The sequence below is a fragment of the Nipponia nippon genome, unplaced genomic scaffold (assembly GCF_047370975.1).
Source record: "Nipponia nippon isolate SJK-2023a ecotype South Korea unplaced genomic scaffold, ASM4737097v1 scaffold_7, whole genome shotgun sequence".
Taxonomy (NCBI): Eukaryota; Metazoa; Chordata; class Aves; order Pelecaniformes; family Threskiornithidae; genus Nipponia; species Nipponia nippon.
In genome coordinates this window covers 19,930,275-20,218,632 of record NW_028262391.1, presented here as the reverse complement: position 1 = coordinate 20,218,632, position 288,358 = coordinate 19,930,275, and the positions used below count along the sequence as shown (strand labels likewise).

Below are 288,358 nucleotides of genomic sequence, written 5' to 3'. Positions count from 1 at the left end.
ACAGAGTAAATTTCTTTCTTCAGATTCCACAAGTTTGATCCAGCGACTTTCCCCCTTCACAGTCTTAAAAATGCTTTCCATATGTTTTACATTCTTCTAATATATTTTCCGTCTATATAATACATTGTCTATCCCATTTCTATTCAGCCTAATCAGCAGGACACTCTCTCTGATCCAATAATTAATTTTCTAGCATCAGGCTCAAAGTCCTCTGTTATCTGGGAGTACTCCTATTACTAAGAGTAATTTGCTAATATACTAAAGGTAACACTGCAGATGCTGGTGTCCTTGCTTTTGCAATATTAATTAGTAAGAATCATATTCCACAATGCTCTAGGTTACAGCTGCCCCAAAACATATGCTTATAATTTCCTCCTGGGTTGAAACTTCTCCAGCATAAATTATTTTCTTGTGATCCCAATCTGTGTAAGTGTTCTGGTGCCCAGGACAGTCTGAAGTATATTGGATTGCATTTGTTTCCATTTAGCAATCCTTGTTGATTAATAGCTCTTAACTCATCTCCTCACACAATTTCCTCCAAGTATTCAGCTAATCCATCTTCCACTGCCAGTGTTAAATAAAAGCATCATCTTGCCTTTAGGGAATATCATGGAGAGATTCCCACTCCCCAGAACTACTACAGTATTTCATACCTCTGTCTTCTAGCTGTCCTTACCCAAGCCATCCACAGCCTAATGAACTTCTGCTCCCAGACCATTCCCCTTTGGGAGCTTTTCATCCTCTAAACCATTCTGTGCAGAACAGACACTTAGAAGTCCTAATAGGGAAATAACTGGTTTACTCTGGTTTGGTTATTGGTACCAAAACTAACAGAGAACATCTCAGGCTCAGACACAGAAGCAGGTGGCAGGGCATGGAAGTACTGTGAGAAGAACAGGACATTTCAAGCACGTCCTGCAACCCCCTGGCTGCCTTCCAGACCCACAGCGATTCTGCAACTACAGTGACATGAGGTCTCCCCTTGGAGCGCATGGTCCATGAACCACTTCCTTTATGTTACCTTGCAACTTACTGCTTTCTACACTTAACACAATGTCAGACAGAGAACTTCTTAATATAACCTCTCAGACAGGTACAGGCTGCTGGCTTCAGTTACTTGAAGGCAGCCTTCAGAAAAAGAATAAGGTTATATGATTTATCTTGAGTGGGGCCAGTGTGTGGGCTGAGCCAAACACCAATTAACAGTAAACCTATCACATAGGGCTCTCACTGGGAAATCACTGCTAGACTGGCAGCGAGGTCTGATCATGAGGTGACTTGTAAGTCACAGAGTGTGAGCACTAGGTCTTGAGATGGTGAGCTGGGCCTGTATGAAATGCTAACACCCTCATCTCTGGCAGACCCGATGATCAGGGAAAACTAGTGCAGGTGGGGATCCGTGGAGGGAAATGCCTGTGTCCCCTCTCTGGTGTGGAGGCAGACTGTTGAATTCTCCTTTCAGGCTAAACCTCAAAATGCTTCTTCCATGTTTCTTTTCTGATGTCTGCTATAAGAAATACAGAAGCATGTTCTTATTCTCTGACTAATGCTGAGTGTATAGGAACATAAATCAGCTCCAGATATGGCTCTGCTATTCCAAAGGTCTTCACACAAAGGCAGGCATTACTCAATAGCACTGTGGTGGATTTAACATGTAAAAATCAGACACGGGGCAAAGACCTACAGTTCAGATTAGTGATCTGTGTGCCCCTAAAATGACATTTTTTTTTAGTTCAAATGTAAAGGACATAATAAATAAGCCAGTAGAGTAATTCTGAGCTCCCTCTTGAGGTCTGAGACTTGAACTTGGAGGCGGCTCAGTAGGCTGGTGAAGTCAGAAAGCCAATGTGAGAGCAACGCTTATCTTTCCAGTTTTCTTACGCTAGTTTTTTTTCCCCCAGCTCCTGCTCAAGTACACTGAACTAGAAAGCATAGCATGCTCTGGAATCAACTTCTTAGTCTGTCATTTGAGAACTGTTTCAAATGCTAAAAATCCCAAAGAAGTATACTAGGACAGCTGCTGGGAGACTGTGAGCCTCCCCAGATCCTTTGACTAACACTGGTCTCATTTTGAACAGTAACTGGTGTTCTAGGCTGGTCCTGGGAATGTGTGATTACCCTCCATTAGCAATGAGGATGAAGACCAACTTGGTGACTTGCAGACTGGCATTAGTGAGACTTGCGGAACACTGGCCGTGAGTCACTGCGTCCTGCCAGGCCCTGCCTCTCCCATGGGGCCGCCTGAGTGGGGTCCCAGGGACTTTCCAAGTGTGGCCAGAACCCATAGCCCATGACCAGTTAACAGCAGCCTCTCCAGAGTCGGCCCTTTCATCAACTGCTTCTCTCCCTACTAGGGAGAGCCTTGATTCAGGGATGGGCTCCAGTCAGGTGCCATGTGCAGACAGTACGTAATGAAAGGTGCACAAGACTGCTGGTCTAGCCATTCAAAAGCACACCATAAAGTACAACCACCTGGGGGCATAGATGCCAAGTGTCAAGTCCATAGTTCCCCTTTCCACTTATTTAGCCATCCTTCTACACATTTTCCTTATAATCATACACTCAAGCTCCCACCATCACCTGGACCTATCAGCACATACAGTATAATTTTGAAAGTTGAATTTGGGTATTTCTCCATCTACCTATCATCTTTGTATAGGTGTCTGTGGTAGATCTTTGCTAGACATCCTGCTTGTTAGACTTATCCTAACATTTACCAGTCATACTCTTAAGCACCCATCATTTCAGCTGTACAGCTCTAACAGTTACCTTCTTGCCTTTCAGGCCAGATCAGCACTGGGCTCCCCATTTCTACTAAAATCAACGAGACTTAGCAGCCATGTGCCTTTGGGAATTCCAGTTTATCTTTGCACAGCTTTTTGAAGACAAACTGCTAACAGGGGCACATAGCAATTGCCATGCTAGAACAAGGAAAAATCCCAGCACCTTGGTATTAAGGCATCTTATTAGAGGAAAACTGCTACCTTCTATGCGTATTATCATTCTCAGTAGCTTAATAGAGCAAGTTGCTCCTGAACAGTGAGTGCTTACTAACCATTATCAAAGCTGATTTTATTAATCATTCTGCATAAATTCAGACAACTTACTGAAGCTCTGAAAAGAATGTAACAGTGAAGGAAACAATTCATCATGTTAGTGATTTTACAATCTGTTCATCCTGCTGTGCTCATCACACTTGACAGCCATTTTCAGAACCTGCAACTCATTTTAAGTTTGCATTATAGAAAAATTTCAAATATAGAAATGCCAAAATAGAAGAGCATTCCCCTGCAAACAATGATGCCACAAGTGCTGAAAATGGAGGGTTTAAATTATTTTAAACTTTATGCGTGGGTGGGGCTCAGGAGGGAAGAAGCTTAGTATGAAGGATTACCTAATATGTAGTTCCTCAGAGCATCAGTAGGTTGCAGCAGAGTGTTAAATACAACCTGAAATGAGGGTGTTAAAGGACCGGAGCCCCACAAGATACTGTTGTGACAAAATGTGCATGAAGTCAACATGATGATATAGAGGTATCTGGGAGAATTTTGCTGAACAGACTTGAACGTAAGAAGGTGGGCTTAAAATAACCATACACCCAGAGCTTGTTTTTTCTTAGGATGCCAATGTTAGTCTTTGAGCCTCTTCACCAGCCAGTGACATGATGGAATGACATCACTGATTTGGGAAAGTGATGTTTCCTTTCATTTCTATGGTACCAGCTCTGCAGTTTGGTTTTGATTAAGGAAGGGGGATGCTGGGTTTGGATTCTTTTCTCCTTAGAGCACCACAGTGGAATCCAGCAATTTATGAGAGAAAGAACATAAGAAAAATAAAAGCAATAGATTAATATGAGACAGTAGTTGTACAAAATGGTGAACAACGTAGCTAAAAATTAAATTTTGGCAATGAAAAAACAACATAATCTAGTACTCCAATAATAAAGCCACCATACAGAACTGTTTCTCTCTTGATGATACATTTGGATATAAGAAAAAACAGTATTTCAATCAAAGCTCCCAGCAGTCATTAGTGGGGTCTCTGTTCCCTTCAATTGTTCTTTTTCTCTAATTTGATTGTAAATAATAACTCCACAGCTGTGTCTTCTGTAACCAATTGCATCTCTATAGGTTCCTATATTTAGATTGCATACAAGCATGCGCAAAAAGTAACAAAGACATAAAGAATACTGCTTAGCCTTTAGCAAAAGCATACAAAAGAGCTAATGAAGCTCACTCTAATAAGCTTTACTGAATGACCAGCTGTAAACCTTCATTTGTATTCCACAACAGGAATACTCAGTGCAGAGCAGAATGTTACCCTTCCTCTAAAGGTATTGAGTTACTCCCTTTCCAAAGTATCATGCTTCAATGGGTAGCACAGATTTCTTGCAAATTGAAAGCAATGCCATTGCAAGAAACGATCCTGTGCAACTGGTCAAAGGCAGATACTTCTCCACCCAAAGAAATTTCAGGTGATGGAAGCTTTACTGGTCTTTCTAGTTTAAGTCAACCAGGAGGCTAGCTAAAAAAATAAACATAACCATGTCGGTACTGATAACAGCATCTTCCTTTTCACAATTTCTTCTCTGCCTGCATCATATCCTCCTCTAAAGTCACCATTTCTGTGCTGCTGCGCTAGCAATAAAGCCAGTGGGCAGAAGAAATTCCAGTCGCAAGGGAAAAGGTCAAGACTTAGTGGCTCATGCTTCTCTACTATCAAAACATGGAGCATCTGGCCAACATCATTTTACAGGAATCTTGGCACATTCCCTGTCCCAATCAATAAATGGTATCTAGAGCAGCCATGCACCATGCTATTCAAGAGTTTACACAGCAGTGTTACAGCACTGACACCTGCCTGAAAGCAAGACAAACACAGAAAGATACAAGCTCCTCTAAGGAGCAGGTGAATTATATCTGTCCACTACCAATATTGCCTATTCCTGACAGAGCATTGGACCAGAGCACACCAAAAAAATGAAGGCAGAGCTGATGGCTGCCCTTCTTCCAACTACTTGAGGGAGCAGCTGCCAGATAGAGACATGTTACTAATGACTATATGACAATAGTAGGGCACATTTATATTGTAGCATGGAGGGTAGACATACCACAGTTAGCTAGACTTGTTATCTGCAGCTGCCTGGTTGTTTAGGATGCCATCACAGCAAATTAAATACACTGATAAAATGAAGTGAGTTCTGTGGAGGGCCACCAAAATGGTCAGGTGGCTGGTGCATTTTCTTCCTGTACATCTGGGGCTGAACACGGACTATCTTGTGGAGTGACAGGAGGGGCATAATTGTGGGATATTTGCACAGACCAACCTCAGTTGCTCACGTCAGATTCTTGAGTGAGGAAGTTAAGAATCCTAAGTTAATACACTTCTGTTTGCTAGTTAGTAATGCATTTTGCAGAGGACAATGCTGGCCAGGAGCCTGCCAAGACACTCTGGGCCTATTAAATGCTGAGGCAACATGAGGAACATGAAGAACAAACCTCTTAAATAAGGCAGCTACATTTTGATGGTAGGAGTTGTATTATTGTCCTCCACCTGGAGTTATTCCAATTGTGCATAACAAGAGTTGGAAAAGAGCCTGGACAGAGTAGAGAATATAAAATCCAAAAAATAACATACTTCTCTGGAAGTTTCATCAGCCTCTATAGCAAAAAGGTGATACTCATGTCCAAAGGGGTTTGGATCGGTGGTTGACTGGAAAGCACCAGTAAGGAAAAGCTTCCACCCATGTAGGTAACCTACCAAGCAAATATATCTTGAGGGAATTATCTAACCACTTTCTTTTAAACCCAGAAAATATTTGTATTAGGCCTTCTATGGTAACTGCTAAGAGAACTAATATGGAATTTCTGTTTCTGATGGAACTTTTTTATTTTGGAAAATGCAAGCTCTACAAAACTAGAATTTTCCCCTTAAATAATAGCCTGGTGGAGAGGAACATAGGAAAGGAAGGTTCAGATCCCCTTCTGTTTGGGTCAGTGTCCTGAACATGAATTCACACAATTTTCCTTACTGTGTAGAGGCTCTTACTTGTATCTGTGACATGGCACTTAGCAGCATAACATGATTCATTTCAAGGGCAGATTAAATGGTCCAATTCCATATAGAAACAGGAGTAAAAACTACTCTCCTCTGCAAAAGAATTTTAGCTGGTGAAAGCTAGCAGGGGATAGAAAATGGATAACAGGTATTCGAGAGGGAAATATCAGACCTTTGTGAGTCATGGTCAAGCACATTTTGATACCAGAATTATAAGTTCAATGTATTTTTGTAAAAGGAAGCTATAATATTAACAGTAGACTTTATAGAGTCTGCCTCTCCTGCTGGAACTGTTTCATTTTGGGTAGATAATTAAATATTCACTGAGCCAAAGAGGGCTACAATAAAGAGTCGTGAACAGGAAAACCAAGGCAGGAAAACTCTTTTCAAAAAAAACATGTTAAAGGAGTCAGTTTCACTCCCATGCAAAATTATGACTTTTTTTTTTTTTTTTTTTTTTAAACCAAAGGGTTAGCCGGGCCATGAGGCCCTCATCTGAAATCTTTACATTCTTGAAATTCAACAGCCACAAACAAGGTAAAGAAACAAGAGGAGCAGTATAAACTTAGTCTTGATAGAGTACTCAGTTCTGGTTACCATAGCAGTATCTGTATTGTTTTTCTGGATTTAAAGTAGACAGGGAAGGATCAGCTAGCCTCCCTTTTATTTTATATTGATCTTTAATAAAGCTATACTTATTAACGTGATTTCATTGTGAAATGTTTCCTACACCACATTTCAAAGTAAGAATAAAATTGTCCCCAATCTACAGGGTAAACTGAATACAATATAAAGCTAAAAACTCACTCCCTATCATTACGAAGGGCAAAAAATAACAATATTAATAAAATGACTACAAGAGATGAAAGAGAGCTTTATTCCACCTCTTTCAAAAATAAATGATTTATTCAAGATGTGCATATTTTCAAGTTACATGGTTTCCCTTGATGAATATTCCAGTATGTTCCTCAAAGTCCTGGTTTAGTGAGTGTGACAAGATGTTCACACACTTTTTACGGTAAGGAAGAATGCCAAGAATATAGCTGAAGAGGCCAGGTTTGTAATATGGTAGGAACAGTCTGAGAATTCCTAATTTCTGTCTTATTTGTTGGCAGCCAATACCAGATTTCCAGGAGAAAAGACCTTCCATCCAGAATTAAAACAACTCTCCCAAAGCTTCATACTGAGAACTTATTCGTGGCCAATAGAGGCAATGGTAATTCTTCAAAGACTCCTTGGTACCCACACAGACCCTTGAGAAACTTGAGCTCATTGATGTTTAATAACTACATTAAACTAATGTTACAAGGAAGACGGCCACTAAAGTTTGGGGACCTATGCTGGCCACATGCCTCTCAGGAGAGACACACAGCTGTAGCTCAAGAAGAAAGCATGCATGCTGGCAGACTGGAAAATGAAATGGGAACGTCGGATACAGAACAGTGCAGGTCAGAGGGGAGGCTCCAGAAATGTAAACCAGACATTTGTCATTAAAATATCAGATAGGAAAAAGGGAGTGTAAACCAGTGGACGACATTTTACTCTTAGCTTCAGCAATCATTTGGAGTGATAGCAGTTCACTCCATTTACCCTGGCAGCTTGCTCCCAGTAATAGCAACACCTAGCTTAGGATGCCTACTGTTGAAATGTGCCAAGTGCTTCACAGTGCATGTTAATATCACTGTAGTTACTTTCAAAACTGGGAAAGTACAGCCTGGCACATAGAAATGCTTTGCCTTACATATCGGGCAAGTTACTACAGCTGGAGTTCAAGTTTCCCCAACCGAACCTAGGGCTCTCCTCCCTTTGCCTACACGCTCTGTAAGCAGAATTGCTTTGCGTGTACAGAAAGAAGAAAAATTTTGGCAATGAGTTAAGCTTCACCCCCTGCATCTATATCCACCTTTGTGTGCAATCACAGAACACTGAACTAGAAGGCATCATGAGAGGCTATCTCCAGGTTCATAAAGGTAGACAGATGCTCCTTTGTCTGGCACCTAATCCCCTCCCTGCCCCATGCAGGACCAATGTCATCTAAACCACTGCATGCTGAGTTCCCCTGGGGTAAGGTGTTCTCCTTCAAGAACCAGACAGTGTGACGATCCCACAGACCAGTCCTTGGATGGCCAAAGGACATCTTGGATTCCCTGGTTTTTTTTCCACTTGTGAGCCTAAGGCCTCCATACAAATACATACTTTAAACCAAGCTTGAGGAGAAGCAGAACAAAGATTTAAATATTACATTACACTATTTGGACTGTGGAACACTGAAATAAATCACAAATGCCTCTAAGCAAAACAAACCAAAAGAAGCTGCTACAGTCTTACAGCCACAGATAGCTTTTACCCGTGTACTGGTATAAAGTTTCTCCCAAGGAGGTCCTCACTGCAACGACTGCCTTCAGAGAGGTGCAAAATAAACAATGCATAATAATTAACAGGTCAGATACTGTTCTATTCATAGTAAAAAACCTCTGTCAAAAAAATAATTTTATGGAGAAATATATTTCTCCAGAAACAGCAGGAAAATCACTAAACCTTTTGGTATTGCCTAAGAGAGAAGGTGTCATATTTCCTCATGCTGATTGGTGTAGGTTCCAGATAAGGCAGCATCTGCAATCTACAGTTGTAAGTCTAGAAAATTAGACATGCAGCAGCTGAAAAGCCACAGAGATTGTTCTAATAGTTACATGCACATTAGGTATATACTGGAAGCTGGCATACAAACCTTGCTCAAATAATTGATAAAATATACACCACACTTTAAACATATTGGACCAAATTCACTCTGAGTTTAACTCCATTCCAACACCTTGTTCAAAACAGTAGGGAGATAAGTGCATACTGTAGGAGAGCTGTTATACTGTGTGCTATGGGGGTACGTGTAGACAGGCTGATTGACAAAGGTATTTCACTTGCAGGAGCAAAGTGGGAAAGGAAAAAGCATACTGAAAAATGCAGCAGTGAAATGCATCACATCCATAACCATTACTTTCTTATTTAGAGAGCAGCCTGCACTATTCTTATCATAGATGTCGGTACTGCAACCCAGAGTGCTAATGGTAAAAAGGTGAAGTAGGACAGAATAAAGAAGATGGGAGAATCAGCAGCAAAATTAAAACAACTTCAGAACTGTAGGAAATAAAACAACCCCAAGAACATGTTAGGATCATAGGTTCCCCTTCTCGGGAGCATCTTTGTAGGTGCTCCTAGGTGAAATAGAACTTAGCTAATTTGGTCCTCAAAAATGCAGTTGTGAGAGGGCAGAGGTGGGATTACCCGATACAAGATCTTCTATGCCCAGTGCCCAATTTCAGCTTCACTTTTTTATCCTTGCAATAGCCTGCATGAAATAAGAAGTGTGTGCTGGGCACTCAGGTCTCCAGACTAAGATGCTGAAAGAACTTAAGTTTGTTTTGTTTATGGTGATAGTTTGTGATAGTTTGTTGATATTATATGTATGTTATAATATATAACAATATAAATATTTATATACCTACATAAATAACCATCATCCAGAGGCAGCCCCCATGTCAAGTACCTGGGACACTTCTCATTTCAGTGATTGCAGAGAGAGGACACGAGTTTTCACGAAGTTTCTTTACAAAAAGCTTTTGAAAGGGCTGTTTTTTTTCAGTTTTTTTGAAATATCCTGGAACTGTGCACAATGGCAGAGAGGAAATTATTAACCTCTCAAGTTATTCTTTCATTAGACCTTTTTTGAGTTGCTGAGCTTTCTGACTGCTCCTCAAATTCCCATTGAAGTTGGCAAGAGCTGCAGGATCTCAACTGGCTGGGAAACAGGCCCTTAAACAGCGCAGAGATCAAGAGCAGAGCAGGGAAGAGGAGGAAAAGAGAGGCATTAGGATCCTGATTTGGTTCAAAAGGCAACGGATGCTATGGATGCTAAATACCTGCGTGGATCTAAAGAGAGACAGGACAAGTTCAGAGCAGAAAAATCTGCCAAGGGTTAACTAAAGATACAGAAACCACTTTTGCCTCAGGGACCTCCTGAGCTCCAGTCTGGGCTAGTTTGGCTCCGTGTATCTGTTCTTGGTAAACACTGGCAAGATCATGTATTTCATTTCATCCAAGTCTTTTCCTGACTTAAAGATCTGCCTGCTACTTTCCAACTTTTGTTTTAACTACCCATTTGATGTCTTCTTATTTTTTTCTGGTTATTCACCTTCCCTCCCCTCTCCTGTTCTTATAAATTTTAAAAAAAAGCAGTGGAGTGAGGGACCATGCTGGGTTAGTTTCAAAAAGGTGAACGGTATAAAACAACAAAATGAGTCAATGGGGAAAGGATGCCGAAGGAAGACCTGGGGGAAGTTAACTCAGAAGCTGCAGAAGCAATGAAGAGAGGGAGATGAGAGAAACAGCCAACCTAATGCTACATATCAAGTTAGATGAGAAAGAATTATAACAAAAGAATGAAAAGTATTCAGTTAGAAAGAGAAAGAGCTGAGATGGAGCCTGTCCTGCCTGCCCCCCGGGAGCCAGCTCTCCTCTCTCGGCTTTCGCCCTCCGCCAGCCAGGCTCCTAGGAGCAGGCAGCTTTGCCTGCACTCCTTGACCAAGACACATGGAAGCCAGCAAGGTCTGAAACGTTTTAACTTCTAGCATTTCTCTACACATTCTTCACACGTTTCTCATCTCTTTGAAGGTTCTTGCTTGATTACAGCAAGAAAACTAGCCTCTATAATTAAAATTGGAAAATGCCATCAGCAATAGAAAGAGTAGTTTGCTGAGCACAGCGCGATCTACACTGCACGTATTTCCACGTACCGGTGACCCTGTGCTGTCTGAAGAGACTGATACCTGCCTTCTAACCTCTTGCCCCAAGATAGAAATAATTTTAATTCTTTCCAAACTACCTTCCTACTCTTCCTCCTCTAGGGACTAACCAAATTCTAAGATTTATGTTTTCCAGAAAATGTCTATTAGTAAAACAGTGACTAATGATCACCTTGTCCCAAATCCTGCCTTTTGCACACCATCTTCATTTACTTTGGCAACGTTCCCTCAAGTATCTTTGTAAACCTCTCGCATTGTACTAGTTTGTTTTCTTTTATCATGTATTTTGAATTATGGATGCCTGTCACACCAGGATTTTTTGAAAAAAGCCAATGTTTGGCGTAACTGACAGAACAGATCTCATGATGATGAACATTTGCTCTACGAAACGGGGCTGCAGCAAGCACAAAGGTCAAATTGTAACAAGAAAAATGAGGATGGAAAATGTATTTTTCTTGCTGCCTCTTTCTCACTCTGCCTTCCCAACAGCAGAGTCTATGTTTATCACATCTACCTGCTCTCTGAGAGAAAATGATTTTTTTTTTTGTTCGATAGCTGAAAGAAAAAAACTCTTAAAGAAATTTGATTCAACGTTAAACATTTTCGATGTGCTCAATAAAAGGAAGACAGTTAAAACAGTTAATTTGACTCAAAACTAGATACTTTCCTTATAAATTTAGAGCCTCATTAACCTACTGATATTACTTAAATCACACATTCAAATGACATCTCAAATGTTAAAATCAAATGTTTTGTCAGCTCCAGAATGAAACATTAAGTCTAACATTTTAGAATTCCCACTTCCTTTTCTTAAAGGAAATACTTGCCAAATTTGACAAACGTAGTTTTGGTTTTTCAGAATTTTTTTGCTTTTTTGAGAATAAGTATTTATTTAAAAGTTACACCTCTTATGACAACAGAAACAACTTTTCACCCAGTGACATCACACCATATGAATGCAAATAACTGCAATCAGACCCAATAAAAAAGGGGGGGGGAGGAATTAAAATTTACAGCTGATCTCAGTCCTTCAGTTTTCCTCCTGCCTACAGATCAATCAAGCAGCAAAATCTAAAGAGCGGCAGCACACGCACCTAAAGCTGGTAAAGCTGGTGCAGAGTGTGCAGACATGTTCTATGTCTGTATATCTCAGCAACCACTTTAGAAAACATAAGCTGAATTTTAAACTGGTAACAAGATGTAACAGAAGTGACGGTCTCAGAGCAGATGTGGTCTGTAAGCCACAGTGAATATTTTTCCAAACATGGCCTTGGTTTCAGGATAATAAGAAAAATCAGAAACAAGGTAAATTTCAGGTGAACTTTAAGTTGACATGAAAAAGATGTTTTTCTCCTAGCTCTAAGCTTTTTGTTCATGACAATTCAGATACTCTGTCTACAAGTTTAAGTCTATTAAATAATTAAAATAATATTGCCTAGAACAGAACAAAACATAAGAATATCCAGTGAAGCCCCATCTGTTCAAGAGGAGAATGCTAATGAAGACTGAAAAAGGCAATTGCACTTTTATTTTGTTTTTAGTTGCTCTTTTTAGTCTATTCATAAATTGCAAATGAGAGAACTGGAATAAACAGCCAGCATATTACACTCATGCCCAAGACTTCCACAGCCAAGTATCCCACTTCTCCCTGTGGGTCCTTCCAGCTTTTAGGAGAACCCTCTTATTACCATTCCCACACTAGCCACTAACACTTTGCAGTTTGGCTTCTGGCTCCCATCCCCATCTCTCAAATGTTTTTGCCTGCTCGCCCACCTCAAAGACAGCACATTTGATAACGCTAATTAGGGTTGGACTGTGGCAATACAAAGACTGCATCTCCTCTTGGAGCTCTTCTGTACACTAATAACCATTTGTTTGGTTTCGTTTTAAATGCGTTGATTTTGACTGCACAGCAGGAACACATAGCCTTTGTTGGGCTTGGGGCTCTGCACTGAGACACCATGAGGCAACACTCCAGGTACGGTACAGTCCTGGAAAGCCCTGCTGGAGACAAGTTTGTTAAGCTGTATCTCTAGAGTGTCTCTCACAAGGAGATTTTTCTCTCCTTTTCTCTTACGCTCATCTAATGGAAATATGGTTTCTGCTCTTCATTAGAAATACTGCTTGTGTCCAGTTCACCTCCAGACTTTTATGTCCCATTGCACCAAAAATAACAAGGGAATCAGATGAGCATTTCAGTGGCGTAAGGACACAGAATAAAAGGAAGATGACAAAGCAACAAATTTACATAAACAGATGCTCACTCTCAAGCTTTTCACCTTAGTAGTAATTACAAACCTTTGAGTTAAACAAAATATAGGCAGAGAAACAATGAATGTCTATAAAGCTGTTAAACTATAATTAAGAGGGCGGGTTCACAACTGCCACGGAGTTGGTGGAGGGTACATTGGCTACTGCATCTTACCTGACCACGTGAAGGCGTGCTATGACCAGCAGCAGGGCTGGGAGCAGCATCTGCCTGTTCTCCTTCATATTCTTTGTTTGTATTGTCTGCTTAAACTACAAACTGCGCCTGTCAGGAGCTCTCTCTTCCAAGCAGCTCTTAGGATATTGAGGCACATTGGATTCCAGTCTTGGGTAAAATTCGCTAGAGCTTGCTGTAACTCAGACTACAATAATAATACGCTATGTTCACAAGATTTTATGTTAATGCAATGGAAAAAAAATTAGGTGCCTGTCTTGAACTTAGCCCATGGCTTTGCCTCAAGCTAAAATACATGCTAAGTGAGCTTGAACTAATAATGTCATCTCTGTGATTGCTAATGATTTAATTAGATGACTATAGTTGCATTCAAATAAATATCTGAACCTCATTTTGTGAAGTACAAAAAATCGTTTTAATTAAACCTGATTACAGAAGTCATCTAAGGAAGCATTCTCTTTAGCTCTTCTACAGTGAAATAGAATCCATTAATCACTTTGACCTTCACGTTTGAAATACTACAAAAATAAGTGCCTGTAAAAGGAACTGTTGTCACGTTCTATAGAAATACAGTTGTACAAAACCCTCTTAATGGCAAGTTATAGATGAGAAATGAAAGACTCTTGAAGCTCAAAATTCAATAATGCTGTTCCTTCAAAAACATATAGCTCTCCCTATGCATGTGTAATCGCTCAGATTTTTTACAGAGAATGGCAGATTTTCAGTTTTAGAAGAAGGTATAAGAATATTGTTGTGTGTTCTATGGTGGAACTACAGTTGCTGTGGGAACCACCACATTGCATTTCCATACAGCTGTCTTTATATCCTCAACCAAACAGTGGAATTAAAATAGTTTTCAGCATTCATATTTTTGTTTTTTAAATTAAAAAATAATTCCATGACAGTAGAACTTCAGATTGAAATAAACAGACTATTCAGCTCTGACAATTTGAGGTTTTTTCACTGATAACAGGTGTTCACCAAAAATAATTGCAACCTGAAATAATTTAATTTCTTTGACACATTGACCTAAATAGGCTTATTTCAGAAAGCTGAGTTTTCTATCTGGACTGACATGCCTCAGTGTATTAAAGTTACTAGAAAAACATAAGGCATACATGCTGGAACAGTCCTACTCTGCAGGGGCTGCTAGATTCCTTTTACTGCCATTAGGAGAGTCTGTGGAAAATAAGGTTCCTAAGATTTTAATACTAAACCCTTCCAAACTGGAACAGTATAAAGCTTTAGCTTCTGTATAATCTCCTTCCTCTAGGATAATTATTGAAGACAAAGGCCTACAAAGTTGGGTACAAGAATTGCTATTACATGAAAGAAAGTATGTTTTATTCAATTATATATAGCGGGTAATTCCCAAGCATCTTGCCCAAAGATATTCGCATCTGGACTGATGCAGACGTGATCTGGCTGTGTATTGAGCATAGCTTGCTTTATCATCACATCACCCTATACTTTCTATTACCCTCTCATGTCCTACTTGCCTGAATTTTGAGTGCTCTTCCTGTGCTGTGTATGTTGTGGTTTCAGATCTGGAAGATTCATATTTCCCTCACATAACTAAAGCATATATGCTCCTTTTTCTTGAATTCTGGTAAAGTTTTCTACAATTATTTCCACAGCTACAGACCATGGCTGGATGCTACATAAGCACATTGCACATGTGTACCTCTAAAGATACAGTCAACTGTAAGCTCTTTTCTTTTTAAAAAGTAGTAAGAGCAGCTGGTGACCTCAGACAAGCTTAATTTTCTGAAGATATAACCAGTAGAACTTTCTTTCAGAAAAAAGAACGAAGGCTTTCTAACATGCTATAAAATGAAATGTGAAATTCCAAATTTGTGGGACAAGATCTCAGCTGGTGTAAATCCCTTCTGTTCACACTAGTCTAGACAATTCAATTTAGGCTGCCTAAGAATCCAGGCCAAGGTTTCCTTCTCTGATTAATAGCTATCAGATGAGGTTCTGCAGAAGGACTGATATGTTCCTACTGTTGTCCCCTTGGTTTTTGTATCTGTCATTTACAATCCACATTGACATATTCCCTCCAACAATAAGATTCTACTTTAATTTCCTATACGTTGCCTGACTGATCTGGATTATATGCAATTGCAGTTATGGAGGCTAAAAACCTGGTAGTTAGAGAGACTGGTAATGCAGACTTGTGATGATTCCATCTTGAATACTTGTTTTGTACCTTTTCTACTTTAACTGCGTCCCACTGTTAACGCTTCCGGCAAACATTTAAGACCTTTCCAATTATCTAGCTAATATTTATACTAGAGAACACATTCTAATCAGACCATTAAAATCAAAAAAAGGAAAAGACTTATTGACAAACAGAACCAAAACCCTCCAGACACGCATCTCCTCCTATGCCTCCTCTACTGACATCACCAAATGAAGCTGCCAGACATGACAGCACAGTAAAATTACATAATTTATAATCTTATTTTAGGAATTTCATGTGGCCTGGTGGCTGCTATGTATTGAAATAAGAAATGACATAAAATAACCCCAACCAAGAAACCTTCATACAGACAGTGTCTTACTGACAAGGTATTTTAACATTTTCCTGCATTTCACTACTACGCTGTTGCCAAATGTCTGAAGACATTGCAGAAGACATGTCTAGACATTCCAGGGTCCTTCTGTTGAGCTTTCCATTAGCCTGAATCTCCTCTTGACAAGAGTTTATCAGCCACTTCCCCCCTCGCCCAAACTTTAACTTCTGACATTGCTGTGATTCTGAAATAATTTCCTTTGTCTATACTCTGCCTTTACAATGAATCTTGTTAATTAAATCATCCTTCTGATACCAGAGCAGTACTTCATCTATCTGAAAAATTGCAGCTTTGGCCCTTCCCACCACAGACTGAAAAGCCATATGATGTTTATTAGCATGCTGCATGTGTTACTTGGAGTTGGCTGGGAGGTTGATGGAGTTAACTTGAATGCCTTACTGGTATTCACACTGGCAGATCTCCAGTCCCTCTTTGCCACCTGCAAACCACATCCTCCCTCAGACAGGATGCTCATTTCACCATTCCCCGTGGGAACACGAGCTTCTGAACGTATTCCTGTTTTCCCCTTATTTTACAGGTACGCAAGGTGGTCATACACAGAAGCAAGGGCTTTGTAGAGTTTTCCAGCTGAATAACTTTGAACTGTTGAATAGCCTACCCAAGTTTACACCGCATTTAACTCAGCACAGCCTCTTAGTCTTTTTTTGAACAAGTCCTTTTCGAACTTAACTCTTAACTATCAGTTCAGTACACGTATGGCCGTAGGTTTTCATTCAGCTTACAACAGGACAACAAGTATTTCATCTTGCACTTTTGAGTTGAGCAAATTTTTTAAGAAAATGATGAATTTACTGAAAGATACAGATTCAGGTCAGCCAAAGTGGTTGGAAATGTGAATTTGTTGAGCTGTTTTGAAAAAAATGGGAGGAGGGAAGATTAAGAACATTGAGGAAATAAAATGGGGAGAGTTTTCATTTCAAAAGGAAACAATTTCATACATAAAACCAAAATACACACTTTCCTAAACAAATCCATTCAACTGAAAGTTCAGGGGGGTTGGGTTTTTTGTTGTTGTTGGTTTTGTTTTTTTTTTTTTAATTTAATCAATTTTTTTCTCCCAGTTTAACCAGCAAACTGAAAGCTCATAACTTAGAATAGCTCTGCACAGCCTTCTTTACTGTCGTTTAACTAAAAAGCAGGAATTACTTTGTTCTGAAATTTCCAAGCTTAATATTAGTGTGCATTCTTCCCCAGCATTACATTTTCCTCTCTTTTTTAATCCAGTGTAGCACACTTGAATTGCTTCCTTTTTCCTTATGATCTGAACCCACGCTCACTGAAAACAGGGTAATTCCCCATTCAGGCAACTGGATGACTTCGTATAGTCTGAAAAACTTTCACAGAGAGAATAGGGAGTATTCTTAAACAATTCGAAGCCTCATATTTTAAGGGTTTTCTGTTATTTATCACAATTTTAGCCCTTAGATTTAGTAGCATTAGTTACAAATTAGTAAAACAGCAGTTCAGCTGGAGATGTTTCTGCGTAACTATTTAGCAAGATTTTGTGTGAACAGTAAAGCAAGAATGCTTCCTCTTAGAGGACAGCAGAATAACCTCTACAATTCAATTAGCCTTAACAAAAGAGGTACCTAGAATTAGAAAGCGGTACCTGAATCTGAAGTTTAAACAGCTTTTTATAGGCTAGTACTGCACTATTAGGTTAGTTTAATGAGCAATTATAATTATTGGGAGAGCAACTTCTCTATTAAAGGTCAGGGAGGAATCACTACAGCTCTAGCTATGAATATAATTGGTCATTTAATGAAATGTGTCTACCCAGTGCTCTCTTCCCTTTTTAACAAACTCATTTTAGAGTTAAAATGCACCACAGCAATGCACTCAGAGATATTTCAGGGAGAAAGATGACTATTTTATGCTAAGCTTTTTTTTTTTTTTTTTTTTTTTAAACCTGATGGTATAATTAACATCCCCTAGGAGTAAAAGTACAAAGCATTAAAAAACAGTATTACAACAAACTATGTAGGCACAACTTAAGTTTTCAAAAACTGGTGACTAAGTTGATTATTCATTCTGTATTTGAACACTCAGGTAATTTGAACAGGTGGAAAGCTCCCAGGATCAGTAATTTATGTATTTCACTAAAATCTGCTGCTGCTAATTTTAGGCTCACTAATTTAAAAGTGCTGTACACTTCCAGAAGCTAGGTGTGCTGGAGAAGCCTCGACTGTTCTCAAATCTTTAGAAGGTGAATTATAACACCAGGATTCCTGTCTGCTGCAAACCAGAGCTCTGGCAAGACCTTGATATCTGAATAACCAAGATTCTTAATTACTATTTACATTAGGGTTCTTAAAATTTCTGCCTGTATCTGGGTCTAACCAAATCTAAAGGAAACAAGTATCAATCCTCTCAGCAAAATGAATGATTTACTGTATCATAAATGATGTGAGAGAAAAGTTCATCCATCCCTGGAATAGAGTGATATATATCTCTGTTAACCCTCTCATGACAGAACTTGCCACTTTCAAATGAGCAAGTAGAAACAGGAAAAGGCATTGAAGAATATGAGAGAGAGTGTGCTGGAATCTCCATATCTAAGGCTAGGCCTATCTCCCTCTAAAGGGAAAGGAAAGGCTTATATATTTGAGTGCGGTTTGCTGTATCCCAGATTAAAGGCAAGTTTTTTTAATGAAGCGTGTTCTGTAGGCCTAGTTCCTTATTTTCACTGTGATCCCATTCCTAATGTGTATCGTTAGAAAGGATGAAGAATTGTATCGGTTTCTTACCTGCTAGAAAGAATTATTTTCATCTTTTAAAAGAAAAATATGTATAGCTTGTTTGCTTGTGGTTTTCTTAGTGAAGCTGCTATAGCAGATGGTCTGCTACTATCATTTACACATAGATATTCTTGAAATCAGCTCTGACTTCACTGGAAGTTACAGGACATGAAATCTAAAAGCTAGTGGTCACAGCCATCATGTGAGCACGCCCACACGCTCCACCTGGAGACAGAGCCAGGCGGGAGAGATCAGGCAGCAGCAACAACCTCAACAATTCAGGTCAACGACTGAGGGTAACTCAGCTTGCTGGGGCACCACCAGATATCCCCTGGGCTGCTGATGTGACCCTGCACACCACAACAGGGCGCTGACCTGAAGCAAGGTTTCTGCTCTGACTCCAGCCCACTTGGGAAAACATGGTCTGGTTGTACATCTTCAGTTTTTTTGCAAACATGCACATATATGGAGAAGAGAAGGAAAATGCCAAGTACAGAAATGGTAACAAAAGAAATGGCTTTTGTATACAAGCTTCAAATGACATTTGCAAATGTTTTTAATCAGGATAACTGAATGATCTTCTTGGTACATACTCTCTTGGCAGGATGCTTTTAAAATAATCTAATAGTGTAAAATAATACAGCTTTCCTGAACAAGACTGTTCTCAAACCTGCCAAATATGCCACTCAATATGCACTCTGTGGAGCCCATAAATGTGTTTAAAAAAAAAAAAAAAAAAAAAAAAAGCAGCTCTTATTTTAAGCCAGTAGTGTGAACTTCAGGCTGGATTCAAGAGCAAATAAAAGAATTGAAACAAATTCTTCATTCAGCTATCTTCATATTCTTAGCGAAGACAGAATAAATTGTCATTCAATCTAACTTCAGTAAATATGTGAGACAAAAAAACCCCTGTACTAGATCCGTGCAGATCCTGAGCTAAGCCTCTGCACTTCATGCTGAAGTGGATTAGTACGTGCTCACGTGTTCTGATCTGCTACCAGATACCAGAGCTGTGGACTGAACATTCAGCACTACATAAGAAGAAACAATATCTTGAAATGTTGGAGCTGTTTACTAAGTTAATGCGTATCTACAGGTTAATGCTGTCCCTAATTAATTTAAGCCTAACCAAAGTGAAATTTGTTTAAACCAAATTAAGTGTACTACCGACTTGTGGCGTAAATTTATGACAAATGCCACCTGATACTTAAAAACCACCCTAACTGGAAAAGTCGTCAGTATAACCTTTCCAAATTTACATCATTGTTAATAATTGACAACTGATCCTAGCATAAGCTTTAGACATCAGTGGGCAGAACTTTCCTGCCATCAAGTTAATTTTCTACAGATACATTACTTTGGGGTGGACAAGCATTAAAGAATGAATTGGTGCTTTAAGAATAAATCAGATTGTGAACAGCCATATTGAGTTTGAAGCATGGGAATGAAATATCTAGTCACACTAGACAGAAAAGGAGATTCTCTAGCAGAACTGAAAAGGACAGGGCAGAAGCAGGGGCCTCCAAACTGGCATGGCACAAACAAGATGGAAGTAAAACATGCAACATATCCTCTAGGCTGGGGCCAGGGATAGAAGTGGAGTGCAATTCAGTCCAGCAATATTTTCCTCCTCTGATCAAAGTATGAAAAAGAATGAGTCACTACATTTAACAAATCCTGTTCTCCGTGACTGAGTTACAACTTGCCTTTCTCCTGTGTCCTCCACTTCTCCCCAGCACTTTAAGTGACCTACTAACTTAGGTTCTTCAGATCCACTGGGAAGGCTGGATAAAATGTTATCTCAGAGCACAACTTTATTCTACTTCTGTTGTTACAAAAGGACAAATAATATAAGCTGTCTTCATATTTGAAACTGTGTGATACCAAAAATGCTACAGAGATGAACAAGGACGTCCTTTCTTTTGTAAATAAAATGAATCAGAAATTACTGAACAACACAGAATTGAACTGTATGGAAAATAAATGAGTAAGATGCTTTTCTTGCTGGGAATGATTGACTCTTGTTTGATGGATTTTTTTTCTGCCTCAACTAAGGCAAAATTATGTCTGTGATGCATTGAAATATTTTGCATATTGCTATAACAAAAGAAGGCCTTAAGGGATAGCATTACATAGTGTTATCTAAGGATTTTCTTTTCGTTTCCTGTATGGGAAAAGAACTAGGATGCCATCTGGTTATCTATCAACAGGATTCCTTGCAGGTTTAACTTCTGGTGTGTAAAATAATCACAGTTTTGTACATATTTTGGAATGAGTTTTTGTTCAGGATCATCTTCTGTTTGCAGACATAGAGCTGTTCTACATGTACACCAAGTAACCTACCTTATCTATTCTCTGTTTCTAAATTACTGTTATTAAAGTCTATGAAAAAAACCTGTTGTCCCTTGCCTTCCAATGGAATACAAGCACAGAGAACAAAATTTGCATCTGCTGTTGCTTTAAGTTAGAAGAGTCAAACAAAAGAAGACTATATTAAAATTCATTTGTATTTATTTAGAAGAGAAAAGGAGTCTGACATTGTTAAAGAAGGAGACGCTAGGCTAATGAAATCTATAAAAGGATTTGATGACGTGTGGGAGGAAACCAGCTGGAGCAGTAAGTGAGGAAAAAGAATTTGGTGGTTGCATTTTTCACAGATGAAAAATCCCATTCCATGTTGGGAAATTGGTCTGTATTCTTGCTTTTTTCATTCAGTTCTTTTTTCTTTGTAAGAAAAATCTTGCATATGTTTATAATGACAAGAGATAAACCTTGTCTGATTCTGCAAAAATTGTAGCAGTGTTCTGTATTTCTGTACATTAAATTCTCTTGCAGTACCAACGTTATTCACTTGTTCATCTGATACTGACTGCCATGGTGTAAATATTAGCTTTCTGAAAACCACAGTAGGTTCTCATTGGTTTTCATATGTCCAACATGGTCTTTGGCTGTCTTGGGACATTTAGAGATTTGAGTTTTTTGGTTTCACTTTTCTGGCTTTTACTGCAGTGCCATTCACATCCAAGATCTCTAGAACCATATAGGCAGAAAATGTTATGATATTTAGATTTTCTTCTTGGTCTAGACTTCATACAAGTTTTCTCAGTGCTCTATGATTACATGCATGACATCTGGCCTTTTAACTCCTAGAAATATAAAGGCATTAACGTCAGGCAGTTTGAATGATTATTTCGTGGTTTCTTGCAGCACCCAACTGAGTTTCATGCTTGACAACCTTTGAAAAGTTGCTCTGTTCTGCCTGAACAGAAAGCTCACAATCTCAGGCTGCATTAGAATTCTCTTGCCGAGAGACTCAGTGGTGTCCTACACAGTCTTCACTTGTATTAAAGAAACCTGGAAAGCATCCAGTTCACTTGAAAACCACATTTCACGATTTCCGTTTCTTTATACTCATTGACTGCAATAGAATTAGCTTCCACCACCAAAGCAAAAGACTGCAGTGCTTTATTTCTAGGAAGACAGTAATGGTGATACTAAATTCTTTAATTTAATCATAAAAAATAACTGACTGAGGTAAGATAAATATCATGTAAGTTTTGAGATTTATGATGGGTTTTTATCTGGTCAGACATCAGTTCAGTCGTATCTCAGTTCTCCTTTTCTCATCTTTCCCCTTCTCTTCAGGTATCAGCAATGGTAAAATAAGGTCTTTCCTTCCAAATATCAAAAAAATAATTTATACTTAAAATAATTGAAAAATCCACTATCTTTTGTTCAGTCATTTGGAAGGAACTGATTCAGTCAACTTCCACTCGGCATAGCTTTGGTACCAAAACCTTTCCAAAACAATATACACAGGCTTTTAAAGACAACCCTGAATTTCCCCTGCTTATGTTCCAGCCTTGCTGGATAAGAGGCAGATCTGAAGTGTTGTGACTTCTGGATCAAAATTTGTGCCTCTACCAGTTCAGTGCACAAATCCAGTAAGCTTGACACTGGAAAGTTTTCAGAAAGAGTCTAAGGCTTCAGCCTGTACAGTCTGAGGTTTTTGGTGACCTTTGACAGATGGACAATACTTTTTTAATGTTAATAAGAGCAGTCTCAGATAAAACACTGGCCTTACCAAGAATTCCAAGATTCATTCACAGAACAGGTAGTCTGGGGGAAATTCTTTCACCAAGGTTGGCTCAATTATTGAAATCATTAAAGACACTTTTAAAAGTGGATCTGGAGGAGACTTAAAATTTGACAAAATTAAGCCAAAGCTGGTGTTTCTGCCAGTTCTGACTCAATTCAGTTACTAACCAACTAGGGGACTGGTAGCGGATGCATACTCTGACTGTAGAGGAACAGTGCTCACACAAGACCAGCCAGTATTCATACCAATATACCTCACACAAATGGATCAGGAACAAACTCAAGTGAAAGAAGAAGCACTAGCAATGACTTGGACCTGCAAACATGCCAATGAGTATCTGAATTAGCTTTTACTCAAGATACAGAGCACAAGATCCTAGTGGCATTACTGAGTTGCAGGTAACAAGTAAACTTCCATTTATAATTCAAATATTTCCACTACCACTGATAAGATTTTCTTTTGCCTTTGGACACATACAAGGAAAAATCACTTGCAAGACCAAATGCTCTGTCTAGAATTTCAGTAGAGAGCTACAGGGATGTAACAAGGGAAAAAAAAACCCAAGTCTTTAGAAAATTATTTTCCACAAAGGTGCCTTACAATCCTTGGCTGCAATCAGCATACATTTGTTTTTCTGGAAAGGACACATACACTATTGTAGCTGATTACTTTTCCAGATATGTTGACTTGGCTCTACTTACAAAATTATCATCAGCTCTCTGATGTCCGCAACTGGAAGACAGTTTCTAAATTTCTCGTGTCAGGTGAAAGGCCTTGGTTTTCCTCTAAAGCATTCCAAGTGTTTTTCCAGTATTTGGGCTTTCACCACTGGTTATTTATGTCATCCTCAGAGCAATGGCAAAGCAGAGATAGTAGTGACAGTATTAAAAAGACTTCTGAAAAAGATCACTAGCCCAGTCGCTATAGTCCTTGCATACTGGTCAACAATCCCCACAGGGCAGAAGAGAAGGCTGCATCTCCCTGTAAAACCAGTGGAGCCCAAACATAAATGACCTGAATGGAAGGAATGTAAAAAAACAAGCAAAAATTGCTCAGAACAGCACTGAATCATGGAGCTGGCACCAGGGAACAGACTGAGGCAAAGTACCCGGGCATTTGGAAACATTTCGAATTTGGCACAAACTTCCATTTCCTATAGAGTAGGATCTTTTAAAGCATTGCTCTGGAGGAATAAGTTTCACCTTCAGTATTTCCTAACAAGAAATGGAGAGGGCAAGAGGCTTTGAATATCTTTTAGGAAATTAATCTCCCCCTTTATGCAGCTCCACACAAACATTTACCAGAAACAGAAGCATGGACTGTCTGTTCTTATCACAGGTTGTGCTCAGAATTGGAGAGCAAATGCTTGCAAGCCCACCTCTCCCTGTGACAGTCTTACTGAGCCATCAACATACTGAGTAGAATATGAGATAGTAAAAGAACAGCATCAGCTGAAGTTACAGGAATACAGACAAATCTGTAACAGCACAGACTTGTAACCCTGCACCAAGGAGAAACTACTGGGTCAAAATCCTGGACCTCAATTAAATACACCGTCTGTATTTAACACAGGGTAGTCTGATGCCTCTTAGTAGCACAAAGTATCTCCTATACCATCATAAATTCTAATTAGCTGAATTCTGCCAGTTGCCTCTAATTTATGACCTCATTTGTTCTTACACAGAAACTTGTAATATGCCACTTTATAGAGTCTCCTAGTCCCAGTTCTACAGATTACATTATACTTAATGTGCAGTAACCACACTTCCCATCTGAACCTTAAAATATCAACATGCCTTAAGAATTTTTTTTTCTTCTGAATGTAAAGCAAAATTACCTACTTTGTCTTCCCTTGTTGTAACCCTCACCCTCCCAAACCTCCATGTTTCATGTAATACCACAGTAGCCACTATGTGCTCCATGTGACACAACGTGGCTAAGTCTCCTTCCCCTCAATCCCTTGCTGCTCACAGCTGACAGAAGAGCTATCCAAGAAATCATTTCAAGGCATGTCTACACTAAAGAAATAGAATGTACGTTAGAAAATCCAGAGCTAAGTCCTGAGACCAGAGCCAGTACGTCTACGCTGTCCAGTGCCAAATGGATTTATTTACTTTCATCCAGAATGTCTTGGAATGGCTTATTAGGACTATGCAAATATGATGAATGATAGGCAAACCCAACCTGACTTGTATCCAGCCCCTTTACATGTCTTTGCCCCATGTCTCCTTCTGTTTCCGTTTTTGAGATCAACACAAGCACAGTCAGCATGGTCTCTCTCACCCAACCCCGTAACCATACAAATCACCATGACCTTGGAACAACATAATGCATTCTTCAGCTCCGTTTAATTGTTCTGTTGTTGTTGTGCTTTATACCTCTTTACTTGTCTCTTTATCCTGACATAGCCTTTATTTCCATTTAAACATGCATTTGTACTTGAGAGGTATTAATGAAAAATATTAGGGATAAAGTTCATCATTATTATAACAAACACAGTCTATCTCCTGACCTTTATGTATCTTCTGTTCTGGAATGTATGAATCGATCTGAGAAGAGACTTTCGATAGTTCTCAGATCATGAAGCCTGGCAAAAATGCAGAATAATTGTGACACATCTCACAGAAGCACAATTACTATATTTAATAAAACAGTTTCAAAGGCTCAAAGTCTCGGTGGCCAAAAAATATTTTACATCTCATGTCTACTATTAATTTTTATAATTTTGTATTTTTAACTTGCAGTCCATGGGACTTCCTCATTTTTCCTCACCATGTCAAAATTTGTAATTACTCACTCTCACCCTGAAACAGTACTCAGAGTGCACGACAATGCATAATGCCTGCAGCCATACTATCTCCAGCTGTGATCTTGTCAGAACTCATAAGAGAAGTGGGTCTAGTAGTTGAGTGGCAGGACTCTCAGAGAAGTACAAGTGAAAGTTATATGGGTAAAGCAGTGGGTGACCCTATTTTTAGAGGGATGCACCATGCTCTGTTGCACACCTCTTGCAGCTCAATTGCATTGAGTAGGTTAAATTTGGTCATGCAGGTCAGCAGACAGGGTGTACCCTCAAAAAACCACCAGCCATACAAAGCTGACAAAAATCTGGCAGAGTGGCAAGGCCAAGTTCATACCTGAGCATCATGTGTATGTTACTGTAGTTGGAAAGCAATGCTTCCAGGGGATTGGAAACTAACATTGTCGGACTGTTTGTAGCCATTAAAACCTCAGAGTATTATTATTACTGTTAACTTGCTACAAAAACATGGTAGTCCAGAGATGCTGAATTCTAATGTGGGCAACTCTTCTCCTTAAAGTCTATTACTTTCAGATGACCTTGTTACTATGCTTGAATACATTAATTGCTACACTTAATTTGCTGCTTTGTTTTGCCTTCAATTTGTTACAGAGTGACTTCTGTGCACATCACAGAGTTTGTATAAATCATGAGGTTAAAACCGCAATGAATTTTGGAATACCTGTTGACAAACGATGCTGAAGAACACAAGATATTTGTCATTGTTAATATTCACTGGCTGGGCTAATCCATATTCATAAACAACTACTTAAATATGTGAAGCATTAACATATATAGTTTAGATTTGTAATTATCTCGACAGATACAGACAAAAACATCATCTCCTTTGCTGTAATACTGCACTAGCCCAAGGACAAAAAAAGAGGAGGAGACAGGCTGCTGTCCCTGTGCTGTGTTCTGTTTGTAAGTGGCTCAAGTGCTGCTCATCACATATGCGACAAAAGCCTCTGCATGCACTGTTGCAACAGATCCTGTCAGTCCCTGAGCTGGGGGTCCTGACTGTGGCCTTCAATGGCAATCATACGTTGTTGACATTATGCTTAGAATAAAGTATGCGCTAAGAATTATTTCATCAGGAATAAGGTTTTTTTTTTGGTTTTAAACTTACAAGTCTAGGATCCAGTGCTTTGGATTTGCAAACAATTGTCTGCACTCCAGATACTGTTTCCAATCTTCTGCTCCTGTTACAAAGCATGAAGTGAAACCCGGAGAAGATGGAAAAAATAAAGAAGAAAAAAGGTAAATGAAGAACAATTTTAATCTGGTTTTGCACACTGACACGTTACAAGCCACTTCTCAGCAGTGGAGCAGCTATACTGAGTGGCTGACACTGGCTTGTGGCTGTAAATATCTACAGAAATGCAAGGTTAGCAACACAAACCCTGATGCCAGCCACAGTGCTAAAGCTATGAAGTTAGTGTGCAAGCTTCCTTGATGTCCTTGCCATCTGAAGACTCTCAAGCAGCTAGAATCATCTTCCCATGACTGGCAGCTTCACAAGAGCTTTTCATCACAAAACCCAAGCAAAGCTACCTTAACGTGACACAGAAGTGGGCCCAGAATATTTTGGTCCCGTAGTTTGTGACAAAATGCATGTAATATGTTCTGAAAATATAATAACGCACCATGCAGTAAACCTGTTAGTAATGAAAATGCATCTGACATTTTAAATACGCAGTAGCATTAATTCATATTATGGACCAAAAAAAAGCTTCTTTAAACTGGTTGTTGTTGGGTTGTTTTGGTTTTTTTTTTTTATTACATTGCAGTTCTGAAATTAAAAAAATCCCCAAATTAATTGAATAAATGCAATCCCTAGCTAAGTCCTTATGCCAAGCTTCAGTTTGGAACATTTTACAGCCAAACAACAAATCCATGAAAACAGAAATTTTAAACCAAAACTGTGATGGATGTTAGGTTAAGAATATAAATGGTTGTTTTGTAACAACTAATGAACTATTATTTTTTGAGCCAATAGTAATGTATCAAAGACAGTCTATAATAAACATTTTATATAAGATCTAATAGAGAGAAATTTGTATTTAATATTTTAGAGATTCAAAGTCATTGGGTCAAATTCATTCCAGGTAAAACAGACTTCTCCAAAATCATTAGTGATAAAGTTACTCTGTACAAATTTGTTTGTGAGGGACTCACTGAGATCTTTCCTTACTTTAGTAATGTTGTAAAACTTGCTGTGGACATGATGATGAATTGAAGGCTGTGATGTAGTCCATATCAAGCCCCTTTCTTTTAATTTTCCACTGCTTTTTAAGAGGGGTCTTCAGGCACATCACAACTGCAGCGCCAAGTGCCTTCCCTCTTTCTTCCTTCTCAAACGGTAAAAAAATAAAGGTGAGGAAAATGGACTCGACAACGCTGTTGGCACATTCAAGAATGATTCTGGAAGGTGTAGCAAAGAACTGAACTGCACAGGCGCCCCAGGACTGGGTATTCCCTGCTGCACTGAGGGCTCATTCCAGAGCTCATCAAGGTCTACTAGAGATGATGTTCATCTCTTCTAGCAGACACTTTCAGAAGGGAGCAGGCACCCACCAGTTTATTACCTTTAACACGCTGAACGCCTGGCTCCTTTGTAACTCCCTGAAGTCTCACTGTTAGTAGCTAAATTTACAGCCATTTCCATAAATGGAAAAAAATAAAAATAAATAAATTTCCCCCCCTGCCTTTTTTATTATTACAACTGTTGTTTTTTGAGGGGAAAGAGGAAGACATTCCAGATTTTTTTTCTTGTTTTATTCTTCTTCCAAATCTTGCAGTGACTGTCCACTGAGACTGTCTGCTGTTCATGCTGAGGAATATGGCAACTGAAGCCTTCTACTAAGGACCCAAAGCCGTAACAAGTAAAAGGACCATGGTCAGCAAGGCCGATGGGGGAGAGATGGCTGGATGCTACCCTGCCTGCCATCTTGTGTGCCATAAATCACAGCAAATTGCATATCTTGTCTTCACCTCTCTAATAGGGTATTTGACTGTGGCTGAACCTTTGACTCTGATCTTCGTCTGAAAATTAAAAACTCTGTATTCTTTGACAGTGCATAACTGCTTTTGTGATGACCTCCTATCATCATCTTCTGCTCCCATATGGTTGGGACATGGAGTGTATACTGCCTTGGCTGTTGTCCACAACCACACACCACGAGGACTACGAAGAAGCATCATCCTGGACTATATAAATCAATGTGTCAACTACACTCCATCACACTATTTGCCATAGAAAGAGTTTGGAATTTAGCTAATTCAAAAAAAACCACATCTCACACAATATAGCAAGAAAAGAAAATAGAGCATGGCCCAAATGGAAAAGAATATAGGAGTCAAAGCAGATTGGCTAAGGAACTAGGCTATAGAAATGACCAGGAGTTCTATGGAAATAAAACTCAAATGAACATATCGCATTGAGAAAATGAAACAGGCAGAATTGAGTTATTTCAGGCCCAAATTCTGAGTGGATTGGACAAGAAATGACAGGCCATATCCGATTAGTCTGGCTTCACCTAGGTTTCTTTGATAAGATAACTGATTTTCTAACCCAAAAGAAAGATCTAGACTATCTGGAGTTCAGTGGAGCACCACATGGGAGTTCATTAGCTGAGATAAAGAAGGTGTGGACCGAAAAACAAATTGTAAGAGAGCAAAGGAAATGGATAAATAGGAGATGACAATGAACTGTGCTGACAAATTTTGTTTAATATTTTCAATGACCTTACCACAAAAAGCATACTAATGAAATTTGCCAGTGACACAAATTTAGGTTGTATCAGCAACAGAAGAAGATTGGAAGGTTAGACAGAAAGAATTAGAGTAACAGAAACAGAATGAAATTCAGTATCATAAAACGTCAGGTCATAATGGTCTAATAAAAAAAAAAAAACACCCCAAACCTTTGGGATATAAAGTAGGAGCTCATCAGGGTAGAAGTGACTGAGAAGAATATGGGTATACAATCTGAATGTGAGATGACAACAAGCTGCCACAGTGACACCTGTGAAAGTAACAAAGAGACATCATCATCATCTGCTTCATTAAAAGCATGCCGGTAACGCTTGGGGGAAGAATATAAGATGTTGAACAGCTTTGACTACAATACTGCCTACAATTTTGCTCAAATGAAGGGGCTGGCGAGGCTTGACTTGCTTCTGCTAACAAATGAAAGCTGAGAATGTATAGAAGCCCATTAGTGTCTATGAATACATCACAAGGATAAATGCCAGGAAGGGGAAAGACCTCTTTGTGTGAAAATAGAAGATGCTGGCACAAGAATAAAGCAGCGTGAGCTTTCCCTGAATAAACTGAAAATTGGATGTCAACAGAAGGTTTTTAACCAGAGGAATGACATTCTATGAGGAACAGCCTCCCTACAGGCACAGCAGACCCAAACTCCCCAGCATTAAGAGCTTGCTGAGCTCCTAGAAAGCAGTGACTGGAACCTGCAATCACTGGGAGTGGAACTTCATCACCCCCAGGATCCTCTCCAGTTTTCTTATTACTTCAGTGCAGGCCTGGTGAAGCCCTTGGTACTGAAATCAATTCGTTATTTAAACTCAAGACATCCTGCATGCTGCACTGGCAACGTCCCACACTTCTGCTAGCATGGGGAAGAGGTTCTGCCTTCTGTCTTCCCCTATGCCTACAGCACGACTTTGATCTGTTTCTCCGGGTATGCGTTTGTCAAGTAGAGGCTGATAATCAGATCACAGACTTTGCTGCTGTAGGATGCAGGCTTGGTATGCCATTTTGGTTTTTGAACTAGAGCTAAGTCAAAGAGCATGCTCTTTGATCTCACTCTGTCTCTCTGGATTTCTAAAGAGCCTGTCACCATAGTATAGGAGTTGCAGATGCTGTTGGCCCACGGTATGTATTTGTCAGAACTGAGAAATTACCATATTTTTCTATCTACTCAGAGTAACTACTAATCCGCCTTAGGAACTGTCTGTAAATATAGAACATGTATGCAATAAACAACATAGTGCTGTCAAGTGCAAAGACAATTCTGGGGGCACACTCCAGGTGTCAACTTGGAGTTGACGTAAGCTAAGACGTAACAAGAGCCTGCAGACACCTTAGAAGCTGAATGTGTGGTCTCAGAGATTTAGTTTTCTCATTGCACAAGTATTAGCATTAATCTGCCTGGCACATAAAAATAGCTTTGTAAGACTAATAGGAGATGTATTTGCAGGATCTCTGACTCCCTCAGACTTCTCAAATGACAGCATAGCACAACACACCATCACAATCCAAATTCTTCCTAATGCTCCTATCTCAATCCTAATAACTAGCAGGAACTAGAGCTTGAGAATCTCATGGAGGTTTGCTGACATTGACACAAGGCAGAAAGACAAGAAATACTTTACAGATCTAAAAATAAATCCAAACAGATGTAAGTCAGTGAGCTTTTTCCATAGACTGCTTTGCTTTCGGTGCCATTTCTATTTTGAGTCGGGTTTTTTTTTTTTTTTTTTTTTTTTTTTTTTTTTTAAACCTTGTGTGGAAATGAATGGAAATTTGATAAACAGGAGGACGAATACTCCAAGTCCCACTGAAGGACACACTGAGGTCAGACACTCCCATTCACCTTGCGTTTCTGCTTTTGGCTAAATTGCCGGCCGGACACTGAGCAATTTCATCTTTTTTATTGGAAAAGAAGGCAAGGGGATCTTAGTTTTTCAGCTGGAGAGGTGCGCTACCGGCGCAGCTGGGCGGGCTCTGAGGAGCGGCCCCCCCCCAAACGCGCCTGCCGCCTCCGACCAGCGGCTTGCTCACCGCCCGCGAGCGCCCCGCCAGGGGCTCCGTCCCCATGGCAACGGCGGCTCCGGCCCCCCCCCCCGCGGTGTGACCCATCTCCCCGAAAACACTGCCGGCGCTGGGGAACGCACCGCACCCCATCGCTCCTCTTCAGGAAACAAAAAAGCCCCGGGGGCTGCGTTTTTAAGTTTAGGGAGCTGCGATTTAAAAACAAAGCACAAAGCCCAGCAATTTTTGTCAATAATTATGCATAGCAATTACAATTATATGATGTTCTTTACAGAGAAAGCTTCAATATAAACAATATTTAGAAAAACAAAGTATGAATTTGATGTGTGATATGGGAAATTAGATGTATCACATCTTGTCAGTTGAAATATGAAAACTAATGATGTTTTGTTATGCAAATATGCAGAACTCCACTTCTCCTACACTACACTTGTCTATTTTTTTGTTGTTGTTGCAGCAAGTAATCTTAAAAATGAGATATGAAGAGAATATTAAAAGCTATTTTTTAATGAAAGAAACCCGGGCCTGCGTTATAAAGCGGCAAACCCCATTTTATGTTTTCCCGGGTAGCCCCCGCTGGCCGGTGGGGGAGAGGGGTGCCCCCCGCGGAGCGCTCCCCGGCGCCCCCCCCCGCGCCCCGCCGCGGCGGGCCCTGCCTGCCGATCCCTCCCCTCGGGGCTGCCCGCGGCACACTTCCGCGGCGGGCAGCCTGCAGGCAGCGCCTCCTGGGCTGCAGCCGCTGGCGGCAGGGAAACCCGCCACCGCCGCCACCCGCTCCGCGCTCTGCTCTCCAGGGCCCGACGGGGCGGCGGCCACGGCAGCGGGAACAGGCAGCTCCTTCCCCGCCTAGGCAGCCTGTCTTCGTGGAGCAGAGCAAACCGCAGCGCAGACCATCAAGAAGAGAAAACAACCCACCAGGGCATTCTTTCAAGGGGACTTTTTTTTTGTTTGGCCTGTTGTTCTCTTAATCGAATAAATCTAATTCACATAGAGAGTATCTGTTTGCTCTTTGTGTCGGGAAAAACATACGAATCGCAATGTTAACGTTTCCAAATGGCAAAAAATGAATTTCAAATAGCTGGTGATGAAAATGCTTGATAAACACATGCTGGCTGAAATTCACTTCTCTTTCACACCCACTATGCCTGAACCCCCTATTAACCATATGCTTTTACAGATTAAGTTTAATTCTGTGTGTAGTTTATAATCTGCTTTGTTACAATGCAGCTGTAATAACCTGAAGTTCCTGAAAATTTAAGCTAAAGCAAAAAAAGAAAACTGAACCGGGAGAGTTCCAAAATCATGCAAGAGACAGAGCATTTGTCATGTGTCACAAACCACTTCCAATACTTCAAGTAAGTATTTGGTAGTGGCAGTATTTTCCTCAGTGTCGTACTGTTTATTGCTAGCTTCAATTTCATTGATAATTTTGTATTTGTAAGTGTATAAATTCTGTCGTTAATGTCAGAAAATTAAAAGTACACATTGCAGGTGTTCACTTTATGGACATTAATTAAAGTCTGGTAAAGTTTCTCATTCCATTTGATCCTCACCATGGCTTGAAAATTATGAATATCCACCTTATTTAGAAAAGTTGCCTCACAAAATTGCCGGTTCTTTTTGACGTGGTTGGAACTGGCCTGCTCTGATCCAGGAGTTGGACCAGATGATGGTCACAGGTCCCTTCTGTTTGTATCAACTTGCCAACAGTAACTTGCTGGATTTAGTTAGAGCCCTGTGTATTACCTTGTACCCGTTATAATTGTAACTATTAAATCACGGGGCCTCTTAACCAGTCAATTCATTAAAGAAAACTGTTTCCACGTAATTAGTTTTCAAAAATCCTTAGCCCCAGATGTAAGGTACAGATTTGCACGCAGCAGATAAAGCTATGACCGCTACCCGGATCGTCATCGGTAGAGTTTGCACCCTAGACCCGCTTCCACGAGGCCTACGAGCAGGGCGGTCTCCGCCAGGCTTTTGGTGGGGGTTCAGCTGGGCGCTGGCAAAGCCTGGGCGCCGGCAAAGCCTGGGCGCCAGGAGCCGACACGGGCACTGTGCGCTCCCAGAGAGCCTGCCCAGAGCCCCCCGTCGCACGGGGCTCTTCCGTACGAGGGGCTGGGCACTCACAGAAGAAAAGCAGCCTCTACTCCAGACAGCTTTCCATCTTAACCCAGAAATAAGCGGACAAAGCACATCTGTAGAGTACACCACACGACAACCTTCACCGCTCCCTTTTTAAAATAATTTTCTTAATCCAATTCTCCGTGACTCAGTCCCTGCTCACACAACGAGAACATCTTTCTGGCCTGTTGCTTTGGAAGGCAGAAGGAAAAAAGTAAACCTCTTCTCCCTCCTCCCCTTCCCCAAAGCATACTTGTGAATTTTCTGACGGAACGTTCTTCTTTTGACAAACCTTCATTTTTCAAAATTGAAAAGTTTTGAGGAGCAGAGTCAATTTTGTTGACTCTTCAAACCTCCATTTCTTGCCAGTTCAGCTTCTCACAAGTGGAGAAGTGCCAGGGCCTTAGAAGCTGTGGCTGAATCAGTCTCATCAAAATCTTTTGAACTCTGAGCTGCTTATTAGCCCACCAGGCAAACGGCCAAAGCTGCGAGCTGCAAGGGGAAGCCGGTCAATTGTGTTTAGACACTTCTATTCTACTCCCTTTAGACAAGAACTTTTGTTTCCAGGAAATTGAGAAATAGTAAGTTTCACTCAAATGCAGAAAGATTTTGTTTTGTTTTTCTCTTTGTACATGGAAATCTCAACACTTTAAGATCTTTAATCATATAAGCATGTAAAGGCATGAAAAGGCAATCTTCTAGCTGTTTACTCAGCAAGAATGTAGGCAATAGCAGATCATTTAGTTGAGAAGTCTACAAGTACAGTCTGTGCTCTTCAAGCACCCAGGACAGAAAATCTCTAATCACCTACTTCGTCTGCAGGATCTATTTGCCCTACCTTCAAACAGAGGCCGCTGCTGGCATATTAGTCTTTCAATAGAATATTTTTCCACTCATGCTTGTTTCTCAAATGTACAGTATCCCCTTTTCCCCCCTTTAAGTTACACAACCTTTTCTACATAAGAAAACAAATAATTGACCTGGAAGGTCATTCTCAATACAGCAACACTGTTGACCTCATCAGGCCAGATTCATAAAGCCCTTGCAACATAACTTTATTCTGAATTCACTTCCAAATGCAACTGTACCCCACACATAGCAGCCTTACTCCGTGTTTGTGGAGACCACAGGAAACATCCCATCACACAGTGATTAACATCAGCAGGCAAAACCTAGATAAATCCATTCTGTCCCCTCTGTACCAGAAGCCGGACAAGCTAATTCGCACAGCTGGCTTACCTGCACCTTTAAAAAGGGACCTGGGCTGAGGAAAGACTCCCTGCCGAGCTCCTGCCTGGTTCCCTGCCTGCACAGCTGTTATTTCTCACATTATTTCTGTTACAATAACATCTAAGCTCCAGCCCTTGATGGGGACCCCACTGTTACCCGGTCTACAAACATGCAACAAAAAAGCCGGTCCTCGTAGCAATGGAGCCTTACTACCGAGCTTGAAGCAACTGACAGAGAAACATCAGGTTTTCCCTCTTTTATTGTTGGTAGCTCCCTGCTGACAAACACAGAATCCTGGGAATTCGAGGTCAGATCCTGTAGCTGTTTTTTACTAAGAAAAGGAGCAAACCAACTGTGTAGTAAGGTCAAAGACAGAAAGAAAGCAAGGAAAAAGAAGTAAGATGATGGCTTTCCCGCTTATGAATCGTAAGGGATTTCTGAGCACTTCCACAAGTATCAGGATAGTGCTGAATACTCACAGGAAACAAATAACGTGACCTGGCAGCTTTGTTCACGAATCACTGTGCACTGCCGTCAGTCACCTCTATCAAATGCCATGCCAGGTACACCCCTCATGTGAGGTTCCTATTCACTTCTTGAATCTGAAGCTTACTATTTGCAATATTATAAAGCAAGACACCTAGAAGGCCTTTTGATGTGATTAGAAAGGAGATGCAGATAGAGCTGAGCCTGAAAGACTGACCGAACCCCATGCTATTTGTTTAGTATTGTTACTTTAAAAAATTGCTTGGACATGCTGTCAAAGCTGATCCGGGAAAAAGCTGTCTTGAGCACTCCTGAAATCGGCTAAGTGGCAAGAGCAACTGACATCAAGGAAAAAGCTTTCGAACGACTGGCAGTATATAGGAATAAAGTAAACAAACTGTCTTCAGGACTGTTTTATACAGTAATACTTGTACCTAGACTGGTACAAATACCTCTGTTATAGACAGAGTCCTTCACTGGGAGATCTGTTTTTGTTTAAATAGGATTATCAATTATATTTGATGTTCCATTGCTGCATGTTACCCAAGGCCTTTGCTGCAACCACAGAGGTAGTCAATATTTCTACCTGATTACAGCATATGAAAGTTGCTTGAAAGAAGAGGTTCTGTGGCAACAAGCTCTGTGAAAATGGAGTATTGAATCTGCAGCAAATATTTGAGTTTATTAAAAAATACAAACCGTAAGGCCACGTACAACATAGGGAAACACTGGGCACACTGTGTTGATAGTGGGTTTAACCCAGCCGGTACAGAATCTGTTTTAAAGCATTAAAGGAAATCAGCGTCTTCCTAAGTTAGAGGAACCGGTGTTGTCAGGACAGAGCAGAGCCTTGGAACAGGAGTGCCTAAGAATCACAAGGAAAACTGGTACTCCCTTACCCAGCCTGTCATTCAGTGGACAATACCAGGCGATATGACAGCCCACGGCATTTCATCTTTATTTTGTCACTTTGAATCTACCTCAGATCAGCAATGGCCAGGAATAGTTGCTGCTTTAATATCAGTCCGGACTTCCCCCTCTACTCAGCACCAAAATACTGATCCTGCTGAACACCACTAACTGCTGGAGGCTTTTCCAAGTAAACAGTGCTAGGAAAAAAAAGCCCCAAAACTGGAAGAAGTGCTTCTATTTTTCTCCTCAGAAAATACAGTTTTGTTCAAAGTTCTACTGCTTCACATTCTAACATTATTAATTTGAAGTATTCAACCTTACAGAGATACATTTCAAGTTATTAAAAAATATAGTATTCCATTGCTCCAAAATCATGTTTTCGTGAAATGAATATTCTTATTTTTTCCATAGGAAAAAAAGCCTTTTGTTTCAAGTCAAAAACGAGTGCAAATTTAAAACTTTCAGAATATCCCAGAGATGTTCTGTCAGCTGCAAAAATACATGCAGCAATTTCAGTCTATCTCAGGGAGGGCAGGTTGTCTGTAAGATGACATCATTGCCAGATGCACTTAGTATCTTGGATGGCAGTCTTGTCTGAGTAAGTATGAATTGAAAACATTACAGTCTTTGGTATTCCTTCATCTCTTTGCAGGTCAAGACTAAGACATGCACTGCCATTTCACAGGCAGTTATCTGCTTTGTGATTGAAAAGAAGAGTTTATTCTCTAAGACTATCAGTTGGGCACCTTTACAGGCAACAAAGAAAAAAAATAAAACAATACAGCCTAACCTTCTTATCAAGGGCATTGATGAAGCGGAACAAAAAGCCAGGCAGCTCTGCAATGCTTAGTTTTGGACCAGGCACGGGTAACTTAGACCTTGACTTATGGGGATCCTGATGCAAATTATGAACATCTTTTATAGCCCAGCAGTACCTGAAAGCAGTGGGGCTAGGGAGCTGCAGCTGAAGCCGCTCTGCTCTAGCCCTTTCCATAGACTACGCAGTGCAGTCTTCAGAACCACAGAGCATTTGAATTCCTTGCACAGACACAGGGAATCAGACTTGATGTGGATTTTGTTTGGCAATTGACAGAGTTGACATCCAGTCACGATGACACTTGCTTCTTGCGCTTGCTGAACTACGCAGAAGTTCATTAGACTCTAACAAACAAGGCTAACCCATGCCTATACTGCAGTTGAGCAGGATGACTGCAGGGGGTGTAGACATGCAAGCAGTAGTAGTTAGCTTCGTTACTGACAGCAACACATCCGCAGCAAGGTGTGTTTCAGATAGGGCACACTAGATAATCTGGTATCCCAGGTACAACGCACAGGTCTACCAGGGGCAGAAGAGAAGGATTACATTCAACCCGGCACAGCAGAGCTTACTGCCAGAACCCCTCCCAGAATCAGATCTTGTACTCACTGGTACCTAACCCCACCGAATTGAAGTAGATTGAGCATGACTGGACAGGAATCATTGCAGGGTATACATATTAAGTATTAATTTGTTTTGCTTTAGTATTGAAGACTGAGAACAATGCTAGAGGATGCACTCGCTATTCTCAAAGAACAATCTAAAAAAAAAAATCTCATTCATAAAATGTAAAGTCTGATCATCATTTTTTCAAATACATAAAGAAGCTATTACAGCAATTTTGACACTTTCAAGTTTTATTCCAAAACTTTTCTCATAAAAGTGGTAATTTCTCTTAATGTTACTGCATATTTTCTTTCAAAAATATTCTGCATTTGTTGCCGAGAGAGGAATACTAGCAGATAGTACAGTGAAATTGTTGCCTCAAGACAAATTGGCATTCATCATTCAAGCAGAAAAATAAATTAAGTGCAACATTTAGGCACTCTGCATTAGGCTGTTAAAAAAATCAACAAAGGGAAAACAAATGTTATGTCAACTATTGACTGTAGAAACTGAATAAATGAGTAAAGTATTTCACCAGTACTTATGCAGCCATGTAAAAGTATGAAGGCTTTTAATAGTTTTTCTTGGAACCAGCAATCAACTTTACATGTTTTAGATAGAAATATGTGGCTTTAGTAAATCCTAAAAACTACACTCACCCTTTTAATATTTCAAATTGGTGTTTAAAAATAGTGATAGCAATATTACTACTGTTAAAAATTTTTAGGCACGATTACGATTTTTGCTATAGTCTGGTAGGCTATATTACTGCTTTACCTTGCCTTTCAAAAATGTCTTTCATCCTAAAGGATTCGAGAGTGCTTACACATTTTACAAATGCACAAAGCGGACTAAGACAGATCATTTCACACACTAGTAGAATGAGGCCGTCTCTGCAGTGGAGAGTGTCAATTTTACTTTCCTCTAATATTGTAGCACAGGAAAGGGGATGGGAAAATTCTAACATAATCAAGTTCACTACTGGGATATCTGTCACTCGGCACAAGTCTTATCAACATTTACTACAGAGAACATATTCCTTGTCACTTGTACCCCATGAACAACGGGTATTACTGTTGTTGGACATTTTGCAGCATAGAAAGGTGTTTTGGCAAACTTCTGCCATGAAAAAGTGTGTGCAATTTGCCAATAATTCACCTAGTTTCATGTCCATCAGTACTGATTGTCAATCACTATCACTCTGCCAGGGCAATCAGCATTCTTTAAGACTCCCTCAATCCCTACCCTGGATTAACTTAATTTTGCATCATTAGAAAATTTTGTCACCTTTCCACACATCCTCTTTACCTGATTACCAATAAAAACATTAAGCATCACTCCACGTGCAAAATTATAGCTCACCCATGCAGCTAATTTCTGCTCTTGAAAACTGACCAGTGTCAGAGACAAGGATCTCCTCCTCTTGCTTTCTCCTTTATTTGACTCCTCTCCAGAGCTCTGATGCACAAGCGAGCAGCAGCCAAACTGACTTCCTTCAACACAGCTGGGGCTGGTACCACTCAGACATGGCCTAAATGTTTGCATGGGTGGCTATGGAAGCAATTTTTAATCACGTTTTCACCCTCAAAATTAATCTTTTCCTCTTTTGTCATCTTACCATAACTCAAAGGTTTAGCAGAATAGTTCGGGATTGAATTAGAAGTGTGATATTTGCAGCATGCCTAGTACATACTTATTTTATTCAAGGCACGTATACATGAGGTAAAGTCCTTCTATACCAAAACTGACTCCAGCAATCAGCATGCAAGGAGTATGTTGCTTTCCATTTTCAAGCCTTTTTGACAACACAGGATGAGGCATATAATCCTCAATGCTCTGAATGTCTTAAACAGATCCAACAGATAACTGAAACATCCTAGCTGCAGGTGAACCAAGTGTGTTAGCGCGACATATCATAATGAAAAATTCTGAGGGGAATTTATTTTAGGACAATCAGAGGCCTTTAGAGGGCTGCTTCCATGTGCTGAGAGCTACTAGCCTACTTACAAACCTGAGGTTCTCATTGTTAGGGGCTGAGAAAGGGTTAACCCTCAGAAGTAATTCAAAATAGAACAGTGACAACAGTGCGACAAAAACTCTCATTCTCCTCTGTCAGCTCTGCACTTCATCCAGTGCAGCTGCCATGCTGCCTCCTGCTCTCTAGGGCTCTACCTCCATTCCAAGAAGGTGGTCATGCCTACCTCTCCTGCTGCCTTCCAGGTCACCTCACCCCATCTTTCCTCATAGGAAAGAAAAAATATATATGGCTTCTCCCCAACTTCTCATTTCTGCCTGACATCGAAGGAGAAATGATCAGGACAATTTTGTGATTAGCTTGTAATCCTCCTCCACATTCTTCCTTAGTTTTGTCCCTCGTAGCCTTTCCCCTAATATGTATGACCTGGTCTTCTCAGGTCACTACTCCTTTCTGCTTCTCAACATATCACTGTGACCTTGTATGTGCTCCATATCTCTTTAGAGTCATATCTGTGCTTCCCCTAGGGCGTATTAACCCACCACAACAACCTGGGTTAAGCAACAGCCACATATTCCAGGGTGGTTTGCCAAGCCCTGAAAGGGTCAAAAAACCATATGATACACTGGTAATATACAGTCCCACTAACCACTAACAAACATGAGTTAGTTTGTGCAACTATTTTCACTTCATGCATTTAGCAGAGCAAAACCAGTCCCTGTTATTGCCCATAGGATAAATCAGAGAAGAGCAGGGTTTTTACACATATTTCTTCTTAATAACAATAATAATTCAATCTCTGAAAGCTCATGTTAAAATTCTTTTCTGCCTAGGACTCAGGGCAGTAACCACCCTTCTTTCCCATCAGGAAATAATAATTTTAGTACTTAAATGGAAGTAGCTCCATGCATTCTCTCTACGTGTCATCAAGTCACACAACGAGAAGATGAAGCCTAACAAAGAAGATGGTGATGAGGTGAACAACAGGAGAAGGGAAGAGAGAAATTAAGGGGGCAGTAGCTGAGCCTATGTCTCTCCTAAAAGCAAGAGAGGTCAGAATGACAGAGTCAGAAGAGAAAAAAACAGTCTCATCTATCAAGACCGCATCTCTTTTCCAATTCATTTTGGGGACCCGAATGAGAAAATTAAAAAAAAAAAAAAAAAAAAAAAAAGAGAATCTGTGCCAGAAGAGGTCTTAAAAATATGAAAAAAAAAACAAACCACCAAACCACAAAAAACCCAAACCAAACCAACTCTGCAAGCGTATGGATGTGATTCGGCCTCTCCATCTGCTTCCCGAGATCTGTTACAGTGAGGCTGTACTTGCAAAGTCCAGTCACATTTTACCAGGTCAGAAGTACTCATTAAGCATTCAATATTCTTTTACAGGGAGCCAACAGGTGGGAAAGCTGCACCTACCAGAATGTATCAATAGCATGCAAGGAATTTGGATGGATGCCACTTATTGGCGTGAAATAACTGAAAGAGACTTGCTGAGCTACTAAACCATGCTGATGCAAAGACAGTGTCGTGTGAAAAGGTCATCCTTCTGCTGCTTTCCCTGGTTTTCTTTTTCAATCTTATGTCGCCATTCTTCTTGTACTACCTTTTGCTGATAGCCTACCCTGGGCAATTTCTCCACCACTTATCTGATACATGGAGTGCAGAAGGATTCAGGAGTCAAATGAACAAAGTTCAATTGTTAACTCTTTCCTCTTTTGGTCTCAGGCAACTTGACACAGACCATACACAACCTTCCTATATCAGGGGAGAGATTACCTTGAGCCAGAAGAGGTAGAACAAGTGTTAAGCTTACACTGCAGCTGTATAGGAAATTTGCTATGCTGTTTTAAATGAGAAGGGTCCTATAATTTAACCTATAATAATCAAGTTGATTATCCTAAAGTAATGTATGGTGAATGACAAATATTTGATTGATGAATAATTTGAGAATTTTCCTTTGCATGTAAATCTGACCTTTATAGTGAACGCTACTGTACTAAAAAGGTTCTGCATAACCAAAACACCGTACAGCCAACATCTGTTATTCAAAAGACCTGAGGGGTAGGAAAAAAAGAAATCACAGTAAGTCATTTGACCTAAATATGTTTTGCTCCGTGATATAAAATATACTTTTACTGTCTGACTTGTCAAATTCTTCTTGCCTTAGTGTGACACTGTTAACAGAAGTATGCAATTTATGTAACCTTTATGTTTAATGTTGTAACTAATTGTTATTCTTTAATAGTCTATACGTCATTTGTCACATAGTGAACTGTAGATGCTGAAGACAGATGGACCACCAGATGGACCCTGGAAGGATTGGTTAAAATGTCAGTGATAAGCTAACAAAATGAAATGCAGTAGACTGAAGAGACTATTCAGCTGAAAAGCCTGTCTGCAGAAATGGGTTTTGTATTATTCACATTCATTAAAGTGTACTTCAACCATGCTGTTTTGACATTTTCTGTTTTGAGACTTTTCAAAGCAGCCATAGCTTTTTTTTTTTCCCTTCCCCAAATGCTTGTTTGATGATATAGATTAGCGAAAGTGACCCTAGCTTTTAGAGGTGATCACTTCCACCATCGAGGAACTTAACCACAGTTATATTCAGCCATCAGACTCACAAGTGCAGCAATTCAGAGCTTGAACAAAAAATCAATGCATGCATGAATTGCATTGACCAGAAGTGAATGATTGTTTGCTTCTGATAAACTAGCATGACTTAAGATTCCCCGATTCTGGCCATGCATATACTTTGTAATACTAATTACGATAGCTTCTTTGGGTCTACCTATGAAAATTTCATTAAATAAATGGAAAATAAATGGAAAAATCTTCAGTGGGATCAGGATCCTAGACACAATGCACATATCTTCTAGTAAATCAGCAGTAGGGAGAAAGCTAAGATTGGTTAGGAAAGACTCTAGGGCTAAGCTCTGCTGCAAAGCAGGAACACACAAAATACAGAGATTTGCCCATTTCCTTCTTTCATATGGTTCTTCATCCATTGTTTGAAGAAAGTAACTTTTTCTATGGAACATAGGAAACAACCAACCATCTCTTGCAACCCTGGCTGTGATTCTTTACTAATGCCATATGTCTGATCTATCTATGACTTCATAAGGGATATTTTTATGGTCCCAAGCACAAATCAGTTGTCACCAGAGAAACATGAAAATCTCATTTTTACTGAGTTACTAGATATCTAACAGTTACCATGAATATTGACATACAAGTGAATCAGGAAATGAAAACAAATTATGGGAAATTTGGGCATTGAGAGTAATTCTCCATTTGAAACAATTCCCAGGGTTAAACAAACACTTACTGAAGAAGAGTTTTTGACTTTTAATTTTTTCCTGCTTTACATTTGCGAATTTTTGAAATCAGAATTTGTTTTACTGAAAATGTTTTAAAACTGGGGAAAAAAACCCAAAAACAACAAAACAAAACTCTGCCACGTTTGTCATCTGACCTAAGAAAGTTAAGGCCAAAAAAAAAAAAAAAAAAAAGAAGCCATTTCAAAGCATGACAGTGAGGTAGGCTAACCTTATGGTTATCTTATCTAGGGACACACTGTTATTTCCCATCACTTCAGATCTTTAAGTATTTCTAAAAGGCATGCTGCACCTACAAAACCAGTAACAAGCTAGATAATGGGGCAAAATACACTATGCAGCAGTTTAAAGAAGATAGTCATAATAGCCATAATATTTGTTTTTGTTAAAAAGCACCATGAATCAATTTGACATTTTCTACCAGCAAACAATAAAGTATAGAATGAAGTCACATGCACACATGTTCATATTTCATCAAAATGATGGAGTGTTGCAAAAATACTAATGGAAGCCTGTGCAAAATCCAGCAACATAAAATATATACCACTCTATGTCCAAATGTATTGAAGCCCAAAAGGACAGAGGTGTTTTCCTTATGATCTAAGCTAATTATGACTCTCAAAATACTAGCATTTTAATTTTCCATGTGTTGCATTTACACAGTGTACACATTGCTCCTTAGGTTTTATGTCCTTAAATTGTCACCATAAGTTTATGACATTGTACATATCTAGTTTATATAATGTTACAGTCACCTCATACAGCAGGAATTTTATTACCATCCAGTAACTAAACCAACTGAGATCAAATCCACTGACATCAGTAATGCTTTCTAGTGCAAAACTGCATTTTGCCAAGAGGCACAAAATTAGATCCAGGGACAAAGGTTCAGACTCCAAAGTTTGTCAAATCAGACTCTCAGACAAAACACAGCAAAGGTGTTTCTCATTGCTTTGAAGGTAGCCGTGAAAGCTAAGCCTGGATTTATAGCATCAGCCTCAACTTGTTTGGTGACCATCAGAACACCATGTGTCGGTACAGTCCCAAGTAATTTTTATTGAGCTGAAAAGCCACCTTGGGAAGTTCCCTGCTTCTATCTGCTCCTTCCCATGCACAAACCTGCAACAAACAAGCTAAGCAAACATTTTTGAAGGTGTTCCTTGTTTTGTTTTGATTCTGTGACCCACCTTAAAGTCCTGACCCCTAACAGGGCAGGTGCAATGGTAGCAAACTGGGGCATGGGGCAAGAACTTCTTTTATAGTCTTATAGCATTATCACTCTAGAGGATACTTTAGAATAGAGAAGTTTTATTACGGTGACACAACAGTAGAAGGACATTATGGTATTCAACACAGGCAAAGAAATATTAAGCTGTCCAGAAGACATATGCTGTAATATCTCTATTTTATCTGTTCACCATTACCAAAGTGGCTTCAACCAAACCCTTATCACCTCAAAAGAATTTCTACACAATTTACTAATTGTTAATTCAAAAATTATCTAAGCAGACCCCCCACGTTTCATTTGCCATAGCTGGGATGAATTCAGCTCTATGGGATTTCGCAGCAGGGTAGACTATATTTTCTATCAAGTGTAGCCTGAAGTTATTGGTTTCTTCACAATAAAAATTTCTGGCATCCCATACAGTTCTCAATTAAATGGAGAATGCAAGAAACAGTGTGATTTTCAATCGGTAAATCAGAGTCCTATTAGAGAAACTAATAGGATTTGAACATGACTCATGAGTTGTAGTTAGAGGTTCTTGATTGCTATTTTCAAGTGTCAGATTTTTTTGAAGCAGAAAAGCAATTAAAAACTTAAAAGTCCTCTCATAACAGCTTCTTCTGAAGAAATATCCAGGGAAAGATTAATATGGTGTGAAGACTACATTATTATCTCTTAAAATACATAATGTAAACACTTGAAAAAAAGCACAAAAAATTATAAAAACATAGTCATTTTAGATTTATAGCAATAAACAGTAATAGTACAGATTGATACTGCAGATTTATGGCAATAATAATTTCTCATTGGTTTCACGTGTTAAAAAATGCCTCACACTGACAAACCATCCTGACAAACACTACAGTTTCTATCCGTGTATACACATACACATATACACACACACATATACACACACACGCATATGCAAACTAGCTGAATATATGTGTATATACACATTCATACACACGTACAAAATTGTCCATTGTGGATCCAATTTACTGTACAGGCGATGACAGCAGGCAGCAGCTATGCATAGTCACTGATAACATGACATAATATTAGGGTATATAATACTACATATCACAAAAATAATTTCCTAGTCTTAGGGAGCTGGAAAAAGGATAACGGTTTTAGAGATACATAGCCATGCATACCTTAGTGCTATATATAACAACAGCTCTCAAAGGACACTCTACATCAGCTGCACATTTTGAAAATATAAACTCTTCTGGCTAGTTTGTCACATTTCACTAGTAAAGATAATTATAGATTCAGCTTTCAGACAAAAAAAAAGTGTTACTATATATGAAGATACTGAGATAAAAAAAGAATTAAAATAAGCAACACTTCAATACTCCTTATTGTTTTCAATGACAACTTAACAGTAACAACTACACTCTCATTTTTTCTAATCTCTAATGGCCCATCAAACAAATCTATATACAGAAGCAGCATCAAAAACCAGTTCTGTCCTGGAGAAAGTTAGTGCTCATTTTCATACCCGTTTCCATTAGCAAAGACACCATACTATGCAAGCCACAGCTATCTTGGTCTTAGCTTGCATAGCATTGACAAGAACATTGTTTTGGTGCTTTAAAGGGAACAATGGACACAATTTCAAAACTGCTTCTGTGCAAATTAAACCCTTAAACGCATACGTCATTTTCGAGAATATGATCTAGATTTTTATGGAAATGGTATTCTAGATCTGACTTCCTGTATGAGCATAGAAATGGATCTCAGTAATAGCAGGGTTTATAAAAAGCTTAGCATTAGGTCTGAACATCGATTTAAATTCAGAACCTTCAGGAAGTCCACTCTTTATGCAACTCCCTTCTTCCTCCAGAGCGCACACTTCCTTTATACTCACTAACTCTTCCAGAGTAGCTATCTACCATCTGCAAATGATCCATTTACCTACAAGGTGCTTAACATTAACGCTATACAAGTACTTCGTCAGGAATAGTAGGAGAATATGACACCAGATAGGACTTTTTATATAAGCATAGATAGTGTAATTGCCAAGACTGAAATGTAGCCAAGAATATAGGATTAATACGATACTTTTAACATGGGGCAATAAGAACTTTAATTACCATAAGCACTAAGTATCAGCAATATGCAAGCTTTCCTATTGCAAATGAGGATGTGTATGAAGCATTTATGGATGTACACATACCTGGGAATAACTGAGATCCAAAATATAAGTAACGTGCAATATATAACTCCATGGAACACCTTATTTCCCCCCAGCAGACCTTCCTTTCTAGGCTCTACTTTACTGACTCTACCAAAGGCCAAATGGAAGAGCCAGCTGCCTTTCTATCCAGCAGCAGCAGCAACACTGTGGTACAAGAATGTGTGTCCTATGCAAGATCTAGGCTCAGTCTTCAACAAGGTTTTGTTGCTGTTTCCATTCACATCTCTCTCTCACCTCCTTTTCGAACGCTTATCTCGGTGTTCAAGACACTTATCTCAGTTATAAATCTGCTTTTTACACTCAGAATAAAAACCTCGCTGCTTCTTCTTATTAGCCCATTCTAACCCAAACAGTCCTGTCATAAAATAATACTTGGGTAGTTTCTTAAGTTGCCGAGAACTTTTTGCATCTTAAATGTATAAATCTAGGATCAGCACTAGTCAGGAGAACGAAATACTCTTGCTGCTTGCAGGCTGACCCCCTCAGAGCATGGCCAAGGTGCAGTAAAGACATTACTTCTAAAGAAAATCACTGCACTTACAGAACCAAAGCAGAGAGCATAAAAATGTTTTTCTTGCTAATCCATGGAAAACCCTACAAATTCTGCCACTCCTATGAAACAGCAAATTAGAAGCCAACCTAAAATGAAAATTTGTAGCCTCAGATTAAAATTTCAAGGCTGTACAGATTCAAGGTTTTCATTTGCATATTCAGTTTTCCAGCTGGGGTCCGTTCAAAGAATAAACCCCCCAAACCTTCAAGTTTCAGGATTTTAAAAGCCAGAATTATTGCTGGCCCATGAAAGACCGACTAAGCATTAAAATTAGTTAAAAAAAAAATCTCCCTAAATGCACCATGGTTCCTTCCCTAATCTGTGAGCCACCACAGTGCATCACTGGAGTCTAAATTCACCTGCAGACATTTACTTGTAGGGCAGGTCATTGCTGTGTTCCCTAAAAATGTGCAAGAGGAGAAGGAAAGAAATCCATGACTACTGTGCCCTGCTACAGATCAGGGACATGCATAACTCCATACTGTGAAATCAGGGTGAGGAAAGATGGTGATCCTCTACTGTACACCTATGTACAACAGCCTTAACACATGGTCAACAGCAACAGTAAGCAGTGGGCTTTGCTTATGGCTCCAGCTCATGATATAAACATCTCAGATAAGCATTTTTGATCAGTACAGAAGGCAAAATGAGAAGTCTCCCATTGTTTATGAAGTAGCAAAGATAATACAGAGACTGAAAACCCTGAAACCCTCCTCAAAATCAATAGTTGGGGGATACAGGAGAAAAATTTAAATGGCTGCTGAATCCAGATACTTTGAGCAGTCATCAGAATTAGACCCACAAATACATTGGGAAATGAACATACTCACTAGTGCCACTTGTAAAATTCCTCTGATGTTTGATAACATCTCTAAAAATTTATAGAATTTTAGGCTGTGTCCCTAAAAATAGCATCAATGGCATTGCTATCTTTTGTATTAGTTTGTAGGATTAAATATAATTCCACGGAGAGCCCTACATTTGCATTTAGTCTAATTCTTGGAATGGAAATTTAATAAAGCTTTCACAAGCCTAATAGAAAAAAGATGATGAAGTTAGTGTATTGTAGTTCAGCTGCTGCCTGCACTGGGAAATAAAAAAAATGGATAGTAAGAAGAGACAGTGTCTTTCCCTTTACAAATATCAATTATACTTAATTTTAATTATTTATTATATATAAGTAGTAGTGCATGCAGGTTGTAACCACGGTAAGGTCATTGTATGAGGCACTGTACAAACATGTAGAGCTAGAGACTCTGTCCTAAAGAGCCTTCTGTGTAAGTGCATATACAGGTGGTATTTTTCAGATGGATGTTAGTGAACACACATCACACTTCAAACTGCCATTGTACCAAACTCAAGTTAATAAACTGCGTTGAAGGTTAAAAAAAGCTTTCTTAATACAAGCTTTGCCTTCTAGACATGGAATTGACAAATCTTGCTTACCCTGAGTAGCCAAAGCAGGAAAAGCATGGAGAAAAGAAAAGAGAAAAAGAAGAAAAAAAAAAAAAAAAAAAAAAAAAGGAAGTGCCAAGCTGAGTTGTGCAAATTAATTCAGCAAGTCAGTAGCAGTCACAAACGGAGCCAGTCTTTGTTGTCTTTCCACAGTGCCCAAGCTGCCACTGCTGTATGGCGAGACTAAATCAACACTAGGGAAAAGCACCTCACAGTAGCTTAACAGTCCTGGCTCCTGGACATGTGAACTGTCTGTGTCTTGGACTGCAGAAAAGGTATCCTTGTCCTCTGACTAACCTATCTGGAAACTAATAGGATATCGACACCAGTTCTCCTCCCATGCACCCAGGTTTTCTGCAGAAGAAAATTCAGGCGCACAGAAGAACACACCACCACTTGCTCTGCTCCCATCGCAAAGCTGAGACACAGTCAAGGTGCCCTCAGTGACAGGTTGAGGTGCAATCCTATGAAGACAGGCTGAGAGCTGGGGTTGTTCAGCCTGGGCAAGAGAAGGCTCCAGGGAGACCTTATAGCAGCCTTCCAGTACCTGAAGGGGACCTGCAAGAAAGCTGGCGAGGGACTTTGGACAAGGGCACATAATGATAGGACAAGGGGTCATGGCTTTAAACTGAAAGAGGATAGATTTAGATTAGATGTAAGGAAGAAATTCTTCACTGTGAGGGTGGTGAGGCACTGGAACAGGTTGCCCAGAGAAGCTGTGGCTGCCCCATCCCTGGCAGTGTTCAAGGCCAGGCTGGATGGGGCTTTGAGCAACCTGGTCTAGTGGAAAGTGTCCCTGCCCATGGCAGGGATGTTGGAACTAGATGATTCTTAAGGTCTCTTCCAACCCAAATGATTCTATGATAAATATCTTTTTCCCTTTCTATAGGCTCTACACCCACTCACAGGAATGCTGTATCCCCATACACATCATATAGGCAAATAGAGTACCACTCTCAAACACAGACTGAAAAATTTTGTGCCATATCCAGGTTCCCAGGATACTGTAAATAAGTGCTTATGGATTATAAGACCAAAGGTCCTTCAAATTCAACATCCTACCTCAAACAGTGGCCAGCTGTAGAGACTTCAGAAAGAGTGTAAGAACCAGGGCAATCAAAGTGTGATCCTTCCCTTGCTACAGAGGTTTTGCCATCCACTGGAAAAGATTTCTGCACTGCACCATGATGACTGAAGGCTACCGATTGCTAATTTTATTTTTTTTTTTTTAAACTAATTATATCTTGTCTCTACTATAGCGATGAGCTCCAAGATTTAATTACCTGGTGTGCATAAAAAGTACTCTTTTAGTAGTTAAATCTGATACTTGATCATATCGTTGTTCATTTCTTTGTCCTCAATACTTTGAGAAATAGTAAATAACCACCCTCTCCTATTCACCTCTTATTCTCCTGTTCACTTTCTCTGAATGCAATACCAGATCATTCACTCAGATATCCATTACTTTACAGTTAAACTGTCGTTATTGCTCAGGGTGAAAGCCTTTTTTTTTTTTTTTTTTTTAAGTTTTCTCATGCTAGAAACATTCACAAGGATTTTTAATATCCTTTGCGAGATTGTCTCTGCATATATTCGTAATTCACACATTTTGACTTTTAATAAAAATGGCTAAACCATGCCATCTGCATAACACAGATATAGCCTAGTTTCAGATCTCATTCATTATTAACAGATAGAACTCAGTTACTTATGAGAAGTTTCTTACTCACTTCTGCACATGCCTCTTCAGCTTTTTTTTTAAAAAAAAACAAAAACAAAAACAAACCCTAAATCTTTGTAAAACAATTTCAAGAACAATAGTTTTAGATTTGTGTTCAAGAACTTTAATACTCTTTGAAAAAGTTACTTTTGATAACTGCAAATATATAAAGATGTTTGTGGTCTCAGTTTTGTTTTTCTTCTGCTTTAGATCTTCATCTATACTCCAAGATTAGGAAAATATTAGATAAGATTAGACTTCTGTTAGTACTCATACCCTCATCAGTTATAACAATTGCCATTTCAACAATATCTAAGTATTGGCAATTCCATCTCAGTCTTGCACACTGTGTAATTCATTAGAGGACAAAACAAGCTGCTACCTGCCATAGAGGAAATTTTTTCCACAATTTTTGTTTAAAGGTAGTACCAGATCTGCAGTTTACATAAATCACTAGAGATCTCTTGACATCACCAAAGCCATGCCCTTTTATAACCTGGGACATTTTGGCTTTACAGGGTCTTTAAAGACACTCAGAAGACAGGTGACATACTGTAATGAAGGTGGCTGATTTTAGCTCCTCTCCAGCATGTGCAATGAGGAACTAAGAAACACATGGTTAGATAATTCTGCTCTTGCTACAAAGGGGAGTCCACAATAGCTAGGTCTCCATAAACCTGATGCGTTTCTGTTTTCAGCATCTCAATAAATGTCCATCCCACAGCCGACTTCCCTGACTTTGTTCCTAAGAACTGAGTGATGTGGTCACCCACAGACTGTAAGAACGTAAGACTGCCCATATCAGTTCATCTAGGTCGAAGTCCTCTCTAGCAGTGGCCAAAAGTGAACATGATAGAAACAGCAAATATATATGGGATGTTTACCAGAAGTATTCTGCCAACTTTCAGTCATTCTGAGACTCAGCACACCTTCCGACTCAGACATAGCCTTCAGCTTTGTGGTCAATGCAGCTATTCAGTCTGCACACATTTATACCAGCACAATGAAGGGTTTTTTTTTACTGATACAGATAAGAGAAGAATATGGGATTCACATTCCGTTGTGAATGTCACTTTAACAGGTCACACAACAGAATCTATAAAAAGACCTAAGTTTTTTTTTATTTGGATAAGGGGAAAGAAAGCATAAGTTGCACTGAATTAAAAAAAAAAAAAAAGCATTCACTTATTACAGGGCCCTGATGGTTTCAGCATCAGAGCCATCAGTATGAGAAAAATATCTGCTGGCCTTATGAAAACCTAAGCAACCTAGCCATCACCTTCATCAAGCTCCAAACCCTGAACAAGGCTTACAAATGCAGCCTGATGAGCAGAACTAATGGTGTCATTTCTGACAAAGCATTTTTTCCCCATGAGAAAAAGCTTGTGAATTGAAATGGAAACATTTCATGGAAGTATTGATTTTAATAACATTTTTAGGGGGAATAGGTCCTTAGCCCTGATGGGATATTAAGTCCAGGACAGCCAGTACCTCCGACCACTAGAGCTTCATCTAGTTTCTAATTAAGCCACATTGCTCTGGCTGAGTCTGACTGCGAAACTAGACCTATTTTGCATATCCCAGTATTATCCACTCATCCTATTAACTATTCCTGCATGTTTTTTCTCTCTTCTGTCAGAACTCTACTACTTTATACAAATAAATACTAACCCAGGGAAAGAGAGGGCACAGCTCCAGATGCAGTTGAAGATGGGACACTGAGTTCCAGCTCCATACTCAATGAATGCTCATTTGTATCCACCAGGAAACTCAATAAGACATCTCCAGGATTGCTGAAACAGCCTCAGGAACAGAGCCCTCATCTTGGACTCTGGCTACCCAGGGCCAAATTGTCAGTGCAAACCAGGCAGAACAAAGGTTTAGAGCGCAGCCGCTGTGATCCCAAGGGACTGACGTGTCCCTCAGAGCTGTTTCCCTAGAAACTGAGGCAGGATAAGGGTAAAAAAGGAACTGAAATCAGGAAACATTTTGCGAGATAGGAAGTTTGTGAAGAAGGGAGGGAAGAACCTTCTCCTAGGAGAAATGAGGCATTCCTTGGGGGCACTGGAATTTGAAATCAAATTTTCATAGATTGATTCGATTTCAACTTTCTGTCCATTGAAGCAGGCACTTCATTTAATAGAAACTGTAACGAACTGACCCCTGCAGAGCTCACACAGGTCACGTCTTAAGACTGCTTTCTTCTGTGGCTTATTCTGAACGTTTTCAGGTCCTGATCCAGTGAGATTCAGAGGTAGTTCTTGAGAAGCTCTAAGCTCTTTGAACACACACTGCAGTCAACAAAAGCAAAGGCACTCAGTATCTCTCAGGAACAGGCTCTTATACATTAAGGGCTGCAATAATTTCAAAGCATGAGGGAGTTATGTACTTAGTTCACCTGCATATTGATGCAGAACATAGACATTAAGTATAAGGCAGCTAAAGGCAATTATTCTGATCATTAAAAATTCTAATCAGAATAACTTTGAATTTTGTATTATGCTACAGATACGAGACACACACATAATCACAGAACTAGTCACCTTCCCATTTTCAAGGAGACTTGTATATTTTGAAGCACTAAATACTAACCTTCAGCTACTTTGTGCAATGCTTAAAGCACACAGGTTTTGTTCAGAAAAAATGGTTTGATTACACATACAAACAGGAAATCGTGCAAAATGTTAAAACAGTATTGCAATGACATTTCCTTCTTTATAAGGCTAGGGAAGCAATTTCTCATAAAAACAGCCACCATTTTCAGCATAAATTGTATTAATTAGACAGGAAGGCAAATTAGAATCTTGACTTTAAACATACCCCTTTTCAGGTGGCCTATTATAAATATCTTTAATTATGAAACTGATTTACCCAACTACATCCATCCTTTGGTACTGTGGTCCACCTTTGGGCTGCTTTAGACCAAGTACCTGCAGTTGCTGCACACTGGGGAACATAGCTACAGTGCAGAAGGTGATCTCAGAAATTATCTATCTATTGAATGACAAATCAGAGGTTCGAAATCTGTTCTACCCATCAGGGGACATCATACAGAACAAAGCTGCCCACTCATGTTGATGTCCTGTTATGACGACCTCCATGGGGTTAAGTAATCTATACCAGATGAGGATCTGACTAGTTATTGACTTAAGACAGGGCTCATAGTATGCAATTTGTATCACTTTAGTGTTGCAGGCTGGAGTGAGAGAGACATGCCCTGCACCTCATTCTTCCCTCTTTCATATATTAGATTGGAGGGCAGGGGAAGGAAAGGAGGGGGAAAAGCAGTGCTCTTGCCCACTGAAACTCAGCTGAAAGGCTATGTCATGTGATGGTTATCTAATTGATTCAAATGTCACCTTCCTATACAGAGCCTTGTAGCTTCCCAGACACAGGCTGTTGCAGTCTCCTCTTTCATTTGTATTTTTCAGAGGCTTTTCTTTTAGTGTATGAAAGGAATAAAATATCATACAAATTATCTCACTAAATCATTCTCTTTAAATGTCTGCCTTCCTTTTCATGTTTGTCTCTGACCTACTGTCGATCCCATTTACATGAAAAAATTACTGAAGCACTTGTCCTATATCAGCATTCATTAGCAGCTCCAAGTGCCTGGCACACAACAGGGGTTTTGCCTACTATGCAGTTTGGGGATGTTCTCGTCAGAAATAGGAGCAGATAATGAGGAAAGAACACAAATCTATACAGTTTCTGTCACCAATGCTCTCATTTACTTCAGCAAGCAGTAATGGGGAAATATTTTCACATGCCAGCCTTTCTCCTGTGGTTTCTGTAGTCAAAAGCACTTTTAGGCCTGTTTTCTCCATTGTCTGCTGTTATTTATTGCCCTTCCCCCATCCTGTACCACACACAGCAAGGTGCTCTGAGCAGCAAAGTTTAAACACGCGCAACTGTACGCTTCTGTTTCAGGAAAGTCAGCTCTGTGTGTTAAGTTTGGCAGGACTCAGCCTGAAATGACTGCTCCAAGGACCAGCATGAAAGAGTGTTATCCACTAAAAATGAAAGGTAATTGTACTCAGGATTCCTGGAAGTCTCTATAGAAGTCAGGTTGTCTGACTGGCAGAATTATTAAATAAATTTCTCTATAGATAATACGTATCTTTATGGCTACTAGCCTGTGTCTCTGCTGCAGGAACTTACACAGACAGCAGTCTTCTCCATTTGAAACATTTGAAAAGTTGAGCTATTTTCAAATGAAAGTTTTCTGAATCGAAATATTGAGTTTTCTTACTGCAGTTCCTGTGCTTGCCTCCCCTCCTATGTCAGCTTTCACTTGAAGGCTCATCCACTATGATTTTATCCTACTTCTGGCTCAGTACCTAGCAAAAACCTCTAGGATCCTGTTTTTCTTAGCTGTCATTATAATTTGACCATATTTTACATATCATATAGCTATATATCTATACAACCTTATCCAAAAATGGAAGAGATACTTCTGATGAAACATTCTTTTGCTGAACTTAATTCCTTTTCCAAAGCATATTGTGATCCTTTGCATATGTGCTGTGGGAGGTTATCTAACCACTATTTTTAAATGACTTGAAATGATTCCATAATTAAAAATAAATAAAATTTTTGTTTAGGTAGGTTAACATCTGAGCCACGTGGCTCCAGAACTGTATCCTGTGTGTAATGCTTAAGTTTGTGACAGGAATGATTTGTGAGGAAATATATTCAAAGTTTGGTCTCTAAAAGTTCTCATTACTGATAACACATTATGCTACTAATCATGGCTTATGTAAAAATTCTGAAAGCCAGCACAAAAGCACGAAAAGAATTTCTATTTGATCTAACCAGAGATCATGAAAATAATCTATGTATTAAAAGCAAAAGATCGGAGTGATCTCCCAATTTTTCAGGATATAGCAGAAGTTAAACAGCACCAGTGAAATTTAGAGCCCACCACCACTTGCTAAGGACAAGCTTGATCTCCAGGACCACAGAGGTGTCTGTACGAAGCATGTTCAACAGCCTAATCCAAACAAGGGCAAGTCTGACCTGAAATCTTCAGTTATAGTTAACAGGCACAGGAACAACACTTTACAGGAAGGAGATACTTGACTAAAAGATGCAGTTGAGAAGATGCGCTAAGTCTGACCATCACAAGGACATTAAATGTGGAATATGCATGTAGAAATAGCTGGTATTTACTCATTATTGAGACAAAGAATTCTGACCACCACATTAAGAGACTTTCATGTCCAATTTCTGCCCCAGACTAGTGGGGGACTGTGTATCCAAATTCTCTTTACGGTCTTTTCATTAGCGATGGATTAGTTTGCCAAAACGTTTCCTGTTAAACTTTCTCTACTACAAAAAGCTGCCAAAATGGAAACCACCCATACAAAAGAAACAAATTTGGGAAAACTTAAAAAAATCTTCCAAGAAAGTAGAGCCAAAAGTATTTATGAGTTTATAATGTTGATCTTGGCAACCTCTGTTTTCATGAAAAAGTTAGTATTGGCAGGGAGAGAAGGAGGGAGATATTTCTATAAGAGTTTGCTCTATAGCAATGGGAGTTGTAGATCCATTGCCTGTGAAGTATTCTACCTTCTATTCTGGTTTATGCATGATACCTAACAATAAAAAAATAAAGATGTTTGAAAGATGTATGCTTTCAGTGCATTCCGATTCTGTAATCACTTCATATACATTTCCTCTTTCATAACCACAGGCGATCTTTGCATAGTGCTCCTTTGCAGTCATATTTGGCTAAATATCCTCGGTAAAAGGATGAGAAATGCTACTGTAAAATAGCTTTCTCCCCAAACCTTCCATGCACTTTCACTGTGGTGCATGGGAAAATAGTTGGGCGGTAAAATAGTCCCGAGCCATAGGAAAGTCCTGTCTCACATGCACAAGTGGGTATTCTTTAGCTGAGATAAGTAATTACCAAGACAGATATTTGCCCCAAGCAGCTTGTCACCGTTGTTGACGATTACTGACCCCATAGTAGAGAAGGCTGAAGAGAACACATACATGTACTTCTGGGGAGGCTTGGAAGTAGACACACACAGTCTGTTCAGCTGTCTCTGCTAGGGTGGAGAGAAGAAAACAGATATCTAGGGTAGCAGTTGTTTCACCTGTCTGCTAAATTTGCTTTTCACCCTCCCCAGCGTGCTGGGGAGAAACTAGGATTCTTTCAGGAAAAAAAAAAAAAGGTAAAGGGATTCTGTATAGTTGGTCCTGTTTTCCACACTTCTGACAGACTATCTTGCATTGATACCTAAGCGTTCACTATGAAGAGACAAATCCTAACACAGAAGGCTTTGGCAGGGTTACCCTGTGGCTTTTCACAGCAAGGTCAGAGCAGCAATTTAACTTTCTGTTTAACAGTCAGTTCTTAATTGGAAAACTATATACAGTGAAACTCTGAAGTAAGCAAGTTAATCACCACACTAGCGCAATACAGCGCAGTACAGCGTAAAGCCAGTCCCACTGAGAAAGCGAGCTGCAAGTCTGAAACACAAAGCAAGCAAACAAGTGGAAGGCACACCCAGACACTGTAAGAGGATTTCTAGGCCACTGCAGCCATACAGCTTGGGACTGCCAGGTGTCTCTGACTTGTTGAAGTCAGTGGGAGCTATGTATGTGTAAAGATTACAGGTCAGCAGGCCTTTAAAAGAATTTCAGCTTTACTACAGCAAAGCCTTGTGCCCTTTAGGAGTGTTGTAGCAAAATATCATTCAGTGTTTGACTCCCATTTGCCTAGCCTGTGCAAAATAAACACTGGTAAGTTATCACTTCATTTCTTGCCATTTTCAAGCTGTCTGTTTTACAAGACTAAGTTCCTTATGGAGCTGGCTCTCCCCTCTTTTCCTCTACTCCGCTCTTTATTTTATTTTTTTTCCCAGAACGTAGAAAGAATGTCACAGATGATATGCTGAAGAAATTTTCCTAGTCAAATTGTTTTCTTAATACTAACCAGCTTTTTTTTTTTCATATTCCTTTAAAATAATATTCTTTACATTTTGTAGATTCATTCCAACTCACTAGAACTAATTTCAAAAGTGACTGTCAGTTTGAAAAATTAGCCTCCCTTACTGTGCTTTCTACACTGGTAAGGAAAGCTGACAGGTGCATCATCAGCAAGCATCCAAGGGTTTCTATGATTAAACCCTCGAGTTCACATCAGAGCAAATTACAGGATTTAAAGGCTTAAACTCCCTTTTTTTTTTTTTAACTCCTAATGAACTAATTTTAAATATTTAATGATTCATAGAAAGCTTTTGAGTATGTATTTTTTTTAAATGGTACTTTAATGCATTTCTTTTCCATTTTGTAACCCATTGCTTTATCTGAAGTGACCACTTACCTACCCTAGGAAAAGTCTGGGTAAAGCTTATTTAGGGTCTACAAATAATGTTAGGTAGAATAAAAATTCAAATCAGCATTGCCAAATTTTCTAAAAGGAATATCCTTAATAATAAAAATAATACAGCTGCATATTGTTTATTGATAATGAAGACAAACAGGAAATAAAAAAATCTAAGTGAATCTATTTTGAAAAATATTTTTTTCTCCTGTATATTCTTGACTTCCTCAGTTACACCACATTATATAAGAGACTTAGTAAATTATGTGGCTGTATAGGGCTGTTCATCATGCACTGCAAGCCTAGACATTTCCTTTGATCCATTCTCAATTCTAAGACATAAACTGATGGACTGGAAAGTGATTTCTCCTTCCCCTGTGTTAAGGTATTGCACCTGCAGCCAATGAAGTTAGGATCTAATCTGACTCCTCTTAAAAAACAGTGAAGAGACTCATCAATTTTAATGAATGTAAGACTGGAGCCTTCCTGTGCAGTATCAGGTATCTCTGTTAGGGTGAGAATACTTTATAAGACAGGTAAAAATCCCGACACTGGTACATGTACTGAGACCTTGGTGCCAGCACCAAACACAAATAATAATTCCCTTGCTGAACAGTATTTCTCCACAAGCTAAGTTATCAATGTGCACCATTTTAATGCTAAAGAAAACAGCAGGGGGGGAGCCTATATATGAGACACATTCATTTTTATGCAAGACAATCTCATTTAAAAATAAAAGTATATAATAAAATAAACTTGTACACTGAAACTGATGCCCAAATTGGTCTCAGACCAAAGCTCCTACCAAACAGGATACCCCACTAACTGCATTTCTTTCTGTTGCAAAATGCCTCACTGAAACCAATGGTGGAGCCTTTCTCCCAGCTTGAAAAGGAACGTGAGCAGTAAAAACCATGACTTGATAACATTGTACATTAAGATAGAATAAAGTAAAACACATTGCCAAAATTGTTTGCCAACAACCACTCCTCAGAATGTACATAGGCACACATTCAGTTAGGAGAAGTCTGCTTTCCTTCAGTCCATCCTTTTACAAACGGAACAGGAAAGGAAATAGCGAAGTCCCACCATGCATAAAACTTACCCAGCACCTCTGGAGCTTGCACCTGGTGTGAAAGCTCTGGGCCTTGCCCATAGGATAGCAAGACTCAGGTGCCAGCTAATGGAGAAAGCAGAACATAGAAAGAAATATCAGTGTTTGACCCATAGCAAATCTTCTGGGAGGGCAGGGGTCTAACCCACTTTCCCTCCTGTTGGCGCTGCCCAACATGACATACACGCTCAGCATCGTGTGGCATAGTGATCGATGATTTCCTCCCTACACTGCAGCTGGTTAACTCTCAGGCTGGACAGGGGGGACCATTTCACATGGCTCAAGGTAGCCCGTGCCAAATGCGTTATGCCACTAGAACAGGACAGCAGATGGGCCAGAGCATCTGCTTTGCAGCATACATACCGTATGGCTTAAGTTCAGTGCACTTGAGCTCTTCAGGCTTCCCTCCTCTGGTTTACAGGAAGCTTTGAGTTGTGCTGGTTATTATATATCTTGACAACCAAGCCCTGGAATCTGCACAAACTTTTCCCATTACCTTAAGTCCTGTCTCAAGTCCAGCTCAGACAAAAAGAAGAATTAGGGCGAAGAAATACAATAGAAAGAGCATCCAGGCTTTGAAAGAAGCAGCACCACTCATGAGGCACAGCATATTTTCCTCACATAATTAATTTTCTTTCATAGTTTTTCTTCTTTTCAATAAAACAAAGGATATGTGTTCAGCCAGAGTAATTAGATTTCATTTAATAAAACATTTAGGGCTTGATTTTGAAGGGGAAAGAAAAGAAACATGGGAAGAAAGAAACACCAGCTGTTTTCTCAGCTGCCAAAGGTAAAGTCAAGCACACAATAGAAGCTCAACATTTTTCGAAGCCCCATCCCACCGGGAGCTCCAGACCCTCGCAACTCATGCCCACTGTCTCCCACAGACATGCTGTATTTGTCACCAACTGTGCTCAAGTTTTCATCTGCTGACAGACCTGGACCAAAGTTGTGCTCCCCAAAAGCAAGCTACAAATCCAAGGACAATGAAATTCTATGTCACAGATCATCAGCCAATCTAATTATTTGGTTAACACAATGTAACATTCCAGCAGGAAAACAGCATTTAATTAGGCTGGCATGAGCATTATAACCAGAAATAAAATGAGAATTCAAACAAATGCCACATATGGATATAATCTTTACATAACAAATAGCAATTTCAATAGTACAGGTAATTTGTCAAAATGTTATCACCGGCATCAAAAATAAAGGAAGAAAAAGTAAAGTTATGCTCCAGAAATGTACTTTTTCAAAGGCCCAAGCCTGGAAAAATCTGCAATTGTGGATTAGTGGTCAAGTCATCCCAAGAGCTCTTGGAGTCAAGCAATAAGGAAGGGGCCAGAAAGGCTCAAGAAAGAAGGCAGCAGGAATCAAGCTCCTGGAACAATTTATCTAATATATGCCATGTTCACATCCAAAACACCTATGGGAAAGAGGGTGGCAAAAATACAGCCAGATGAATTGGGCTGGTGGTGAACTTTGGCCCACATGCTGTAGGTTAGGCATTCTCACTCTAAACTAACAGGGAAATACAAGGTGAATCTATTCTTGGCTTCCCTGTTTTCAGGATCAAAGACTGGATTTTACCCATAGCTTCAATATCTTATGAGCCACAAAGCAGCCTCCTGAGAAATCAGACTTTTCCTCAGCATTCCTTGGCACCCCATCCCCAAGCCTCTTACTGTAGTGATTAGGTTGAAGAGATTCCTCTGGTCCCTATCTTCTAAGGCTCTTTGATTCCCTATTGCTGTCCCTCCTCTCTCTATTTTCTCAAGGTCAGATCTTGCTCTGTAAGCAGTGCAGAAATGAGTGACAACCTGAGGACAAAACAAAAACTCGGGATTGAGTTCACAACAACAAAGTACCTTGCTCCGAGATAAGAGTCAGGCCCTGAGATTACAGACAGTAATAGGTCGCAGATAAGCTGGCTGGACAGTGGATAGAGGAGCTGCAAGAGGAGAGAGGGAAGCTATAAATGCAGCAAGGTACCTTGGTCTTGATTTTCTTAGCAGGTAACACCCCAGTCCTCAGAGGAGTTACCCTCGACTTACACTTGTGCAAGACAGAATTGGGTTCTTTAGCACTGCCAAGCTGCAATAAGCAAAGATAGATGAGGTGCTCAGAAGCAACAGCATTTTCTATGTACAGTATCCAAGCAACCTGATGAGGAGCACCGACTGTGCTGCTTTTAATACACAAAGATTGCAAAGGTAGGGAAGAAAAGGAGGGAAAAAAGCTAGCAGAGAGGCCGGACTCCCACGTGAAGCTTGAGCCTACTTCAGAGGAAACGATGTAGCCAATCTGATAAGATGACACAAGATCAAAGTGTGAGGAATCCAAAAGAATACCTGAATTCACCTGATAAACAGATGACAAGCTCCAAAATGTAAGCATCCACAAAAATACAGAGGTAAGCAATCCCAATTCATTGCTTGTTTATAGAACAAAAAGTTACATGTCCTATTCCGCATGTGCCAGCGTTACCAAGAAGGTGTTTTCTGGAAGCCAAACACATTGAGAAGAATCCACCAACTGAGAACTTGGATACCAACCAGTCTGAATCCACAGAGGCTGGAGGATCCCAATCCCCTTCTCACTATTGTGGGCTATCACTGCAGGCACAGGACCAGCACTCCTGGGCTCAAGCTCCATTCTCAGACTCATTTGCTCTGCTCTTGTATGTTTAGAAATTTCTATATGGATTATGGATATTTCGTATTCAGGCAAAACATGATTATTTATATGGAGAGCAAAAATGAGTGTTGTGCACATTCAAGATACCAAAAAACTACTCTCAGGTACTGTTTTGTCAGGTACATATGACTTCATACAAATACCTTTAAGTTCCTCATGATAAATTAGAAACGTGCAGTTATGCACTTGTCTATGTTTCCCACTCGTCTTAAAATACATGGTACTTTACTATTGTAAAAGTGTGAGTTTGTCATTTCCCTTAAATCATCCCAGGCTTTTAGTGTCAATTCTCATTTTGCACAGCTGCAAATGACTCAGTTGTCATAGGAGACAGATGTAGTCATGATTTCATTTGCAAATGATTTATTACTATTAAAGTCCATAAAAATTATTTTGACCATATAGGTTTAGTATTCCATTGGTGCACCTACGGAAATAAAGAAAAAGATCATAATTTCTCTGAGTAATGAAAAAGAGAATCTTGTTTTCTAAGAACTATTGATAAACTGCATCTAGGCTTTCTCGTATTTTTAAAGGGATTAAATAATCAGATCGTTGAAGGGGGTGGAGGCAAAGACCACTATGTCAGGTTGGACTTGCTATCTGTCATGTCTGATGTCCCACACAAAGCAATGAATCCTTGATGTTTAAAAAAGGAATTTCTCATCTTCTACCAAGACCAAACAAATCTTTAAGTCTTCCTGTAGGTCTCGATGCACTAAGCCAGCTGGAAAAACGTTGCGTACTACCTTTGAGATAACAGAACTAGATCAGACTTTGGACCATTTAAATTATCTAAACACTTCACCCTGACCCCCTGAGTTAGTTCTAGTAACTTACAACTCACCCATTTTCCCCTCCTATCCTTCAGTTTCAAAAACATCGGCTCTCTGGAGCTTAGCAGCAGTTGCTGCATCTAAACATAACTTGAAGGCGATGCAAAATGCTCTCTCCTTCTGGCCTGAAAGAACTTTCACATTTGTGCCAGTTTTGCTAATCCAGGAAATTTAGTCCCTGGTCTCAGATCTTTCAGGATCACTGTTACACAACGCAACCTGATGTCCCAACTGTTACACTGCAGTGCAGCGTACCTTCTTCAAATCCTCAAAACCATATTATTTTTCTTATGAGCTCAGCAGTTTACTGGAGGAAATCAGTAAGTAATTACTCATGGTCTACTCTGCCAAAAGCTCATGGTGGAGGCCTGGAAAATTTCCCAGCAGTGAAAACAAAAGCATTTCCCTTATAATACAGTGGAACGTTTGTCACCAAGGCTCCTCATTTCCTCTAACCAGCTTTCAAGTTAAAAGGTGTCAGTTTGACACCATATGCAAAGCTGCTAGGTACCTAGATTGGAAGTTAGCACTTTTATTCCCCACAGACACAAGAAGTACACATGAAGGTTAGAACAGATGGTGGGAAGTCAGGAAACATATGTTTTTATCTGGACACCTTCACACTAAGAAACGAAAGAAACCACCTTTCCTCTGTCTGTTGATACCACTCTTTGTTTCATATGGTTTCAAGCTTGGCAAGGAAGGAGAGTTCATTCTTTTCACTTTGCTGCTTTTCACCAAATAAACTGGTGCCACCTCTCAGGGGCAAATTGAGTGAGCCCCACCCCTCCTGTGCTGATTTCCGTCATCCTTGGGAGGATGTCACCAGCAACCAGGGAGGGAGCTCTGCAGTTATACGCAGCGCTGCATGAAACTCTTTAGCTGCTTTATAAAATTGTAAACAGCTAAAAATGGGAGCAGAGGAATCAGATTTTACCAGTTATTGCTTTATGAGTTTTAACTGCCCAAACACCAATTTACAGAGGGGCCCAAAAGAGATATAAGCCTTCTACTGGGACAGCAATAGTGCAGATAAGGAGGGGAGATATCCTGTGCTATAATACAAAGAATTCAGAAACAAATATGAATCATAATTGTGAAAAAAATCCAAATTTTCAATTTTTGTCAAGCATAAATGTTTTACCTTGAACAAGATAAAAAATTTCAAAAAAATTGTCTTTAAATTAAAAATTTTTATTCTCAATTGATCAATTTTGGTCTGCTGTTCTTGTAAAATTTCAACATTTTGTTGAAATATCAGTCGCTCAATCACTGTATGACTTTGATTCAAAAAGACACAATAGAAATCACAGCAGAATTGCTCCTTTTCTCTGTGTACTGGGCTCTCTGCACAGATTCTGTTTTTTACAATATACCAAAGCCTATGATATATCACCCTTCCTCTCACCTATGGAAGGAAAAAAAAAAGGGTAGTGTGATAAAGATTATTATCATAGTACATTTCCTCTAATTCCAATCTGTCTCTGTTTCAGCCTCAGGAGGCTGAAAGGCAAAGGTAGAAGTGTTGCATTTTAAAAGCACAAGGATCAAACTGCAAAAGGGCTTATTTTAGATGGAAAAAAATGGGGAAGAAAAAAGTTTCCATAAAGGACTACAGCATTTCTGCTGACTATAATACACATTAAGAGCAAAAATTTTTTGTCTCTGCATAAGGGTTCATAGATGTCTGATTCCCTTTCCACAGTCCTCTTCCCAACACACAATAAAATTTCTTGGTATTTTAAAAAATTATTTTCCCTTCATGCCCTACTCAACTTTCAAATACCTTTAGGCAACAGTCAGAGCCTTTTCTTTATCACTACTTAGTTGTTTTATGAATGCTTAAGCTTTCCTTGCAATTTCATCCCAGCAAAACATTAATCATTGTCCCCTCATTCCCTCTTCATCAGGATGGATTATGAATGCTTGACAACCACACACAGCCATCCTTTAGAAACACCATAACAGCAATGATCTGTTTACCAACTAAATACTTCTTGCACTTGGGTCACAACAACCCCATGCAACGCTACAGGCTTGGGGAAGAGCGGCTGGAAAGCTGCCTGGTGGAAAAGGACCTTTTTTTGAAATATATATATATAAAACTTTTTTTGAAATATATAACTCGTCTTAATGCCCCAGGTGGACAATTGTTTGAGATAGAGGTAGTTTTCTGCTACCCAACCAATCTGCAAAGGGCTACAGACAACTAACTCCTGCTTCCTGGAGATTAGCAAGCCATCAAGCCAATCATACTTCCCAACCTGTAGGTTTGGTGGTGAATTCTTTAATTCCAGGGATGTTTGAATGTACAAAACTATGCAAAACTGAGCTCCAAAGGCAGCTTTACATTCTAGCTGGTTCTGCAAAATTTAAGCCTTCCAGTGGACTAATTTCATTTGGACAAGAGCCTCCATTCACCAGGAACATATCTGAAAAATGCTCTAAAGCCTGAATTCAGCAGGGTAGAGTGCAATCCAAGGAAGAGTACATCCCAAATCCTCATGACATGAATATTTGCCATGCTGGAGATTGCTGTGATGAAACTGAAACTGGGGAAGGATTTCTCGTCTCTTTTTGCCATGGCTTCTAGGAAACTGCATGCCTCCAACAGCAGTAATTATGACTCATACACATACACTATAACCACAGGACAAAGATAAAAATTATTTGAAAGTCCCAAGATCTTTTAATTAGAATATATCTCTGTCCTGAAATGTAAATATCTGTAAAAATCACTTAACGATTCAATGATCATTGCTCTCTTGTTTTTTGTTGTCTGAAGGGAAGAAAGTGCAACTTAAAAAAATTACTCACTAGTATGTGTTATCACTAGCTGGAGGAAAAAACTCTATCGATTCCATTTTGCTGTTACTACAACATGAGTAGATGTGACATTTCATTCACAGTTGTATGGAAACAGACTTTGTGATCGTGAGGACTTCTGAGTACAAGTTGGTTAAGAATCTTAAATACATGAAGAAAAGGGAGTACACATTTCTTAACCAAAAATAAGTTTCTGGCTGAAGGGTGTTCTGCCTACATTTGAGAATATTTTGACTAGTTAAAACCCAAATGAATTGTTCAGAATATTTTTTGAGGATTTATTTCCTAGAAAAAGTCATGGCTTTCAATTTTTCATTGCTGCCTCTTGACAAACTAAAGGTAAACTAAAAGTATTCCCTTAGATGCATTAAAGTAGAGCATGATTCTTTATGCTCCAGTTACTGGAAAGACCAGAGCAGTGGAAATAACCAAACTAAAAAATTCTATGAAATATACAGTTCCTTTAGCTCCATAATCTGGGCGGCTTTTCCAAAACCACTAGCTTCAAAAGCTTCTAAAATCCTAAGAAGAATAGAAGATGATACTCAGAGAGGACTGTGCCTTAATAGGCTGCAGGGAAGCTATTATGCACAAGTCTTTTTCCAAGCTTAACTGTTTGTTTGACAGGTACATTCTTAATGCCTACCTTAAGAAAAAAAGCTTATGGCACAGAAACAAAATAGACATCACACCCAAAAGCCCTAAAAATATAGAAGATAAGAATTTTTTAAAAACTCACTATTCCCTATGGAAGAGACACAATCCTTGCTGAACACTGGTCACGCAAACAGGCATGTTATAGCAAAAAGTGGCTTGTGGGGCACCTTCTCCTCCCTCATTTATTTCTGCCTTACCTGACAATGCCTATCTAAATTGCCCATTCCAGTCTACACTTTCCAACAATTAACTATTTTATCTTGAATCCACTGTCTAGAGAATATCTGGAATAATACAGTTGTGTAAATAACTCATTGTTCTTTTTTCAGCCACTGAGACACTTTGAAAAAATAAAGAAGAATTTCTTCAACAAAGGGGTAGTCATGCACTGGACCAGGCTGCCCAGGGGAGTGGTTGAGTCCCCATCCCTGGAGGTATTTAAAAGACGAGTAGATGTGGTGCTTAGGGATATGGTTTAGTGGTGGACTTGGCAGTGCTAGGTTAATGGTTGGACCTGATGATCTTAAAGGTCTTTTCCAACCTAAACAATTCTATGAGTCTACAATACAGAAGAACTGAAAATCACTCCTCTGTGGAGTAAAGATAAGACAGAGTTTACAAGGGGCACAAAGGTAAATGTCAAGCAGGCAGAAAAATACTATGTTTGGACTTACTAGGACAAAAAACTACTATTCCACTTGAAAAGCTGCCTGTCAGTATATAAGTGGGACAAGGAATTAGGGTATATATCGATAATAAAACTGAACAAGAACCGAGGGCAAACACAGAGTATGAGCTAATCAAGAGTATGCAGCAATATTCACACAAGCAAAGATAGCCACGATTCTGGGCTGCATAGGCAAAACCCACTACCACTAGGCAGGCACACAGATCTTGCTCCACATGACCCAGATCTGACAAGACTGACAATATCGTACCATCACAGCCACCGCCTCCCCAACACAACAGTGAGACAGAGAAAGGTTTCCTAAAATTAACAACAGAAATGAGTGAAGGGTTAATTTCTCTTTGAGTGGAACATGAAGAGAGACACACATCAGGAACTAACACCAAATAGAATAAATGTATTAAGCAGCCATAAAATGGTCACTACAGGCATAATGCAACTCAGCTCTGCTAAATGTAAAGGCTCAGCCTCTCAAAGAACTCGGCAGGTTTATGCTGTGCTAGGAAAATGCTGACGAGCAACTGAAAGACATGTATTTCCCTGCATATAATATCATACGTCAACTGCAATGAAGAAACATTAAGTGGACTAAATACATACAGCTCGACGAACTGAAGGATGAAAAGCAACAAAACAAGACTGCATACATTAATTATTCACAATAGAATAAACTACACCATGGAGAAAAAATTATTTGAATGTAAATAGCACTAATGGAAGGAGAACAAATATATATCTGAAATATCAGGTAAAATTTTGAAAGCAATAAAAATATGGTTTCTGAGGAAGCAGCTGAAACATAGCCACTTTGGTCTTATTGAACTAGACTAAGAAAAACTCTTGGAAACACATACCAATAAAATAATTCTCTTACTGGATATTCCAGGAGATCTTTCCTACCTTTAACACCCCTCAGTCTGACTCTTCGCGTTCATGAAAAAGAATTACAAACACGCCCAACCTCAAAAGCCAGAACACATGCATGAAATACAGAGAAGAAAAGGAATCACTTTAAAATTGGACTTCAATTCTTGGCATGTAAGTTCAGGTGGTTTAAAAGTAAATTTCATTTTATGTTTCTTTTAGCAATGTCATTTCATAAGTATGCAGCATAAATAAGGTACTCCTAACACTACACATCTATTTGCTGATGATTTGCATCATGCCTAAGGTTAAGAAAAATAGATATAAATGGAGCTGGAAAAAAAGCTAATCATTTCTTATGCACCCAGTAACCAAAGGAGCATTTGTTAGTGCTCTTTCCCAATACAGTATCGGGACAGAACAGCAAACAGCTGCAGCTATTAATACACCCTATATGATAAAGAGGAATGTAGTGTTTCAGTTTCTTTTGAGACATTAAATGTCTCTATATATGCTTATATATTAAGTACCATATATAAGCATATAGTGTTATTATATTGTCAAAAATATTATATATTGTGAAAATCTGCAGGAACTCTAATTAACAATAAGTTTACCAATACAAGAAACTGGTGAGATGCAATATACAAAGCAAGTTGGTGCTATTGCAATGATGATTTTTCAGAAATCAAAGGTATTTAATAATACTGGCTTCTTACAAGTAGATTGCACAAGTTTTTACAATGCAATAGCATTTTTTTCCTTTTGCAGAGCAGGAAACAGAGCTAGAGGCATAAAATGACTTCCTGAAAGTATTTGACCAGGCCTGTAGCATAACAAAGATGCACTATGCACAAGCAGTTCTCCTACTGCTAGCCACAACAAAAAGGCCAAAGACTGAACAGGAATGAAAATTATCATTGCCAGTTGTAAGGAAAGCATAGAGGGGGGAAGTATGGTAAAGTTGCTGCAGACTAGACTGGGTCAGAACATAATGCTCTTTTCAAGCCATGCTGTTCAGAATGCTGTTGTGGAAGAGAAATTTTCACATACGACAGCCTTTTGGAGACTATATGTAGGGCATTAAGTCCCTTTTTGGCCTGACTCATTATGAATCACACAGACCTCAATCTTCTATGCACCTCCAAGTCAAAAAAGTTCTAGACTAAACAGATTTTTTTTATACCATTCAAAACAACGTTTAACAGTTTCTGTTTTCATTTCAAAGATACCGAAAAAAATCAAAAGTACTTTAAAATGAAACATGATTGTTACCCCAGTCTTCTATAAGACTAAGATCTTCAGACCTGCTTCATGAATTTTTGGGTGCTTTATTTCCCCCCAAGTGGCTTGAAAATCCCACTCTGTTTACAGCTATAAATCTGTCACCTTTCATAAGCACTAAATGCACTTTAAAAATAAATAATTATAAAGAATGCTGTCACAAGACAGGCAGCAATATGTCCCACACGTCATAAAAACTGATCAGCCAATTTTTAAGCAGCATGGACAGCCATGAGCCAAACCGCCTCATTAAAATGTTCTATTGCAGTTCCACACACCTCAGACAAATTCCTCATCCCCAAGACCCTTTCACAAAAAAGTCTTTTTCTGAAAAACTGACTTACAGCAAGAGAACTGAACAGGATTCAGAGAAAGATATTTTGCACGTTATGATACCCATGACCTTTTTCTTTTTGCAAAGGTAAAGTTACAGTTTAAGAGAATGAATTCCAAGTCTAATACAATAATTTATTCTGCCTGTATGGAGCATGAGGGGATTCTCTTTCATCATGTTTCCTCTAACAGGCCTTCCTGTATAAATAAGTAACAACTGGAAACATTCCCTTAAGTGCTTTGTGCTTAAATACTTGTAACAGGTGGCTACTTACTACAAGAAAATCTAGAATCTTCCCGTAACTTACTCTGTGTCAAATGCTTTGACAAGCCTATTGCTCCTGTCATCAGAGGAATAGCAAGTTTACACTATTCATAACTCCATTCAAAGAAACTCACGCTTTATCAATAGAAAGGAAGTGGACTTGCCCAGTTTAACCCTAAAGTGAGTCCTGACCATTGCATCTCAGGCCATCAAAACCCCTTTGGATCAGCAATAATTCCTGTTGTCCACAATAATAGTTTGGAGCTTTTTATTAGCACATGGAAAACATACTATTCTTGGGGTTCCCATTATGCTATATTTGTCATTTATACCTAATAATTTCTGTTACAACTGCTTAAAAAAATACGTGCTACGGAGCCCAAAAACCCCTACATTTTTACTTAAACTAGTGCTCCACATTTTCAGTTCCCCTGAGGAAGCAGGGCAAAGTAACAAGCTTGTTCCCTTTCATTCATGGTTATCAAACCTTCCAATTGCATTTATTACAGCTTCTGCATTTTTAAACACATTGAAATACTGACTCCGCGGTCCAGCCCACAGCTGCTTACAGGAAAGCAGTGTTACATCTGAAGCAGAAAACAAGGCTAATCTTCTCCACCTTAACATCTACGGAGAAGACAGAGGCAAGTAGGGTTCTCAAAAAAAGGAGGTCAAAATCATCCATTATGCCACCAAAAACCAGTATAAAAATACATAAAAGAACAGTTACTGTAACACCAGGGGGAGGGAACCATGAAAACAATTGCACAGCCCTAGCCCGTATTCTTTTGTCAATGAATATTCTCAAATGGTCCCAAGAAATGAAGCAGAAAAAACCCTTAGAGGAATGTAACACTCATTAAGCAACTCCATTTTCAGTAGCAAGTAAGGGGCTGTCACAAGTGACTTGTTCTTTGTATTCACTCTTGGGACATCCACCAGGTGTTCATTTCCTCCTCCTTTAGGCCAGAAGAAGGCTTGGAGTCACTATAAAAGCAGCAGCCTACTGGCATTACAGCCTGCAGCCATACAACCTCAAGCTATGATCCCATAAACTACGCAGGGCTGGGTCACTACGTGGGCAGGCCACAGCGGGGGAAGTCCCCCATGAGCAGCATACAATGCTCACCGTGCAGTCGACTGAGGCGCTGCAGAAGAGGTGCCCAACAGCCAGGCCGTGGGTCTCTGGGTACCTGTCAACACTCCCAGCTGCCCGCACAAAATCGGACATTACCAGCCAGTACCCAGCTGGCACTGATGCCTCCTTTGTGCAGCCATTACCAAGTGTGCACGTGAAGCCACGACTAATGGGCACGCATACACTCCTCACAAGCAGGCCTCACTTATCCCATGGTGTTTTTTAGAGGGAAAGAGACGTGACGACTCAGCTGCCTGTGAACCCAGCGAACTGCACACCGCCAAACAAAAACTCCTGCTTCCAGGTATCTTTTACCCATTGCTTTCCTTGTTTCCCAGGGCCTGCTCTGCATTGGTAAACACCTCTGCTTCCAGCTCTCCTGTTTCCACCCTGTTCCTCACACGCGGCATAACGGCAGGCACACCGAACTGGGAGGAATGGTGTACGCACCTAAATGCTTCTCCATTTTCTTCGGGCCATTTAGTTTAATAAGAGATACACCCTCTCTGCAAACCTTGTCTCCCCGATTCCCACACATGCTTCCTGCGTCTCACCGATAGCTCCCACTGGATGTGGAGCCGCTTGCGAAGAGACATGCGGCAACACTTACCAGGCCGCACAGGACAGGCGCCTTCCCCCTCAGCCGGGCCCTGCAACCTACACCCCGCTAAAACCTCTCTCCAGCCAGGAGCCATAGGCAGGAACGAGACCGCCCAGGCTGCGGCAGGGCTCGGCGCACGTGTAACGAGAGTCCCCGCAGAAGGCAGCGGCTCCTTACCTGGCTTCTCCTCAGGCGGGCTCTGCCGAGGAGGGTGCTCGGGGGGCGGCGGCAGCCCCTCGCCCGGGTAAGGGCCGCGGCCGCCGACCATCCCGCCCTGAGGGGGAGGCGCGCGCCCGCGCAGCAAACAGCTGCCACGTCCCGCCGAGGCGGCAGGAGCAGCTCCGGCCGCGCGCCTCGCTCCCGCGTGCCCGCCCGTCGCCGCCGAGGCGGCACTTAGCACCTCGCCCCGCCCGGCGCAGCCGCGCCCCCGCAGGGCGGCCCCCGCAGGGCGGGCCCGGGCTGTCCTCCCGCCCGCAGCCCGGGGCGTTAAGGCCTGGCGGCTGTGAAGATGGTGGCTGGCGGGCCGTTTGTGGTGTCGAGGTAGGTCAGGGCACCGGGCCGGGGTGTCAGCAGGGCCCGGCTTGAAATGCGTCGAGGCGCGGTGGGAGAGGGGCAGCCCGCGGGGTTGGAGCGGAGCAGTGCTGTTCAGGACCGCTGGAGGCCGTGAGGGAAAGCCCGGGGCAGGTGCCGCGGTGGGCGCGCCTCTGTGGGGACGCGGCCGGGTGGTTGGTGTCCTGCAGCCAGCGTTTGCTGGAGTTGGTGTGCTGTGTCGCGGCATTACTATGTGCCTCCCAATTTACTTTGTCCTATTTGGTACGTCTTACGTTTAGAAAAGTAGGGGAGGTGGCGGCAGAAGCTTGCAATTAGAAATCCCCGCACCCAGAGCAGCAGAATAGCACTGGCGCCGTGATAGCTTCACGTATGGAAGTGCAGACAGCTGCCACCTTACAAGAAGCACTTTTGCTGGTCCAAACTCTAACCTGCTTTTCTGGACTGTGGGTTTTGGTAGCTTTTAGGATCAAAAGATTCAGTTCAGATGTTGGTAATTTCTTGTTCTTGGAAGAGACTCCACCCTCTTTCATGAGAAAACATTTTGCGCTTGATTCACATTCAGGGATGAATGTACTGTCTTTATACTGTCAACTTTATTGCCATTTTTTGTGTGTGTGCGCTGTTCTGCCTTTTACTTTTTTCCCCGCAGCACGTTGTTATTCCCTCTGCCTTTCAGTACCTCAGGTGCGTAGCAAGCAGCAGAGCCGGAGCGCGGGCAGAGGGCGACGGCCGAGGCGTTGCCGCCCGAGCTGGAGCTTTGCTCTGAGCAACCGCTTCTTCTCCTCAGCTGGCAGTGGCTTACAGCAGGGGACCCTGGAATAAGGTGTTAGCAGCTTTTGTGAAAGAGTGTCTCTGATGGCTTTAACCGTGCTTTTTGCAATTTGTTAGTTTTCCTTGTAAGACTGCAGAGTAGCTGGGGGGTCTGGGCAACCTCGCTGCTTATTGCTCTCCTTCCAGTGTCTCGATCAGTGGGAAGTCTGTAATATTATTGTCCTTTCAACTTGTTCTTTGTGTGTCCTTGATCTCTGTTTTTGCCAGGAAGGACATGATACCTAATAAGTTTAAAAAAATTAAAATAAATATATATCTTGTAAGGGAGAATAGGTTATGTCTAGGTTTTTTTTCCTTCTCCTCCTGATTCTGATAGGCAGGAAAATGGCTTTCTATTGACTACAAAGGGAATTTGTTTCATCCTGTGGGATGAAGCTGGATAATCAAGCTTTAAGGTGAATTTGGACTAGAATTAGGTATTTGACCTTCTTTAAGAAAACATAAAGGAAGACCACAGCACCTGCATTTCTTGGGTTGGAAGTAATTTCCTTATATAAAGGTCTCTGTAAGGGAACATGTCTCCCAAGCCTCTTACAAGTCCAAACTTTTGCAGTGTGTCCACATCCTTGATGGTGACTTGCCCGAGAAGGATCCAAGATAGCTATTCCTATGCTCTAATTCAGCTAAGTACTTAAATAAACTGTTTCTAATCCTGTATTTATCATACTGACCTGAGGCCTTTGTGGAGATGCTTGGTGGAAACATTGCCAGTTTTCTCCACTGTGCTGTTTTTTCAGTAGTTCTGAACATCATGCTGTGTGTCTCTTGCCTCAGGTCTGTGAATTACTCATTGTAAACACCATTTTTCTGTCCATTTTTTCTCCCTTTGGTGCCCTGCCCTTCTTCTTTCCAGTATTTCTCAAAGACTGTGCTGCTATGTGTTACTGCATTTTATGAAAAACAGCAGTAGTGGTTGCTGGCTGAAATATGGACCAGAAATGCAGACTGGAGTAAGACACCAAATTGGTTTGCTGTAGGTCATGCGGGTTTAATGAGGAAATTGTCCCTCCAATACAAAAAGGTAGAGCAGAAGTGTACCATCTGGAGGGTGACATGCTGGTGAGCATGCATTTGTGCATTACATTTAAATGGGAGCCCAAGAGAAATGCCTAAATGCACTATTCAGGGAGCAGCAGGGGGCCCAGTCCTCCCACCTCTCTGGATGCAGAGCTCCCTCTGGAAGCTGCTGAGGGAGCATCTTGGAGAGCAGATCCTAACTGTGTGAATTCCTTTTTCCTGCCTTTTCTCTGACTTCACTATTTGGAAATTTCTGTTATTGCTTTTCATGCTGTGTCATAGACTTAGTATCTGATTCTTCATGTCAAGGCCAAATTCTCAGTCTTTGGAGGCTACCATCAAAAATGGGTGTGAAAAGAAGGTGAAAGGCTGGGAGGGTGAGAACGTCAGAGGTGCTTTCTGTGGTTCAACTGTGTTGTCTTTGTATTTATGAACACACCCATACTGTTTCTTTACATCTGTAGCAGGAGGTGGGCAGGTTTGATGTGGGAGCAAGTGAGACTGAAATTCTGCAGTGAAAAAGAGGAAATCTGACTTCCCAGAGGAGGCTGTTTCCAAACGTTTGCTCTGTAAACTTGATGTCTACTATATACCTTCTGGAGCTGAGCACCAGGAACCTTCCCGATTCCTGTTGCTCTTGAATGAATCGTAACTGTGCCTCAAAAAAAGTATAAAATATGGATAACCTTGACACCTTTCATTATTGCAAAAATATCAGGAGAAAAAGAGACTGGTTGGCAGTATTGTTCCATGGCTTTCCTGAATATTAAATTTCATTAAAGAGGATCTATGGCTTAGTGCTCTGAGGGTACAGTCTATGCCACAGGAGGAAAATTCTCCAGAGTAGTTTAAGGTGGGTTTTTTTTCTGGCTCAGGAGAAATGGGGACAAGAAACAGGGAAGGACACGGTCAGGTGTGTGAGGTCTCAAATGCAAAGTGTGAACTGGCTGTATAAATCATAAACAGAAGAAATATGTGCACCGACACTGGAGACTTAATCATGAGGATGATGAGTTTGAATGGGCTAGGAAGAGAGCCTAAAATTCAAGTCAGAGTTTCAAGGAGAGTCTTAGTAGCCAAAGAGTTCAACTTGGTGTTTTGTTTTGTTTTTTTTTTTTGCGGAGCTGCAACACAATGATAGAAAGACAAAGGGCTTAGGAGCAAGGCTTTGGCTGTTGGGCTGCAATCTATTTTGTGTGTGGTGCTGTTACTGTTGGCATAATTTCCTTGTTCAGCAGCTCAGGTCGAGATGCATTATGGATAAATGAAGATAAAGAGCTGGAGTTAAGAATTGAAAAGACCTTTGTTTCCTCAGAGACCACCCTTTAAAGGTTGATGAGGTTGGAGCCAAAGGCAGGACATAGGCAGGACCTGTGAAGCCAGTACAGCTGTCAACTGAAGTAGTAACAGTAAGAGAATTAATTTCACGAGGTGAAATTGGCAGTTGTTCTTGCCAGTAAATTGCAAGTCATTGAAATGTTTTGGTAGTGCAGCCAAATTTATTTTCAGCATATGTTGCCTATTTCTTCTGCAGTTTTTATTTTTTCTCATTTGGAACTCAGTACAAACATGAAAAACTAGTGTTCATTCTGAAGGAATAAAATTATTCAACATATCTTCTAATTAATAAATGACTAACCATACTGTATTAACCTTAAAGTATACTTTATGTGGATGACATGCTAATGCAGTGTACTGTAATTGGTAATACATGGGTTCATCAGACTACACTGACCCTTACAAGCTATCTAGCCAGGTCTATCAGTAGAAAATGAAAAATAAATCATGCAAGAGGAACCCTTTTTCAGAGTTCAAGTGCAGAATACACTGTAGAGAGAGATATATATTTATAAAAAAGCCTTGCATTGATTAATTGCTTTTTCTTTGTTTATATAATATTTCCTCTTAAACAACTTTCAGGAATACAGGAATATAACATTATTAACACATGCAATGTAAATTTTTTCTGTTGGACTCTTGTAGCTCTCTGAGTATGTGAACTGCTTGACCTTTGTAGAGTAACATGCTTATGCTTTTCCAACTGACAGATGAATGGTGAAGTGAAACTCAAGAATCCCTTGGTCACTGGAGTTTCTTCCTGGCTTTTTAAAGCCTGGAGGGGTGGAATGAATCTCTGCACTGTGCTGCTTTCAATCTTTCACTCTGTGAGCTGGCATCCTCAGAGTTTCATCTCTTCTCATTTGAAGAGCTTGCCAGTCTGTTATTGTTCCTGCATCCACTGTGAGTTATCCTCCCTGAAGTCCAATGACTGGAAGGTTGGAAATTGCTTACAGACACCTAGTGGCTCACAGTAAAAAGTGCTGCATTCCAGATCTGCATTTTGAACTTTTTCCTTTTTAGACAGATGTCGTGGACTGACATATTTAGTTTCAGAGCAGCCAAATACTCTTGTTTCCTACTTCATTGACTCTGATCCTTTACTGGGTCCTTTTCAGGCTTATACAGTCTTCCCTGGATTTTTGCTGCCCAGTTAGCCTCTCTGTTACCAGCTGTAGTTACAGAGCTCTGCTTTGAGGCTTCTGAGGAAACATACAAGATGTTGTATCCTCGAAGGCTGCATGAGCTGACATAAACAGGGTGGTGTCATGAGCTTTGCAAGCACTGTTTTTCCTCCAGAGATGTAAATGACCCCTGTGCAATAGTTGACCTCTACCAGCACAGGAAATAACATAATATAACATCTTTTTGCGTTTCCAAGGAATAGTATTGAGAGTTTGAGGAGGTTTTTGCTTGGCAGGTATAGTTTTCTTAAATCTGGCACTGGAAATACATGGTTTCTTACAATGGGACAGATATAGCAAGTCAGTACATTTCCACGTATCTCTGTAGGCTACTTGAAATTACAACTTGTTCTAAAGCCCTGTTTAAAGAAATATCAAAGTGTAATTTTTTTGTTTGTTTGTTTGTTAGGTGTGCACTGTTTTACATTACACAGCTGGTAAGTTTAGGGGAGAAGCATTCTTGTCCTCATCAGAGACATCAGATAGGTATGGGAAGACAGGAGTCATATTCTGCACAGATGTGTATCACTTTGAAATCACATATGCAGGCATCCTACTTGCAATGTGAAGGGGCTATGTTCATCTCTAATGAATATGGCTCTGAGGCTGCAATTAAAACTGTGACTTGTGTTCATTTCTATTAACCGCTTCAGCTGTGCTATTGTTGTTCCTAACAGGCAATAATACTTTAAATGACATTAGGAAATCTGAAGCATGCTGCATTTGCAATTGTTTGCTTTGAAGTAAATTTTGCTTCATTGTAAGTGCCCAACATGATTATTTGGGAGTCACTGCTGATAACGGAATGCTTAGAGCTGTTATGAAATAGGAGCTAATCAGCTTTAAGGAACAGATTCATGGTGATAGTTAAATATTTTCCTATTCTGGCCATCTAAAGAAGTTTCATTTAGCGATAATGATCAAAAGAAGCATTTTGAAAAGATTTTTCTTGGAAAAAAGCTGCTGAGAAGAAGTTCATGTAAATTCTTTCATCTGTAAGGCTCAGAGCAACCTCTAGGTCAATCACTTTGCAGTAATTTGCAGAAATATAAATGCCTTAATTAAGCATGCTTTAAATAAAAAGGGGAGATAGAAATTGTTGGCTTTAATGTATTTCTACATCTATGCTTTTCAGCAGTTGGGGGGAAAAATTGTGTTAATCTCGAGAGTCAAAATGAGATTGCCATTATAGCCTCAAAATTTCTGTAGAAATTTTCACAAATTCATCTGCTTTGTAACTGCTGCCACATGGTGTTAGCGTAACTAGCTAACCTGATGGAAGCAGATACTCTTATCTGAGGCAATTTAATCAATCCTTATGATTGTTATCAAATATAATGTTTTCAAGGGAACATGGATTAGCCCAGATTGTACACTGATAGGCAAGCAATTGTCTAATGGAATACGTTGCATACATTTAGTAAGTGAAAGCACTGATCCCAGCTGGGACCAAGATGTAAGTCTTGGATGTTTCAGGCGAGCGCTTTGTTTGTTAAATGAAGCCACTAAGAAATAGTACTACAAAGTATACAACTAGTTACTGTGTACAACTTCTTTTTACTTTAAAAGATAAATACTCAAGAGTACTGTTCTGCCCTGATTTTTTTTGATTGCTAGACTGTCTGAAATACCTCCCCTTCTCAATTCTCCTACCCCACAAAATGGCAAAGGTCCTGGGATAATTGTGGAGGATGTTTGAATCTAAAGCATGAGCGTCAGTCTAGATATAAAAGTTCACAGAGCAGCCAGATAACCAGGCTGCTATTCTTGGGGTGTTTGTGACAGAGGTGTTGTGGGTGAATGTGTTCTTGTAAAACAAACAATCCTCCTCCCCACTACCTGCCTTCGCCTCCCCCCTGAAGTTCAGAAGCAGCCTTTGCTGCAGATACAGGGGTATTTAACCAGCATGGGCTATTTGACACAAATGTTCGCTGCCAACTGTGCTACATACTTTCAATTGTTCATTGAAGTGCCATATTACAGGCAGCAAAGCAAATATTTGGACCTCTACTGTGTCATCTCTGCAATGAGGAGCCAGATCATCCTGTTTTATGGTCCTATTTGACTCCATGTAAGCTAACAATATCATTGGAAATGTAATAGACTGGGTCTTCTCAAAATCTGTAATGATGCTGTGGGGATGTATAACTCAGTAGCTACAATGAAGTGTAGAATGCATCCTTTCCTCCTCTGTTCATATAGGTCTAAATTACATTCCCTGATTTGAATATGTTTGAGATCCCTCCTGGTGTCCTTTTTTTTTTTTTTTTTTGAAGGACTGCATGAAGTTTCCAAATTTCAACACCTGTGTCAGCAGTCAATATTGATTTACTTGAGATCTAAATGCAACTCCAATAATTTATTTTTCTGTATTTGGCGGGGAAGGGAGGAGGAAACTGCACTGTTTTATGGCTTCAGTCAAAAGAGGCTGATGTTGTGCCCTAGCCAGGTGGGGTCCTATGCCTTTTCTTGGTTAAAGCCAGCCAACGTCTGTAATTGGCAGAAGCCACAGAAGTGCTGTAGTTAACATCCTTTTCAGTCACTTTTGATTTTCTGTCTTGAAAGACCTCTCATAACCGGGTTGAAAGGGGAAAGTTTTCAGTGCAAGGCTTGAACTCGCATCTCCCTGCTACGATACTTTCACCCCCTTGCGGTTCATGGTCTTCAGGCCTCCACCACAGCAGTATCAAGTGATTAGGCAGTGTGAATGAGCAAATTTTGTCCTCTCGTAAATCTTGTATAATGCTTCTGGTTCTTGCCCAATGGAAAAATCAAAGCTGGTTTTATGTTTGAGGCTTCGCATGGATGCCAGTTTGTTAACTTAACTTGTCTGCTTATATACGCAAATATAATTAATTGGCCCCAATGGACTCTTGTCTCAATTTGAACATTGTATACCCAGAGTTACTCCCCTCTGAAGAACAGAAGTGATAGAAAATAAACGCAGTATTTGCTTTTTGCGATTATCCCAGAATATGGTTTATAACTCTTAGAACTGCCAGCCCTGGCCTTATCACTTCATATGTCCTCACCGTCTGCTCAGGGTTCTGTTGGTGAAGAACTGAGGCTAATTGGTGCTTAATATCAATCGAACAGTAATAATGAAGGAAAAGTCATTACTAAGGCTGATGTGAATTAGTAGTAAAGCTATTGTGGCAACAGCTATTATTGCTGTTTACTTGGTTGTCTGGACCATTGGCTTCTGATATAAAGTGGGCTATTTGTTCAAAAGACGTATTTACAAGAATGGTAATTTCCCACACAACATTAAAAAGGGAACCAGTGAGCAATGATGACACATCTGCCAGATTCACCCAAGCTCACCCAGGTGATGCTGCATATGAGAAGAAAAAGGCAGATTAATGATCAAATATAGAACGAGGAGAAATTGGGTAGGCAGCAGTACTGCTGAAAATACTCGTTAGCAGACCACAAACTGAACGTAAAGCTTCAGTACCATGCTGCTACTTGAAAAAGGCAAACAAATTGCTCTTGGGTGAATGAATAGGATTGTCATATGCAAGACATTATGACAGTCCTGGAAGTTCTCTTTTGGGAGCCGTGTTTTGAGAAAGATGTAGACAAAAAGTCTAGCGCTCTGTTTTATTGTTATTCTCTTTTAGGTAACACAAGCTATGAGGAGAAGTTGAGGTGATTAATTTACAGTATGTGAAAGTTTCTTGTAAACAGAAGGATGACCTGTTATTCTCTGTCTCCCTCAGAGAGCAGAGTAAGGAGCTGTTAGCTGAATTTTCAGGCTGGAGCAGGTTTCACAAGGAGATGGTCTGTTCTCCATCATTGGAAGCCTTTAATGATAGGTTAGAAGCACCTGTGTGGGTTGGATTACGTATCCCTCTCTTGTCTTGGAGCAGGGCAATGGATGACATAGCTTTTCCAGGCTTATTTTTTGTGAATCGTGTAGCCTGTGGAATCTTTCAAAGTGATGATCTCAATGTCCAGTTGAATTGTTTGTGCAGGCTTTCAAATCTTAGCTGTAAGTTCATTAAAGTAGACTTAAAGATTAAGAACCACCCTGGGTTTTGTCCCAAAGATTAGATCTGTCTGACACAAACAGAAAAAAAACAATCCAGATTTTGCTTTGTCTCAACTTTGGTTTCTGGCTTCATTGCCTGAGCAGATGGGATCAGTCCCATCTCAGTATGCTGCAAGGAGAATAATGATGATTGCAACTCTCTGTTGAGGTACTCAGAATATTTCTCATTCAGGGCTTAAATTAGTTTCAAATTGCTTGTAAAATTAGTGCATGTTATGCTTATGTACAGCTGAAGGCATGTTATTTGAATGAGCCAGAAGATTTGATCCTACATATTTGTTATTATTATGGGGTTTTTTTTCCTCAATTCAGCAAATATGAATGGAATAAATCCTGTCCTGTTAAAATCTGGAAAGTACGCACACTGACTTCAAGTGCACCAGGATTTCAAAGTCCCTTCCTCCCCCACATAAATGCTAAAATCTTGAGAGCTAAATTTAGCCCAAGGCATTTTTGGTTTTTTTTAAAGCTGGGAAGATCTATAAACTCCTAAAATAGCAACTTCTTTTGGTATGATGATACAGTAGTTTCACTAATATTGTTGCTGTGAAGTCTAAGTTTTTTTTTTTTAAGGAGAAAAGTTACAGAAAGTAAAAATGCACAAATTCTAGCGAGTGTTTTAACAGAAATAAGACAGTTTGTTGATTTCAGCATGATAACTGAAATATAAGGCTTTTGTTCTTTTTCTTAACAGAACTCTGCCATAATATCCAGAAATACTTCCCATTAATCATTTTGTTAAGGCTTTGCCAGCATGTAAATCTTGCCACAACTGGAAAAATTCAGTACCCAAAATGAAATGGAAATCAGAAGCACCGCAATAGCAATATATGATGTGTTGAGCATTCAAAACGCTGAGCTATTGTCAAAGGTCTAAAAAGCAGGTTGGCCAGCAAAGGAGCTGGTGTGCCAGGCTGCTGCCAAAGAGCACTGACAAAAGTAGCTTGCTGCTTGATTAAATTGGCTCAGCACAAAAATGGGTGGAGAACAGAAAAGCTGTTTTTTGTGTCTGCCTTCAGAGCCCAGATGCTCACCTCCTTTGTTGCATGGGGCTGTTAGCACGCTTTTGTACGGGGTGGCAACGGAGCTGGGGAAGGCCACGGCAAGAGAATGGGAAATGCCTGAGAGGAGTGATGCAGCCTCTGCCGCTCCATGGAGTAGGAGGAGATGTTATGGACCAAGCCCCTTCAAAAGCATGGCTTGAGCTGGATGTCTTTTTTTTACCTTGGAAATACTGAGCACTGCACAACGACCAGAACCACCTTCTGGGTCAATAATTGGGTCTTTAAGGATCAGCGATCCAGTTGAGCAAAATACTGGAGTTTTTCCTTGCCTCCTAATCCCTTCTAAATCATTAGAGCCTTAAATATTTGTTGAAATTCATGTCGAATCTGGACAAAAATACATCCTTTTAAGTATTCATCTAGTTTTTCATGGAGTGAGTTTTGTTATGCTGTGCTGCAGCTTATTTCAGTCCTTCCTAAATGATCAGTGTAAGCTGTGACTGTCTCTTTGCTTTGGATTTCTGCAGCACCAAGCACAGTGCAGGCACTGTATACAATATCGCACCTTGGATGACACTGAAAAGCAAATACTGTGCATGTGTCTGAGCAATGATTTTAATTTCTTCTCAGTACATATTAAATTTCATACATGCTTTGATATCTTAGTAGTAGCCTCTTTGCAAAGTTCTATATGGAAATACTTACTGCAAGAATATTTCTATTTTCTTTGTCCTCTCACCTGATACCAAAAAGGTTTGAGAGAAGAGGTACAGTCATAGTGCTTAGATTGCTATGGGAGATCGGGTGCCTAGCAAGCCTTTTAGGTTCTTACAATGCTGGTGTTTGGAAGAGTTTGTAAAATCTTTAGGTGCCTACATTTCCACTTACAAGCTTAGTGTTTCTTAAGCATTTTCTAGAGTGGTGGCTAGTAAAATAGTGAGAAAGAGCAATATGCAGAGTTTAAAAAAAAAACAAAACAAAACAAAAAAAAAACCCACAAACCAAACAAAAAAACCCACCAACAACCAAACCAAACACACCTCATATCTGTTTCTCTAGTAAATGCAAAAACTGGCCAAAACTTCTGTTGCTCTTGACCAGGACTCAATTGGAAGTAACAGCTTGATGTTGAAAGCATTTATATCTTATTACTTGTCCCTTGAGTTGTGCAGTTCTTCTGCCATCAGGGTTTCACAGAAGCAAACCTTCCAAAGCAAATAAATAAATAAAATCCCAGCTGACAAGCTAATATAAATGGTATGAAACAGAAGGGTAAATGGGGAAAAAAAGACTGATTTGACATAAACAAATTAGAGCTGTTGACAGTGTGGGTGATTTTGAGAAGTGCAGTTCCATTAAATTCACAGATATGAATCCTGACAAATAACAAGCCATGGTAATTTATATAAACAAGGAAAGGAAATAATGAGTGGATATGGAAATCTAACAAGAATTTGGTTGTTAGTACAGCACAAAACATTGTGGCAGTACAGATAGCAAAAACTGAGAGCTCCTGCCATGATGAGGCAGTGCTAATGTGCAGTGCCCCACTGGAAATGGTCACGTCACTGTGCCAGTGTGAGAAGGCTAGAGGAATGACTGCCGTTCTCTGCCTTTCATGCGTATTATATAAAAAAACCAGAAAGCACGTTTAATCAGCATGGTTAGATTGTAAAGTCACATAAAAACTGAGGTCTCTTGGTGCCGTGCTGTAGACTAACGTTTGGGTGCAGATGTGTCCAAGGCTAATTCAAGCTCGCAGATCCCCTGCACCATACAAGCAGTAGGTCTGTGGTTTGTTCATTGCGTGGAACTCCTCTTCATTCACCCGGCGTTTTATCTGCTTTACGCTGAAGTGTCTGTGCAGGCATGCAGTGCTTGTTCGGTGTGAATGGTCAGTATCACATACAACCTACTGCTTCCTGCCTGCAGGCACCTCATGAAGTTCATATCCCTCTGTTCTTATTTTAGGAAGAGCTTTATTTTTTCACCTTTCTTTGAGGGTTCTTAATGGACAAACCTATTAAAAATTCAAAGCACTGTATTTATTTAGATAAAAGCTGTTAATTATAAATGTCCAGCCATATGGCCATTAAGACTAACATTAAGTAGGATAAAGAGGGAATGGATATTTTAGATAATAAAGAACTGTTTTAGAAAATAGAAACTTTCTTGATGTTATGTTTCATATAGGTTGAACAATGGAGTAGTGGTTGGTAGCCTGCAGTGGTTCACACTGAAGAACTTGGTTTTCTTTTCTTTTATATTTTTAATGCCTTGCTATTGAAGACTGTCTATTAAAAAAAAAAAAAAAAGCCACAAAAGAAATGCCTCAAGGAAAGCCAGATGGCTGAATATTGGCATCTAAAATGAAAATAAAATATTCAGCCATACATATGTGCCTTAAATACACTTAACTGCAGTCCTTTGTTTATGAGCCAGACTCTCTTCTCTATTGCTTTTGCATTGGTAACTTTGAACTTGTTTTGCATATGTTTTAGTAGATCAAAGTTGAGCAAAAATGTGGTTAAGGAAATTTTTGTGCTTATTAGTTCTAGCCCCAAATCAAAGATACAAAGTCAAGTTTTGGCCAGATATCATACCCTGAAGTAATGGAGGTTATTTTGGACAGGAGAAGAAATGAGTTTCTCTATTGGTACCTCAGTCTAGCAGCTTTTTTTAAAGCTCTGAATGTGGACAGGGATATCGTTAGCAACTTTTTGAATGTGTCGCAGCATTTCCTGATAACACTGCTGTTGTGTGTAGTTTTGCTCATACTGAAAATCTTTCAGCTTCATCTGTGGCGATGGTGTCCTTGTTGCCTGGAACCATGTTGTGCAAAATGAGCAGCAGTTCAGGAAATCCATGTGTGTAGATAAGCAGACAGCACCAACGACTGAAAAGCGTAGTGGAGACATATGAAAACTCAGTTCTTCTGTAGAAGCCCAGCCAACTCCTGGAGCAATCTACAAAATTCCCTGCAGGTATCCAGCATTTTTCATCTGATATGTAAAAGGATAACCGTTGTATTGTTACTGCATTGCCAACCTCCTGCTTTGTTGGAAAAACTTCTTTTCAATATTTCCTGTACTTTCTTGTTTTAATAGTCAGGACACACATTTGAAGGCAGTGATTGAAGACTAGGGTAGCATCAATTACTGCTACCAAAAATGCAATTTTGGAAAACGTGTCCATCAGATATCCAGTGTTGTGAATGGTGCCTAAACAAGAACCTGCCATTTCCTTTGTACTGTCTTGGTTCAAAAGGCCCTTGATAGAAGTGCGCGTGGTGTATGTTTCTCTGAGTTAGGTTGGAAGGCTGAAGAGATTAGTTTGTTCCAGTCAGATCTGTTTACTTTTTCCTATCTCTGTCTCTGTTTGGAGATGAAGTTGTGAGCTCTGTTTTTTGTGTAGTCCTAGCCTGGACTTGCTTGCAGAGTCACTTTGCTACTGTCAGAAACTCGTCACTCCTTCCTGTTTTGAGACTAATAAATAAGTTTAAAGTACCAAACTGTTGGCACTTGGGATTCAAAACGTGGGAAGAAAATTACATGGTGTAAATTAAAACGGGCGTGGATTACTGTTGCGTGTCCCTCTGCACAGTCTCTTTCAGGCTTTCTTACCACCCTCATCTTTTAGCCCATCTGCTCAAGAGTGCTATGAACTTTGTGGCATGTGAGACAGTGTAAATACCATTTTGGCAAGTCGCTGTGTATCTAAGGAAGGCTGTGAGTGGGTGCAGCTCTATATACCTTGCTCCTGTTGATGTAAGAGAGCAAAGAAGGCATGATCAGAAATGAGATGTGGCGGGGGTTGGACTGGTGGCTTTCCATCAGGTCTTCACTGTCAGAGTTGCTGCCTACAGCAATATATTTTTAGAGCAGTTATATATTACAGCAATGCTAGGTGCCGCTTTGGGTCTGAAGGAAGATTGGGAGAGTGAAAAATGGATTAGGGTTTATTGTAAAATTGCTAAATCTGTGTGAAGACATGCAAGATTCGATTCTTGTTCTTGAGTACGGGGATGATTTACAACTCTGAGAAAATATTAGGAAAGAAAGGGGCCCATCTAACAGCTATAGATTTATGTTTCAAATAGATAAAGGGTTATTAAAATTGTTCAATTTTGAAGCTACTTTTAAATCGGCACAAACGGAGGTTTCTCTAGCTCTTAGTTCTTAACCTGTTGACAGTTGTTGCACCCAGCAGCAGTAGCCAGGAGAGATTTCCAGAAGTGTGCTGTAGTCGCAAATGCCATTTGTCCATAAGTGAATGGGAAGTTCAGTGTCTAAGTTTGTATCTGATGCCTGACCAACAGAAACACCTAGCATAAGATCAGACATCTGACTGACAGAAAACCTAAGTCAAGTTTGAAATATTAATGAATTATAGATGAATAGATGCAAAATATTTTAAGAGTGTTCCACTATTAGTAGTGTTTAATAACTGTGACTTAATTCAGCCACTAGACATTTTGATCTGTTCTGGTTACTCAAAACCTCCAGCTGCAGAAGCCATGTACAATTCCTGAATATATAAAAATAAAATGAAAAAGAGTGGAACCTGCTGCTGAGACATCAGACGATAACTTAAAAGCTGTTGTTAGAGATATTACCATAGGTTAGGGAAACTGTACTACACATACTTGAAGTTCTGTAGATAATTAGATTAGGTGCCCTCTGAGCAACACTACTCCAAATAATAAAATCCTCCTGTTTGTCCAAGGAATCTGAGTCCCCTTCAGTGAAGGCAGTGATTTGGGATAATTTTGTCCCACAGCTTGTCTTGTTTCTGGGATGGCACGTTACAGTTCTGAAGGGCCTTTCTTGAATCCAGTAAAAAGCAGCTGTCTGATCTGAGACAAGCTCAGAGTAGATTAATTTCAGCAGGAATCATTGTAGTCCTAATGCTAGCAGTGATCATGCTACCCTTCATTGTGAGTTCTTGTACTCTGCATGAGGTCTAGCACAATGTCTGTCCTAGTAGCCTCATCCTTTACTCTATCCCTTTTGATTTAAGAGTTTCCCTGAGGGATCTGCTGGAAGAGTAGTTCTTCCTACCTAGCCTGTCACAAAAAACCTGACCAAAACCTGGGTCCAGCAGAGAGACCCCCTCACTTTCCTAGTGGTAGTCTTTCTTTCTTCCAAGCCTCTGCAATTTGTTCCACAACAAGAGTGAGAAATCTCCAGGCAATTGGTGGTTGTTAGGAATGTCTCACTGTTCCTTCAGTTTTGGCGTATTGTACAGGTGAAGGAGAACCTCAAGAGGTTATCTGCACGATCAGCAGTGGAGGGTCATGTAGAGAGTTGTATTCCAATCTACACACTTCTACGCCTCGTGGATATGCAGTTAAGGCAATGAGTGGGTCTCCTTGAGGGCTGGGCAAGGTTGATCAGGCTCATCAGAAACCAAACTCTTAATATGGGGCTCCTAGGATTTTGCATGTGATGGAAAACACTTCGCTTTGTGCTGGATTGCAGAGGTCCATGTGTCATATCTCTGTTAGGATGCCTGTGAGATGACTGTCATATGCCTGTATGCCTACAAGGGGGTTTAAGATGTTATAATAGACAGTCAAATCACCCATTATTGTTCAGAGGAAAGCAAGCTTAGTGGGAAATCCATAGCAGGGAAAGGATTCCTGGGCTCTTCCAGTGGGTCCAACACTGTCGTGATCCATACAAGTTGATTTGGGCCAGTCACATTAGACTGCTTACTGTGCTTTTGGGGCAGAGTATGGTAGTAACTCCACATCAAACACCGATGTCTGTATATCATCCCATGTGTTGCTTTTTAAGTACTAGTACTTAGGTACATCATACTGACCAGCAGTAGAATAAAAGGGGCTTTCTTGAGTTGGCTGTTAGTATTTCTGCATGAATCCATCATGTAACTTTCAGTTAATGCCCACTGCTCAGGTTTAATCTAGATGCAGACTTTTTTGCTGTATTCCTCCATTTGTTGAGACCATTTTTGGGGAATCCTCTTATATTCTTATTTATATTTGTAAAACCCTTGCACTTCAGCAGATGGAAATGTGTTCAGTGACTCTATCTTATTTAATGTGAAAGTCAGTCTATTTCAAAGTACATGTCCTGTATTATTTGGAATGACATTTTTGTAACCATAAAAATTGGAAGCTGGACACATAATCTGCACTGGTTACATTAACCTTTGTCATGCTGACCTTCATCAGCTAGAGATCAGGAAACAGTCAGGTCTGTTTTCAATCCTTTGTGTCACCCTCCTAGTTAATTTGTTTTAAATTGTACAGCAACAACATTTACTGTTTAAACAAAAATCCCTTAGCCCATGTCTGGTTTTATTGCCTTTTTTCTCCTCCCTTGAAGCTATTTGCGATTAAACATCAGTAAAATATGAAGCATCAGAAATGTTAAACTATCTTGGCAATGAAGAAGCATGAAACAGATGAATAATGAGAAGCAGAAAATAAGAAGCAGTAATGCCGCTTTCATTCTGGAGTGCCTATTCTGGCAGAGAGTTCACATCACCTTTTACTATTTCATATCCTATTTATGAGTCACAGGAATGATTAAGAAAAAAAAAATCCCAGCAAAGAACAGCCCTGAGATTTGTTTAAATTATGGAAATAAGACACTTCAAGACCTCTTTTGCTAAAGATTAAGAAGTATCTATCTGAGATTGCCAGTGCACTTAGAGAAGTGTGGGGATAAAGGAAGGAGAGGGGGAGACTCTCATGTATTTTTCTTGGATGTGCCCGTTTTGAGCAGTGTGTGAGGACAGCCGAGACAACATCATAAGCTGCTTCCCTTTTATTTCTTCCTAGGCCTGGGACGATTCTGTGTTCACAGATAATGTACATTTGTGATAAATATAAAAGCAAATCTCCGTGAACAATGAGCACGAGATGACAGGGGTCTGGAGACTTCCCATGCGGTTTTCTTAGCCCTTGTATTATTTTTCTATGTGAGAAAAACATGTTGGAGCTATAAAACTCAGTGGACTTGTTTGTCTTCTTGTTTACGCAAGTTTTATAGGGATGTCTCTCCTTTGCTTTCAGTGAAATTTGCTGATCATTCTCACTACTGTGAGAAATTTGAGTCCCGTGGTGTTTGGCAATTTATAAAAGCTCACAAAATTCTCTGTTTTGTCTGAATGACAAAGATCCTAGCTACTATTTTGGGGGTCCTCCTATACATGAATATACGGTGTTATTCATTTTGTGCTGTTTACTTAGCCTTGTTTTTAACAATCTGGAAAGCAGGAGTAAAAATCCTATTAAATATTTCTGCATGGTGTGCTGAAGGGGCGAGTTTGCATAAGTCAGTGTGGACAGAGAAGCAGTGAGAGAAATGTGGAGGCATTAGATCTGACTTACCAACACTATAGACAATTAGGGTAGTTCAGAGATACTCAGCAAAACTTTCTGGAGGACAAACAATCTACAGGTATAATGCAAAGGACCAAAAGCAACAGGGTAGTCTTAGGCAGAGGAGAATATAGTCACTTGAAAAGTTCCTCAAGGTGTTTGAAGGATGTAGCACAAGGCTGATCAATCGTGGAGAGTGCTGAAATTCAATGTCATCCTCTTGCTACCCGTTAAGCGTGGCATGGGATTAGCTTTGTGTCTTTGTTCTTTACAGCATGCTGTGGGATTGAGGAGATAATCAGGACTTAGTTTGATCGAAGCGCCTTGTTTACTGTGTACGGCTATATAGCAGCCCAGAAGGCTTCTGGTGATCTTTGTAATGGAAGAGATGGGAGCTCTAAGAGTCCCTTAAATTGTGTGGTAGTATGCCTGACAATTTGTCATGGACCCTAAAGATGGTGTGTGAAGGATCTGAGTTCCCCTATTGCTTGCCACTAACCTGGCAGGTTTCTACTGCAGTTTCATATTGCCTCAAAAGCTCTTCAGCTTAACAAGCTGGTATTTTCTGATTTTCAGAATGCTTTGTCAGAACATCTCTGAGCAACTCTTCAGCAATATTCACAACAGCAGCCTGTCAAAGGACTTGCAGTGAGCATTAAGTAAGGTATTCAAAGTTGAAAAGAAACTTAGATAATGAAATGAATCTGCAGTTTTTCGTCACGTATTTCTTTTGTGTGTGTGTAATCAACTTGTACGCTATGGAGCCTTTAAACGATACCAGCTCTTCACACTTGTTTTCTATACTGCTCTAGGGAAAGCAGGCTCCATCTGTGGTATATGGGAGACTTACAATGTAATTATTCTATTCAAGTAGAAAGAAACTTGATACATCTAGAAGCCCATTCTAGAGGGACTGCAGCAGACCCTATGGAAATAGCCTTAATTCCTCAGGAAATGCGTTTGTAGTGGCAACTTCATCATCCTAGAAGAGCACGTAGTGTTGATCTCCTGGAGAGATCTACCCATTTGCATGGATAACATAGGTAGTGTTGTTAGTTGACATAGATCATTTTCCACTGACCCACGATTGTAACTGCTTGCAGTACTATGCTATGGAGATGTAAAGGAAAACTGCTTGCAATTCTGCTCCTCTCACATGCCTAGATAAGACTGTTTAATCCAGTTCTCAGCAAAACTGTCTCAGTGACAGTACCTTGAATTCAATATACCCTGGACCAAGTTCTCTTTGTCCAAGTCACCCATTTTTTCTAATAACTCTAAAGGAGAGGCAAATGGTGAATAATCTGAGAACAGGTATGCTGGGTAGGGAGGAACAACATTGTTCAAGGAGGTTGTGAAAGAGAGGAATTGTTCTGTAAACATTTTTCACCTTTATAAAGCCAAATAACAAATTCAGTGCCCGTTGCCACCTTGTTTGCATAGCCTCCTGTAGGGCAATGACTTTTGAATTTTCCATGCCCGGAAGGCTTTTTTATTTTGACTGCATGTTATAGTTTGAGTAACTGGAATATAGGAGACCTATGTAATGGGACCTTTTTAAGAGCTATGCCATTGCTGCTGTTCTTGGGTTAGAATAGAAGCAAAATCTTCCCCCCCCCCCCCCTTTTTTTTTTGTCTTTAGAAGACAATTCTGGCAAAACATCCATTTGTTTAAATTTCTCTTTGGTCACTAGAAAGCCTTGAAATAGTACTAATATGAGATTCTCCTGGTAATGGAGGAAAAAGCATTGCTATTACATTCCTGCAAAATGTGTACATTAGGATGAAATTAACGTTAAGAAAAGCATACTCTGAGAGTTGAATCAGAATTGATCTTTGCAGATCTGTAGGTAGAGGCATGCAATGCCATCTGTTTTGAAAGGATTTTGAATGCTTAATCTAGATAATAAAAGAGCTAAATATCACTGTCTAATTTTTGGGCTCTGCTGCTTACTTAATCATTGTTTTTGATCTCTTAGTGGTCCAAAATGGTTAATGGCACCTGAGAATAAAAAGCTCAGAAATACCTGTAATTTCTGCCCACTATTCCACAGTCACCATCTTTTTTTTTTTTTTTTTTTTTAAGTGAAAAATGTCCCTCAGATGTGGCTTTATCCTGCTCAAGAGATTTTCCTGGCTTCCTGTGCCTCACTTAAGTTGGATCTGATTGCATTTTTAATTAAATGCTTTTTCAGTTGGAAAATGTTGATTCAAGGAAGCCAAAACATTTTGGGGATATGTGCTGATTTGTAATTTCTTTCATCAGGGTGACTGTCTGGCTTTCAAAAAAGATTCTATTTTGGATCTGAGAAACCAGAAATAAGTTCAGGCAAACCACAAGCCTACTTCACGTGCTTCCTTTTGATCCTCTTTCCCAGGGATTATGGAAAGGATTAATTATTTAAGGTTAATATTTAGTCTTTGAAATGTCTCATTGCTGTGTTTAGGTGACAGGATCTATTTTGCTATGGGGTCATCTCTTCTGTCTCAAGTCAACAAATACTCCAAACTGTGGTTTCCCAGCCCTCTCCCCTCCCCTTCCAGGGCAGAAGCTTAATCTCTTCTTTTCTTTTACAAGTTACATATCAAGAAAGATGGGAAAACTGGGTCAAGCATGTGGTAATATAAACTCTGCATTTCACTTCCTGCCTGTTAGCACACTCCTCCTGGATATGTTGGCATCTCCTCTCTTGCACCTTTTTTTTTTTTTTTTTTTTTTTTAAGCTTAGAAAGAAAGAGCGAGGCAGGGCCATTTCCCACTTAACAAGCTTCCCGTATGGAATCTCTTATTGATCTGATTCTGTTTGGTGTCCCCTTAACATTCACTTGTACTTTGACTTGTTCTCACACAAAAGGTCGTGTTGCAGTTTCTTCATACCTGGAAAACAGTAGTTGCATCAAATTTTTATTCTTAATGCCACCTGTGGTTTATTCATCCAACACTCACAACAAATGAAATGCCACTGATAGCAGAATAAAAAGTCTGAATGCCATTTGGAGTTTATCGTTGGCTCTATGCATGAAATATTTGAAATATTTCCAGAAAATAAGTGTAACTGGCCTTTAATGTGTAAACTCAAGGCAGACAATGTAGTTCCTGTTTATTTCTCACGTTTACCCTGAAACAATGCTAGACACACACAGTTATTGATATTATGTGTAATGCTGAGTATTTTTGAAAAAAATCACTTATTGGTATGGCTGGGCAAAAAGCTAGCTGGTGTTTCACGGCTGTTCTACAGACAGATAATTGTTTTACAGGAAGATGTAATTCTGTGGTTGGCCTTTAGTGGTGCCAGCCCCATTTTCCAGAAAATTGAGGACATTCAGTTTTACAGGAGTTTTATATTGGAAGATGTGAACTGTAACTTCCATTGCACTGTTGCTTATTATTTTCTGGATGGGATTAGTTTAGCAAGTACTTGATGCAGTTTAGATGATGGAAGAACACTTTAATGTTGAAGATACGCCACACCTAATGGAATTCTTAAATATAGATTGAGCAAATTTGGTATTACAAATATACAAAAGGCCTGATCTTGTAAGCAGGTCTGTCTGTTTCTGACTTCACGAACTGAAGTAGCCTCATGAATTCAAGAAACTAAATTCAACCAGTCCCTAAAACTAAGGACATCTTTGCAGGGCTGGCAGAAAGCAGTATTTCTAGCACTTATGTATGTGGTGGCATTGGTTTGTATGCCTATAGACTGAGTATGAAAAACATAGTTTTTTCCAACCAGTATTTTATCAGCTGTAATATATAAAATGTGAGTCATTTTCAGTTGGTCTAATTAGAGTTTGCAAACAGTAATTTCAAACAAAAGCCAGTTATACTGTATTAAACACTTAACTCTGGTGAGCAGAGTGCAGTTTTTGTTTCTGAAGGGTAGTCTGTGTATAAAATGTATTTAATTAATTAGTTTTCATCTGAACTATGGATCCTCTATTTGAGGATTATAAACAAGCCAGGAAAACCTGGCGTAGCTGAATTGCTGTGTGCAAGCTCAGTGTTCAAAATGGTGCCAAGGTGCATATAGATACCAAACAATACCATTGTAAATTTACTGAGAAATCTTGTGGTGAAAATAAGGGTTAAACTATATCTTAGGATTGATGTTGTATACCTCTCCCTTTTTCCATCTGGGTATTGGTTACAGAGATCTTATTCTCCCTACTATGCCAGCACTTTAACTGAGGATGGTTGATGATGAGCATACTGTAAAATGCTTAAGTGTATTTTGAGAGTTGAAAGGACTAACAAATGCTATGTATGTGAATGCGATACATTTGTAATGAATTTGACACACACAAAAATACATTACAGTAGTGTGGAGAAGGTGGTTTGACCATAAGGATGCCAGGGGATCTTAAGCTATTAAGGCTGGAAAGCTTTGTCTTTAATTCACCCTGTCATTTCTAGGTACTACAGTACATGGCACCAAATGTAACCCACTGTCTCACGTCTAGTGTAAAAAAAAAAAAAAAGTATGGTATAATGTGAAGTATATTGGGCAAAAGGAATCTGCTGTGAATAGAGCTTCACTCTACAATTTTCACAGTATATATTTAGGATGGGTCTTTGTAATGACTTGGGGTTTTCCGTACATAAAGTATTTGTAACACTGAAAAAAAAAAATGTCCTGCAAAATTTTTCAGTGTAGTTGGAGTACAGAGTATTTGGAATGATACATTAGAAAACAGTACTTAGGAGAATGTAATGGCTCAAGATAACAGAGACATCTGTATTTTGCCTCATTTGAGCTGTGTATATGTATTGTGTAAATCCATAGAGGTATATTCAAGGTGGTTAGCTAGGATTTAGTTCTGTGTGGGAGCAGGGGGAAAAGGTCTAATGGAAATGTTGACAGACCATTAACTAGAGTATCACTAATGGGTGCTATAATAGATCGAGATATTTTTAATTGCAAAGGGGTTAATTGGCATTCCTCATTTGCATTCGTTTCTTCCTGAGTGGTGGCAATTTGAGCTCATCCGTTGATAGGAATGGCTATTATACTGAGAGAATATAAAGGATCACAATATTTTCTCCAAGAAAATAAGCAGGAGGGAAAACCAGAAATATGTTAACTGACGTATGATGATTAGCCAGCTATAGCTGTGGAGAAAGCTGATTTTCCTAAGAGTTTATTTAGGGAGTGTCTGCAGGAAATTGTTTCCGTAGTAATTAGAAGAAATTTTTTTTTAATTGCTTTATATCGGAGCATGGGAAAAAATAGCTCACATTGGTCAAAGTGTTTTCCTTGACATACATGTTGTTGCAAATTTCAACCCTTTTCTCTGTGGAGATAAGGATTTTCTGAATGTAAGAGAGAAGCTACTGCTCTTTCCTTTTGCTCAATCTGAGGTGGCAAGGGAAGTGTTTACGCAGCCTATATCTAGACACCCAGACACCTAAAATGAGGCTTATCTCCCTAAATTGATGGGAACAAATTGGGCTTCTGCTCCCTGTTGCCCTCATGGGAGCTTAGTTGGTCCACTACCAGAGGAACCGGTCAGCTGATGCCAACTGAGGCTACCAGGTTACCTCTGGCCTTGCCACCAGCCTGTTCTGTCGGTAAGGTCTTCCCTTCATGCTTTTTAACCTTGGATTATTGCACAGGGTTTAAGCCAGGAGCAGCTAATGAGGGCTGGGGGAGCCTGGCCACATGCTGCCTGGGCAAGCTGCTGGCACTGACTTCTGACTGCACGACAGCCAGTCTCCATCATCTGCCTGCAGCTCTCCATGCTTGGATTGGGCTCCAGGGGCTGATGATCTCCTAACGCTGGCTGCCTATGGACCATAAGGAAGCTTGCAGCCTACCCAGTACCTTACACAGTTACTGCCTCTCTGAGTGTGACTCATGGATTTGGATGATGTGAACAGCACGAGGTAACTAGCCTCCCTTGCCGCTTAAAATCCAAAATCCCTGGTACAAAGCTTCCTCTTCCGCCAAAGGTCATTGTTTCTTCAGCTCTAGAGTTAATGAGACAATCTTTGTTTCATTAAGAAAAGCAAACAAAGAAACAAACACACATCCATGCCATCAGTTTCTTCTTTTTCTGCTGTGGCCATCTCTTCTTTGGCTTGAGGTCGCCTTCCCCCCATTCTCAAATTTCTTTGAATTTTTTTTTTTTAATTTTTATTTTTTGCCTATTGCTCCTCCATTTTTTCTTCCTAGCCCTCACTGAGCTGTGCATGCTCTCTCTAGGGGTCTAACAGCTTTTTCATCCAAACTTCACTTGCCCTTCTGTCCCATCCTGCAGTGTGTAGCAACAAATATTTCATGCAAATTTTTATTAGGCGCTGAAAACAAACACATTTGAAAAATACATGATATAGTTGCATTGTTTATAAAGCTTACATATATTTTACTGAACAAATAGCATCTTTTATTTTTTTATACAGTTAATGCCTTAAAGAATTTAGCCAACAGCAACAATTTACTCTTAAATACCATCTTAATATACATAGCACATCTATGTGCTTCCTCTATTATTTAATAGAGGAATTTGCCAATTTGTCAATCCTGAAGTACAAACTGCAATTTCTTCTATGAATCTTTCCAGTCTTTCAGTATTTACCATGCCTTTATTTAGTGACCCAGATGCTTTTTTGGTGAAAGTGAGCAACTCTGACTTTCCCTATCTTTGCCCGTTTTCTAACTAGATGTGACTGACTTACCTGTAGTGCTGGAAAAAAATTGCAGATTATATTGATGAGTGCAAATAGGAGACTTCAAATTTCAAGAAAGTTTCTCAACTCCCATTCCCAGACCTCTTGCTCTAGACTTCATCATGGGTCACTTTTACAGATTTTATGCTCTGTGGGCTTCCAGGCACTTTTTTTTTTTTTTTTTCCAGAGTTCAGAAATGCCGTGGGGCTCACTGGAGCTCCTTGTTCACAGCTGATTCTCTGAGTAGCTTGGATGAAAGCAAGAAGTTGGCTGCTCCTGAATGAGACCCAACTGGCCTGCCTTCCATCTGCTGGGCCGTGCTGGCTCTCTGCTGCCCGCTGATTACATAGGCAGGGTGGTCCTCTCAGAAGTAATAACATCCATGTGGTGCCAAAATCCCAGGCTAGTTCTCAGCTTGATCAGTTTCCCAATCTGCTTCGCCACACGGCCAAGCAGCGTTTGTGCCAGCATAAGGCCAGAGGAATAGCTGGGGGTGGGAGGAAAGCAGAACTGCGTTCTTGATACTGTTTTTTTTAGCTGCAGTGCTGGCTTACACAAATTTGAAATGCCTGGAGATTGTCAAGTGCTCTGGAAAAGCACTTTGCAACTTGCATACATGGTCATGTTTGTATACTGCGTACATACCCTTCTCTGCCTGCCTTAAAGTAATCAAGTGGTTGCATGTGCTTGTCAGAGTTGTTGTGGAGTTTCTAGGGCAGGGCAGACTGCCCGTCAACTCCCTGACTGCCTGCAGGATTTTCTTTGCTCCTGTAGGCTACAGCAGGCCAAGTCTCAGTGCAACAGCTTTGGCATGTGTGCTGCCTGGGCACTGGAGTCATTCAGATAGAAGCTTAACGCACACTGGTGTCTGTAGCACAAGGACTTTTCACTTTAAAAGTCACCGACCACTTTGGCAGGGGTACCATTCTCACGCTGTGAAGTGCCCTCTGCATTGTGTAGTGCAAGGAAGTGATTTAGTTGAAAAGAACACCCTCCTCTTTGTTTTTATTTGGATTCCCCCTCATTCCCACCCAAAATTATTTCTGTTCTGGATCATTTCCATGACCCAGTTCCCTGCAAGGCCACACAAATGGGAATGAGCAGCAGGGTGAGGGGGTGACAAGCAAGCTTAAACTGCCTTGCCTTTATACTCCATAGGCTAAAGAGTGCTTCTTTGGGGCTAGAACATTGAGGGTACTATAGCAGAAATAGAGCATAGTGTGAGTGCAACCATACTGACACAGTTGCGTTTATCCTTGAGTAATAAAACCACCTACTACCCCCTGTATGAGCTGTACTAGCAAAACTGTGCTTTTACTGTATAAGTGCATCTATGTTAGAGGATTTTGCTAGCATCCACTATGCTATAAATACAGATGTCCGTATTTGGGACGTGACCATAGAAATGTATCTTTACCAGCTTTAATTGATTTTAGCTAGGAGCTAACTGGCTCCAGAAGAACTACTTATAGCTTAACATTTCTGTTGAAAATGTACCATTTAGTAATTAATGGGTTTGGAAAGCAGCCAGAATCTTTCAATCTAATCCAGTTTAAGAAAAAAGAATCAATTGACTCTTTTTTTTTTGAATGGTAAATATAATGAAATATTTTACAACAAATCATGGTTAAAAATAGCCCAGTTGCACCAGCTGTCATGTAGGATAAATCACTTGCATTAGGACATGATCTTTGTGATTTGTGGTCTATGCAAATAAGTGCAGGGTTTTGCTCCACATTTTGTATTCAGGCAAAGTTCCCCGTGGACTTCAGTGGGAATTTTGCCTAAGCAATAACAGCAAAATTGGTCCCATGTGAAAAAAATTGATCACTAGGGAAAATTAAGAGATTTTTCTTAAAGGCACAGATGGCAGTTAAGCATTTAACTTTAATTGGCTTTTTACATGAGTGGGGACCCCTCTACTGTTGTACCTTTAGAAGAATCCCTCTCAGTACTCTGAAGAGAGAAATGTGTGTGACGGTTGTGGATAGTCAGTTGCTGGGAGGGATAGAGCCAGTGTGCTCCAGGGAAGTGAAAGGGTGCTACGGACGGATGTGAAATAGCTGAAACAAATGCCAAGATGGAGATGGAGCAATGAGAGCTTCCTTTACTCTTACTGCGTGAATAGTTTTACTTGTGGAAGCACTGTAGGGGGGGAGGGGGGGGGGGAGAGGGGCAAAAGGAGCCAAACATGGCTGGGAGAAGAACTTCCAGGGTTTTAAGAATGCTTGAGGGGAAAAGACATGAATGTTAAAGCTTATCTGGGGCATGGAATGAAATAATTTGGAAAAGTGGCCTTGAAGGCTCAATTTAGTATTTCAGCATATCATGTTGAAAATTAATTGCAAATAGATCGTTAGGTTTTCACTCTGCTTAGAATGATCATAGGTGGATACTGAGAGCATGAACAAACCAAATTTGAGAGAGTTGCTTAAGGTCAAGGTTATGGTAAGCACTGTGCTTGGTTTTGGATGTAGTTTGTTTTCTATGCATTTTCCTCGAATTAACCCACTGCCAATTTAAAATATTTGTTAACTCAGGTTTAAATCCAAATAAAAATCTAAGCAGCTTTTTTCATGCATGCACATTCAGTGCTAAAGGCACATCACAGTGACTGCTAAACCAAGACTTAGGATGCAGCATAGCTAAGATCGTCATTGAAAATTTCGCTTGCCTCACTCATATATGAGAATGATGATAGTCTCTGGGAGGAAACTATTGTTTTATCATGAAATTAAGACACTTAGCTTGATCCTAACAGTTGGGACCAATCGGAACCAGATACCAGGTGTTGGGGTCAAGAAAAGTCAAATATAAGTGCTGGAAAGGTCAAGGATAGTAGCAAGGCCTAGGTTAAGAGATGTGGCCAGAGATCAGGCAAGGAATCCATACTGCAAGAGGCATGAAGTGGCTAGAGAAATTGCAGACTGGCAGCAACAGAAACTAAGAGTCAGGACTAAGCACAAAGGAGACGGGGGGAAAGTAATTGAATCGAAGGAGACAGGGTAAAGGAGAAAGAAGCAAACCAAGTTCAGCTTAGCTTAGCCAAGGGACATGTTAATCAGCCAAAGTCAGCATCTTGATGGCCTTGTATTTGTAAGTGTGGGTGACCTACCAATCCTTAGCTTCCCCTGTGATAAGTCTGGCTTGGTAAGCCTTTGGGCTTGGCAAAATCTGACTTACAGGAACCGTGTCTCATTTTGTTGCTGTATGGCCAGGTCTTGTTCAGTAGCCTCTCTCTTCCCATTCACTGCGATGCAGAGTTTGGGTACAGGGATGTAGGTTCATACCACACTCCCCTTGGTTAGGTGTCAGGAATTTCCAGGTTTAAGTCCTCATTTCTGGTTTTAATTTCGTTTGGTTTTTGGTTTTTTTTTTTTTTAGCTCTTATGGTGTCTCCATTCATGGAACTCTTCATCTATGGCCTGGAGGTCAGATATAAAAATCTGTCATGGGACTGCCTTCTCAGGAGAAGCTTCAGGTGACCTAGGGTATGGTGCATTCAAAGTGAAGAAAGCTGTCCTTTTTGACCCTCATAAATGTAAATAATTACATAAAGGTCCCTGCATCAAGTCAGTTGTTACCAGGTTCAGACCTGGAAACAATGGAGTTTCCTTTTCTTGGAGAGCCTTCCTCCTCTGTTCACCAACCAAGCAGAGACTGAGCCAATAGCACTGGACTCTAATCCATTTGTCCTCAAGCTTCCCTTACTTCAGGGACAGGCAGACAGTCTTTCTAAGTCACTAAGTGGCCAGTTAGCATCTTAAATTGAATATTCTCTTCCTCTTGAAAGCCCTCTGTCTCTCTGCTTCCTGCAGTCTTCAGGCCTTGCAAATCCACTTGTCTCTGAGCTTGAAAGGGCTTGTCATCCCCTTGGCGAAGAAGCCTTCTGCAGAGGTCTGCCTTCGCCCTATTACATAGTGTGTGCTTCCAGCCTCCTTACAGCGTGGCCAGGGAGAGGCTGCGGTATCCGGCAACTGTTGTAAGACTGAGTAGTTGCCAGTGCGCATTTCCACAACAGATGGTTCATCTTCTGTTTTTCTGGTGTGCAAATGCCAACCACTGGTCAAGTGACATCTCTCCCTGTCTTTATGTATATTTATATTATATATGTGTGTGTGAGAGTGTGTACGTACACATAAATAAACAAATAAAATGGGTTCATCTACGTGCTATGTAATGAAGTCTTGCACAAGTTTTTAAGAAATGCAAAGCGAGTGCAAATAATCTACATCTGCCAGAATTCTGTGTGGTTGTAACCTCTGGGAAGAATGTGGAGCAAAGGAGATGGGGAGAGGGCATTGGCAGCTACTATGAGGAATGAATGGTTCTCCACTGCTAGCTGGAGACCAGGAAGCCAGGTGTAGACCTCTGCAACATGAGAACACAGGTAGTAATTAGTGGAGGTACATATGTTTGTACTGATTAGGCCTCTTTGATAACTGAGTGAAAGCCAGTCACAGCTTCATTAAGGTTGTCATTCAACATGTTTAAAGGTTATCATAGCACTATTCTGTAAGAAACTTGGGGAAAAAAAAACCCACAAAACAGGTTACCCGAGTTCTGATCCAGCTCTTCTGTCATCCATGCAGAAAGTCCCACGGTCGATTCTGTAGGTGCTTTTTCCTGGGTTGATGCTATCTGGCTGTGGGGGCAGATGAGAGACTTTTCTGTGCTTTAACCAGGAGTGGAACTGCCAGCCTTGCAGAGGTCATGATATTCACCCAGTGCCCTTCCCACAGTGCTACTGGAAGGAAAAATAGACATTTCCTTCCACAGCTGATGGAGTTATGGTCCCCAGGAACCTTGGTGCAAGAATGATGAGATGTGGAAACTGCCAAAAGGTGCAATAACATATGTAGTCTGGAAGATGATTGTATCTTGGTCAGTTCAATTACTGGGATGAGCCATGTGGTGAAGACATAGCCAAGTGTTTCATCCTTATGGATTAAAATTTGTAGTTCAAATTGCTTATGAGGTTGTAATGACCTTACAATGATATCTTTGTTAAAGTAACACAGAAAGAAATCTGACTGGGCAATTTCTCTGTTTTTGGTGCGTGACTTGGGGCAGAGATAGGGAAGGTCTTAAATTCTGGAGGAGTATTGGAAATAAGAGGCTATTATGTGACAGGAATCTCCAGTTGATGAAAATCAAAGAATTCCCCAATTACCGCACAGCCATAGCTGCTTTTAAGGTATTCTTCAAGGAAGGTAAAAATCAGAAGCAGAGCTAGGGAAAGACCTCTCCTTCCAGGACTGCCTCCAGTTCTTCTACACTGTAGGTACTTCTTTTCCAGCTCTTTTTCCCTGAGAAAAAGAGAAACTCTCCATATCTTCAAACCCTGTTTTTCTGTCTTTGAAACCCTTCTTAAAGCATCCTTTATGGAATGGTCCTTGGAGATGTTATGTGGAAGCTTCACTACCCTGTTTCACAGGGTTGCAAGAGGTGTGCTGGGACGTGCACTATGACAGTGAGTGAGTTACTAGTGATTATGAGAGAGAGTTTTAGGAGCAGGCTTTTTTCAGGCTACGGTTCCAATGTTAGAATTGGCCGCTGCTGCATGAAGAAGGTCACCATGTTTTGCAGTGTGTCTAGGTGGCTATCGTGGGTGCTCTTGAATCTGAGGTAACACTGATATTCCAGTCGGGGGGTAGTAAGTCTGCAGGAGGTTCTCCTGTGCTCTGTAGGCGAGGTCTAACTTGTGTACTAGCACTGCTTTTCATGTAAACATGCATTATTTTGAAAGGACTTTATTCCATGACCATAATTTCTGTTAACTAGTTTTAGAAATAAATTCAACTGTTATTGTAACATCAGAATCAAGATTTATGCAAAAGAAAAATATGCTTGTGACTTAAGAAAGGGGGAAGAATGAAATGGCATGTAACAGCGGGGTAACGCATTCCGTGCACATTCAGACATATCCCCTTTTACTGGCTTCTGCGCAGCGAGTGGATGCTTTTGCTTTGTGTCCAAGCTGCAGGTTTGGGGGAGAGGAAGCAAAACTGCACGTATTCTGCAAGGAGGAGCTATAACGCAGATAGATCCAGTTCAGAAAAAAGGGAACGTTTTCTTCCAAACCGTTACAGTCACAAATTCTGGATGAGCATAAAACTCCATAGTTTCACCCTGAATGCTTTTCAAACAGAATGCTTCTTTCCAGAGTGCGCATCTCATATCAGTATAAGTAAAACAGCGTAAATGTCACGCTCGCTCTGTCCAAGTGGCATAGTTTTGTTCTTGTGCAATGGGAGCAGGTGGTGGGAGGTTGTTTTGATGAGGTTAAGAAGCTCCTCCCCTCTTCCCCCAAGCAGCAGCCTCATCTGCGTCAGCAGTAATTGTGTGCCTTGCACTGCTTTTCAGTGAGGGTGAGTGCAAAAGATACATCAATATGAGGTATCAAATTGAGGCTTAGATGTTCCTTTTAAGTGGCTGCTCATTTCCTTGAGCCATAACATGGGCTAAAGGTTAACTTACACATTCTCCGTGGAAGAACAATTTCTTTTTTGGGGAAGGGAGGAGGGGGGAAGGGCGTTGTTTCATATTCTTTCCTACCTATAGACTAAATGCGATGTACAGTGCTGTTCATGCAGGTTTTCTTTTTCCCACTGGATTATTTGCTAATCAGGCTTCAGTGCAGTGGAGATAAGAGAGAGACTGTTGCCTAGCTAGGAGGCTGTGCCGAGCGCCCGAGCCCCCGGAGCCGAGGACCGAAGCAGCGGCCGCTCTCCGGCTCCCGGCGCGCCTCCGCTCCCGGCTGCTCGCCCCTTCCCGTGGGCCTAGCGCGGGGGAGCTGTCCGAGGTGCTGGGATGCTGGCTGCGCGGGGGGTCAGGGCAGCCGGATTGCAGCAGGAGAGGAGCCCCACAGCCCTGCTGGCACCCGAAGGTAGGCTTGCTCTTTGTTCGAGAATCCCTGATTAATCAACAGACTGAGGCAGCTGGAGAGAGCAAGCCTGCCTGTAGTCACGGGGGAGAGGGAGAGAGAGACGATGTCACAAGCTAGACCGCCTCAGACCTTCTGTATCTAAGTGGCAATGAGAGAGCGAACGTCTTTCCTGCTGCAAGAAGCCATTCGGATAGGATTTTTTCTATTCCTTAAATCCCTTTCTTTTTGTCTCCACAGAACATATTCAAATGAGGCACCTTAGAAATCTCTGTGTTAGTGCATATGATGGTGCTGTAATCTTCTATGTTGTAAAGTGGGTAAAAATCATCCAGTTTCTCCTCTGCTGGACCTCAAAGCAGGGTGTTGTTTATACCCTCCCATTATCTGTACCCTCTCGTCTCTGAATGTGGATTTAAAGAAGCAAGCACCTGTCTTCTCTTGCCACTGCATTTTTTAAAAGCCAAACTTTCCATGCCGTTTTAATCGTATGTTAAGAAGACCTGTAACGTAACACACCGACTTATAGTGATGTCGAATTCTACAATCTGGGCAATTTTGCCAACAAGATTTAATGCACTTTAACTGAAGAAAAAACTGAGCCTAACTGCAAATCTGTTTCTTATGGTGCTGAAATATCCCTTCCGACTGCACTGAGATAACCACAGGAAAGGGCTTTTACAGGCAAAAGTCACCTTTCATTATTGCACTTAGCAGTCCCTGTGGACTAAAATTTTGGTACGTACATATTTTAATACATTATATGAGCATGCTAATAAAATATGGTGCTGATTAGAATGAAAAAATATTACGGAATGAAATAATGAGTAGTCGGAATGCATAATGATGAAGTTGCATGTATTTTTAGGAGGTATTAATCAAGCCATTGCTAGACTAAAAGCTGAAGTCTATTTCACTGTTTCTGTATACTTCACATGTTGATTGTGCTTGTAATAGAGACATTTTGCAGCTGGATTTATTTTGTTTGTAGAAAGCACTGTTAAATAATTAAAAACATTCTTTGCTATTTTCTGATGAATTAATTGAAATAATTTCTAACATCTGTGTTAGTTACTTATCAGACCTGCTACACCATTAATATTTTATAGCATCTTAACGTGATGCTGGTGGTAGTGAAATCTCCATTTCATTTTCTTAAGGAGGAAGAAAAAAAAAATACATCCATCAGCAAGAAGCTCATTCTTGCTCCTGAGTTCAAATGCACCCCTGCTTGCATACAGAACGTGTGTGTATATGTCTGTATTGTGTGGTTTTATTTCTTCTTGTTGTTCATAAGTCTTCTGCATAATATTGCGATGATAAAATGTCATAATTGCACTTAAGTGCTGGCCATTCTGAATCTAGATTTGTAATTGTCCACATCCGTGTGGTTAGGAGGAAGCATTATTTTCCTCGGGGGATAAAAGTGATAAAAGTGTTGCTGTATTGCAAAGTAAACAACAGCTCTTTACATTCTGAAGTCATAGAGGAGTCATTGTTAGCAAAGACCTTTTCCCTTTTCAAAAGGCACTAGCAAGGGAGCCAGAATGCAAGGCTCAGGGTATTTTTTTTCAGTTCTTAAAACTACAGGGAGCATAACTTTTCCCTATGAAGGGTGGAATGTCTATAGAAATGGACTATTTCTTTAAACCCATGCAGTAGCATTCTCATTCTACTGAAGGAGCCACTTTTAACCTCTTTAAGTGAAGGGCTTAGCACTACTTAGCTTCAGTGATTTCACCCAGGTGCTAGAGCTCATGCTGTGCAGTATAATGAGGACAAGGTATATAATCTGTAATCCCAGTCAAAATACAAAGTATATTTTGTTCTTCCAAATGAGTGTAGTCGTTCTTTTTCTTTAAATATCTGCATAAAAAGTTGTCAAATGATATGTAGTAGGAAACTTGCAACCTATTTCAGAAGGTCTTTCCTTTTTGACATTAGAATTTAATGCATCACTGTCCATGAAAACAGTAATGCCAGCTCATTGTTAAGAATGAGCAGAGTCTACAACTCTAAAAAGCACGTCTTAGCAATTTGTCTCATCACATTCAACTGTTTGGATATTTCAAAGCTCACTTGGTATAAGGCACAGTTATGATAACAGACAGAGTTCTGCAAAGTAGTTTCTAGTATATTTTTGCATCACTGAATTTTTCTTGGTTGCAGTGAAAGTATTCTTTGTACACCCAATACCATTAGGTCCTTATTAGTGCTGCTGTGGTCAGCAGTTTCTGAAAATTGGATATGGCTGGTCTGTCTACTTCGCTCTTACTGCCTTGCAAGCAACTAGAATGCAACAGCTCAAGCTCGAGGGTTGAATGGCTGATTAGCATCCTTGATTTGTGCTGAATCCTTCTGATTATACTGAATTTAGTGGAGGGAATTGACAGGTAATGTGAAAGCAGATGTGCTCTCAAAGAGAGGAGGCAGTATTTGGAAGGGAGACAGGCAGGACTGGAGAGGTGTGTAGACCTTTATAAATTAGGGGTTGGACTCAGGACTTTGGGCAACCCCACTTTTGTGTTTCCAAGCTCTATTCTCCCATGTTAAAATTAAAAAAAAAATAAATCGCTCTGGTTTGGAAGAAGGCAATCAGTGCCTTTGTCATTACTTCAAAAAGCTCCTTCAGTTTAATGTCAGCATTGCCAATTTTCAGTGCAGCACAGCTGCAGCTTATGGCTGTAAAGCATGCTGAAAAGCAACTGATATTTTGGGGATCCTCATGTGAATAAGAGGGAGAACTGCATGTCTGAATATTAACGTATAGCACTGCTTTGATATTGTGATATCGGGTCGATTACTCCTCATTTTCTGAATTCAATATTTTTGCACACTGATTGTATGAAAAGGAGGTGGGTTTGACCAAGAATGCTGGATGTTTGGCATCAGAGCAAATAGTTAAATTAGAAGTAAGGTATGCAACAGTCTTGTGAAGCACAATGCATTATTCTCTTGTAGAAATTCTGTCTGAATCAATACAGAGATCTTGAATTTAGTTATGTAAATATTTCTAGGCAAACCAGTAAGGGGACTGCTTGCCCTTGCCAGTAAACCAGATGCACTGGCAGGGAAGGGAAAAAAAATAAATCTTGCTTGCTTTACTCCTCCCATGCTGACAGCTGATTGCATGGGCCACGGCAGCGCGAGCTGCTCTGTGCTCCTTTGCCAGTGCCCTTCTGATTTGGGGATACCTGGAGGGGCAGGTGCCAGTCAGCATGATTGTGTTTTGTTTGTTTGTTTTTTCTCAGTGAGGTTTCACATAGTGTTAGTTTGACCTTTAAGAGGCAAAGTGAACATGTTGGAGAACTCCTTCTTTGTGTCCTTGCACTCACGTGAATTTCCAAAAATGTTCGTGTTCAGTGAACACTCACAACAAAGTTCCTCCAATCAATTTCTGTTGACTTCTCAGTATGTTGGCTTCAACAGCTGAAATCCAGGGTTTTTCCTCCTCCCTGCTGTCTCCTTCTGTTCCTTCACAATGAGGAGGGGAAGAGAAAGGAGCGTCAAAAGAATTTCCCAAACAGAGCACTCCCAGTTACAATTTTCCAGGGCTGCTTGGTTTCAGAAAGCAAAATGCCCTGAAAACAATTTGATTGCAAATACATAGGTCTATGATCCTTGATACCAGTTAACAAAATACCTGACCACAGTGTGCACGTTAGGGGTACCAAAATGGTGGTGCCTCACCTACAGCTTACATTACTTATTTAACAACTTGCATTTGCATATTTTTAATCAAATATAAATGTAGTCAAACAGAACACTTGCTTGTACTTGTATCTGCCCTGACAGATGGTTAGGAATTGCTCACTGCCTGAGTTTGCCAGTCAGCAGAACCTTTGATCAAAGTTGATCAGTGCTGTCCACACATTTTCCAAGGAGGCTGACAAGCAAGCAATGCAGGCGACTCGATGGGCCACGTATACTGGTTGCAGCCTATTGCAGTTATAAAGCACATTTATTAAGGTAACATAGTATTTCTGAAGTGGCATTAATACCTATAAGTGAAATCGGTCCTAGTGTGCTGTACAAGGAATATTAATACTGTAAAAATGTTGACAGTAATTAGTTAAGCTTTTTGCCCCAGCTGTTTGCATTTTTATTCCCTGTTTAAGCATAGCATGCACAACTGTCCAATATTAGTAAATGCAATGAGGCTGTAAAATACCATGCATGCTGGATATACGTGGGTTTTGATCCAGAAAATGCTTGCTACTTGTGTAGATGCTTTTTGGAGTTAGTGCCATAAGAGCTGATTCAAGGTTTTGAAATACCTATGAGTCCTCCAACCCCCTCCAGGAGTACCCCAACTGTATTTGGTGTCACGAGCATGCAAGCATCAACAGTCACAGGAGGAATTCACTAGCTACAGTTGCTCAGTACTGCTGCAGGATTGGACCCCTATTAGGACAAAGAATCTATCTTGATCTATTTATTAAATATTGTGTAAATTTTTGTCATTCTGCATGAGTTTAGTAATAGAAAACTTCAGTGATAAACCAGTATATAAAGTATCTGGTCAGTGCATGCGGCAGAATAAAGGCTTTTTTATTTCAGTCTTTTCAGAATTGGAATGACTTTATCCTCTCGTATGAAAATAAATACCATAATAAAAGGACAATCGGCATGTCCTTGAGTGTCAGCTCATTTTTGACCTCCAAAAAGAAAGGGAAACAATGAGAAAAAAAATGCCGCATTGTTGTCATAAAAGAGAGTGTGAAGCAGATCAAGTTCTATGTCTCAGGGAAAAATGGATCAGAACTGCATTTATTGAAAGCCTGCTGAAGTTATCTTCAGTATAAAATTTCATATTATATTTCAGAAGTGAAATCTGGTTACTGGAGAAATTGATGGCAAAACTGCCATTAAGGTCGCTAGGGTGGGGTTTCTCTGTTGTACAAGTTTATCTGAATTTAGTTCGGCATATGCAGAAACTAGGCTTTACTAGAAGTCCAAAATGGAAATTATAGCGAAATAGCCATGTACTGGGGAAATGGCCCAGACTTTAACCATCAAAAAGCAGATACCATTTGCGAAGTTTCGAGACCGTGGAGTTACAGCTGTCTATGCTGTTAACATTGTTTTTAATCAGGTAGGCTTCATGCTGTAGACAGACTCCTAGGAAGGGACTACTGTATCTGGACTTACTTTTATTAATCAGAAAGGTTAGGAATTGGTCTAAAATGATGTCTACTGAAGCATCAGTAACACTGATAGAGTCTGTTTAGCTCATTGTCAGCTTCCCAGTTCACTCCTTTGCAGATACTGTGCCACTTACGGTGAATATATAGAAAGGCTCAATGCATGTTCCAACCCAGTGGAGTTCTAGCTGCTTCCAGTGTGAAAGCTGTGTGAAATTGCATGCGTGCACGTTGGGCTGCACTAAGACCTCCTTCACTGGTTTTACCCTGCAGGGATTAGTAGGAGATAGCTATACCCATGCCTGAAAATACTTCAAGATCAATTTAGTGACCCTGAACATCAGCCTTATGCTCATGTTCAGGCTTAGTTGATAGAAAAGGATGTCTTGAGAGGTGGAAGAGGTGACAGGAGCAAACCCTTTGCATCCTCTGAATCTTCACGATTTTAACAGTCAGGTTACCATTGTACAGAAATAATTTTGATACAGAGGCACAGAGAACAAGGGGAAAAAATATTGGTGTGCTACTTAAGTATTAACTGCCTGAAACCAGCTGCTTGTTGCTGCTGCCACTTCAAATGATCAAAAACGGGGAAAAAAAAATTAAAGGGTAGAAAAGTATTTCTCTTTTTCTCTCTTCATCCCTTGCAGATCGCTTACTCCATGGATGTAAAAGCATTTTGTTCTTCTATTTAGGGCTGTGCCTGAAGGCCCAGAGTGGATTGCTAGAATCTATAAGAGCTTTTAATTTATTATTTATTTTTTTGTTAGAATCAGTGCTTACCCTGATCAAAATTTTGCTTGTCCTGCAGTGTAATAAAGATTAGAAATATGTCTGTATATTAGGAAATGGAGGAAAGATTTTTGTCACTGATTACACAGGGGCTCTGCCCGTAGAATCTGCGTGCAGACAGGATACTCGTTGCCTGTTCAATAAGATCACTTCTAGTTGCAGTGCTGGCATGGTTCTCGGGCTGATTCCGAGAAGTCACACCATCCTTCTTCGGGGAAGGGAGGGATGCTCTAGTAGTGAAGAAGCAAACATGCCTTAGAGAGCTGAGTTCAGCTGCCAGGTCTGCCAGTGTGTCGCTCAGTCACTCTCTGCATCGACTCCTTGTTTGTAAGATGAGGACCCCCCTCACTGGGCTGTGCACTCAAGATGCCACTCAAGATCGTAATGTCTCAGGACCTGACAGTAATCAGTATTTGAAATAAGAAGATGGCACAATTCCGTTTTACTGAAGTTCTATTTTACTTGTTTCATAAGTAGTTAATCCAGTCGTGTAGAATTTAGATAGCCAGTATGTTTCTTGAAATTATACCTTGCCTTTAGTCACCTGTAGTATTTACTGATGTGTCTGTACACCAGAGTTCCCGTGACTCCCAGGGTGTCTGCTGCTGAGTGGAAAACCTCTGGGGCCTTTCTGAGAGCTTTTACGTTGCCTGCCATGGAGCCAGGAGTCACCTAGGGATCTAAGCGTGTCTGTGCTCCATGCTGCAGGTGCTGTAAACCCAAGTGTCTGTCATACCTGTGGAAGAAATATGGAAGCTTGGAGAATTCAAGGACTTCAGAGTTTCTTGTCCATTCTTGGAGCTTCAAGCTAACAAGCTGTTGGGCAACAGATGACTAGGGCTTATGGGCTCGTGTCTAGGTTACTAACAAATATAGGAAACTATTTCACAATGTTTCTTTCCAGATTTTGAACCTGAAAAAAATTTTTAACTTTCTTGTTCCAAAAAATGGAGCAGTATTTTCCACCTGAACTTTGGAATATCCTGCAGAATAGGAATTTTGTCAGGTGATCTGCTCTAGTACAGCTTTATCTAAACTGCAAAAAGGACCTGTTGTCCTGGGATAGAAGCCTTTTCAGTCCAATTCAAACTGAGATTCAGGGAGGTCAGTGTCATTGCAACTGAAGGGTATTAGGAAAAGGGAAGGGGTGGGAGAAAACCTTTTTGGGATTGGAACAATGTATAACTGGATGGATCGGCATTGCTTGAAAGAAGAAACTCTTGGTTTTTATCTTCTCTTGTCTCGAGTAATGTTGTTCTGTGTTCTGAATTGCTTTGTTTATTATCCTTTAGACAGGAGAAAGTCTAAAAATTGTCTCTTACAGAGATGCTAATTACAATTGACACAATCTCGCTGTCATAAACCATAAGCTATTTTCCTACTGATTAAGGTATTATGTGTTTTTCAACCTGCAGGAAACGTTGCTTTCCTTTGTTCATTATCTCCTGCAAGATGATGAGTTCTAATCAGGAGGAGGTCACTTTGGGCGCTTTTCTCCAGTATATTGAAGATATGGGGATGAAGGCCTATGATGGCTTGGTTATACAGAATGCATCAGACATTGCTCGAGAGAATGATCGCATGAGGAATGAAACAAACCTGGCTTACTTGAAAGAAAAGAGCGAAAAACGCCGAAAACAAGAAGAAGCAATAAAACGGTAAATATTTTGATAAAAAGATGAGTGGTCTGGCGGAATGAATGAACAGTGAGGGGCTCAGTCTCAGATATGGCAAATATGTGTAGACAAGTTCATTTCTAAGCAGCTTGCTGGTAAAAGCAGCACAGACCGTTGTCCCATGTCAGGCTGCTAATTGCACGTGTTACATTGGGTAGACATGATGCTGACTGGTTTTACCTCACTCAATGGAACAAAGTATTCCCATACAAATGTATTCAGTTTAAGCACCTGTGGCATCTTCAGCAGGTGTGATTTGTAACAAAAAGTTTAGGTGTTTGGAATAGGAGGTATAGATCTAATGGAAAATAGGTCCTCATCCACTCAGTGCTTTTAGATGGACAGCGTGTACTTTGTGCAAAGATATATTGGTGTGTGAGCTCTTGCAAGACAGGGACAGCCTCACAGATCAAAACAGACTCTCCTTGAGTTGATGTTTTAAATCTGGTACATTTTCAAAGCTCTCTAATTGCTGTCTGAGGTTTAAAAAAAAAAAAAAAGTCTGTTATTTATGATTTCCTCACCATTCTGCATGCTCTGAAGTCAGTAAAAATATTGCAATCATTTAAAGGAAAATGGATCAAGCCCCTGATGGGCAGAACCCTGTAATGGCTCTTGAACAATTCCATTGATTTTAATTGACAGTTAATGAGAGGAGCACTCACATGACCTGGCCTCTTGTGCCAATGCATAACAATGAAATCTCTGCAGCCTCTTGGAGAGGAAAAGAAGGTTGAATGGGATAGGTATAAACATTTATTATATACATATTTGCATAATAAAAAAATGTATTTTCTTGAGGAGAGGGACAAATTGTGTAATACAGGCAAATCATCCATCCAAACGCTAAACTTCTATGTGCAAATGGATGGCTTGAGCACAAACTGATAGGTCCTTTGAATTTTTTCCCCCAGCGTGAATCTTCTGTATTTCAGTTTAAGTGATTAAATTTTATGCTATGTCTTGGGTACTGTACATCCAGGTATAACAGACATGCTGTGCTGTGAACGTTCCAGCAACGCCTCAGTAGTCTGGTAATTCTGATGGAATGTTTAAAGGAAAAGAGCAACACATACAGTTTGACAGAGAAGGGAGAAGCAGCAATGTAAAGCAAAATGATGGCTGCTTTATGTTCCAGGAAGTAGAATTTTTTGGATTGTCGCTAATTTGGTTGGGGAGATACAACTAATGTGAAATCAAGGTGAATAATGAGAGCCCATGCAGTGTGTATTTTGGTACCTTCTGGACTATTATCGTGTCAGCTCAACTTTTGGGTGATGTTTAGGAGAACTCAAACTATCAGGGAGTCAAAGGCAGAGGCTGCTTGTGGCAGGAGCCATACTATACACAACATCATGAGAGAAAATGTTTTTCCATGTAGGAGATTAATGTAGGAGGGGTTTTTTTGTTTGTTTTGATTTATACTGGATACACATTTTGTTTCATTCTTGCCATCTTTGTTTAGTGTTCATCTCTCTTTTGATTGCTGAATAGCTACATATACTGTAAAATTCCCAAGAGGAAAGGGTAGGGAGACCCACCTCAAAATATTTCTTAATGTGATGGAGAGGGAAGTTAAATTCTCGTTACATGAAGCAGGGGAAGAATTTGAATCTGTCTCACCTGCTAAGTGAGCGCATATAAAAGTGCTAGTCAATAAATTGCCATTTTAAAGTAGTGAGATGAAGAGTACTTTCTCATTGTACATTGCTGGCTCTTCCCCACTGAGGAAAATAATAAAAACATAAACATTGTAAATATTTTTAATTTATTGAAACTTCACTATTTGATTAATTTAGAATTGGCTGGAAAAATAAATTTCCCAGTCCTTGTGGCAACTTCTTCATTTGATGATAAGCTTTGTTAAACTGTCAACGTATACAGATGTATTTAGAATATAGTCTTCAGAGTTGACAGCTAATGAGGCTGTACTCTGGCTAACCTGTTTACATGCGCTTTAGTATGTGTGAACATAAAGGTCACGAAGTGCCAGAACAGGTTTTGTTATGAGTAAGTTTCTTGGGGCACGAGAGATTAAGTTGTGGACCTACCTGGTTCTTTATAGTCCTCTAGCCAAGGTTCTCTGCCTAATTTGAATGGCGGTTACAGCATTTCCTACCTTGTGGTTGGTTTGTGTGGTTTTATTTATTGATCTTGGCAAAGTGATTTGACGAAGAGCTCTGGATAAGTGCAGATGATTTAGGGCTGAGCTAAACCATGAAATTCTTGCTCATACTAAACTGAGACAGCTGAGAACAGTGCTGTGCTCCCCAGATACGGAGTCAGAAAACAGAAGGAAGATTACCAGCAATATAATGGGTTTATCAGGGGAACAGCATGTATATCTATGTGGACTGAAGGCATCAATATTTCTTGGATATAGTGCTCTTCTGTAGGAAACCATGTTTGCAGTGGTCCCCTCTACTCCCTCCCCACTTGGCTTATCTCAGTAACATTGAGGGGGTAGACGATATCCATCTGAAGAAACAAAGTAGGAAAAACACCTTAGGAAATCTTGGAAAATGCTGTATTCGAGTCTTTTTTTCTGTCTTTGCCCTGTGTAAACTTGGAGAGGGCAAACGAGATATTAGTGATCAACCCTTGATTAGGAAAACTAAAAGCAATGGCAGACCAAGGGAGCACATCTGATTTGACTGAAGGAACAGTGATGTCTGAAGTCGCTTAGGCTGATTGCAGCTGAGTCTGCTCCCTGTAGTAACCTCCAGAGATTCATCCAAGACCATGTTGTCTATTGAAACACAGGAGTCAGGAAAGGTGAAGTAGATTATTGATTTCTTCTTTGTTCTGTACTATTTTCCTTGTATCTTTACCTTATCTTGGTGGATATTTATATTATACGTAATTCCTGATATTGTGGCCTAGATAGCAAGCTCTGCACATGTGCAGTGATAACAGTTCTACCAGTCTGGAGACTACCAACAGCTGAAAACAATCTCCTTAGCAACAAGGGAGTCATCCCCTGTGATTAACTGCAGGTAGATTTTGAGCAGGAGATGGGGTTCCAGCAAACACTCTCCTTTTGCTTGTGGGAATCAAAATAAAGCAACTTTAAGTCTTTGGCACCTACTGAAAATCACCTAATAGTCCGATTATTGAATTTTTGAGAAGCTATTCACTTTTAGTGTTCAGATGGTCTCTTTTAGAAGAAGGCTGATCATGTATATTAACAACATAGCAATGAGTAATTTATTATCTAATAAAGTGGTAGTATTCACACACAACACTATTTGGAAGCAGCTGTTATTTACCTAAATCATCTCATAACCATGCTGAATGACTTAAAAGTTCATTGAAATGCATTAGTCTGAGCAGTTTGGAAACAAGATCTGAAAAATTACCTAAAAACAAAAGCCGTTTGATTGTATGTTTTGCCTTCCTAAGGATACACTGTGTTGTGTTTCTTCAGTAGCACTGATGTACCTTCAGTGTGATTGCTATCTTGTCGTGTGTGGTTCTGAGAGGTTAATTGTGGGGAAAAATGTATAGATCTGCTGTATATTGCAGGGGAGAAAACACATTGTATTGGATTGGAGAAAAAAAAGCAACTAGTCTTTGTCTCCTTTTGCTGGGCTGAGTCAGCTGATCTGATCTGAATTTCTGACCTAATTTTAGTATGGTACTTAGCAATCATGCAGAGAAAATAAGGTTAATGTGCTGATCGGTAGCTGAGAGTAAGCCACAATAAATATCTTAGTGTGTATATATATATATATACATAGGGCCTAATTTTTAGACATTTTTTCTTCCATCTTTTATTCGTCTGGTTTCACTACTTGATCATTCACTACTTATCTGTTCAGGCGGCTGTGTCCAGACCAAGAGAAGGTACTGGCGTATTGCCCACAGAGCTTATAAATTGCAAATAAAGTTATGAAGCAGTATCATTTTCACTGGCAATAAAGTTGCAGTACTGTGAGATGTACATTTGCCATGATACAATATCTGCCGTAGGCAGCATTTCTGTGAACAGAAGGTAGATTTGCCTTGGCTGTTACGGGTGCCAGGGAAAAGGTGAGTATTTTGAGTTTACATAGGGCATCTGTTAGAATGAGCAGTTGCTTTCTGACTCATCCATAACTGACGTACATATATTTAGATACTTTCTCTCTATTATGCATAGTTTTGTGTGGATACTTCACCAGTGCTTTTTTTTGATTGTATAAATACAAAAGCTTGGTAAGAAACAAATAATGAACCCTCCTCCTCTGAAGGCTGAGGAGGATTAATGCATGTTGCATTAATCATAGGGAGTGGCTGGCGCACACTTTTGTAGGAGATGTATGCCTTCAAAGTTTTGGCTTCTAGCTTTTAGGTGTCATTTAAGCTACTGTTTCTGTTGGCAATGTCGTCATTTTGATTGGCAACACTATGAAGATGTGACTGCGCTGGTGTAAAGCTGATGGTGTTGGTGGGCATGAATTTCTACCTGCCAAATCCTGGATGTAGCCATCAAAATATTTATTTCTGCTTCTAATGGTTTCCCTTACTTGTAGCTCATTCCCAGCACCTAAATGGCTCTGTGGAAAGCCTTGTTTCTGTTTGTTGAGGGAAGTATCCAGACAGATCCTGTCAAGAGGAGGAGCTTTTAGGAGCACTGTTCTGTGCTAAAGCTAGCAGAAATGGGCCAGCCAGCCAGTGGCAGAGTTAAGCTCTTGTAATAAAGAAGGAATTGTAATGAACAGCTGTCATCCTAACCTCTCCTTCCTTTGGCAAATCAAATATTGAAGACTAGCCCATCGGCAAAAGTAAGATCATATTTTTCTCTTGCTCTATTCTTTTTTTTTTTTAAGGTTGTGCAAGTAATTGAATTCAGGTATTATCTGTCTGTAGTTTTCTGTAGTTTCTGTCCTTAGGTTCCTTCGTAAACAAGACATAAGTTATGTGTCCTTCAGCTAAAAAGTTAAGCGTTATCAAGTGTGGGCGACAGCAAACCAAATATAAAAATATTTCTATGCATCAGATTATTCACTGCCAAAAGCTCCGTTCAGCTGAGAAAATGTGTGTAATCTTAGAGTATATGGACACGCTGAGGTGTTTCTACCAAAAGGTTTCTACCAGAATCAAAAATAACCTAAGTAAAATAATTTCATTATGAACTTATTGTTTATAATAATGTCTTGAAATCAGAAAAATACTTTAGGTAAAAGAATGCTTGAAGTATTGTTTTCTGAAAATTTGTCTGTAGTTGAAATTTTGCATAGTGAACTACATGTGTCTAAATTTGCAGGAATACTTATGCTTACTAGATTACAATGTGCTTACAGCCAGATCTCAAGAAAAATGTGAAGTAAGTGCAATAAATATTTTGGATCATGGCGAGGGGCTCAGCTGAAGTACCTGCAAGCACATTATTGAGATGTTATAAACTACAAGCTTGTGAACTTGTTATTGGTTAGCTGTGTCGGTGTGGTTTTTTGTGTTGTGTTTTGGTTTTGGGTGTTTTTAATTCAAATCTAAGTTCACTCGGTGAATGTGATTTTTGGATGTGAGGTCAGTGGTATATGCTCCTTTAATCAAAGGTATGTATTATGAGGAAGCTTAAGTGTGGCACTGGTTGTTTTCCTTATCTTCTTCCTGGACATGTTGCATATTCATTTCATCCTAGATTAAATTATTGCTGTGATACCACCTTTATGGTGGCAGTGGCTGATGAGGTGTGATAGAGACTAATTTTAGTATGATTTCAAAACCTTTTTCTCATCAAAATATCATAGGGTCTCTTTTGAAGTTGGGTTAACATAGAAGGAGTAGCATTGATAGGTTTTTTTTGTTGTGGGTTTTGTTTTTGTTTTTTTTATGCAGAGTATGTAAAATGGTTGTGCAGTCAGTGACCTCCAAATGTATTTTTGTTGCATTTATAAGTAAACAGATGTGATGATCTAGCCAAGAAATCCTCCCTCCCAAATGCTCATATCCATATGGCCGCCTGTATTATTGCCACACAAAATAAACAACAGACACAATGCAAACTATATTCTATTGCTGGTGCTGTTATTCTGAGAAGTTTTATTTTAGGACAGTCATGCAACAAATGTCATTTAAAATTTACCATAGAGACTGGTAGCCTGCTTGGTAATTCCAAGTACCAAGGAAATAAAGCAGAAATCATTATCAATTTGGTATTTAAATCTTGATGCTATTGTCAGTGAATCTTCCATGATTCTAGAGCTCCTGCCTACAACTTTTACTCTTTTTCAGGGAAGTTATATGATCTCTTCCCCTTCATCATTCCACAAAATGCTCAGACATATACTGGCCCATCATGTAAATGGATGCATTTTTGCTCAGGATTCATTTGCTATATTTAAAAGCATAATTGGAAGTGTGGGGTCAGAGAGCCCAGAGGACTTTTAAATGGGTTACAGACCCCTTTTCTTCTTGTAAAAATCCAGTGTAAGTGGCTCCATGTTATTGGTATTCGCAGGCTTTCTGGCCACCTGTGCAAATGAGTGAACTGGCCTTGCTCCAGTTCTGTTTGGGCGTGTGTTCCCATACAGCCTACAGGCTGGTGCCTCCTCGGCAGCCTGAGTCATTCTGGAGGAGCTCTGTTGTACCACTGCAGACAGTCCTTGACATACCATTGCTGAAGGATGCGGGGGGGGGGGGGGGGGGAGGGGGGTTATGGACCTTAATGTCCAGTTTTTAGTCATTCCTTCCCATTCCGCTTTTATTTCTAGGGTTTTTTTTCTCACTGTCTCTCTATTACTCTTTAACTATAAGATTTGGGATTGTAATTTTAACCTGGTAGTTAAAATTATCCAGCAGTGCCTCTAACCAAAATGCCCCCCTTAGCAAGACAGAGATGCACATGGAGCTGTGGGGAAGTAGATATTTTGCACAACGTTCTGGCGGTGCTGCTATTTCTAGTCAAAAGTTTGCATTTGCTTGGAAAATGTCTTCAAGTATATTATGAAATTGCATAGAGTAGACCATAAATAAATAAAAACTGGTATTATGAAGACTGGATTAAAAGAAAGGAAGGCTGTTTTGAAGCATGCCCAAATAGAGTCTTTATAACTAATCTGGGTTGGACTTCATTAATGGAGAAGTACATTCAGTAAAACAGCACAATTAATATGCCATGTAACATTAAAAAAGTCTAGCCCAGGACTGCTGGCAAAATTGAAGCGTTGATCTGTTCTGGTTCAAGGCTTGCAGTAACCAGAAAGTACTCCATACTGAAGTTCACTGACACCTGACAAATGTTGTAATTGCCTGTGACCTGAATTAAGAACTGACCTTATAACCTGAAGGACAGATACTTGTACAAAAGACATGCAGAAAGTACTCTCATGACCCATAAGTAGCAAAATTGCAGCTAGCCACACTCCTGCATGGGCATGCATGCAGGTTCAGCCACATGCACTTTGGAAATTCTGTCAAAACTGTCTGTAATAAACACTGGGAATATGCAGCACTGGTCTGAGAACCAGCAGAACTGAAGGTCTGTGTTAGCATTAGAATAATACGAGTGAATCTTTCTGTGCCTTCAGGAAAATTCATTGTTTAACAATACCTGTTCATAAAGTTGCAGAAAAACAAACACGTTATTTGAGCGAAGCAGCTCAGTGCATTGCTCTTTCCAGGGCCATAAATCACAGCTGTATTTTGCTGTCATTAATAATAATAAAGATTACTTCATGCCCCACCCAGCTGGCAGGCATTTGTTCCCTTTGCATGTTGTCCTTCTCAGCACTGTTCTGACAGGCTATGCATGCTTTTATTTATTTACTTATTTATTTATTTTCCTCCACAGGAAAGCACAAACATAGTATGGTGCTTGATAATTTAATTGGTATGTTTATTTTCTTAGCCTAAAGAAGAGAGTCCAGTCTTGGGTATACCCCTGAAAGTGGAGAATGTCAGTACAGACCACCCTTGCAACAGAAGCATCTGGTGATCAGCACCTTGTTGCTGAGTTACGCTAGATCAGTGGCTAAAATTTGTATGAAAACAGGAATGTGCATGTGCACTGATTAGATTTTTATGCAATTGGATTAAAATGGGAGTAAGGAGAGATTAGAGAAGTGGATTGCAGAGACATTACTAGCTGTAGGTTTTATAGTTAATTTGAGACTCCTTTTATTTTTCTTTCTGGCTTTCCACTCTAATTTGACTTGTAATTCTAAGTGAAGTCAGTTTAAAAATACTTAAAAAAAAAAAAAAAAAGGCAAAACAAAACCAAAACCAACCAAACAAAAAACCCCCTACCGTGTGGAGTGCGTCCTCTGCACAGGGCCTTCTTCAACAATATAGAGCCAGCAGCCATCTCCTGCGCCGAGGCCGTGGCGGAGCTGGCACGGGGCAGGCACCGCTCAGCCCTCGGGAGAGCCCCGCGTAGCCAGGGGTTGGCCGTGCCGGTGCGCTGCTAGGGGCCAGAGCTGCCGGGAGCCTGCGAATGAGCAAAGTGAGCTGGTTTGGTCCCACAGAAGGCAGTCATAAGTGGAACTGTTGTTTATTTCATTTTTTATTGCACAGTACCAAAGGACCCCAAATGGAAATTAGATTCCTCTGAAACACTAACCCAGTGCACGCACGCAGCACAAAGAAAGCTCACAGCATGAGCTGAAATTGTACCCAACAGGTGACTAAAGGGACAGCTGAAGAGTTACGGGACTGCTCATTTCCTTTCCTATATTAGTACAGCAAAGAATAAACTGAAGTGTATCCCCAGTGGTTGTGATGAATTACATCCAGCAGTACTCTGAAAGATAGAGAGAAACAAACACTTCCCATAGACTCTGGCAGATGCTTCTGGAACATGTCAAGATTGAGAGGGCCACAGCCACCTAAAGCCCACAGGAATATTCCTGCCAGCAAGCATGTTACTTGACAAAATTGTAACATTTTAAAATATCAAAAATGAGAGTAACTGTAGGGTTCACCATAAATTAATAAGATTTACCTGAGTTTAATCCATTTCTCCTTTTGGTGGATTTTATAGGGCGTATCTCACCAGTAGATCCTCTGCTAGCTGAGGGCACTTCAGTTATTAAGTTGAGATCACATGTTAGGAGCCATTAAGCAAATTGCTTTGTACAGCCTTTCCCTGAATGCTAGGGCAAATGCAGTATTTCATACCCTTAGCTAATTTCATGCTGTAATTTAATTTCTGAAACATACTTTTAATTGAATCTTTAAAGACAAAAGGAAACTGCTGAGTCCTTTAGTATTGCAAAAGAGATTGTTTAAAAATGTAACCCATCTAGAGAATAATCTTCTATAATTAAACATAAAGTTTGTTTTTCTTCTCTGCATGCAGCTATGGAAAAGCAAATTCCTGCTGTCTGGAGAAAGCTCAGGGCTGAAAGAGAGGTATTGGGGAATGTGAGAAGTTATTTATCTTATGCTCAGCTTTGTAACTCTGACATGAGACAATCCTGCAGCCCTCCACAATGTGCAAGTCTGAATAAGTAAACAAAGGGAGGCTAATTAAAAAATCAGTCTGCTAACACCAAAATCACATTAGTTGGAGCTCTGACTAGTGATCTCATTTTTTTCTAATTTTTGGTAATGAGATGAACTTGAGAGAGATGTCAGCTATTTTGTAATAAACAAAACAGAGTAGCACAACAGAATCAGTTTTTTGCATCTTGAAACGGCATCCATTATTTTAGTGGTTAGATTTTGATATTCATCTTCCATAAGCAGAGAGATTCAAGGTAGTTTCAGGAAAAATCCATATAATCTGTTATGCAATTTTGTTATGGGAGAAACATCTTGATTGGATCAGTAGTGATGCAGGTCTTCAATTTTATGGACATCCGATTAAAAATAATAACAATCAACGCTAAATGCAGCCCACTCTAATGGCGAGGAAATCCTGGAGCATCGCTTTGTGGTTTAGTATTCTGATTCCTTTAAATCAGCAAGTGATTTGCAATGGAGATTTTCCCTTTTATTGCTATTGGAAAAAAACCTATGATGCACAGTGGAAGTGAGATGTGTATGGGGACATGAAGAATGTAAGTGGAGTAAGAAGCATAAAGTTAAGAGAGAAGGATCTGAAATTAACCCATGAAGTCCCAACACAGTATCTTCTAATAAAGGGAAAGAACAAAAGCAACATCTTGTTCTTTACGTGCTGGGGTAGCTTTGCATTTCCAGATGCCCTGAGTTGGTAGTAATGAATGATGCTGTAGGTTTCGAGACCAGCCCCATGTAAGTGATGGAAGAGTTTGGAAGCCACTGTAGGGGTGGGGGGAATCCATTTGGCTTTAACTCAAATTTAATTTTTATTTGGTTTTCTTGCTGGAAGGAGACACTGGAGAGAATCAATTGTCTTTTCAATACAGGTTATTTCTTTTCAAGCACTTCTACAAAAAGCATGGAGATATATTTTTTATATTTCTATAAAAAATTCCAATTGCATTGAGGTCTGCCTGCTTTTATGTAATTGCTCAGAGGCTCGGGCACTCGCTCTTTATGGTTAGGCTCCTTGTAATTTTTTGCTTGAAGGTTGTTTGTTCTGTAGTATCAGAAATTATTTCAGGACTTGGATATCTTCCCTCTTAGAGCAGTAGCACACATGAAAAATCACTTGGAGACGTGTTAAACGCTGAAGGTCAAGGTATGCCAAAGGTCTTTGGGCATTTCATGGTACATCCTGGTACCATAGCGAGGTTCCTAAAAGGGCAGGAACGGTGTGCCTCGCTGGAACTGACCTCGGTCAGGTAAAACAGTCCTACGGGTGCCCCTACAGGAACGGAATCATCTCTATAAACCTGGCTCTGGGTTGCAAGTAGCTCCAGCCGTATTCTGTTGCCGAGTTAGGAACGGCAGCCCATACCATGCAGGTCTTCATCAGCCTGTTGTATTAGCAAGCTGCTTAATTTTGGTGCCAGATGTTTAAACTCTGATGATATGTTTCCTACCTCAGTGTCAGGAATATCTTTCACAGGAATCTGTTGTGTGTACTGTCAGCCTGTGGATTATCACATAAAAAAAAGCAATGACTGAATTTGAGAGTTGGTTTGACATGCTTTTTGTTATTTCACTGGAACAGTTGTCCCCCGTTCCTCTATCTACCGGTTATATCTGTGTTTTGAGGGCTGAAGCAGAAATACAATTTTCTGTGTATTTAAATGGAAAAGTATACTGAAATTCATGTACCGCAATATATGCCAAATATACAGCTGCTTTCAAAGACTGAACTGATAGCGTTTGTGTTACATGGCTATTGTTTTGAGATTAAAAGTTTTTAATCAGCATATCACAAATACCATTTAACAGATAATTTAAATTGTTTCAGCTTTACATCCGAACTGTTAGGCTAAGCAAAGCGCCGGTTTTTTTCCTAGGAAATCATATTCCTGCAGTGTTAATCTGAATTCTGCTACGTCTGTCATGAAGCAGATCAAGAACTGCATATGTACTTGCCATGGCAACCCCTCTGTCACGTGGCACACGCGCTAGTTCAGCCAAAGAGCTTCATGGCTTATTACACAGGCATGCACAGACCCAGGCACACGCCGTTTTGGCACGTGACTGCTCTAGCCCTGGCAGCTTTTTAAAGGGAAACTGTGTTTGAGCATCATAGTGTTTTTATCAGCATCATCTTGCCTAAATTCCTTTCTCTCCTCTTAGATTCTGTGTTGAGTTTTTTAAAAAAATGGATGAAGGTTGACAAGACTGCTTATAGGTATTTTCTTCTGTTTATCTTTCATTTGGTAAAAAATCTATGTGCAAAGATAAAATAGTGGGGTTTTTAATTTTTTTGTTTTTTGTTTTTTAATTAGAAATTAAGGGCCTCTTTGGTACAGTTGAGTGAACAATGTACTGCTTCTTTGGACATATTTTCTGCTGTCACCTCCTGTGGGCTTTTACTAGATTTCAGGAGAGTAAATGAGGACAGAGGAAAAAAAAACCCTGGTCCTGTTACGTGTGACACTTGATTAGCAAATCTGAGGGGCTGCAACATCAAGGGAATGAGTGGTGGTGAGCAAAGAGAAGTTAAGAGGTGGGGCTGGAGTTGAGCAAGTATGTCTGTCTGCACCTTAATGTCCGTGAAGGAAAGGAGAACAGCAGAAATGCAGTCTTGCCCCGACTCCATTGCTAAAGGGCAGGCGCAGTGTATGCTGCCGCTGGCGTCATCTCTGCTGCCCACTGGCACTGTTCTTGAGGAGCAGCGCACTTGTATGCTCAGAGGGGAGCTGCTGGAAAACTGATTCTTTAGCAAAACAGCACACAAGGGAAAGGAATCCCTTTCCCATTCTGTTCGCCTTTCCTCTATTGGATTGCCTGACTGAAGTGGCATGGTTTTTCTTTCTCATCTAGTTGAAACCTGAGGTTTTTGTGGCAAGCACTCCATCTGACCCCAGATACATCGCCAGGTGCCTGACTAAAATGGAGAACGACATTCTGCAAAGCAATAAATCATTGTGAAAAGACTGTATTAGTCTTAATTAGTAATTGCCCCCCAAACCCCCTGTTATTTAGTCTCCTATGTCTGCTGTGAAGATGCAATTTACAAGGAGTTAAGGGACCAACTCTCAAGTCCATGTGCTGAAATTAATCATTTTTGTGATTTATGTTGTTGCTTTTGAACTTAAGGAAAATCTATTTTCAATGTCCGGTTCCAGTCTATCAGATTTTCATCTTCATTTCCCAAGTAATCAGTCAAGGTGCAAATACTTATAATTAATGCTATTCAGTGAGAGACTGCTGGTTCCTTGTGTTCTGCTTCAAGTGAGTTTATTGTTCAGTTACCATTTTGGAAATGATCCACGACAAGGGAGCAATAACCTGCTTTGGGAATTAATTTAGAGAGGTACCTGTACATAAATTGACCATTAAACAGAGAAGCAGTATTATGTTCATTATTAGGGACACAAATAAGAAAGGTGCTCTTTTCTGAAGTGTGTATCCGTGCATCTCTGGCAGCGATTGTACAAGGACTCTCACGCAAAATCAGTGTTTGAGTAAGGAGACGTTTTGAGATGGTTTGTAATAAAAAGTCTTTTGGCAGGTTAAGGTATTTTAGGTTACTGTTTTAATTGTATTTTATGACATACTGATTTTTTCAGTATCTTTAACTACTTTCTTATTAATACATGCCCTGATATTGTTAAGAGGGAAAGAGAACTTAGAGATCATTTCTTTCCTAGGAGGGCACTGAACAAAGGCCCTGCCTACTCCACTGAAATGTAGTCAAGATTTTTACAACCACTCCTAGCAGTCTGCTACTGCTGCGTAGTCCTAGGTATGCAGAAGTGGAATACTGGCAGCAATATTTCCCCTTTCGTGTGCAGCGAAAGAACCAGCTTTTCAAAATTCCTTCATGCCTACAAGTGGCATTGCATTTTCAAAAGAGATTACCAAAATCAAATCTTTTCTGAAAAACTGGCCCAAACCTCTCTTCTATTCCAGAATTTCAAATTTCATTTCTTCAGTTAAATAATTGGGAGTTTTGCTATCTAAAGGTTTGTACCTAAACCACAGGTTTCTATATTGTGTTTGTTTGCAGTTACAGCAGTAGAAGGGGCTATTTAGGCTCATGACAAAATATTTTGACTAGCCTCTTCCTACTTACTCATTTGTTTGTCCTCAGTATATGTTTATTGTGAATTGTCTTCCCAAGAGACTATAAACAAGATGGTAGCTTTCACTAGCTGATCTTTGCTGTCATTTAATGATGGGCTGATCCAGGAGGTTCTGTACAAAAAGGGTTTGTCAGACTGGGCCTAAAATTTGTGGAAATAATGTCATTACCAGAATACATCAGGAAAAAAAAAAGCCCAATAACTTCATTGCAAGACAGTTAAGGTTGCTAAGAGACAGAATATAATTATCTGCCAATTTGTTTACCATTCCCAAACACTTAGAAGGGCGAGAGCTGTGGACTGCCCTGAATTCTAAGCTATGCACAAAATAAGCCGAATGCATTTTGTTGTCAAATGCAGTTTTAAGAAGGGTATTTGAAAATGACACGAGAGCTTTCAGTTTGACCTGTGTTTTTGTTCTAAATGTGTAATATCTGCTATTTTCATTTCCCTCTCACTCTCAAAATCTACATACATTGCATGTATTTTAACTGATAATACAGAAAATGTGAAAAAATTAAATATATAGAAACATACAATTTTTCTAGTGACTTACAGCTACAGTTTCTTGAAAATGATACGTTCTTACTATAATAGTAGCAGTGTTCCTATATTATGATTCCATTATTGATGTATGCTGATGTTAAGGTTGACTGCCATGAGTCACTGACTTATGTTTCTTTTTCTAAAATGTTTTGTGTTGTGCTTGCACTTTGAGATAAGTACTGCAATTTATTTTGAGTGCAAACTAAGTTTGTGCCACAATGAAGTTTACATTTCTCTGTGTCACTGTGGCTATTATGTAGACAGTATAAGGTTTATGCCATCCTAAGCTATTTATTTTCTTGGTTTTAAGGGCATGCATCTGGTAAATTAAGTACAGGCAGTAAAAATAGAGAAGCAGAGGTTTCTCCCTCTGTTTTCAGAATGGTAACATCTTCTATTGCTTTCTTTAATGGAAATAAAGATTCATTTTTAGCTAATGTGAAACACTAGCTGTAAAATTGAAGAACTCGCCACAATACTGAAGGAATAAGCACTTCTGACCAGCCTAATAGTAAGCTCAAATCTGAATTGGTATTCGGTCAGTAGCTCTGCCATTGCAGTGCTGAAGTATGTACATACAGGTGCATTACTGTTTCGTGGGATGTGGGTCTGGGAAGGCTGGGGCAGAGGGTTGCCCTGGAGTGTGGCCTGTGGCCTCTGCACCTTGCCCCAGTGAGGGCTGTGAATCCTTCTGCTCGCTGAAGTTCATCAGGACAGACAAAAGTAGGTGTTTTCACCAAGCTTGAGCATAGTCAAACTGCAGGTCACTTCCCCAGAAAAATTGTGCCAGAAACACTTTACCTGCCAAGCCCTTTTTTTGTAGATGCAGGTAACCTCTCACCTCCTAGCTTCAGGGAAGCATGCCAGAGTTTTAAGGAGATGTTATCAGCCCCTCAGTGTCACTCTAGCTCATTCTCTGATCCTTGTGGCTGCAAAAGCAGTCTTGGTTAAGTTCTGATGAAACACATCTTTTGAAGACTGCATCAGAAACAACAGAGCTGCAGGCACATTGGCCTGTTTCACAGATGATCATCCTTTTAACTTCCACTGGTAGCAATCCAACAGTGGAAGTCGGCATTGGGTAGCCAAAGGATTAAGTGCCAGTTGTCCTATTGAAAATGACACCTGCTGACTTCTCTGGAAAGCTGTCTCCTAGGCCACAGGAGCACAGCAAGGGCTTTCTGGTGGTTGCTTCTTTTCTCTTTGGGGTCCCAGTGATCCACTGTTGGCTCCCATGTGTAACGTAGACAAAACAGTATGCTGCCTTAGGAAAAGGAGCTGAGCCTCTGCCAGTGAAGGGCAGGGGCAAAGCTTTGTCGCTGGGCGATCTATTCACCCACTCATGTGGTATGTCTGGATGCAGAAAGCCCTAAGAGTAAGGAGAAGCCATTCCATGAAGGGGTTTGCTGCAACTTTTTTGTTGTTGTTGTGTGATGAATTTTTTCCTACTCCACACTAAACGTAGTCAGGGGAAAAAAGTGTCATTTAAATAATATTCCTTTACACTTTCCAACATCTAGACGCACAATTGTCAAGATGAAAAAGAATCAAATCTGAAACTTCCCCCCTCTTTGAAAAGCAGTCTGAATCTCCTAACTTTTTTTTTCTTTTTCTTTTTTCAGAATCACTTTGGGGTGTTCTTTGAGAGCAAATGAAATGCAGTGACAAAAAGCAGAAAGGGAGGTTGGTTATTCTCAACCTTTTTTGCCCCTTTCATGCAAATGAGGAGTAGGAAAAGCTTTTTTCAGTCTTTTTCTTTAATGGCAAGGTCTTCAGAACTGCATATTTATTGTACACCTCATATTATAAAGTGCTTTATAAAAGACTGGGATAAACTAATGATGTTGTTGACACTCTGAATGAGGTGGTGCTATGTGTACCTTGCTGTTTCTTTGGCACACAGCTTTTCCTATGCTATTTCCAATTCTGCTGTCTGTAATCACCAACTCTCCACCCTCGTCTTGCAATATGGAGGTAGCATAAGTAAAATCTAAAAAAGGAACTAAATGACTTTGATACTGAAATTCTTGGATTGACTGATGCAAAAGGTCTTTCCCTTGCATGTTTTCTGTTTTGAGGTATTAGTGATAATCTTGCCCTTTATAATTTTATTATGAGGACCAGCCATTTTAGTTGATACTTATTTGCAAAACAGACCTTAAATTTTTTTATGGAATATATGGCTGTTTATATTTTTTTAATTAAAGAAATGTAATAGTTGTTCCATGCACATTAGCAGTTAGTTTACAGATATATGCATTAACTACAGTAGTCTAGTTCATGAGATAATGCTTAATTTAAGTAGTGTTTTCTTCTAGCGTCTCCCCTCATGCTGTACACAGTCATGCTCAACCTCCTACTGCAAGGTCAATTCTGTGTTTAAATGGCATATAGTATGTCTTCTGTGTTGGTTAAAATAAACAATATTTTGCCATTTACTTTTTTGTATCATTTAAAAAAAATCTTTTTTCCTTCCACATGTTCATTTATACCGTGATATTTTGCATTAAGACAGAATAAAATGCTTTTGCTTTTGGTAGAAAAAGCTGTCAGTATACCTGATGGCCTTTAATATGCTGGACTTTTTTGGTAATTAGTTGTATCTGTTTGGTTTCACAAAGTTGCGCTAACCTGCCTTGAGCCTTTCTATGGCTTGTGGTCAAATTCCCCATGATTTGCAGAGGCGTTTTCCTGACAGTCAGTCTTCTGAGTACATTAAGTTTTACTGGGCAGAGCAACCACCAGCTGCTCAGTACTTGGATTTACTCCTTATGCAGTAGCCAGTTTGTATATAAATAGTGTTGCGGTGCCTCCCCCTCCCTGAGCCAGAAAGGAGGGGGGCCAGGGGACTGCAGGAGGCTGGGAGACAGCATTACAGGGAGGTGGCTTAGAGGGCAAATTCCACAGCTCAGCTCCTCTGTGGCAGCTGCAGGTCCCATCTGAGCATGAACTCAGGGCACAAGGTAGAGCTGTTTTTCCTCAGTGCGATAGGCAACCTTTTGCAGCTGCGTGCAACTGCCTGTAGCTCTAGAAGAGAGCTGCTATCACCTGGCATAGGCCTGCAGCCTCTGAGGAAGGGGATTTGTACAAATAAGAATGTAACTTCAGGAGCTTTCTTTGGATGCTTATTAGCTGTCTTTAGAACAGGAGTTGCAAGTAAGTCCAGGTGCCTGTCGGAGGCTACTGGATTCTACTTTATTTAACTAAGTAAAAATACCTCCCACAGGAGTCAGGGGTTTTGTTGTGGTTGGAACATAACTCTGACTACTTACAGTAGTGTTTGTACACAGGTTGTGCACAGTCATCTTTACTTTGTTTAACGTGATGGCTCCCAGCATATTAGCCTTTGAATACATTTGAGAATTCAGGTACCATGTAAAAGGAAAAGAAACTCAGATCTGCTTGTTGTATAAAGGACTGGTATTCGCAGAAGGTTATGGCTTGTTCAAATTCTGCTCTTTTATGCTTTGATGCCTGATGGAAGGCTGAAGATGAGAACATTAGGGAATCCACCTGAGGGCAGGTAAATACCTCTTGTGCTCACCTAGTGGAGTGCTAGGTGATGAGCAAAAATGCAAGTGCCACTTTCTTTCCATTTCAGATCCATTTCATCTTTCTGGCTGGTGTAGATGTCAAAGTAATGGATTCATGGCCTTGATTTTTACAGTAACAATAGTATTTCCCAAATGTAATCAGAGATCTTAGGGAAAGTGATTATGTTTTCCAGTACTGTGATACAACAAGGACACAGTATTTTAGTTCTTCAAAACAAATATTGCTTGAAACACTTATTATAGTGTCTTAATTTGTCCAATGACTTCAGAAGGCATAAGCAGAGCCAAATACTGGAGCAGGAAATTACAGGTGAAGGCAATTCCCTTTTGAAGCCAACACCTCAAGAAAATATATGCTGAACAAAGTAGCAGATTTCTCGGATTGAGCTCTGCTTCTCTATCACAGCCCCTTCTGAAGACAATGACAGGAAGCATTCCTATTAACGTACCCACGCTGCTTCACTCGCAGGCCTTAAAGCTTGCCCAAACTCACCAGCAGCGTGGCTGCATCATTACAGATGGCTAGACCAGCCCTATGCCCAAGTTAGTGTCTGGAGACCATTTGCTTTCCTCCTGATAGAAAAGGAAAGATCAGGTTAGTGGTAACTAATATATGCCTGTATGTTGCAGTGCAGGCACAAGGTTGTGAAGGCTGGGCTAATTTTTCTCTTCCTCTCCTAGTTTCTTGTTTGTTTGAAAAATTATCTCCACTAGAAACTTCTGTCGGCCTATCTGCTACTTGTTTATCAGGCCTGAAAAGTGCATTAGGCCCATGGGTATTCTTGTCAACTATGGCAAAAATATTGCATAATGTTGCTTTTTCCATTTCTTTTTTCCTTTTATTTTTTTTTTTTATTCACACCCCCTGCTTTACACTGATTCAGCTGACCTCATTCTAATCTGAACAGCACAGCAAGAGCATGCTGATAGTTAGGAGCTGTGTGCTTGAAAGCTGCAGGTAGAGAACCCTGCAACTTTCCCTTCTCACTGAATAGAGCTCAAGAATGGTGAGAAAAAGGGTGGTTTAAAGAAGATGAGATCAAAGCAAGGCAAAGAAACGCATAAGAGAAATCACGCAGAAGTAAAAATACTTCAAGTGTTTGGAATTCCTCTGGTCTAATATCACCAACTGTGGCAAGTAACAACCCAGCAACTGTTGTCTTTCTGTGCTTTCTCACTCTACACATCATTAGTTAATAATTGTCTGCCATGAGAAATTTTTTCTCAGCTCCACAGTCACGTTTTCCTCCTACAAAAGAATGGTGATGAATTGAAGAAGCGTTATGTAGACTTCAAAAATTCTGTTCTGTAGGAAATTCTACATCTTCCAAATTTTTCTTTCCAACTAAAACCTAAACCAGAGTTGTTGGGTTTTTTTTCCTTGTGAAATGAATTTAAAAGGCAAGGTCCACATTTTTCTTTTTCTATATGTAATTTTAAAATATTGAAATTAAAGGTCACTTCATGTTGAAACATCTACGTGTTAAAAACTTCAAATGTCACCGCTGAATACTGATTCACTGGTTATGCTCACTTTTCAGTTGTTGTTTTTCAACATAAGCCACTATCAAAACTGGCATAGCCTGCAGAAAGTCTTGCTTGTAGCAAAATCCTTCATAATTTTCTCACATAAAGTATCCTGTCAGAAGATTCCAGATAAGCTCTGGTATAAATATGTGAGTGATACTTAGGAGATAAAAACAAACAAACAAAAAAACCCCCAAAAACCAAAAAAACCCAACACACTGAAAACATTCATTCTACTTGCTTAAAACGATCACCTGTATCTGTTTTCCCCGCAAGGCAGCACAGCTGTTAATCTGCCAGATCACTCTGATGCTAGTTCTGTCCTGTGGGTTTGCTGTGGTTCCTATGCTGGTGACAGCAGGACAACGTGACCATAGTAGGCTTTCAGTGAAGTGCATAGGGGGCAATTGAGCAGCATTTCTTACAGAAATACAACACAAAAGTCTAGAGGCAGTAAAAGGGGGCCTGAATTCGTATACACCTAATAGACGAAGATCGTGTGAAGGCCAACAGTGGTTGATCCATGTTTATTTCAATGTGCTTTATGAACCATCGGTGATTCAAGGTGCCACTTGTTTCATAGTACTTGTTAGCAGCCTTGTGGAAGAAACTCTCCACCACCAGAGTCAGTGAAGCAGAAATAGAACAAAGAGAGCCAGTAGAGGAACTGAAATTCTCAGCTGTTTTCTGCCAAAACAAAAGGAACGGAATTGTCAGATATAATTATGTGCTGTTGGTGATTTGCAGTCCCACAACGTACCCTTTCCATTTCTTGGTTTGGGAACTGGAAGTCCTTTCTCCCATGTCCCCTGTAGTATATGGAAACCTATCAGCTTTCAGCAAAGAAGAGAAGGTAAGGTCTCTACAAAGCGACCACAGCAGAGTGACACACAAAGATTAATTTAGGTGTATTCTTGCAATATAATCTTTCTCTAGCAAATTACAGCGCTAGGCTGTGCATTGAAGAAAGTCTTTTAATTTCATTGGAAGAGCAAATTGAACTTTGTTTCACTTAAAACATTTAATTTTCTATGCCTTGCCTTTTTTCCTAAGTCCAAGACTGTTAATATTACTGTTATTATTTGCATACTTGACTGTTTATTTTTCCCATTTTTTTGGTCATGTAGATCAAAGCAGGAGAGCAGATGTACACATGAAGAAAACTGAGGTGTTTGTTTGCTAATGGTAGCCACTTCCTAGACAGGTTGGTTTTGGGCAATCCCAGTACTTCAAGAGACCTTCAGCCTGGACTGCAAAGTTTAGACTCCACCTGTAAAAGTCAAAACGTCAAATAGCCCATGTTTAGCGTCCCTGTGAACTGATTGCTGTGTTGACAGTTTTATGTGTGTGTTGAGAGTTGCAGTTCTGGTGAGTGCAAGGTGTTACAGTGTGCAACAGTCATGTTTTGGTTTGTGAAGTCAGGCATCTCTTGGCTTTGCAAACCACAGCTGTGTTCATGAGCAGATGGTGCTCAGATTCAGCCATTTTCAGGTTTAATTTTGCACTATATCCCAATGTAAATGCCTCTGCCTATATGACCCAGGTACTGAAGTTGTAACAGAAGGTGCCTGGATGACCAGGATTGCCTGAACGTTTACTGTATGGCTGTAAGTAACTTAGAATTTGCAAGGGGATGCAAGTCTCTGTATGGTGCAGACTTGCCAGAGCTTTTGGTTTAAAAGGCTGCAGTAGTCTTCGGATAGCTAAGGTGAGTGGAACTTTTTCAGAAGGGTGAGCATGAAATGACAGCTTGAGAAAGAAATATACTGCCTGCTATTTTTCTCTCCTCCTTCATGAAGTGAAAACATTAATCTTTTTTTAGTTTGAACTACAACAAATTTCAGGTTGTTTGATCAAAATTGATTCTTTGCTTCCTCAGTGGTATCTTCAATTTGCAAGAATTTTCAGTTTCTTCATTGTGGTTATGAGACCACAGGATATAAAGATGTCTAATCTTGCTGTTTGACCACTGTGCTTTTTTAAACCTTGGGATATTTATTAGATCCAGTCAAATACCAGCAGAAGTAATGTGATGAATAATTTGTTTGACAAGCAGTGGCAAAGTTCCTTAAGATGATTCATACTCTCACCTAAAGCTTTGTAGTTGCTTTGCTTTCACTGCTATGTCCTTGTTTGTCTCTTTGCAATACTTTCTGCTGAAAGTGATGCAAATCACTTTTCCTAGTCCTTTTTGTTTTTCTCTGTGTGTGCATGGGAAACAGTGAAACATATCCTAATCTGAGCATTTTTGAGCCTGTGGTGGCTAAGGCTTTTATGGCATGCACTCAGACCCTACTCTGAGCCCACCATTTGAATGTAGAAGGGGAAGGTGAGATCCAGTTGTGCCTTCTTTTGAACGAATGTCTCTTAGAAGCTGATGAAGCATTCAGGAGCGAATTGAACTTAATCTTAAAAGTAGCCAGTTTTCTCCCACTGCAGTTGTAGAACCTTATTGCATAGATGATTAAAAATTTAGTTTTCAGCCTCAAGCAAGTAGGTTTCTGGAGTAGAGTTTTCAGTCTCTGGCATTGCCCCCCCCCCCCCCCCCTTTTTTTTTTTTTGTATTTATGAAGTGCCTCAAAGCAACAGAGGGAGAGAGGCCTTCCCAACAAGGCACGATCTGTGACCATTTTTCGTAAGATGGAGTTTCCACTTCTTGTAACAGCTGCATTGCTATTCGTTTAGGTCCTTTATGCCTACTCACGAAGGAAACAGTTAAAACAGTTTAATCTTTATCCTCTTCCTTGCAGACTGATGCTTTTGATATGCTTTTTGTTGCTTTTTAATGTGAATGTGTGATGGGTCTGTGGTCAGGTCATACTATACCCCCACTGGAAAAAAAAAAAACACCTGGGTGGTCAAAAAACATCACAGTTTTGTAATTATAATGAAATCTTCTATGACTGTTCTAATTGCCTCAAGTGAACCATTTCCTGACCATGCTAATAATACATCCTGTTACAATAACCATGTCTCAACCACGTTAGAATACCTGTTGATTTGGGATGGTAGTTGTAAACAAAAGAGAATGAAGCACCTCTGCAGAATATGTTAAATTTGCTTCCACTTTGATTTCATTGTATTTGTCCAGATGAAAAGCCAGAAGTCAATTCCAGCTGTTTCCAAAAATCTTTAATTAATATCTTCTCCCACCTTTCCCAAACCCACAATTTGTCCTGAAGCAGTGAGGGCTAACATCAGATCTAATGCAGCTTCCTTTATTTAGTGGAGTAACGTTTGGGATGAACTCATTCCTGAACTTTATTTGCAATAAATCATTGGGGAAATGCTATTTTTTCATCTCTGTATGGTTTATTTGTGAGTAGCCTGTTGCATTTTGGCGCTATTAGAGTAAGAATGCTGATTCTTACTGAGTAAGGTCCTGATTCAGCTCCTATTTATTATTCATTTGTACTCCAAAGAAATAGTGCAGTACTTGCTGCTTGCTGTGAACCATCACGCTGCTGAAACTGTCAGAGATTGCAGTAAGCAAAACAAAAGGTCACAAGCGCTCCAGGTCTTTTAGCAATACTGCAGCAATCCTTCCTTACAATTGCATAAGCAAGCAACAAATACAGTACAATCAAGTTGCCTTTCGCATCTCGGCACTGCGTGATCATTAGCGGCTTTCCACCCTGTGGAGTTGTTCCACCCCAAGGGAGATGAAATGCCACCTGAGAAGTTGTTCCTTCTTAAGCTGATGCATACACCAGCTGTTTCATGTCTCCTCTCTTTGGAGGTGTGACAGGCTGTGAAGGAACAACCGAAGTGGCTGCTGACATCGCGTGCGATGGCTAGCCGTCTCTCTGCATCCTGGTGTTCACTCAGCAAATCAAGAGCATTAAATTAAGGCAGTAGGCCCCACATGCCATTTGACAGTAATGGTGTGTTAAACCCGCTGCTGTCTGTACATTAGGGGGATTACTCATAAAATCGCAATGCTTTTTGAAAGGATGTTCCCTGATTCACCCTCAGCCAAGTTTTTCCTGGCTCTGTGGGGATGCTTGGGAAAAGAGGGCACTAAGAGGAGTCTCATTCAGCCTCGTGACTGCTGTGAAAGGGCCGGAGACAAGCAGTGCCTGCAATCTGTAGGGCTGCAGTGATAGCACCTTCCATGGGCCTCTGGCGCCAAGTAGGAATTGGGCCAAGAAGAGCAGCTTGCCCTTCTGATGTTTATGAGCATGGTGGAGATCTTGCTTCTTACTCCAGGTTTTTTTACAGCTTTCTGTAAACCTTGGGTGCCATCGAAGAGAACAGGCTAGTTAGACTTTGGGTCTGATCCGGTAGGACAGTTTCTGTGTACCAGTGCTACCTACCATGTGGAAGTCTTTTGTATATATCGATAAATTACTTTTAGATTCCTTGGTTAAACAGGCTGTAGAACAAAATCTTCAAGAAAGAGGTTCTGTTATAAGCTGCCAAGTTTGAGTTAATTTCCTAAGCATTTTAAAATACTTCAGAATTAAATATTTTAAATTTCTGGTCATGTTCATTCACTTGCTGAGGCTGTTTTAGTTATTCTTTCTCTCCCAGACAACTCACTCAAAAATAATGACTCCTTTTAAAGGCACTGTGATTGACAGGACTCTTCCTAGTTTATAAAGTATTCTGTGATAGGTAATTTCCACCCATAGTCTCTTTGCAGACTTGGGATTGATAGGGTAGGTGCCAAACTGTCATATTATAGCCTTTGGTAATTAAAATATAGGATGGCATTAGTATTGGTTCTGGATAATTACTTGTTTTTCGAGCAAGGCTTTGACAGATAATATTATGGAAGGTCTCCAGAAATTTGGTTTAAAAAGCACTTCTCATGCGACAGAAAGGAGAGATTCTATTTTGCAGGTAGGGCTATTTGGAAACTAGTAGGTACCATTTAATGTAAGAGATGGTTGAGTGATTTGTGGAAAATAAGGTTATCTGACAAATTCAGCCCATATTTCAGTTCATAAATCATTCATAAGCTGATCGTGATTTCCACAATGCATTAATTATTCATAAGTGCTCACTGAATAATTTGTGCAAACAAATTTCAGCCTATAGAGTACCCGGGAGTTGTTTTGTGTGTGTTATTCTTAGTATGTGATCATGGTGTTTGGTTTTATTTTATTATTGTACACAACTTTTAAGTCGGAGCTTAGTAGATAACATTGAATAGTTCCCAAAGCAAATGGAATACCTTTCCTGTATGAGGCAAAGAATATTTATGTCGTGCTTTGCCATTGCTGCTTTTAACACAACAGTATTGGTGAGTCTGTAGCTGCTTACATCTTCAAGCAGAAGCCCACAAAGGCGTGGTTTAGTTGGGTCTATTCTGCCTATTCTCCTTAAGAATTGTAAGTCCAAACTCCTAGTGTCATCCAGTTCTGCATGGATTTTTCTCAGGAAATGTTTTTATGCCTAACTGGCCCTGGCCCTCTTTTCTTCCTTTTTTTCTTTTTTTTCTTTTCTTTTTTTTTTCTTCAACAGAATTTTTGCATGTGCTTCTTGGTGCTTTCCTCTTCATGAAGACTGTGATTCACCTGGTTTCTGCGGGAGGAGGGTATTGGAGAAGGGGTGAGGAGTAGGAGATGGTAACAGGGAGATAAATAATAATAAAAAATACCTCCTGGAAATCATCTATATGTTTCAGAAGTCTCCAATAGGAGGGCTTGAGCTGATGTAAAGAAATCCTCAGTTCTTTTTAAGACAGACAAGAGGTTAAACTGTGGGGAGTATCCTGTTGGCCAGAGGAAGAAGGTTGGAGAGACTCTTGTTTAATCTCCCCTGCCATACGCAGCACTCTAGTGGGCAAAAAGTTACCAAAGTAGGGCTTTGGAGAGAAGGATTCTCTTCTGTCTCTGCCGCTGTTATGAAATACGACCTTAAGAAAGTCATTAAACCTGTTTTCCTTTACTTCTCCCCTCTCTGCCCGCTTCCTCTGTTCAGACTATGAACTACGTACAGAAGGGACTGTCTGGTTGTGGCTGTGCTGTACAACGATGGGGCCGTGGTGGCATGTGAGGGACGCCGGAGACGGCAGCATTGGCGTGTCCTGCCTGCGGGTCCTTTCACTCAGCCGCTGTGGCAGCGGTGTGGTGTATCCTGTGTACCTCCTGAGTAATGCACCTTTAATTTTTTTTCTTCTTCATCATCTTAAGCTGAAAGCTGCTGGCTCAGAGGCCATTGATCATTTTAGGAGTCTCAAACTGTTTTCCTTCCTTTATGTCTTGCCATACTTGTTTTTTATAATGGAAAACCTCTAAATAAAATGGAGGTACCATTCCTTAATTGAGGATTCTGAGACAGACTAAAGTTCAGAAGCCATTTAATTCCATTAGCCTGTAGGAGAACAACAGCAACCAAGTTTTCAGTTTTCTCTTCATTAGAGAGAGTAGATGAGTTATGAAAAGGAGTTGATAAGGTACGCCTTAAGCAGCTGTTGAGGTGTAAATTTTGAAGCAACAGACCTTTTTGTCAGTAGTTTGGGTTAACAGACTGTTAACCCTGGTCTGTTTCAAAGTGATACTGAGCTGTTTTATTGTGAGTGGAAGCAGAATATGCTATAAAACTGCTAGTTACATCTACATTTAATGTCCCAGGTTTTTTGTTATTGTGGGCATCAGATGTCTTGTACACCAGACATCTGGAGTGATAAGCAAACTTCATCTTTTGTGTACAGACACAGGTACACGTGGAGTTACAAATATGCATCATCTTGATGAGAAAAACAGTCACACACATCCTAATTATTCCTGTTTGGAAAGCAATAAATATTAAGGTTGTCTGATATTTGTACAACTGCACCATCCAGAAGCTCTAAGGAAGATTAAAAACAGCCTCACGCTTCAGACTAGAATGGCATTTCTGAAGGCCTGAGCATTGAGTACAGCTCATGAGAAAATCTGAGGCGCTGGCTATTTGAGATTGTATTTGGATGCTAGAATTAAATCAGAGAGCAAGGATATAGCCCAGAATTCCGTGAGATGTGTGATGATGTTCAAGTTGCGTTCCTCAGTCAGTGTCTCTGTTTCTTTGTAGCATTTGTAATGTTGGGAGGAGAGTCTGGGTAACTTGTTCAGGAGCTCTAGATGCCTCTGACCTGCTAGGATGAAAGTTGGAGACTTTCAGCTTCCAGGTAAAGGTGTAATTTTGTGATGACAATACCTGCTTGGTGTCAGACACAACATGGTGACCTGTTATCACTGTTGCATCAGACAGCAATTTTTGCAGGTCTGTTTAGAAGTAGTTCCCTTATTTACACCCCCTGGTTCTTCACTGGGAAGGAGAGTAGACATGAGCATCCCCATTGCCATCATTGGATGTTAGCTCAGTTTCTGAATTAAAAAACATATCCCATATGTGAGTTTAGGTATTGAACCTTGGTGTCTGGCCTTCAGTCATAATTCCCTGAATCCAGACAGCTCTCAAAAATTTGGGAGAATTTAACAGAAGACCTAATTCTGGATTCAAGTTTTACTGCCTATTAGATGCTGTCATAAGCTTTGACAGTCTCTGAGGCACAGAAACAAAGCTTTGTTTTCCAAATAAGATGCAACCAGTCTTTCTGCTGGAGTGGGACTGGGTAGTTATGAAAAGTATTTTCTCATGTCTAGAAGTAAGCCTTCCAAGGTAGGAACAGAGCACACTTGGAGCAGTATCTTTACCGAGAAGTAATTACTGTTGTGCCTCCAAATAAAAGGCTTGTGTGAAAGAAGAAAAGGGCTGGTAGAACTTCTTAAGCCAGTTTTGTTGCCAAAACTAGTGCTTCCTAAAGCTGCAGCCTCACTGTAAAATGTTGAATAATGTACCATCTTTTGTAATACTGATTTTGTTTGAAACAAAAAAGCAAGCATCTATATTAAAGGGCTCATCTTTTACAAGCCCCCAGTTCACCTTCAATACTTGATAAGTACCACTAATAATGATTACAGTTGAAGAGATGCCATTATGCCATATGCTCTTTCATTGGTCTCTAGGGAGTATTTGCAAGTACACAGAGATAAATGTAAGTTATTGCTATGATAATCAAACCATGTGTGTCATATGGCACATAGAAATGATATACTACTTAATAAAAAAGCTTTCTTTATTTAATTAAGCAACATTTCATTTAAAAACATGTATAGACATTTGTCTTGTATATAAGATTAAATAAATACCTGTGTCATGGAAAGGGCCAAAATTCTGTAAGCAGTAGCTGAAGATTACTTGATCAGATCTGGAGACCTCAAGAAAAGGTATCACTTTTTGTCCTCTCACATATTGTGCTTAAATGATCTTTCCCTTCTCCCTCTGCTTTACTGGGTACTAATCAGCTGTGTAATTGAACTGGCAACGCTTTCATTGCTTAGGTTATCAGTCCATATTTTTTACTAAATTCAGCCATCCTTATGCCTAAAAAATACATGAGCTTTTGAACAGAGAAATTCACAGCTGGAGATTTTCGGTCACTCAGTAAATAACAGAGACAGTGGAATTAATGTCATTTCTTCATGTTCTTGCTCTAGATTTTCTTTGTTTTCGAACAACTTCTTTTAAAGTTTATAGTTTGCCTATTGAGAATACATTTCTAAAGGATTTCAGTGGAAGGAAAAAATGCTGTCAGTGTACTCTGCCTTCCCTGTTCAAGAAGTTATCCTTCTAAAATGTATCCTTTTTTGTTTTGCCAGATTTGATCAGTTCAAGACACTTGCAGAATTTTCCTTCTCCCCGACTACTCCTAAATATTTCCATAGCTGAAAAAGATAATCTTTCTGTAGCTAGCAGTAGGGTATACCTGCCTACCCCAGGCCAGAATATCCTCCTTAAAACAAGGAATCCCTTGTGAAAGAACATCAGGTCCTAATCCTGGAGAGGGAAGAAGGAATCACTATGTCCTGAAAATTAGATTCTAAATATGCATAAGCTGAATAAAGTAGGGATCAGTTAATTGACACCGACATGACGAATTGCAGAAAACAACCCAGGGCTAGCTCCTGCTGCACCCAGTTGATGGAAGGATACTCACCCACTCAAACAGAAACAGCATTAAGCTCCAAATAACTCTAGCATTTTAGCTGCTCTTTGTTTGTTTGTTTTTTTGTGATCTTTCATTCTTTCTTTTCTCTACTCCTGACAACCTAGCTGTCAGGAAACTAACCTGCTATTTAATCTAATGATGTGTTTACATTTATTAATCAGTTTGAATATATATCTTCCTCAATGTGACATTCTTCCCCCTTGTCTCCTCCCCCAGATCTAAGCTGGCAGCATTCAAAGTGATGAGTATCTTTCTTCCTTTTTCACTTGAGAAAGTGGCACAGAAGTTAAAGCACTTCAAAGAGATTGCTATCTCTCCATAGCTATTGTATAATTAAACAACAACCTCCCCATACCAGTGTACATTCTCCTTGATCTTTAAGTACGACAACAAAAAGAGCAGGCATCTCCTGTGTTTGTCTCCTCTAACAGATGAGCATTAGCTTTTCACCTTTCTACTGTAAACTGGCTTGGCTTTGTTGGAAAGAAGCTCAACAATGGCAAAAAGATTTGCATGTTGCTATAGGAAACTACTAATATAATCTCTCTACCAGTTGATTAAATTGTGCGGATGTGTGATTAATGATAGCTTGTTCAAATGTGACCTTTTAAATATAGGACAGGATGTGTGCAGTGACTTGCAAGATTTAATGTGGAGTTTTAAGCTATGGACAAGGGGACACTTTGCTTGTCCCTTTTGCTCAGCATGTCTCAAATAGGTTTTAGCCGTAGCAAATTAGGTAGAGCTAGATGAAATGAGAGCCACCTCCGGCTGAATTATCCAACTTAAAACAGCTTTAGCGTGCTATTTTTAGATTTAAATATTCCTGCTTCATGGTGGGAGATGCCAAAGTTAATCTGCTTATGAAGATTCAGGCTTCTAAAGTTTCCACATGGGGTCTGTTCAAGAAGAAAATAGATTTTCTGTTTTAGTGTGTTAAACAAATTTAACTTCAGATTTTTAATTTAGCTGGAGGAAGCAAATTGCTATCCAGGACAACGTTTTGGTATGGTAGATAAATCCTTACCAAGCCAAATTTTCGAGCATGCAAACTCACATTGTGCCACTGATTTTGATGAAGCTACAGGATTTCTGCCATCAGCCAAGGCATTCACTTCTCTGGAATCAGTCAGTGCAAGTGGTAGGACAGGAGACAGGATGACATGGCACCAGACACTCCTTATTTTCAGCTGTTTCCACAAAAAAAGACTGATCAAAGGTGTTTAAAAATATCTCTCCTATTACTGTAAATGACAGTAGACTGACTGTATAGAACAGTGAAAGTCAACTCAAATGAGACAAGTGACAGCATTTTACTTGGTTTCAGACTCACTGCAGTATCGTTTAATGAAAGCTTCTTCTAAAAGCTAGTTTATGTTTGAGCTCTAATTCTTTGTTATATATAACATAATGATACCTATTAGTGTTTGTGTTCTACGGTAGAGGGCTGAACGTACAAATAGGTTTTACTGTAGTCTGGAACTAAATGTTACTGGCCTGGCTGCAATCCCAGCTGGCTGGTTAAAGAAATGTGTCAAGGGATCACAGGAATATAGACATCAGTGCTGCGTTTGGAATTAAAGCTTGCTCTGAGCTCTTGATTCCTTTGCTCTCCTTAAAGATTTCCAGCACAGTGCAACGTGGATAACTCTATCACAAAGCACCTGTCCAAGCAAGTGTCTGAAGTATGGTTTCAGATGAGTTTTCTCTAAGGAAAATATTTGTCTTTAAATTGTTTCAGCTCTAATTAGGCCCATGTACCTACATTTCATGTCTGTGTGAGCTGTAATTGCTAACGTTTGCACAGAGGGGCAAATGAGGAGCTGCCATGGCTGCTTTGTAAAATGCCAGCAAGCAGAATCCGGCAGTCAGGTCCAGTCAGTTTTAATGACTGACTGACTGGTTCTTGTGAAAAAGGATGCAGCTCTGCTGCATTTGGAGCCTGCTTCAAATAAATATGCTTTCTTTTCAGAACTGGGGATTGCAAACTCTTCTTCCCTTCAGGGATTAGACTGCTTTGTGGGAGCACTGCCAGGGGAAAAGGCTGCTGCAGGCCAGGAGAAGCTTGGGGAAGAGCTGTTGTAATGGTTTAACCCCAGCTGGCAAGTAAGCCCCACACAGCCGCGCGCTCACGCCCCCGCAGTGGGATGGGGGAGAGCATCGCACGGGTAAAAGTGAGAAAACTCATGGGTTGAGATAAAGACAGTTTAATAGGTAAAGCAAAAGCCGTACATGCAAGCAAAGCAAAACAAGGAATTCATTCACTCTTTCCCATCGGCAGGCAGGTGTTCAGCCATCGCCAGGGAAGCAGGGCTCCATCACACGTAACGGTTACTTGGGAAGACAAACGCCATCGCTCTGAATGTCTCCCCCTTTCCTCCTCCTTCCCCCAGCTTTATGTGCTGAGCATGACGCCATATGGCGTGGAACAGCCCTTTGGTCAGTTGGGGTCAGCTGTCCCAGCCGTGTCCCCTCCCAGCTTCTTGTGCACCCCCAGTCTCCTCGCTGGTGGGGTGGGGTGGGAGGCAGGAAAGGCCTTGACTCGGTGTAAGCCCTGCTCAGCAGTAACGAAAACATCCCTGTATCATCAACACTTTTCAGCCCTATACCAGCTACTATGAAGAAAATTAACTCTACCTCAGCCAAAGCCAGCACAGCTGTGCTTGAGGGAGGAGCTGCAGCCACAGGACAGAAGTGCCTTCGCTTCACTGCCAATCCATGATATAGTTATCAAAAGCACAAGGCTAGGGCAGCAGCTTAGGATCACAGCTACAGAAATAAGGAAGGGAGGGAGGAAAAGTAGTTTTAGCTGGCTGAGTAGAGGAGAACCAATTCATTTCTTGGCTCCAGTCCCGCTGTGCCACTGTCCTGCTGGTGCAGATAGGTGTGGGCATGATGGAGTTGTCTTATTCCCCATTTTCTTCTTCCCTTGAGGCAGTAGGAGCTGCTTGCTAATATGCCCATGGCAGAGAGGATAGATCTTAGCTCATTATGCTGTGGATCCAAGCACAAAGGAGAAGGCTTCATTTCTTCTATTTGTGGGTTTGCTTGTTCTGGATGAATGGACTGAAATGATTCTCTCTGCGGAGACTGGGTGTGTGGGAGGTACGTGCGTTTCTGTCTCCAGGCAATAGCTACCTTCCTTCTGGAATTCTTCTTTTGGCCTGATTTTTAACCTTGCCCAGCTATCAGTGTAAGTTAAGACACAGTTTCAGAGATTGAATTATACTATTGAAATGTTACTGATGTGTTAAACTGGTGTGAAATCAGAGTCTAGCTACTCACGTCAGCTCCCTGGGAGTAAGGAAGAAGCTGAATGCTTCCATCCAGCAGAAGCAGTCCCTGCATGCAAATCCAGTACCTCGTCTGAGACTTCAGCAACGACTTCACTGTCCTCAGGTGAGGTACATGAATCTCTGCTAGTGAACCAAAACTACAAGTCTATTGCATCAGTTTTTATTTACCAGAGTTAAAATGGAGTTTATTCTCTGGGGTTATTACTGTCACTCATTATTGAAGGTCTAATTAATGCTGTTGATTCTTTATTATTGGTTTAGAATTAATTTATTTCCCACTTCATGAATGTTAGCTATGTAAAAATAAAGGCTTTAATTAATTGACTGAGTTAACTCAGGACATCAGTCCTACTCCTTCCCACACATGTATCCAGAAGGGCAGAATAAAAGTGACATATGGTAAAAGGAAGCAGAACGTCTAAGTTCAGGTCATTAAAGTGGTAATAATAAAGGCTTCACCAAATGGAAAATACCACCAAACTGTCTTGATCAACACTCAATTCGTTTTATTGTTTATAGTGTTAATTATTTAAAAAAAAATCCATATAAATTTAATTCATAGCATGGTTGTTAAATTGTAAATAACTGAAACTGCTGAAGCTTTTGCTCTAATAAAATTGTAATTGGCCTTTTAAAGTAACTACACTAATAAATTCCCCTTCTCCCTCCTCCTCATACTTAATAAAGCAGAGATCCGTAGTTGCCATAAGTCAGCATCATTCCTTTAGTCCTATGAAGTTTTGCTAGCCTACACCGGCTGAGAATCTGGCCCAAAGCAGGGCTGAGACAAGGGAAGAGAAACATCACCTACAAGGTATTCGTGTATAAGATTTGTTACTCTGGCTGAAGTCAATGCTTTGCCACTTACAGAGGAGCAAAATAGGGCAGTAAAATTATTTATACTCATTGAGATGTTTTGTACACAGTGATAGAAATTGGGAGTAAAAAATAGGGTTCCGTTTTGCAGTTGCTGCTAGTTACATATGAAACTGATTTTATTAATGTGCTTAACAAATGATAGCTGTAATGCACCACTTCTCCTCAGTATGTCTTAAGTACTTAGGTGTTGCCTGTTGTTGTAGCGCCTCTGCACCTTCTGATCCACAGTGTACCTGATCGCCATGGTGTGGTTGTAAAATGGGGCAAAAACCTAGATTCTTCTCATTTTAGTCCCATGGATTGAATCACCAGAACTACATGTTTGAACTGCCTGGGCACCTGCTGTGGAAGGACAAGAGCCTCCAAAGGGTGAATACTTTTATAAATGATGATATGAATGATTGAGCCAGGCTGCCCAGGCAGTGTGTGGTGAAGCAGAGAGATGAATGGAGGTCTTCCAAATTCTGAATGGCCTATGACTTTAGGAATGTCCTCTCCTTCGCAGCAATCTTAGAGACTGTTCTGGTGTTTTGTTCTTATTCCCTATGCCATTTCTGATAGCACCCTTGCCTAGAGATCATGTCTTTCTTAAAATCACCTTGGATAAAGCAATTGTTTTGTGCGCAAGAGTCACAAGAGTGCTTCAGGTTTCTCTGCTTACTACTGTCAATTTATTTCTGGGTTTTGGATGTGAAGCCTCTCTCTCGGTGGTTAGTGTATTTCCAGGTCGCTTCATCTACAGATTCTGCATTAAATATTGAGGCTTGTACATGCAGCCTTTACAGTTTTGTGTGTGTTTGCGGAAGGTTTTATACATGGCAAGTGCAGTGATCCCATTTTCTTGGGTTTGTACCTGCAGATTCAGTGTATCTTTGCATCCATACAGCAGGTATATGATACTATGGCAGCAATTTGCCTTGCACAGGAACATGGCAGAAGCCCCAGGGTGGGGCACGGTCCTTGAACTTGACTCTGGTTTCGGGTGCTGGGTTGTGCAAGCACATATCCATGTTCCTCTGCAGGATGCAGGACCAAGGCTCTCCCCCTTAGTGCCAGCAGCTCCCCAGCATCCACAGTCCCTTTAAGGTCTAGAGAAAGGCAGCCACCCAAGATGCCACTTAATGATACTGTTGTAGCCGCAGTCTCCCAGTTGTATATGGAGAACCATTGCTCCTGTTACAGACGTGGGAGTGTGTACCCACACCAGAAATTGGCCCTTACATGTCAGATTGCAAGAAACCTGCTCTGGTGACTAATTATCCTGAGTCCGCAGGGTGGCTTGCTGATTCCCTGTAAATAGCATTTAGTCTAGTCTCAACCCGTTAGAAGTGTATGATGATTAACATTTTTTTTCCGAAGTATTTCATTTTGACAGCACTATAAACAAAAGCACTTCTATGCATCTTTCTTTGCTGAATTATTTATTTGAATGTAGATATGAATCATTCTTTATTGCAGAATACAGTGCAGTCAGGTCCTAGTACTAAAACATCGGTGCTAATTAGCTGGAAATAAAATTGTCAAAAATACTTGATCCTAATTAGGGTCTTTTTAATGTTTATACACTGTGGACTTATCTTCCTCCCAATGACTGTGTAAATCTGCAATACTTTTCATTGACTCTAGTATGGTATTCATGTAAATGAGCTGATAACTTTATGGCTTGTTCTTATGGTTATTATATGCTGTTAGCTAAATAAGAAAGCAGTTCAAACTTTAAATTGTTTGATTAAGTAAAATCAGTCCATGTTTCCTGCTGCATATCTAAAGCATAGAAATTTTAGCAGCTATGCAATTCAATATGTATAGGTCTGACCATACTCTGAAAAATAACTACATACTCTTATCTGTTTTACTTACGAATATGCATAGAGAATTAACGGACTCCTTTTTATATTAGCTGGAATTGTTCAATTTGTATGGCTAAAGTATTAGAGTGGATCTGCATGACGAGCGATACTGAGTCATACGTGTTTAAAGTTATTCAGGTCCTCTGAGGTTTCCCCACATAGTTCATTTTACCATTCTGTCTGTTTCCCTTTGAAATCAATTATCTGTCTGTCTTTTCCTGCAGTGAAGCTCAGCTACTTCTCGATGTAATTTCTCAGCTGTTCCCCATACATTTTCCCAATCTCCATGTTCATCAAAACAGTCAATCCTATAATATTGCCTCAGCTTTGTACTTCTGTCCCAAGAGTTTTCTAGAATAATCTTGTGAGGGTTGAGCCCCAAAACTAGATTTAACCAGATGTGAAGTTTACTCCGTGTCTTCACAATCGAGACAAAGTTTAGATTTTTATCTGAACCTCGTTGAACTTTGAAATAGGTCACATTTAGTGAACTTGCAGTATCTCATCCTTGATAAGCAGGAATTTTTGACTCCAGAGTTGTCTCTCACTGACTCCTAGTGATCTGCCCAGGACCTCCAGAGGCCCCTCTGCAACTCCTCCCGTCCAGACTTCCTATGCTGTAGGCTATTCTCTCTAAGGTCCATGCCCTGTACTTTATAAGTGTAAAGACAAAAAAAAAAATATTCTTTGTTTATCTGAAATGAAAGTGAACTTCAAAAATCACAACTGCTTTTTGTTAAGAATTAAAGTCAAATGTGGTTATGTCAAAACAACATGGTTGCAAACTGTTTATTTTTGCAGCTACGTAAGTAGAAGCTAAAATAGAAGTCTTTTTTTTACAGCAAATAATTGACATGTTATTTTTCTTCTTTATAAATTGCTTAAGGGGGGTTATGATTTTATTCATATATTTATAAATTTGTTATAACTGTTTGGATAATTCTGTAGCTAGTTCCTGAGCTGTTAAATAGTTTATAAACAATTTCTTTTGAGGATTTTTAATTCAGAATTCAGGGGCTATCAATAGCTGGTCTCCTGGGTTCATGACAAGCTCTGGGTTCTTGCTTTTTCCTGGTCTGTAGGATGAGTATTGGGTCCCCATGTGGGACCTTTAAGGGCAGTTGCAGTAGGAAAGAAATAATAGTGACTTTAACTGGGCTGATTTAGCAGGGCAGCATATTAGTTTTATGGTATGACCACATCCCACTTTGCGTCTTGCTGTCTGGGAGTATTCTCTAATGTTTAGTGCTACATTGAGCCAGGTCTGAACCGATCCCAGATCAGGGTGAATGTACCCTGTTACCTCAGACATTTACTCAGGGATTTGCTCACCCCAGGATCTCTTAGGTCAGGTAAGAATAGAAACTGCTTTGCCGTTTAGCTGAGAATTAAATTAGAGACGTCTTCTGAAGAAACGGATCATTTCTTTTCCATATGGGTCCTGAATGAATACCAGCCTCCCTTGCTGTCCTGAGTTATGCTTTATGGGGACTTGAGCCTGGTTCTGTCCTGCTGCAGCCCCATTAGCACAATCTCGAGAGGCCATCTAGGGAGTGCACAGATGTATAGTGACACATACATTTGTGTTTGATGAAATATGATCCAATAAATGGAGAGAATGCATTTATCACCTGTCTGAGGAGGTTGAGTAGGAAACAGGGGAGATGCCCAGGAAAGGACTGTTCAGTGTGCTTTAGGTTGTATCTCATTTCATTCCAGAAACTCCAACTCAGTCAATTCTGCTGCATTTAAGATGACTGTAATGAGGGATGTAATGTCTCTGTGAATTACCTGAAAATCTTTTAAAAGCTCTGTCACTATTCTTTCCCTTGAGATTAAAGACTAATCTTGGGTATTTGCCATCTAGGAATCTACCTAATTACCTGAGGTTATATGCCGGTCAGTGAGAGATACTTTATGAAGGACAGGGGAATTGTTCTAGTGTTTGGAAAGTCAGTAATTGGGCACATCATTCCCCTGTGAGGAGAAGGAGCTAGGAAGGTCCTGATCTCCTAACAGGAAACTCCTATTTCATGAGATGAGCCATCTCCTAAAGTGGGTCGTCTCCCCACCTCTGGGACTTTTCTGCAAAGTGGCTGGGTTGCATGACGGCCTCAGACTGGGCAGAAGACAAGGCTCAAAGCATGTATTGCTGCATCCCAGAAAGTCAGTGGCTATTCATAGATCCAAAAGTATTTCCTCTAGTTATAAAGCAAAATTCCTTTTCTAGTCTAATGAGTAAAAAGTATAGGGATGCTATCAGCCCTTCCCCTTACAGAGACAGTCCCATGCACTACTGCAGCAGCTCGGCAGCCCCTTTTGCTTCATCACTTTCCCAGGCTGCACTGAACGCTACTCCCTGACTGGCTCCCAACTCCTTCAGAGCATTTTAACTTGCAAAATGTAGTTGCTCATATGGGCAAGTACTTTTGTCATTCCTTGGAGATCCATTCTCTCTGTTTGGCTTGTCTCATTGACGCTGTTCACTGGCTAGTTCTCCTGCGTCTTGTATTGTGCAGACTGGAAGGAAGGGGTCTCGCTTGTCCAAAAGCAAGATGAGGGCTGTGGCTTGTGTTTGCAAGCTTGAGTGAGTTATTGCTCCTTACCTTCCTGTTGGAGATGGCTAAATGAGATGTATCCCCTCCCTAATCACTGCAGTATGCAATCAGACCTCATATTGATATGCAAGGCTTTACAAGATGGTTGGACTCTGCTGTGGGATCAGACATGAGGAGGATGGTCACTTCATAGTGCCAGCTGAATTTGGTTTTCACCCCAAGTTAGAACCCCCTTGCCTTGAGGGAATGGGATGAGGAAGAGAGTTCCAGCTAGATGGAGAGTGGTAAGAGCCCAGCCTTGCACTGATTTGGTATTAGTCCTTCAGTGGGAAGGCCTCATGATGGTTAATACCCACTGTGAGAATTGCGAGGAGATTAATAGTTATTGAAGAGGATTTGTTACTCCCACTAAGCTGTTTTTAAATTTGTGCTGTGAAGCCCGCTCAGCAATGTAGTATAGAAGCAGAATAAATAGTCTTGTACTTAGATCATACTCTACTAATGTAGTCTTTTTCCTGACCAACTCAGGCCAGCAGTAATATGGATGCTTCAAACCAGGACCACGCAGCTTCTGCCCATCCCTGGGCCAACAGCTCTTCAGGTTGACCTTGAAATAGAGATAGTTAAAGTGCTGTATGTGCAGTAGCACTAGGAAGCATTTAAAACCCAGTGGCCTGGATGTGGCTTGTGGCTTATTGGTACCCTGCACTTGCAGGCAGGGCTGATCTGAAGGCACACCCTGCTTATACTTGTTTAGCCAGCGTTACCAGGAACATTATTATTCCCCAGTTTCTTTCCACTTATGAGGAAATATTTCATTGGTAACTCTCTGTCCTAAGCAAGAGCAGCAAGGGAAGCCCACAGTGGAAGCCAAATTCCAGGTTTAATTCAGAGTAAAATCCTAGTGCTGTTGAACTTGGAGGTAGAATGCATCATTGGTGCAAGGTGCTCACATTCATGATGCTCAGATCCAGGACAAACACAGTAGAGGCTTGGGAAAGGATAGCAATCCTGATTCCTTCTCACATGATGTAGGTTTAAATTGGGTCCCTAGGTATAGTTCAATAATAAATATGTAATAAACTACTGAACTTCTGAAAGTTTTCCCTGGAAAGTTATAAAATATGCAAAGTGTTGCTTGAGAGACCGAAATGGATTCTTCACAGTTGTGTTTACCCAGTAGATCATACATGTTTAGTAAGTATTTTAAATTCTTTATTAGGGTTACCCAAAAGAGTTATTTTGTTCTAGCAGCTAAATCAATATTTGGAGAGGTTTAAGCTACTTCTGATTTTTCGAAGGCACTGGAATGGCTTATTGTGTTTTAATCTATTTTAAAAGAACACATTTAGAAAGTATTTTTAAGTACTTTGAAGAAATATTATGACACTTTGTTGACAAGGTAACTCCATCTAGACAGCAACATGAGGAAAAACTGAAAAGACAGGGATTACTTGACTTGGAAAAAAGAGTAAAGAACATTCTTCTAACATATTTCCATGACTCTTCTGAGCTGAAACTGATGGATAGGAAGTTATAAGGGTTGTGGATTTTGATGCTTTTTACACCGTACCCTAGGACCATGAGTTCTACCAATGCATGATGTTAGACTAAGTACTTCTTTTTAGGTATTGTGCAAAAAAGTGCTTTGTAAAGCGTTGGGAAAATAGACAGTTCCTTGATGGCTTCTGCTAAGTAATATTTTATATCATGCTTCTAGAAAGTAGTTATCTCCTTAGAAGTTGCTAGAACACAGCTTATCAAGCCTTAGTTTTATTTATAAGGTATAGAAAACTATGTTGTTTAAAACAGTTGATATCCAAAAACTTTCTTTCTCAACATGGCAAGTAAATATAGCAAAAATGACTTGATTTTCAGACTGAATTTGCCTGAACCATATTTCACACATTGAGATGCATAAACACATACTAGTAGAAAAGACTTGGCCTTGAAAATACTCTGCTTGTATATATAGGAATCTACAGGATGAGGTTCTTCATTTATTGCATAAGATGGCCAACACAGAATTGGAGAAATTTCTTTATAGCGATTAAATAAATTACCTGAGAAAGACTGTAGATGTTAATTTTAACATTTAATTTAATACTTCCTTGGGCCTTCTATGTCTAAGTAAACCGGAACTGCAATTTTTCTTTTAATCATTGAAACACTCCCACTTCTTGTTTATTCTCAGTGGCAGTATCACATTCCTATCCTATGTTTTTAGGGTAAAATAGAATGTCCAAGTTAATGGCCAGACATTTATTCCTACCACAGAAAATGATTTATTTGACTTTGGCCATCTTGTAAACATCCTGGTGCATAGGAATCAAGCAGAGAAATACATAAGACATCTTTATTGATTGATACATACAATGACATTTACAGTGTGTGGTTGCCCAAAGTAGCAACATACAATTTGATCTGTGCATGGATATAAGTTCTCAGGCTCAGCCTCAAGAATAAACAAAATGGCAAAACTGGAATTCAAGGAAATGATCATTGACTGAATCTTCTAAAGTAGTTCTAACTCATTTTACATGTCATTCGACTTAAATCATCAGATCATCTTTCTATGTGAAAATGGCAATTGTTGTTATGGAAAGCTGCTTGCTGTGGATGAGAGTTTTGTGAAGGAATGAAGGTCACCACAAAAAACTCAGCAGTTACATGATATGGTATCTAAAACACTGGCATGATTTCCCTGATCCAAACAAAGGCAACGAGAGCCATGTCAGCAGATCTAAATCCAAACTTTGGATCCATTTGTGAATTCAAGACTCTTGTCGAGTCATGTGCAAAGGTGGGCCTGTATCAAAACACAGTAGGTAAGTACATTTGATTCTGGTGTAGATCAAACGTGTTGCATGCTCTTGTACCATCAATGGGCTTTACAAAATACAATGCAAAATCTTATATCTGAGTTGGACCTGAGCATTATAACATCTACTCAAATAGTGTCATTGGATTGTCATTGTACTCGTGGTCACTTTGGTGATTCTGGAGACACACAGAAGGCAAACATGGTTTTACGCTTTTACTCAGTAGTGGAGTTGAGAGTAGAAGAGAGTTTGCTCTCTTCAACAGATGGGTTTTATATCCAGTCCAGAGAGAGAACAAATGTCCTCCTATATGGAACATTGCCAGTTTGAATCCTGATGAAAGGATTAGTGTCTTTGGATCTGGGCCCTGGAAATGCCTGATTTAATGCTATGTCTTTTACCATTTATCTTGGCAGCTGATGTTTTACCAGTGGCACCATGTGTTTATATACAGCGTTATCCAAAGAGAAGAGTAAATGGAATGAGGGGATGCTCATGACTTGTGTAGGTCATGTTGTTGTAGTAATGTATTCCCAGTGCCAAACTGGACAGCTACTTCCCCAAAAACCTCTGTATGTCATCGGCTTGTATTTCAATTTCCCTGCAGTGTATTTGGACTGTGTTTTAGGCCACATATTTTTAAAGTAGCTATTGGTAATTTCAAAATTTTTTACTATCTCCACTTCACCAGTCTTTGATTCCAAGGCCAGTGGGTTATTAGAGCTGGAAGCCATATCCAGTAGCATTTCTACAGACAATGTCTTCTGCAGGGAGCATGTTGCTTTTTAGAAGACCACAGGGTTAACCTCATAAGACTGTTATTTGTGAAAGAAAGAGAACTGAATGTCACTGTCACATCTTGAGGTCTGACTTTTGACAGCTCCACTTTTCATTTCCAGTTAAGGAATTACTGTTGTTTATTCCTTTCTCAAAGAGATTCAAGTGGACTGGAAATAGGCTGAGGATGGGCACTGCAGAGTCTCTCCTTGTATGGCTTCTCTTCACCTGCCATCATGAGGCTCAAGGTGCTGTTGCTACCAGCTTATCTCTATGTTTTATGTCCTCCATGAATGATATGTTAGGCTGCTGGGAAAATATTACAGCCAAAGTACAGTCCCAAGAGCTCCCTCTGAGTTTACCAGATAAACTATGCTAAATTTAATGGGCAACTGAAATCATATTCATGGCTTTCACTGTAGCATATTTTCAGTTAAAGGGATCTCATTGTAGGATATGTGTCGCAGCAAAACATAGATTTTGCATTGCTTTATTAGAAAGCATTGGACTGTCCCATTTAAATGTACTGTACTAGGGATGTTATTGTTAACTGTGCATTGACACAGTATCTTGTGTGAGTGATCCAAGTTTTAATGGCTTTATACTCTCCGTCAACATGATGTATCATAATTGCTTTTTTGGACCAGTTACAAGCTGAGCGTAAATATTTAGTATTAATGAATTCAGGTTTATTATGTGTAAGTGTATCTGCAGTGCACCAACTATGCATCCATCCATGAAGCATCTTAGCATGCTCAGGGCAGGACTTGCCCCTTTCTTTCTCATCGTCCTCTTCTTCCTGCTTATCTGCCTTCTGAAAGGCAAAATAACTTCCCTCTGTCTTTCTCCGGTTGCTACCGGTCCCTTCAGCCTTGGCACTTCAGCACGCGTACTGGACACACTCTTGCATTTTTGTCTGTCGTGTCTTTTGTCAGGAGCGGATTGCCCAAATAGTCAAATCCATTCACAGGTCGCTGGCCAAGGGCTGTATTGTATCGACAACAGGAGGTATTTTATTTTATCCTTTTTGTACATAGCTTGTATTTTACATATCATCAGACTTTTACTTCTCCTGCCAGTGTGCTGGGGAACTTTGGAAAGCAACATGGGAAAGAATGAAATGACAGCTGTAGATAAGCCAAGAGCACATTCTGCCCTTGCTTTCCAGGTCTGAGGCCTCACTGCAAACCCCTTCTGTGCTCTCAGGCCAGAGGCTTGGCCTTCTCCTGAGAGACTGCCATTGTCAATTGTGTCAAAAGAGAGTGAGTTGGGGGGTCTTCGTAGTGTCAACAGCTTCTTCCTGAAATAGTGATCTGTGATGGCTTGCGATGCCCTCCTCTCTGAAGGCTCTGGGGCTGTCTTCTGGCATGCTGCACTGCATTCAGACCAGTATTTGTTGTGTATTTCAGAGGTGAAATTCTAACCACATAGAGAAGAGCAGAAGTGTGACAGAAGGGAAGGGTGGTTCTGGGTTTGAGATTGCAGCGTGGGAATTAGGGGACGTGGATTCAGGTTTTTGCTCGGCTGTACGTTCTGTGTCATCTTCCAACCTTTGAAACGGGGCAATAGCAGGTATCCCACAGAGATACGTAAGTGATGAGGAGATGCTCAGGTACTGTAAGTCTGTGAGACTATATAACTATACAAGACAGCTGTACAGACTGGACCCCACTTTCTCAGTGGGTCTTCTGAAGTCCTTGCCATCCTCCTGCTGTGCAGCTCCATGTGTAGGCCTAGCTCCTCTTTGTCAAAACAAACTGCATCTATCTGTGTAGACTCAAGGGTGGTCCCTGCTTTCCCCAGTGTTCTTCATGCTCTTCTTTCCCCTTGTCCCTAGATTAAGATCAACTGTTGTAAAGCGTTGTCAGCTTTACAGACAACAGTCTGAACAGGCATACAGCTGGCTACAGCTGTGGTGGTGCTGGACATTTGCACAGAAGTTCCCTCAGTGTATAACACGGAGTGCACAGGGCGACTGGTGGCCCTGCAGTACAGGGGGCATCCAGAAATGAGAAGAAAGGACTGTGAAAAGATGAGACTAAAATCAAAGGCTGAGAGAAATGAGAGAGCGAGCAGTGGATGTTTCTCTACAGGAAGTCCTCGTGAATCTTGAGGTTTCCTGCTGCCTTCTCACATTTTATAAATGGGCTGAACAGAGAAAGTTTATATCCCTAAACCCAACGAGATGCTGCTAGTCTTCTGTGAAATTGGTTGGATACCTAGTGATAAGCTAATACTTAGTAGCAGTTTTCCCCCTCATGACAGTATGAGTCCTAAATACATGCTTTTATTTGGTGTCTTTTGTAACAAGGCAGATGATCTTCTCATTAAGGCATGACTGGGGTAGAGCCAGGCTCCCTCTGCACAGGCTTGCTAGTCTGACGAGATGCTTCTGAGCTGTTACAGCTCTTGGGGAGACAAGAGCCTCCCGGGGACCAAGGCTGGCTGTGATGGTACTGCCTGCTGGACGCAGGCCCACTGTTCCTACCTCAGGAGATGGTGTAGATAAAATAAATGCAGGGGAAGGGGAGAGAGGGCATTGAGGCCACCTTGTTTCAGTAGGGGTAGCTGGCCAGTGGCTTAGTCTGCTTCTCTCAATCCCGAGCCTCTGTTGGCCTGTGGCTTTCAAGTTTGGTACCCAAAGAGAACGCACGGTTCTGCAACAGTCATGTAATTGCTCTGTGTCTGAGATGACCTGTCCTGTGGTTAATAATGTACACATATTTCACAGAACTGCCCAGAAAGCGGCAGGCATTTTTGGAGATCAGGATGACTACATCTCTAATGCCAGCAATAAAATTGCCATTTATATTAAAAGCCCCAGAGTGCTTAAAATTTAGTTGGAAGTCACATATGAGACATTGCTTAATTTTCTCCTGCCCTTGCAAAATCACAGTCAATTTTTGCTGCTGTTTTTAATAATAAATTGGGGAAAATGCATGCTGTAAACCTTTTAGCTGTGATTATTTAAACTCTCAGAGTTTTGTTTCTTTTTTTTTTCTTTTATTTAGTTCAAGTGTTAGTAAACAACTTCAATAAGATTTAAAAAAAAAAAAGTAGAGACAAGCAATAAGGCCTGTTGTGGATAGCTTGGAGGCCCAGCTGTTAACTGATGGAAGGCCTTTCTCATGTAATCTCTTGTAATTTACTTAACATTGCTAATATTTTATAGTTGTAACTTCAGTGGAATAAGAACTCTACAATCATTCTGTAGGGAACGGAGCCCTCAAATTGCATATAAAAACTCTGTGTTGCTGGAGCTTGCTGTAGGTTCAACTCACTGAGCTACTTAGTGGTTTTATTAGCAGTATTAACTAAGAGCATGTGTACGCCTGCTCTTGGAAATTTTAACGTTGCTTTGGAGAATTCCAAAGTGGGTTTCCATTGTGAAAGAGTCATCCCAACAAGCCTGTATTGCTAGTTGCCATGTATCCCTCTCATATGTCTAACAAAGAAACTCTCTAAGTTTTCCCCGTGGACCCGCTAGTCACTTTAAACCCCAGTAGAGGCAAGCTTCTTTGATGGTCTATAATTACTTATTTTTTGTTCAGCCTTCCAAGTATAAAGTTATATAGATGAATTAAGTATAAGAATAAGAAGTATACAGAAGTATATAAGAAGTATAAAGCTATATAGATGAATTTCCCTTTGCCTTAATACAACAAAATTCAGAGTCTATCGAACACATCACTGCAAGCTCACCTTAATAATAATCTGAGTTTATAGACTCACTCAGCCTGAAAATAAATTGAAAGGTACTAGAATTAGTTTCTTGCAGGAACATTTTCTGCCACAGAAGTTCTAATGAGCAGGTAACAGACAGACTTGGCAAGGACCAGAATAGTAATAAAACACATTAGGAATAGAAGCTAGCAAAAAAATAGAAAATGCAGCAAAACAAGAAGGATCAACAATGGTCATTATTCCCAAAGAATACCAATGGAATTATTAAATTACATATTGGAGCATTGTTCGTGGAAAACAGCAGCACTCACTGAGACTGAAGCTTTCTGCATAGGATGAGTAAACTGTATGTGTGGGAGGTATATGTGTGTGTATAACTCTGTCTCTAAAGGAAATTTTGGGGAGCTTGAATCTCAAGAACTTCTTGTGCGTGATTTAGTCCCTGTTTCGTCTCTCAATTACCTTGCATTTTGCAGTTAAAAGGCAGGACAGAGGAGCAGCCCCGAGGTGACCAAGTGACTCCGGAGACCAATCTGACCACTCTCCTTGCGGAGCCACAAGGTGCAGCAGGGCACAGAGTGCTCCTCTCCAGGGACAGCCTTGGTCATTTGTCCAGCCATTCATATGCACTATAGTCACACTGAGTGACTTGACTTGTAAGAAAAACGTTTACATTTGTTTGCATAGAAAACAGAACTGTGTGATACCCAGCTCTAACCCTGTCATCCTGACAAAGCATATAAAGTATTTGTGGGAAGGGTCCAAGCCAGGATTTGACAAAGGATGTGATGGGACTGTCTGATAATGGGACAGAGAGGACTGGGGAATGTAGTCGTGCTCAGGTTTCTCAGTTTTGTAGTGTTTTTTTTCAAACTTGAGACATTATGTTGAATTATTTAACCCTCTGGTCTCAAAAGCAAGATGGTACTGATTTGATCAGCTTAGATGTTTGCTTCCTACAAGCCTGCCTCTTTGACAGCTTCATGACTTTGCAATCAGACACTTCCCAGCTGAAATAGGTAGTTGGTTCATATTCTGACAACTGAGGTAAACCTCTTGTGGAAGTAATATCAATGTCTTTTAAATGAGATCTTTAACTGCTCTCATTGTACATCAGTATTAATACAGGAATTCAGTCTTTCATTTCCTGGCTATATTCCTGTTTTGTTTAATAATTAAAAAAAAAATAAAAATCCATAGACTTTTCAGTTCACTAACCAAATTTAATGTTTCTGTCATGAGAGTGAAAAATGTAGGAAAATAGTTGATTTCTAGCTGTCATTCCTATACTACTTGTGTGTGCAAGTGGAAAGGTCTGATAAGAGACTTAAGGATATGTCTGGCTTTCCTTTTTGTGGTATGCACTACTCGATTCTGCTGAAAGTCAGGAATAAAATTAGTGCTGTTCATTTTCCTGTAATTTGAAGCAATCCATTTTCTCCTAGCCTGAAATTCAGGTTATTTCCCAGTCCCATTGTGTTCAGAACATGAAGGAAACACTCATCTGTTCAGTCCTAAAAAAGAAAATTCAGATGCGGCTTTAACATTCCTCTTTGCTGATGTGGGCTTTCTCTGACGCACATTGATTGCCTGTCATACTCTGTAAATCAAAGTTATATATCTACATGCCCCATACTACTACTGCTAAAAAGGGATCTAATTGTTTCTCTATTCAGCTTGAAGGGCAATAAACACAGATTAATAAGCATATGCATAAATAACTCATATGTATTATGAAAGATTATAATTTGCATTTATTTTTATCTGCATTTCAAGAATTATAGATGCTAGCATCTATTAGACAACCCAGTTTTGTCACTTGCACAGTAGGGAATCTTTCCCTGGGAGATATTTTCTTTCCTTGACACTATTCTTTCATGAGCCCTCTTGAAGTTGATCTGGGTCTTGAATCAAAGCTATCCTAAAGGTTTTACTGGATACACCTGTGAAGTATGAACTCCCTTTTAATATCTGAGGGTGGATTAAAAACTTCAGCTTGGATCACTCACAAACATCTGTAAAACTCCATAGTTTTGATTTCCCAAGTTTTTTCTCTAGTGTCTCACAATCCTTAGATTGTATTTAGTTTTCCCTTCCAGAATCCAACAGTAGGATTACAAAAGAGCCTTGGCTCTCATGTTAAGAGTGTGTTGTTGCTCGTGGATATAAAGCAAAACTTGAAAACCTGACCACAGGTAACCGTATAACTCAAAACTCCCAATGGGAAATATGCTGTTTTTATCCTTTACCTCCACACAGATTCTAGAAGGCATCTTTTAGATCTGCAGTAATGTAATTGTGCTTCTTCTATCTTTTCTTACCTCTAATCATCTGCTTTTGTTGTAAAGCAATACATACGCTGGCTAAATAACTAGGTGCTGATAGGCTTTATTTAACAATTGTTATCTTTCCCTTCTTACTGAGTAGAAAATAAAATACAAAGAGATTCTAGAGACCAAAATAATGAGCTGGTCATCACCAGAAACGTTAACATTTCTCCATGCCATTCTAGGTAGCTTAGAAAACCATTTCCCAGGCAAATTCACGGAAGTGTGCATGTGAAGTCCAGTGCGGTTGTTCATCCTTCTTAGAACTCAGTAGCCCTTTACTGCATTTACTAAGTGGATGACTGTCCCTATTAAAACATATGTTGCCATGAGCTCTCTGTAGGACTTGAAAGCCTGCCTGATCCAGTACTATACATAATGGCCCAAAATGTTTGAGTCGAGGCTGCTCTGGTTTCAGATTTCTATCATGAGACCATCTTGAAGGATTTTCTTTTTTTTTTTTTTTTTTTTTTTGGCTTAGCATTACAAAACTTGAAATCCCGGGGTACTCAGCAGCAGGCTTCTGTGTCCTGTGTGGGCACTGGGCAGCAGGGCAGGGAAAGGGGCATCATGTATTCTGGAGCAGAGAACAACAGTATTTTCTTGTTTTAAAACAATTAAAAAAAAAAAAAAAAAGAGTTGAATTGCTCTTACTAGAGGCACACAGATATCACTGTGCGGCTGCCTAGTCTGCAGACTAGCTGATTTGGGCTGTGGTGCTTGGAGCATACATACAAGGTGTCTCTGAGCCCTTTGCTGGCTCAAGTTGTTTTAAAGTAGACTGCTGCCCGCAGCGTAGCATTGGGAGATGGAAAAACAATTCATATTATGTCAAGGTTATGACTTCTAGGTAGAAGACTTTTCAAAGGGGCTTAAGTGACCTAGAAATGCACATACACTAAAATTTACTATCAGCAGCTTTGCAGATTTTAATAGTAATTCTTAGTGCAAAGAAAAGCAGCAACACATTATGTTTGGTTTGTCATCTTTTTGTAAAATGAGGTCCAGACTTTGTGTAACTCCGGTTGCCACAGCTCACCACCTCAGTGCACAGAAAGCACTATTTCTTGAAAGCTCAGACACTTAAACATGCCACTCAATGACTGGCAGCTCCAAAGAGCGACCTGAGGAATAAAGGGAGTTTACACACTTTCAGGTTGAACAGCACTGAGCTGATCACATCTCATGCAGGGAACTAAACCAGTACATTCTCCACTTAATTTACCATTAAACCATTGAATGCAGGTTAGAAGGGTGTTTCCTCTTTGTTTTAATGTTTTAACTCCCTATAAAATCCTCACACAGATTTTCACAGCTTGGAAAACATACTCACTGTTGCTTTAGCAAAATTCCATTTCACTGCAGCTTCATAGGCTGTAGTGATGATCCTTTGGGCAATGTAAGTATATGTCAATAAAGGAGCATTTAAGTACCACCTTCCTTCAGTGTCACAGCGTGTGGATGTAGTTTTTGCTCAACTATTTGGCAAAAAGCTACCCCTGCAAGAAAAAAAAACCCACAACACAGCAGTGACCAAAAAATAATAATTAGCTGAACATCCCCATTTGTAAAAGTAATTCTGAGTGATGAAAATCAGCGTGTGCTGAATTTTGGCAGCTTTGGCAATTTATTGGCAGCTTTTATAGTAGCCGGTTGTCTCTGGTGTTAAATTCCCATATATGTAGACACCTTTTAGTAGTCTGCTAGAGTTACTGGATCTGGCCTGTTAGGTCTGTACATGGATACGGAGGAGAAAAGAATTTCTGTACTTTGCATTTGTACAATTCACCTTGATTTCTAAAGGCAATGCCCGGACATGCAGTGAATGTACTGGAAGACCTAAGTGTGGAATTGGCACTCTAGGAAAATGCATGCATGGGACAAGCTATACTTTTGCTGGCTAGCCTCTTTCAGTGTCTGGACTGAAGTCACTAAGTCTTAACCACCTATATGCCCATTACACTTGCTTTTCACACGCTCTGACATGCAATACTAAATCAACTGTGTTTCTGAAAATATAATGTTCTTTTTTATTTATTTCTCTGAACAAATAACCAGCTTCTGACAACTCTGGCTAAGAAACTGATATCCATTAAGACAGGGAAAGAGTTGTTTTATATTATTATTTCTAAATTTAGGTGTGAAGCACATTAATATTCTGTCATGGCGATAATGGTCACTTTGCTATGGATAAAAAAGTGATATAAGCAGACAGATTTTCAAAGCGGCTTTGTATCTTAGTGAACAAGCCTCTCCAGGCTTTGACGCTGAGAGCTGTCAATACTGATGTACAGCATTTCATGTAGTTTTATTTACCAGATTGAGACTGTCCAGGGAAGAAGGAGAGAGAGAGAGAGAGAGAGACCAATGTACATGTCTGTGTGGAGTGATTCCCTTTCCTGTTTTCTGGGTTTATCACACCTGTGAAAAATGTTTTGCTTGCTTTTTGGAGTCTTTGTTTCATTTTGCAAGGCACAGACAGATATTCGTGCTGTCCAGTTAAATCACAAAGTGGTGATTGACAAATGAGCTGAAACCTTCCCTCCAGAAATCAGAAGGAACAGGGAGATGGTAATATGTATACTTAACAGCACACGGTTAGTAATGCTGGCTGTAAAGTCAAGTTAATGGACTTCAGCAGGGCTGTTCCACTGCAAGAAAGGATTTTCTGGTGAAGATAATTTTTTTTGTTTCCTGTGCAAAGACCAGTTCAGCACACAGAAACATTATAAGTGGGGAAAATACCCAAGTAAGCCTTGTGCTGTTCTGTAGGAACTTGCACTGTGCATTCCCCTTAAATAAAAATTTTAAAATACAATTTGTAGATTAAAATGGATTTGGTCCCATTTAAATTGCTAGTGTGCAGATGCTTTTTTAGTAACTACAAACTGACCCTGGATATCTATGAAAGCAGTACCTAAAATTGTACCTGGAATATTTGGATATATGCCTGTTCAAGAGAATGCAAATCCCTGAGTTTTGCCATGTGCTGAGATGTCTGGAAGCAAAATTGCCTTATATGAATATAACAGATCTGGAGTGGTGAGCTGCCAAAAGACAAGCATTTGCATAAAACTGTCCCTTCAGTGGAGCCTGCGTCCCTGTCGCATCCCTGCTGCGACTGCGCTACTGAGACTTCCTCCCAGGCTCTGCGCGCCCCGCAGTGCCGCTCCCTTTCTTACCTACTCACGTGGCATTTATAAAAGAAAACAGAGAGGCAAGCCAGCCCAGGGAATATATTTTGAACTGAGAGTTAAGAATGACAATATTATCGGAAGAATTATGTGAATAACTGGAGTTTCAGGTCACTGGTTGAACAAAAAAAAAAAATCTATATGTATCTATATCATACTGAAGTGAAATTTGTGAGGGGGTTTCCACCAAAATGAAATTATGTTCTTCCTGTTCACTGCCAGGTCAGAATCAAACTCCTTTCTCTTTGGGGCTGGAGGTCATAGGAAGCATTTATTTAAAACCTTAATTTCCTTGTATTTGAGCTTGGATTTTAAAAGGAAAGTAGAGTCATGTTTGCTCGGGGGACTCAGAAGAGCATCTGTACAATCACTGTTTGAAATAAGCCTGAATCTGGAAAGGTTAGTCACAGTGTAATATCTCGGCAGGCACAGTGCACTTGGTTTACAAATGGCTGTTCTTAAAGTGTCGGCACATTTCGTTCATTTGTCCAGGTTTAAACTTCTCCCAGCATCTGATCCGTGAAAAGACTTTCTTACCTTTCACAGATTTTCCTTCCATTACAACTCTTTGACTCAAAACCAAAGAAACATTTTATTACAAAAATCCACAAAAATGATTTTATATGTTAATTTATTCCCATGTCTCATTGAAATATTTACTTAGGCACAGTTGCTCAGGCAGAGTGGAGTCTGCGCCATGTGGTTTTCCACTGAATGTGACAAAAACACAGCCTTCTTCTAACTCCACCCTTTTTTGACAGGACGCAAACCCCCACTCCATTAACGCGAACATGCATTTGCACTCAGTTTAAACATTGCATATGGTCGATGTCTAATTCTAGGTGACTCTGAACATATGAGCTTTCATTTACTGGCTTTTAGCTGTGCATCTCCCATGCAAAATTAAAAATATCTGTAGTCATATAAAAGCAGAGGGCTCTTCACTGCTGCCTGTTCAGTGTCCTCGGGATTCACAACTTCCCAAGCTTTCCATATGCATCAGTTAGTCACCAGTCATACGTGGAGCTGGAGCACTGGAGACCCCATGCCCCAGGTATAGTAGCAAGTGTTGGTCCTCTGAGGAAAGCAACATCAGGCCATCGTGGGTGTTCAGCCCAACGTACTCGTCGTTAGTCCCCGGTTTAAGAGGCAGCCTACTAAAGACAGAAGGAATGCCAGTGGAAATAAGAAGTACTATCTGCACAAACTTACGAAATACAGTTTTGTTAGGCTCTCTGTGGATCAGAAAGGTCCTTACTCCTCAGTTACTCCTTTCCAAGCTGTCTAGCTTATGTTAGATTTGTTGAAAAAATAGCATACATAGTTTTATTTATCAATGTTTCCTATAAAGTGTTTTGGGTTTGTTTTGATTTTGATTTTTTTTTTTTTTTCCAAAACCCCAACTATTGCTAGCATTTTCAACCTTTTGCATTCTAAAAATAGTTTACTGTGGAGCATAGCAGATCATCATTTGAAATTAGGTTATCTGGCATCTTATGGAAAACTTGCTGTGGACAGTCTTGGTTAGTGTTGCTTTTATCATCCATGTGCACTGCACAGGCATTACAGCTGTCTTTTGGCTGCTCACCAGGGACTCAGTTAATCTTACAGTGCAGCCACAACATGTGGTGGTTCGGTTTGATCTGGAGAACCTTCTCCATGCAAGATTCAGTCCTGTCATGGATGGCAGGAGCCAGACTCTCAATAGCAGCACAGAGTGCTGTTAGGGGTCCGTTACACGTATAGGTTGGCTTGAAGAAATGATTTCCTAGAAATAAGCTAGTGTCAGACTACGTGGGCACATCTCTGCAAGTGGTATTGCTTAGAACAGATTCACAAGCGACAAGCAATTTCTGCAAGGCTTCCTAGTTATTCCTGTGCGATAATGCAGGTACACAAAGAGCGAGTGTCAGCCCATTGCATGTTTGCAGGATCAAACCCTGGGCCTGTGGATTTGACAGGTGTGATAAAAGAATTAATTTTATTTTATAGCACTAATGTATTCTGTGTCCTGAGAGGCCTGACTTCTTACGCAGCACCTGATCTCCTACCTCAAAAGCAGAGGCAAGATGTTTGTTGTGCACAGACATGTCAGTTGCTCACTTTAGATAGTCCTCCAGCTGCACAAAATGACCCTAAATTTGACCTTTGTCATGATTCATTTATACTTTAGCCTGTATCTAAAAGGATGGTAGTATTATCCTCTGGGTCTTGATGTAAGATCATTGTGAGTCATTTGGAGTCTTTCAGAAAAGTAATGCAGAAAAAAATCATGTATGTTATTCCTTGGGAATAAGGAGGGGGACCTCTGAAGTGTGATTAAAAAAAAAATAGAAATGTGTGTAATTTGTTTGTATGTTTAATTTCTATAATAAAAATGGTGTAGATTTGTGTAAAACCATACTTAGAGTGCAGTTCCTGAATCCATGATTGTGATCCTGCCCTTCTTTCTTCAGTATTACATTTCATGGTCTGCTGAAATCATGTTTAGGGGGATAAAAATAGTATATCTTCTGTTTTTTGGCATCCAACCTCTAATTTACAAATATAATTTATGCTAATCTTGAAAGTGCTTCTCAGATACAAAGTAAAATGTGTCATCCTTAGTATATGTGTGTATAATTTATTCTGATGGGGAGTAGACATTTCAAAGCCATTTCAGCCCTTTATACTCAGAACATTTGATATGAGCAGAGGAGCTGGGTGTTCATTGCTGTAAGAGTAAGGAAGTGGTTAAAATAACAGTACCTATTCTCTTAACCCAAAAAAAGTATATGTGCCAAGGGATGAACGGCTGTTTGCTCAGTCAAGCCAGCTCATACACAATCCTTAAGTATTTTTATTCCTTTTGTATTTTTGATGATGATTAGTCATTTTTATGATGGACTTATAAAAATCTCCCTACATCATCACAGTTAATTTTTTGTGACACCTCTTTTTTTCAGTCTCTGACTCAGACAAGTTCCCTGATGGATTAGATGCATGCCATGGGCGGGTAGCACTGCGTGGGCTTGCAGCTCCCCAGAGGGAAGAGGCCTGGCCATCCATGTGCGTTGTTTGCCCTGTAATTCATAGTTCTCCCCACTTCTGCGGAGGAGCCTGCAGAAACTCCCAGCTCAGTTTCTGCCAGCTAACAAACCGGTATCTGTGCTGAGTCTTCCTCAAGCACAAGAAGAGTGAGCAGCTGCTACTGAAATGACTTCTCTTGGTTGTCTTGAATTTCAACACTCAGAGAAGGACGGTGGCCTGCTGTGGTCCCAGACTGGGGTGTATCACAGCAAAGAAATGGCAAAATACCTTCAAAGATGCCATGTCACCAGCAGAGTACATTCCCCTTCCTCCTGCTTAGGAGGTCAAGTCTCATAATCGGATGTAGTTCCCATTTTGAACTTCTGGATAAAAAGACAGAAAATCTCATGTAAAGGAGCACAGAAAGAAAAATACAAAGATGAGGAGAACTACCAAGTGTTTCTTGGCGCCTGAGGCATGAAACTAATCCATTGTAAGTCTGAACTGATAAGAGAATTTCTGGATGAATACCAAGAGCAAGGGTAGATGGATGGCTGGGAAGAAAATGTAGCTCTAGGGTATTCTGAGTTTATGGGACTTAGATATTCCCAAGAATTCTCTTACTGCTTACAACTGCACTGAGGGATTTAATATTCCACATCGTTTATAGTTAAAGCAGTAACACCAAGTAAAACAAAAGTTTTCACACAACTATTAATTTGTTTTCCAGGAATTAATTCAATTTCTGCCTGGACCAAGTAATGAAACTTCACAGCAAATTAAAACTGTTATTTGCAATGCTAAGTAGGAACAATGCAAATTAAAAAGGCCACACCAATTGAGGCAGGCAGTCTCTGGATACTTTTTCTTTGCCTTGTATTTTTCAGCAATGTGATGAGAAGTTCTTTTTCTTACTTTTCTAACTTAAGAACTTGAAAATATGTGCCTAGTCAATAGGAGCGTTATGACTCATAGCAAAGCAAGGTGGAAATCACCTTGCTCATGCTCTGTCCATTTAGAGTATTTTCTGTGTTAATTTTTCATGTTTAGCCTTCCTCTATAACTTGCCCTCTTGTGATGTGTAATAAAATGAATAATATAAAAGACTTTCCCCTCTGTAGTTCTTCAAACATGTAAACCTTTCAGTTATTCTGTGCTGTAGTTTGGTCAATACTCTAGTATCTATTTGCTAGACTAGAGGAGGCAGAGCACACTAAGCTGAGCTGTAATGTGTCCAGGACTGCGATGATTGCAGCTTACATGCGGGCAGGCTGATACTGCAGGTAGGAACAGCAAGGTCAGTGTGGTTTTATGCTAGCCCAGTTCTGACCTCAGAAATCTCAGCTGACAGATAAAACCTGTATTGGAGGTATAACAAGGCTCATCAGGTCCATCAGTTGGAGCTCTCGTTCATATCTTGGAAATGAAAGCTGAAATCCACTATTACAGATTTAAGGCAGATACACCTGTTTTGGTATTTGTTGTAATGATTCCAGTACTGTGTGGAGGAGGGAGAGGGATGGGAAGCTCGCTTACCTTCCAGTGCACCCAAGGAGAGAGCATGTAGTCTGGCAGCACTCGATGATCTACGTTGGACTTGTTAGGTAGGCTTTGGAGAAGCCCTGTAACATGTTTCTGAAAGGAGAGCTGCTTCAGAACAGCCTTCTTAAGGGTGTCTGGAGCCAGCCTCGCTGCACTGCCCTTTTTCCCATCCACTGCAGCGTCAGTCACTAGACCTAGGCAAATGCCAAAGTGCATTTTCAGCACAAAGTCAGCTTTGCTGTAAGTGTGTAACGTGAGTGATCGTATGATTAATTTTGTTATTATAGAATTCATGTCTCTCTTTGTCGATAAATGTCTTGCGTTTTTAACGGTTATTTGAACGCTGTACATAATTCTTTGTCAGAGAAGCAGTTGAACCTGGCCAAGTTCGAATTGAAACTTCCCAGAGGAGTAATCCAAATCTGTATTTCCATATATATTAATAAACTGTGTAATACTTGCAGCAACTCACATAATATGGTTTTGAAATGAGATAGAACTCATTATCAGTACAATGAGGAGCACAGGCTCTTTCCTGTCAGAAATAATGGAGTGAGATCTACACAATTATTTTCCCTTGCTGTCTCTGTAGCCATTTATGCAGCGAGGTGCATATAAATCTTTCTTGGCCTGTTGTGCTGTAGTGGGACATACACCAGCCCCAGCCAACTCCTGTTCTTGCAAGCAGGAGGAGTATGTAAATAAATCCTTTCATTCTGTCTGGTTTCGTGATGTAACATCAGCAGCACTGTGCATTGCAAAGCTGTGTTGCACAAGTCCAAATGGAGCTTCAGCATGCTGCTGCCTGAGGGTAGGGGATGCCACGTTTGAAATCTGCCATGCTGCTTTTGTACTTGTGCTCTGGGTATCAGTCTAGAGTTACTCCTTTCTGTTTGCACCATGGTGGATTTCAGTCTGTATTACGGAGATGTGAACTTGGCACTCCACCCAGTGTTACGCTTGGACTTAGTAGTCAAGCTGTGCTAGCGAACATCCGCTGCCCGACACTCAGGAATCTCTACCAACGTAAGTAACAAACCTAAGCCTTTTGTGATTCTGGTCGATGACCATGGTCCAAGAATTAGAGGCTAATCTTCTTCATCTTGGGGTTTACAGTGCCTAACCATCACCTGAAGGTTGTCTCCTATGCTGAAAGAGAAATGGACTCTGTTTTACTCCCAGGGAGATTCTGATCGGACACGAGAGGAAAATTTTGCACAATGAGAACAGTCAACCATTGGAATAATCTCCCCAGGGAAGTGGTTGACTCTGCTACACTGGCCAATTTAAGACTCAGCTGGAGAGGGTGCTGGGCCATCTCATCTAAACCGTGCTGTTGCCTAGAAAGGCTGGACCAGATGATCCTTGAGGTCCGTTCCAACCTGGTGTTCTATCATTCTATGTTTCTATGATTTTAAATGTGGCTGAAAATAGGGAAATGGAGTTCTGCTGTTTTTGTCTATTAGCTGAGCAGAGGATGTACAAAAGCAAGCAGATCTACTTCAGCCATGAAGCGGAACAGCAAGGTCTGTTCCCATCTGTACCTGCAACCTCTCTCAGACCTGGCTACAGGCTGTTTATTCTGGAGTTAGCATAGGAAGCAGGTGAGACAGGTTTTCGTCCGTGATGTTGAAATGAATTCAGTAAAGAATGAAAAAAATACGGGAAGGGAAGGAAAAAGAAAGGACATGATTTAATGGTTTAATGTGACAGTGCATTTAGACACTGGACTTACATTTTGAAAGTTTTTATTTCTGGAATACAAGATGTAGCAGTTTTGAAAAAAAACATGCTTCGTATAAATGCAGTTCTGTGTATTCTTAGGAGAAGTCACTGTCACCTCAGTGGAATCTGTGCAAGTCCATCCACAACAGAATCTGCCCTATAGTGTGTGGTTTAAAAACCTCCATGTAGCAGTGAAGTAAATGCACAAATTAAATAGTGTAACCTGATAAGAATTTTAATGTCAGAGACATGGCGAACTGAAATTTTATTTGCTAAACGTGATTTCTCCAACAGACTTAAGGAAGGAAGCAGACTCCCCACCTGCGTTCTTCAGCATGTTTGGATAGTAATCTTCTTTAAATAACGTGACAGGCCCTTTTTGTAGTCCCGCGTCAGAGGATTATATTATTTTCAGAACAATTTATGAAAGATTAGTAGAGGCATAGTTAATCATTTAAATTAGCTACAGGTTTTTTATTAATCTTCAAATTAATGAGTTCTACCTTTTGATCTTTCTGGCTGCAAATCCCTGCGGAATTGATGCCTATTAGGATTCGGTAATAACTCGGTTATGAACATGGACCAGTGTGTGCATATGTGTGGCATACGTGTGTGTGTACATGTGTGGGTAGGTGTCAGTGGCCCTGGAGAGTGGCACATGTTCAGTTAGACCTGTTCAGTTGTTACCAATTTGGAAAGTGGACCTCTCCACTAGTAGAAATTAAATAATTAAAGAAAAATGCAAGGACAGTAGTAAGGAAACGAAGGTTCTGCTTTATCATGCACAAAGTTGTGTGTTGCACGGTGCCAATCTGATGCTTTTAGGACAATTTGATACAGCTTGTGTAGTACCTACAGTGCAGATGGGGACAGTGTCAGGGAATGAGGTGACCTTACTCACTCTTCACATGAACCGCTGAGAAACGTTCTTGTCTTTTAAAGAAGAAAATGTGTTCCAGCACCAAATAAACTGCACCAGCCCAAGGCAACATCAAATAGGAAACTTACAGAGGAGCAGACTGACCCTGCTTAGAGCTTCACTCTGTGTGAAGGGGAAACAAGAGGTAATTAGGGCTTTCTGGGACTTCACAGTTCTCGTACTGACATTTCTACATGCCCACAGTGGTACCATTTCAAACCTCCTTGCAAACAGGCCCATGTTCACCTGTGTTTCTTTGCATAGTCACTGAATTGCCTTAATTGAAATGTGCTGTAGGGTTACTGTAAGAGCTGTTTTTCAGAACTGATAAGCATGCATGAGTATAGCAGGAGTAATATCAGGATCTCAGTCCTGCCATCCACAGTACAATGTAGTACTTGGTATGACAGCACTTGTTGCAACTGAGCTTTCCTTCTTCCATACCTGTGTTTCTGAATGGTTGGAAGTTATTTTCTTCCTGGTGTCCCACAGCCTTTTCATCTCCTACACTTGTATCTTACTGGTCTGATGCTGCTCATGTTGCAGCTTCTTGTGGTATTGATGAGATGTTAATGTTCAGTTTCCTATGGCCAAGTAATTTTTAGAGCATTTCTTTCTCTTACCATTCTTTAATCTGAAGGGAAATGATTGATCGGACCCCAAGAGCCTTGTTTCCCGAGGTACATGAGTGTCTGTAGTCAAAGATGAGCATAGGAGAGTGCAGATCAATACATGATGTTGCGTTTCTAAGGCAGTATTCTTTGCCCTACTCACAGTCTGTCGTCTTCCTGAAAACTCAGTTCTGATTTCCAATGGTTGACAATTTCTAGTCACAATGCTATGAAACCTGAACGAAAGCTTTTCTCAATTTCTTCTTGTAAAATTTTGAGTGAATGCATAGCAGTGTATCTACATTTCAGTTGCTGGCAACTTATGTTGAAAAATAGACTACTCTATTCTAGTAGTCATCTTGTTTTAAGAAAAGAGTATTGCTTGTTTCCAAATTCAAAAGTACAATCTGCTCATCACAGGCAGAACTCAGACCCTGGTTCCAGGTACAGTCCAGGCAAAGGTGGATCATTTACTTATATGCATATTTTCTCCTACAGCATAGGTGGAGAAGTAGTGAGAGGAAATGAAGGAAGCTACGTGGGGAAACATTTCCGCATGGGATTTATGACAATGCCTGCTCCTCAGGACAGACTGCCACATCCGTGCTCCAGTGGCTTTACAGTGAGATCCCAGTCTCTTCATTCTGTTGGAGGAACCGATGACGAAAGTAGCAGCTCTCGTAAGCAGCCGCCTCCAAAACCTAAGCGAGACCCCAACACCAAACTGAGCACCTCATCTGAAACAGTCAACACTGGAACAACAAGTAAAAGTGGGAAACTACCGGACAGGACTGAAGGTAAACACTATAATTCTTTGGAAAAAAGGGTTTTGGTGACCCAGTGTTAAGATTATCCAGTTGATAATCTTGCATTTAAGAATTACCCTATGTTTCCCCATCTGTGTAACAATGCCAGCACAGGTATCCTAGATCACTGTTCTCCAAATTTTGGACCAGTGGGTAATTGCCAACCTTTGACATTTCTCACAGAACTGTACCACTTGTATGGCCTGGTTATATTACTGAGGAATGAGTTGAATTCATTCAAAATGAAGGGAAAAAGAGATTGCTATCGGATGTATGTAGGACAATGTTATCTGCACACCAGCCAAGGACAACTCACCCTATCACTAGCACTGTGCAAACCACAGCTTTGGAAAGGGTCCTCCTCAACAAAGAAGTGAAGGACAGACACTATTAAAAAGAATACTGCATGGCCCTGAAACTCTACAGCAAGGAAATATTATCCAACAGTAAAAATTGTACCCAAAATGATATAATGTGTTGCCCAAAGCTTCTGTTTGCATATGAGGCTACATTTTCTCTTCCCATTCCTCCCAGTTACATTTCAGCCAATGCAGCATTCAGAAGAAAATAAACAAATGTGTTGAATAAGGATATCACTTACTCTGAACAACTAAAGATGAGCTAAAGCTATAGGGATCTTCTCCTTCCTTTCTTCCATGCTGGAAATGCATTTTGTGCAGCAGTAGGACCAGCTGTACTCCCTGCTAGGAGAGATCAGGACGACCCTGCTTCACAGTGTGAACTGTAAGAAGGAACCCTTAGGGACAAATGGTTTTGATCAGTGCTGGTCTTTCCCACTGTTATGTTACGTATCAGTTTTGACATCTGTCGTGGTTTAACCCCAGTCAGCAACTAAGAATCAGCAATGAGAATCAGAAAAAAAAAGTAAAACCCATGGGTTGAGATAAAGACAGTTTAATAGGACAGCAGATGAAGAGAAAATAATGATAATAATGATAATGATAAAAGAATATACAAAACAAATGATGCATAATGCAGTTGCTCACCACCCACTGACCGATGGCTAGCAATCACTGCCCCCCGGCCAACTCCCCAGCTTATATGCTGAGCATGACGCCATACGGTACGGCATAGCCCCTTGGCCAGTCTGGGTCAGCCCCCCTGGCTCTGCCCCCTCCCAGCTTCTTGTGCACCAGGCAGAGCATGGGAAGCTGAAAAGTCCTTGGCTGGTGTAAACTCTACTCAGCAACAACCACAACATCAGTGTGTTATCAACATCATTCTCATCCTAAATCCCAAACACAGCGCTATACCAGCTACTAGGAAGAAAATTAACTCTATCCCAGCCAAAACCAGGACACATCCCATGCAGTATGTTGTGCTCTTAGTGTGTATTCCTTTTGCTTGTTGTTGTGGCCAGAAATACTTGTGAGTTACATTCATGCTACAACCCTTTTTAAGCAAATCTGATTTTAAAAACTCATCACTGATAACAAAGATGCAAAGGAATGTATAATTCAACTGGTGGCATGTATGTTTATGATTGCAAGGTTGAACATAAACACTGAACAAAACTGTAGATTTATTTATGCTGTTGTTGGTAGTTATTTTGCATATGACATTTACCATTACTTCCATAGCTTGTCCTCTACAGTGACCGTTAACATCAACTCCACTGAGAGATTTAAAATCTCATATCAGAAAGTCTTTCAAGTCTTTCATTTAATACAAAAAGAAAATGCATGGCACAAACTTCTTGGTCTGATATGCTCTGAGGTGAAAGGCGGGAGCTCTTAAGTTACTCTAAAGTTCTTTAAAAAAATACTATATTTTAAAATATTTTTATGATTTTTAATATATTTTAGCACTCTTTCTTCCTGAGTCTGCACAACCAGAATTACCAAGGCTAAATGAAGTTTGTTTTGCAGACAGGGCAGTAAGACAGGCTCTAACATTTTCTAACTTGTTTAATGAATGCTCCTGCAAGTGTGCATTGAGTCACACAGTATATTGTGCTCTTTGGTATAGCTGACCTTGGTATTATCTCTAGGATGATTAGGAATGAGGTCTGTTTTACATCTGTCCCCCAGCCCTTTCCCTCATTTATTGAGAAGGAAGAGACTTTGATAGCCTTCAAGTAGCAATAATAATAATAATAATAATAATGGTAGTGATAATTGAAATACATTCAAGTATTTTACCAATCTCACAGAAGTTACGGCAGACTCCTTAAGCAGTCTGTGTCCTCATGAAACTAGGTCTTCTTCAGCATTATTATTATGCAAGGTCCTGAAAATTTTGCTTCCTTTCCCTCATCTCCTCCTGCCATCTGATATTTGACACCAAGGACGTAATATGTAGTCATGTCCCTTCTGACAGATTTCAAAGTTTGAAATTGATTGACATTTCTGTTTCAAAGGCCAAGTACCACTTTGCCTCTTCCCACTCTGCACAGGTTGAGCTTGATCTATCCCATCGCATGATGGTTACGAGTGGTGCATGTGGTATTGTAGCACTTGGTATTGTTCGCTCTGGATAATCTGTATGACAAAGGTACTACTACACCATAGTAGTAAGTGTTGCAGTATTGCGCCTCAGATTCATTATTATAATCAAGAGCTGAATATTCATAGCAAGATCTCTGGAAAGAACTAGTGAATGACTAATACTCCATCACTAGCATAAAAGGTAATATTTAAATATTACCTTTTAGTGTGACTAAATGCCTTCATGGAATATTGAGAATCTCGATGATACTTAATATATGACCTGCATTATATTAATTCTGCTGGTTTGTATGTAGTGCAGCAGTGGGCACTTTTATACTATCATGAAGAAGTCCTGGAGATTTTGAATTGACAGAACCCTTTAACCATGCTGTTGTTTTAACGTGTTCAGCATATCTGCCCTGTTTGTATGTGTCTAGTTTTATATGTGCCAGACTTATAGGGGTTTCACCAAAGAGTTTGATACATAGAAAGTAAGATCAGATTGTAGGGGTTTTTTGAAGTAACTCGTCAGATTGTAAAGTCTGAGATATCCTCCAGGGTGGTACAATAGAGCGTTTGGATGAACAGGCTGGATTTCTAAAACGCTTTGGTGTCACCAGGAGAGGCTTTTTTATCACCCGTGCACTCCAAGGTAACATGTTTGTTTTGATGAAAGAATATTCACAGTCATCATCTGGCTAGCATAGGAATGTTTATATAAACACTGTGGTCATACATTGATGAGGGCATCTAAAGATGACCAGAACCAGATGAAAGTCATTATCTGCAGTATTGATTTGATACAAATATTAAACCAGCTTTGTCCCAGAATATGAAATTATTACTGTTGCTCTACAATTAATTCCCAGCAAATTTAGTATCTGAAATTGTGTCTAGCTGTGAAGCTCTGAATCTGCCAGTCTGTTTTTTATATGCAAGTGGTTAAGTTTTTCCATATCTAGTAGTTCTCATTCTAGTAGCAGTGTTTGAAGTCAAGAAATTGTAAATCTGTATCTTTCCAATTTCAGGTGAGATAGTCCATAGGATACAATATTCATGTTCTCCTAGAGAGGTCTTTGGAAGCTCAAGTCCAAGAACACGCAGGTTTAACTTTCAGGCGCCGTTGTCTATATTGTACCCAAATATTTGTATATGCATGTGTCTCACACATTTGCGTGTACTTGTGGTAGTTGCAGGCTGAATGGCTACAGCTTTTTCCAGGAACTATGGAAAACAATTATGAAAAACCCTATTGTTTTTCCATCAGCTATTGTGGAATTTCTACAAAGGAGTTGTCACAAAATTGTTTCCAGCTCATTTTTTTTATGGCAATGCAGAATAATTCAGACTATAATGTCTATTGTCTGACCCTGTGGCTACTTTGAAAAAGAATTTGCTACATTTCCTAGGCAACCAGGGACAGCCTCACCACTCATTTTTATTAAACATGTTTACTTCTTGCTTTTTGATAATGATCCAGTTTATACAAACAAGAGCAGTTACTGATGGTAACTTTTATTCTTTTTCTAATCATGGTAAAGTCAAAATATTGAATCCATCCCATCATAATAACTACCATAACATTAGATTATGTTTTGAATATGAGTCTGACTTTACTGCAGAAGTAAGTGGCAGAGGAAATTTGGTCGTGAGCTTGAAAGATCTTTTCCTCCTGAAGCACAAATAGCATCAGTAACAGCCACACCGGCTCTGTACACTTTTCCTGTAAGTGCTCTTGCTTCCACATTTGTGGGAATGTGAGAATCTTTTAATTGGCGATGACGTGTATTAACCCTGTCTCATTGTGCAGCAGTGTGATAACACTTCCCTTCGTGTTTCATCCCAGTCTACCTTGCTTCTGCCTGAAGGTGCACTCTCCAGCCTGAAGGCCTCGTTCTCCTTAACTTGACTTGGTTGCTGTGTTTCCACACTTTTATGTCCCTTCTTAGGCTTCAATATGCCTTTTTTCTTCTTTCGGCTGCCGCTCATATGCACCCACTGAATGCCTTCCACCCAATGCATTTCTTCTCCATGACAGATTTCTAGAAAGTTGTTTTTAAAAACGTGGGTTGTCTTTTCTGCAGAGTTTTCAAACTCTGGTAGGAACAGCAAACAAATGTAGCTGTGCCCAACACATCACACATTGGAAGTGAGAAGTGAACTGAAAAGGGTAATTTTAAATAACATTTCAGCATGGAAGGTATATCTAATCTTGATCCTGAAAGGCTCTTTATTGAGAAAATGCAGGAGTTTAATTAATTGATGTGCTTTCGGTGCCCAATCTTACTGAAAAAGGAATTAACAAAACAGTATAATTGGTGAATGTAACCAGCCTCAAGCAGTGTTTTTTGATATGATCGCTGCATGTCCGTAAGAAAGGTTTACAGATCTACTGCAGTGCAAATATAAATGAAGAGGTATAAGTGAATTGCATTTTAAAAGTTAACTTTTTATTAAAATTCTGTTTAGTAATATGAATGATGACTACATTATATAAATATATGCACATAAATATATATAATATAATGTAATTTATGTATACATAATATACACATTTATGTACAATGAAAATGCAAGTTGTGTGTGCTTGCATGTACATACAAATATGGGCACACAAATGCCAATTAAAAGTAGCATTTTCAAACTGGCTGTTCATGGTTGTAATTCTGCTCCTGCCAGAGCCCACGGGAAGTGTAGGTCTGATACATGAAAATGCTTGCAGGGATCCCCACCTCTCCAACCCACTCAATTTGTTTAGCGTTTTCCTTCTGAGTGTCGTGTGTGGAAGAAGATATCCCTCTTGCTCCTTTCTAAGCCCATGCAGTGGAAGCCTCTCTCTGTTGCTCAGCAAGCTCTAAAGGTGGGCAACTTGTGAGGAAAATTTTCCTCTGGAGAAAAGCAATTACAGTAACTGTAACTGGAGTTGCAGTCCAGCTGGTCTCTCTCATAAATCTAGTTTTCTGTCAGCTAGACTGGTGACTCTGCATTGTAAACTTGAACTTTTGCTACTCTCATTAAACAGAACTTGGATTAAAGGGATTTAGCACTTTCGCTGTTTTTGCGTGGTGATGGTTTCCTTTTATTTCCTACCTTAGCGAATAATGTATTTAACCTGACCTTTGAAATAGTGTCCTCTGCAGTAGCCATGTCATGTCCTTCCTTATAGCCAGATCTTATTTCTGCGTCTTTTCATCTGTGCCTACTAAAGGAAGAAATATCACTAACGAGCCCTATTCAGACCTAAGGAGTCTAAAGGGACTGACAGAGGAGGTCTGGTGGGTATAGCTGCAGGCAGCTTAAGATGCTGCTGCTTCTGGGCTATCTGCGTGGCCTCCTGCCAGGCCTGACAACCCAGTGCTGCCGTAGCAGAATGCAATATTTTAGGGACACGCCTTTGAGACGCGGGTGCTGCTGCACCGCCCTGCTGCTGGGCAGGAGCTGTGTCAGGGGAGTCGGGCGGGCGGATATGGGGAGAAGCACCCTGCGGCGAAGTCTGTCAGAGCCCCGCGCAGCGAGCACGAGACTCGTGCGGTGGCTCTTGCAACGCGCTCCCTCTTAGCGAGGGCCAGTCGTCGCTGTGGCCTGCGATGCTGCTGTGATGCCGGGCTGTGGGTCTGAGAACAGGGGAAGGACAGGCTGTGTGGCTGTGGCAGGACATGGGTGCGCTGCCTCCTGCGGTCCGGCCTCCGAGGCGTCCTCCCAGAGCATGGGCTTCTCGGCCAGGTGCTCAGCTGGAGCCCCCGTCTGTCATTGTGCCTGAGAGGCCTGAGTGCTTGCATGTTGTGGACTGTATGTTTTTCAGCTCATTCTCCTCTTTCCTACAGCCTGCTCTGTATTTTAAGCAAAACATTTTGACCCATGAGAAGCTGCAGCTAGTGTTCACGTTAGCTATATAGGTATAATGCAAGCCAGTATTCAGCCATGTGTAAAGCAGTGTCTGTTTTCCTTCACATACTTTAATCTGATTCTTGATCTCAGTGCTGCATTACCCATTATTTTTTGTATGCTGTAATGTATCTCTTGCAGACTGTGAGTCTTGAGAGGGCTTAACTTGAAACTGTGCATATTGGGAGAAGGCAGCTGGCAATGATGGAGGGAAAAGTCAAAGCCAGCATCAGAAAACACACGCCCTGTTGTCAGTAGAGTGAGGTGGACTTGGCTCTTAACTACCATATATGACTCCAGAGAACTGCCCTGCGTGTCCAGGTGACACGGGGATGGATATATGGTGCCTTCAGCAGCACTAGAGCAATGCAGTCTCTACTAGAAACCTAGCACTTCTTTCCCTTTGTTCAGCCCTGCATCTCGGCAGTCTCCTTGCTGCTGCAGTGGTTAAAAGGCTGGAGGGCAGCGCTGGCCTGACTTCGCTGTGGGACTCTGCCCAGCGGTGCCTCTGCTCTGTGTTTGGCCCCTTTGGTTGCTGAAGCAGCCTGTTCCGACTGACCTGTGCTCTAGCAGGAAGGACACGGCAAAGATTTCGGTCTATTCTCTAGCATTTAATGGCTTAGAGATTTTCAAAGCCTTTGCTTGGGGGGGGGGGGGGGGCAGTAGTTTTTCAGCGGTTTGGGGTTTGGTTTTCTTTGCTTTTGCTGAGATTTCAGTTTGCCCCTCCCTGCAGCAAGTCAGTTTTCAGATTGCAGCTCCCAGAGCTGGGTTACTTTCCTGTGCGTACCACCTCCTCCAGCCGTTCATCTTTTCAGGTCTGTTTTCTGGTCCCTCAGATAAGGGAGGGCAAAGGGGAAGAAAGGAATGAAAGCAGCAGTTCTTATAGCTGTTATAATAGTTTTCTGTGCAGAGCAATGAACACAATGTGATTTTTGGAGGGATTTATAAACAAGTTTTGAAGCCACAGAGGGAGTATGTTCTTACCCTCAAGGCACATATGCATACTCATTAACGTTAATGGAAGCTGCAAGCCTTGAACAGAAAATAGACCATGCAGTGGTAAAAGACATGAAGATCTAGTTACTCACTTGGGAATTGCATTGTGCCCAAGACTTGGCAGTTGGTACTTTAGCTATGTTGTGCTACTCTATCCTGTGTACTTATTGTCTTTTTTTTTCTTTTTAATTTAACAAAGTTGCTTTATATATTCCTCATCTCTCTTTTCACATTAGGATGTTGCTCGTTTGCTGAGAGATGCTGCACCTGTGTAAAAAAGCACAAAATTAAATGTGCAGCCCCCCTGCAGTACAGATATCTCTCTTTTCTCAAGGGTGATAGAAGCTGTGATGTTCTTGATAATGGAAAAGCCTTAATAATGTGAGTTCAGGGAGTGTTGTGCTGATTTACCAGATTGACTGCAAATGCAGCCAGTCTGGGAGGAGGCTGCCTGCCCTAAGCTGAGGCTAGTAAGCCCTGCTAAACACTTGTGAGTCCTGCTGAGCATGTGGGCTTTTCTGCACTGTGCACCCCAGTGCTCCAGGGCTCAGGAGAGTTTATAAGCCTGGTTGCAACCCCAGGCCCAAACTGCGCTTGTGGATTCACACCATTCTGCCCTGGAATTAGCAAACCATCTAGGACCTCAAAGCAGTCTTGGGTATAACACAGACATGCTGAGTAGGAGACTTTCTCCAGGCTGCTGCCACCCTGAGGTCCACTGATTGTATAGGGTCACTGTAGTCCCTGGACATGCCAACAAAGCAAGGACACATGAGCCACTTATGCATGCAGTCAGCTGGGATCTAGGAGAGAGAATTAGCACAGGTTTCGCATCATATGAAAGTCACGAGTCTGCTTTTAGAGCCAGCCCAGCCCTGGAAGTACTTAAGCTGTGCTCCTGAGGTGTCTGAATCAATAATCTTTATCAGAAAGACCACAATGAAGAGAGAGTCTCTGAAGAAAGCTATCATGTGGGTGCTCTTGTCCACTGCATGGTTCATTTGCAGCCTCGATAGACAGCTCCTATGTAACTGGAAGGTTATAGTGTCAATAAATCCATTCATTATCATCAAGTCACTGTATGTCAAGCCTGGAATACTGCTAGAAAAAACTGTAAGTCACCATATTTGTGACCATATTTCATTTTTTATTTTGTTTATACCTCAGGGAACCATAATACTGGGCCTTCTCAGCATTTCCACCTGTGAGCTGAAATACTATGAAACACTAGATTCTTGCATTATTTTGCATCACTGAATGGCTCTGAAACCAGGGCCAGGAGAAGAGGGGAGGAGAAATCCAGGTAATTCTCTTGCCTCATTTTGACAGCCCTTCAGAATTTGTTAAGTAAAACGAAATGCCTGTGAAACTACAAAAATAACAATTTTGGAATACTCATACTACACTTCTGTTTTCCATACTGTCTTTGGCATTTTCTGTTAAAGACATTGCGGACAAATGAGTAAAGGCTTGACGGATCAGTCTGAAATCCTGAAGTCCCTGTTTACTCTCAGAGCTGGTCTGTGATAATAGAGATGTCTGGTAAAACTCATTTGGAATTAACGGAAAAAACACAATACAGCTGCACTTTTTATTCCACAGCAAATACTGGATTTCCACCTCTTTGTCTTACCTTATTTTTAACTGGTGTCCTAATTCTGTTCTCACTTAAACAACCAAATGAGACAAATCCTTACGGAGTGAAGCATGACTGAGCTCTCAAAGCATTTCCTGCCAAGAGGCTGCTACTGGGCGGGCGGGCACCCTACACTCACATTGGCTTTACTGGGAACGCACAGTGACACTCACATTGGCTTTACTAGGAACGCACAGTGCTTAGCAGAATCACGTCCCAGGAGATTTAAGTCTGGCTCCAGGTGAGATCCTGTCATGGCTATCTGCTGTTTTATTGATGATTTCTTTCTAATGACTGTGTGAATACAGTAGTCCTGGTTGGTGCACTGGTTTGCTGCTTTCATCTCTTCCACTTGGCTTAATGCTGGATGACATCAAGCAACATATGCCTGACATGCTACAACTGTGTTTGGCACTTCATACTTTTCAATTCGTACGTGTGCAAACAGTGCTGCGTTGGAATAACGTGCACAGCAGTGACAGCTCAACAGAGCACAGCTTCCTTTTTGCAATGCCTGGAGGTCACAGTGTACCAGCCTGGGCTTTTCGTAGATACACGAGGGAAAAAAAAACAAGCACACACAAAATTTTTGTGCTAATTTTAGTGGCCATAACTTTGAAGTGCTGGCATGTCAAACAAGAAGCACATGCCCCAAAGTCCAGTGTGATTTGCTGCTGGTTCAGGGTGCGGGGAGGCTTAGATGTGGCAAGTAAAAAGCTGGAGCATGGTGTACTTGACATCATAGAATCATAGAATCGTTAAGGTTGGAAAAGACCCTTAAGATCATCGAGTCCAACCATTAACCTATCACTGCCAAGTCCATCTATACCATGTCCTCAAGCACCACGTGTACCCGTCCTTTAAATACCTCCAGGGATGGAGACTCAACCACTTCCCTGGGCAGCCTGTTCCAGTGCCTGACTACGCTTTCGGTGAAGAAGTTTTTCCTAATACCCAACCTAAACTTCCCCTGGCACAGCTTGAGGCCATTTCCTCTCGCCCTATCACTCGTTACTAGGGAGAAGAGATCGACCCCCACCTCGCTACAGCCTCCTTTCAGGTAGTTGTAGAGAGCACTAAGGTCTCCCCTCAGCCTCCTCTTCTCCAGACTAAACAACCCCAGTTCCCTCAGCCTCTCCTTCTAAGGCTTGTGCTCTAGACCCTTCACCAGCTTCGTTGCCCTCCTCTGGACACGCTCCAGCACCTCCATGTCCTTCTTGTAGTGAGGGGCCCAAAACTGAACACAGTACTCGAGGTGCAGCCTCACCAGTGCCAAGTACAGGGGCACTATCACCTCCCTGGTCCTGCTGGCCACACTATTCTTGATACAGGCCAGGATGCCATTGGCCCTCTTGGCCACCTGGGCACACTGCTGGCTCATGTTCAGCCGGCTGTCAGCCAACACCCCCATCATCAAGAGGCATAGCTTAGTATCCATTTCCAGTGCAGTGGTATAATATTTGCCATGGCTTCCATCATTTCTCTGAGATAATCATGAATAATACTCTGCCTTCAAATTCACAACCAGCTTGTATGTAACAATTGCATAATTCTAGCTCCTCTTATGCTTAATAGTAAAACAAAACCAGTACTTCAAGTACAGGACTCTCTGAGCCTAAACGTACCTGGAAGAACTCAGCTCTGTGTTGGGAGCAGTATAACCTTTTGGTTGTTGGCCCTAACAGTGCTTTGTGGGATGAAGAAGATTCCTGGCACTTTCCCCTCCGTGCATGACTGCGAAGGGAGCTGTCTCACATTTCCTCTTGGTAGAATACTGAAGGATGGCTTGACTATAAATCTTGCCTTAGGATCAGTGTGATGATGCCCCAAGTCTCCTTAATTGGGAACGTTTTAATGGGGTTAGGCTTTTGCTTATGACAATGGAAGTCTCTTAATACTTGGATTTTGGTGAATAAGGTGGTAAGTAATCCTTTGATTAAAAGAAAAAAAAAAAAAAACACAACCAAAAAAAGCAAACATACAAATGTGTACCAAGCACAAACTTGAAGCTATATCACTAATGTGGATTCAAAAACTTGATAATATGTCTAGCCTGTGTATTTTCTTAAATGAGTTTTTGCAAACAAAAGCATGGAAGCTCAAGGTGATTCTATGGTTCTGAATTATTTGTTATTTTCTATTAAAGATGAGATAATTTTTACAGGTGTTGTGGATAAATATCTGCAGTGACTAATTGCCATAAGATCCCAGTCCTGCAAATATATGCTTGCATGTGAGTAATGGAGACTTCTGTAATACTATCTATCTCCCAGTGGTGTAAATGGAGGAACAGGGAGGGCTCTTCACAGCTCTGTCACTGGCTCAGATGACCTTGGGCATTTCACTTGGCTCTCGGTGTCCCAGATTCTTCCTTTGTAAAATAGAGATAGTGACAAGGGCTTTATTTTGTGAGGTACTTTGCAATCAGCTTATCATCAGAGTATTTCTGCACATGGTCAAAACTTGGGCTAATGGGACACATGTGAGTGCTTTTGTGAGCAGCACTGCAGAAGGAGGCTTTTGAGCAGAGAAGGGAATACCTCAAAAAGACTGTCCTTACTTAATGTGAAATTCCACACATGTGGCAAGATTTCATTTGTGAACTCAGGGCAGTCACTGTGGAAACGAGGACTTCAAGCAGCTTCTCAGTACAGGAACTGCTCAAGTTCCCTTTCCCAGCCTCCTGTTGGTATCACTGATGCTGCAGTGTATTAATAAGGATGGCAAAATCTGGGCTGCAATTATGGTCCGCTCTATGAAATGCTGAATGCCATGGGTTTGCAGCACAGACAGTCCCAGGTGATGGTAGGTAAGACCCCCCCTCAGAGCTTAGGCTGTTCTGTGCTGTCCTGTACCAGAGCCTGTGCCTCAGTGGTACAGATGAATTCCTGCAAAGAGCTTTGCTTCTGAGCAACAGCAAAATGAAGCAGGCTGTAAACACTAGGTTATAGCAACAGCTTCTCGTTTCCTGTGGTGGTGCAACTGCTCAAAGCGTGGGTGCATCCCTGTGTCCTAGTGACAGGGGGAGTAGATGCTAGTTCAGTCTTCATGGGGAACTTCAACAGCTAGGATAAAAAAGAACATTTCTTGCAATCAAAAGTTGCTTGGAGAAGGAAAGGATAGGACATGTTGTCTGAGAAAGCTGACTGGGATAACAGTTTCAGCAGTCAGTGGCTTTTCAGTGGCAAAGCCAGCATTGGCTTGACCCTGCACCCATGCGATTGCATTCTGCCCTTAGTTGAACCATTAGGGGTGGTTTAGGGGCTGTGCTGCAAGGTTGGATGGGTCCAAATTATAAGTAAGTGGGAAAGAGAAGGGAAAAATGGAAGAGAAGGAGAAAAAGGGGAAGAGAAGAGGAGGGGAGTGCTGTGTGTGCACTCACTGCAAACAGCGTGGGAGAGACGGGGGAAATAACAACACAGTTCATTCATGTAAAGAGCTTTTTGGGGCAAATGATGATCTTGGGGCTCTCTCTCCAGTCATACTGTGGTAGTTGATGCCTGCTTCTTCCCTTAGATATTGGCTAAGATCTTTTAACCTGTGATACTGCTCTTGCTTTCATTGCCTTTCATTTACCTCAGCTTTCCAAACATTTTTGCTAGGGCGCTCCACTTTTCCTCATTGGTCCATCTTCTGTCTTCTACTTCTTGGTCTTTTTTCCCTTTTTTGCAGGGTGCTAGTTTTCAATCTCGTCTCTTTCTTGTTCCCACTTGTTCTGCCTGTGAGTTGAACTGAACAGGTTCTGCAGTCGCAGGTGAGGTAGGAACAGCTTCTGGCAGCAATTCCTCCGTTCCTTTTTGTGCTCCATCTTTGTCTTTTCAACCTCTGTCTCACTTCTCAGGTGGCACAATGAGGTTAAACCTGGCATTTGAAAGAGGACAGGGCTCTCCCGAAGCTTGTCTGGAACTGCGTACAACACTGTCAAAATGGTACTGGACACTGCAGCCATACCAGGTGAATTTATGGTGATTAGGCCTGGCTGCATGACTCTTATAGATGACCACTACTATAGGCTCTACTAGTTTCACTAGACCACTCTGCAAATAAATGCAAGATGAAATGATAGATGCCAGGTGCACAGAGGAGCTCTGAGTGGGAGGCAGCTGATAACGTGTGGCTTGCCTGTAATTTTGTCAACACGTAGAGTTGAGGGGGAGACAGGAGTCACCCCTATGGAGATGGAAGTAAAATGAATAGCTGTGAGGCTCTTTTCCTAAAGCCGATTACGCTGAGTATTGCAGTAGTGCTCAGCCTCTGACCGCAGAGCTGTTACACCTCCAGGCACTGCTGCCTGCCTGGGAGCTGCTCTGGCAATGCTCTGTCCACTTCAGCTATCATCATATCCACCCGAAAGATGCTCGGTGACAACCTGCAGGAACTGCTTCTGCGGGGTCACCTTGTGTCCTTTTGGTAGAGGCAAGAGTGCCCCTCTAGATGAACTCCTGTTCACTGGGGCTCATTTGCTTTCCCGATGCTCCTGCTGTGGTGACTCATCTGACCCCTGAGATCAACCTTGTGCTTTGTTTTGAAACGTGAGCTCCACGGCGGAAGGGCCTGCCGGACCTGTCATTCAGCAGCAGCAAGAGGCTTTTCATACAATGGCCTCAAGGAAGAGAATTGTACAAAGCCCACGGAATTTGTGGGGGAGAGGAGGTTAGTGAAATCTTTGGTTCCTTGTCGCTGGTGGGAGACCCTGAGGAAGCACAGCAGCATTTGTGGGGCTGCCGTGCCTCTGGAATAGTTGGATGCAGTACGCTTCATGTTGGAGTCCCCAAGGGGTCAGTATTATGCACAATACCACCTCGGTAGGTCTGCCAGCTTGATTTAATGGGCTGCAATTATTTTAGAAGCTCGGAAACAGATTGCTACTTATGTAAGCAAATAATGGATTTGACCTACTTATTGTATCTGTAAGTATAAGATAGGCGTTACTGTGGATCTAAAAAATGAAGAGTCTCATGTCTCCGGACAAATTATTCAGGTCTTTGCATATAGTCACCACTAGTGTTCTAGACAGCATGTTTGTGAACCAAAGCAACAATTAAATCAAGTGAGCAAATACAGACTATTTTTCTAGAAAAATGAAGTAGGTGAGCTAAACTTACTGTTTCATTAAGCGTTTGCTCCTTCTCTGGCTTGATTTTCTTCTTTCCCATTTTCTCTGTAAATCATTTCAGATTCCACTGTTTGGGTGCAGGTAATGGATTTAGAAATCACCCAGAGCCAGGAACTCTTGCAGAGATCAGTTTCATTCAGTGTCTCGATGAGTACTGGGTCAGAAAGCCTCTGTACCGTACCTTCTCCAGCAAGTTCATGAAAGTCCAGCAGGTGATTTCCCACATCATCTCCCTCAGCTATGATAGCTAGTAATCAATAGCAGTGTAGTTCCTGTGGAGCCAGGAGTTGCATTCAGACTGGAGTATACCTTTGTTTGCATGAGCATTGCCAAATGATACCACAGAGGCCTTCGGTGCCCTTTGGGCAGCAGATAATACATGAATCAGCAGCTCGGCCCTCAAAGGCTTACTGGTATCATAGTGGTGTCCATTACATACCAAGCTCATACGACACAGGGGTCTAAGGCACGTGTCGGTGGGACTTAGCTCTTCACACATACCCAGAAGCATCCCTTTCTGAGCAGAAGAGAGATCTTTTCTTTCTGCAGGTCAACAGAAATGGTGCTGCACTTGCAGTCATCAGGCAGCACAGCCTGTAGAAAGTCAGTCAGAGAAAACGCAGAGCCCCACCATCTTCTGCGTGGTATTTGGGGAATGCGAGATGGGTAGCTACGGAGAGGGAGAGGGGGGCAGGTAGCGCAGGATGACAGCTGTATGAGAACTGGGCTCTAATAGCTGCACCGCAATGAAGATGCTGGGTGGCGGGGGCTGATGTCGCCCATCGTTCTCAGTGTGAAATGCAGTCAGTTTGTGGGTAGCTATAAGAATAGAGTGATAACAGTTAATTTACAGTAAAACAGCGAAAGCTGTTCAGGTTTCATCTCCAAGATGACAGTCGAGATACCATAAATGTTGCTTTAAAACTGAAGGGCTGTGCTCACGCTGCTGATCTGTGGCTGTTTTTCCGTACTCTGTTGTGACCATGTTTAACTCTTCAGTGCTCCGACTCTCTATAGGTTCCCGCAGCAGAGCACTAGAGCCACCAACAAACAAGCACATACACCTTGTAAATTAATTTCTCTGCAAGCATGATTCAGTAGTTCTATTTGCACACTCTTCATGTAATTCATCTAATGATGCCTGCGATTGATAAATTCCCATGCCAATTGCCTTTCTATATCTAGAATTCCTTCAGATTATATACAGTTACAAAATTTTTTATTGCTGCTATTGCATTGGCTGCAAAATCTGTTTCTCATATGCAGACTGCAGGCTAACCAAAACAGAACAAACCAGCACTTCAGCAGTATTGGTTGCGTGTGTGGGCAGCGTGAGGATCCTTCACTCAGATTCCCACTTCCCCAGTAATCCTCCCACCTCTCCCTCCTCAGAGCCTGCTTCCACTGGAACTGCTGTGACTTAGACGCATGTAATGCCATAGATCCTGGCCCCTTGTGTCTGGGGATATTAGTTCAAGGATATTTTTCTGCATGGATACTCAGAAGTCATTGCAACCTAAAAGAAGTTACTGTGAGATTTTTGTTTTCCTCCATTTGCACTCAGTTCATCAGTTTTCCTGTAAAAGGAGGATGATTCAAATTAACTTTTCTTTTCTTACTTATCCAAAATCTTTCTTTTTCTGCCTTTCCAGGGCTGTGCCGACTGACAATTACTTTAGCTTCAGTGAATAGTACAGAAAGGCTTGATTGCAAATAATTTGTAATTATTTCTCAAATACTCTCTTTTCGTTTTTTTCTTTGCCTATTCAATGTTATCTGGAAAAATCAGGGACATCAATTACTCATTCTTTAAAAGAACTAGGATGTGAAGTTCAAAATATATGAAAGCATGAGGCTGGGCATTCAGAAGGAGACTTAGTTGCTTTGTAATTTTCTGAAAGCTTTTGGAGACCTTTTCACTGTGGGAAAGGGTAATAAGCAGAGCTCAGTGTGTCAGGCGCGCGCACAGAGAAGTGAAGGGCTACGGAGGAGAAAACCTGGCAGTCAGTCTGCTCTGGAGCGTGGCAGTTTGGGAGGGACCCTCTCTGGCATACTGATACTCTAAAGTTTTTGAAATGTCCTGGCATCTCTGGGTCTGCCCTCATCTTGATAGTGCAGAGCAAAGGACCTGCAGCCCCTGCCACGCTGGGAGGAGGCTCTGGCAGCGGAGCGGTTAGTGCAGTAGGCTGGCTTTTGTGAATCCCAGGCAGGTATGGCTACCTTGGCATATACAGCGTGTAAGGAGCCGTGGTGTTGGGGCTGAGAATTTGGTTTTGTGGCCCAGATACACAGCTCTAAGCTGAATCTGGCAGCAGCATGTCTCCAGCCGTGGTGCCTATCAGGTGCAGTAGCTGTATTGTTGGATTAACGCAGAACTGAATTTAACTGCAGGGCCCAATTCTGCTCTCCATTATACTGGTGTTTAATTCTGGAATATCACTACTGAAGCCACTAGGTTTCCACTACTTTGAATTAGAGCAGAAACCAATAATATTAAAAGCTGAAAGAAGTTGTAGCCAAAATAAAGGGACCTACTGTTGAAGAAGCCTTCTTAATCATAGCCTTGAGACATCCAAGTAGCACGTCAGTATTATTTTATAAAACTATCTTTTAGTCCTTTCAGTGTAGTTTTGTCCTCTTTAAATGCCCAAATACTTTCCGGTAAAAGCTAATAGATTCAGGAGGGGGAAGAAATATGTACTGCATGAAATCATTGTGCTGAAACCACCTATTGCTTGCAAAGCTGTTTGAATGAATCAGATGGTTCTTTTATTCCATCCATGTTCTTTCCCTCTTTGCTTTCTCCTACTAGCATCTCTTAGAAAAGAAAAGGTAACCTGCAGGGAAAGGACTTGTGTCCATGAGGACAATGCTACTTTGAAAGTCAGGGTTTTTTTTTGTGACAGAGATACGTTCTCTGATGTTACTTCAACCTAGTGATGACATTGCTATAGTCATTTGTTAAGATGCATCTTTATATGTATATTTTATGGCTGTTCACAGTGTAGGAACATTTGCCTTCAAAAATTCCTTGGAGAAGAAAAGATGCATGTTCAACACTGCACGTCTCCAACAGATGCATTTAAATTTGCTTTTGTTTTCTACTGTTGCTTTCCAGTGATGGGAACCACTGTGCAAGGATTGATATAAACAAATAAAATAAAAACCTTGTGTAAAATACCTTAGAGCCTAAACTGGCAAAAGATAGATGGTGAAAAGTGGCATTAAGGGGTAAAATGACAGGCAGGGCCCTGTGGTCTGTGACAAAGAGATGAATTAAACTCAGGTCTCCTGAGTGCTAATCTTTTGCACAGTTCAGAGGACTGTGCCTTTTTAAATTCAGTTTCACTAAGAATATTCAAACTTCATCTACAGAGATAATTAAATCCAACCCAATATAAGCACTGGTGCACAAATGCACTTAAGATCATGTGCAACTTCGAACAAGCAGTTCATTTCATTAAAGCCAGTGGGGTTACACAGTCTTGAACTTACACATACGCATATAGGTTCTGTGCTACCCTAGAGCTGGATTTTCTCTGTTGAATTATGTGATGTAAATCAGAATCTGTGCATCTTTGATTCAGTATCCAGCATGTTCAGGGTTTAATTAAAGACATTCTATTTCCTTTCACTCCTGGAGGCTCTTTTTGATAGAGGTAGCCCTCAAAATACAGCAAGATTAATTCCTTCTGCGTTTAAAGTAACATTTTTAAGACATTGAAAAATTTGTAGGCCTCAAATCATTCCTTCATTTAGAAAGAAATTGAATGCTGTAGCCTCTCGTAGAAATTGAAAGGGAGGAATCCTCCTGTTACATGGGTTTTTTTTCTGTTTGTTATGGTGAACAGCACAATAAATCTGCTTGGTCTCTGAACTGCAAAAGCTGGTAAACAGCCAAAGGACAATAGAAAATGACAATATTAATTTTAGTTTTTAAACGTTTTCACTCATTCCTTATACGGTGAGCAAATAATAAAAATGAATCTGGTAACACATTTTTGTATTTCAGTCTCTCCGTAAAGAGTAAAAAAATACTTCAGAAGGATGAGATGACCAGAAGCATTCTGTATTTCCAAAATTAACTATGAAAGGCAGATTATCTGGGCATGTCTGAAAGCTATGCATAACCTTTGCGCTACAAATATCTCATTTCAAAAATGTCATGTTCTGCTTATTCAGTAGGGCTTCCATAAGGCTATTTTAAGCACCGTGCTTCTTGCTTCTAGATGAGAACTGAAGTTATTACAGCCTGCATGTTTTGTTTCACTCGCAGTTTAGTAGAGCTAGGTAATTGCTTGGTAGTAGGATGCCATTAAACATGGAGAGTTCCTGCCCAAGCAGCGTAAACTCCATGAAGTTCAGTTTTGTTTGCAGGGATCATCGTGCCTCCAGTTTATCAACTGTGGTGGTTTGGGTGGCTCTGATGCAAAAAAGGAGCTGCTAGCATAGCACCCTGAACTCCCACAGCCTCCGCAGCCGGGGCAGCTCCTGTGAGGGCAGAGGACCGTGTAGCAGTCGCTGAGCTGTCTTCCTCTGATTGCCTCTGGTCAGCTCGAACTCCTTGCAGACCTGGCGGACTCTTGCATTTGTGTGTCTCTGTAATGGAAGCACTCACAAGAGCTTTCTGGTGCACTTTGACATGGCTGTTTAAGGGAACTTGCACCTGGCAGGGAGAGAAATAGTCCTGATTTTCATTTCTTCCATTTAGCTTTGGATCGGGCCCCGTGTGCTCTGACATACGAGTGGCAAAGTCTCAAGGCAGGTTACTGGCAACAGTTGCACTAAGGAGGTAGTAATCCGTGTTGAAAAGCACTTAATTACTCCATGTTTAGAGCAGACAACATGGCAGTATGTGTATCACCAATATGTCAGCATGGTTTGCTTTTCATAGGAGTTTATGTTCCCAGCAGGCACCGAATGCTTTTTCTGCCTGATAAATGTCAAGTACTTAAAGCAATCTTGCCTGTTCCTCTCTGGAGATTGCCAAATAATCTCCTTTCATTGGCTATGGGATCTTGCCAGAGCTTCTGCATTCATGCACATTTATCCCTGCCAAATGTTGGTAACACAGGAACTGTGCAAATACTCCCTGCTCCTTTCATTAGCTTTCCACAGCTCTGTTCGGTTGCAGGATTCCTGTTTTTTTTCTCAGTTATTCTGGGCTGGAGCAGTAGTTCATGATCCATATTCCATTATCGGGTGTGCCATAGAGTTCAGCCCTTGCTATGGAGCTGTGTTTCAGACTAGAAACCTTTGTTAAATAAACATGATAAGCATCTTGCATCATAGCCTTCTTAAAGCTAATTCAGTTTGCCTCCTGAATGCCCCACTGCAGCTGAGGGGAGTTCCCAGCAGGTGTTGAGCAGTTCCTCTGTTCCCAGTCATGATAAAAAGATTCCTTTGCTATTTACCCTATCCACTTACCTGCGTATTTTTCTCTAGGAAGTCTTATAGCACCAAATGTTCTCGCTCCATGTAGCATGTAGGAGGTTCCTCTATACCTTTATGAGGTTTATAAAATTTTTAAAGCACTTAGTTTTAAATTTTAGTTTGAAAAGTCCAGTTTGTCAAGGAGGGGAAAAGATCCCAGTAACATACCACCTCCTGGAAAGAGGTGCTTTAATAAAATAAACTGTGGTAGAGGAAAAAATGCTTTTAATAGAAAATAGAAAGTAAATCTTTCACCTTGTCATGTTTTACCCTGTGTATCATACAGCAAGACTGGGTCATTTGACCTTTTTGTTGATAATGTCACCAAGATATTTTAGGCTAATGCTACGTATCATGCAATGGCAGGTGAGAATGCTGTGTATGTCACTATGGTACTTAATTTCAACCCATGCAAAAATACTTTACAAGACTAGATGGCAGAATGTCAATCATTTTTCCATGACATTTCTCATTTCCTTGTCTGTAATGTAAAACCTTGTGAATGTTGTACGTGCAAACCTCAACACCTAAGGACAGGTCTAGACCACGTGGCAGAACCTCATCAGTTGGATAAAAACTGTGAAAATGTAAGGAGGGAAGAGGCAAAATATGCTATTTCTAGCAATTTGTTTGAAAACACAGTACTCTTAACCACTTCTAGCTATTTTTAGATAAAAATATCAGTTAACGCTAGCCTTGAATGACCTCCAGCACAAGAGTATCTTTTGATTACTTTGTCCATCATTAACATCTCTCCAGATAAAGAGATAGAAGAGTGGGGATATGGCTATGAGACAGAGCACATTCTCCATGTGACACCTGTGGCACAGGCGATGTAGAAGACAGCATAGGGGACAGAGGTCTGAGGAAGGCAGAGGAGCGGGAAACATTTGTATCTCAGGTATCCATTAAGGATGGTAGCTTGATGCACAGGGAACTGAAGACTGCGAGAAGCCTCTGTATACAAAATACGCAATTTTCAAATGCAGCAAAGTCTCTAATTCTTTAGCCAGTCTAAAGTAGAGTTCAGGTCCTGGGCAACATGTTCAGAAATGATCAGGCAGTTTGTGCCAGTCTCGTTGACTGTCTCTTCATTTTAATGACGCTGATCTGAAGAAGATTGCTTTTGCCAGGGCTGTAAATCAGATTAACAGAGGTGTGGAGAGAGGACTGAGATATAGTATAAACTGAGTTTATGTCAGTAGAATGTATATGAATGTAATATACAAATAACAGACTAAACAGAAAGGAAATAGTGATTTAGCTGGAAGCAGAGCAAGAAAAATCTGCTAGTATTGTCAAATGCATCAGGAGTAATATTTTCTGCAAAGCCCAAATGATTCTGGTAGCCTACATCTCATTCCCAAAAGTCTATCCTAATACATTCAAGAAAATTCATAGAATCATAGAACACGAGGTTGGAAGGGACCTCAAGGATCATCTGTTCCAACCTTTCTAGGCAAAAGCACAGTCTAGCCAAGATGGCCCAGCACCCTGTCCAGCTGAATCTTAAAAGTGTCCAATGTTGGGGAATCCACCACTTCCCTGGGGAGATTATTCCAATGGCCGATTATTCTTCTTGTGAAAAATGTTCCTCTTGTGTGCCATCGGAGTCTCCACAGCAATAACTTGTACTCATTACCCCTCGTCTTTTCCATGTGACTCCTTGTAAACAGGGAGTCTCCATCTTCTTTGCAGCCACCCTTTAAATACTGGAACATGGTGATAAGGTCTCCCCTAAGCCTTCTTTTCTCAAGGCTGAACAAATGCAGTTCTCAGCCTTTCCTCATATGACAGGTTTCCCAGTCCTTTGATCATCTTGGTGGACCTTCTCTGGACACTCTGCAGCCCGTCCACATCTTTTTTGCATAGCGAGGACCAAAACTGAACACGGTGTTCCAGGTGTGGCCTGACAAGCACTGAGTAGAGTGGGATAATGACTTTTTTATCTCTGCTGGCAATGCCCTTGTTGATGCAACCCAGCATCCTGTTGGCTTTCTTTGCTGCAGCAGCACACTTCGCTCATATTGAGCTTGTTGTCCACCAAGACCCCCAGGTCCCTTTCCACAGAGCTGCTCCCCAGCTGAGTAGATCCCACCCTATGCTGCACTCCTGGATTGTGTTTTCCCAGGTGCAAGACCTTACACTTGTCCTTGTTGAACTTCATCAAGTTCTTGTTAGCCTGCTCTTCCAGCCTATCCGGGTATTCCTGCAGGCTGGCTCTCCATTCCAGAGTGTCCACTTCCCCGCTCAGTTTGGTATCATTGGCAAACCTCATCAGGAAGTGATGAAGGAAGGAACTGCACTTGATCCTATCATCCAGATCACTTATGAAGATAATAAACGTAATTCGGCCCAATATTAATCCCTGTGGGACCCCACTTGTGACAGGTTGCCAGTTCGAAAAGGAGCTATTTACCACCACCCTCTGGGTGTGGCCTGTCAGCCAGTTCCCCACCCACCGCACAGACCGCTTAGCTAGACTGTAACGCATCTGCTTCTCTAGGAGGAGGCTGTGGGAAACCGTATTGAAAGCCTTGGAGAAATCCAGGTAGACAATGTCCACCACTCACCCCACATCAACCGAGCAGGTTACTTTGTCATAGAAGGTGATCAGGTTTGTCAAGCATGATTTGCCCTTGGTGAATCCGTGCTGACTTTTCCCAATCATATGCTTCATTTCACTTGTGATAGCCCCCAGGACGATTCGTTCCATAACTTTCCCAGGGACTGAAAGGGGGGTCTATAATTTCCTGGATCCTCCTTTAAGACCTTCTTGTAGATGGGGCTGACGTTAGCCTTCTTCCGGTCTTCCGGGATGTCCCCCAGTCTGCATGACTTCTCAAAGATTATGGAGAGTGGCCTCACAATGACATCAGCCAGCTCTCTTAAGACCCTCAGGTGGTTAACGTCAGGGCCCACTGATTTGTAGAGGTCAAGCTCCTGTAATAGTTCACATACCAACTCTTCCTTCACTGACAGTGCGTCTGTGTTTGCATCAACCTGGATTTTTGTTCCCAAGGCCTGGGGCCCAACAGTGCTGGTAAAGACAGAGGTGAATGAAGTGCTGAGAACCTCTGCCTTTTCAGCGTTGTTGGTGACTAATTGACCTCTCCTATTTAACAGCGGGCCAATATTTTCCTTCTGTTTCTGCTTGTTCTTTACATACCTGAAGAACCCTTTCTTGTAGTTTGTGATATCTCTGGCCAATTTCAATTCAATCTGAGTTTTGCTTTTCTAACTGCATCTCTGCACACCCTGGCAATGCCCTTCTTCTCAGTGGGTATTTGTTTGCTTTTCCATCTCTGATACGCTTCTCTTTTGGTTTTGAGCAGACTCAGAAGCCTGCAGTTAAGCCAAGGGGCTCTCTTGCTCTGCCTACTTCCCTTACCTTTAAAGGGGATGAACGGTTTCTGTGCTTCCAGGAGCGTCCTTGAAAAACTCCCAGCACTAGCTAGCTCCTTTATCCTCCATGGAAGCTTCCCACAGAATCCCTCCCAACTGAGCTCTGAGTGAGCTGAAGTTTGGTCTTCTAAAATCTAAAACCTTTTTCTTGGTACTAGCCTTCAGCGTGCTCAGCAGGATCCCAAACTCCACAATATTGTGATCACTGCAGCCAAGGCTATCACTAACCGAGATATTACAAAGCAGGTTTTCTTGGTTTGTGAGTAGCAAGTCTGGCACTGCCTCATTCCTGGTTGGCACATCTAACATTTGTATGAGGAAGCAGTCCTCTATGCATTCCAGGAACTTGACGGATGACACGTGAGCTGCTGTATTGTTCTTCCAACAAATGTCTGGGTAGTTGAAGTCACCCATAAGAACCAGATTCTGTTGACCTGAAGCTTGCTTAAGTGGCCCAAATATTGCTTTGTTGGCCTTATTGTCTTGGTTTGGAGGTTAGTAGCAGATGCCTACTGTAAGATCCCCCTTGGAGACAACCCCTCTGATCTTGACCCAGCAGCATTCAATAGGGCTTCCACAATTGCCTTACTTGACTTCTATACGTTCAAGGTTCTCCTTAACATAGAGCACAACTCCTCCTCCTCTTCTTCCCTGCCTTTCTTTATGAAACAGGCCATAGCCATCCATCACAATCCTCCAGTCATGTGAGTTGTCCCACCATGTTTCAGTTATTCCTATGATATCATAACTTTCTGACTGGACATGGAGCTCCTGTTTGTTCCCCAGGCTGCGTGCGTTGGTATACACACACTTGAGGTGGTTGGTCTTCTGGTTTTCATCTTAGGAGGCAGCTAAGGAACATTTGTTGCTGCTCTGGTTGGCCTGGCTTATTCCCCAGTTGGTTGCAATGGTGTGAGCATTGCCACTTTGGACCCCGCCCCCCGAGTCCTTCAGTTTAAAGCCCACCTCACCAAGTTGGCCAGCCTGCTGCCAAAGATTCCCTTCCCTCTTCTAGGTGGGTGGATCCCATCCCTCCCTAACAGGCTATAATCATCAAAGAATGGCCCATTGTCATAAAAGCCAAAACCCTCACGACGGCACCGGCCACAAAGCCAGAAGTTGATTTGCATTATACATCTATTTCTAGCTGCACCCTTTCCTTTGGCTACACCAAAAATTAATTTGGGTTAATTAAAAAGACAAATTTAAGGTGCATTAGGATATATCCACATCGTGAAAAACTATTAAGCTACCAAATACTCTTATCTGTGGTAGCTTTTGTGTATCCCTAGCCTGCTACAAAGTGGAACGCATTAATTGGAACCATCATGAAAGCATAATATAATTTTTTGAGTAGTTTTGTTTGTTTTTTTTTAAATTCTGGCAAGGTTTCTTTTTCTGTTTGATTTGTTGTACCTTAGTTATGTGTTAAGCTGAAACAAATGCTGTCAATGAAGAGTGGTCTCATTACTTCATATATGTGCACATGCATACGTTCACAGCTCCTTATTCCTAAACAAAACTGGAATCTTGTTTAACATCTGCCTTTATTGCTATGTCTTGTAAGAAACGAAGAGAGGTTATTTAGCAGATCAAAGCAGAAGTGTGACGACGTGATAACACTATGTTTGAATCCTCCTCTGATACTGACCAAATCATGTTAGTAAGATGCTGTAATGCAGGCGTCTTTCAGCCCTGAGCCGGTGTCCTCGCAGACTGTCAAAATACTGTCTTTCAGCTGGCAGAGCAGTGCCTCGCTGCTGGCTTTAGTAATACGTTTGAGGCTGTTCCTAAAAGAGGGATTTTAACTCCGTGAGCACTGGCTGCTTGGTTTGACGTTAGACATTTGCTGGCTGTTTTCTGAGGGACCAGCAGAAAGTGTCTGGAAATTTCTCTGAGCACTGCTTTTGCAGTGGCAGATCTGTAGCAGTGAATTGCGAGGAGCAGCAAAGTTTGGTAAGACAGGAAAGCTGCCGTTCTAAGCTGGCCTGTAGTTTAGGATTTGTTTTAAATTGGGAAACTTACCAATGAGGTATCAAGGCTTTCAATGCAAGAACTATTTACCCTATAGGAATACAAATTATGTTTAGGGTATGTGGTAAATTTTGTTTCTGAATAAGTTTGTTGAGTCCTCTTCGGATAAAACCTGACTTCACCCAAACATTTAATAAGGCATTTTATGAACCCCAACATTTAATGAGATGTTTTATTAACTATTTATGCAAAGTGAACAAAATGCAATTTCCATGAGTTTCTTTATTGTTTAATTCATAAAGGATAATTTCTAAGAAACCCTTGACCTCTCATTTCAAACGAATTTCATCACAGTGTTTTGATTTATAATTTCAAAGACAAAATGGTCTACTGTTTCTAGAAGTAACCTGTTTGGGAAGGATCTGAATCTGTGAGATACTTTGTTCCCCCTTGGCTTTGCTGAAGTCTCGTTAATTCATAGGATAGGGTCCAGATAAATGATTGCGATTATCCCAACACCAAATTTTACCGTATTTGTATATGAGTGTTTTCTTTCTCAGTCAGTGCTGAGAGAATTGTTGTGCTTTATGGAAGAAGTTACTATAAATAAAACATCTTGATTCATCACTATGTCACTGCAGAGTTATATCACTGTCATTCCAGTATGAATGTCCAGGATCTTAACTGTTCTCTTGCAGCCATAAGGAGTTCATTTGGATACTTAGTTTATGTCTTTGGCAACTCTTTGGGTCTTTAAAATCCCACAGTGGTATTTGAAAAGCATAATATTTAAAAATGGAAAGTCCTCTGTTGAAAGAGTTTGGGAGAGAACAGATGTCTTGGAGAAAGGGAAGTGCTCACTGGCTACTTAATGCTGGAGTGTCAGAGCATTCTGGCGGAAGATTAGGAGTGTTTTGAATAGGGTGTTATTTTTATAGTGTTCTACTGATTAATACCAGAGAAAACCAGCAACGGGCTGGTCCCAGGAAACCCATTCCAGAATTATGACACTGTAAGAGATCCTATGGTTGACAAAGTGTGTTACATACTCCTGATGAATTTATATTTTGTTCCATTTTCAGTGTCAGCCAAACCAAGACCTCACAGTGATGAATACACAAAGAAGATTCCACCTCCTAAGCCAAAACGAAATCCAAACACTCAACTAAGCACATCTTTTGATGAAACGTATATCAAAAAGCATGGCCCTATGAAGACAACACTCACTAGGGATGCCTCTTTATCGCAGGTCAGCAGTCCTGCCCCAGACACAGAGGAAGAAGAGCCTGTTTATATTGAAATGGTTGGGAATATTCTCAGAGACTTCAAAAAAGACGAGGATGACCAAAGCGAAGCAGTCTATGAGGAGATGAAATACCCTATATTTGATGATGTAGGCCAAGATTCAAAATGTCAATGTGAATATGACCATCACACTTGTTCTTCTCAGTGTGCTACTCCCACAGTGCCTGACCTAGATTTCACCAAGTCTTCAGTGCCATCTACTCCCAAGGGCTTGCTGTGTGATATACCCCCACCATTTCCAAATCTGCTTTCTCACAGACCTCCACTGCTGGTGTTCCCACCGGCACCAGTGCAGTGTTCCCCGAATTCTGACGAGTCTCCTCTAACTCCACTAGAGGTCACAAAGCTTCCTGTTCTAGAAAATGTGTCTTACATCAAACAGCAAGCTGGAGCTTCTCCATCTTCACTGCCACCTCATACACCAGGCCATCAAAAACTGGAGAAAGACCAGACAGTATCTCATGGAACTAGCACCCCTGGGCACACCTCCTCACCTCCTCATCCTTCTACCTTATACAGAACACAGTCTCCACATGGTTATCCTAAAAGTCACTCTGCCTCACCTTCTCCTGTCAGTATGGGTAGGTCTCTTACCCCTTTAAGCCTCAAAAGACCTCCACCTTATGACTCTGTACATTCAGGAAGTCTCTCAAGAAGCTCTCCATCAGTGCCTCATTCTACAGCCAGAAACACGTTGCAAGAAGGAGGAAAGATGGTAAATGCCTCAGTCAGTACCTACGGGTCATCATCTCAGAGTGGTTCCCGTTCTCGGACACCCACCAGTCCTCTGGAGGAACTAACCAGCCTCTTTACCTCAGGACGAAGTCTCCTGAGGAAGTCCTCCAGTGGCAGAAGATCTAAGGAACCTGCAGAAAGTAAGTTCTTGATGTAATTTTTCCTCGTTCTTCCTTGTATAAAAATATCTTTCACTATATTTTACTAAATCGAACGCTTGCAAAAACCAAACACCTCAGAAGTCTGAATTCCTTACATAAATGGCTTGTAATAGGAAGAAAAGTGATTATTGTTAGAATTGCTTTATTCTTCATATTGTTATATTTTTAAGATTTTTAAGTATGCATACTGCACTACAGAAGTACAATTCATGGCTTGGTCTTGCAAAAGGAGTCAGTTTTCATTAACTTTTCTACAGTTGTAAGGGTCCCATATGAGTTGGGATCTTCCCACGATGTCACATCCTTCCTTTCTTGATGGATGCTAAGACACAGTAATTGTCCAAGCAGCTTGTAGCAAAATAACCAAACAGTAGTTGTTTTTTGGCAAAGATCCCTTGATCGCCCTTAACTTGGCCAGTGATCACAGTGTGTGATGGCAACCAGAGGTACCAGCTTAAACCATCCCTCTCCTTCCCGCTGCTTTCCTCCGTACTGTGCCACAGAGTATCTCGTTCAGCTGTGCTAGTGTGACTGGTTGGGAGGCCATACTGTGAATCGATCTGAAAACCAACATGACCTGTAACGCATTACCCACACACAGAGGAAAGCACAGGAGGAAGTTGTGCAGGAAAACCTTAAGCCAATATTGACTTTTCATATGCTGTATCATAAAATCGTTGTCCCATATGCATTCAGGTTTACACAACGTACACCTATTTCTGAGCTAGTGAAATATGGAAACTCCTAATGAAATCAGCAGGAGTCACAGGTGTGAGTAAAAGCAGAACCTGGCACCAGTATTTCTGTTGCAAAAACGTTCCCATTCAGTTCTGCCAAAGACAACGTCTTGCAGTGGAAGGTAGCCATAACACCTTTTGTCAGAGTGCAAAGCGGGCTCAGTACGCTTGCTCCTCCAACTTCAGTAAAATCAGTTTATGACTTTGAATTCTTGACACCCGCCTAATGGAAGAGCTCTCTTTGGAGAACAGCTGATCTTATGTTTATGTAAGTCCTATATTATACCTAGTTGGCAGCTGTAACGTACTAAATACAATGTGATAAACTACGCTGGTTTATACCTGATGAAGGAAGGTGTTCTGATTTCCAGGCTACCATATCACTACAGAAGAGAAGTGAATTCTGCACTGCCTTTCTGGTTGTGTTTGCGCTGCTCTGTTACATTACTCATCGCAGCGTGGTCACATCACTTTGGGGCACGCTCAGGGGGCTCACAAGAACACCCCCTCTGGGTTTCCATGGGCAGAGGTTGCCTGCTTCGCACCTCTGCAGCTGAGTGAGTACATACAAATGTGTAAGTATGGAGAGGCTTGGTGGCAATGTTTGGGTTGGCATACAAAGCATTCCTCCTGACTCGTGGACTCCACTGCCCCAACCTCAGCAGTTTTATTCTTATTTATCTCTGTGCAAATCAGGAATAATGACTCTGAAATCAGAAGGTGGGGGTGAGAATGGAGTTAGCAGGGTACTGAGAATATGAGTTGGTGCAGCAGTTTGCTTAATTTGGCTTCAAAATTTTTGTGGCCTGTAATCATAAATGCTATTTTATGAAAGCCTTAGCTCCATGATTCAGTAGGGTTTCACTAAGTGATTACAGTAATAAAAATACAATAACACTGGATTTGTGTGCTGGATGGAAGCAAGTTTGTACCTAAAAGGCAAAACGATTCTTGTAATTGGGAACAATTACGAGGGATGTGATGTGACATTTATAAATAATTGCAGTGAAGTGGTAGGGAGATTTTGGCAAAGTGCAGACAATATTGAACATTATTAAACATGTTTCTTATTCGTAAGTGAGCAGAAATCCCCTGTAAACCCCATGCTACAGCAGATCTACCTGGTGAGCTTCGTAAGTTGGACAGTTTAATGCTCACTGATGCAGGCCAAAGTACCAGGTTTGGAACCTGTAGAAATTCCTGCAGAGACTGTGGCAAGTCCTGGGAAATTTCAGCAAATCTGTGCTGCTGTCTCATACCTACCTCCAGAAAGATATTCTCTATATTCCACTTGACTGATATTGAATGCAGACCTTTCAAGGGACTTTTCACTGATAAATTTAAAATAAATCTTGCCCTGCAGATCTGTACCAAGAACAGCTTTCTTCTTGGCCTCTCAAGGAGCATTCTGCTTGCTCCTTAGGAAATAGAAATGTGCTCCTTATTGGTCATTAACAGTAAGACGAGAGAGATATGAAACAGAAACTGTGTTCATTTACTTTAAGAACAAAACATTCATGTTATAAATAGACTCCAGTGGTGAAAAGACTCTGGAGTGCAGCTGTGTAGAGTAAATGAACAGACTGTTCATCTAATCCGATTGTAATTTGTCTGGTATTTACAGTATGACTTAATCCTGTGGGAGTACTGCACGGAGCAAGAACCAGGTTTGTGCTCTGATATTACAGAGGTAGAAGACACCCTAAGATTTATAGAAAACACGTACCAGTCTAGCATTTTATGTTTTGCGATTCTACATTAAAATGATCCACCATAAAGAATCTAAATTGTGTGATCTGAACGTAGAATTTGACCAGACTGTCACATTTATATGCCGTGATTATACATAGTGATAGATAGTGCAGACTAATCATACGATCTGTTAAAGAAATCTGGCTCCTGCAAATCACACTGGAAGCCTAAGGCACTCATGCAGTTCTGGATTTTTTTCCTTAAAGCTATGGGAGAACAAATGCATAGCATAGGACAAATTGGGACTGCCATGGTTTTATAGTTGTCACTTAAGTGTAATTTGCTCTCAGCATATAGACGGATTTCCAGAATCTAGAGGATAATAAACACACTCACAAAAAAACAACTTACATGACTCCTACGAAATCATGCTAGGAAACTAAGAATATTTGCTTCTAAAATATAAAATTATTCTGAGCACATCTCAAGCAACTTTCTCATTGAATCCTCCAAGACTCAGCCCTCTGTGACTTGTCTGAAGCTCTCACTGCCATATGCTAGTCAAAAAAAAAAAAATAGCACAATACTAAATTTTGTATTCAGCTGAGTGTATTTGGAAAATATTGCAGCAGTTACAGAGAAAATTCTCTCTCATTTTTATTGTTATTACTGCAACTGACTTTGTGGAAATTTGGCATCTGAGTCCAAATTCAGAATGTATTTGCTGGCTTTTAATTTGTGGCATTTTTGAGTGGGTTTCTTTTTGAGGAGGGGAACTGCACAAATCTTATTTCCAGTCGACGGTTTTAATACACAAGCGAAGCTACCCTTGTAGCCTTTCTGTATTATTTTCTTTACTCTTCTGCCATTTTTCCTTTTTTATCCCCCTCCATTTTATTCCTGTAGAGTTCACTGGAATTGCATTAGTGGGAAATCGGGATAAATCAGTGATACGAAGGAGACTGTCACCTCAGGGCCACATTTTCTGAGGATACGAGCTTCCGCTGAAGCCCCAGACATGTTGCTGAATGCACTGAGCATCCACTGGCTGCAGCTGTGATGTGTGTATCTGGATTTTATAAGCAGCTCACTTGTGCTGTGTTCTTCTAAAAATCCTCTTGTGCGCTGTTAGTATCTTAAGTATGCATTACAGCACAATTATGAAGGTGGAGAGAAAAGAACAAAGAAACATAAATTGTAAGGCCAAATCAGAAATGAAAAAATTGGTGGAAAATGGTCACAAAGAGAGGCAGAAAGATGGAGAGAACCCCTATGGAAAACTGAAGAAAGATGTAGAGCATGAAAAATGTCAAAGAGTGGAAAAGATAGATATTATTAATTGTCACTGACTGTTCTTTAACTCTTCCTGCTTTTGTGTGGGATACCATGGTAGTGTGCCCTAACCGTTGGCAGACCGCTGTGAAATATAACGTCAGTCCTCAGAGGTCAGAGGGGAACTATTTAAAGGGTACCAACACTGCCTGGTTTCCTTGGGCTGCTGCAGTGTGTCCTTTTCTAATGCAGTTGGAAGGTGCTTAAGTACGACCGCGCAATCCAGCTGTGTTGAGTGACACTTTCCCTTTGCTTTTAGCATATGCACGGCGTGTCTGTGTTAGCCATGTCCTTCAGTAAAGAGGGAATTACAGAGGGAGAGAGGGAAGGAATGGTCGTCAGATCTGCAGCTGTATTTGCTGCCTCTGTCTTTTCTGCACCATAGAAACATGCTGTACTCCATGACAATATAGAACTGAAGTCATGTAACTGCACTCACTTCAAGGCAGCACGTTTTTTCTGGGTGAAATGGTCCTGTAAACCCTTGCCAGCACCAGCCCTTTCTGTTTGTGTATTGGTTGTTTCCATTTGTTAAGGCTTCAGTTTCTTCATAATTTCCTGGGAACTTCAGGCCTGTTTTGAGCAAGTATTGCAAATATTCACCCTAATGAACTGCACAACATAATAGTTACCTCTACTGTGTGCCCTGACTCTGTGCACAAGCTGTGAGATCAGGACATGCGATACACAGCAGCTCATTGCTCTTTTCCTTAGCTGCTCTGCAGGGTTTCATAGCTGCCTTGGCTTTTGCCTACGGAGAGCTTCACTCTTCAGCTTCTAGTCACATATAGGGAGGAAATTTGTGAACGTGCTACTTTGAAAATTCAGTTAAAGGGATTCAAAATTGGGATAATTATTAACATTTCCTGTTCCTGGCTGGTACCCACTGCATTAGGAATGTAAAACATTTTATTATAAGCTGTCAAATAGTGTGGGGAGGGGAGGGGTGCAGAAGTGGCTCAACTTGTTAAAAAGGAGCTTGTGCTGATTTCAGGCAGCTGGGACCCTCCCATGAAGAAATTGTGCAGTTAGAGTGGAAATTTCTGCTCTTTTTTTTTCTTTCTTTCTTTTCTTTTTTTTTCTTTTTTTTTTCTTTCTTTTTTCTTTCTTTTTTTTTTTTTCTTTTTTCTTTTTAGGCTGGTGCTTTCCAGGGAGCTAGAAAGCAGCTTTGGGTTCCCTGTTAGATAAACAGTATGTTGGAAAAGAGAGTTTGGGAAATAAGTCAAGTGAAAATTCACCCCACATGGGTCTGTTTGGCTGTTTAACCTCCACCTCTGTGCATTAAACACAGGATGAGGGACATAGACACGGCAGGATTTCAGCTTATATTTCTAATGGACCTAGGGTGAAAAATGTTGGCCTAAGCAGAGTGGACTTGGTATGCCGTTGAACTGTGCATACCTTCTCATTTGGATACCTGCTCAGCCTCTGGTATTCTGAAGAGGAAGAGCTTGCCTGCAAGCCTAGGCTGGCCATAAAAAGTATTCTAGCTACTCCACTACATACCATTGCTCAACTGCTGCATAGCTGAGAGTCAGTACCGGAGAGTGAAATTTGGAAGCCTATGACATTTCTAACCTCTAGGTTAATATATTTTCTGTAGTTTTAGCGTATGAACGCTATGTTCAGTCTAATAAGACAGCTACAGCTTTAAAGAAATAATACTGCGTAACTGAAGTTGCTCCTGAACCTCTGAGCCAGAGGTGTATTGGCTTCTCTGTCACAGGTGAAGCAGCTGTTTCACTATAAGTTAGCTTTTCTAGTCTGATGACCCATGATATGTATGAGATTAGACGAGGTGATCACAGCAGTCACGTCTTGTTTGACAGTCCTGAAAGCAGATCTGAAAGAAAAGACTTAGAGGAGGGAGCAGGGGAAAGTGCCAGAGGAAAAGCAATAGAAGGTAAGAGAACACCAGCTTTGAAGAAAATGACACTCGTTCACCACTGGAAGGATATGGTCTTACCACAGTTAATTGCATTTAGTTAAAGCCTGAAGGAGGCTCTGTCCTTGCCTGTCAATTACTATCTGTCGAGATATAAGCAAGCTAAGGAGTTGCGGCATCAAAAGTACTTTCTTCAAGTGCTCACTTGTGAGTGCGTGTTCAGGGCAGGCAAGAGCTGTGTACACCTGCACGCACAAAGGTCATGAGGTGTCTGCTGGTGTCAGTTGGGTCTCTCAAACTCTGCCCTTCGCTGAGGGACGTGCCTGTGCAGGTGAGTGTGCCATGCTGTGAGACAGAACTGAAAATGACTGAAGTGTAAACATGGGGATGACCAAATGTGGTCAGCATCCTTCAGGAGCCAAGCTTTTGGGAAAAAACAAGATTCATTTTGCAGTTGAGTGGTCTTGAGTGCTGCTTCAGCCGTACCTCTTGTTGTCCTTCACCAGTAATCCTTAGATCCCCTAGCGAAAAGAGGTGGGCACTGGACTAAATATTTTGATCCAGATCAGCTAGCCGGACCAGCTGGAGCCTCTTACTTGTTGAAGCTGCCATGTGTTCCCCAATTAACAATCACGGGAAATAATTGGAAAGAAAAATCATAACGTGACAGTAAGGTCATTCAGCTAAGCACGAAAAAGGCAGGAAACCAACATTTCGCCTAGGTTTACTCTAAGTGGGAAAGAATGAGCTGAGAAGCAAAGGTACAAAGAAGGAATGTGTGAAAGGATGCACGGCAGCTCAGTGGCAGCTTGCACATCCCTGGGTGTTAATCCCCTGCCGCAGCTATGCCATTGCTGCCCCGTTTTGCATTGCATGCCAGTAATTCAGTTCTTTCTTGGCACCAAGGATAGTGCCAGGTTTGAGGACTTGTTTCGAATGGATAAATCCGTAGGTACCCGTTCCTTGATTGAAATGCACGCTATGCCGTTTGTTGTCTTGCTGCTTTCACACAAAAGCGAATATGTCTATTTTAAGGGCACTAAGTCATTCAAGTCACTAACGGGTGGGATGTCCCCTCCATTTTTAAGATGAAGGAATGTCTTTGTTACATGCAGTTATTAAAATAGAAAACACGCGTTTTGAGATGATATGCAATGCTTTTGCTAATTGGTACCATGACATTGTCTCCTCTTCTAATTCAGCAATTTAGGCTCATCAGAAAATCAGGTCCTCCTGGGATTGTGATGGTATACAGAAGCATTGAGGAAGACATAATTTCATAAATAATTGCTCAGGTTTTTCTGGAAACAGCTGCTGTTTCTGATTGATGTATACGTATTTATTTATTCCTTCTGTTTATATTACTTGACTGCTTGATAGAATTTCTGGTTAGCAATTTAATCAACGTGTCTTGTTATGAAGAAGAAATAAACTTGTAAGGGGTAAAAAAAAATTAATAGAGATAAAACTGTTCTCTTCTTGTTAGATTTCAAGTAAAAGACGGTTTCAGGTAAAGGACTGAAAAAGACATTTTCTCTTTAGGTTTAATGTACCTAAAGTTGTGATGTGAGTTGTCTGAAAGACGTTAAAGATAAAGGGAAAAAAATGCGTTCAATTCAGTTACCGACACCTATTTCCCTGTGTTGTGAATAAGTAACACGTGCTGCACTTAAGGACGTAGATAATGATAATAGGTTCTGAGTTTTAAGTGCCATTGATTTTTTTTTTCCCCCCGCCCCCCCCCCCCCCCCCCTTCCTGAACAGAGCTTTCTAAGCCAGAGGAGTACCTTGACCTTTAGGCCAAAACCTCAGCACTTATAAATCACCACTTCTTATTTGAAATCGGGAGAGCTACTCCAGTTTACACCATCTGCATCTCTGGCTTCAAGAAAATAAATGTGTCCTTTGTGACTAGAACAGCTTGTATTCAAAATGGTGTAGTCATACAGCAGGATGGCGAATCGGAGACTTTATTGTCTTTGTTTCAAACAGGACCACACAATTTACGACCAATTTATGGGTGCTCAGTAGTAATGGTAAGAAATGCTTAATCTGGTGATGTTTTCTGTAAGCATATATTACCTTCAACGAAACTGCTAAATACAATTTCTTAAAATTCTCACTGTGTTTTTTAGGGAAGGTGGTATCGGTGTAGGGTATCAGGGTCCTCCTTTTGTGAAAGAACTAAGGGAAAAAAAACCAAGGATAGGAATCAAACTAGTTTGATTTAAAGGAATGGTGCAGTTTTATTTACGTAGCCTCTACTCGGGAAGTTGGCGCGGCTGCGTTGAATGAAGTCGACTGGGCTGGCGGTGCCAGAGGTTTGAGAGGACGTGCCCCGAGGGCGGCAGCTGTGGCACCCGGGGTGGGTGGCTGTCCCAACCCCTCGCTCTCACCCGTGTCCTTCTCCCTGGGGCTTCTGGATTTGATAGGGAGCCATGCTTTATTTCTGTCTGCTAGAACAGTGAATGGTTGTATTGAACATAGACATGCTTAAACTTTGTACCCTATAGAGCTGTTAGGGGATTGTCTGATTATCTCTAACCTGGTGTCAGTTGGAGATAATTTATTTGCAAATAACACGGAGCCTCTTGCTGGAGGAAATGTCTGGCGTCAGCTTTGGTTTATAGGACTTTTGTAGAGTATCTTACTAAAATCATATCATGTGTTGCAGCAATTGGCCAGTTAGCAGTTTTAAGCAGGAATTGCAGTTCAGATGTCAAAAAGATACCTGTGCATGTTAGCTTTACGGAAGGGAGAAAGCAAGTTCATGACAGTGTAGGTCAAACCAGTGGCTGGGGACTGTAGTGCATCTTTTGGTGGGTCAGCTTGGCGGCTGGCTGAAGCGCTGACTTTCAGGGTGGGACCAGCTGGTGCTCCTGCCTTTGGCTTTGGCAGTACAGGGCTGCTTTTTCAAGGCAGCTGCCAAATCTTTCAGAACTTGTCTTTATAACCAAGCACTGGACCCTGAATTGCATTTTTTCTAACTTAAGAATCAGATTTTCTTTGCATTGGGATTCAAGGGCATTTTTGTTTGTTAAATCCTAAAACTAGAGACCATTAGTAGGAAGGCCTTCACTTATTGTGTTTGTTTTTAAGAAGCATGATGTTCATGAAGTGCTTTGAACCAGCTTTGACATGTTCTGCAAGTAGGTATATAGAGATAGCACTTAAGTCTGTCTGCTTAAACTCAATCACAGGGAAGGAGATCGCAGTTTTGTTTAGGAAAAATAACCAAAGTCCCCCTGACCACACCACCACCACCAAGCCAAGGACTGTGAGCTTTAGGAACATGAAATACTGTGCAAGTTTCAAAGAGAGCAGAACATAACAGTTTCCCCAAAATTTATCATGAGAGAAAAACCAGTTTTGCAAACAAAAATCTGCTTTTTTGCCAGAAACTGGAATATCTACATCATAGCCAGAGGAGCTGCTCAAGATCATTGTTAAATCAAATGCACACTGGTTTATGATCTGAAACCTGGTTTCATGATCTCTTGAGCTGCTGTCATTGCATCTTTACAAGAGATGGAGTTTAATTAAATGCCTTATCTGTACTTAAAGTGGCACAGCTTTAGCTGTGGAAGCTTTGCGATTTTAAGAGAAGGTGGTGGGAACTTTGGGAGGAATAAAGGAAAGAACAAGGTTTCCTCCCTCAGTTCTAAAATCCTCCAATACTTCTGACTGCTATTTCTCCTCTTGGAATTTCTTAAAATTCCTTTACCTTACTGATCTGTGTAACAAAGACTGACAATTTCTTGGGCTAAGTGGTTTATATGTCCATTTTTAAAAAACATCCTTTTTCTGGCATGTCTGATTTGATTCCTGGCAGAGTGAGCTCAGTTCTTAAACCCCATCATTAAAGGCCCCATCCAAAGGTCTTTGAAGTATGAGATAAGATATACTTCAGGGGATCCCATTATAAATTAAGGCAAGAGGGGTCCTCTCCTTGTCTTAGGCTGCTGTTCCTTGCAAAACCGCTCTGCAAACCAAGGCACTTAGGTATCCAGAATGTAGCAGTGAATAATATGAAGACTAAGAAAAAATAGTGGATGACCGCATTGTAGTAAAGATAAGGGCTGGCGACCGGAAGATCACGTGCTGTACGGAAAGAGTTAAGGGTCGACCCTCCCTTGTCTCCGCCCCTTATAACATGACACACCTACTGCTGGGGGTATAAAGCCCGGGTCGGCTGGAGATCTAGGGGGATAACCTTGATGTGTAGTGTTTGCTACACCGCATGATATGCTACACATTTTTGTCAGTGTATTATCTAATCTACCGATAACATTCTGATAAAAAGTTTTAGACTCTTAACTGAGAAAAGGTGGATATGCGTCTCCTTAAAATTTTGTCTGGACCTTCCAAGAGTCTATCAGTAACAAGAGAAATCAAAGAGTTAGAAATAGCTTTATTTGGGTTATACATGTAACATCGATGCAAATAATGAACCATGAAACTCTAGGGGTGTACAAACATGCTAGGTATAGACAAAGTGAGAAGTACAGGAACATTGAAGAAATAATTGTCAGGATAATAATTCATATTAAAAAATTAGGTTAATTTACATTCGATTTGATGTGAAGGTTGAGGTTACTTTTACTCCTCTGAACCGAATTATCCATCCCTAATAATTATTTTTTTTGTTAAAATAGTAACATGCAATTAGCACTTTATCTGGCATTTAAGAATGAGTAAGGAGAACTATTGTTCTTCTAACTACTCATCTGAAAAAGAGAAGCTGCATGTTTAATTTTGCTGGAGATGGAAATTACTTTATTTTTGTGTGTGACTTAAATATATAACTCAAAAAGTACCTTCTTCCAGGAAATCTAGAGCTATTTTACTGCTCGGGCAATGTTTCTGTAATTTATATTTAATTTATATGTGGTGTAACACATACAGAGACGCTTGTGCCAGCCCCACTAGCTGCTCTGCACACTTGTGAAAGCAATAATAGTAACGCCTCACAAGCACAGGCATCAGCTGGAGCTGTGTAAGGCCATCTGCAATTATATTTATTTCCTCAGGATCTCAAGACTGTGCTGTCATGGCTTAACACTTGCTTGGCTAGCAAGAGTAAAACCAGTTCACAAAATGAAACCTCTAATTAGAAAGTGAGGAGGGCCTAAAATGATTGACTCTGTTAAAAGGCATAGAAAGAGAGAATGACATATGGGTTTCATTCTGTAATCAGGAGAAACCTTGAGTGTTAACTTGCAGAGCAGATAGTGCCTGGGACCCTGACCCGAGTAGGCTTGGCACAGAGGCTGCATAGAAAAGCCCGTACACTTGTGCCTGGCTTTGTGAAACTGAGAGCAAAATTCAGGTAGGGCCAATGTTAAGACAACATCAGGATTCCCTTTTACTGGTAAGATATCGTGGTAGGAGAGCTGTACAAATGAGACTCTTGTTGCAATAATGAAAGGCAAATTTTCTCATTCATTAATGGAGTCAATAAAGAGAAAAGCATTAATAAAAATGTTTTTCATAAGGGTAGCTAAAATACAGACAAAGTAGCCAGGAAAGAATTTATTTTCACTCCAACTTTCTAATTGATTTTTTAATGTGAAAATATGAGAGTGAGGGTATCTGTCCCCAGTTTTGATGAGTGTCTCTGCATTTTTCTGACTACCAACAGATTCTCATTTACTACCGAATCTGGATGAAGGCATACACTTTAGAAGAAATGAAAGTGGTCAAACATTGGAAAAACCCTGCATTCAAACTGCTGATATAGTTCAAAGGCTGTTTTTCAGCAGAAAACTTGACCAAAAAAATGTTGGCAAGTTTAATATAGTCAGCACTTCTATGAAAGATTGATATTTTTGAAGTGAAGCTTTGAAACTTCAGGTCATGAACTTTCTACAAAAATATTTTTCTTAAAGTGTCTGTATATTTTAGCTTTTTTGGCTCACTCTTGCTTTCTGATTTCTTGCCATACTGTGCTAGGACATGTGCAGTGCCCATCAAACCGTTGTTTCCTCAGCCAAACACGAAGGCTGTATATTTAAGAACCTGAATAACAGAATGAGCGTGCAGTGAAATGAACAGGGTTGGGAAGGAAAGCGATTAAGTAAGAGTAGGCACCATCTTCTCTTCAAATCAAATGCTGCTAACAGTTGGGCAACCTTTTACAGTCACTGATTTCCACAGTTTAATTGCATGTTTCATCTAACAGTGTTTTCTTTGATCAGTGTTGAGTTTAGGGTGGGGATGGCAGTATATGCTTGTGTTGCATATAGGTGTTGCTAAGTAATCCAAGGCTAGTGTCAGTGATACCAACAGAGGCAGGGGAGAGAAGAAAGTTTCACAAGATGGCCACATTCAGACTTTTCAAACTAGTAATCTTCCTTCTTCTCCTACTTAAATCCAGTTTGCTGCAAACAGACATAGACCGTGTATGTACCCATCTACAGGTATGAAATGCATGTGCAGACATTTACTTATTTGACTGAAAGGTCAACCTGGATTATCAGCAGGAGATCTGAGCGCACAAACTATGTAAGACAAATGTTTGCAGCTCTCCAGTATCAACTATGCCGTACATTCATATGAATCAGCATAGCTGGCTAGCCCCAAATAATACCTGCTGGATGTTCAGCTGGACTTCAGCTTGCTCTGTTGAAGTCAATGGCAGAATTCCCTTTGACTTGCTGTACTTAGGTTTTTGCCTAAGGCGGCACTGGGGAACACAGAGGCTTCTGCTGAGGTTCTCCTAAATGCAAGTTACCAATTCCCAACATTGCCAGCTCTGAAAGGCAAAGAAAAGAAAAATATGCACAGTCAATATCAGAGAATAAAGTATTCTGCTTAATTATGTAACTGTGACTGGTCCGAGGTAAACAGCAAACCTATTACTAGAGTACCAAAAGAACATCCTTTCCAAGACTGCTGTTTGATTTAATGGTGAGAGTCGCAGGACATTGCTTTTTATTTGCTTTGGTAATAGATCTGTACAATTAATATCTTCCAGATGTGGCCTTTTCAGTCAAAGGATCTTGCTGTGAGGTGACCTGCAGCAGAATAGGCACACTTGAAAGATCAAGCGCAGTACTGGAAGAAACCATTAAGAAACGATGATGTCCCTGTTGGAAATGGGACATATTATATTGTCACCACTTCTATAATATATGCCAAAATATTATCATCTTGGATCAAATGGCTCTCCTTATGTAAGAACAAAAAGAGGTTTTCCTGTATTTCAATCAGTCATCAATATACAAGAAGATTTTTCCTCTTACGCTAGGACATCAAACAATGTTAAACGTATAGCTTATCATGCAGAATTCTAAAACCTTCATCTTGTAAGTGACTGATAATGCCAGCTGAAGTTTGTTGAAACTTACTCAATCCTGTTCTGTTCTGTTCTATTCTATTCTATTCTATTCTATTCTATTCTATTCTATTCTATTCTATTCTTTTCAACCAGATTATAACACTCATCATTTTCATCGAGTATTTTTATTCTAAAGCGTTGGATGATCTTTTGGTACAAATCTATCCCTTCTTTTGTTAGTCTTCAATTAATTGCAGTGTGGCTTTTTCTTTTCCTATCTTGTTTTCCTAGCTGGGATTGCCCACTTAGCAGCTTCGGGATAGCCACAGAAAATCAACTAAACACATTTCTTCAGCAATCCCTCTTCCCCCTCCCTTTGCTGTCTGTGGCAGGCAGAGCTGATCTTTGCAGGTCTGTAGCAGGCAGATGTGATCTCTGCCGGATTTCTCCATATAAAACAAACCAAACCAAACTCTACACTGCTCACAGAAACATGTGCTGAGTGAACACTGAGAAGCATTTCAGTCATGTCTCCTTAAATGTTAGTTTGTGAGACTCTTTCAGGCTTTCCATTGATTTTGCATGGAACTAGGTCAGAGCTGCTTTTAATTGAACAAGCTGGCTGCTGCAACTCTCACTTAACTGTAAAAAGGAGGTATTAAAAATTGATATGCAAAGCAAACTTCTGGTTAATTAGCAAGCAGATGAAGTCAGAATAGACAAACTACCATAGTTAACAAAGATGAGAAAATGGCTTTCACTATAAGTATAATATACTGCTATTTTGGGGGGAAAAATGGCTTAAGCACTGAGAATTATCCATGTTTCTTGCATGTGGTATTAATAGCCTATTAGTTTTCTTTGGGAGAGGCTGGGATAAACTTAGAGTTGTGCAGATCAGACAAACCACCACACATCAAGAAAACCATTAAAAGGCAGCTCTAATTTTTAAATGTGTAATAAAGGTAAATAAAAGCCCCTGGTGTGCAGAAAGAAGAAAGTGTGGGATTCCCTCAAGGTCTTAGTATTGCTCTATATCCGATGTCCGTGGCAGCGGTCAGTCTGTAGCGGATGGGCACATGCTGCTGTTACACTGGCAGTGTTACAGGGGACACTGGTGGAGCTGTGCCTGGCCTTTCCCCGGTCAGGACCCTGGGTTAGACATGGCTCGCTGAGCAGGGCTGCTGCTGGCTCGGCAGCTCTGCCCCAGGTACGGGGGTAGGAGCTGAAGCCTGGGACATGTCCCTGGCAGCTCTAATCATCAGACACACATGCTGGCTGCAGTCTAGTCCCGCATCTCCACCCCTCCTGATGGCCAGGTGAGCCCTTGGGGATGCTCTGCGCTCCTGCTCCCTTGGCCAGGTCTGTGCCTGCCTTGTGGCCGTATGAGGTGAGATGCGACGTGTTGGGGCTGGAGGAGATTGGGAGTTCTGATTCACATCTAAACCCCATCCCAAGCGACTGACTTTGCTTACACCTGTATGCATATGCTGAATTTTAGACTCTGTGAGTAGTACCATTTACTTCTCACAGTATGTGAGTTCTGCCTAGAGTGATGTATTATTTATTTAGGTTTATAACAAACACACAGAAAAAACAGTAAATGAATAATGCATGGATGATTAGCTTATACATTTCAGCTCACAACTGAGAGAGATGGCAGAAAGCAACCCTCATTTTAAGTTCCTTAAGACAATTACTTTTCTTTCTTCCCCCCAAAACCCCAAGCTGTAATAAAGGTTCTGCTGTTTATCCCTTAGCGTTACACTAAGAAGCCACCAGGACCTGAAATTAATTTGTGCTTAAGAGCAGAGTGGCAGACCAGCCACAGAGTATATATTCATTTGAATGATAGCTTTTCAGGTACGATGTTTTCATAGCTGTATTTCTCAGTTTGCTTTGGTCCAAGTTACAGCTGACTAACTCAGTTTGTTTCTCACTTTCTTTAGCATTTACGAGTTTTCCAGTACCACAGCTCACATGCCATCCTTGCCTAGTGTGCAGCTATTAGGGGACCTTTCAAAGAGGGGAAATAGTACACGTCAATTATTTGTAAAATACGTTCTCTCTAAGAGATTTTAGCCACCATCTTATTCTTGAAATGGAAAAGCCTGAGATTCAGGTGAAATAAATAAGAAAAATGCCTATCTTTGAATATTGAAATACAATGACACCTGGAAGTGCTTGAAACATTTGAATGCCTTTATGGCAGTTCAACCAACTGTATCCATAAATATTTAAAGCAGAGAATTATTTCTTGAAATTTACATTTTTATGTACTATTTTGGCTTACGAATTATTAAACAATAAAGATGCTTTCCATAATAATTTCAGCTTTCAAAATACAGCACTTGACTGTGAAAAGACTTGCCTGCGGCCATCAGATGATTGAGAGCATAACACTGAGCTTCAATATCTCCTAACTCCAAATTGAAGTTTTTAACAGCATGAGGTAACTTAGATCCCACCTGTGTTTCTACACTTCTCAAAAAATAGAAAAAAAGCTGGGCAGCAGCTGCTGTTACCTTTCAGCAGAATATATATATGACTGGTTAGAGTTCATGTTTTCAGTATGGGATCAATGTGGATAAAGTGGCCATTTAAATCCTGGTGTAGTTTTGAGAAAGGGTTACCTTGTTAAAAAGTGGTTTGATTTTCAGTGGATGGTAAGGTCACCACCCTGTAGGTAACCATAGCCAGCAGCTACAGGCGTGTTCTGCGTTCTGCCAATGCCTCGTGCCTGACTGCAGGAGCAAAAACATGGAGCAACGAATGTGCTTTTATGAGACACAATAATTTGTGCCACTGAGCTTGCTCCATGGACCTGCATTTGCAGCAGGGAGTAGCTGACAGTATAAAAACATCCAAGTGACTGGGACAGTCAACAAAAGGTCCCAGCAATGCGCTGTGACCTGGGAGGGGAGAGTTCCGCGTTTCTGGAGCTGTCACAGGCACATTAGAACTGAGGTTCTGTTTAGTCGAGCAAGAACTAGCACAGTGATTTTTTTTTTATTGAATTTGAGTATGATTCCCATTGACATTTATTAAGGAAGTGGAAATTATTCTAATATCTCCCCAAAATATTTGAGCAAAAGTGAGCCATTAATTTTTTTTTTCATTTTTTTATGTATTCGCAAGTGAGCAGGAAAGTAATGTTACAGAAAACTATATAAAACACTGACATGTTGTTTTTCTGACTGTGTATCAATGTTACTGATAGTGATCACCAAGTAATAATGATTCAGGCTTTGTGATGGGTTGCATGACATTATAATCTGATTCAATCTGCTTTTCATTTTTAGGATATATTACTTTTCAGATAAACTAAGAACTGAAAATCCCCAAGAAAGGATAGTGGAATGTAAATTTACAAAGTCTAGACAGCCAGCTGAAAACTGATTTTCTACACCTTATAAAGAAGTAGACTATAAGCCAAATCTTTATTTAGTCTGAGTATTTCCAGAGTTTCCAGCTGGTTGCAGAGAACTGCTGTGCTTTGATTCAGCTGATAATAAAACTAAGAATGCACAAATCATTTTTATCAGGCAAGAAGTAAAAATGCTTCTCTGTTAAGTAAACTGAAGTGGATAAATGCTTAACTCTACACTCAACCAGAGTGTTTCCACTGCAACTAAGGGCTGTCTGCATGAGGGTGTGAAATTTCAAGGGCTGGTGTTCAAGTAGTGTCAATGAGGCACACACAGGGAAAGTTTTCACTAAGGTAATCACAGCATTTCCAGTAGCAGCTGAATGACACAGTAAATTATATCTATTGAATGATGCGTTAAGTTGGTGGGGCACTTGCAGGGCTGGATTCTGACTTTTTAAAAGCGTATTCTGTTCTTTTGGCTTTCTCTTTGTTTTTCTGGCAAGGAAGAGCTGCAATCTAGACAGCATCCTGTATTGGTGGGAAAGAGGATTGTGCGCACTTCCAAAGCATTTTGAAACTTTGTTCATATCTTTCCTTTTCCCAGATAAGTACTGTCTTAAAGAAGTGAATGTTACTGGTGTAAAGAAAAATATCAGATATGATTGCATGTATCTGTTATGTGAAAAAGTACATAATTGTTTTTGATAGATCAATGCTCAGAAAAAATACAAGAGCATTTTGGTTGATAACTGAAACAGTTCAAACCGAGTTATAATTTGGGCTCCTCATCTCTTTGCACAGCTCTTTGTATTAGCAAGTCTCTCTATCTACGCAGTCATGGTCAGAGCTGTGTTACAGACATTTCGTAGCAAAGGTCCCTGAAAGGCAGATGTCATGTTATATTGATACGGACTGTTATTCAACCTTGTACCCTTCTGGGGTTACCAACTAGGGAAAACAAACAATTTGGATTTTCATTACAGTGTCTTTTTGCATACATTGAAGTAGGTGAGTGCCCTAAAAGTTCAAGGAAGAGGTTTTATTTTTGAAGGTCTTTGTCACATAAAATGTCACTGAATCCTATTTACGAGACTTGCTAAACTGGGGTCATTTTATCGTTTTCTCATGGAGCATTACTACTGTGAGTAATTAAAAAAAAATCTTGAAAGTTGTGGTATGATATCCTTAACATTAATTTTTACCATTAACTGATAGTAATTCATGAAATACACTAATGATTACACATTGCATTGCATATCCAGTTAGATATTTTTACATGTTTCCTATATGTTTCTTTGAGGAAACTTTAGGCTGACTGTGTTGTTTCTCATCAAGTTCATCTGCATACTGGAATGTCAAAGAATTCAAAACAACATGAGATTTTGTTACTGTTGTGCATAGGTGGGGTCTCTACCATACCATATAGATATTTAATATTGCATCTTCCACTGTTTGCTTGTAGCAAGGCTAAACAGTGTGTGGGTTTTTGACCCACAGACAAATTAAAGTGGTTTGAATGTGGTTCTTTTTCTGCGACTGTTATCATCTGAGTGGCAATTCCTGTTGGATAGTCCCAGTTCCTGGCCATGGGGATCATTAGGAGAGGAAGTGGCTGCTGAGACAAATTTTGCCATTGCATCTCTGGCAGTCCTGGACAGCCAGGCCACGGCCATTCCACATGGGTCCCCTGGGGAGCCGTTGTCGTCTCCTGCCTGCAACAGGCTCCTGGCGTTTTCCCTTTGCTTGGCTCTCCCAAATCTTGTAATGTCCCTTGTAGCCACAGAAAGATTTTGAGATAGGGCTTAAGGGAAGATGGTCCGTCTCTATCAAATGTGAATTCCAAGACTGTAGATATATACAGAAATTAAAGTACATCAGGGGTTTGATTTATAAACCTGAATGACCAGAACTGAGAGTATCATGTAAGGATGCTTTTGGGCTTAAATATGAGGTACAATAATCCCAAACTCAGAGGGTTTGTTGTTTTTTTTTTTTTTTTTTTTGCTAAAAAGAGGCAAAGAGTTCAGCAAGCTTTGAATAACTGACTAACACAGTAAGTAGCTGTTACAACTAAAAGCAATCTAACGCTTCTTCTGTATCTAGTTTTTTGTGTGAATTTTTCACAGCTACAGATGGAAGAGATCGGCAATGGATTGTTTCTCCATGCATTGCTCAACCTGCAAGAAAACAAATGAGGGTCTTGAGAAAAGAACAGAAAATCACCAGCCATGAAAAAAGCAGACATCACTGCTTCACTTGAAAAATCATTCAATTGTTTTTTTAATTTCTCCTCCTTATATTGACTCATGGTGTTGCAAGCAGAAAGTCATTTTCTGACTCCAAGGATTTTCCAACCAACTGAAATTTTATTCCCTAGATTATGGTGCTGGGCACACCCAAAATATGAACACTGGACAGTTTTGTGGATTGTGTGCTTTTTATTGGAGCTTATGAGGAGTACAGATATGTTGCTTGCACAATATTGCCTTAGGAGAGAGCTTCCTTAGGAAGTGCCTGAAGAAGAACTTGTTCCCAATGAAATGGCAGCTGAAAAGAGTTCAATTATTTCAATGAATTGTTAATAAAAGCATAATTTGGTAGGATACCATTTCCAAAAATATTTTCCTGGCATATAAAAGTTGTAACAGAAAAGTTACATTTTATCCATCTGCTGCATTGTGTATGGTTTTAATAAGTGCATTGAAACCTACATAAACTATAGGTTTTAGGCCTAGACAGTAAAATCATGATATAAATTACCCTTAAAAGATTTGTGATTGGTATATATGAAATATTGAGCAAAAGATTGTTATATGATGTGGGTAATTAGCAGACACTCCATAACAAAATGTGCACTTGTGTATTTTGTAGAACCACTAGATGAGCTGAAGATCAGAAGTCACAGCACTGAACCACTACCAAAGCTGGAAAACAAAGAGAGGGGAGGCCATCACGGGACAGCTTCCTCCAGGGAGCCAGGGAAAGCTCAGGAATGGGATGGAACGCCAGGCCCGCCTGTAGTGTCCAGCAGGCTGGGGAGATCCTCTGTCAGTCCAACCATGTTGGCTGGAAGCAACAGCTCAGGTACGTCAAGTAGCAGAGCAGGGAAGATCTCATGAATCTCCTTGTGACCTGAAGGATCTCTAGAGATACACAGATGTAGGTAAGCATCCGGATTCTTTAGACTTCCAGATGTCTTCTGGGATCTGCCCTGTCTATTGACTGCTGCACTAATAAGCATTGTGCTATCTGCTTGTGCTCTGTACAGGAACAGGATTGGGATGGTGGCAGGTAATATAAGCATGCAAACATGCCATAAGTAAGGAATTCCACTTGACATTGAAAAGGCACACTATGGCAAAGACGCCTCCAGGATGGCACCTCAGAGAGAAGGTCATAAATTCAGATATCACATACAGTAACAAAAACACACTGTGCAGAGGCAAGGCTGTCTCACTGGTATGCACAGTGAGTGGACACAGGCAGCCTTTGCTTTATGCTTGTACATAAATTTCTAGAAAAGTGACTATGGATTTCAGAATTCTCAAATTCATACCTTATTCATCAAATTTTGTGTATATAAAATAGTGAATTGCCATAAACCATGAAAAATAATTGAGCCTTGTTTATAAATTGACTAAGACAAACAGAACTAATACACAAATGGACATCTATAAACAGGTATCTATAGCTCTGGCATAAGCACTACATTGTTACTTTTTGAGATTTGACAGTTCTCTTTTAAGAGTGACTTAACTGGTTGTTGGTTGGATTGTGAAAAATATCCACTTTAAAAACAGTTGGCATATATAGTACTGGGACCTCATGGTCAATGTTCAGTAAGCGTAAGACCATGAATGAGCTGCTCAAACAAGACATTATTCCTGCACGAGAGATCAGCTGGGCAGTCAGTGGCAGAGATGAGTCTTCACAGTGCTGAGCTAGCAGAGATGCTTGCCCCTCATGCAGGGCATCGCTTCCCTGTGTGATAATGGGACTCACATTTTCCCTGCATTGCTGGAAATGACATCTGAAACTCAGTGTATAACTTGAATAGGCTTTGCTGATGTGACGTAGCATTTGCAGCAATCGTGTAGTCCAGTGTTTCTTGGTACACACCCCCCCAAACAGTCCTTCCTGGGGCAGCAAAAGTGACTTTTCTGCAAATCTCATGACTAGCACAGGTTATTTGGGTGTTACTGCCTTTTGCTTACATGTCTGTTCTCACAAAGCATCCTGGTAGGTAGGAATTTTCCAGATTAGCTCATAGCTTTGTTAAAAATTCTGTTCCCAGTGTATTAGTGCATCATCTCTGCTAATGCAGGTAAAAGGGTGGGTTTAAAGGCACCACATCAAAGTATCAGGACATCTGGTAATTAGACCAAAGGTGTGTACCAGCCTTTCCAGTTCTGCGAGACGACAGTATGAAGCAGAATAGAAGAGAAATGAAAATTAAAGAGTAAGTTCTTAGCAAAATATAGCACTTCTGTCCAACCTTCCCGCATCAGTTTTATTTTAAAGAGTTGGTTGATCTCCAAAAGCAGACAAAACACGTTGGCCTCAATCTTCATTTGGCATCAGAAAACTGTAATAGTTGTTGAATCATGCCTTGATTTAGTTAACTGTGACTTTGTCTTACATAGCTAGAACTGTCAAAGAAAAATTATGGAATATTTTATTGGCTGAATTTTGACTCCTTTTTATGATTAAAAACTGAAAGCTGATTATGATTTTTCTTTCCCTGCAGTTTTTATGACATTTCATTTGATGAATATTGCCTCTCGTGTGCCATGAATATTTTTTCCCCTGTGTCTCTAGCTGTTGCCTGAGCAACATGTTTTACCTTTAATTGGTGGAGCACTGCGTTCAAAATGCTGTACACAGTTCTCCTCAATGAACTTGTACATGAACTGTAACAGTTCATTCTTCGCAATTAAATTAGAACTGTAACAGAATGCAATAAGAGAGATTTAATGCATCTGTATGGATACAAATGCTTTCTGGAGTCAAGGAGGTAAAGTAATTCTGTTCTAGGAATTTAGAACTTAGATTTATCACAGGAGCAAAATAAGGGCAGTCCCCAGTACAGTTGTGGTTGCTGTTGCTCTCTTTCCAACATCATAGATAAGAAAAAAAGGACTACGTTTTTTGTGTGGACATTTCCTTGAAACACCAGTTTGCAGCCTACTTCCTCGTTCACACTGGTACAAGCGTTTAGTAGGGCAGCGTTGGAATAATGTAAAGCAAATGGGGTTGAATTGCTCTGCTGTAAAACAGAAAGGATGTGAAAGGACTTCTCACGTGTGCTCAATAGGCAGCTCTGCTGAGGCACAGATTAACTAGGAACTGGAGTGGTCTGAGCAAATACCTGCGTGAGAGTACTGATTTTTTTGTGGGTTCTCCCCATCTCTGCACCTCCTAGTAAGATCAAAGGGGGAATGAGCCATCGCCAAACAGAATCTTGAGCTTTCTGGTCATTTTGTTCAAATGAGTCTGGCCTGTCAGGTGCACATCGGTCTCACTGTCTCTAATGCCTGATTGTTCTCTCATCTGTCACATAATTTGTCAAGGCCACTTTCTGTTTCTTGGCATCCTATTGCTTCTTATGGAAAGCAGTGTAAGTGGTTTGGGGGCATGGTGGCATTTAGGAAAGTAAGTGCAATTGTAGTGAACAGCCAAACGCGATCTGTGAAACAGAAGGCTGTGATAACTTCACTCCAGGAGCTTTGAAGAGTATTTTCTGGAATGTTGCTGCTTTTTTCCTAACTGCAACCATGAAGCATTTTGCATTGCCACCTGCTGCTAGAGACAGGCACTGCGCTGCCTTTTAAATCTCAGATACTCCACTCTGTTGTTGTGTCCTGGTTTTGAATCACTATCAGCTTGTCACTTAGCCAGCCCATTAGTATTCTGGCTGAAAACATTGTAGATAATCAGGAAGGGAGTAAATGCCTGCCCTTCATTGGAATTACTGTCTAGCATTGTGGATTTGCAAAAGTAATGAATAGTTAAGTTCAAGCTCTTTGGGAATGGAGCAATGCCTGCGAAGCCCAAGGTGCAAGACGCATTTATTGATACAAGAAGGGACTGGCAGCAAAGTACCAGTTCATGCTAGCTAGGGCTGCTTCACTCAAAGATGACTGCGTACTCCCACCAACCCCTAAATTTTCTCCTCACAGGCAATATCAGAGTATCACTGTGCTACTAAATCCTCAAGGATTCTCCAAGTGAAGGCAACTTAATGCTGGAGGTATATATTACTGGGCAGCCTGCCCAACGAGGTCCAGCACAGGATGCAATGCTTCCAGACCTTGCCAACACTGGTCATCCATGTTCTCGGCACACAAGCTCTCCCCTAGCAGCTCCTGTCACCTAGAGTAAAATGAGTAGTACCAGGAGCTGTACACTAAGGGCATCAAGCCAGTGCACCGCGAGCCAGGTGTGTGATCTTCAGGGTGCAGGATCACACAGTCACAGAGCCTGACTGTTGAAGTGAACGCTGCTTTCTGCAGCAGTGGCATTACAGCTATTTGGAACAATGCATAATTGTCCTTTTGATCCAGAGCCCCAGGACTGACAGTAGCCCGTGCCAGAAGCTTCAGAGAAAAAGAGCAAGAAATTTTAAGGAAAACAACACTGCCAGTAGGACATGATTATTCCTTACCTCATCGCCTCAGTCATTGACATAGACCCGAGACATGACAGTTCAGAACAAATCTTAATTTAAAACATATTCCATCTAATACAGACATGGTTTTTCTCATTACCTGACTTGGTTTTGAGACCTGCTAAGCTTTTGACCTATGAATATCTAGTAACACTGAGTTCTACAGGTTCAGTGCTCCCTTTGTGAAAACAGTTCAGTTTGACATGCTGCTGTGCTATTTCAGCACTAAGTGGCTTCTGTGGGTGAAGTCCTAAATACTTTTTTTTTAAGTGCCAGTATACTATATAGTTTATTCCACCTTAACATTTCATAATTTCAAGTTATGTTTCAGCTTACTCATCTCTTTTTAGGAGACCAACATGGCCAGGCCAGTATGATGATAATAGGTGTGATTCATTTTTCCAGTATGCATGTTTTCTTTTTCTTCTTTTTTTTTTTTTTTCTTTTTTGCATGTGATTACTCTCAGCCTGTCACATCGCCTTGTTTAATTCAAAACGTGCTTCTTGGCAGCTGTAGCAAATAAGCAATATTTCTCTTTTCATGTGCAAAGAAGAGACTGTGACAGGATAAGAAGCTTCTCCAGTGTAAGTGACAGCCAGAGTATTTTTTTGAATTAAGATTAGGATAGGCAGAATGAAGCCTTCCTTGGATGAAAAAAAGAACTCTTCCCGTTAAGATCCAAAAATGAAAATCATGCAGAGCTGTTGTATTTCTGGAGAATATAGAAAACCATAGCACATTGGTATAAAACTGATCGAAAACATTTCCATAAAATCTTGTCGCATTTCAGCACTCTGCTTTATTGAGGAAAATCCAACAACACTCCCTGCCACAAATGCAACCAGCCAAGCCTCTACATCTCTAGTTATGATGACAGCACTTGCACTTTTGGAAAACAGGTCATTATGTGAGTGCTTAAATATATAATTAAGTACACAATTTTAAGGCAATCCTATTTGTGATTGGAAGGCCTGTATTTCTGCGTTGGATAGTCTCTCCTATAATCCTCATCCTTAATGCTGTCCTTTGGGGCTGTCCGCTTGCTTATGTCCATGTGTAATCCTGCTGGCCTTGTCAGGACTCAGCTTAAACCTGAGAGTCCAGTAATGCTGGTACCATTGCAGCTGTGTGGGTTTACTTCATGCTGCGGTGACTGTGGTCCCAACCACTAGCGTTGTTGGGAGTGTTGTGGCTGCTGTGGGTGACATAACAGGGGACTGAGACACAGCTGACCTGCCATCCCCTGCTAGCATTACACCGCATCTGCACCTGGCTCCTGGAAGTGGTTCAGGCACTTAGCGAGCACTGCGTTTTTCGTAATATGGCACAGTGCGAGGGATGCGTCATTCGAAGCTGTGCAAAATAATACCACCAAAGTTTCATCAGTTAAAAATAGCAACTGAATCTTACGAACATTTTTGTGCATAACATAACTAAATATGTTATGCAGCTCTCTAGCTACCCCGAACAATCTGCTGAATTCAAACCTCATGCTGCCCATCGATTGCAACAGGCATCTCTAATGGCTACTCAAGTGCACTGCATCCCCTGGCCCCAGTCCAGTAAAGCACTTACACATATGCCTATGAGTTCCCTCGCTTGGCAGTAGGCCGTTAGCCCTTGTCAGCACTTGAGTGGCTTACAGCAGTGTCAAAGGGCCCCTAGCTGTGGATGCAGAGGGGGCCCTGTGTTCAGAGTGGAGTCTCTGCAACCCTCTTTCAGGCAGGTTTGATTTAGAACCAGAGGATCCACCCGCACAGTGAAGCACAGTGCAGAGATGGGGTGCCATGCTAACTTCAGCAGTGTGGAGCTAGATGTATTTTAGCTTGCGTTATCATGGACCCTGAGCAAATGGGTCCTCCTCAGAGGACAGATACCTACAGAGCCTCCTCTATGTGCTTATCAGGCTGGCTGATAACACTCTGCTCCACACCATGCATTACTGTCACAAAGGGGACTTTTCAAGAAGTCTCAAGACTACTTACTTCAGATGTTAATACTGAGCTGTCTCAATACCGTCCACATGAGATAAACATGAATTAAACACTAGAAACCATCCCAGAGATTTGCTGGCAGTTTTTCTTCTTTCAAGATTCTCAGCAGTAAATAGGAAAACCCATTTTCATTCCAGAACCAGAATTGGTATCAATATGCAGGCCTTGCAGACAAGCTGAAACAACCATTTAAAACATGGAAACCAAGAGGTAAAGGTACTGAAAGTGACTGAATGGTGGACATAATTATGCAAGAAGACCTCTTACTACTTTTTAGGTAGCCCAAAGCAGAAGTTATTATTTGAAGTGATCATTATTATTTTGAAGTGATCAAAATCCAGTTAGCCTCAGTACAGTGAATAAGCTGTCCACAGCTGAAAAATAACATGCTGCAGAATACAGAGCAGCGAGTTGGGCAGCACTTATGCAACAGGCCATTTATGGATATTTTTTTCCCCACAGTAGTGCGCAGTGTGAGGATGTTACTCAGAGCACTAATTACAGTAGAATAGAGTATTTATTTGGTCTAAAAATATTCCCACTGAGACTAATGGAATGGCTATTAAAAAAAAAAAAAATTTCCCTTTCACTGCATAACCCAACTTCCTGAACCTAAAAAAAACCCTAGATGGAGCCATTGCTGAAACCTCTTTTGGTGAGGATCACCATGGAAATCACAATAGTTTCCTTAATACTGTAACATATATTACAGGGAGATAAAGGAACTAATACTTCATCTGTGTGTGACAGGTTTTATTTCTTTGATGCCAGATGAAAGGACTCTCTTTGGCAAAGAAATGGTAATCTCTTGTTGTTGCACGTATATCCAAATTGGAAATTATGACAGTTCTCTCTGCTTTCCCAAAGCAAAGAAAACAATTCAGAAGCAATGGCAGACACTGCCTTGGAGTTTTTTACATGCTAGGTGTCTGATTCTGCTTGTCACAGCAAAAACAGAGTCTCTATTTAGCAGTAGGGAAAAGCAACCAAAAAACCCCAATTCTTGTCCTCTCTGAAACCCCAGCAAAATTCCAGGAGGAACAGACATGAGATCCATTATTATATCTATATTAATGGAATAAACAGTCACAAATCTGGCACACAGACAGTGTGAAATCAGAACAAAAACAAATCTAATCAAACCTTCAGAATAACTGCCCAAGTCCAAAAAAAGCAAAACAACAGATTATGTACAAAATGCAAGGTTATGGGGGAGATCAGTCTGCTCCTTTCTGCATGCTTATTGCCGTGTTGACTCGTGGTATGTTTACAGACTGCCTAGGAATGAGTGAATTGAATAATGCATTCGTGGAACAGCATAGATATTTTTGCTGCTCAGCCAGCTGGATGTTAACCAACCCATTAATATTATTTGATGAATATTCACCCATACAGATGCTTTCATTGGTCTAAGTGCTCCAGCTTAAGTGGATAGCTCTTCTCCATACCCTGTTGAATTCTGAAACATCCGAGGAAAATAAGCATTTAAGGTGACAATGAAAAAGCATCCGTGAGATTGGAAGAACACATTTCAGCATGTTGCTGGTAGGTCGCATAATGTGCCAGCTGTCCTCAAGTTTCCAAGATGTGCCAAGCGACCTGAAGGACGTGCTAGTGGTGGACATCTTATTCCTTTCAAACAATGGTCCAACCAGTGGCTAGTGATGGTACTAGAGATCCATGTAGGAAATAGAGATATTAGTATAAAACAAACACAGACAAAGCAGCAGTGTAAATGAGGCATGCGAAAATACATTTCAGAGAGACACAAGCAAAAGATATGTGAGAAGACACGTGCTTCAAAGGCAGACTTACTAAACCAGGATTGCACGAGGCGTAGGCCCTTCCTTTCTTCTTGAAAACATGAGATTGAATAGGAGGAATTCTTTAAACCTATTGTAAGGAGGCATGGTATTACTGTAATTACTTGTTATTCATGGTAAAGCAGTACTATCAATGCTAAAATTGAGAGTCTCTTATTGTACAAAGTGTTTGCTGAGTGCAAATGTCCTTGGTCTCAGTGTTTGCCCACTAAATAGAAAAGACAGGTGCAGGGTTGGGAGGAAGGCTTACAAAACATGAGGAGAATGAACACAGTCATTTGAGCCAAAAGTCATGGGTTGAGATGTTTTCTCAGCCATAAGCAGGAAATGTAGGGACAAATATTTTTCTTGGGCAGAAACAGGCAGACCCTTTCCTCAGGAAAAGACAGTTTCTCCTAGGCCAGACGTGGGGTGTTGAACACTGGGGTAGCACACTAGCATCAGCATGGCTCAGACACAAAAACCTTCACCCAGGACTCCCGAGCTGCATGGTCACCTTCATGTCAGTATGTTAACAGTAGTAACCTGTGCTGGAAATCAATGGTGAGCCTTCTGAGAAATGCCTCCATATACAACAGCAGAAGGAAAATCAAACAACTGTAATTTCTGCGCAGTTCTTCTCTGGAGTAGAGCTTTCTCTCAAGGCAACCTCTGCTTCTGTAATCACCCTGATTCTGGGGAAATGACTTCAGAATTTGCCACTGTTGATGTTCTGCTTCTCTCCTTTCTTCCTACTTTCTGTCTCTCAATTCACTGCCATTAACATCAGATTTCCTAGTATTTTTGGTGTCATTCCAAATCCTCAAGTGCAACAGTATCCTCACCACTTTTATACACTCCGTCCGTCATTTTCTGGCATTTCATGCTTTCCCTCAGCACAATCAGTCTTTGGGCTACCATCTCCCTCAGCTCTGGGATGGAGAGATGAAACCAGAAGCTGCCGTAACTCCTTTAATCACTTCTGTATTTTATGGGGAGTAGAAAAAGGTGCTGGGGGTGTGTGTGTGTGTGTGTGTGCAACAAGAAGGTTTCCTTTACATGCTTCCTGTCTGTCTGCTGTTTTATGCTCTATACTTCAGCTTCAGAGATGCTAGAGGAGAGGAAAGAGGCCAGGACATGGGATCGGTTCTGTCTTAATCCCTCTTCTTCTGATCTCAACTTCTGCTCATGATTCAGCCAAATGCCCAAGACTTTAACTAGAAACCAAGCCTGGAGTCTCCATTTCAAGGGAATGCTGGGTCCACCATGTGTCAGTTTACCGCAGCAGTAACCCACCTCCTGTTCACTGGTGTATTTTCTTCTCTTCCTTCGCAGAGCCTAAAGCAAGTTGCAGATTAGGTCGGTCTGCATCCACATCAGGTGTGCCTCCTCCATCCGTTACTCCGCTCAGGCAAGCCAGTGATCTTCAGCCGAGCCAGGTACCATCGTTAGCCAATCGTGAATGACTTCATGTGCTGCAACATGCCAAATGTTTCTCACCTCTTTGTCTGTCGTTTGTTACAGTAAATGATTTTTTTGGTTTTTGTCTTTATTTTCTGTGCATGTGCGTGCATCTGTGTGTGCGCATCTCTCATTGGCAATGAAATTCCACTGGCCGCAGCCAGTAGAATTTTTTTTGCTCTTAATTCCTTGTATCCTTTTCTGTCTTCATTCTGTAATATAAACGTAGTAAAACTGTACTGTATGAATTGGCTGGGGTTTTTATTTTTTCATGTTTTCTGTACTTTTTTACTGTCTTAAAAATTTATCAAACTTTGATAAATTTAACCTATGTTTTTATGTAAATTTCTTTTAAATGTCTTGTCTGGAGCACTTGCACCAATGTTTGTCAATGACTTGTACATACCTGACTTCTGCCCAGTTGTACTTAAATATTTGTGCCAGTCTCACATTTGTTTTGAGCTTACTGCATGATTGTATTACACTGTGATTTATCACTGTCCTGAAAACTGCTCTTACAGCAAGTTATTTTGTTTAGTTAAGGCAGCTAGACTCTCTTCAGCTATAGGCCATGTAATGCTTACAGGACTATTAAATAGTCCACTGTAGTTATATTTATTGTATGTTGTTAGGAATCAAAAACCAAATCAAAGGGGTAACATCTCCTTGTATCTTAAACAGAGATACTTTTTTTTTCCTCATCGAAAACAAAAATGCCACATAGACCCTTGAGAAAGAAATGAAAGTGTTTGGGTTTGGCAAATTTCTCCAATAGTGAGAAGATGGAAAAGAAATAAAGACATGGGAAACCTATACTTACCTTTATTTTATATGCTAATACTGATATTGTATCATTTTGCTGCGCAGACCTGTGTTATTAGTTTGACAGAACTAACTGCTGAGAGTAGCAATTGAGAGAAGAGGTTTCACTAAACATAATGTGAATGCCTTCTGTCAAGCTCAAAACACTCCAGTATTGTATCACTTGTGTGTACGTGTACGGGCCTACGCATCACTGTGTTTGTGTGTGGGTATATATATGCATGAAGGGACATAAACATATATGTATATATGTGCACATACATATATGTATGCACACACACAAACACCCTTATTTAGATGGTGAATTTTCGATTGGCTTTCAGGGAATTAGTCCTCATAATCCTATTGAATTTCAATGAGATTTGAGTGGAAAACTCGCTGAGGACAGCTTTGTAATAATCATGTATTTAAGTTGTTTGTAGCTGGGTGAGTTGCTTCTAGAAGGTCTTGACCAAAGTAGAGACCAGAAGAGTAAGGTTGATCTACTCAATCCAGACAGCCAGCTATGTGTTAGGAAGGTTATATTTGGGTAGCCTAGTCCATACAGGTTAACATTCTTTAACCCACAAAACTGATGCTATTGTATCACTTCTGAGCCCTGCTGGACACAACACCTAACAGAACCTTGCACATTTCTAAAGTGTATTTTATGTAAGAAAATGAAATCCATAATGGAGATTCAAAATTACAGCCTATTTAAATACCATGTCAAGTGTTCCTTCATCTAAGGAAGAAATTAGGGTAATTGTACTTCCAAAGGTTTTGAGTGTCCCAGTGTTCATGTAGCATATGACTTTTGATTAAATGGGTCTTACAGCAGACATGATGCTTTGCTGATTTCTCAGTGGCAAAGGCACCTTGGGTGTTTTGAAGGGATTTTAGTCTCTCAGTTTATATTAAGAACTAAACAATAAGCCTTGAAAGCAGAAGCTGATGTGATAGAAGAGATAATGAGCCTCTTAGAAGCTGCAGCCGGGGTTCACTGAAACTGTGGAGGAAAAATCCACCTCACTTCATACAGAAGAAAGGAACAAAGAGGATAAGAGGAGTTTTCAAGTGACTGTAGAGGGTGATCTTGTTAATTGAATAATGTATGGTATGGACATGGCTTCATGAAAAACAAGATAAACTAGTAAAAGCTTTCTCTTCCCGTAATTCTTCCCTTCAAGCTGTCAATCTCTTACTGTCCATCTATTAAGTTGTCATTTATTATAATGGCACAATTTTTTAAAGGTGTGGATTTGACCCTGATTCCAGTGGAATGACAAAAGTCTTATTATATCCATGGCAGATACAAACACTACTTTGATTGTGTTCTTTATACACCTATTCTATCTTAACGTGCAAATAATCTATGACAGGTGAAATGTGTTTGGAAATGGCTGGGTTGTTAGCCCATTCTGAATCTGATAGATTGTGGCATTCAGGGTATTTCTTTTCGTGTGCTGTGACTATTGGTTGTATTGATAATGGTTTCCTTAACCACATCGTAATCAGCAGTTAGACTTTCCAAAAGATTAAGAGGACACATCCTGTTATCCACCTCTTTGTTGATGAGATGGGCACAGCTAACATTCATACAGGGATACAAGATCTGGGAAAGGGCAGATTACTGTTAATTGGTTTGCTCAAGTCTTCATGGATCCCAAACTGATGTTTTTCAAAATGCTTAACTTGGGGGGAAAAAAAACAGATTTGCAACTGAGCTCTCAAGGCCCATACTTTTTAACAGAGAATCATTCAAGGAAGCGGTGAGGATGCTTAGTAATTGAAAATGGGTCTGATCTAAGGAAACCTAAATTATAATTCCAATCAAATATTGGCTAATTATATAGCTACTGAGATTTAACTCCCCTATACCTTATTTTCTTGTTTGTTTATTGGTGTAGGAATTGTGAGGATTAACCGGTTAATACTCACGGAATGTATTTATGATGTATTGATGGTAAGCATTATAGTGATCACTTATAAATAAAAAGAAGGAGCTTACAAGCAGAGGTTAATTACATATCTGGTCTCTGATGGAGAACACTTTAAAATTCCGTAGTGTAGTGGCAGCCAGCAGTTACCAACATGCTGAGCTGAATAGAGAGCGTGCTGTTCTGTACTTCGTTCTGGTAAATGGTGAGAGCATTTTGAAAGAGCTGGTTGCAGGAAGTAACCTTGGATGAAGTCGTGAATTGACTCCATTTAAACTGAAAGATAAACATAAGTTTATCTTGGAACTAAAGTTATTGATTGTGTAAGGACAAAGTCTAAGAAATTCAGGAAGTAGCAGAGGAAGTCAAGTGGAGAGCTTGGAACTGTAATATGGCAGAAGTATGGAACATATTTGAGCTACTGAAGTGGCATATAGCTATATTTCCTAAATACATACCTTAATATAAATATCCTAAAGAGTGGAGTGTAAGTAGCAGAGAAGTGTGCTGGATATCTCAGAATGTAATGCCATGTAAAGGTTCTCTGGTGTTAGCAGAGAGCTTATAGGGAATGGAAAAATGTTCTAGAAAGTACAGTAAGTTATATCTTAGAGATAAGAAATGTGTGAATAACATTAGAAATAGTGAAAGTCCATCTGAGTTTTGCCTTTATATGGAAATGAAAACAAGGACCAGTTGTTTGTAGCCATCCAAGTGGACAGAGAACAGTAGAAGTTAACCACCATGTGAGGTTTATAAAGTAAAATAAACATGGTCCAAGGATGCCCCAATAAATAACTCATCACCCGTATTGCTGGAGCCTCTGCTGGTGCCTGAGACTTCTGTAGCAGGCATGGTCAGGAGTTTCACCCTGCAGTAGTAAATGCTCAGTCATATCAGGAGATCCCCGTACTGAACAGAATTGTTCACTTGTGTAAAGCAAGCAGGATTTGGAGTCACAGGTATCACTGCGATACAGTGATGTTTCCCTGCGTCCTATCATTCTCCGCATCTTCAGGGTAACAAAGGATTACACTCCATCGATGGACTCAAAAATCCCTGTCGCATACAGGATACATGTGCACTGAGCATGTCTGTCACAAAAGATGAACATGTTTCAAGCAACCTGCACTGTGGAAGTCCCTCTGCTGGAGAGCAGAGCATCTCGCATCCGTATTTTTAATGTACATAAAATTACCTCTAGGCCACTGCCAGGCTTCTCCAAAACAGTCTTCAGCACACCAAAAAACCACTGGTTTCCATTTTAAGAAAAAGGAGCCAATATAACTATCTCTAGATTTTTTGCTGCAAATGAATTTTGCGAAGTGAAGTTTGTTTTCATTAAGATGTAGACAGCTATTGGAAAATCACATGTATTAAGCTGCATAGCGGCACAGCAGTGCGTGTTTATAACAAAGATCCACGATCTGAAGGAAAATACACCCTTTCAAAACAAAACTCCCGATAGTTACATTGTGGTATTTCAGCTTTTCTGCAAAGCAGAGCCTATTTTCAGACAGATTTCCACAAAACTGTGCACCTTATCTGCAAATGTGCAGCCTCTCTTCATGCTGCCTGTTAGTTACTTGCTTTTCAGCAGGAAGACAGCACTGTCCTTTACTGTTGCCTCCTCGAGGTATGCTATCTTAATTCTGAAGGCTTGCACGCCTCTTAAGGTCTAGTGTCTTCTTGTGGGGAGGACTGGGCAGTGATATCTAGCTCCAATTTAAGCAAGGAAAGAAGATTTAAACTTTACAGTAATGATCAAAGTAAAATCCAGTAGCCATGCTGAGATTAGAAGGAATAACTCAGAGGAGGGAATGAAGATACACGGGCAGCTATGAACTAAGGAGTTTCAACTTGATGGAATGAAGAAAGAGCTAGAAAATATATCAGAATCAACACTCAATTTTTTTGTGGCTTACTTTTTCCAAAAAAATGCAGCTCACTTCATTACTTGCCTGGTATCTGCCTGAGCCCCCAGCAAGTTGAGATGGCATTTTTCTTCCCCCATACAACCCCATCAGTGAACATGACACAGAAGGCCCCCACGTGATGGACAAAGTAATGATTACCTTCCAAAATTGAGGAGAGCTTTCACTTATTTTATGATTTATCTGAATATAATATAGCGAAGGGGAAAGGCCTCCCATTCACAGAATGGACTTGACCATCTAATTATTGTCTTGCACCAAATGAAGTGAATCCATCAATAGTTTACTTGAGTATGTATCTTTGACAGGCAAGAATTTTAGATACAAGTTGGCTCCTTAAATTCGTATTTAGGTTGCTAGATAATAAAACAGATGTGTAGAAGGACCATGTGTACTCTTCAGCTGAGATCTATCCTACCTACCTCTGAGATGTCTAAATCAGGGTATAATGCAGGTTGCCCGTGGGTTATATGAACAGAGGAACCTGCGGAGGGGATTCACCTAGCTAAACCCTCAGTGACCACGTAGAGCTGTGCGTCTGTTACCTCGGATGACCGGGTAATTTATCCTCCTAATTTAACCACCTCTGTCGGCTGTGGAAAGCTAGCTGGGATCGTTCCTGCTCTGTGTGTCTTAGAGGCTCCTGGACGTTTACCGCTGAACAGATAGCAGTCGTTAAAACTTCCATTGCTATTTAATAGACATTTATACCTTTTCAGAGTTAATCCACGGGTGCTGACTGTTAGAGAGAAACTATATGGATGATGCGGCTGGGTCCTACCTGCCGTTAATCTTTGAAATGACGTACTTTTGGCATCTTCCCTCCTGCCGGGCTGCGCAGCCAGACTCGCTAGCAGGGCCCGGGGGAGCAGCGGGCCCGGGCGGCGCTGGGGTGGGCGCTGGCCCTGGGGTTGGGCGCTTGGCCTCACCCAGGGAGCCCTTGCGCGGAGATGGGAACCCAGGCTCCGCACAGTCCTGACAGCAGGAGACCAGGGTTGCTCCAGCATAGTTTTCTTATGTATTCATGTAGGTAGGGAAGTAGAAAGCAGATTTTCTACTTTAAATATGCAGCTGGACGGGGTTTTGTCATTGTATTTATTTCCAGTTGGTCTGAGATAGGTATAATGCAGAGTTTTTACGTTCAGCAAGAACATGAGAAAATGCGCTCTTTATTGTTCGGGTCTGTTCCGGAGAAGTCCTGGGCGAAAATGCACTTTAACGACTGTCCGAAACGCACAGTGTGGAAACCCCAAACGGATTAGGAAAAGCATTGTTCTCCCCAGAGCCGGGAAGGCGAAGCGGGGCGCCTGCCTGGGGCAGCGCTGCCGTTCCGGCGGGGTGGGCTGAGGTGGGGAAGCGGGCGGGACGCCGCGGGCAGCTCGGCTCTGCGGCGACGATCGCGTCTGTGCGCGGCGCGCGTCACGCCCTTGTCCCGCGCAGGCGGGCCCCACCCCCGCGCGGAGCGGGAGGCCGGGCCGAGGCCCGCCCCGCCCCACCGCCCGCCCGCCGCGCCGGGTTCGAGGCCCCGCCCGCGGCCCGGCCCGGCCCGGCCCCGCTCGGCGAGCCCATGGCGCCGCCTGGCGGCCGCGGCCCGCACCGCGCCCCGGGGCTGGGGGAAGCGGCTCCCCCGGGCGCGGCGGGGCGGGGCGGGGGCTTCCCCGGCAGCCGCACAGCCTCGGGAAAGGCAAAGCCCGCTCAGATCTTACAGGAGCTCCACCCGAATCTCCTAGGAGATAAATCACTTATTTTAACAAGAGCGGTTTCCGTGTGTTGGGGTTTTTTCTTTCCCTGCTGGCTGGAATCGTAAGCGTTGCATCAAATAATTGGAAAGAACCTCGTACAGAAATCGTTGCAAGCCACGTTCCTTGCCGGTACTTGCATGCCTGCAGAAGGGTGGCTGCCGTCCCAGCACCACGCACAGCCCTGCACCGCATCAGCGGGCATCAGGGAGGGAGCGGGGAGGCTTGCGCCAGCCTCACCTCTTAAATCCCAAATGCTTCTATGCAGCAGCTTAGATTACGTTTTGTTTAAGACTCAATATTTAGGTGCTAACCGAAACGGAATTAAAACACGCACATTTTATCGTGAAAAAAGATTCTAGCATTAAAACTGATGTGAGACCTTGTCTTCAGGGCAACCCTTATTTAATTTTGTATGCTAGCTGAAAAATCCCAAACGCATTCTAATTGTTCCATTTTAAAACAAAAGAATGATGGAAGGGAAATACGAGCAAGAAAAAGCTGAGATGTATATTTAGCTGCTCTCCACGTGCATTCTTAGAGCAATGCCTTGTAGTTTAAGTGCAGTATAAGCTCATTGTAAGACATTTACCAAACTTTAGAGAAATAACTTAGAGTTGAATTTTGACAAGTACTGAGTACTCTTCAGCGATACAGCTAAGTATTTGTCTCATGCCCAAGTTCATGAATAACTCTGTACTGGCTCAACTAAATATCACAAGCCCAGCTCTTAATGTCTCTAGCCTTAGTTGTGTATACAAAGCATATTATAGTCCTTGTAAGCGTTGTGTTTGCCCTGTAATTAATGAATGCAAGAAGGGTAAATTGTTACTATTATGGCTCTAATTATTTTTGAAGGCACGTAGGCAAAGTACTTCCCCAGTGAATTGACATTATCATGCTTTAGTTGGCAAATGCGCGTCTGAAAGTATATGGGCTTTACGCTACCCTGTGAGCATAAACAAAGCATCTGTGCTCTTCTGTTATTCTCAGCTTAAAGTTGCCATTTTCCCCAGCAATAGTGTACAAGAGTTCAAAGCAGTCAGTAAACACCCTGCAGTTGTCAGGCGTCGTAGCAGGGCTGGGTTCCTGACTGCTGCATTTAATGAATTCTGCTGCTGAAAAACGAGCACCTGTAAATCAAGATCCACTGTTCCATATCTGATCACAGCAGTCTTTTTTTAACTTCCATTATATGAAAGAAATACAGTCATTGCAGGTAGATGGAGAACTCTGTAGACTGAAGTACTCTTTCATCCAGTTTGAATACTAAAGAAATGGTAACCCCCCCAAAAAACCCTGTGCTAGTAAGAGAATTCATACCTGCTACATAGCATAAACCCATGTCATCGCTCAGTGCTGTAAATCTTTGCTAGATGCACTCCTTGACAAATCACAATCTGAAACTAGCATGAGACTCCAGTGATTCTGCTTTTGAGGTTCTAGTAGTGCGGAAGGATTTGCAATGAAAGAACGCACTTCTGTCGTACTTGCTCTCTGGGCCAAAGGCAGAAAAAGATCCCCCTGGGCTGCTGGTTAAAGATCTCAGGGGAGATGCAGTCCCGAATTCCTGTTCCAAAGGAATATCTAACTACTGTGCTAATTGCCACTTTGGTATGACTCTCTCTGTCCCTCTTTTTCCCTCTAATTTTCAAAAGTTTTGAAAGTCTATTGTGTATTTTGGACTTAGCATAGCAAAACATATGAAACAATTCATGGGATAGTGGCAATCGTTTTCTTCTTCTCCCTGTGTGTAAATGCCAAGTGTTCCCCTTCGGCCAGTGCAATGCCTCTGAGATCTCTGTCTCTGTGCTCCTGGAGCCAAGATTATGGTTGTTCCTTTTTGATACTTGATCTTCTTCTTCATTCAAAATGTATGTCCACAGTGTGGGAACAGTCCCATGCCTCTCGCTCTGTAATCAGAAACCCATGGGGTTTTGGTCTGGACTTTCTATACACTATTTATTGCTTTGGATGGTAGCTTCTATTTTTGCCTGTGAAGCTATTCCCTTAAAGGGACTTAATTACTCCTTATGTTTAACCATCACTTTTAATAAGGCTTGGGATAGTCACTGGATCCAAAACCTGCTTAATGTTGGCCACTAGGATCTACCACAATAACGTTTGTGGTGGTGTCTAAGAGTCATAGTCACAAATAAGGTCCCTGTGTTGGTAGACAATGTGTGTAGAACAAAGACTGTCCTTACCCCAAGGATTTGTAAGCTTGGTGTAATAGATGAGAAAGCAAGCAGTTGCAGATGGGAGTAGATGGGTAAGTACGTGACTGTCAGGAATTGCTTAAGCTTTGGTTTATGTGAAATTAGAAAGTGCAAAAACTATTTGGGGTGCAATCTACTGTATCTTTGACTGTGATTTTAATTAGTTTTATATGCCACTAATACAGTGAAATGCAGTTGAATATCTAATGGAAAACCAGGTAAATTTTACTAGGAACATTTTAAAAATGGTGTCTCTCTCTCTCAAATGGCCCTCTCATGGAGAAGTCCTGCTCCTCCAGTGGAGAAGTCTTTAGTGTCCATGTGGGCGAAAACGAATGTAGACATGGACTGAATTTCGTGGATGCTGGTTTTGCAAATAGCTGGGAGGAGGAAACTCCTCTGGGTCCTACCTGGGAGGATGGACAGGCATGGAAGAACCCACGGTGGGGTACAGAGAGAAACCCCTGGCACAGGCACTTCACTGATGCAACGTGGGCCAACTTTTACCTTGAGATGATGTCTGGGTTTGACCAGCGTGGGGCCTGAGTGTATTTGAAAGTCTGAATCATCCAGAGCAATAGGATTTTGCCTTCTTGTTCAGGCTGAATGTTCCCACGAGTCAGGCTTGAGTCATCACACTGACCGCCGCCACCTGGAAAGAAGTGCCGGGACATGAGCTGTGTCCTGAAGTGTCACACAGCCTTCTGGGGAGTTTGCACTGCTAAAAATCTGTGAGAGTTTGGATTTCCGAGTATGCTTCTGTGCCTTTGTAAAGTGCAGCAGAGCCCCATGCCCACGAGAGGGAGCAGTTGGATTACTTTAGACAGCTCTTTTTTTCCCTGCAAGGACAACTGTCTTGCATACGCGAAGGCAAAATTCTGCTGTCGTCAGTCCAACTGAATATGCAGTCAACATTTTGGGTGAGAGCAACAACAAGAATGTTAATGCTTTAGGGAAGGCTCCACATTGCATTGTGTTGAGTTTCGGCTTGAATCTGGTCTTACATAATCAGTGCATGGGTCCAGAGCAGTGCAAATTGTTTCTAAATATACAAACTGTGAATAGAGAATGCTTATTTAAAAAGAAAGAACAAAAAGAAAAAGCAAACCTTGAAGTGGATGGAATTGCCACATCCATCATCCTTCACCTCCAAGGCACACCTTACTGATTGGCACGAGAAGCAAATGTGTCAAAGCCAGCTTCTGTTGGCAGACAGCCCTGCTGTTGCTGCCCCAACATCTTTTCTTCAGCATTCAGCTGGGCTGACCATACAGCAGAAGCAGGTCACTGCATTGCTGGGTCCTCCTTTGCCAGGACTCTGATTTAAGAGCATGAGAGAGTGCATGCTCGGTGGCCCTCGCACCACCGAAGTGGCCTCTGATTCACGGCGCGGGGGAAGCTAGGCAGAGGTGGATCTGAGCACGCGCTGCTGTTGTGGTAGGTCCCAAGGCCCCAGCATGGCTTTGGTGGCTCTCTTTCTCCATACCGCTCAATAGCATGGGTTTTAGACACATAAAAGACATGTCGGGGAGAAGCAGTGACGGGTGAAAGCAGGTCAGCTGTAGGAGAAGTAATGCCACAGAAAGAGGGTATCAGAGATGGGAACAGAGCGACCAATCTCTGAGCACCAGACCTAGAGTCTGTCTTCATACCTTTCCTCACCCTCGAGTGCTGGCTTTGCTGCCGCTGTTTCAGCTGCGATGGAAGAGAGTGGGAGGAAGAATAGTCCATTCCCTTACTCTGATCTCTTCTTGTTCTTGCACGGGCTTTGTAAGCTTGCCAGCAGAGTACAGAAAAAGGCTTGTTCCCTCACAGAAGTTGTTGAAACTTTTCAAACACAACAATATTCTGACAAAGAATGAAATACAGCATTTATGAGGGTTTTCACTTCCCGCTCAACAGTTTGTTTTACTGTCTTTACTTAGTCGTTTCTTAGATTGGGAGTTACAATTTCTTTAAAAGGCATGGAACAGGCATGAGAAGATCTCATCTGCGTGGTCTGTGGTTTCGGGGGGTTGTTATGTTGTGCCTATTTTTGATGGAGTTGGGACGGTGTGTTTCAGTACTTTGAAAAATGGTCTTAGCTCAACAGAGAAATTTATGGGGACAGATGCCGTAGCTGATGCAGCACAATGTAGGTGGTTGTTCCCTGGAAGGTGAGGTACCCTCCAGATCCCCTGGAAATTGGTGAGAAGCTGGTGAGAACTGTGTGCCTCTGGAGCCTGAGGGCTCGGACATGGGGGCAACAGCCAAGCATGGCCTTTGCACCCAGACCTTTCTTTTGAGAGTCAGACTTGTACACGGGTATGTAGAATTTAATATGACATGCATAGAAACTAATAACTAGAGTATTTCCAGTAAAAGACTTATGCAGGTCGATGAGATGGGGAGATACACGCCTTGGAAGTCTTACACTGTCAGTGAACAAGTGTTCCTGAGCAGTAACTCTTGCAGCTTATAAAACACTGCATCAGCGAGATCGCTGTCCTGTCCCGCCTACAACAAGAAACTAAAAATTATTTGGAAGTTCTTCATCTCATTTTTAGCTGCTCTTACAGCATTGTACATGGTTCTACTAAAAATAGGTAACAACTTACAGTAGTACTAAACAAATATGTAATGTAATTTATGTCAAATAATTTCAGTCCAAAAATCAGTAAGTTGCCTATAAAGGAATTTAATTTGGTAGCATTCCTTCCTCTTCAGGGAATCTCTCTTTAAGGCATTTCTCATAAATTTACTTATTCTCTTCTAAAACTTGTAAATTCACTTCAAAACTTGTTCTGAGGCTTTTGTGTGCAAACAATTAGTTTAGTCACATTAAGAAGGATGCAGTACCAGAACAATAGCAATTGCTAAGTTTATTTCAAATGGTCTTGCAACCACTATTGAAGACATTGTGCCTTGGTTAAAAAAATATTAAAAAAAAAACCCAGAAGCATGCAATTTTCCCTCCCCCCCTTTTCTGTGTGTATTTATGTTTAACTCAGGGCAAGAATTTTGTAATATTCTTAAAGGAAAAAATAGAAATAAAAATGGCATGAATTCATGAAAGCATGGGTTTATATATAGGCATTCTCTGTAAATGAACCAAGCATTCTGTATTCTAGGTAGAACAACCTTATTTGTCTGCTCATATGCATTTCAGTTACCTCCATGCACTCCCACTTGTCTTACCTTTTTTGTATATGAACCGAATGTATTGTACCATGTTTCTGTTCAAACTGTGTGTGCCTGATGCATAAAACACAACACGGAACAGCAAGGTCGTCCCCACCATCTGCGTTAAGTCACAAACCATCCAAGCTTTGTTCTCATGGTTGTCACCATTTCACCAGAATCTTTTGGTGTTTGTATAGCCTTATACAGTATATTGCACTTACTGTACCTGTATAGTATCTTGTCTGTATACTGTATGCACATAAATATGTATATTCACTCATGTATGTATGTATAGTATGTTTATATATCTCTGTATATGTATGTGTGTTTGTTCATAGTCTTTCACTAGAAATGTGTGGCTATTCATATACATTATGTGTATGCCAATTCTAAAAAAGTATGAATGCCAGCACCCACTTTTGATAACCTACTTTTATTCTCATTTTGTCTTGTTAAACAATGAAAATAAAAATGTCATGTATTTTAAATGAGAACTTTAAAAGATTATTATTTTTACTAATTTTAAGGTTTCCAGTTCTTCAGAAAAAATTTTTGAACAAATCCAAAATTGCAAAGATATTTGTGTTTCTCATGACACTTTTCTGTGCCTGAAAAATGTTTGGTAACAGCCCAGACTGTATAGTTTTGGTTCTCTGTATCTTAGGCTGGTGAAATGCTCCTAGGTTTAGAAACGCCCTTAACCAGCTGGACTGTCGTGCTGCAAACCCCAACTCTGGTCACATGAGGGACTTGCAATAAATCTAGGGGGTGACCCATGTCTGTAATGTCTCACACATATAAATACTGGATACAGAAGGGCCTCTGGCTCGAAAGAAAAGTTTCTCCAGTGCAGGTGAGCCTTAGGAATGGATGAAAATACCATACTTTATGAGTCCATTTTATGGGAACCTTACGGACCCTATTTGTCAAACCACTTACGCTGTCCACAGTAACATATAATTGCCAATTGATTAGGCATTTATTAAAACAGCTAACAATCATTTGTTAGTCCTTTGTAAAATTATTCTTAATCACCACACAACTGTATGTAGGCTCAGTTATCTGGCCTTGAGGCAGCAAAGCACTGGCTTATCTTAGGTAGCAAAATATCCCTGTAAATCAAGGGGACGACTGATGCATATGTTCCAGTTGAGCATGTGTTTAAGTTATTCATTGAATTGGAGCTTCAGTGATAATCATGTGTGTTTCTCTATGAGACCTAGGAGTGATAAATTTTCTTCCTCTACAGTTAATTTTATCATTGTATTAGCTTGTGCAGCCGGACTAGTCTCAGCGCGTAGTAAGTTACTGCAGCAGAGTGGCAGCAGCTACTCAGAAAAATCTCAGAAGACAGATCTTTATGCTGGAAGTACTGAGGAACTTGAAGGATGACAGAGCCACTGCTAGGAAGAGCCTTCACTCCAACTAAAATTGCATAATCGAAAATCCTTTTCATTTTTTAATTTAAAGTTGCAGGGTTAAATTCTGACCTCACTCACGTCAACAGCAAATTCCCATTTCACTCATAAGCTATAACTGGAATGTCCAAGGAATGCTTTTTCTTAACAAAAAATAGGATAGGGAAAGGACACATTCCACTAATGGAGCTCGGTGTTTATGGGCCAGCGGCCTGATCTTAAGCCTTTGCAAGTCAGTGGCCATCAGTGGACTCCTGGGTTCGGTTGGCCCATCTCTTTTTTTACGGTCAGGAAAAGCACATTTACTATCTGGGGTTTATAGTCACGGCTGTATAATTGCCAATAAAAATGAGAAAAGACAATAGCAATATGTATTTTAAAAATAACTATTGGTCAGATCATAGCTCTTGCTTGATTTCTGCACCAAACTTTAAAACACAAACATAATCAGAGAAAAACAGCACGTTTTTGCTGGTTGACAATTTGTTTGCTTATGTTACAGGTGATATGTATGTATAGGTTAACATGAAGGTGAATGTTTTGTTTGCCATGCATTGTGAATTAGCCATTCCTTTTAAGATGGGTATTTAAATTTCCTCCCTGCTCTGAAGATCTGAACTTGATTTCAACCCGTGCTGCTGTCGTAGGCTAAGTCGAGTTTGCCTGGTCACTCCATGCGTGGCAGCCTGCGAGCAAAGCCCTGGTTCAGCAGAGCAGTGCTTGTGGTTTAGTGCGTTGCAGTCTTCTCAACGAGTTAATGCTGAATCAGTGTCACACGCTGTATCGGCCGGTGCCATCCGTTTGGAGACTGCCTTTTCGACAGAAAACCAGAAACAAGGTACAGGGAACCGCTGCACCCAGTGAATCCCATTTTCTAAAGCATGCGGATGCCAGTCTTAGTTTCTTGCCAGTATCTCAGCTATGCTGCGTGTCAGGAAATCAGGTCTATATTGGATTTGGGTACTATATTGTTTAGCAATTCCTTATATAAATGAAATGGCATGATGTTGCTGTGAGGGTAGAGCAGATGTGGTATTTCATGCTAAGGCAGGCTCTTACATTTTGGATTCTTTAGAAACTCTCAGCACAGTTTATAACTCTAGTAACCGTTCATTAACTGCATTTGAAATTGGAGTTAGAAGTTAATCATAAATGGAGATCTCTGGTTTTTAATCATGTTTTTATGCGTCTTTAAAAAGGAAGATGTGAGCACCTACAAGAATATGATCATCTCTGTACATTCAGTGTTGTTTTCAGTCATGCTTTCCTGAACTTTCTCCCCCCATACAATCAGTACAACACTTGAGAAATGGTATTTAATCTAAGAAAATGATCATTGACTCAATTTCACCATCAAAAGAGGAGAAATGTAAGAGTGTATTTCAAAATTTCTCATCTGTAAAGCAACTTTACAGTCTGTAACAGGTATTTGTGTATTTAGATCACCTAACACAAAACAAGAGGAATTGAAGGCACCAGTCCTTTCAGTGCTGAGGCATTCTCCCTCCAGATATTATTTCGATAATTTTATATTTTTTTTTATTTTATAATTATTCTTGTGACCATTTTCTTGAAAATGCTAGAGAAATATAGACTTAGGGGCTTTTCTGGCAAACTAGTGTGGTGAGGTTCTTCAGCTGTCACAGCGATAAAGGTTAGTTAAATCTTGAGTTCTAGTACTGACTTCAATAGGAAGAGTGCTGAAGCTCATGTACGTGTTTTTAGCTTGGAAAAAACGAAGTCCAATAAAATGGGGAAACTAATGGAATTTGTAGTGTCCCCACATGTCACGTTTTTGTAACTTTAGGATTGGCCTCAGTGTCTGCTTTCTTGTAGTTCTTACTTCTTCCAAGGTCTTGGTCTTGTTTCCACTCATTTTCATTCTTCCATATTAAATTTCTGGGTCCTTCTTGGCCTCTGGTGGGTGACCAGAAGCAATATCTAGAGCATGCACCCTGCTGCCTTCAGCTCCCTTGTACACGAGAGCTTTTGCAGTCCGCAGGGATTGGATCCAGAGGAGGAAAGGATCTTGCCCACCAGCAGCTCTCACCGCTCCATGCCACCTCGTAAGGCAAAGGGGGATGGGCTGTTCATCTCAGTATGAGATTTAGAATCAGGCAGTTTTTCAAAACTACCATGATTTAGAGGAAGAAACACTAATTTCAGGTGTGTTGTATTGTGGACGTGGTTACTCGGTCATAGGCAGGGCCCACTGTAGTGGTCACTGAGGTCGCTGCCTCAAACTGTCCTGCTGGTTGTGGTGGGTTGACCCCTGCTGGACGCCAGGTGCCCACCAAAGCCGCTCTATCACTCCCCTCCTCAGCTGGACAGGGGAGAGAATATAACAAAAGGCTCAGGGGTCGAGATGAGGGCAGGGAGAGATCATTCACCAGTTACCATCACGGGCAAAACAGACTTGACTTGGGGAAATTAGTTTAATTTATTACCAATCAAATCAGAGTAAGGTAATGAGAAAATAAAAACTAAATCTTAAAACACCTTCCCCCCGCCCCTCCCTTCTTCCCAGGCTCAACTTCACTCCCGATTTTCTCTACCTCCTCCCCTGTGGCAGTGCAGGGGGACAGGGAACGGGGGTTGTGGTCAGGTCATCACACGCTGTCTCTGCCGCTCCTTCCTCCTCAGGGGAGGACTCCTCACACTCTTCCCCTGCTCCAGCGTGGGTCCCTTCCACGGGAGACAGTCCTCCATGAACTGCTCCAACGTGGGTTCTTCCTACGGGCTGCAGTTCTTCACGAACTATTCCAGCATGGGCCCCTTCCACAGGGTGCAGTCCTTCAGGAACAGACTGCTCCAGCATGGGTCCCCCACAGGGTCACAAGCCCTGCCAGCAAACCTGCTCCAGCGTGGGCTCCTCTCTCTACAGGTCCTACAGGTCCTGCCAGGAGCCTGCTCCAGAGCGGGCTTCCCACGGGGTCACAGCCTCCTTCGGGCATCCACCTGCTCTGGCGTGGGGTCCTCCACAGGCTGCAGGTGGAGACCTGCTCCACCGCTAACCTCCATGGGCTGCAGGGGCACAGCCTGCCTCACTGTGGTCTTCACCATGGGCTGCAGGGGAATCTCTGCTCCTGTGCCTGGAGCACCTCCTCCCCTCCTTCTTCACTGACCTTGCAGGGATGTTCCTCTCACATATTCTCACTCCTCTCTCCAGCTGCAGTTTCCATTGCGCAGCTTTTTCCCCCCTTCTTAACTATGTTATCCCAGAGGCGCTACCACCGTCGCTGATGGGCTCGGCCTTGGCCAGCAGCGGGTCCATCTTGGGGCCAGCTGGCATTGGCTCTATCGGACATAGGGGAAGCTTCTAGCAGCTTCTCGCAGAAGCCACCCCTGTAGTCCCCTCGATACCAAAACCTTGCCACACAAACCCAATACACTGGTTCATGAGCAGTTAAGGCACACATGCAATGGAGCAGCAACCCCCAGCAAGAGGAAGAGGTGGGGAGACAGGGTTAGCAACCTCTCGAGGAAATCTAGGACATCAGAGCGTTACCCTGCAGGTGCTGTACTGCAAAATGCAGTTAGCAGAAGATCTCTGTGTCACTGAACTCTAGCAAAGTATTCTGTCCTTTGTCCCTCCTGTGATTGACCTAATACAGTATTGAATTTTGTTGACCTAATACAATATTGAATAATACAATATTGAATTCCTTTCTATTTTACAGTGAACGACAGGATGTATCATGGTGGGTTGCTTGAGTTCTGCATTTATTGCTTAGCAAAGGCATAGATTAAGCTTAGATTTTTCATGAGTGATCTCAATAGGAATGCACTTTGTGATGATCCACTGCATAAATGAGATGCATGAGGCAACTTTACACAATATCCCTAATACAAGTTCCTTTACAGGCTCTTATTTTAAACTTACTAGCATTTACAGTAGATCAAGCAGTACATTTCAGACAGTTGTTTGGTGTTAAAAAAAAAAAGCTTAGATGAGAAGAACACATGTTTCCAAGTAAGATAATAATGCAAGGTCAGGAAGATCTATAGCTAGACTGATTGCCAGTATAAAAATGGAAAGCAGGACAGTGAATTTATCATTTCAAGTTTGCTTTATTGATAGCCTCAGCAATAATCTGAGGGTTACTGGAAAACTCGAGGCATAGGAGTATGTGCAGGGCTGGTTCTGTATAAAGTAACTGTGACATTTAGTAATTGGAAGCAATGAATCGTGAAACTGAAGGTCTGGAATCAGAGGTGCTGAAGGTTTACTAACCATTTGCTAATTTAATTTTAGGATAAGTATTAATTGCTCATAATCTTGAGTCTTTGGGAATTCCTGGAGTTCCAGACATTCTTGTCAGTTGTTTTTAAGTGGTGGATTAGTCAGGCCGTAGAGTACAAGACAATGAAATAAGTCTTTTAGGGAGTCCTGTGTTTGGAAAAGGGTGCCCAGAGTTTTCTTACGGTACCGCATCGTATAATTACATTAAGTGGTAGAACAGTTTTCACAGGGACTCTAGTTTTCATTTTTTTCTGTAGCAGTATCATTTGTAAGAAGACATATTTCCAGAAGTTTAGAAATTTAGAATAATGTAAATCAAAACATTAAACACAGCAATTCAAATGTTACAATAGCCCTAAAGTGTGATGCATATACAGTTTCATAAGTTGAAATAGCAGGTGTCAGTGAATTCTTTTAATGTTGAACATACAGGGTAAAATTACAAAGTGCTCCTTCCCACCCAACTATTTTGTCCAAATTAAGACTAGTGTGCTGGGGGAATTCTTTCCCAAGTGCTTAGAGGGAAAACAGAGATGTTACTTGTGTCCCTTAAAAAGAAGAATTTGTGAAAGGCCGGAGAGGGTAGTTTGTGTAGTGCTTAGCACCTTGCGTGTGCTTGTGCTTGGGATGCGAGTACGGGAATGCACGGGCTCATTCTCATGTGGTTGCTGGCATCGTAGAACACCTTCCAGAAAACACCTCAGACACTTGTAGAGCAGAATTTGCAGTTACGTTATCCAGTGTCCCCGGGGAGCGTTACCATGCACTGCGAATTGCATGGAGAGTGTCTGCTTTCACAGCTCACCTTGCACATCCTGCGTGTTCCTCAACATACTGTTACTTTTAATCACCTTTGCATTAATAATCCATTGTTGTTTTGAATTTAACAGTAACAGGAGAACAGGTTAGCAGTACAGAGCTATATGAACGCCTAACTGTCCTGGGCCAAATTACGCTGTCTTTCATGTCAATATTATTCCAGAGTACCTCTGTCAGAGAGAAAGAAATGACTGCAGATTTAGCCTGTAGTTCTACCCTCACTTACCGACTTTTGCAGCCATTGGAAGTAACAACATTCAGCCGCAGTGCAATGGTTATAGCTAACGGTTAGCAAAAGAAATCTTGTCCAGCATAATTTTCCAAGTGCTCTTCGGAAGGCTTTTTAAATCAGTGGAGGGTTTTTTGACTGTTTGTTTGAACAAACTGTAGTCAAATTCTTGGACCCATGAAGTCAGCCAGTACATTCCTGTTGGCTTCAAATGGGTGAGGATCTCGCTGCTCAGATTTTCTGAAACCTGATTCTGGCTGAACTCCTGCCTTGGACAACTCCCCTTGTGCGAACATGTGCTAAGAGGACCTCCACGTCAAGCTGAGAGTATCAGATAGCAGATCCTGAAGTAACTGTTGCTGCTTAACATAGCCCTCCACCACTTGCACCGGTGGCACATGACTGCCTTCTAGGAGTGGGATTTCACAAACTCCCGAGTGGAAATATCTTACCCGGCCAGATGGCTGGGACCCATCTGCACCAGAGAAAGTGCCGTCAAGAGTTTCAGTGGGAAAGAGAGTTCGGAAACTCCTGTCTGAGAACAGGCGAGAGGGAGGGAGTACCTTTTCCTCCCAGAGGATGGTAAGTGGCTGTCAGAAAGCCTTTCTTCTTCGCTTACTGTAGCCTGCCAAAACAAGCCAGCATGCTTGGCTCTGCTGAATGATGCGTAGCACTGCACACAGATTGCACTGCTAGAGATTGCTTTGTTTACAGATCCAGGAGACATTTCTAATAGTCTCCTCCAAATGTTGCTGATATTTTTTATTTCATTATATTCCGTGTTGGTTTAAGATCACTTTGTTATAGCCTCACATCAGCTGTTGGGCTTTCATTTGATGTGATATGCAGTTGTCACAAAGAAAAGGGTATTTGGACATGACATCCATGATCACATAGGTGCGATGTGGTTTTCCCCACCCTTCCTGTCCATGAAGACTCGGCCCCTCCGCCCACCCAGCAGGAGAGGGAGGCACTCACAAGGGCCAGAAGAGAACAGCATCTTCCTCAGCCCCGTAACCTCTGCAACCTCTGCACAGTAAGTGGAAACCTGTCGTACTAGGAAAAAATTATGGAAGCACCACTGTATCATGGGGCTCTCTTATTGCTCGGAGCTTCCGATTTCACCTCAAACCAGCAGCATTAAAAATAGGCAAACCAAGAGCTTACCAGCCAAGCTGTCATGAGGAGAAACAGCTGAATGGGATATGGTGTTGTCTAAAGCCCTCACATAAACTATAGTGGAAAATATTTTTCTTAGGTCATTAAAAGTTCATACAGCATCAAAAAAAAAAAAAAAAAACAGTCATAGAAATATCCAGAGCATGAAATATCGGGTGGTCAATTCAAATGTTAGAAAAGCTTCCTCAAAAATGAATGCAAATTGGAAGCATTTTCTAACTTTGTGACTAGTAATAGAGCTGCCTATAATATTTGAAATATTTCTTCTCCCCCATGGCATTTTTAGCAGCACATATTTTCACAGGCACTCGTGTGAAAAATTACAGTGCACCTTTCAATGATAGGTTTCCTGAAACACCTCTCAGCGCTGGGAATTAGCATGACTTTATCCTACCTACATTTCACCCTGTGGCCTGACTTTGGAGGAGCAGAATCGCTCCCGGCACTTGCTCTTCTTTCATCCTGGCGCAGGCAGGAGCGCAGGGCGCCGGGCTGCCCGGTGCACGGGGCTCGTGATTAAAGTTACATGGCGCTCGGGTTGAGACAAGAGGATATCAGTGGGACTTACGTAGCACATACATCTTTTTACCAAGGGAGAGCATTGTCTGTCTATTATTTATGTAGCTATTTGTCTGTCACACATGAGCAAGTAAAATTTATCACACCTAAGAAAGAGAGTCCCAGGCCTGGTGCTGAGGATTTTTCACTCTATATTTTCAGTCCTGCTCCCAGATTTTTCTTTTCACACCTCTCATGTTTTTCATTTGGAAAGGCTATGCTCCATGGGAGCATTTGGTTTGTGTATAACTTACAGGTATTGCCATATTTTTTTCAGTAGCATACATGTGTTTGGTAACTTACACCGACCGGCTTGTGCACTGCACTGATGCACTTCGCCTGGTGCTCCTTATGGTGACCGTCCAGTTCCTGAAGGGCCAGAAAGTCAAATCTCGTATTGTGAATAGTCACCAGCCAAAAGATACAAGATGTTTGCTGCACCTGGTGACCACAGCTAGCAGGTGTGCAAAGTTGTATCTGCCAGTAGCTGCTTAATTGTATTGTTGGAGAATATTTTCTTCTATCTTTTTCCATCTGTAACTGTTATTCTCTTTGCCAAACCAAACTATCCTGCTTAGTTAAGAACAGGGAAAGAACTATGTTCATTTACATTTCTTTGTCTTGCTTTGAACACCCATATTTTGAGCACTTTTGTGAATCTGCTGGTGCAGGCTGCCACGACACAGCGCGGGCTGGAGTGGCGCCGGCATCGTTCTGCAGGCAGCAGCAGGGGTGCCCGGGGCCGGGGCAGGGCTCGCGCCAAGGCAATGGAAAACAGAAATAGTCTGCTGTGACACCAGGGAGTTCCTGGCAGCGTGAGTCATTGTCTGTTCCCCAAAGCCTGTTTTGAGTTTTCCCTGGGATTATGAGCTTTTCTCAGTACATTCTGATGTGGCAGAGAGCTACGGCCTGTCCTGACCTTTGGCTCCAGGTCCTGTTCTCTAAAAGCGATTGAACTGTGGATGTTCTGCCTGTCAAACCTCTGCTCCAAGACAGGTCTGTGACCTAGCTCAGGGCAATCTAATTTAAGCAATACATATACTTGTAAACCATCGGGACTGCTACTTATCTTTCTGGAATAATTCAAAATTTCAGTCCTGTGAGGTAAGAAGAAATGAAGACAGACCCACTGCTAACGGAGGCACCTACACACAAAAATATACCCATTGCGCTTTGCAGAGAAGGGAACTAGTTTGTCCAGTTTGTTTCTCAGATCTTCATAAATCATTAAAACACTCACCAGAAGTGATCTTTTTTTACTTAGAAAGGTTTTCTTAGATAAAACATTTTGCATTGTTCTGAGGATGTGTAAAGTTGTTGGTTTTTCTTAGTTGAAAGATGGTTTTATATTACTTCTTGCTCCGTGGCACTGCCAACATTGAACCTGAGTGTATGTAACAGATCTTAATAAAATTCACTTCCAATGTTTTGGGAATAAAAATACCAGAAAAATAAGGGCAGAGGGTAAAATAAGGTGGCAACATAAGGCCTTCAAGAAAGCTGGTGATTAAAACTGTATAGAAGAATTCAGTTTTGTATAGTGGAAGAAGTTTCTTACTTTTTGTTGTTGATGTTCAAGTTTGGAGCAAGCATTTGCTTTAAGGAAGATTTCTGAAAAAAACCCAAGAACAACAACAGAGAATAACGAATAATCAAAGGGTCAGTGTGTTTACCAGGACCTCATGAGACATCCTCATTTACACTTGTGCTCAGTCACTTTCAGGTGAGATAATTTATCCGACCACCGTTCCTGTAGGGTTCCTACACACCAGGTTGTCACACAGCTTTTACGGCCTGCTTAGGAACAAGGATTTGAGCCTACCTCCAACACCTCCTAGGTGAATGTCCACAATTCTGGGCCTTTGGCTGGTGTTTTCCTTCACTCTCTGGCTCTGTCTGATTTTGAAAAAACATTGTGTCTTAGACCCTGGATAATTTAGTGAGTAAAAATTCCATCAAAACAAAAATTGATGTACAATCAGCAAATTTCATAATTCAGAGGAGATGATGTGACATAGTACCTGATACACATCCTGGGGTCTCCAGGAGATCCCTCCTTACAATCCTAACATTAGCTGCTGGCTCTTTCTTCCCTTTTCAGTCAGAACAGGCTTTGGGCCAAGACTCTTTGGTCAAAACCAACTTTGCTTCTCCTGTGCTGTGTCTTGTTGGCTGTTACCTCCAGTGCTGATGTGTTTTGTGCCTGTCTGCCTACATCCACATCTGCAGCCAAGCTCTGACATGCTGCAGTATGTGTACCGTTCCTCAGGCGCTATGGGATCTTTCAGGAACGGGAGAGCTGCATAGCTGTGTAATGTTATGAGTGCTCTACTTTTTTCCATAAATTAAGTTGTAACATTATTTTTTGTGCCTCTCAGACTGAACAAATCCCTTGTTATGATATAGGAGGAGTATTAACAACCTGGTGCATGACCAGAGGAGCAGGCTGAAGCCAGAAGGGAGGGAGGATATGAAAAAAAATAGTACTGGAACTAAGCGTGAGTGCCATCAGTTCAATCACAGGAAGGATTAGGCCTAAGTCTGCAGTGTTAAACACATTAGCTTTAAACACCTCAGTAGCCCTACTGGAGTCATCGGGGGTTACTGCTGTGATTAAACAGCTGGGTTGAGTGCTGGCTTGTGAGCCTTAGCACCTGTAATTTGTCTAGGACACAGTGAAAATTTCATTAACGCTCTTTGGGATTTTGTATTAGTAGCATGGTTATTGTCATATCTGTAGTTCATTGATCTGCAAACTGGTGATTTCCTCTTAGGTCTGTCTTGCAGCTTCAAGAGGCATGCACCCTTGTTCAGTACATTTTTATTTTGTTGCACATTAACTCTAGAACTGGGCAAAGCTATCAAATAAAACCCTTTAACATTTGTTCTCACTTTTAAGGTTTTTTCCTCAAGCCTTTCAACATCATATGTGTTCACTTAGTCTATTTTAGCAAATGACTTTGCACATACCAGTTCTGCACGTTCACGCTGCACATACCGTCACCTGAATGCAGTTACAGGAGAGGAACGTACCATGTGGACGGTACATCTAAGATGATGCTGGTGTGAAGGACTTAGCCATCAAATAAAAATAACATTAAAAAAAAATCACAAGTAGTCTTGAAAATCTCTGTCTGGGAAAGTGGAAAATCTCAAATTCTTCATAATAAATGATTCGCTAACTGCAACACAATATGGTGGCTGGTATAAAAAAGGATTTTGGAGCTGCCTACACTCGGGTTTATTTTGGGGGCTGTTTTGCAGGGGGTGGCAGAGTGTCTGTGTAACTGATACATTCTGCAACACCAGTTCTATCTTTGGGAAGTTGCAACTGGTATTTTCTAGCTTAGCATGTCAAAATCTTGCTTCAGTCCCGTTGGGTCCCATGAAGGAGATTAGCTACCAGAAGACGCTGTGTGGGCAACGGCACCGTGTGTAGTCCAGTGGTGAGAGCGGGTGCGACGTGGATGTAACACCCTCGCGGTGGCTGTTGTACCTGCTGCGGATGGTGCTTGCGATGCGTGGTGACTGAAGCACACGGCGTGCCTTAACGATTTGGTATTGGCACATGCTCTGTTTACTTACATGATGGGTTATAAAAGAGGAGGTATTTCCCGATGCCTAGAAGAAGAAACCCGCGCTCAAGCACCATTGCCAAATCCAGCCCAGAAGCCGGTGTGCAGCTGTGTGTTGTGACTGTTTTGTGTAGTGAATTGTGTGCAGGCTGTGTCCCTGTCCTGCCCCACATAGGAGGACCCAGCCAAAGTGAAGACACTGCTGCGTAAGTACGGACGCGTCCCTGATGAGTAGAGCGGCAGGAAATCTGCCTCGGGTACAGCCTCGTCCAAAGCCCCGTCAAGTCGAGCCAGGGGGCGGGGAGGAGTGTCTCTGGTGCAGGCGGTGAGGTTTGGACCAGGCCTGGGCACCCACAGAGAGAAAGTCTCGGGGCTGTGGCGGAGGACATGCCTTGTACCTGCCTGCACCATAGTAAACGTTAGATCACTCCCGAAATGCAAAATAAGTATTCGATTAAGAAGAGCAGGCACAGCAGGCTTCCTGAAGACTTCTAGCTCAGCCATTCAGGAGGACACACTGCAGATAGGTTACCTGTGTGATTCTAAATTCATAAGAATATTCAAGAACAAGATTCATATTGTGGTTTAAACTCGTTCTACTCAAAGTACTATCATCTAATGTATAAGGTAAGCATGGTTTTGTTTCAGTATAAAGAAAGGTAATTCTATCTGAAGTTCTTTTATCCTGTGTCGCCCCTTAAAAACTTCTTTTTTACAAAGATATTTAAAAAAATACACACATTTCTGTATTCTGTTTATTTTTCTGTTTGAGTACATCATTTATTATTACTTTTTCTGGTAGGCTTGCTCATGTTTATTCCTTTTGCTTTGTTTCCTGCTATGAATCTGAACATTTTCTCTATCTATTTATCAATAAATGCTAAATACGCTTCAAGCTGACCACAAAAACTACTGAGATCAATGGAAGTTTCCATACTGGTTTCTAAGAAGACCAGTCCCCAGTTCTAGGAACCTGGTGTATGCCCACGCTTGGCATTCTAAGATTTGTGAACGAAAGGCATATGCGTTACTAAATGTACTCAAGTACTCTCAATAATAAACGTACATTTCCTTCATGAACCATAAAACACTGCCAAAATGTTACTGTACATGTGCGTTCTCATGACAAGATCAGAGATGTACTTGGACAGCCCCTGCGAATGTATGGAGTGCATTTACTTACAGACAAATCCTTAATTTATGACTAATGTGGAAAATAAATTTGGGGAGACTCGAGACCACTTCAGATTTACAAAGTAAGTCTTGAGAGGAAGTTTTCTGATTTGCAGGTGTACAATGTGTCATCCAAATACAATGAGCCCTTTCAGGATAGTTTAGTATTAGCGATTTCGGTTCCAATCGAAAGCCTTTGAAGACACGCACATTTTCATTCATATGAGCACCCCATTGAACTCCAATGAAGCCACATTCTCAGGCTTCAGAGGGGCTTTGACATGTACTTACAACTAAACATATGCTAACCTCCTTTTTTGGATCAGGATCATGTTTTCAGATATTCTACATGCATGAAAACATGGAGCTTCTAAACTCTTGGTGCCTTCCAGTTAATGAAATGTCATCACAGAATAGGATAGGTTAATCCATATAATTTGCATGGAGTTCATTAAATCATTTTAAAAAAATTAAACACAGAGTTATATTTAGCTTGGTACTCAGAAGTGTTAACACCATGCTTTTAATGTGACAGATTGGATTTGGAAAGCAAAATAAAACATGGGTTTCAGTGTATAGAATTTTTTATTTCCACATCTTAAGGACGTTGTTAAGATCCATGTGCTTTTTTAAGATCTATTCCATCATTTCAAATCCAACCAGTGCTAGCTTGCCGAAAACATTTATCTTTATTAGCTTTCAGTGCTCTGGAGAAGTTACAAAGGGAACCTTTTATTACCCTTTTTTTTCTTAAAGTAGTAGTTAGAAGTAAAGACTGGCTTTGTTTCTGTTGTTGGCACAGAGATTTTTTGTTCATCAAACAAATTAGAGTGTTTCAAATAAGAGTAATGTTAACCTTGCAAAGAAACAACATATTCAGTCTATGACCAAATAGTTATTTGTATGCTTTTTTCCTTCTTTTCTTTTTCCTTCTTTTCTTTCTCCCCCTGCCCCCCCCCCCCTGCCCCCCAATAGGTGACGTGTATGCAGTGGTTGCAAGGGGACCATACAATGCTGGATATGATTGAGAAAAAACGTTGCCTCTGCAAAGAAATAAAAGCTCGACAGAAATCAGAAAAAGGACTCTGCAAACAGGACAGCATGCCTATTTTGCCGAGCTGGAAAAAGAATACCGGGACCAAGAAATACAGCCCTCCTCCTTATTCCAAACAACAAACTGTTTTCTGGGACACTGCAATTTGACAGGCGTGTGGAGGATGCCCTCTCCACTGTGCTGCACCGTGCACAGGTAGCCTGCTTTCTTCATAAGGCAAAGGCTCTAACCTAAGACTTAGCTGCAGGTGGTGAACTTCCTAGGGAGAAACCACACCGATACAGTGCTCACCTGTCAAGCAAGAGAGAGATTTAAGTTTCCGACTGGATTAAGGCAGACATATTTATCCAGGATTTTTTTGGATCCAGAAGATATGAAAATGTAAATATTTCACCAATATATTGAAAACACCCAAACTAATACACTGTTTAAATATATATATAGAAATTCAAAAATTTATGAAGAATTTTACTATATAATGTTACTGTTATACTGTTTTATTACCTATTTTCTATGTGGTATTCTAATGTCGTCGTCCGCCCCCCCACCCTGCCGCCACCATTTTATTTCTCCTACCTGCCTGGATTTGGCCTCTGTACAAAAGCATGCGGTTGTACATTTTGTTGAACAGGACAATGTACAAAACAACTCGGTGCTAGGGCTGTAGAAGTTACCTAGAGTCGTACTCGTTAGATGTCCTTAGCTTTAGGGGGGGAGGGCTGGACAAAGGAGAGAGTTTTGGTGGGAAACAGCAAAACTGCAAGCAATGCAAATAAAAGCGCTTAATGTGGATGCCCAAGTTGCATTTAAAATAGGAATTGTTCTGCATCAGTTTTCCCATAAAGTTGATCAGATAAATTGCCCTTGGTTTTATATGAATCAGTTACTAAAATTATTTGGCCAAACCCCTAAATTTTCTGCAGGAAAGCCTGCAACAGAAACTCTTCCTTCGTACATTCAGCTGACTAGCAGAGACCATGGTTCACTGTGACTAAGCATTGTACAGCCCGTGACGGAGAGACCCGGTCGCTTAGCAGGTTAAGGCAGTGGCACTGCAGCCACGGTTCCTGTCTGCGTTTGTCTTTGGTCCAGAAAATAAAGGCGACAAAATCTGTTTACATGTTTATTATTTTTCAATCCAGCAACACATCCTTACTTTACGCCATGTCAGATTTCCTTGTGTTATTTATAAAGGCTGGAATTCAGACCCCTCGAAAGCCAGTAGGGAAATCTCTCTTGATTTCATGCGGTTTTGAAGCAGAGGCCCACGCAACACGTTCTCCCGGGTATGCCGTTTCTTCTTCCTGGCTGCTTCTGTAATTGGCTTGCAATCCTGTATTATATTACACCCATTTTAACAGAATATTATGTCATGACCAAAGAATTATGACCTCCTGGTTTTAACGGGAGAAAGAGATGGCTTATGCTGATTATGAGGGTGAAATCCATGCGGTGAAATATCTTCCAAAAGGATCTGTTGAGAATGAGGGAAACTTGTACTGCTGTGGAGTAGGGGAGAAAAGATCTATGGCATATATTTTGTATATTTAAATTTCTATCTATGCGTCTGAAGTTTGGTAGCACAAAAGTCCCTCTTTAAAACAATCATTTTAATATTATATGCGCCGAGAAGAAAAGGTGTGTTGTTTGAAACTTCTTGTTATATTGGCTTTTCTTTGAAATTATATTGACCGCATTGCCACAGCTGTAATTGCTGATCAAAAAAACCAAAAATAACAAATTTTAGAAGGTTTTTGTAATCTATATTGCTAAAGTTTGAGTTTGAGTAATGCTTTATCAGTAGTAGTTTCTTTTCAGCCTCTGAAATAAAGTTTTTAAATATTTTATAACTAATTAACTAATGTATATTTTGATGTCCAAACTGAGATTTCTGTAAGAGATAAAGTGTGTGTTTATATGTGTGTATGTATATTAGCATTATTGTATATGTATATATGCATATGTGTACACACATATATATGTATATATGCATGTATCTCTCTATATACTCATAGATGTGTGCATACGTATATACCCACATACATTAAATATCGGTGCGTGTTACGAATATACAGTGGCTGGAATGGGTACGCAATTGAAATGCAGATTTAAAGAGCCCCTCACAGCCAAAATGACAGAAGACAGAAAAAACCCAGAGGCTGTGAAGGAATCTTTGAACACGTGTTACATCCAAAAGACACCAACTGTATATTCTGCTTATTCTCTTTTTTTTAAAGAAAGAAAATGGCAGAAGAAAAACTCCAGAGATCTCGCAAAGTTCTAGACTCTGCTGGAAAGAAGACGACTTGTTGGTCGTGAGAAATCTGTTGAGATAACAGGTTCATTATTCAGAAAGTGTTTATGCTTTGTCTTCCTTGTTATGTGGCAAGAGAAGAATTTTTCATAACCATGTGTGAAATACTTAGCTCAGCCCTTTCCCCCAGCTGCACTAAGTCTCTGGTGACAAAACGAAAGCTGGCATTCAGTCAGTCTTGGTACTCCCTCTCTGCACTGGTCTCTTCCTGCAGCAACTACTTTAAAAACCCCACTGCCGAAGCATCGATTTTGCGGTCCAGACCCATGGGTACGCACGGGCGCTGCAGTGCCAGGCCCTCTGGGGGAAGACAAATGTTAATGTAAACAGTTACATGTTTAATAGTGTTTGTTCATATTGTGTCCGTTTCATATCGATACATAATAGGAATAACGATCAGGGAATCGGAGCATTCTTGTCCTAAGCAGACTCGCTTGTACACTTAGCCCACCCTAAAACCATTTCTTGTTTTGCTTTTATTGCTCAACACCGTTTATGTTGTCCTTCCTAAGTGACTGCCCATGTGCTTCCAGACCTCCATTGTATCCCATGGAAACAATGGCTTTTTGTTTTAAAAGTGCAACAGTACAGGAAAAAGTAAAATATAACTTAGCACTTACCTTCAAAGCACTTTAGAAATGTGAACTAAACCTCACGCTTGCGAGAATCATTTTACAGAGGAGGGAAGTGAGGCTCAGGCGGAGAAGTTTCCAAAGTCACGGACAGAGCCAGAGCCAGACATACGCCACCGTCCCGTCCCGTGACTGCTGGCCCACCCCATCGCTCGAGTAAAAGGTGCATCGTACTGCCGAGAGCGTGCCATCAAAACGCTGTTAAGCATTTTCTACATCACCTATTGTCTCAGCGGTTTCTGTGTCACAGGGTGAATGACAGTGCTTAGTTACACACGGTCATTAAAGCCGTAGTCTGTATAAATATGCAATCTGTATATACATACAGATCACATATATACACACACTTACGAAGACTGTATATATGAAATTGTTTGGTATGCACTTATTTTGCTTTAAACTCCTGAAGTTAAACATTATAGTGTAGCAATTTGTGTAAAGTGCACTGTGATTTCAAGAAAGCACAGTAAAGTCACAGGTCTTGTTATTCTTGCACTAAAAATGTGTTTACGTATATTAGCCAATGTATGTCTACTTTATTGCTCCTTTTGACAAATTAAAGCAAATGGTATAAAATGGTATGGGGTTTTTTTGGTTTGGGTTGTTTATTTTTAAGTGGACAACGGCACTATGTTTTTAAATGACAGGGTTTTTAAATAAAATGAAATCATTCTGTGTTCATTCCGATGTAATACATTTACCAATATCTTGAAATTGAATGTCATGTTGCTTTTTTTCATATTTTGTTAGAAATTGTCAGGTATGTGCCTGAGATTGTGTAGGAGTAAGGAGTAGCTAGAGGCTAACTGTAATCATATATTATTAGCCGTTTCTATATACACAGTATAAATACATATTAATTTTCTTTTCATTTTTGTACTTGATTTTTTTAGGTAAGATGTAATTAAATGTACTTTGATACTTCTGAAGTAATAAGATGTTGTTTGAAGATCAATTCTGCTTTCTTTAGTGCATTGACAATATTTTACAATAATTTAGTGCTTATTTATTTGTGCTCCGGTGTAATTATAATAAAAAGCAATAGTTTAAAATATTTGGCTGTTCATTATCATTTGATGGTTTCAGCTTAGAGCTGGGTTATTCACTAGGGATTAGCCAGAGATTCCTGGGAAGAAAAGTCAAGTCATAGATGTATATTTATGACATTCCCTAGGCACATTTTTAATCGCATCGTTTGTTGGAAGAAATGAATGAATTGCTTTACTAGGTTAATATTTGCAAGTCATGCCTGGTTGCATCTAACGCCACGAGTGCCATCCTCAACTAAATCCTTAGGTTTCTCTGAAGAGCAGACAAGTTTTTCTATAAGTAACTTTCACAGTTTGGGATGGAAGATGCTCACTTCAAAGACCCTCCTTCAAAGATCTCTGTTTGCAGAGTATCCATGAATGGGAGAGGGACCCATCACGCTCCCCATAAAGCTCTAAAAAAAATCTGCTTAAAAGTCAGTATAATCCTCCGTGTTTCCAGACAGAAGCTTTACTCCCACAGGGATGTAAAACCCAGTCTTTATAGAGGAATTCCACAGTGGGAGGAGGGGACAGGACAGGGGCTGTGGGGGAAGAAAAGGACCTGTATAACCTTGCAAATGACAATGATCTTCCAGTGCTCAATTTTTCAGTATTTTGTGGTTTTTGTTGAAGTTTTGTAGCCTGGATTCTGTGACTGAGTGAACCTCCCCCCTAATTTTTTTCAGAAGACATTTTGTAATTTAAAAAGGTTTCCAAGCACAAGTAAGCAAGTCGTTAATAAAGAACCCAATAAGAAACAGTAATGTTCTTGCTATAGCACAGAGACCAAATTTCTCTCCCTTCATGGAAAAAGCTGCCTTTAATATCCAAAAAAGGTACTACCCATGTTTGTATAGATATGTATGCAGAAGTGAACCAGTGGGAATCTTCTGGTTGTCTTCTGCAGGAGCTGGTTCTGAGTCAGCTTGCAGATGATCCAAAAAGTGCCTTCCAAGTGCTTCCCTGCCCCAGGCGCCACGTGCTTTCCCTGAGGCACAGCCTCTCTCTCCTCAGCAGCAACCCCTTTGCCAGGGCCCATATAATGGCTGAAGAGCTTTGCTACCTCTTTATGCTCCTCTTCCTCTCACCACCCCCTGACATGGATGTTCAGGGTGACTCATCCTCCAAAGCAAACTCCTCCATTTTTTCCCAGGCTCCATGTTTCATAGGGAAATCCTATAGGGATGACTAGAAATGAACAGAACAAGGTTTTACAGGGATTTCTGCAGACCTAAAAGAGGAAAAGAGATTCTGTCAGTTTAAGAGTCAGGTTGTTGTCTGTACTCTTCAGTGGGACAGTTCATGAAGTCCTGTGTCCTAGCTCATTTCTAAAGACTTTCCAGGATGACTTCCAACATCCACCTCACTCCCCATGCCATGCCTGACCACTGCTGGAGACAGCAGCACCTGAACCAGAGAAAGAACGAAAGGGGAGGATTGCCAAATGCAACAGGGAGCATAAATTTGGGCCAAATTCAGATTTTTCCCTGTTTGAAATATGTGTATTCACTTTCTTTGCCACTGCAGAAACACTTTCTATGTGCCATTGTTTCTTAAACAGAAGAGGCTTAAATTAAAAGGAGACAAGACCATAAAAAGCAATGGCTGAATTTTACATTCGCATTTGCTCTAAGTTTATTTAAAAGTGGAAAGGTGCCTGCAGTGCTCGATCTTGGGTCTCTGCTCCTTTTGCATTTTAAAAACCGTCACAATAACACTGGCTGGAGTTACTGCTGTTTCTCAGCTGCAGTCACTCAGAGTGACCTTAGCTGGTGCCAGAGTGGCTGCGAAGCAATTAAAGCACACAGGGGCCTGTCTTGCTTGGGAACAAGTAACCTGCCCTGAGCAAAGCGGAGAAGTCGAGCAGCCGTTAGAGGAGAGATGGGCCAACATCTCTCAGATCTACGGCCAGTGCTGACAGAGCTGGCAAGGGAACCGCAGGAAACTAAATAAAATTTACAAAACCTAAAGACAACTGAAAAGAAACACTGCTCAAAGGCGAGACTGAACACATTTGGCATTTATTTTCTAAGCCTGCCAACATCTCTTTTATGGTGCGGTTTTGCCTTTAAAACAAAATTACACACCTATCACCTTTTAATTGAGATTTTTGGCACTGGAGTGGTTGATGGTTTTAGTGTTCTCCCCACCTGTGGCATATTTTCATCTTCCTTTGTCCCTTTCTCTCTTTCTGTCTCAACCCTTTCTTTCATGATGTGCTTCGGGAAATATATTTGTAGGTACAGTGAGAATTCCTCTGTTGTCTTTTGTTCCTGTTAATGTTGTGCTCTCCCTCCCCTCTTCTCAGCTGGCTCTACGCTCTCTAACCCTCACAAAAACATACAAAGAGAGCAAGAGCAGGAACCACCATCAATTTTATTTTAGAGGATAGCATTTATCAATGCTGTTCTCGGTGTATACACAGCAAGTTTCATGGAGGGATTCAGAAGTGCCTAAAAAGAGTTGATAAAACACGGAGGTACTGGGAAGCTGCAGACTGGACCACAGCTGCAGTTGGTGGGCAACAAAGCCAGGGCTGATGCCCACGTTTCTCCCAGGCCCAAACATCCTCGCCCGCAAACCAACTTTGGGTGGAGGAATAGAAAGAGTGGTGCTAGGGGAGAGGTTCTCTGACTGCAGCTGGCAGGACATCAGCACAGGCCAGGAGGAAATTAAATTATGTGTATTAAAACTGAGGACAAATTTTCTCATAAACCTTCTCCCTCAGCTTTCACCTCTGTCTTGTGTATCTCCTGCACCATGAGCAGCCCACAGCAATGGCTCAGGAGGAGCTCTGCCTACCCCCCCCAACCCCCAAGGAAGCCGGCAGAGGAGACCAGGAGCTTCGCCCTACTCCGGCAAGGTACCAGTGTGGACCTGCCCCCTTCCTGCAACCTGCCTTGGCCCCTGGTCTGGGGGCAGCGACACAGAGAGAGGGAAGAGGGTGACAAAACTGCTGGGAGCTCACAGTGGCCGCTGAGGAGCTGGGGCACACGGGCACTGGGGCACTGGGAGGAGGGTGTGGAGGGCAAATCGGCCAGAAAAATGTCTGACTGTGCTGCTGAGGGAGAAAGCAGGTTGTGAGAAGGGAACGGGCTGATGTGAGGAGCAGAAAACTCCTGTCACACCCAAAGGCCAAACCAGCCCTCCTGAGCATGCATGGAAGAGCAGGCCATGTCCCTGTCCCAGCTGGGAGCAGAGGGACAGGGGAGAGGGACTCCAGAGACAGCCCGAAAGCGCAGTATCGTCAGTCAAGTTTTGGGGAGAGGCCAGGCTCCTGGGGTCTGATGGCTGAGGGAGCTGGATTGCTTTTGATCTCTGGTGGCCAGCAGCACCATATCTGCTTCTGGTATGACCAGGCCTCTAATTCAGCAGCCTCACTTGATCAAAATCCAGCAATAATACCTGACTAGACCTTTATACCAGGAGATACAATATGAATTTAAAAGAGAAAAGAAAAAAAAGAGGTAAATCCTTGGTCTCCAACAGCCTCCTGGTAGCTAAAGCTGAACCCAGAAGGCTTCGAGCCTGCAAAGCCCCAGTGTGAGGGCAGAGGCTGGTGGGCCAGTGGCCTCCCCGCCTCCATGCCTGCTCCGAGGGGCCAGGCAGGCGGCAGGAGGCAGCTACAGCCCAAATGCCACCTCCCTGCCCGTCCCTGTGCGACCACAGGGGATCTCATTTGGAGGAGAATGAGGGCAGCAGCTCGCAGTCCCTGGGGGGGCTGATGGCCCCACCAGAGGACCAGGTCCTTGTGCCACCTTGCATGCCAAGGGCTGGGCTGCATGCCCCAGGGCTGGGAGAGAATGGCAGTTGGGTTGGGGAAAGAGAAATGACTGGAAATTTGGCGGCAAATGCTACACTTTAGTCTCCATAACAAGGAAGCCCCTGAGGCAGCAGTGCCAGGCTGCAGTGCCCCTGCAGTGAACGGGGTCGTTTCCGTGTTTTCCAGGTGGGGTCCATTTCCCAAACGAGGCGCGGTGGCGCTTGGCCGCACTGGTCCCTGCTCGCTCTTGGGCTTTCCCGCCACTTTTGCAACCAAGGCCCTCTGCCCCTCAACACGCGGCTCTCCCCTGAGGGAGCTGTATCCAGCACGGCTGCGCTGCCCAGCCACCTCGGGGGAGCCTCCCTCAGAGTTCGGCATCTGAGAGGCCACCCCATTCCTTCGGAGAGCACCCTGGCATGGCAGGGGTGGGCAGAAACCGCTGGAGTGCGCTGAGGTGAGGCAGCAGCCAGATCTCTGGTCTCCAGCTGGCGAGACCAGCACTTCTCCAGGTCACAGCTTGGCCAGTCCAGCGCTTGGCACGGGCTGAGCTCCTTGGGCCGCTGCAGTGCTGCCTCTTGCTCAGGTGCACCTGGCGGGCTTTGGGCTGACAGGCTTCATGTGGGGTCAGTCATGCCTGCCATAACCTCCCTCCTGTGCTCTCATTTCAGAGGAGCAGAGGCAGCATGGCGGTGCCCCATGGGGACAGAGCCCACCGCTGGCTGGGGCGGCAGCAGACAGAGCACTGCGGGTTGCCTAGAGGCGCCGCTCGGGACGAGGGGAGGTCATGGGGACGTAGCTCTCCAACACACGTGACGCCCACCAAAAGGTAATCTCTGAACAGTTTTTTGGTAACCATCGCAGGGTGCCCCCACATGACGGCTCCTGCCTGGGGAAGCAGAGGGAAGTGCCCTGGCTGTCAGTGCCCTGGACGAGAGGAGCCTGCACTTCCTCAGCAATCGCTCTTAATTGAATGTCTCTGGGCCTACTCTCTATGACCTTATACTTTGTTTAGACATTAACACCTCTGTGAAGTGGGTGTTAAATGGTGCTGTTAGTGTCTGTAACGTTTGGTTTCTACATCCACTTGAGGAGTGTAAATGATTCTACAAGGTGCAGGGCAGTGGAAAATCAGCCTTCCCCTGGCTCAAGCTGGCTGGAGAAATTAAAAATAACTCCTGTGGAATCCGGCTCCCACCAAAGAGCTCTTTTCTTTCCCAAGTTCTTCAGGGTTTTTCTTACTGTTCTTGTAAACACAACAACCGAATCTCTAGTGTGCTTATTCTTCCAGTTTAAAGAGGCTGAGATGTCTTTGGCCGAGCCGGTGGAGGCATTCACTTTCTGCCTGGCTTTTAGGTCCATCGGCGTTTCAGAATTTTGTCACAATTTCTGCTGAAGTATGTGGTCCATCCAAGAAGTCTGAAACAAGCACTTTCTTTTTCTGGCTCTTACCCTCTGCGTGAGGTGAGGTGACACAAGTTGTACATTGAATAAGCTGGCAGGTTGCGTTATTCCCTGTGGTACATGTTTGACTGGCCGGGCACTGCCTGGCTTGTTGAGTGGCATCCCAGTGTCCACTGCAGGTGGCTGTGGCAATCTGGATTGTGCTGGTACACACTGTGTCTTTGGGAACAACGGGATTGGGGAGTGGAGCCATGATCACCTCTCCATGCAAAACTTTGTTGTGATTGATTCATGGCAGGCTGCAAGGTTGTGTCTGCCATCACCCTCTGGATGCTGGTTTCTGGGGAAGGCAGAAGCAGATGCTGTTCTAGACTGACACAAAGATCAACAGGTTTCAGAATAATATAGACATGAGTCCTCACTTGTGTGTTTTCCAAGCAGTTTAAGCAAGTCAAGCAGGAATAAAAATGATAGACTGACTTAGAACAATGAGTTTACCAGAGGAAAACATTCGGTCCTCCCAGTATACATTGTTGCTGTGCTGTTATAACCACATAAAATGTGGGAGTGTTGCTTCATCCTCTGAACTGTTTCAGTCACCATTTCCACACTTGTCACCAGTAGGACTTCCCTGCTGTGCTTTGGCCATCTCTCTCCCTGACCATGGTGACAGAACATCCGGCCTAACTTCCTAAAACACATCTATTCTGCTGGTACCACAGAATAAGAGAGGAAATTTCCAAACTGAGATCCAACTTGTTCAGGGTACTCAAGTTTGCAAGCAATGCCATCAGCCTCAACAAAAACTAGACTACTATTCCTTGGGCAGCAGCAGTCAGCAGGGGACAACCTGCAATACTGTCCACAGGGTCAAAGGATTGACAATCAACACCTAGAAGGGTCACTTAAGCTTACCTGAATACCCCATATAGAGCATCTTGCAGCACTCTTTTGGGATCGCAGCATTACTGTGAGGAGCGGAAAAGTGGTGTCCTTTGAGGGAAAGCCCAGCCAGGCATCTCAGCTGAACACCAGGTGAGGGGCTGCCCTGCCACTGTACGCACTCCTGTGAGCCTGTGTGTGTCTTTCTTCATGTGTGACCAGGATATTGCTGTGAGCCCTTCAGAAAGAGGTACTGCACGTAGTTACCACAGTCAATGCTGGAATGATCTTGCCAACAGTTGTGCCAGGGAGTTAGTGCTATGGACTGACAGGGATTGTGAATTTGACCAGTTATCATGTGGGTTTTTTTGTACTTTTGCTGGCATTTCATTTATCCTAGGAAGCTCCCCTCTGTTTCATCATTTATGTCTATTTTTGTCGACAGAGAGAGAAAGTACAAATCTCCAGTACACTGTCTGAATTAATACTCTGAATGTATGTCTGAGAAATGCTGAAAACCCTTCATGATAACATTTTTTGAAATGAACTAAGTAGCACTTCAGAATTTTTTTTTTTTTTTTTTTTTTGCAATAAGCTTCAGATTCCTTTACTTTCCATCTGGTTTGGGAATTCAAACACACGCGATATTTTGAGACTTCGTACCAAAAGGAAATTTCAAATTTTGACAAGTTTTAATCCAAGTGAGCATAATCTAAGCATAATCTCCCCTCCAGGAACATAGAAAAGCAAATTTGAGCTCAGGCTCTTTGTATTTCCATAAGAAAGCTTTCTTACTGCCTATTTCATTTCCACGGAGATACTATTGCTTATGTTAACAGACTTCTACCACATATAAATCACCTTTCTGTTCTCTCTCTGAGAAAGAATGAATATGTAGGGCTTTTTGCTCAGGTTTTTCTTTTTCTGTATGTCCACAAGATAAATGAATGCTCTGTCAAGTGAGGTTAGTGGGTTTAGGGGAGGGAAGGATTGTTTAGTGTCATGGTACGGTGAAATATAGCACTTAATGTACATATTCTGCTAGTTCAAGGCGTGTCTTAGGAAAGTTTTATACTGTTTCCATGACAGACTAATAGGAAATTGGACAAAATGCTGACTTGGGATTTTTGCTCGTGACAAAGTGTCCTCTGTCCTTCAAACTGTATCTCCACTGAAGAGCACTAGATAATACAACCAAGAAGAATAATTAATGGTACATTTACTGCTATGCTAGCATTGAGAAATACCCTTTTAGATTTACCCTGGACTGAGAATATTTTATACACCTTTGATTTATCTTTGGGTAGACTGTTATTGGCTGTCTTATACCGTTAAAGGTAAATCAAAGCCTTAATGAGAGCCCAGTGTCAACCTGTCCCACTGTATTTCAGAGAACATTTTAAAACTTTGGAGATCTTAGCCTCGAGTATTCCCTTAACTCTCCTCCCCCTTTTTAAATCTAATCCCATTTTCTACAATGTGCACCTTACAGATGCTTTCCAGATTCCTGCTATTAGCTAGTTTGCTCTGGGTTTTTTGGTTTGGGTTTTGTGAGTTTAACTCTTGTGATATGTTTCTATTCTCCTGATACTCTCCTGTAAACCTTTGAAATAAGGAATAAATTAGTTTGCTATGACAAGGAATGGACATATCACATATACATTCATGTATGTACATATATCTTAAAAACAAAATGGATACCTGACTCTAAGTGCTTCTGAACAAGAACAAGAAAATGGGGTCATTTGCCTTGTTGGCGTTCAGGTCTTTCACATTAAGAAGGAGTCATGCTATGTTATGACAGCTCCAGCTTGGAATCCTAATTTGATGATGCCATTTACTTTGCCGTAGATTTAGGCACTTATTTACTCAGGCATGGGAGTAACTTTCCTCTGGAGAATATGTTACCTTCAGACGGGGAAAGAAATGCCATTACATGCTCTTGCAGAATCTAGCCAGCAGTATAGGCTTTAGTTTAACAAATTATAACTGCTTTAAAAGAAAATAGTTTTCAGTGTCACATTTGTCATGTGCTATCTGATTGATGTAATTCTGCAACGGAATGTGAAAATTTAAGATAGAGTCTTCTTTTAAAAACTCTTCTGAGGGGCATTAAGCTCTAGTATATCTAATTAATGCTTTAAATATTCTTTCCCATCAGTTTAATCTTTATCTATCTCTGTGCTGCCTTCTTACCTAATTTTAACTGCTCATTGAAATTGATTATTTCTGGTCTTTTCAACTGTTGATTGTTCTTTCATGGCTGAACATTTTAAAATAACACTATTGATTTTTCTTCACATTATAGCCCTCCTCATAACTCCTAACTAGAGAGTGTCATTGTGGCCTAAGAACACGTGGGAACGCTTACCCGTGTTGAATTTACAATGAAAAATGTATACTTAGTGCAATATTCATCCAAGCATCAGGATCTTAAAACAGTTATTCTATGATTCTATCTTCAAACTGTGCTTTCGTTTATTTTCTTTTAAAAATGGTGAAAATATTTACTCACAAGTATGAAATAGTGTAACACAGATCCTAGAATGTGCTAACTGGAATATCTTGCATCTTCACAAGCCTCTCATTGACGGAGTTTCCACAGTTTCATGGGATCAGAGTAGGACTAGAGAATAATTTCTGTTCTCCCTTCTCCTGCAAAAAAAGCCCTCATACTCACAGGTCTTATTTTTGTTGGGACCACGTGCCTCCTTCATGCTCTCAATCACCTCTTCTGGCTTTTCCATAGTCATCTATGCCTGAAACAGGAGGCCTTGCAATCACCACAGTCTATCATAAAAAATGCCTTGTGACCATCAAAAAATTATTATATCTCTATCATTTTAGCACTTCACAAAAACCAAAGTATTCCATGTCTTCCTAACCTTGTAGCTTACGTAGTGAAAAGAAGATAGAGAACAACTGCATAGCTAATTAATGTCAGATGATTATTCCTGCCATACTGCAAATGATCTTTTGAAAATACAGTCAGTTTACAAGCAGAGAAGTGCCCACAACAGTTCTGAAGAAACAGACAGCTAAGTGTGTACAGTGGATAGGGAATGGACACCATCTCTTGCACCTCTGATGGCCCAGAGCGCTCGCCATGTGCTTGGAGGTGACTGCCAGGCTTGTAGAGTAATCACTGGTGGCTGTGCAGGAGAGGAGGTTCACATCTGCTCCAGGCTGGTGGGATTAGCAGTAGAATGACAAATTGTCAGGCTCATTGCTTATGCCTCTTGTGTTCTGATATTACTGTATCATTCAGCCCTGGCTTTAAGGAAAATATTCATTGGATTGCTTTCCATTTTTCTTGGGGGAAGAGGGACAATTTTAACTATGGAACGAAATACCATGTGGCCAAGACCACCATGTGGTGTTTGCATATTATAAATGTTAGGACATACCAGGAAGATAAATGCAAAGAATAGGAAGTACGGTTGATCAGAAAATTCTTGCCAGAAGTCTTTTGTCTAGATATCTTTTTTTGTTGATATCAAAACATGACAAAATTCTGGTCATGTTTAAAAATACGAAGCAATTCTTGAATGATGGTGTGTCCTATGGTTTATTTTGCAAGTGGAATGTTTTTTCCACTTTGAAATGCATTTTTAACATTAAGTAGGTTTTATATATTAATAAAAAACTTAAGTAAAAATCAATATTTTGGTGCTGTTCCTGAAGTTTAGGACGTGGGAGTAGGAAAGACTAGAACCCTTGTTCCTTTTGGAAACAAGTTTCAAAATGATTGTATGTTCTGCAAAGAAAAAAAATCTGATAGGAATTTGGAGCGGCAGAGCATGACATACTGACACATAAACACTAGGTCAGTGGCCACAGTGTGGTCTTGCAGAAGAGCTGGCTGCGGGCATAGTGTCAATGGACAACATGAATATTAAGAAAACCCTAAAACAAGCCCTCAGAATCATGGAAAGTGGTTGCCTCTGCAAGCACACAAAATGATGTGACTCTCAAAACCAACGCAGAAACAAATACTATGTGTTGTGGCCTGTTCTGTAAGATAGAAATTCTTTTTATGCAAGAGAGTGAGGCCATCTTTGCCAGAGAGCTGATTTCAGTTAGCGCCTTTCACTGTATTATTTTCACTTTTCGACTCAGGATGCATTTTTGACTCTGATCTAATGGTCTCTAGAAGGCAGATGATTAATACAGATATATGACTAATCCAGAAATCATGCTGTGATGGTTATGAGAAGAGTTTGATTAAAGTCTTTGCCATATAGTAGCTGAGATCTCTGCAGATTAGATAGTGCACCCAAAAGAAATCTATACATAATTATTTCCATGTGTTAGGAAGGTTGAAAATATTTGCATGAAAAAAGAAGATCTTTCCTTACATGGCATAGATATTGAGAGTATTTTATTGGTTTCATTCTGCTGAGGATTCTCACAAGTGCATAGAGAGGAATCACCCAAGCAAGCATATTAATTTAAAAGCCATACACCTGTAGACCACATTCCTGTCCTTCCCTGAAAAGCTGTCATTACATCCCAGCTGGCAATGGCCCTTTGCTAATATTCCTGGCCTATTGCAACATCCATGGTTGTTTGTATATATGTGTGTCGTGTCAGAGCCCTATGGACACATTGTCCTTAATGGCCCTGATCAGCCTCACCTGGAGCCTCCACCATCCCCCACCACGCACCTACCCATGAGCCCAGGAGCCCCATTTAAGGTCAGCCCAGGGGCACTGGTCTCTTACTGAGCAATATGGTAGCAGTGGTGTTCAGCTCTGCCATAGTCCTGCCCTGCTGATCTGGACCCCAGCCCTGAGGCTGATGTCCGGCCTGGCCTGGCCTGGCCTGGCCTGGCCTTGGACGTGCCTTGTACCTGCCTCACTGCTATGGACTTGCCTGGTGATCTGAGTTGTTGGCTGCACCCTGGCTTGTCCTGCTTTCGCTCATCTCATCATTGGGAACTTAATGTTTCAAGGGATAAACAGGAATGTATAGAAAAAGACAAAATCAGGTAGAAGAAAAGTTAATGCAGCAATTTGAACAACCATAGAAGAGAGAAGATAAGGCACTGAAAAATTTGTTGCCTGACCCAAAAAATGTGAAATATTGAAGAATAGACTGAATATGCTCTAGTGGAGGAAGTAAAACTAAAAGGGAGAAAACAAACATTAACCAGTGTCATAATTAATGCAGATAAATAACACCAGGAAAACAGCCAAAGATACTGTTATAATTTAAGGCTGACACAAAGAAACTTGGCATAATTAGTTAAAAAATCAAACCCTGCAGGCATTAACTGAGTAAATGGGGAAGGATTTTCAGGTGTTTTAAGCACCTGCATCACCTATATTAATGCCTGGCCCTTGTGAAACAGCTCTTAAGATCACGATATCCTGGACTCATCAAGGTATGTTGTGGATAGAAATAGTTTTTACTCTGAAAGCAACATACAGTTTTGGGATAATTTTTTCTGTTTTTGAAAACTTGGTCCATTATTGCTGATGTTTGGTTTGGTGCAGGAGGTGACTGCACTAGGGCAATGCTGTCAGCTCCCAGCATGAGATATGATCCCTGGATCTTGGGTCCCAGCTATAGATCTTTTGCCCTTAAGTTCCTCACTATCTTCAGAAAGTTGGAAATAGTCATGGGAATTCTTGGGTTTTGTATCAGCTATTAAAATGAAAATGTTGTTGTAAGGTTGTCCTATGGTAAGTGAGCTCCTCTGGTTTATTGATTGTTTGCAAGTGTTGTGGTTTAACCTGGCAGGCAGCTAAAGACCACACAGCCATTTGCTCACTCCTCTCCCTGCCCTGAAGTGGGGTGGGGGAGAGAATTGGGGGGGAAGTAAAATTTGTGGGTTGAGATAAAGACAGTTTAATAGGACTGAAAAAGAAGGGAAATAATAGTAATAATAAGGATGATGATGATAAAAGAATATACAAAATAAGTGATGCATAATGCAGTTGCTCACCACCTGCTGACCAATGCCCAGCCAGTTCCCGAGCAGTGGTTGCTCTCCCCTGACCAATACCCCCAGTTTATATACTGAACATGACATCATATGGTATGGAATAGCCCTTTGGCCAGTTTGGGTCAGCTGTCCTGGCTGTGCCCTCTCCTAGCTTCCAGCTGGCAGGGCATAAGAAGCAAAGTCCTTGACTGGTGTAAGCACTCTTAGCAACGACTAAAACATCAGTGTGTTATCAACATTATTCTCATCCTAAATCCCAAACACAGCACTACGCCAGCTACTAGGAAGAAAATGAACTCTATCCCAGCCAAAACCAGGACAGCAAGGCACTGTCAGACACCTCCCTCATGTGCACACCTTGGAGAGAAACTGTGTTAGAAGTAGTGGTCACTGCATCAAGTGACGTATGGCTCACCAGTCCACAGACAAAGGCTGAGCAGCAAAGACCACTGAGAAAATATTGTCATGAAGTCTTATCTCTGTGAAAGAGTTGCTTTGTATTTCAGTAAAGACTGCTTAGCATCATCTGAGCGAGTCTTTAAACCTTTTTCCATACAGTTGTTGTCCAAACTAACGAAGTATCATGGAAGGCAAATGTCAATTACATGAAAAGCCTCCTGAGCTTGGTCTGTATTATCTCCTTGCATTTTCCTGCTGACTGTGTGAATCTCTGGCCTGTCTTTGTAAAGGGGAGAACTTTTTTTTTTTTTTTTTTACTTTCAACAGCAGGCAGTGCAGCAAGACCTTTGGTCACGAGCAGGGCTCTGGTCAGATCGACTTTGTGCAGGTTACTGAACCAGGCCTGGAAACAACTGTTGTCCCTGGGCCGCTGATATCAAATCAAATTCCCAGCAATAGCAGGAGAGGAGTCTCACTTGATACAAAGCTTCAGGCAGGGGCTCTGCTGCAGGCAATGAGCTAGAGGACGTATGTGTACAGTGAGGCTAGATCAGGGTGGCAACACAACTGTGAGGTGCTTTGCTGGTGGTGGGTGGATGCTCATGAAGCCTTCCATAGTAATCTTTGAATTACCCTGGATTTAATTTTGGTGTCAGGCTGCTTGTTTCTGCTGAGAACAGTTTATGGCAGAGTTGTGTGTTTACAGAGAACTGTTAGGCTGCCCTTTCAAGTGTTTAAATAATATTGTATCAACATGGTGCAGATGATATGTATCTTAGCAACTGTGTCAAGTTCACGGTGGGCTAAAAATCCAACAGGAATCAAACAATCTGGAGCCTCAGAGCTTAGAAAGCTGAGAATAAGGAGAAAATTGCAAGGTTATTCTGGGCCCAACCGATGCTCTCCTTCAGTTTCACACTGTGCTAATTGTAGGTTAACAAATACCTTGAAACTATAATTAAAACGAAAGATACACACAGTATCTCCAAAAATTAATACCATAAAAAATGATGTTTCAAGGCAAGAAAAATTGAAATAACAGAAGTGCAGTTGAAGTTTGAAAGGTGGTAAAGTCTATAATGAAGCAAAATACACTTGCCTGATTTTATTTACACTTTACTTGGTTCTTAAGTCTGGAAAACTCTGTATTTGAATACAAGGTTGAATGTTGTATGTTTACCCCAAGTGCTATGTAAGCAAGAATAGAGGTGCAGCTCCCTCCGTAATCATAAGCAAATACACGTCATCTACTGTGCTATTACAAAAAGACGTGCAGCTCTGAGCTGTGCAGAAACCGGCACCATACGGAGTTTGCAGGCCAGTTCTCAGACAGGTTAAGTGGGTCATAAATTGTCCAGAGCTAGCAACAGTCACTTGGCATCACACTTTGATGATCTACATTCATGGTCACCCTGTTTATTGTATGACTATTTTGGATCATTCTTGAACACACTGCGTGAGCAATTCTTTTTGACTTCAAGAGGCTGAATCAGTACTGTCTGCAGTACCTGTTATGGGTCTGCAATGTCTCTTACATTAGGGAATGAAGTTTCCTCCATAAAGCACATTTCAACTTTCAAAAAGTGTCATGCAAGAGTTGTTCAAATTTCCCAGGTACTCATTTATACAAAGATCCATGACTCAACTAATGGTTTGTATGAAGCTGATATTTAAAGGCATTATTAGTTAAGCCTATTAAGTACTCTGAGGATGATTATAGGTCTGAGAGTTTCTAGCTGTCAGTACTTCATCAGGTCTTTAACTCATCAGATATCTCTGCCAGAATTCTTACAAGGCAGGATTGTGCTTCCTTTGTTCATCTTTTTCCTTTCCAAGAACAGATTTTAGTAGTTCTCATTGATTCCTACAAGAATGGCAAAAATTTTGTACAAGGAATAGTGTGTACGATGTTCTTAAAAGATCACAGATCCATAAAGTATCTTATTAACCAGGTGATACCATGTCTTCAGACTAATTCATAACCTCATTTGCACTTTTGTAAAGCTTCCTAGTTTAGGGTAGGCTTTCCAGAGGTGTTTATAAGACAAGATAACCATAGTTTCCAGGCAAAGTGACAAGATAACCATAGTTTCCAGGCAAAGCACATAGCAAACTGGGTGCAGGGTGGACTTTTTATGGCGTTTGATTTGTTTGTTTGTTTGTTTGTTTTTTTCATTACTTAGCCAAATTGAACTCACATAGAATTGCTGGCATTTATTCTGCATTGACTACCTGGTAAAGTCAGGATAGGTGAATTTTCAAATGATGCAGTGGACAAAGGGGTGTCTATTACATAGTAGCTATACTGTCGAATAAAGGACATAAAGACATTTTGCATTTTTGTGTTCTTCACCTAGAAAGAGATGACCCATAATGCAGTACTTGCAACTAATCACAAGTATTTTTCTGACTGAATCTTTAAAAGCACATTTATCTAGAGAAGTGAAGCTGACTTGTTTGTATGTCATGGATTTTATGGAACATTTTCAATACAGTTCTTAAAAAATATACTGCAATAAAAGACAGATCTAAGAGAATGAAGGAATAATAATGGCCCAAACTGATAAAGTTTGGTTTAGGTGTTAATGGTTATGACCTTATAGTTCTTGAATGTGCCGGGCAAATCACCACAGTAAGTACCAGGGAGTCTCAACAAAGAGTATGGGCCCGAGGTTCCAGCCAGGCTTTGGGAAGAGATGCACTGTGTGAGAACAAAGTGTTCGATTTGGCACGTGGAGATTAAAGGATCAATTTGGTAAGATGGAGCAAGAATACAGAGTTATTAAAGTTAAAAGGATCTTGAACTTGCTTCACCACATGATGCGGAGGGGGCACGAGGGGTTATGTGGTTATGCTGCTCATTGCACCGTATGAACCTCTGAAGAGTGGAGGTCCCAGCTAATCTTTAGTTACTTTGTCCTTCCCAGTTCTTGTGTCGTGTCTGAGATGTGAGATGTTACTGACTCTGTATGCTCAGTAACTGAATCCCAGCTGATGAACTGAACCTTTCCTAGGAAACACAATGTGCAGCCTAAGCATCTCTGTATTTTAACCACGTGAGGTTAAAATTTCACCATATGAGGTTGAGGACTTCTTGAGGATCCCAAAGGCTCCAGATAAGCAACTTGAATACTGGAGTATTGGAAAGAGCAGCAGAGACAGGAAAGAAGAGTAACTCCAACAGTCAGAAAGGAAGCTTATTTTTAAGAGTTATTCTTTTGGAAGTGGTTCATTTTTACTAAAAATGTGAAGTATGAAGATCTAAATAGAAAGGCAGTGGAGTGATTTCTCAAGAGCTCATAATCTATTCCTAAAAAAATATTAAAAAAAGAATTTATTGTGAAATCAATTTTATCAGATGATAAAATCACATGGATCTCTTCCACCATGCAAATTCTCTGAAATGAAATGTCCTTTTTGGTGAAATAACTTCTTTTTTTTCCATGGGAAAATTATGATTTTACAGGAAAGAAAATATTTTCCCCTCAGGAAAACTTTGCCTGAAGAGAGAAAATGAAACTGAGAAGCTTTTTTCCTCTGAATATCTTACAGGGAGATGAAGATGCTGAGTACACTGCAGCCTCACTGCCCCTTCAGCAGCCAGCCAAGGGAGGTGATATATATCTGGGAGCTTGGCTTCTCTCTGCCAGCCTAGGCTGTTCATGTCATTTTTTTTTATATATTTTTTATTCCTGTGAAATTACCAAGATCCTTTCCAGCAGACAGCAGGAAGAGAAAATTCATTATGGTTCTTCCAAAACAGTTCTTTTTTCTAGAATTCCCTTTCCACAGAGCAAAAAACCACATAAGTTTTTGCCCCCTCCTAGAAGGGAAGAAAGCTTTCAAAACTCTATCACCTTTTGAAGGAATAGATGTGACTTTCCCAACTAGTCTACCTGAGACATTCACTGGACATTTGTCCAACATAAGCAACATGTGGGGAGTGCTATGTGGTGAGAAGGAGCGTTGTGCCTAGTGCAGGTGCAACACATTTCAGTGGCCCTGGCCTCAGGATTGAAGATGTTTCAGGATGAAGGAGGCTGCCTGCGAGGGCTGTAATCTCCAGTGGAGCTTCACAAACAGTATTGTGTTAAATTTTGAGAGCTGTCTAGTGAAATTCCTTTTGTTATCCAATCTCTGCTTTTTTCCATCTCTTCTCCTCTGCTTATCTTTTCCTCTGGTTTATCTTCCCCTTCTTTCTGTCACCTTTCTCAGTATGTATCACCCCCTACTTTTCTTTCCATAGAAATTTCCTTCTTGGGGGTGGGAGACAAGGAGTATGTTGTATTCAATCCCATTTCTGTCTGATAACAGTATTTTTAACCTTCATGGTATCTAAAGATACTTTCAAGATATGACAGAAGAAAAGAACCAGACAGTGACACCAGCATTCCTTCCGGCACAGTAAAAAAATTAAAACAAAATGGCGCAGCCTGAATGTTTATGCCAAGGATAATTATAACAACATCATGCACTGTCTTAATAATTTTCTTCTCTCCCTGAATGGCAAGGCAGTAATATGAATACAATTCTATGAAATGTGTATTTTTTCTTTACCTAAAATATTGTAGTTTAAGGGCATTGGTGCTTTTTGCTCTTGTTGACTTGCTCCCTATTCTGGAATTAATGATGTTGATTCCTTTGAATTGATATTTACCCAATACTTTCCAAATGACTAACAAGTTCTTGGGCCTCAAATGAGAGTAGATCAGACTTTGCTTGAGAAATTCAGGAAGAATTATGGCATGTACACATTTGTCTAAGCCTGCCTGCACTTCTGCTCAGCAGGTATGCATTTGCTTTAAGTCTGTCTGCACTTCTGCATGAAAAAATAAAATAAAAATAATGATTTCCTGAGCAGTATTTCTGTTCCATCAGAATTTATTAGTATTTTGTAATATAACTTTTTCCATCAGGAAAAAATAACCACATCTATGTCCAACCAGGCTGTGTGAGAGAAAAAAAAAAAATTAGTGTAGTTGGCAATCCTTTCTTCTGCTTTTAGATACTTCTAGTGAGAGTTGCAGGTTTCTGTAGGCCATGATGCACTAAAATGACTTCAAGGGCTTCAAAGAAATATGAATTCTCATTTCAACACTTGTGTTGGAGAAGAGATCACAGTTCTGAAAGAGCTTTTGTATCTTGCCCCTCAGTTACACTATTTGACACTTCAGGTACTGTGCAGAACTCAGTTATTCTATTACAGAAGAATGTGTGTGTTTTGTTTTTTTTTTTTTCTAACTAGTCTCCTTAAGCAAAATTGCTTTTTGTGTCCATTTAAAACTTTGGGTTTTTTTGAATAACAGCACTTCATATGACTGGTCTTCTCCCAGATATTGTTTAACATTCGGCTTCCATCTTGTGGTTTGAATTGTGTTGCAATGTTCTCACTTGTTCTGAGATTAACTATGGCAACAATATTTGGCTCCAGCTTTTTGAACACTTTGGAGTTAAATATTATTTAAATCCAAGATTAATCATGTTGGGTTTTGCCATTAGAGAGTGTTCCATCTGCTAAATTTAAAATGGCTTTGCGTAGAGTAATTTCAAATATTAGCAGCAAGGCATTTAAGCTTGGGCTTGCTTAAATTCTCTCTGTTGTTCGAAATCAAAACTCTTATACTTCCTTTATACTTGCTGTCAAATCACAATACAATAGTTAGAAAAATGTTTTGTCCAATTCCATTAGTCACAAAGACATAAGAAGATGACATTCTACTTTTTCATTCAGCACTTGGAAAACTTTCATTTAAACCTACCAAAATATATAATTTGTCATTCTTCCTGAAATGTTTCACATGCAGACAAACATGCAACACCACCACAGTTCTGCTCTCCTGTTGGTTACTGCTTTGTCAATGCCTGGTTACTGGAAGCCTGTGCTCGAGTAATGGGAAGTATGTGCTGAGAAAAGACTTCTCAACCTCTCTCGTTAACCACACTTGGTCTGATGCTTTAAAACAGAAATTACAATAGGAACACAGGCCTCCCTGATTTCATGGAGACTAAGATGTGACTAGGCACTGTTCTTGTCTCTATCTCTTATCTCTAGGTTGTGGACAAAACCACTGAGCTCTTCACCCTGGGGAGCACTGTAAGCACATAAGAAGCCATGCTGAAGCTGGTGAGCCTCTTTGTAGAGGCAAGGATTAGCTGTCATGATTAATGATCTCAAAAGCTAGCTCTTATTTACTTTATAGGGGCTTATGAGGAAATAACCCTCTTGGTTTTATTTTGATTTTTTTTTTGTTGAGTGGAAGTTGGATTTGGGGTTATTAGTTATTTTACAATGCATTTTGTTTCAATTTTCTCTGAAAACAGTAAAATCTGCCTGAAGCAAATTTCTATAAATCATGGTTATGTATTTATTGGGAAAGATTTCCAAGTCTTCTTGCAGAAACTGGAAAACTTCACCTTGAATTAAGTCTATGACCAATCAATGTCTTCTCTGAAAATATCTGTTGAAGGCAGTATTTCAGGAAGGAGAAAATACATGGTACGATACCACTACCTTTTCCTCCTCAACATTAACCTCTGTTCCTGTTCTTCTCTCATTCAGTTAGGGGGGTTTTAAGTCCCTGCAGTGAGAAATATCCATGACTAGAATTGTTTCCGCCCCTTTTGTTTTATGCTTCCCTCAGCATATGGGTATTTTTTCCTTTTTATCTGATTTCAGACTTGTTATTTCACCTCCCCTCTCTCTTTCTTTCCCATACACTAAGAGATTAAAAAAGGAGGGGTAGCAGCTGAATTCCTGAGAGCAGAGATTTCAAGAGTGTATTTGATTCCTATAATGCAGAGTACTTAATCTCCAATTAAAAGGAATAATGAATGAATCTGTTTTAAACACAAGTTCAGCCACCAAATGATTTCATTTTATCTATGCTACTGTGGTTTAAAATTTTCATACAGCACTGGATCTAATGGAAATTCTCCTCTGAATGACTAGGAACTGAGTCTTAAGATGCTGAAGTTTAAAATAATAAGAAATGTAATTAAAGGAAATTAATTGCAAACTGAGGCGTGGCTCATGTAAAATTTTCTGCTTCTTTTTAAGAACTGCTAGTTATTCAAGAGAAAGATAAGGAAACTTGTATCTTATAACTGATTTTTTGCATCTAATGTACAAACAGGCAATAAAGTATTACATTACTCTGACCAAGTTCAAGAACCAGTCAAAATTAACACATTCTCTTTGTGGACTTTAAGCAACACCAATATACATATTCTTTTTTTCTGTGCAAGAGAGAAAATAGCAGGACATGTGTGGATATAAACTAGGGCAAGCTGGATGAACTATGTGTATCCTCAGAAAAAAAGGAAAAAGTTTAACAGCTTAATTAAAAAAAAATCAATGCAAAAATTAATCTATTAATCCCTTTCCTTAGGGTCATTGAGTTTTACAGAAACCACATAAGGCTGTAGTTACAACAGTGTTTTTATATCAAATGTGTTATATATCAGCACAAAAAAAAAATAAGGTTACAAGATAGATATTATTACTCAATGAAGAAGCATTTTAAGAAAAATGCATAGCCACATAATGATTTTAAAGCAAGTCATCAGTTTTGTCTGCCTTCTCACAGCGGATAGGTAGTCTTTGAGTTTCATTAGTTGTCTGTTAAAGAGGAACATAGTGCTTAAAAAAGAAAAATTATATACAGTGAAATGTACTGTGAGTGCGGGTATCATAAAACTTCTCTCAGAGGAAAGTAGAGCAATCATGAATCTAAACTGTCCCAATGCACTGCAGTGTGATTTGTTGCACCTACTGGTACTGGTTGAGCAATATTAGCTTAAAAAAAAAAAAAAAAAAAAGGATTCAAAGCATTTTGACACCTTTCTCGCTACTACCAGGGCCAGTAAGTTAAGTCAGCAAGCTGAGATCCAGTTCAGAGAGGCATGTGGCCAGGCACACATGCAAAGCAGCTCAGGCAGGGACAAGGCAGAGGGCTTGAGATTAAAGCAGCTGCTTGAGCAAAGAGGGAGAGGGCCCCAGTGAAGCATCTCTCGGCTGCCTCACACAGATCTTTTCCTACCTATGGGTTACAGCTACCCTGTATCAGAGCTGGCCTTCAGCACAGGCAGCAGAACACCTTAGAGGGGCACAGGATAACTTGACAATTAGCAAGAAATAATCTCCTGCATTGATGAGGCTGTGACAACATCAGAAGACAGCCTGTATCACCTTTGTTTCCAAAAAGCAAGTTCTTGCTCGTGCACCTGTCCCACCAAGGTCCCACCACCTCTGCAGCTTCTAATCTATGACTGAAAATGTATGATTGCACCTTTTTTTTTTTTTTTTTTTCCCCTCCAACGTTAATGGGAAAATACATATCAGCTCACTAGAGCATGTTCTTTGCTTGTTGTTGTGGTTCTGTCATTCCAGACTGTCCCAGGTTTCATGGGTGAAGGCTGTTGATGTGTTAAGAACATTTGTAAATAAGCATGGAATACAACAAGTTTTGGCAGATCTGCTGTCATTCGTGCATATACCTTGTTTTGGCGATTGCTGTTGTGTTTTGATTTTCTTTTTTATTGAGGAAGTAGGAAGTACGCTGGCTGTGTGAACACCTGCTACATGCCACAGATGTGTGGGCCCAGCTAGCCTGTGGAAATGCCTTCCTGCCTTTGGGAGTAACAAGCAGAATTTCCAGTCTTAGGTTGACTAATGAAAAACCTGTTATGTCTGACTAAGGAGCCTCTCATCTCAGGGAGCAGAAGCTCAAAGAAGGGAATGGCCAGAGGGAATAAGCCTCACTCCAGAGATTTAATCATCCTGTTTCAGGAGATCTCAGCTTGCTTGTCACAGGCGACATGGGCATTTGGGTGATTTAGAACCATTTAGGCACCATTATTAGCAGTTGATTGGATTTATTGTTTTCTGTCTAATTACTACTTATTCCAGCCTTCTGTAGGTTATTTAACTTATAATCAACCTGTCAATTTTTTAGTATATTTACTTCTTGATTAAAAAAAAAGAAAAAGTGACAAAATAATGGTTTTGAGAAAAATGTTTTTTCTAAATCATTTCCAGAAGCCTCAATATTAAAATCAAACCGCAGCTATACATAAAAAGTATTTCTCTTTTGCTAGTTCAAATGTGCTCAAAAACTCTTTTTGCAAGCATCTAACTCTTGCTAGTTCACAAGACATGTTTTGTCAAAGCAATTTCCAGTAGTTAACTTAATGCCAGCCCCAGTGTCTGGAATGGAAACACAGGAGAATATTCATAAATAAATTACCCTTAACCTCCATTAAGCACTTGGTAAATTAAGTCCCAGGTTCACAAGGGTATTTAAAGACAGAACTCATACTTGCCCAATTCTCTGAGGGAAAGTGAAACAAGTGGGAGTTAAGTGCCTATTGAGAAGTTCTGGATCTGGCCCTAAGTGAAAAAGGCTTAGATTAATTTGCCTTAGAGCTCTGCTTTTCTCTATCCCATACCAATAACAAGATTATATTTTTATTGTTCATATGTGGAAATTTGGCACCGTGCCATTGTTTACTACTGAAGTTTAGTACTGACCAGCGAAGGGAAATGCAAGTTATGTTGCCATTGGGACTATGTTTATAGAGTGTAAAAGTAAATTTTAAATTCTGTTTTGGTTTTGCACAGGCCTGATCATGCAAGGTGCTTGATGGATCATAGGAGAATTTCCTTCCTCAAAGTCCTCCAGACCACTGTAAGTCCAATGCCCATTAAAATGGGAAATAACCAGGAATATCAAAAATACAAATGGCAGTGATGAAAGTGAGATAGGTGTCAAGTTAATTTCTTTCTGATAACTATGTTAATGAAATTTTGTTGTGGTTAACAAAAACTAGGGGACATTTTCTTATTTTAATTTCACAGTCTTCAGCAATAGGTAGCCTGACCAACAGAATTTGACTTAGTTGGTGAAACAGAACCAGTATCATGACCCCAGCAATCCAAGAATGACTGAAAAACTGCCTTTGGAGAGCAGGGAAAGGTTCCCTGATCTGGAAGCTTTTCCAGGCAGGCTAAAACCAGTATGGGCACTTCCATGCTACACTTTGCATTGCTATTTATGCATGGCTAGGGTACAACTATCACCACTACTAGCAAAATTACTTTCTTCAGAGACTGAAGTGCTCTTAACTGATCCCAGACTCAGACGTAAAGTTGTATATTTATATATGATTGTGATAGGTATGTGTTTGTGTAAAGATGGTGAAGAACTGCCTTTGTTTACCCTTTCTCTTAGCAGTTTTTCTAAACATGCTCTACAAAAGTGGAGCTACAAAGCCAATATCTCAATTTCTGGGAAACGGTGGCATTGTACCTGTTTGTTTCAGCTTTTCACAGAATCATAGAATTGTTTAGGTTGGAAAAGACCTTTAAGATCAAGCCCAAGTGCTAACCTAGTACTGCCGAGTACCACTAAACCATGTCTCTAAGCACCACATCTACACGTCTTTTAAATACCTCCAGGGATGATGGCTCAACCACTTCCCTGGGCAGCCTGGTCCATTGCTTGACAACCCTTTTGGTGAAGAAGTTTTTCCTAATATCCAATCTAAACCTCCCCTGGCTCAACTTGAGGCCATTTCCTCTTGTCCCATCACTTGTTACTTAGCAGAAGAGACCGACCCCCACCTCGCTACAACCTCCTTTCAGGTAGCTGTAGAGAGCGACAAGGTCTCCCCTCAGCCTCCTCTTCCCCCAGCTCCCCCAGCCGCTCCTCCTAAGACTTGTGCTCTAGACCTTTCACCAGCTTCGTTGCCCTCCTCTGGACACGTTCCAGCACCTCGATGTCCTTCTTGTAGTGAGGGGCCCAAAACTGAACACAGTACTCGAGGTGTGGCCTCACCAGGGCCGAGTACAGGGGCACTATCACCTCCCTGGTCCTGCTGGCCACACTGTTCCTGATGCAAGCCAGGATGCCATTGGCCCTCTTGGGCACCTGGGCACACTGCTGGCTCATGTTCAGCCGGCTGCCGACCAACACCCCCAGGTTCTTTTCCGCCAGGCAGCTCTCCAGCCACTCCTCCCAAGCCTGTAGCATTGCATGGGGTTGTTGTGACCCAAGTGCAGGACCCGGCACTGAGCCTTGTTGAATCTCATGCAGTTGGCCTCGTCCCATCAATCCAGCCTGTCCAGGTCCCTCTGTAGAGCCTTCCTACCCTCCAGCAGATCGACACTCCCACCCAGCTTGGTGTCGTCTGCAAACTTACCGAGGGTGCACTTGATCCCTGCATCCAGATCCTTGATAAAGATATTAAACTGGACTGGCCCCAATACTGAGCCCTGGGGAACACCACTTGTGACTGGCTGCCAACTGGATTTAACTCCATTCACCACAACTCTCTGAGCCCGTCCATCCAGCCAGCGCTTTACCCAGCGAAGAGTATGCCCATCCAAGGCATGAGCAGCCAGTTTCTCCAGCAGAATGCTGTGGGAGACAGTGTCAAAGGCTTTACTAAAGTCCAGGTAGACAACATCCACAGCCTTTCGCTCCTCCACTAAGTGGGTTACCTTGTCATAGAAGGAGAGCAGGTTAGTCAAGCAGACTTTCATAAACCCACGCTGACTGGGCCTGATCCCCTGTACGTGCCACATGATGGCACTCAGGATGATCTGCTCCATGTAGTTCCCCGGATCCTCTTTCTGGCCCTTCCGGTAGATGGGTGTCATATTTGCTAACCGCCAGTCGACCAGGACCTCCCTGGTTAGCCAGGACTGTTGATAGATGATGGAAAGTGGCTTGGTGAACACTTCTGCCAGCTCCCTCAGTACTCTTGGGTGGATCCCATCCGGCCCCATAGACTTGTGTGTGCCTAAGTGGTGAACTTATTTCACATAGATTGAATATTAGGATAGATTTGATCTCACAGTCAAATTTTCATAGAAGCTGGGTAAAGACAATGGATACACTACTGAAATATAGTCAAAGCAAACTCTGTAGCAACTGAGGTCTGCCTTGGATGCCTTCCACAGTTTGCTTTTCATTGTATTGGAACTGATTGATCCCAGAGTACAGATGGATTCCTGAGCTCTAGAGGTTTGTTGCATACCAATATTATCCTGGCATCGTATCAGGAAAATAATCAACATTTTAGTTCTTTATATATTTTTCTTAGTAGTCTTTTTCCTGGGTTTGAGATAATCCATCTGCCATAGTCTTAATTTCTATTGCTTTGTGGCTTATCTGAAAAATCTGATTTTTGCATCTTTATGTACCACCTGGCTCACAGGAATGAAATTCAATATGAACCACAATAAAGGCAATATAGTTAGGTTTTTCCCTGATGAATCTTTATTACAGATAAAACTATTCAGTTCCTCAGGGACTAAGTGAGTGTTTCTTCTTGTGCTATACTTATATTTTATCAAGTTTTTTTTTTTTCCTGTTATAGATTATTATTCTTATATGTGCTGTTAATAAATTGTTTTGAGGGATACTGGAGGGAAGAGAAAAAGGTGGGGATCTAGTATTAATTTTTTTCCCTACATAAGCCTAAATATTTCTAAATTTATAGAATCTAAAGTATTGGCAATTTTAGGTTTTGAATGATTTTACATTCACAGAATACTCAGGCTTAAAAAGTAGGTAACTAAAAATACTGCACTAAGAGAACTTCACTGCATTGTTACGCACTCAAAAATCAGGAATATATAGCATTAAGGTTTTGTGTCTAACTTTAAATGTGCTGCCTTCGTATTGTCATGACAATACAATCTTTAGATTGTAATAAGAGACTGCATTTAGTACTGCTGTTATATCTTATGGGCTCATATCTGACAGCATAAAACACATCTCTAAACTAGAAAACAACATTTCCTTTTTTTTTTTTTTTTTAATAATCTGGCATTTTTGTCTTGAATAGTCTGAGAATTTTCAGAATCCTGGGGAAAAACCTGAGCGTGACAGAGGAGCCCCTCCCCGGCAAGGCTGGTTATCTGGCAGTGAGGGCATCCCCTGGCACCTTACCTCTCAGCTGTTGATCAACACGTACATTGTGGACCTAAAAAATCTCAGACACAGTACTGTTGCAGTCACCTGTGCACTTCATGATAAAAAAAGGTGCTGTTAGAAAAATATTCAGCAGTGATCTTTCAGAATTGTCAGTGTTGTGTATGGTACCTGCCATCATAACTGCAGCATTTGCCAAGGTTAGCCACAAAATGTCCAACATAACCACGGTTTCTGTCTGCACCTGGAAATGAAGGTACCTGTGATAAATGGTTGGTAACTGCTTACATATGATAATTTTTACTGGATCTTCTGTTTCTTGTGCTATCAAAGGATCCATAGAGCTATGTTGTGATAAAGCTTGGACTTTGTGTGTTCAGAGATGACAGATGTTTAAGGCACTATCAATATTCTGGGCCAGATCTTTGTGGTTATATTTTCTATCTCTTGTATAGTTCAGGGAGCAGTCATGGAGTGAAAAATTTCTCTAAGTCACTTCTGCACCATTTTGGTCCAGGGAAAGATGCTGTCTTTAAATTGCATTTAAACCCTGGCCATTAATGCTGCTACATTGCTGTTCCAGCACAGGGTCATGGGCTTCTTTCCTTTCCTGTGGCTACACGCATGTTAGCTGCCAGGAGTCCTTTGGAAAGCACTAACATCCACCTGCTTAGAGCAGCTTTTCTTAACCACAAAAAGTCTACCCGTATTCACTGTAAGATCTCACTATGCAGTGAAAACAATACTAAATAAATAAACCTGGCTTGTTCTTTTACAGAGGCTGTATCTAACTCCCTCTCTTACTGAGCACAGATCAGAAGGAAGTCACTTAAAACCAGTGAAAACAAGACTCCCAAGTGAAATGAAATAGGCTTGAGATAGGTCTTGCACAGTACAAATTACACCTTTTTACTATGCACCCTTGGGGGCTGCAGTAAATATGTTAAATTTAATGTGGTGTTTTTATGAGCTGAGAACACAGTCTGCTGGATTTTTTGTCTCTGATCATTTAAGACTGTATCATATCTGAACTTCCACTGTCAGTAAGATCTGCTATTATTACTCCAGGGATGTGAGAGCCAAAGAACAGTTTTTATCATAGAGTTATTTTAAATAAATATTTGTTTTGATGTGGCTGTTTTCTTTTGCCTGACTAATCTCACCAGCTGTTTAGCATCTTCTCCCATGATAAACCAATTGGTGCCAAATAGTAAATGAGGGGAGTGCTGAGTTTTGGGACAGAACACGTTCAGTGACTGCTAAAGATTTTACTGCTGGGGAGGGAGAAATTGCTATTCATGAGAGAAAATCAGGGTCTTAATTCATGGGTGGCACGTGCGATGAAAACCTGGCATGTCTACAGGGGCCTACTTGCCATGTCCCTGATGTTCAGAGCTGGCATATTTATAGCATGTGATGACAGAAGCAGGGGGAGTAACAGGGTCTACTGAATTTGCAAGCCAGCATGGGATGTCCATGCAGTATTGGTGAGCAAAAGTGGAAGATAATGAAAAGTAATGTTGTTATAGTGAGTTTATTTGGCAGACTTCATCCCTCTCCACCTTTCTGCAACCAATTTCACGCTCTCCCTTGACCTTGTCTTAATCTCTCATTTCTCCCAGTCTTGGGTCTCTTGCATCCATTCTTTCTTCCCATAGGAATAATCTGTCAAGTGGATAATCTGCTGTAGAGAGATCATAATCTCTCAATGAGAGCCCAGAAGTGAGAAGCTGAGATGTGTAGGAAGCAACCTATTTCCAGAATACCCTCTGGTCAAGATGTGAAAGAGGCTAACAACTGCTGAAATACACTTTGCTGCATTTGCTGTTACTGTATTTAGACACTCCTTCTTCTCACATGTATTTTCTTGGCTAGTCCCTAGCTTCCAAAGAACTTCCTGTATGGTTTCAAGCTGTGGAGATATACAGGATCTCCTTCCATGGGACAGCTCTGCAGAAGCCAAAGCATGTCCAATCACTCTCCAAACAGTGTGGTGGGAGCAGGCTTTCTGAAGGATAAGTCAACTGTGGCAAAGTAGAATGACTCAGCCATAGCATAGTTTTAACCACAAAGGATTGTGTAGCAACATTTTTTCAGACAAGAAAAATGCTAGAGAGTAAATCAGATCAGTTTTTAAACCACATAGCAGAATGAAAGTGGTGGTTATGATACAAGCTGCTTTATCACCCTAGCAATTTTCCAGTGGTCTCAACTATAATTTTAGTAAATCCAGCTGTGGTGTTTCGTAAAAAAAGAGGTTTGGGGTTGGTTTGGGGTTTTTGGTTTGGCTTTTTTAGTTTTTGTTTTCTTTAATTGACTGCGTTTTCACATACTGTAAAAGGTCAGGGATGAATGGGAAAGGTTGATTCATTTCTCTCAGAGCTCTACCTGCCTCTTTAAAAGCTATATTTTGTTGTTACTTTGGCCTGAAGTTGGCAATTTATCTGTAACAATCTGTTTCTTGTGGTCTAAATCAGCCTTATTCCAACATACAGAGGCAGGATTGACATCTTTGAACTGGAGACATAAAAAGTAGCAAGGTTGTTCTTTTATAATCCCAGAGCATACTTTTTACAAGTCTTCTCTCTAATTGTGGTGAACATGATGGCCACCCTCCCTTCAAAGTACTCTTACAGGGAGCACATCTTTTTATTTCTGGCTGGGAAATGAGAGGGATGGCCTGGCAGGGAGCAGCATTGCTGGAACTCACCCGTCCCTGCCAGCGGTGGCTCCCAGATGTTTGTAAGATCATTTCTGAAGCCATGACAGTCTAAGAGTATAAGGGAGGCAAGATCTGCGGGCAGAGTTAATAGTTTTTATTAGCTTGATATTCTTGGAAAAATACAGGCTTTCAGGCATTTAGCCTGTCTTCATGTCTGAAATTGTGTTCTGCACAGCCTGCCATGGGCTGATGGGCTGAGTGCCTGCAAGCTACTCTGCTTTTTTCCAGCTTTTTTTCTGTTCTTCTAATCAAGGCTATTACCTCTTCCTACAAATGCTGACTCGACTATAATGATGAGCCTTCAGCAGGTGGCAGAAACTAAACTAGTCCGGATTACTTCATCACAAACCTGAGGTGGAACTAGTCAGAGGTGGCCCATACTGAAATGGGTGTGAGTGTGTGTTTCTATCTACTTGAGTAAGTCCAGGATTTATTTCTCACTGTATGCTCTGCCTATGAAAATGACCCTGCAAGGTGACAGAAATTGAAATGCAAAGAACGAGGTCATTAGGCAATACGAACCTAGAGAGGCTTGGTAACACAATCCTTAGCTGTTTGCATACATTTTACACTTTTTTTTCCCCTTCCTTGACACTGGACATCATTTTACAGCAGTCCCTTAGTCAACTCCTTGCTCAATCATACTGTAGCTGAACAATGATAAAGAGTGTTATAGGAGTAACAACAATATGCATATTGCCATGACTTCTTAACTTCTGCATAGGAATATATGAATATCAAAACCAAAGTATACTTGACAAGTGCAGATGGTATAATTTTTATTGCCTGTTCTTACTCTAAATTTTTTTCCCATATGATTTTTTTTTCTGAACAACAAAATATAGTGAAATTAACTTATATTGCTAATGTCTCTAATTTGGCTCTGCAGCAGCCTTGTAGTGGCAGTTGCCAGGTGTTTCTGCTCATGGTCAGCCTGGTCAGCCACTCCTCACTCTGGTATATAACCCTTAGGAGGTGAGAAAGAAGTTTCCTGGAAGGTATTAGTTTCCTGGGTTCTTGTTTGTGCCTGTTAAAAGGTCTCTCACTAATTATCAATTGAGTCATGCAATCCTGTTGAATTACAGTATATACACCTGTAAAATGTTCTGCCAGATAAAACAGCTTCTCTCAAGTATAACAATGTATCAATGTCAAAGTCAGCTTTGTCTGTGATGGTGTGAAAAGCTTTACATCATGTGCAACGTTTATTTAAGTGCATCCACAGCTTGTCCCTAAATTAACCACACCCAGGTGTGATAAAAGGCCAATCTCAGCACCTGGGTCTCCCTTGGAAACTTGGAGCCAGTCTTGTTAAGGGCAATGAGGCTCAGCTGTTCTGGGAGTGTTGCCTTCGCCCAGTCACGTGCACAGAAGAAGCTGTGGGAGTGCACGAGGCTGTCTTTGGCTCGGTGTGAGAGTGCAGCCAACGTTGGGTGTCTTGGAGGTGAGGAGGTCTGTGAAAGGACCCTGGGAAAGGGTTGCAGTGTAACTTAGAAGAATGTGGTAAGTTAAAAATCTCCTATTGAATTGTTAAGGGAGCCTTTCTTCCCCTTTTAGGGAGGGTAGCAGTTGTGGACTGAGAACCAAGTCATTTTTTCCAGAGCAAGGGAGGCTTGCCACAGAGTACCTGCAAAACTGAGAGTGAAGGTAAGTCAGAGATCCTTTAAAGTGGCTCACTTCAGGCACTCAAGATTCCTGTCTAAAAAGCCAGTATTATACATATATGTACTTTGGATTTAGTGTTCATTGGGGGCCATATGTGATTGTCCTCTTAGTGTTTTTTTCTCAGAATATCGGTGATATATGAAGTCTCCTAGGGAAACAGTTTTTACCACTATTGTCTGCACTTCTCAGCAGGACCCAGCCTATTTTAATTTTTCTTGCACCTTTCTGGTTATTTTGATTTAGGCCCTTCCATACTCAGTTCAGAATGCAAAGGGCTCTGAAGCCATATGTTTTTAGTTAAGGTATGTCTATTTAACAATATATATCACAAATGTAACAGAAAATTCAGGGAATTCCTGTGCTTGAAAGGGGGGGGGGGGGGGGGGAGAAAAAAAAGGTAGTGGTGAAAAAGAAATTTATTCTATGGAACGTTCTAACAGTCCTTCAAAAATAAGAGCATCTCTAAAACCTTAAGCTTATGTGTTATTAACATAAATAAGCTATGAAAAGTAAGGTCTCTAATTGAACCTTCATCATCTAACCACGTGAGTATAACATGGTAATTCAGAAAACTGGTGTTCTTATTCATTTGATGGAGTTGAAGTGAATTACTAATGTTACAGCTGTTTATACCACCATTGATCTCTCAACTGTGTGGGTTCTCCCATGGCTCCTTTCATCAAGACTTAATCTGTGATTTATAACTCATAGTAATGAGTCAGACTTCTGGTGGTTTCCACATTGTGTCTGGAGGGTGATACTTTGTGAATTAAAACCTTAGTTATTTACAGCATTAGCAAATCCTAAAAATGACTTAATAATTTTATCCAGTTTAGCATAGGACTGGGCCTATCTAGTTGCTTCCATGTAGCTTCTCACAGTACATATTAATAGCAAGCAAACTCTCTTGTTAAAAAGAAATTTTCCAGAAATTTGAAACACTTTTTTTTGCCACGTCAAGCTTTATATTACTTTTTTTGTTGGTTCTAGCTTTACAGAAGGACTTAATCTTTTGTAAGTTTCTATAGATTCTTACAATTAGGCTAAAAAAAATTTAAATGTTATGAAATTTAAGGTTTTTTTTTCAATATCACCATTTTGTGTAATTTTTATGGGTCTTGTTTTTAAGCTTTGAGTTAAAGTAATTAAACTTTACAAAAGTCCTCATTGCAAAAGCAGAGCATTTAGCAGTTTTCACGCTATAAGCATCAGTGCAACTTGCACTGAAAGACCTCTAGATAAAGACATAGTTCAGTCTGTTTGCTTATGTTCCTGGGCTGCATATCAGTCTAACAGGCAGGAAAAATGAACCCACCTCCTGTCTCCACTAGTGACTAAGCTCTGCTGCCTCTGCTCTTCGATTTCCCCTGTGTAATAAAATGGTAAGAATGACACTTTGCCCTGCTTTGTAAAATATAGTCAGATATCTGACTGCAAGTCTTCTGGAAGAGCTGAAATTACTTTCTAATGCTTCATATGTATATGCATAAGAACAAGCCACTAGTAGTAAAAATAGCTGAATTCTGTAGGATGTAACACATGGAAACTCAGGAGTCCCACTCTGATGTTTTACTGTCACCTGGTAAAACTTCCACACAAGTCTGAAGAAGTGATGACTGAATTATCTTCTATTCCAAAACTCCTCAGTAATTCTGGAAAAGACACAAGTTCGTTGAGATCCCCACAGTAAAAGAAAGAAGCCTGTAACCGCAGAAGTGACATACATATAGACATTATCAGCACAAAATAACTGACTTGAAAGAGATTAACAGAACAAATAGGTAGGATTGAGAACTCTAATATTAGGTTGTTTTGAAGGAAGTACTCAAATAACAAATTTGGTCTTGCTAATGAATGCAGGTCACTTCCAGTCACAAGAACAAGATTGTACTGATGTGTTTGGCCCTTTTATATTAAAACGTGTATGGAGATTGCCAAATGTTGGACTTGACATGACCACATTCTTTTTTTTGGTGCATGAATGAATAACAGAATAGAAAACATGAATGTTAAGCCGAGCTCAAAACTACAGCAGGGAAATGAACCATATAGCAGAAAGATAATACAAATGAGATCTCGCACAGCAAAATCATTGGCTGGTAAACACAGTTCCTAGTGCTATGCTGACCTCCACAGTAACTTTATGCTTATGTTTCTTCACCTGGTGCAGAGAGGGTCAGAACAGGGGAGGAAGACTAGGTCTCTTTTGTACTGATCCCTTACAGTTTCACCTAGATGTCTAATGGGCTGCCAGTAGCACTGCTGAAACTGTATTTCAGAAAGGCGGAGGCACCTGCTGAGCAAGTTTTTGCCCTATATATTTCCCAGTCCCCTGTACATAGGGATACTCTAGCAGAAAGCCAAAATCTGTGATAGTTGTGCAATTAAATATGAAGAAATGCCTTGCCAACTCTGCTGCCTGAGGCATGGGTTGCGTTAAACATACCATCTTCACAGTGTGCCTAGCTTCTAATTGTTAATGCTAGTAATTAAGTCACCCAGATTTTTAATGAGAGCCTTGAACTTAGTTGCCCTGGATCTTGATCTAGTATTGTTTCAGTCTTAGAACAGAAATCCCCTAACCCCATTTGCTCTAGCATTTGTCTTATCGATAAAAGAAGCAACCATCTTGGGTGGCCATGAATCTGGAATGTGATATTATGTTAAGGCTGTAAAGTAGGCATTAAGACAACGTGCCTCAATGCATATTAGGAGTTTGGACAGTCAAAGCAAGCAGAAAAAGTATGTCACATCTCTGTCAAATAACTTTGTGATTCTCTAGCACTGTTGTTTTTTCTCAAATGCAATACAGTCGCCATGGATCCTGAAGTCTAAGTTACAAAATGTAAAGAAGAGGTCAGTATCAAACTGTTGTTAATCAGACAGCATGTATATTTTATAAATTGAGTTGAATTTTTCTCTCTGCTTGTATGAGACTAACACCTCTTGTGTCCATGAAGTACACATACAATTAGTTTTTCAGAAGTAGTTACTGAGCCTCACAGACTGTAGCTGGGTATAGTAATTGGTTTGGCCTAGGCAGAGAACTGGTGCACAGGTCAAAGGAAGGCTCTCTGTGTATTCAGTCCTCCCCACTTAAAAAACAAACCAAACAAAAAACCCCGCAAAAAAAATCAAGGCAATTCAGCTGGAACAGGTATACACACGTGTATGTGTGTACACAAATAAATGCATGTATATGCACACACAGTGCGCGATCAATTCAAGAGAAATCTGTGAGCTCCCCAATAGAACCAGAAAGAAGAAAAAGTGGAAAGTAGGGTACAAAAATCTGTGGGGAGTTGAGAAGTGACTGCTTGCTTCAGTTTCCTGGGAGACATCCTGACATAGAAACAGAATAGATCCTGGCTCAAGCTAAGGAATGGGTTAGTGGGTGCTGTTTGGAGTGCTTGTTCCCACGCATAAACTTTCAGAAGTTTAGGGGCTTATTTAACTGTCTGCCACTTCTAAACAACATCAAGTAGAACTAATTACTTGTTTATATTTATTTATTTTCCAACAATACAGACCTCGCTGGCAAAAAACTTCTTTCCTCTCAAAACTGACTTTGTAAGTGTGGGTAAAAAATGTCAAAAGTTTGTGGTTTTGTTATTAGGGGGATTTTTTTTTAGGGTTCTGGGAACTGAAATGCAGCCTAAAGCTAAAAATGACACGCCCAAATAAGAAGTTTAGATAAAATCGGACATTCTAAAAATACTTGAAGTTTGTCTCGCTTCTGTTAAGTAAAGGGTAGTTACAAGAAATTCTTATGTTTGATAACAAACTGAATCCTGACTTCAGTCATGTCCAGTATTAGACTTGGGGGGAATATCACTTAATCCTAACAAAATAGAAATGCAACAAACTTTTTTGTACTGAGTTGTGAAAGAAACAAAGAAAACTATATTGATGCTGAAAAAAATCAGGCTTCACCATAAATGAAGGCAGTAGGCTAAGCAGTAACTATTAAAGCTGAATGTTTTTAAATCCAGGATCAGGTATTTTTCATCCTGTCAGTGGGAATTACACACCAAGATATCTATATGTATCTTTAATTGCTTGTATGTTTTTCATTACTCTAATGTTATAAAGTTATTCTATTTAAGTAATTTGTCTAGTTTCATGAGGACACAGGGTTGTGAGGGTTTGTTTACTAAGCATGAGCATCCATGTCGTAAGAAAGAAACAGTCGTCTTGGAGGTGTAGAATTGATGTGGCCCCTTTTGGTATGAAATTTTGGAAAGGATGCATTAAAATAAGAACCAGTGCAGAGAACTACAAAATTAATTAGAGTACAAGGACGTGCTGTACGTTGAAAGATGTCTACTTGGTCTATTAGCTTCTCTAAGTGAAGGTTAAGATGTGAATTACAGTAGTCAAGTGTCTTTGTAGGGAAAAATAATAGATAGCTCCTACATTCAGTTGGAAAAGGCATAGAGAAATTCAATGGCAAAAAAGTGAAGCTATGTAAATTCAGACTAGAGATAAGGCAGTGTCTTATCAGTAAGGGTTATTCATCACTGGAACAACTTACCTAGACATGTAATGGTCTCCCCTCCACTTAGAGTATTTAAGGTATGACTGAAGATCTTTCTAAAAGAGATGCTATAACTAGGATGCAAATTATGGTCTTGAAGCATAAATTATTGGGTGAGGTTCATTGGCCTGTGTTATGCAGGAGGTCAGACTATACTATCATAACAGTCCCTTTTGGCCTTACTATCTATGACTAAGTAGTTGCCAGCAGGATTATGTGGAGGTATAAATCTGTCTTAGATTAATATCCCTGTTGAGCTTGATGAATTGTATATACGATTTATGGACCAGGCAAACAAAATAGTGTCCATGAGCACTTGACTGGCACTACATGTAAGAAAAATTTAGTCTTGTGGATTTTTTAAACCCTTCCTGTAGTCAATCCTAATTCCTTAGAACAGTAATGGTAGGAAAATATTTCTGTTATTATCAGCCTTGTTTGTTTAATTACACTGAACTATCTAGTGAAATCATAGTGAGGCTGCTGGCATATTTACAGCATCTACTAAACTATTGCAGGATGATGGAATCTGAAGGACAGCTTACGATATCAGTAAAAACACCAGATGTTACATGCAGGCAAATGTAATGAATTAACTGACATCAGTTACAAGTGATTGTTAGTGTAATAGCCCCAATTTGCTAATTTTTAATAATGGATAATGCATAAATATCCTTACCGAAATCAATTGGGCTATTCACATTGTTAGTAACTTCCAGGAGCCTTGTTTCTTATCCTATCAAAATAACTAAAAGATCAGACCATATATAAGCTTTAGAGATTTGCATCCCCTTGCCATATGTTTAACAGCCTATCTCATCAGACTTCCAACACTGGTACAAAAAATTCCAGTACTAGTGGTGATGCTTCTGAAATCAGAGCTCAATTGTATCTGTATTCTGTTGTAAAGAAGGCGTACAAGGAATACTGCCTCTTAATGCATGATAGAGCAACAGATTTCACCAGCTAAAGATACAGAGGTCTCTTTAGTGAAAGAATTGTTGGCCTTGAGTGTGACTTTTTTTTAAAAAAGGATCTCAAAGGACATCGTGTTCTCTTCAAGGTCAAACTGACATAGGCAAAAAAAGTCTAGATGAGTTACAGAAAAAACTATTATGCTCTCTGTACAGACTCCTTAAAGGAGCATGCCAGGTTTGACATCATGGAATTAAAAACAAAATCTGACTCTTATTAACTGTAATTAAAATATGTTATTTGTGTCAGCTAAGTACATAATGCCCTTAAAAGATGATTATCTTGGGATCTGTCAAGGTTGAACTGTCTCTATAGCAAAATCTGAGAGCATATTTCAGAACTTATTAGATCCCACTGAAAACCTGTTAAATCCTAGTAATCCAACACATCCTGATTGTCAAATACCACTGGAAATAGGTATCTATTTCTCTAAAATTATTATAGTCTATTCAGCAGGAGTAGTATGCTCTGGTTTAATTGACTAAC

At 40.9% G+C, this 288,358-nt stretch overlaps 1 protein-coding gene across 5 annotated transcripts; it reads left to right on the top strand.

Annotated features, from left to right (window-relative positions):
• The first annotated feature begins 71,081 nt into the window (after positions 1–71,081).
• On the top strand, positions 71,082–252,646 carry NYAP2 (neuronal tyrosine-phosphorylated phosphoinositide-3-kinase adaptor 2). 5 transcript variants are annotated; one of them, XM_087740700.1, is made up of 8 exons: positions 71,082–71,152; positions 108,855–109,097; positions 166,997–167,295; positions 193,282–194,379; positions 213,567–213,779; positions 222,495–222,598; positions 248,585–248,858; positions 250,901–252,646. In XM_087740700.1, the coding sequence occupies exons 1-7, from the start codon at positions 71,121–71,123 to the stop codon at positions 248,810–248,812; spliced, it is 2,217 nt and encodes a 738-aa protein (XP_087596826.1). In that variant the 5' UTR covers positions 71,082–71,120; the 3' UTR covers positions 248,813–248,858; positions 250,901–252,646. The 5 variants fall into 5 exon arrangements, with proteins under 5 accessions (XP_087596826.1, XP_087596827.1, XP_009463704.2 ...); XM_087740701.1 differs by lacking the exon at positions 71,082–71,152 and adding exons at positions 100,942–100,988; positions 101,744–102,241 and having other exon boundaries at positions 248,585–252,646; XM_009465429.2 differs by lacking the exon at positions 71,082–71,152 and adding exons at positions 101,025–101,506; positions 101,744–102,241 and having other exon boundaries at positions 248,585–252,646.
• The last annotated feature ends 35,712 nt before the right edge of the window (positions 252,647–288,358 follow it).

Excerpts from the sequence above, each read along its gene's own strand:
- NYAP2 (XM_087740700.1), top strand. The coding sequence starts at position 71,121 with ATGGTGGCTGGCGGGCCGTTTGTGGTGTCGAG. Across the intron at positions 194,380-213,566 it reads ATCTAAGGAACCTGCAGAAA|AACCACTAGATGAGCTGAAG; the intron begins GTAAGTTCTTGA and ends TGTATTTTGTAG. Across the intron at positions 222,599-248,584 it reads GTGATCTTCAGCCGAGCCAG|GTGACGTGTATGCAGTGGTT; the intron begins GTACCATCGTTA and ends GCCCCCCAATAG.